Here is a 288,358-nt window from a genome sequence, read left to right as displayed (position 1 = left end):
GGCTGAATAGTAGTCCATTGTATATATGTGCCACATCTTCTTTATCCATTCATCCATTGATGGGCATTTAGGTTGTTTCCATCTCCTGGTTATTGTAAATAGAGCTGCAATGAACATTTTGAATTATGGTTTTCTCAGGGTATATGCCCAGTAGTGGGATTGCTGGGTCATATGGTAGTTCTATTTGCAGTTTTTTAAGGAAACTCCGTACTGTTCTCCATAGTGGCTGTACCAATTCACACTCCCACCAGCAGTGCAAAGAGTGTTCCCTTTTCTCCACACCTTCTCCAGTATTTATTGTTTCTAGATTTTTTGATGATGGCCATTCTGACCGGTGTGAGATATCTCATTGTAGTTTTGATTTGCATTTCTCTAATGATTAATGATGTTGAGCATTCTTTCATGTGTTTGTTGACAATCTGTATGTCTTCTTTGGAGAAATGTCTCTTTAGGTCTTCTGCCCATTTTTGGATTGGGTTGTGGTTTTTTTTTTTTGTTATTGAGCTGCATGAGCTAAACAGTGTCTTTTGTGTTGTTGAAATCTCAGCTTTGTCAATACAACAAAACTTTAATACAGTTTGTAATAATTCACCATATGATTGTAGCTGGACAAGTTTTTAACAGACTTGAGTATTTTATTCTTAAAGAGTATTTGCTAGCAAATTAATACTATAGCCCAAATATCAGGTTGGAAATTGAATATATTTAAGAGATTCTATTCACTCAAGGCAATTTAAAATATTCACTCATATATGGTGTGCAGTCAGAGGAAATCAATCCCATCACCATTTACTCAATATCAGTTTTTGATGACTCTCTGTTCTACTGGGAAATATTATAAGGCAAACACATCAAGTTAATATCCCACCTTGGGAAAAAAAACCCAAAACACAATTATACACCCAAATCACATGAAATAATTTTTGTACATTTAGAAGTTATTAGAAAAAATATTCCAAAATTAAAAGAATACTTCTAAATTATTTGTTGCTGAGATATATTTTAGACAACACTGTGAAAAATAATAATCAGTTTCTTGACCTGCTTTAAATAAACTCCCATCCTATTGAAACTGAAAAATGGATGTTTAGTGATTATTGTAGGCAACATCTAAGAAATTTTCGTGTCTTCCCTGTCGGGGAAATGTCCCTAATTATAATCTCACAGGTGATCATTTTCCAAGCAGGCAGACAGCCCCTGGGCTGAGGTGACTGTCATTCAGCACCCAGGGTGGGGTCTGGATGAACTAGCCTGGTCAGGGGCTCGTTGTCCTGAAGCCCAGTTGGGTATTGCAATGTTTAGGTTAGTTTCCCAAAAGCCAAAGTGGGGTCTGGAAAATACATTCTGCTTCACAGTATTTCTTTTGAAATGACAATCTTACCCTGGAGTCTTCTCTGTGTTTTAGGGCATTTCTGTGCTGAGGTAGAGAAGGGATTGAGTGAGCTGGACTTTGCAATTCCCAATCTTATTTCAATCAGATTGACTCTACTTTTATATTGGATTCCCGGTAAATTGCTTTATGAAGAAAGGATTCACTGAACAAAAGAGAAAAGAAGTGTGTTAAAAAAAAAAAAAAACTACTACAGAGTATCAGAGAAATGACTGTTATGATAGGATAAAAGGTAGATGCTACTACATATTTTTTAAAATCTGCAAAGCCAAAAGTATCTTTCATCATATGAAATACCTAAGACAAAATTACTAAATTAGCAATCAAGTAGCCTTATTAACACTTAAAAGAACCTATATTTGTGGTGCTGTTACAGCGTAACACTTCATGGTCAAGCATTTTTTAAATGACAAGTCAAAGCTATCTCTGTAGGTAGAAAATTTAGTACTGAAAGATTTTAGAGAAAAATGAGACTATGAGTTATTATTCCTCTTACATATATAAGTGTATTTTTCTCACCCTATTATCTTTTTCCATGATTATTTCCTTAAAGAGAGAAGAACACTTTATTTATGACATACAAAGCTTACATTTGGGTAATACCTCAAAATCCAATTATTACCTTTAATAATCATGTTATTAAAATTATAAAGAAAAAAGAGGAAGAAGAGGAGAAAAAATCCAATTTAGAGGAAAAAATAACTATCTATAGTTAAAAAAGTCATCTGTGGCATCAGGAGCTCTGCTTGAAACCCTCTCACCTAATATGTACTATGACTTCTCTGAACTCCTGTTTCTTCATCTGTGAACTGAGTTAATGACAACTTTTAACGTGGAATGCCGAATACTTTTCTAAGTATATTGTGTTCATTAATACAATTCTCACATAATCCTATGAGATGGTTGCTACTATGATCACCATCTTTCAGATGAGGAACGTTGAAATCAGTTGCAGTGAAGTAACTCATCCAAGGTCACATAGCAAAGAATGGTAAAGTAAATGCTAAAGCTGGGCTTCCAACCCAAGCAGTCTGACTCCAAGGTTACACGCTTTAACAGCTACCTTACGTTGACTCCATGGGGAGTTGAGCCCAGACATTAAGATTACTGTCTTTGTTCTTTACCCCTAGTTCAATTACTTATCTAATCATTCATTCTACAGATATTTATTTACATCTATTAAGTGTAGGTTGCAATGAGGACAGAGCTCAGAATGAAAGCAGGAAAAATGGTCACTCTCATGATGCTTATGATGTAGCGGGGGGAAACAAAACAAACAAAATCTATATAATATGTCAGACGATAATAAATGCTAAGAAGAAAAACATCTTAGGAAAAGGGGACTGAGATGATAAGAGGAATTTCTATTTAGGTAGGTTTATAAAGACTTTATATGGCTTTCCTGATAGAGTGATGTTTGAACAGAAATAGAAATAAAATGAGTGAATCTTTCAGAGCAGTTTGAGGATTACATGACATAAGTACAGCAAGTACCCAAAACAGTGCCTGTCTCATCATAGGGACTGGCTAAAAGTTTCTTTCTTCCCCCCTTAGAGTTAGAAGAAATTGAGAGGGGGAAATTTAGCTCTATGAAAAGACAAAGTGTTGATGGGAAGTTTGTTGATTCAAACTTTTTTTTTTTATGAAATAGTAAAAAATAAACATGATCAACAGTCCCCAAATTCCCTTGAGCATTCAAATTTACAAAAGCAAGTGCATCACAAACTGAGAAAGGAAGTGTAAGCTGTGGGGTGTGTGTGTGTGTGTGTGTGTGTGTGTGTGAGAGAGAGAGAGAGAGAGAGAGAGAGAAAGAGAGAGAGAGAGAGAGAGAGAGAAACAGGGCAAAAGAGCAAACGTGGATAGGAACATTCAAAGGTTTAAGCAGAATGTGCCGACAGACTTGTGAGCATTTCAGAGCTTGAAGCATCTACTGGGCTAATAAATAATGTTTCTGGCAGATCAGAATTCAGAACTTTTGTGCAGAGATGGGAAGAGGAGTATTTGCTTCTGGATTTCATCCTGTTCAATTAATATCATATATATATATATGACTCATCCAAATCCATAAATCAGAGGTAAAATTACCATTATTTTTCTAATAGTGCCATGACTATCATAATGCCTTGCAGAGAAATTCAAGTTTCCTTTGGGAAAATTATGTGAACTTTAAAATTTTATATGACTAACTGGAGAATAAACATGGAAATATAATAGCTCTAAATTTCTTTTTATAATATATAACTGTAGCTATCATATCAAAGCATCTAACTTGACTGAGTCCACCGGTGCATTTAGGGTGACTTCATTTCAGGGTTTTGGTATTAAATTAAGGTGAAATTTGTATAAAAACCCACCTGAAATTTAATACAGAACCCAGGTGCAGGGATTGTTAAATGGCAATTACTTTGGTGTTCTTGGCATGGACAGATGGATCAGATGAAGTTAGTGTTAACTTATATTACACTGCTGCTGTTATTTCAACCACTTCCTGATATTCACACCCATCATATTTAATCTGTAAATATGTAGTCAGTAGATAAAATGCACGGAGTTTTGAGTATTGGAAGTTTCTGGATATAAACGTGCTTTCGTTTCTCTATGGTAACAAAAATCCTTTGCAGGAGGAAATAACCAAGGAAACTCTAATCTAGAGGACAGCTCACTGTTGAATTTATTTCAGAATGTGATGAATCTTCCGGCTTCCCCAGGGGAGCTCCTGCAGGGAGTGGGGGCTTCAGGGAGAACGAGCCTTCCCAGCACTTCTTCCCTCTGCTCTTCCATCTTGTCCTTTCCTTCACCCAACACCTATCCCTTCGCTTTTGCAGACCTCTGCATGTCATGTGCTCTTGCCCAAACTGTTGCACTCCTCCAGACTGAGACTCAGATTATTTTATCTGAGGAAGGAATTCCCCCAACTTAAGGCACAAGGCATGCAATATTTCAGTTACATAATAAAATTTGTTAGTCTGACTTCAGGCGACAGCTCTTTAAAATAGATCAGATTAGAGCTATAAAACTGGAAACTGTCAGAAGGAACAGTGTGTCACTCCTGTCCATGGCTGAAGCCTCTATTTATCTTCTCCCTGAATTTCTCCATAAAAACTAGGCCTAATTTGTTTTTGAAAGAGGCAGTAAGTAGTATGTAGTCTGCATATCCAGAGAATGGATTCATTCTTTTGAAGCACAGTATTATTTTACTTAATAGATTAATAGTAAAATCAAATACTAATAATAAATGTAGTCCCTCAAATCAAGCTGTATAGAAGGGATAATTTCTGAGAGTAGATCTAGCCATATCTATCTCCAAAAGACTAAATTATATGAAACTTTAAAATGTCTTCCTCATTAACAGAAAAAAGCATAGAAGATTTGTCCCCTTTATTTTTAGACATATATTCCATATAAATTTTAAATATTTAAATTGAATTTCATATTTTAGCAACCAAGTAACATTAAAAAATACAGTGGCTTATCACACAGTGCGTGATCTGGGTAATAGTATTGTAACTATGGAAACAGCTTTGATCAAAAACACCATCAAGGGCTTCCCTGGTGGCACAGTGGTTAAGAATCCGCCTGCCAATGCAGGGGACATGGGTTTGAGCCCTGGTCCGGGAAGATCCCACATGCTGAGGAGCAACTAAGCCTGTGTGCCACAACTACTGAAGCCCACACACCTAGCGTCCATGCTCCACAACAAGAGAAGCCACCGCAGTGAGAAGTCCACGCACTACAATGAAGAGTAGCCCCCACTCGCCTCAACTAGAGAACGTCCGCATACAGCAATGAAAACACACCACCACCAAAAATAAACCAAAATACTGTCAAGACACAGACCTTTTCATGAGTGTTGCATTCAATGTGCACACCCTTTCTAGCTGTGGTATGACATTTTTTCATTCCTTGTAAAATCTAAATACTAAATATAAATAATGCTGACCGCATAGTTTACACTGTAACAGATAATTTCCATCTCAGAAAGCTACATTTCTGATTTTAGAGTAGTATGGATCACTAATACATTTAAATCGTATCTTAACACTTAGAGGAAACGTATTGCACATCCTGTCATGAAACTCAAAAGAGACAATTTGTTATTCTAAACAAAGCATTCTTTCCTTTGTACTGGTGGCTTAAGCCTATGAATTTGATTCAAAAAAGGTTCCTTTATCTCCATGGACATTCGTTGTAATTTTGAGGTACAGTCCCAAGTCCAATAGCCTTTTGTCAAGGGAGATAGTGGGCAAGTGTATGAATTTAATGTTAAATAGGAACCGTTTTGTTGTATTTTCAGACCTGTGAATCACTTTCCAGATTCACTTCTAATCAGTTAATACATCAATCAGCCTGCCTTTTGAGGCATGTACAATGTATGGGAAAAGCAAAATTTCCTGTGCCTATTTATAATCTAATTGGGCCATTTTGAAATGTGAAATATATATGACAAAATATAATCAAGTGTTAAGGGGTGTGATATAATTGGAAGGGGCTAAATGAATTCATAGGAGTAAATAGGTTTCAAACATTGTCAGAGAATTCAAGGCCGCCTGCCCTTGATGAGTGGGCAAAGAATGAAGATGCAGGAAGACAAGGAAGAGATTTCAGGAGAAAGACACTAAGCTTTGGAGGAGAGGTGGATCTGGTTAAGAACATCCTCCAGAAATGGAAGGAATTGCTCTGACCAGAATTTGACAGAAAATGAAATTAGACTGTTTGAGTGAAGGTAGATAATAAATGACTTTGAAATCTTGGTAGAGAATGAACCTAAAATAATGAGCTTTTTACACTCAATTTTTGTAGAATTTTCAGCAGGTACGTGAAAACTATATATGAGAAATTTTGACATGGATTGGAATGGAGAGAAACTGTGGTCATAAGACCTAAAATCAGGTAGAAGCTTGTTTTTTTTTCTTCTAATTTTCAGATAATAATCCTAGCAAAGAATTAACTGCCTGCGGCGAGATAAGTTGGAAAAGCCATCAAAATCAAAGGAAGGTATAGTTATTCTGAACTAATAGTTACAGACTAGTGGAAGCTTCAAAAATATTTGTGGAATTTATCAGGTCAACCAGAGATGTATACTGTTTGTTTCCCAAATGTGGCCTGGCTACTTCCTATTGCCATATTTAGGATCTGCAAACTGAGCATTATTTTCTTTGGAATGCACTTACTCTTCCTTGTTATTTATAAAAATAATAGCACCTGATATTTACAGAGTGTTTTCTTTTTTAATTAATTAATTTATTTTTGGCTGTGTTGGGTCTTCGTTGCTGTGTGAGGGCTTTCTCTAGTTGTGGCAAGTGGGGGCTACTCTTCATTGCGGTGCGTGAGCTTCTCATTGCAGTAGTTTCTCTTGTTGTGGAACATGGGCTCTAGGCATGTGGGCTTCAGTATTTGTGGCACGTGGACTCAGTAGTTGTGGCTTGCGGGCTCTAGAGTGCAACCTCAGTAGTTGTGGCACACAGGCTTAGTTGCTCTGCGGCATGTGGGATCTTCCCGAACCAGGGCTCGAACCTGTGTCCCCTGCATTGTCAGGCAGATTCTTAACCACTGCACCACCAGGGAAGCCCTATAGAGTGTTTTATACTTATGACTTTGGGAAATGGTTAGCTTTGCTTTAAAGATTGGACCAGAAGAAAGTGATTTGTCCAATCACGTAATCTGAGATAAGATACATGCCATTTGATACCAGTATTAGCCTTTGAGGTATCTAATAGTGCTACAAAAATACAACCTCTAATAAGCCTAAATAAATTATAAAACATGGAGCTCAACTATGAAGAGATTTCTAGGACTTGCTATGGGTGATGGTAGCTATTAGTATGTTGGCATGTCAACTTGTCAAATTAGGGATGATTGGTTGACTCTTCATCCTTTTGTTCTGTCTTTCCTAGAGTAGATTTACAATCTTTACACCTTATACCTCCATACTGTGTATTGATGGAAAATTCACCTGTTTCCTCTTTGGCCCTATGCTTAGAGAGAACATAGTTGAATGGCCTCTCAAAGGGTCTAAAATTTGGCACTGAATACTGTTGTTTCCACATAGATTCTGTTTTCTAGGCAGAACGTCCAGTTTCAGTTACATTCTTGTTTATTAGTTGTTCAGCATTCCACATGCTCTTCAGCCTACTGCTTTGTGAATACATTCACATTTGGCTTGCTGTTCTGTAAAAGGAGCAATGTCATTTTAAGACAGGGAATGGATGTATATCTGCAATGGGATAAAATTTGTAATTCTGAGATTTTTATGCTCTGCCATTCATACAAGAACATTTCCTGACTGCTGTGGGGCTACACTGAGGAAAAGAGCCTTTCTGAGGTTCACACATGTTGTCATGGCAATACCTGGCATAACAAAAATGTGGGAAAATTAAGAAAAAATTGGATTCATGGGCTAGCAACAATATGCCAGTTTTTTTTTTTTTACCAGATTTTATTTCAAGTGATTTTTCAATAATTTGTTGGTTGTAGAACAGCTTGGGGCATGTGGTTTACATTCAGTTAACATGCTTCATGTAATAATGGGTGAAAAGTAGTATTTGTGTGTGTGTGTGTGTGTGTGTGTGTGTCTGTGAGAGAGAGACAGAGATAGAGACAGAGAGACTTTTCCCTTACTCTTCTATTCTTGCCATGGTTGGCTATAAATTACCTAAATAAAAATATGTATTCAGTCGTAACTTAACAGAAAAAGTATGATGAAACAGTCCCACTTAGATGAAGGTGCCCCCTCTACTACTATGAATCAATAGAAGAAGGTACATTTTTTGGTGACTTGTATCAATTAAAACTTATAGAATTTTTATTTCACTATTTATGGCACTGTGAGAGATACTACTGTGGATGCCAAGCTTAGTAGAAATTTAATCAGGGGAAGGGGAGAAAGAGAGTGATGGTCACAGTGAGCTATTTGTAAAAGTAAATGGGCTTTCAATAAAGTGAGACACATTGGGAGATAGAAGGTGTCTTGTGTTTTGTAGGATAGTGGGAAATGGAAAGATAGCAGCAATGGTTGAAACTGGTAGGCAAGGGCAAGGTAACGTATTGTATGTTATTCAAAAGGATTCATAATTTATTCCGGACAGTTCCATGTGAGGGTGTAATGGATTTACTTTGTCTGTCCCAGATTGGTGTGTTGAAACCCTACCCCTCAATGTGGTGGTATCAGAAGGTGAGGCTTTTGGGAAGGAATTAGGATTAGATGAAGTCATGAGGGTGGAGCCCACATGAGTGGGATTAGTGCCTTTATAAGAGTCCTGTGAGACCTTGCTTCCTCTCTCTGCTCTTGCCATGTAAGGATACAATAAGATGTTGGCAGGCTGCAACCAGGAAGAGGGCACTCACCAGAAATTGAAAATGCTAGTAACCTGATCTTGGACTTCCATGCTCTAGAACTGTGAGAAATAAATTTCAATTGTTTATAAACCACCCAGTCTATTGTGCTGTGTCATAGCAGTCTGAACTAAGCCAGAAATTGATACCAAAATGTGGGAATGCTGCTGTAACAAATACCTAAAACTGTGGAAGCAGCTTTGGAACTGAGTAATGAGTAGGGGCCAGAAGACTTATTGTTTAAAAAACTGAGGCAAAGTTGATTTACAATATATTAGTTTCACGTGCATAGCATACTGATTCAAATTTTTATAGTTATTATTTAAAGTTATTATAAAATATTGGCTATATTCCCTGTGTTGCGCAATACATCCTTGTAGCTTGTAGTTTATTTTACAGAAAGTAGTTTGTACCTCTTAATCCCCTACTCCAATCTTGCCCCTCCCCTCCCTCCCCACTGGTAACCACTAGTTTGTTCTCTACATCTGTGAGTCTGCTTCTGTTTTGTTGTATTCATTCCTTTGTTTTATTTTTCAGATTCCACATATAAGTGATAACATACAGTATTTGTTTTTCTGTCAGTCCATTCCATAGATTTTGGATTATTATGTTTACATTTCCAATAGTTTCCAGGTATTTTTAAATTTCTTTTTTGATTTCTTCATTTGTTGTTTAGCAGTATACTGATAAGCCTCCATGTGGTTGTGGTTTTCTGCAGTATTTTCCTTGTAATTAATTTCTAGTCTCATAGCACTGTGGCTGAAAATATGCTAGATATGATTTCAATTTTCCTAAATTTACTGAGACTTATTTTGTTGCCCAGCATGTGATCTATCCTGGAGAATGTTCCATATGCACTTGAAAATAATGTGTATTCTACTGCATTTGGATGGAATGTCATATGCACATATATATATGCACATCCATTCATTTAGTCTGGTGTGTCATTCAAAGCCAGAGTTTTCTTATTGATTTACTGTCTGAACAACCTGTCCATTGTTGTAAGTGGAGTGTTAAAGTCCCCTACTATTATTGTGTTATTGTCAATTTCCCATTATGTCTGTTAATATTTGCTTTAGATGATCTTATGTTGGGTGAATATATATTTATAATGTTAGATCTTGTTATTGGATTGATCCCTGACCATTATGTTATGTTTTTCTTTGTCTCTTGTCTCTTTTCTTTGTCTTTCTTTAAAAATCTATTAGAGAGATTGGTTCAAGATGGCAGAGTAGAAGGACATATGCTCACTTCCTATTGCAAGAACACCGGAATCACAATTAACTGCTGAACAATCATCAGTAGGAAGACACTGGAACTCACCAAGAAAGATGCCCCACATACAAGGACAGGGGAGAAGCCACAATGCGATGGTAGGAGGGGCACAATAACAATAAAATCAAATCCCATGGCCACTGGGAGAGTGACTCAAAAACTGGAGAACACTTATACCACAGAGGTCTACCCACTGGAGTGAAGGTTCTGAGCCCCATGTCAGGCTTCCAAACCTGGGGGTCCAGCAAAAGGAGGAGGAATTCCTAGAGAATCAGACTTTGAAGGCTGGTGGGATTTGATTGCAGGACTTTCACAGGACTTGGGGAAGTGGAGACTCCACTCTTGGAGGGCATGCACAAAGTAGTGTGCACATTAGGACCCTGGGGAGGGAGTGACCCCATGAGAGACTGAAGCTGACCTACCTGCTAGTGTTAGAGGGTCTCCTGCAGAGATGGGGAGTGGCTGTGGCACACTGCAGGGACATGGATACTGACAGCAGAAGTTCTGGGAAACACTCCTTGGTGTGAGCCCTCCCAGAGTCTGCCATTAGCCCCATTAGGCTCCAGTGCTGGGTCGCCTCAGGCCAAACAGCCAACAGGGAGGGAACCCAGGCCCATCTATCAGCAGACAAGCAGATTAAAGTTTTACTGAGCTCTGCCAACCAGAGCAACACACAGCTCTACCCACCAGCAGTCCCTCCCATCAGGAAGCTTGCACAAGCCTCTTAGACAGCCTCATCCACCAGAGGGCAGACAGCAGAAGCAAGAAGTACTACAATTCTACAGTCTGTATAATGAAAACTGCGTTCACAGAAAGATAGGCAAAATGAAAAAGCAGAGGGCTATGTACCAGATGAAGGAGCAAGATAAAACCCCAGGAAAAAAAACTAAACCAAGTGAAGATAGGCAACCTCCAGAAAAAAGAATTCAGAATAATAATAGGGAAGATGATCCAAGACCTCAGAGAAAGGATGGAGGTAAAGATCAACAAGATGCAAGAAATGTTCAATAAAGACCAAGAAGAACTAAAGAACAAACACTTAGAAGAATTAAAGAACAGACAAACATAGGTGAACAATGCAATAATTGAAATGAAAAATACACTAGAAAGAATCAATAGCAGAATAACTGAGGCAGAAGAACGGATAAGTAACCTGGAAGACAAAATGGTGGAATTCACTGCCACGGAACAGAATAAAGAAAAAAGAATGAAAAGAGATGAAGACAGCCTAAGAGACCTCTAGCACAACATTAACCACACCAACATTGTCATTATAGGGTCCCGAAGGAGAAGAGAGAGAGAAAGGACACAAGAAAATATTTGAAGACATTACAGTTGAAAAATTCCCTAACATGGAAAAGGAAATAGCCACCCAAGTCCAGGGAACTCACAGAGTCCCAGGCAAGATATACCCAAGGAGAAACAAGCTGAGACACATAGTAATCAAATTGACAAAAATTAAAGACAAAGAAAAATTATTAAAAGCCACAAGAGAAAAATGACAAATAGCATACAAGGGAACTCACATAAGGTTAACAGCTGATCTCTGAGCAGAAACACTACAAGCCAGAAGGGAGTGGCATGATATACTTAAAGTGATGAAAGGGAAGAACCAACAGCCATGATTACTCTACCTGGCAAGGATCTCATTCCGATTCAGTGGAGAAATCAAAAGCTTTACTGAAAGGCAAAAGCTAAGAGAATTCAGCAACACTAAACTAGTTCTACAACAAATGCTAAAGGAACTTCTCTAAGTGGGAAACACAGAGAAGGAAAGACATACAAAAACAAACCCAAACAATTAAGAAAATGGTAATAGGAACATACATATCGCTAATTACCTTAAATGTGAATGGATTAAATGCTCTAGCCAAAAGACACAGGCTTGCTGTATGGCTACAAAAACAAAACCCATATATATGCTGTCTACAAGAGACTCACTTCAGACCTAAGGACACATACAGACTGAAAGTGAGGGGATGGAAAAAGATATTCCATGCAAATGGAAATCAAAAGAAAGCTGGAGTAGCAATACTCATATCAGATGAAAATAGACTTTAAAATAAAGAATGTTAGAAGAGCCAAGGAAGAACCCTACATAATGATCAAGGGATCAATCCAAGAAGAAGATAAAACAATTATAAATATATATGTACCCAACATAGGAACACCTCAGTACATAAGGTAAATGCTAATAGCTATAAAAGAGGAAACCAACATTAGCACAATAATACTCGGGGACTTTAACACCTCACTTTTACCAATGGAAAGATCATAAAGACAGAAAATTAATATGGAAATGCAAGCATTAAATGACACAATAGACCAGTACGTTTAATTGACATTATAGGACATTCTATCTGAAAACACCAGATTACACTTTCTTCTCAAGTGCACACGGAACATTCTTCAGGATAGATCATACCTTGAGTCACAAATCAAGCTTTCGTAAATTTAAGAAAATTGAAATCATATCAAGCAACTTTTCCAACCACAACGTGATGAGACTAACCTATGACAAAGGAGGCAAGGATATACAATGGAGAAAAGACAGTCTCTTCAGTAAGTGGTGTTGGGAAAACTGGAAAGCTACATGTAAAAGAATGAAATTAGAACACTCCCTAACACCAGACACAAAAATAAACTCAAAATGGATTAAAGACCAAAATGTAAGACTGGACACTATAAAACTGTTAGAGGAAAACATAGGAAGAATACTCTTTGACATAAATCACAGCAAGATCTTTGTGTGTGTGTGTGTGTGTGGTATGTGGGCCTCTCACTGTTGTGGCCTCTCCCATTGTGGAGCACAGGCTCCGGACACACAGCTCAGCGGCCATGGCTCACAGGCCTAGCCGCTCCGCGGCATGTGGGATCTTCCCAGACCGGAGCACAAACCCGTGTCCCCTGCATCAGCAGGCAGACTCTCAACCACTACACCACCAGGGAAGCCCACAGCAAGATCTTTTTTGACCCACTTCCTAGAGTAATGGAAATAAAAAAAATAAACAAATGGGACCTAATGAAACTTCAAAGGTTTTGCACAGCAAAGGAAACTATAAACAAGGTGAAAAGACAACCCTCAGAATGGGAGAAAATATTTGCTAACGAATCAATGGACAAAGGATTAATCTCTTAAATATATAAACAGATCATTTGGGTCAATATTAAAAAAACAAACAACCTATTCAAAAAATGGGAAGAAGACCTAAATAGACATCTCTCCAAAGAAAATATACAGATGGCCAAGAGGCATATGAAAAACTGCTCAACATCACTAATTATTAGAGAAATGCAAATCAAAACTACGAGGGATCACCTCACACCAGTCAGAATGACCATCATCAAAAAACCTACAAACAATAAGTGTTGGAGAGGGTGTGGAAAAAATGAACCTTCTTGCACTCTTGGTGGGAATGTAAATTTATACAGCCACTATGGAGAACAGTATGGAAGTTCCTTAAAAAGCTAAAAATAGAATTACCATATGACCCAGCAATCCCACTACTGGGCAAATACCCAGAGAAAACCATAATTCAAAAAGACACATGCACCCCAATAGTCATTGCAGTACTACTTACAATAGCCAGGTCATGGATGCAACCTAAAATCCCAATGACAGATGAATGGATAAAGAAGATGTGGTACCTATATACAATGGAGTATTACTCAGCCATAAAAAGGAACAAAATTGGGTCATTTGTAGAGATGTGGTGGACCTAGAGACTGTTATACAGAGTGAGGTAAGTCAGAAAGAGAAAAACAAATATTGTATGAAGTCTATTATGTTCTGATATAAGTTTTGCTATCCCAGCTTTCTGTTGATTTTCATTTGGATAGAATATCTTTTTCCATTGTCTTACTTTCAGTCTCTGTGTGTCTTTAGACCTGAAGTGAGTCTCTTGTAGGCAACATGTATATGAGGCTTGGTTTCATTTTTATTTAGCCACTCTATGTTTTATGATTGGCACATTTAGTCTATTTACATTTAAAGTGATTATTAATAAGTATGTACTTATTGCCATTTTAAAAAAACGTTTGGGGCTGTTTGGATAGTTCTTTTTTGTTCCTTTCTTCACTTGTTCTCTTATGACTTGATGACTACATTTAATATTATGTTTGAATTTTCTTTGTGTGTGGATCTAGTATAGTTTAAGTGTTTATTACCATGAATTTTATATATAGCAATCTCTTTCTCTCTCTTTGTATATATATAATATATGATATATAGCATATAAAACATAGTAAGATGTGATATGATATAATATATATTATATATGATATATATGATCATATATGATATATATTGTATATATGTATATATATCATATATATCAAACATATTATATATCATAATATACATATATTTTTAAAATATATATTTAAAATGATATATTTCATACATAATATATATGATATGTATATAATGTTATATGATATATACTATATATCATATTTGTGATATATTTATATTATTATAAGTTGTATTATTATGATATATTTTTATATAATAATAAATTATATATTTATTTTATTATTATGAATAATAATTATAATGAGAGTAATTAAATTATATAATTCAATATATATTATAATTATTATAATTAAAAATATTACCAATAGTAATTAAATAATAATTTTTATTATGAATACATATTTATAATATTACATTTATTGTATGTTTGAATATATATTTATTATACTATATGTATTGCATACATAATAAACATATGTATAAATATATTTATTATATTATTATAATAATAAATAAATTAGATTTCATTTATACATTTTTATGTCTATTATACATATATTTATAATATATATTTATTTATATATTATACATATTTTAAAAAAATATTTATATATTTTTAAATATATATAATATATATTTATTTATGTATATATATTTACATATGATTATTTGCTGATGTATTAATTTCAAACAAATTTTAATAGTCTTGCATTTTTACTCCTCCACCTCAATTACTGTTCTTCCATGATATAATAATATATATACATATATACATGTATATTGTAGTGTATAATATGATACATATATAAATATTTATTTTATATTATATATAATATATTTTACATTGTATATTATAATATAATTGTATAGTATATTATAATATAATTGTATAGTATATTATAATAATATATGATTATTTTATAATATAATAGTATAAAATTATTATATATTATATACATTATTATATTATTACATCATCTTATAATATATATTATTATATAAGTAATAATATATTAATACTAACAATATTATATATAATATATATAGTTATATATAATATTATATGTTATACTATTAAATTTATAAATATTAAAATATATTTATAAGTGTATGATTTACAAATATACCAATATAATATATTATATGTATATTATATGTGTTATAAGATATATAATATACATTATAATATTATATATTATATTATTTTATTAATAATTATATAATATATTTTAATATATAGTAGAATATATTATATTAAGATTCATAATATTATAGAATTACACTGTTATATAACATATCATATAAGTGATATATGGTACATAATTTTTATTTATTAAATTATCATTATTACTACATATTATTATGTAATAATACATTATATATTTTTATTATTATCATGGTATATATGTATTATATTATATTTATTCCATTTTTATTCACATATATTTATTATATTATTATAAATATATATTATCTATACATATATAATATGTATCATTATATATTTATTTATATGTTATACATCTATATTTGTATTTACATATGATATGTATGATATACATATCATATGTATATGATAATTTGCTGATATATTTATTTCAAACAATTTTTTAACAACCCTGCATTTGTACTTCTACCACCACCACAATTACTGCTTTTTTTTTTTTTTTTTAATAATTTCTTTTTTTCTTGCGATACGCGGGCCTCCCACTGCTATGGCCTCCCCCATTGCGGAGCACAGGCTCCGGACGCGCAGGCCCAGTGGCCATGGCTCACGGGCCCAGCCGCTCCGCGGCATGTGGGATCTTCCTGGGCCGGGGCACGAACCCGTGTCCCCTGCATCGGCAGGCGGACTCTCAACCATTGCGCCACCAGGGAAGCCCCAATTACTGTTTTTCATGTTATGTTTTACAGCTTTTTGTTTTGTGCATCCTTTAACTACTTATCCTGGAAATAGATGATTTTACTATTTTGTCCTTTACCTTCCTACTGCTAGCTTTGTGCATTGTTAATTTACTGTGATTACTATGTATTTATCTTTACCAATGAGCCTTTTCTTTTTGTAGTTTTATGTTTCTAGTTGTGGCCTTTTCTTTTTTGCTTAGAGAATTCCCTTTTACATTTCTGGTAAATCTGGTTTGTGTGCTAAACTCTTTTAGCTTTTGTCTGTCTGTTAAACATTAGATTTTTCCATCAAATCTGTAAAAAGGTCTTGCCGGGTGGAGTATTCTTGGTTGTTTTTCCCTATTATCACCTTAGATATATTATGTAACCTCCTCTGGTCCGGGGTTTCCATTGAAAAGTAGCCTTATGCAGGTGTCCTTGTATATAGTTTTTCCCTTGCTGCTTTTAATATTCTCTCTTTATGTTTAATTTTTGCTATTTAAACTACAATGTGTCTTGGGTTGGTCCCCTTTGATCAATCCTGTTTAGGACTCTCTGTGCTCCCTAGACCTAGATATCTTTTCCTCTCCCAAGAAACTTAGGGAAGTTTTCAGCTTTTATATCTTTAAATATGTGCCCCTTTCTCTCTTTTTTCTCCTTCTGGTATCCCTATAATGCAGATATTACTATCTTGATGTTGTCACAGAGGTCTCTTAAACTGTCCTCATTTCCTTTTATTTTTCTCGTCAGCTTCAGTGATTTCCATTACTCTATTTTCCAGCTCACTTTTCAGTTCTGCTGTATATTCTAATCCACTGCTGATTCCTTCTAATGTATTTTTTATTTTAGTTATTATTTTCTTCAGCTCTGTTGGCTTCTCCTGACTCTTGCTTAAATTAGTCACTTTGTTCATCCATTCTTCTCTGAGTTTTTAGATCATCTTTAAATTGTTATCTTGAACTCTTTCTCAGGTAGATTGCCTGTCTCTTCTTCACTTAATTCTTGGGTCTTATCTTGTTCCTTCATTTGGAACATGTTTCTCTGTCACCAAAAATTTGCCTAATTTGCTTTTTTTTTTTTTTTTTTTTTGGCGGTATGCGGGCCTCTCACTGTTGTGGCTTCTCCCGTTGCGGAGCACAGGCTCTGGACGTGCAGACTCAGCGGCCATGGCTCACGGGCCCGGCCGCTCCATGGCATGTGGGATCTTCCTGGACCAGGGCACGAACCTGTGTCCCCTGCATCAGTAGGCGGACTCTCAACCACTGTGCCACCAAGGAAGCCCTAATTTGCTTTTTTAAATTCCTATGTATCTGGTAAGTTGGTTATATTCCTCAACTTTGAAGAAGTGGACTTTTGTAGGAGAAATTCTGTGAGTCCTAGCAGTCCACTCCCCTCTGGTCACCAGAGCTATGTGCTCCAGGGGTACCCCCTGTGTGAACTGTGTGTGACCCTCTATTGTGGCAGACTGACTACTGTAGGCTCTATGGTCGGTGTGGTCGGCCACTGGACTTGTTGTTTGGCAGTCCTTGCCTTGTGCAGAGGCTGCTGGCCCTTGGTTGTGGGGGCTGGGTGACAAAGTGGCTGGCTGAGGAATCCTGGTCAGTTACAGGGCTAGTGCTGGCTCACTTCTGGTCAGAGCAGGGTCCTGGGGTGGTTTTAGTGCTGACGTTCTCAGATATCCTGTCAGCCTGCTTGTCAAGTGGTCACTTCCTGACATGGATGGCTGCAGGTCCCAAGGTTTCCCAAAGCTGGTGCTGGCTTGCTGGTGGGGGGCTGGGGCCAGGGCTCAGGGGTTCTGGGGCTGATGTCAGCCTGCTTGTGAGCAAAGTTGTGTACTGAGGTCTCTGACTGCAGGGCCTTTGGGGTCTCAGGGCTAGTGCTCATACACTGGGTATGTGGACTTGGGTCCTGGTTCCTCTGGTTTATACAGCCATGTGCCGGGGTGGCTGTGGGATCAGGAGGTCTTACAGCAGCCTGCCTTCAGGTTGGTGACACTGTGTCCCCTCCTGGCTAGTTGCTTGAGCTAAAGTGTTCCAGTACTTGTCGCTAAAGGCCGGTGGGGCCGGGTCCCAGTGCTAGTAAACTAGAGGAAGGATTCCAAAATGACATTTGCCAGCACCAGTGTACATGTGGTAGAACGAGCTCCCCCAATGGCTTCCACCTGTGTCTTTGTCCCCAGGGTGAGCTCCAGTTGCCTCCTGCTTCTCTGGGGGACTCTCCAAGTTCAGTAGGTGGGTCTGAACCTCCTTTCAAATTACTGCTTCTGCCCTGGGTCCCGGAGCATCTAAAACTTTGTGTGTGCCCTTTAAAAGGCAGTCTCTATTTTCCACAACCCTCTGGATCTCCCAAAAGTAAGCCCCACTGGCCTTCAAAGCTAAATGTTCTGGGAGCTCATCTTTCTAGTACAGGACCCCCAGGCTGGGAAGCCAAAGTGGGGCTCAGGCCCATTGCTCCTTGGGGAGAACCTTGGCAATTGTAATCATCCTCCTGTTTGTGGGTCACCCACCCAGGGTTATGGGTCTTGACTATACTGTGACTACCCCTCCTACCCATCTCATTGTGATTTCTTCTTCATATCTTTAGTTGTAGACGATATTTTATGCTAGATTCCTGTCTTTTTCATCAATAGTTGCTCTGTAAATGGTTGCAATTTTGGTGTGCCTGTGAGAGGAGGTGAGCTTAGGGTCTTCATACCATCTTGGCCTGAAATCTGAGGAGCTGGAAGAATTTTGAGGTGCTTGCTACAAAAAGCGTACATTGCTTTGAGTGGGCCTTTAAAGGCAGTTCTGGTGAAAGCTCAGAAAGAAAAGAGGAGAGCCATAGAGAAAGCCTTAGTTTTTTTAAAGAATGCATAAGAAATCCTTAACAGAATGTGGGTAGAAATATGGACAGTAAAGGTCATTTTAATGAGATCTCAGACACAAATGAGGAATGTATTATTGGAAACTGGAGGAAAGGTGAAGTGGCAAAGAACTTGGCTCGTTGTGTGTGTGTCCTAGTTTTTTGTGGAAAGAAGAGCGTGCAAGTGATAAAATTAGATATTAGCCTGAAGAGATTTCTAAGCAAAGTGTTGAAGGTGCAGCTTGGCTTCTGACTGCTTATAGTAAAATGCAAGAAGAGAGAAATGACTTAAAGATGGAATTTTTTAGCAAAGCGAAATAATAGCTAAAAGATTTGGAAACTTCTTAATATCCATATCATGAAAAATGAGAAAGCATGTTCAGAAGAAAACGGTAAAGGTGTGGCCAGCATCTGGTTGACAAGATGAGTATATATCTGAACCATAGACTTAATCAGCCACCCCAGCAGGAAACTGCCAGTTTGAACTGAAGAGGAAGGAGATAAGAAAGAATGAAGGAAGGCTGTGGACTTCTTGGATTTTATAGGACGGGATCATAGAGCTATTCAGCTCTGAACTTGCACTATTCTTCAGGACAGGGAAGAATGACCCTGAAGGTGATTCAGAGATCATCAGGCTGTGCCCTTCGTTTCAAAACGGAGATTGACCATCATCTTGCTTTCAACAGGCCAGTTGGCCTCTGCCCAAAGCCCTGGGGACTGGGCCATCTGGCAGAGTTCTGGTGGGTGCAGAACTACTATTGCAGGACTACCACCTCAGTGGGCCTGGAAAGCAGAGCATCCAGCCAGAGGTTTATTCTCAAGTCTTAAGGTCTAATGTATTTTGCTCTGCTAGGTTTTGGACTTGCTTGGGACCTGTCACCCATTCCTTCTTTCCTGTTTCTCCTTTTTGGAATGAGAATATCTATTCTATGTCTGTCTTACCATTGTATTTTGGAAGTATAACTTATTTGGTTACAGGTTCTCAGCTGGAGAGGAATTCTGTCTCAGGATGAATAGTGTCTCCAGTCTCACCCAACTCTGATGTAAATGATATTTATATGAAACTTTGGACTTTAGAGTTAATGTTAGAATGAGTTAAGAGTTTTGGGATCATTGGGATGGAATGAATATATTTACATGTGAGAAGGACATGGATTTTGAGGGGCCAGGGACAGAATGTTATGCACTAAATATTTGTGTCCCCCCAAAATTCATATGTTGAAATCCTACTCCCTAATGTGATGATATTATGAGGTGAGGCCTTTGCGAAGTAATTAACATTAGATTAGGCCATGAGGGTGTAACCCTCATGAGTCATATTAGCGCCCTTATAACATCATGAGAGTGCTTGCTTCCTCTCTCTGCTCTTGCTATGTAAGGATACAATGAAAAGTTGCAGTCTGCAACCATAGAGAGGGCTCCCACCAGAATGTGACCATGCAGGCACCATGATTATGGACTTCCATCTTCCAGAACTGTGAGAAATAAATTTCTGTTGTTTATAATCCTACCATTCTATGGCAGTTTGTCATAGGAGATGAACTAGAATGGGGTAACCATCATTTAGACATAGACCATGGTATTTTGGTTTCTGATCCTCTTCTTTTGCCCATACCCCACTAACTCTGAAATAATATGTGAGAATAGTAAGACAATCCCCTTAATCTTATCTTTATCAGCAGTCTCACAAAGTTTTGTAGATACTAGTCTCTAAGGATGGCTTCAGTTTGGGTATAGATATTATTGGCTGTTTCATGCACTAAGATTTCAATTTCCTGGATTCTCAGTCAATTTAGACTATAGGCCAGGGACAGTATCTTTCTTAACAAAGCTTTATTTCCCTTTGTCTCTGCTTGCAGACTAGTTCAGTCTAATGTGAATTCATTGCAGACATTTTTTGATTAATTTGTTTACTGTAAGTATCAATTGGCAGCCATTACATAAGGTCATTCTGCTTTTTTCACTAGTTATTTACCTAATGCTACAGTCTTGGCTGGCACTTGATCTGCCTTCCAAAGTACTGTAGATGATATTTTGAACAAATGCTTTGCCATTTCTTAACAAGAGTTACCACGTTTCCAACCTCCAATATCTATCTCCTCTCTGCCTCCACTAAGTTGATGCTAACTTTTATATTGGTTATTTGTTATATTCTACTCCTAGTTATCAAATGTTGCAGCTGATAAAACTAATAAACAAATATATGGAAAATTTTCAATTTTGTTAATTTTCAAGTATCTTTTTTAAAATAATGGAACACATCGTCTTTCAAATTAGAAAAATAATTTTTAATCATGTTATATGTGATAAAAACATGCAGCAAAACTGGTACTTTCATACATTCATATTGGGAAGACCATGCTTTAGTTTAATTAGGCAATATAAATTGACTTTAATTTATATTTTAATAAAGTAGTAACATTTGTGAAAACCATTTTAAGAAATAATTAATAAAATGAAAATGATGTGCATGATTTGTTTCCTATTGCTGCCAAAATAGGAACAACTTGAATATTAAAATGAAGAAAAATGGATGAGAAAATTATGATACATCTATTAAATGGGATAGTATGTAACTGTTAAAATAATTAGGAAAACTATGTTTCTACATGAACAAATAAGTGTAAATGCTGCAGTGTAAAAATCAGGATATAAAATTACATGTGTGCAAGGATTGCAAGCAAGTGAAGTAATATATGGAGAATTATTAGATTGGAGTATAACAAAATGATTGTAGTTAGATGTTCTGTTGGGTGGTGAGATCATGTTGTTCTACAATTTCCAATTTTCTGTCTGGGAAAAAAACCTAAAGATTTATGACCTATAAACTGACATGATTTACCTTTAAAACATAAAAACAGTGAACCTATATTATTAAATAATAATTTAATAAAATTAAATTATTAAAACTAAAGATTAAAAGAGGCACATCATTAAAATCTGGTGGGTAAAGTTAGATGCAACATACTATTGTTTGTGTTGGACATTGTGCTATTCACAGGACAGCTGTCTTCATCATTCTATCCTTTAATTATTCTTTACAATGTATTTATTTAAATTCTTAAACAAACTGCCAGTAATTAATTCTCTGAATTAATTCTTATCAGATCTCCTTTAAAAGTGTTCAGAATACAGTTAAAATTATGTTTATTTAAAGATACCAAAATTCCGCAATATTTCTGTAACTTTTTATGAAATTACTTTCCATTTCCTATTCTTATTATTTATTTTTCTTACATTGGGCTGCTTCCATTTCAATAATTCTGCCAAACTATGTCTATGGTATTTAAAACACTTAACATGTTCACAAAATGATTTTTTTATAGGTAATGGGGGAGAATGTTAATATAAATTTTATAGGTAGAAGATTTTAAAAAGGCATGTTTGATACACACATATTAGTAAATTCCCCCCATTCGGGATCCTGTTACCCAAGTTTAGTTAGGTCCACATTCTTTTTGTTTTCTCCATGGACCTCTGGTATTCACTACATGAGTCTGTTCTCCATTTTAATGGTTTACTAAAAATAATTGTTGTAATGTTTTATGGTGAAGCTTGTGTGCCACACATATTTTCCCTTCCAACCATGTATCTCGAGATAATTTTTTTTCCTTTGAACAAATTGTATTACCTTCCTTGAAAGAAGATTGCTTTTAGAAATTTTGCAGGTTGGATTCTGGATTATGTTCTAATAGTTGTGGTAGCCTCCTCAGGAATAACTATAATACTTGAGTTCACTCACCATTATCTCTCCTTTACGTTATATCTTACTACTTTTAACTGTCTTTTCCATCTCCAACCTGGGGTAGTTTCTAAAGGTCTTCAAGCTATTGATTTTCATTATTACTTCATTTTTTAGTTAATTAAATTTTTTTTCCTCTACCCCATTTATGTCCATCACATCTATATTCTCTTATCTGTGAACTTTGAATCTACACCTGCTTTTATAATTCTTTCTGGTCCTGAGTCTGGGTCTTTTTTTCTTAATTTAGGATGTCAATTTCCTAAAATTTCCATCTGGTTTAGTAAACATTGTTATTCCTCTGAGTCTTTATGCTGCTGGACCTTTTCACTTGTTCTGCAATAATTTTGCATGGTCATTATGTATGGCTTTTTAAAAACTCATCCTTGGCTTCACAGAGATCATGACAGAACATGACACAGGCAGAAAACTGAAGTTGGTGATTTGCTCTGTTGATTTGATTGATATGAACTCTTATCACTTAAGTGATGATCACAACTAGTCAGATATATTGCTTCTGGATGTCTACAGCTCCAAACCACAAAATCAATATCTAATTTATATCTGAGGGGCAGATATGGAACATCTTAGAATTTCTTAGCCTGTTACTTTGACATAAAACAAAAATATATATTAAAAAATTACACCCTCACTGTTAATATTTCCACATTTTTCCAGTGTCTACTCTACCTATATAATTTTCTTGTAGGGACTCTGTTTCCAGAGTTGCAACATGACATCACTAATATCATTCCTTCCTACTTACGTATCTCCCTTCAATAACATTGCCTTTTGCCCGCAAACTCCCAACTCAATCCCCACCACACCACCTGCTTTATATCAAATACTCTTGGAATTTTAAGCCCCTGACTAGATATAGCAGGAAAAAAAAAAAGGGGAGAGAGAAATATGGCATTGAAGAATTAGTACCCAAGAAATTGAGGGTCAAAGGTTCATTTTTTCTAGTTTATCACACCATCAATTAAGCTTCTCTATATGCCAGGGACTGAGCTAGGTGGTGGAAATACAGCCTTAGCAAAGTAATAATAATAAACCAAAAAACTATGATCTCTGTGTTCGTGAACCTCACATTCTAGTAGGAAGTAAACATGAATAATTAAGATCTATTTTTCTATTTTTCAGGTTTCCTTTTATTTTTTATTATAAAGTGTGGTAAATATAACAAAGGGAAAGTATACAATGCCATTAGAGAACAGAGTGTTAAATAGATTAGTGGTTCAGAGAATGATTCTCTGGGTAAAAGGCATTTGAGTTGAGGACTAAAGTATGAAAAAGGGTTAATCATGTGATGAGTACATATGTGCTTGTTAGGTGAGAGCTGGGATGGTGAGCAGGCAGAAGGAACACAGCCTGCTACATGTCCTGAGGTAGAAAAGAACTTGGCCCAAATCTCATGTCTGTGAAACAGAAATCATGCAGTGAAGGAGATAAGAAGCATGATTTTCCCTGCAAGTGAACCTGATACACATAGGCCACCATCCTTTCAGTATTGCTTTATTTTGTTACTTCTATTTCAACAGGTAGATTATAAATTCTGTTTTAGTGATATCATGGATTTTCAATCTTTAACTGAATATTTATAAGTATTTTTGTTTGCAATTAGCAGAATTTGCAGCACAACTTGTTAACCAGATGGCATTTTAAGAAGACTCTATCAAGTGGTCAAACATTCCAAAAGCAGCATCATGGCGGTAACAGGCCACAGGTTGCCTTGTTACCCTACCATCGATTTGGCCACTACAGAGTCAATGGCCCCAAATAGATTTAGACAGTTTACTACTTATGTCAAAGCAAAGTGAGATCAACATGGTCCCAGCTCCCCAAATTCTCAGTTTCACATTATGAATCTAAACCAGAAATGTCAGATGACAGACAACCCAGGTGATTGCTCACTCTGCCATTGGGGATCAGTTTCTAAACCACAGCAAGCAGTTATCTAAATTTACACAGAAGCCTGCAGCTGTACTACAGAGATGAGGTGCAGTGGAAAGTCCTGTGCTCAGCTGAAACTAGGGAGATGATCAGGAATTAGCTCTGCGTCCGTCTTTCACAAGATCAGGATGAAAAAATGCCTTGTGGCAGTTTCTCACAAGGCTTACCTCTGGTTGCTCCAAAAGGAGTCACAGGACTCTGGATCAAAACTTGGGTTAGACTATGGTCACAGTTGGCCTCATGGATTATGTGGAGGCAAAATCACTAGGGCACCATGGCGGAGCCATTTCCTTATAGAATCCCCAGTCTATTTTTTTTTTATTTTTTTTTTTTTGCGGCATGCGGGCCTCTCACTGCTGTGGCCTCTCCCGTTGCGGAGCACAGGCTCCGGATGCGCAGGCTCAGCGGCCATGGCTCACGGGCCCAGCCGCTCCGCGGCATGTGGGATCTTCCCGGACCGGAGCTCGAACCCGCGTCCCCTGCATCGGCAGGCGGACTCTCAACCACTGCGCCACCAGGGAAGCCCCCGAGTCTATTTTTAATGCTGCTTTGTGTTCTTGTGTCTTTATAATCATCAGAAATATTATATAGAAGTGACTTACAGAAAAATAATGTAAACTAATATGATACCAGACTAAAATGCCAACTCTCTATCTCTAAATATATGTCTGTGTATTTATCTATTTATATTTCTAAAGTAGAGGTATTTGCCCTAAGTATTGGTGTTCAAGATGATTATATTGGATCTCTGTCCTCTTATTAGGGAGATTTGGATAATGCCTAAATAATTTTAAGACTACAGAGTAATATACAGGCAGTAAGCAAAGAGGTTTGTACAATTATCTATAACCCAGAGAAGAGAAAACTTAGCCTCATTTGAGGAACTCAGGAAAGTCTTCTGGAAAAACATGACAACTAGGCTAATACCTAAAGGAAGAGGATGAATCTAGCATGTAGTTCCCAAGCTTTATTCTTGGCATAAGTTGTGGCTGGAAATGAAGTAAAAAATAAGTCAGTGTATGGTCTTGCATAATAGTGTAACAATCTAAGTATTATAGATTTTATCTAGAGGGAGTGTACCTTTAGGAATTAAAATTGAAAGGGTGATATATTTGTGTGTCAGATAGCCCTGGTGGCAGGGACTATAGATTTAATACTGCACCCCTTCCCTCCCCAAACTAAATCAAACCAAAATAGAACAAATAAAGCAAATAGATTCACAGTTTTTCAAAATGGAAATTGACAACCTTATTCTAAAATTTATTTAGAAATACAAAAAAAACAAGAATAATTGAGATAATCTTGAAGGCAAAGAAAGGGTAGAAAGGCTTGCTTTAATGGATATCGATGTTTGTTATAAAGGTAATACAGAGAGTGTGACTGAAGAATAGACAAATAAGCCAATGCAACAGATTAAATAACCCAGAAAGAAATCCACATTAGATATAGACATTTTATCTATGCAAAAGTTAGCACTTCCAAGAAATGGGAGAAAAATGGTCTACTTGATAAAGTGTTGAGTCAATTGGATAGCTATGTGGGGAGAAAAAATGACCTCTTCCTCATGCCTTACTGAAAAAAATATTTCCAGATAGATTTTAGATTTTAAAGATGTGAAAGGAAAAACAAAAATAAAGATAACATAGGAAAAGAACTTCCCTCGTGGTCCAGTGGTTAAGATATTGCACTTCCATTTCAGGGGGTGTGGGTTTGATCCCTGGTTGGTGCACTAAGATCCCACATGGCACATGGTGTGGCCAAAAATTAAAAAGAAAACAAACAAACAAAATAAAATAGGAGAATATCTTCATGACCATTGGTAGGAAATCGTTTTTTAAAATAAAACAAAAAAGCATAATTCATGTGTTTCTTAAATTGACTACTTCAAAATTAAGTAAATCTTATCAAAATATACCATTTGAGAGTGAAAAAGCAGATTATAGAGTGGGAGAAGTATTTACTTCATCTATAACTGAACCCCAAAGTAATATAAAATATTCCTACCAATCAATAAGAAAAAGACAACTCAGCACGGAAAAAAGGCAGGAGGCTTGAACAAGCCCTTCACAAAAAAACTCTCAAGAGCCAATACATATGCGAAAGGGTATTGATACCATCAGAGCTCTGAATAGGAAAACAGAAGCCACATTATGTATTTGGGGTATGAAGGGTTTTATTGTCGCAAATTAGAAGCTTAAATAGACATTTAAAGAATCTGAGGAGTAAAGCTTAGGGAAGCTCCCATTTCTCTTCCTCTGCATCAGTAATGTGAGCTGTGCTCAAGAGCTCATCAGAAGCTGCTGAGATCTCATATCTGTCTGTCAGTCTGACTACAACCTTCTCTGGGAAATATGACCTTCCTTCCCTTCTTAAAATTCTCTCAACGTCAGACTTTAATCCAGAATCAAACAGACAGAAAGTTCTTGGAAATGCAATCTCTGGCTTCTCCTCTGTAACAAAGAGAACATCTTGGTAGTGATGCCAAGTTGAGAACAGATAAATCAGAACAATGTCCAACCTCACTGGTAATTGGAGATATAGGAGTAAGCCTGCAAATGGGTTTACTACACAACCACCAGGTGGCTAGAAATAAAAAGACTGGCAACTGGAATTTTTGGCAAATATGTGGAGTGAGAGCAATTCTCCTACATCATGGGTGAAAGCGTAAATTGGTAAAACCACAGTGGAAAACCATTTGGCATTGTCAATGAAGTTGAGCATAGACATATCATATGACTCATTCTATTCCTACGTATGTATCCAACAAAAACGTGTGAAATGTGTAGCAAGGACCATGTTCAATAGTGTTCACAGCTACCTGGCATATTTGAGGAAGCCAGTGTGGCTGGAGTGAGGTTGTAGGAGATGAAGTGAAATGAGGAACAGGGTGAGATTGTGCAGGGCCATGCTGGCCATTGTTAAGACTTTGAAGGGTTTCCCTCAAAGGGTTAACATAACTGTATTGTTTTTATAAAAGGATCATTCTGGCTCTGTGTTGAGAAGTGACTGAGGGGGCACAAGGGCAAAGCAGGAAGACCAGGTAGGACGCGGTTGCAAAGACCCAGGTGAGATTGATGGTGTCTTTTACCTGGGTGGTGGGGGTGAAAGTGCTGAGAAGATGGGCAGATTCTGAATATACTTAGAAGGTAGAGCCAAGCAGGATTTATTTACGGTCTGGATGTGGGGTGAGAAAGAAGGAGAGGCTCAAGAACGACCCCAGGTTTCATGTACTGAGCAACCAGAAGACTAGAGCTGCCGATAACCAAGATGGACAAGACTGTGGAAGAATAGGTTTTACGCTCCTGGCGAGCTGGGTGTTGGGCATAATAAAGTTTGAAAGGCTTATTAGGAGGCCGAATAGTCACAGAATAGGGTGTAAGTGATATAAAACCTTCATAATGTAATAAAAAATAAAATACTATCTAAACAAACAAGAAGCATAGACAGTATAACAAATGTTTAGCTATGTGGAAGAACAGTAGGTAGGTGGTAGCAGGATGAATTTGAATGTTCATTTCTTCATCTTCATAATAGGCAGTCAGTTACTACTCTCTGAACCTGAGATATTTAGTTCAAAAAATAATATAACATCTTTAGGTTTTCATGAACATTTAAAATTGAATTTGGAAAGATATTTTAGGATATGCTATCTTTTTTGGTGAAGAAACAATTACCAAAACTTCAATAATTCATTTAGTTTCAATTCATCTTTTTTATTTTAAATTAAAATAAAATGACATTGATAATTTTTAAAATAAAAGAAGCAAGTACAGTTCCATTTTAATAACATTATTTTGGTCTCTCAATCTAGATATCTGTATCTCTATGTTTATGTAGGAATAGACAAATGTCTGGATTACGGTCACTTAAATTTAACAATGATTATATCTAGGTGATGGAATAGTTTGTTGTTTTTTTAAACTTGTTCTTTTTTACACTGAATAGCTTGGATACTTTTTAAACATGCAAATTTTATCTTCAAATAAACGTACAGGAGTTTCTATATTTAAGGGTAATAACAAAGTACAGAATATACAAATTTTTTTATTTCATATTTTTAAAATTTGCAAAATATTAAGCAAAATGTCTGACAGTATTTCTGGGAAGCCCATCTCCAAGCCAGACTCATGCCTAGGTGTGTCTATATTTACCACGTTGATGGTGGTAAACTTATAACAAACACCTGTTATCTAAGGTGACTAATGTATTATTTTGTTTGTGAAACTAAGTGAATATAACCACTTTTGTGGACCAGTAGTTTATCACATTAAATAATGAGTCCTGATTATTCACTAGCAGAATGGTTGACACCAAACAACATTCAGAGGTAAGAGTAAAGCAATCAATTGGTTTATCCATTTTGGGATGACTTAATCCATTGTCTATCCATTCCTACCCAGAGGAGCTGAGTTGCTTCAATTAGTTTCACTGTTTCTCTTTTCTTATAATTAAAAACAGTTATCATTCCTTTGGTTGAGTAGGTAGTCTACAGCCTATAGCTGCAATGTCCAACACAGTAGTCACTACTCATGAGGGTATTTAAATTTAAATTTGTTAAAATTAAATAAAACCTAAAATTCAGTTTCTCCTTATATTGGCACATTCCAAGTGGTCAATGGCTAGTGGGTACCATTTTGAACCTTGAAGATACAGAAAATTTTCATTATCTCAGAATGTTCTAAAGGACAGTGCTTTGTTCCATGAAGAAAGCTTTTTAAAATGCTTCTCTAAAATGTGTTATCTCTCTTTTATTTCTCTAGATCACTTTTTTAAATTGCCTTTGCAAAATAATCAAGGTATGTTATGCATTATCCAGTGATTTAACTATTGTAAGAATTTGGAACATAATATGAAAAATAACTTCTTGTAAGTAGGCGTTAAAGTTGACTTTCAACGGATGATGTCACTGTAGAAAGAGCTCTGATCCCAGGGCTAACAAAGATCTGAAAAAGTCTTCAAATCTGAATATAAAAATATTGGCCATAGAGTTGCATATAGGGTTAATCTAACAACAAAGGATCATGAAAGTTATAATTCAGAATAAATGTAAAAAATTTTTCATTACTTTAGGTTTGTTTTTGAGGCATTTTATAAAGCTTATAAAAATATTTATTGAACACATCAAGAGTTCATTCTTAGATGTATTGGCATAATTTATCTATTTCTGGGAATTTAAATAGTGACTGCATCAAGTACATTACTTTGGAAGATGACTTTGTTCTTTAACAACTCAAGATCTGAGCTAATAATGGCAGTCAGCCACCCAATTTCATAGATTAGTTTAAAATATCTCTTGCTTACTAAGCAAAATGTCAAGGCCTTAGATATTAGCATTTACTTAATTTCCTCTGCCTAAGAATAATCAACACCTCTCCCTATAACTTGGGAAAAGAATTTATATTAATGAGTTACTCTGTTGACATCAATTTAATATCAATAATTTATATTAATTGCTTTTCAAAAATAATAGTGTTTGTGGTTTCCAGTACTACACACATATCATTATTCATCAGCATTTAAAACACATTTTTCTGTGAACTTGGAATTGCTTTCTGTAAATGTTCCAAGAACTTGTGATGAGATTGATGTTGCAAGCAGCTATGCTTTGCACATTTTAGCACAGAAAGATTCCCTCTTCTGCATTATTTCAGGTATTTGGTTTCACATTTTCCAAGTTTTAAAATATGTGCTTGCAAACAAATTCCCATCTTGTTGCATGAAAGTTGAAGACACAATTTAATTTTTTTGTTGTATAATTGAAAATATAGTCTTCCTAGTTATATTTCAGGAGTTAAGAATTTTCTTGTCTTAGTATTGTTTATAGAGTAAAACAAACAAACCAATTATAAAACACAAAAAAATAAAATCAGGGTGTATTAAAAAAATCTACTCAAAATATTTGGTTGATTGATTATTGGTCTTATTTTCTAAATTGCAAAATTTTATATACATATTTTCCATCTTGAGCATTTTTGAATACTCAGTAAATACTACTTGGGGTAAATACTATGTTTACATAATTATCACTTTACTGCTGAAGTAGAAGTTTAGCCCAGACAGAAAAAAAGTCTTCCTGTCTTAAAAGCTAAAGTTCCACATGCTTGTGATCTTCTCTTTCCAAAGATGTCATGGAAATAATGGAATAAAGTCAGTGTTGGACAAGGGTGTTTGGGAGTGCACATGGATTCTTTAACCTAATACAAGAGGCTTGGTAGGATTCACACATTCCTGGAATCTGGGGATCCTCAAGGATCAAGACTGACCCAGTGAAAGATGTCTTCTGTGTCTTGCTATTTACAACATGGCAGAAGGGAAGAAGGTGCTGAAGACCAGTGACTTATGTGGGACCTACCTCTCTGTTGAAGCTCTGAGTGAAATCCCTGACCCTTAGCTATTTTGGATTGCCCAGTTAGTTATCTCCTCAGCATATTGGAGGCTCTGCCTCCATTCTCTAACTGCACTGAACCCACTTATACTAACTGATTTCTGCTGAGCTTAACTGCCTTTGCTCTGTGAGTTAGGAGATCTATATGTCTGACAATAGCAAAATAACAATTATATGTATGAAAAAGCACCATGTAAACAAAGTTAAAAGTAAAATCATTGACTGAAAAAAAGTATGCAACAACATATAACAGAAAATAAATAGCCAGAATATTCCATAATGTTTATAAGAAAAGACAAAAACACAGCAGAAAAATAGGCAAAATTTTGAACAAACCATTTGCAAAAGAGGAAATACAAATGAGTAAATACATATAAAGAATGTTTGCCTTAAAAAGGAAGGAAGGAAATGCAAATTAATGCAACTGTGAAATATCTTATTCTCCCATCAGATTGAGAAAAAAAGTGGTAAACTCAAGTGTTGATGAAGATTCTGGGATATTAATATTCTCATATCTGTTGATTAAATTGCTTTAGTTTTTTTAATCCTAGGAATATCCTAGTTATAAGTAATAATAATGAACATTTTTTTTACCCAATTGTCTTGATTATTCAATATCTATGCACCCTTTCTTTTTTTGTAATAAAATTCTGATATTCCTTTGGGAATCCAACTCATCTTCATTGGATTAAATCTTGTTGGAATTACCAATCACCCTCCCCAAGGACAAGGGATTATCATATGGTTTAAGTAAGGTTCCTCAGTGCCCTCTTTGCAATCTGAATCTCAATCAAAATTACAAGGACCTAAAAATATAGGAGTGCTACAGACATTTCAGATTTTCAGATTTCATCAGTTTAAGATGCCATACGTGCAAGATGCAACATTATTGCATGTATCACCTAAAAAGGGGCACCAATTACACAGATAATGCTTTCCTTTCACTTAGAAATTTTTATATTTAGTAAACAAGCTCCTTTAGATATACTTACAAATTCATTTTTGTCATATTTCACTAATGAACATAAAAAGAAAAATATAAGTGAAATAAATTGACTAAGGTATATCTAAATCCTTTGTGAATCACTTTTTTTCTTAGACTTATCAGTATTCTTGATTCTCTGGGCTAATTGAGAGAGAGTAATTGATGGAGTACGTTTTAGTCTCAGATATACTTTTCCAAGCCACTGATACCCATTCATCACATGTTGGTGCCTGTAGTCATTTCTTCAATGATGAATATTAAATTCACTAATAAAACATCTATGCACTGCTGTTGCTTTTATGTGTTTTTGCATACACAATCATTTAAAAATAAATATGACTTAATAGTATAATCAAGATATTTTAAATGTAATTAAACCAAATGTGTAGGGTGTCAATCAAACTCATTAATTAACTGTAGTAAGAACATTATTGACAACATGACCAAGTTCTCACATGCTCAGACAAGGTCATCTAATTTAAAGTGCCTCAGTCCAACCAGAATTGTGATACATCATTTAAAATATATTTTAAATATATTATTAAAAAATACAAAGTTTGAAAATGATTAAATATGACGATTTATTCAGAGATATCTGTATGCTGCCTAAAAGAGACTTTAGATTTAAAGACACACACAGACTGAAAGTAATAGGATGGAAAAAGCTATTCCATGCAATTGAAAATGAAAAGAAAGTGTGGGGTTGCAGTACTTGTATCAGACAAAATATTCACCCAACTTAGGAGTATCTAAATACATAGAGCAAATATTAACAAACATAAAGGAAGAATTTGACAATAACACAATAATAGTAAGTATTGTTAACACCCCAGTTACATCAATGGACAGATCATCTAGACTAAGAACAAAACAAAACAAAAACAAAACAAATAAAGAAACAAACAAAAAAACCATTAAGAAAACACCGGCCTTAAACAACAAAGATCATTTGGACTTAACAGATGCATAGAGAATATTTCATCCAAAAGCAACAGAATACACATTATTTTCAAAAGGACATGGAACATTCTCCAGCATAGAACACATGCTAAACCACAAAAGAAGTCTCAATAAATTTGAGAAGATTGAAACAACAGCACTATGAGACTAGAAATCAACTGCAAGACAAAAACTGCAATAAAACTACAAACAAATGGAGGTTAAACAGTATGCTACTAAATAACAAATAGGGCATTGAGTAGCAAAGAGAAAAAAAATACCTGGACACAAATGAAAATGAAAACAATGATCAAAAATCTATGGGGGAGGAGAGGGGGAAGATGGTGGAAGAGTAAGATGTGGAGATCACCTTCCTCCCCACAGATACACCAGAAATACATCTATATGTGGAACAACTCCTACAGAACACCTACTGAATGCTGGCAGAAGACCTCAGACTTCCCAAAAGGCAAGAAAATACCCACATACCATGGTAGGGCAAAAGAAAAAAGAATAAACAGAGACAAAAGGATAGGGACAGGACCTGCACCAGTGGGAGGGAGCTATGAAGGAGGAAAGGTTTCCACACACTAGGAAGCCCCTTCACGGGCAGAGACTGCGGGTGGCAGAGGGGGGAAGCTTTGGAGCCACAGAAGAAAGCACAGCAACAGGGGTGAGGAGGGCAAAGTGGAGAGATTCCTGCACAGAGGATTGGTGCAGACCTGCACTCACCAGACTGACAGGCTTGTCTGCTCACCCGCCAGGATGGGCGGGGCTGGGAGCTGAGGCTCGGGCTTCGGTCAGAGCCCAGGGAGAGGAATGGGGTTGGCGGCGTGAACACAGACTGAAGGGGGTTAGTGCAACTCAGATAGCTGGGAGGGAGTCGGGGAAAAAGTCTGGACCTGCCAAAGAGGCAAGAGACTTTTTCTTCCCTCTTTGTTTCCTGGTGCGCGAGGAGAGGGGATTAAGAGCGCAGCTTAAAGGAGCTCCAGAGACAGGTGCGAGCCGCGGTTATCAGCGCGGACCCCAGATATGGGCATGAGATGCTAACGCTGCTGCTGCTGCTGCAACCAAGAAGCCTGTGTGTGAGCACAGGTCACTATCCACACCTCCCTTCCAGGGGGCCTGTGCAGCCCGCCACTGCCAGGGTCCCGGGATCCAGGGACAACTTCCCCAGGAGAATGCACAGCATGCCTCAGGCTGGTACAACGACCCGTCAGCCTCTGTCGCCGCAGGCTCGCCCAGCATCCGCACCCCTCCCTCTCCCCTGTCCTGAGTGAGCCAGAGCCTCCAAGTCAGCTGCTCCTTTAACCCCGTCCTGGCTGAGCGAAGAACAGATGCCCTCCAGCGAACTGCACGCAGAGGTGGGGCCAAATCCAAAGCTGAGCCCCGGGAGCTGTGCGAACAAAGAAGAGAAAGGGAAATCTCTCCCAGCAGCCTCAAAAGCAGCAGATTAAAAAGCTCCACAATCAACTTGGTGTACCCTGCATCTGTGGAATACATGAATAGACAACAAATCATCACAAATTGAGGAGGTGGACTTTGAGAGCAAGATTTATTATTTTTTCCCCTTTTCCTCTTTTTGTGAGTGTGTATGTGTATACTTCTGTGTGAGATTTTGTCTGTATAGCGTTGCTTTCACCATTTGTTCTAGGGTTCTATCCGTCTTTTTTTTTTAATTTTTTCCTAATAATTTATTTTTATTTTAATAACTTTATTTTATTTTATCTTTACTTTATTTTATTTTATCCTTTTTCTTCCTCTCTTTCTTTCTTTCTAATTTTTCCCCCTTTTATTCTGAGCCATGTGGATGAAAGGCTTTTGATGCTGCAGCCAGGAGTCGGTGCTGTGCCTCTAAGGTGGGAGAGCCAACTTCAGGACACTGGTCCACAAGAGACCTCCCAGCTCCACATAATATCAAATGGCAAAAATCTCCCAGAGATCTCCAGCTTCCCTCAACGACTAGCAAGCTACAGTGCTGGACACCCTATGCCAAACAACTAGCAAGACAGGAACACAATCCCACCTATTAGCAGAGAGGCTTCCTAAAATCATAATAAGTCCACAGACACGCCAAAACACACCACCAGACGTGGACCTGCCCACCAGAAAGGCAAGATCCAGGCCTCATCCACCAGAACACAGGCACTAGTCCCCTCCATCAGGAAGCCTACACAACCCACTGAAACAACTTTAGCCACTGGGCACAGACACCAAAAACAACAGGAACTACGAACCTCCAGCCTGCAAAAAGGACACCCCAAACACAATAAAATAAGCAAAATGAGAAGACAGAAAAACACACAGCAGATGAAGGAGCAAGATAAACACCCACTAGACCTAACAAATGAAGAGGAAATAGTCTACCTGAAAAAGAATTCAGGATAATGATAGTAAAGATGATCCAAAATCTTGAAAATAGAATACAGAAAATGCAAGAAACATTTAACAAGTACCTAGAAGAACTAAAGGTGAAACAAGCAACAATGAACAACACAATAAATGAAATTAAAAATACTCTAGATGGGATCAAGATCAGAATAACTGAGGCAAAAGAATGGATAAGTGACCTGGACGATAAAATAGTGGAAATAACTACTGCAGATCAGAATAAAGATAAAAGAATGAAGAGAACTGAGGACAGTCTCAGAGACCTCTGGGACAACATTAAACGCGCCAGCATTCAAAGTATAGGGGATCCAGAACAGGAAGAGAAAAAGAAATGGACTGAGAAAATATTTGAAGAGATTATAGTTGAAAACTTCTCTAATATGGGAAAGGAAATAGGTAATCAAGTCTAGGAAGCACAGAGAGTCCCATACAGGATAAATCCAAGGAGAAACATGCCAAGACACATATTAATCAAACTGTCAAAAATTAAATACAAAGAAAACATATTAAAAGCAGCAAGGGAAAAACAACGAATAACACACAAGGGTATCCCCATAAGGTTAACAGCTGATCTTTCAGCAGAAACTCCACAAGCAAGAAGGGACTGGCAGGACATATTTAAAGTGATGAAGGAGAAAAACCTACAGCCAAGATTACTCTACCCAGCAAGGATCTCATTCAGATTCAATGGAGAAATCAAAACCTTTACGGACAAGCAAAAGCTGAGAGAGTTCAGCACCACCAAACCAGCTTCACAACAAATGCTAAAGGAACTTCTTTAGGCAAGAAACACAAGAGAAGGAAAAGACCTACAATAACAAACACAAAACAATTAAGAAAATGGGAATAGGAACATACATACCAATAATTACCTTAAATGTAAATGAATTAAATGCTCTCACCAAAAGACATAGACTGGCTGAATGGATATAAAAGCAAGACCCATATATATGCTGTCTACAAGAGACCCACTTCAGACCTAGAGACATGTACAGACTGAAAGTAAGGGCATGGAAAATGATATTCCATGCAAATTGAAACCAAAAGAAAGCTGGAGTAACAATTCTCATATCAGACAAAATAGACTTTAAAATAAAGAATATTAGAAGAGACAAAGAAGGACACTACATAATGATCAAGGGATCGATCCAAGAAGAAGATATAACAAATGTAAATATTTATGCACCCAATATGGGAGAACCTTAATGCATAAGGCAAATACTAACAGTCATAAAAGGGGAAATCAACAGTAACACATTCATAGTAGGGGACATTAACACCCCACTTTCACCAATGGACAGATCATCCAAAATGTAAGTAAATAAGGAAATGCAAGCTTTAAATGATACATTAAACAAGATGGACTTAATTTATATTTATAGGACATTCCATCCAAAAACAACAGAATACATATTTTTCTCAAGTGCTCATGGAACATGCTCCAGGATAGATCATATCTTGGGTCACAAATCAAGCATTGGTAAATTTAAGAAAATTAAAAACATATCAAGTATCTTTTCCGACCAAAACGTTATGAGACTAGATATCAATTACAGGAAAATATCTGTAAAAAATACAAACACATGACAGCTAAACAATACACTACTTAATAACAAAGTGATCACTGAAGAAATCAAAGAGGAAATAAAAAAATACCTAGAAACAAATGACAATGGAGACATGATGACCCAAAACCTATGGGATGCAGCAAAAGCAGTTCTAAGAGGGAAGATTATAGCAATAAAATCCTACCTTAAGAAACAGGACACATCTCGAATAATCAACCTAAACTTGTACCTAATGCAATTAGAGAAATAAGAAGAAAAAAAACCCAAAGTAGCAGAAGGAAAGAAATCATAAAGACCAGATCAGATATAAATGAAAAAGAAATGAAGGAAATGATAGAAAAGATCAATAAAACTAAAAGCTGGTTCTTTGAGAAGATAAACAAAATTGATAAACCATTATCCAGACTCATCAAGAAAAAAAGGGAGGAAACTCAAATCAATAGAATTAGAAATGAAAAAGGAGAAGTAACAACAGACACTGCAGAAATACAAAGGATCATGAGAGATTACTACAAGCAACTTTATGCCAATAAAATGGACATCCTGGAATAAATGGACAAATTCTTAGAAATGCACAACCTGCAAAGACTGAACCAGGAATAAATAGAAAATATGAACAGACCAATCACAAACACTGAAATTGAAACTGTGATTAAAAATCTTCCAACAAACAAAGGCCCAGGACCAGATGGCTTCACAAACAAATTCTATCAAACATTTAGAGAAGAGCTAACACCTATCCTTCTCAAACTCTTCGAAAATATAGCAGAGGGAGGAACACTCCCAAACTCATTGTATGAGGCCACCATCATCCTGATATCAAAACCAGACAAAGGTGTCGCAAAGAAAGAAAATTACAGGCCAATATCACTGGTGAACATAGATGCAAAAATCTTCAACAAAATACTAGCAAACAGAATCCAACAGCACATTGAAAGGATCATACACCTTGATCAAGTGGGGTTTATTCCAGGAATGCAAGGATTCTTCAATATATGCAAATCCATCAATGTGATACACCATATTTACAAACTGAAGGAGAAAAACCATATGATCATCTCACTACATGCAGAGAAAGCTTTCAACAAAATTCAACACCGATTTACGATAAAAAGCCTGCAAAAAGTAGGCATAGAGGGAACTTTCCTCAACATAATAAAGGCCATATATGACAAACCCACAGCCAACATCATCCTCAATGGTGAAAAACTGAATGCGTTTCCACTAAGATCAGTAAGAAGATAAGGTTGCCCACTCTCACAACTGTTATTCAACATAGTTTTGGAAGTTTTAGCCATAGCAATCAGAGAAGAAAAGGAAATAAAAGGAATCCAAATCTGAAAAGAAGAAGTAAAGCTATAACTGTTTGCAGATGACATGATACTATGCATAGAGAATCCTAAAGATGCTACCAGAAAACTTCTAGAGCTAATCAATGAATTTGGTAAAGTAGCAGGATACAAAATTAATGCAGAGAAATCTCTGGCATTCCTATACACTAATGATGAAAAGTCTGAAAGTGAAATTAAAAAAAAAAAACACTCCCATTTACCATTGCAACAAAAAGAATAAAATATTTAGGAATAAACCTACCTAAGGAGACAAAAGACCTGTATGCAGAAAATTATAAGACACTGATGAAAGAAATTAAAGATCATACATTGTGAAAATGAATCTACTACCCAACGAAATCTACAGATTCAATGGAATCCCAATTAAACTACAACTGGCATTTTTCTCAGAACTAGAACAAAAAATTTCACAATTTGTATGGAAACACAAAAGACCCCAAATAGCCAAAGCAATCTTGAGAACGAAAAATGGAGCTGGAGGAATCAGGCTCCCTGACTTCAGACTATACTACAAAGCTACACTAATCAAGACAGTATGGTACTGGCACACAAACAGAAAGATAGATCAATGGAACAGGATAGAAAGCCCAGAGATAAACCCATACACCTATGGTCACCTTATCTTTGATAAAGGAGGCAGGAATGTACAATGGAGAAAGGACAACTTCTTCAATAAGTGGTGCTGGGAAAATTGGACAGGTACATGTAAAAGTATGAGATTAGAACTCTCCCTAACACCATACACAAAAATAAGCTCAAAATGGATTAAAGACCTAAATGTAAGGCCAGAAACTATCAAACTCTTAGAGGAAAACATAGGCAGAACACTCTATAACATAAATCACAGCAAGATCCTTTTTGACCCACCTCCTAGAGAAATGGAAATGAAAACAAAAATAAACAAATGGGACCTAATGAAACTTAAAAATTTTTGCACAGCAAAGGAAACCATAAACAAGACCAAAAGACAACCCTCAGAATGGGAGACAATATTTGCAAATGAAGCAACTGACAAAGGATTAATCTCCAAAATTTATAAGCAGCTCATGCAGCTCAATAACAAAAATCAAACAACCCAATCCAAAAATGGGCAGAAGACCTAAAGAGACATTTCTCCAAAGAAGATATACAGATTGCCAACAAACACATGAAAGAATGCTCAACATCATTAATCATTAGAGAAATGCAAATCAAAACTACAATGAGATATCATCTCACACTGGTCAGAGTGGCCATCATTAAAATATCTAGAAACAATAAATGTGGGAGAGGGTGTGGAGAAACAGGAACACTTGCACTGCTGGTCGGAATGTGAATTGGTACAGCCACTATGGAGAACAGTATGGAGGTTCCTTAAAAAACTTCAAATAGAACTACCATATGACCCAGCAATCCCACTACTGGGCATATACCCTGAGAAAACCATAATTCAAAAAGAGTCACGTACCAAAATGTTCATTGCAGCTCTGTTTACAATAGCCAGGAGATGGAACCAACCTAAGTGTCCATCATCGTATGAATGGATAAAGAAGATGTGGCACATATAAACAATGGAATATTACTCAGCCATAAAAAGAAAGGAAATTGATTTATTTGTAGTGAGGTGGATGGACCTAGGATCTGTCATACAGAGTGAAGTCAGTGAGAAAGAGAAAGGCAAATACCGTATGCTAACACATATATATGGAATCTAAGAAAAAAAATGTTATGAAGAATCTAGGGGTAAGACTGGAATACAGACACAGACCTACTAGAGAATGGACTTGAGGATATGGGGAGGGGGAAGGGTAAGCTATGACAAAGTGAGAGAGTGGCATGGACATATATACACTACCAGATGTAAAATAGATAGCTAGTGGGAAGCAGCCGCATAGCACAGGGAGATCAGCTCAGTGCTTTGTGACCACCTGGATGGGTGGTATAGGGAGGGTGGGCGGGAGGGAGACGCAAGAGGGAGGAGATATGCGCACATATGTATATGTATAACTGATTCACTTTGTTATATACCAGAAACTAACACACCATTTAAAGTAATTATACTCCAATACAGATGTAAAAAAAAAAAAAAAGGGACAGAGCAAGGCCAGTTCTACGAGGGAAGTTTATAATGATACAAGCCTACCTCAGGAAACAAGAAAAATTTGAAATAAACAACCTAACTTTATACCCAAAGGAAATAGAATAAAAACAAACAAAACCCAAAGTTAGTAGAAAGAAAGAAATCATGAATATCAGAGCAGACATTAATGAAATAGAGACTAAAAAAAAAAAAAAAATAGGAAAGATTAACGAAGCTGAGAGCTGCTTCCTTGAGAAGATAATCAAAATTAATAGACCTTTAGGGAGACTCATCAAGAAAAAAGAGAAAGGGTTAAAATAATCAGAAATGAAAAAGGAGAAATTATCACTGACACAAGAGAAATACAAAGAATCATAAGAAGTTATTATGAACAGTTATACACAAATAAAATGGACAACCTAGAAAAAGCTGGACAAATTTCTAGAGACATACAATCTCCTAAAACTGAGTCAGGAAGAAATATAAAATATGAAAAGTTGATTACCTGTAATGAAATTGAATCAGTAATGAAAAAAAATCCCAGCAAACAAAAATCCATGACCAGATGGCTTTAGAGGTGAATTTTACCAAACATCTAAAGAACAGTTCATGGCTATCCTTCTCAAAGTGTTCTAAAATCCTGAAGTTGAAAGAACACTTTTGAAATCATTCTATAAGGCCAGCATCACCCTGGCCAAAACCAGATAAAGACACCACACAAAAAGAAAATTACATGTCAATATCACTGATGAATAGGAACATAAAAATCCTCAACAAATATGAGAAAACCAAATCCAAGAATGCATTAAACTGATCATACACCATTATCAAGTGGGATGCATTCCAGGGATGCAAAGATGGTTTAATATCTGCAAATCAATTGATGTGTTATACCACATTAACAAACTGAAAAATAAAAATCATATGATCATCTCTATAGATGCTGAAAAATATTTTGACAAAATTCAACATCAATTTATGGACAAAAAACTCTCCAGAAAGTGGATATAGAGGGAACATACCTCCACATAATAAAGACCATATATGACAAACCCATAGGTAACATCATACTCAGTGGTGAAAAGCTGAAAGCATTTCCTATAAGATCAGGAACAAGACAAGGTTGCTCACTTTCACCACTTTTATTTCACATAGTATCAGAACTCTTAGCCATAGCAGTCAGACAAGAAAAATAAATAAAAGGATTCCAAACTGGAGAGGAAGATGTAAAGCTGTCACTGTTTGCAGATGACATGATACTATTGATATATATAGAAAATCCTAAAGATGACACCAAAAATGATTAGAACTAAAGTGAAATTAGTAAAATTATGGGATACAAAAATAATATAAAGAAATCTGTTGCATTTCTACATACAGCGATGAACTATTAGAAAGAGAAATTAAGGAATAAGTTCTGCTAACCATTGCATTCAAAATAAACAAAAAATACCTAGGGATAACTCTAACCAAGATGGTAAAACACTTGTACTCAGAAACCTATAAGATTCTGATGAAAAAAAAGGGTAAGACGACACAAGCAGATGGAAAGAAGTATCATGTTCATGGGCTGGAAGAATTAATATTGTTAAAATGACAATACTGGGCTTCCCTGGTGGCGCAGTGGTTGAGCGTCCACCTGCCAATGCAGGGGACGCGGGTTCGTGCCCTGGTCCGGGAAGATCCCACGTGCCGCGGAGCGGCTGGGCCCGTGAGCCATGGCCACTGAGCCTGCGCGTCCGGAGCCTGTGCTCCTCAACAGGAGAGGCCACAACAGTGAGAGCCCCACGTACCACAAAAAAATAAATAAATAAAATAAAAATGACAATACTATCTAAGGCAATCTACAGATTCAATGCAATCCCTATCAAAAATACCAATGGAATTTTTCAGAGAACTAGAACAAATAGTTCTAAAATCTGTATGGAAACACAAAAGACCTCAAACAGCCAAAATCATACTGAGAAAAAAAGAGCAAATCTGGAGTTATCTTGCTCTGATTTCAAACTATATTACAAAGTTACAGTAATCAAAGTGGTATGATACTGGCACAAAAGCACACATGTAGAACAGAGAGCCCTGAAATGGACTCACATTCATATGGTCAATTAATCTATGACAAAGGAGGGAAGAGTATACAGTGGGAAAAAGACAGCCTCTTCAATAATTGGTATTGGAAAAACTGGACATGCAAAAAAATCAAACTGGAACTCTTTGTCATACTATATGCAAAAATAAACTCAAAATGGATAAAAGACTTAAACATAAGACTCAAAATGATAAAACTGCTAGGAAAAATAAAACAAGACAATATGCTCTTTGATGTTGGTCTTAGCAATATCTTTTCCTTTTCAGGCAAAGGAAACCAAAGCAAAAATAAATAATTGAGATCACATCAAACTCAAAAGCTTTTGCACAGCCAGGGAAACTTATCAACAAATGAAAAGACTGCCTACTGAATGGGAGAAGATATTTGTAAACAATGTATCTGAAAATGGGTTAATTTCCAGAATTTCCAAAGAACTCATACAACTTAATATCAAAAACCAAACAACTTGATTAAAAAATGGACAGAGGACCTGAAGAGACATTTTTCCAAAGAAGACATACAGATGGCCAACAGGCACATGAAAAGATGCCCAGCATTGCCAATCATCAGGGAAATGCAAATCAAAACCACAATGAGATATCACCTCACACTTATCAGAATGACTATTATCAAAACAAAAACAAATAACAAGTGTTGGAAAGGATATGGTGAAAAGAACAGTTGTATATTGTTAGTGGGAATGTAAATAGGCAAAGCCACTATAGAAAACAGATGGAGATTCCTCAAAAAAGTAAAATAGAGCTACCATACAATCCAGCTATTCCACTTCTGGTTATTTTCCAAAGAAAACAAAAACACTAGAAAAGATATATACATCCCTATGTTCACTGCAGCATTATTTGCAATAACCAATACATGGAAGCAACTAATGTCTCCATTAATAAATGAATGAATAAAGAAGATATATATATATATATATATACACAATGGAAAATTAATCAGTTACAAAAAGAATGAAATTTTGTCATTTGCAAAAGTATGTATGGACCTCGAGGGTATTATTGTAAGTGAAATAAGTCAGACAGAGGAAGACAAATACATACAATTTCATTTATATGTGGAATCTAAAGAATAAAACAAATGGATAAACAAAATAGAAACAGACTCATAGATACAGCAAAGAAACAGATGGTTGCTACAGGTGCAGGGTGTGGGGGAATGAGTGAAATAGGTGAGGGAGATTAAGAGGTACAAACTTCCAGTTACAAAATAAATGAGTCATGGGGATGAAATATACAGCATGGGGAATATTGTTAATAATATTGTCATAATTTTTATGGTGACACATGGTAACGAGACATTTTTATGATTATTTTGTAATGTATAGCAATTTTTTTTTTTTTTTTTGCCGTACGCGGGCCTCTCTCTGTTGTGGCCTCTCCCGTTGGGAGGCACAGGCTCCAGACGCACAGGCCCAGCGACCATGGCTCACGGGCCCAGCCGCTCCGCGGCACGTGGGATCCTCCCGGACTAGGGCACGAACCCGCGTCCCCTGCATCGGCAGGCGGACTCTAAACCACTGCGCCACCAGGGAAGCGCTGTATAGCAATTCTGAATCACTACGATTTGCAACTGGAACTAACACAGTGTTCTAGGTCAGTTATACTTCAATTTTAAAAAAGCAAAAACATGTAATCACACTGTTCTAATAGGTTCTGCAGTGGACAACATTTACATCACCATAATGATGCAAATGCTAATTATTGATGTAATTAAAAGTATGATAAAATGGTTAGAGAATGAAGGAGATATTAAATCTTCATCTCTTATACATTTATAAATTTTAAAATAGCTTTTTTTCTTTTTATTGTGTCTATTTGCAATGATAGATGTTAACTAAACCTATTATGGCAATCATTTCACAATATGTGTTATCCAAACTATAATGCTGTACATTTTAAACTTATACAGTGACATATGTCAATTATTTCTCAATAAAAATGGACAAAATAGCAATATGTAAAAATGATAATACATCACACCCAACTGGTGTCATCCCAAGAATACAAGATTGGTTTAACTTTTATAAATCAATCAAATGATTTACAATATTAGTAGAATAATGAAAAACATGACAATTTACTAGTCAGCCCCTCTCATTTTATTGTACGCAAGAGCCCTCATTTCTTCTCTCACTTCTCCTTCCTTCCTGCCCCCATTCCTCTCTCCTTCCCTCTCTCCCTCCCTCCTTCTTTCCTTTCTTCCTTCCTTCCTTCCTTCCTCTTTCCCTCCCTTCCCCCTTCCTCCTTTCCTCCCTTCCTTTGTCCCTTTCTTCCACCCTTCCTTCTCTCCTTTACCACCCTCTCCCCTTCTCTCTTTCTCTCACTCTCTTCCTCTCTCTCTCTCTCTCTTTCTTCATTATGGGCTCATGGATACCCATTTTTTAAGGATTTGTAATTCATTTAACTGTTCTTAATTGTCTTGTTCAAATTGTCCTGGATTTGACTACTAGTGCTGCCAAAAATCTTAGCTCCCTGTGCACTGATGTTGGATAGAAATATGGAGACAGAGATTTGGAGGATGAGAAATAGAGAGGCTTTTTATCTTCTTTGCCAGGCAAAGGGAAGATACAGCAGGCTAGCACCTCAAGAACTGTGCCCCCCTCTCCTGGGGAATTACAGGGATTCTTATAGGGGGAGTTTGCAGTCCAAAGTGAGTGATAAGGATCAAAATGGTGAAGGTCTTGTATTCTTCTTCTTTTCGCATTGTTTCAAAACAGTCACCGCTGGCGTCAGGCAACCCAGTAATTGGGTCTGGCAGCCTGGTAATTGGGTCCTTTAGTTTCTGGATTACCTGCCTGTGACCTCCTTTCTGAAATGTAAACAGCTACAAGGGGTGATTTGCTACAAAAGATTACAGGGAGAGTAAATGCCAGGTGCAGGATTTAAATTACACAGAATTAGGGGTGACAGGTTAGCTTGGTGAAGGACTAATCTAGTTAGAGAAACTACAGATTAGTAACAGTTAAAATAAAACTAGCATTGATTAACTCTTTAGGCCAGTTTATGTTTCTTCTCTAGCCTGTTCACTGTCCCCTTTACTTTCCTTGTTTTCAGGAGACAAAAAACTTAATTTCTATTTTTTGTTGTAACAAATTCCACGCTGCTAGTTCATTTCCTCCATATCAATGGAGGAAGGGAAACGCTCATTTTTCTTGTCTGGTTGAGGACAAAATTTCAGTAGTGTAAGCATCTGCATTATCTGTAGTTTGGACTTAATTCTTTAAATCATTCAGAAACAAAGATATATTTCCTGATTCACCTGGTATGAAAGTGCAACACTCAGTATATATGATAGCACATGTTCCCCCTTGGGCTGCAGGTAGGATATCTAAGGCCATCTGGTTTTGTAAGATGGCTTTTCACATTAGTGTAACTTCAGTATTCAGTAAAGACAGACTTTTTTAAGTACCACTGAGGGCCTGCTTGGTAAATTTAGCTAATGCTTCTATATGTAATGGCACACTTTCTAGGCTGATATTTGGGACAAAGAAATTTAGGTGATCGTACCATTTAAAAATGCATCTGGCCCATCTAGAGTGGATATACTGTAAATTAGCAATCTTGGTTTTGGGTAAGGACTCTTGTCGGTGTCCTTGGGCCCATGGAAATCCTAACGTACATTTGCCTATCCACCCTAGAGGGAGCCAAGGCCACAGGTTGGTTCCACAAAGCCAGCGGGTCCTACTGGGGGCTCTCCAATAAATACCAGGTCTTAGACCCCAACGTGTGTCAAACCAGTCACTATTCCTTAATAGCATGATGTTTTGACAATGTTCTAGAGGCATCCAACCCAGATATCTAGTGGAATTTATCCAGTGCTGGTATGAATGGTTTCTGTTCCCAGCACAACGGTGCCTGTCACTCAGGCAGCCATATTCAGGAGTTAGCCAAAATAGTCCATACCAAATTTAGATGTGCCTTTTATTATAAGCTATAGGTTTTGTACTGACCCAGGGGTTTTTTTTCTCTAGTGTTTTTGTGGTTGTCACATCTAAGTATATTGTGGCACCACGAGAGAAGGTGAAATTATGGCCTGGCTGATTGATTGTGTCTTTAATTGGCCATTCAGTGGGGAGGAAATTGGTGACTTCAGAAGTGACATCCCCAGCTTCCATTACTTCAAGAATGAATTCTGCCAAATGTTTCTAATCAGAGCCTTTAGGGGGAAAACCCACCAGGGCAATCTGGAGGACGCAGACACAGGTAGTTGGCAACATATCCAGCAATTAGTGTGCTTAAAAGAGTCAGCAAATGAATAAGCCCATTGCAAAAAGATATTTCTTAAACTAGGAGAGAACATAGTTACCAGTATAATACAAAGCTCTAGCCATCATTTCTCTTGCTTAAAGTGATACTTAAGGTCTCCAGTGGGATGTGAAGTCCACTCTTGAGGCTTCCTTTCAGTGGTTGGAGTCAGCTCTGAAGTCCCGGGGTGTGGGTCCATCTCTGGAGGTCTTTTCACCTGGGGTGTGGTGGATCCATGGCTTCACCCCTTCAAGCTTGAGAGAAGATTGTCATATGGTCCCTTCCACTTTTCTTCAAGTTGATGATCAGGCCCTTGTTCTTTCCACACTTTTAATAGCACTTGATCTCCGGCCTTGAAGGGATGTAGAGGAACTTCCAGGTGCAGAGGAGACCTGTAAAATATAAACTCATTCATGGAAATTATAATATCATTGAGCTGTTGGACATAGTGTTTTACTTTGGACTCATGTAAGAGAGTAACATTTCCTAATTCCCTATGATGAGCAAAGAATGGTCTCCCATAAAGAATTTCACAGGGGCTTAAACCTAGCCTTCTTCTAGGGGCCACCTGTATGCGGAGGAGAGCAATAGACAACACTTTGTCCCATTTTAGCTGAGTGTCTTGGCATAGCTTGGCAAGGTTTTCTTTAATGTGTGGTTCATCTTTTTTGTTTTTCCTATTGATCGGGGTCTCCAGGCTGAGTGAAGCTTCCACTTTATTCCTAGAATTCTACTTATGGTTTCAGTTATTTCTGCTATAAAGGCCGATCCGTTATCACTTTGTATGGATGAAGGAAGGCCATACCTGGGTATAATTTCTTTAAGTAAGACTTTTGTCACTTCTTGAGATTTCTCAGTCCTGGTTGGGAAGGCCTCAACCCAACCTGAAAAGGTATCAATAAACACAAGTAAGTATTTTATGCAGCCCCTAGTCTTTGGCATTTGGGTGAAATCTACCTGACAGTCAGCACCTGGGTGTTCTCCAGCACGTTGGATTCCTTCAGGTAGTCCTAGCTTACCTGGCTTAGGATTGCTTTTTATACAAATGGGGCAGCTTTCACTTACCCTTTGTATAGTTTGGTGTAAGTTTGGTCCATGAGGTTTGGTATATGAGGTTTGATATAAACCATTAGTGCCTCTTGGCCGTAGTGAGTGTTGTCATGTAGATGTTTTATTATTGGCCACACTAGGGCAGCAGGCAGCAAGATAAGACCATGTAGGTTAATTTTCCATTGTCCACTCAGGTTTGTGGAATCAAAACCTCACTCTTTTGCTCTCTGATTATCTTCTACAGTATACTGGGGATGGTACTGTGACCAGTCTATTTGGGGAAGCAAGGGTCCCACCATTACCCTTTTTAATGCAGCTTGTTTTGCTGTGGCATCTGTGTTTTGGTTCCCTCTGGCTATGAATGATGTAGGTTTTTGATGTCCTGGGCGGTGCGTTATAGCTATAGCCTTTAGCTCAGTCACTGCTCTCAAGAGGGCTAGAATTTCTGGAGCATGTTTGATGTCCTTATTGTTTGAATTCAGTAGCCCTCGTTCCTTCCGTATGGCTCCGTGGGCATGCAAAACCATAAAGGCATATTTAGAGTTTGTATAGACGTTGGCCCTTTTCTCTTTTGATAAAGTTAGGGCTCGGGTTAGAGCAATCAGCTCTGCTTTCTGTGCAGAGGTGCCGGGAGGACCGGGGCAGGGCCAACACCTCAATTACCTGTTGTTCCGTAGCCACTATATATCCTGCATATCTTTGTCCCTCCTTCACAAAACTACTGCCGTCAGTAAACAGGTCCCAATCAGCCTCGCTCAGAGGTTTATCAGATAAATCCAGTGAGCTAGAATAAACAGTCTCTAATACCTTCAAACAGTCATGGAGGATGTCCTTTTCAGGGAGTGAGGGAAGCAGGGTAGTAGGATTTAAAGAACTGCTCACTGGAACAGTGACCTTGGGGTCATCAAGGAGAATTGCCTGACATTTTCACATCCTCCGTGATGTCAACCAGTATCCACCCTTTTGTTCCAGGAGCACTAAGACTTGATGTGGGACATATACTGCTGTTGGCTGACCCAAAGTGAATTTTTCTGCCTATTTTAGCAGATCACAGGTGGCGGCTACTGAGCGTAAGCAAGGGGGCCAGCCGGTGGCTGTGGTATCCAGTTGTTTTGAAAGATAAGCCACTGGTCTGGGGATGTCTTCCACTGGTTGCATGAGTGCGCCCAGGGCCAGCCCCTGTACATACAGTTTAAATTCTTTCTGAAGGTCGGGCAGGCCCAGGGCTCGTGCAGTCATGAATTTAAGTTTTAAAGTCTCGTAAGCCTTTTGGCAGTCTCCTGTCCAAACCAAGGGCTCAGAATCTGCGCTTTTCAAATCATGATATAAAGGCTTTGCAATTAACCCGAAGTTGGGTGTCCATATGTGACAAAATCCAGCCATCCCTAGGAAACCCTGGAGTTGTCGGCGGCTTTTTGGAATGTCTGAATTACAGATAGTCTGTTTTCTGTTGGCTAACAAGCTCCGAGTTCCTTCTTGTAATTGGAATCCTAAGTAAGTGACCCGTTGTTGACAGATTTGAGCTTTCTTTTGCGAGACTTTGCAGCCACACCAGGCCAAGTGATTTAATACTGTGACAATGTTAGATAAGCAGTGTTCTATATCTGAGCTTGCTATTAACAAATCATCCACATATTGTAGGAGGACTCCTTGGTTTAAATGTAGTCCCTGTAAATCTTTGGCCAGAATTTCATTGAAAATAGTTCTTAAATCCTTGGGACAGTACTGACTGATTGCTTTTGTTTTCGGGTCTTACCGTTCAAATGCAAATAGCAACTGTGATTCCTCCTCTACCGGTATGCAAAAGAAGCCATCTTTCAAGTCAGGTACTGTACAGTGGAGTACTCATAGTCTCCTGGAATGTTAGTGAACAACGTATATGGGTTGGGGACCATGGGATGAATATCCTGCAAGATCTCGTTAACGGCTTAGGTCCTGAACAAACCGGTATTCATTTGTGTGGGTTTTCTTTACCAGCAATATTGGGATATTGCATGGGCATCTGCGGGGTCTGATGAGATCATGTTCCAAAAATCGTGTCAGCACCGGTTGGATTCCTTGAGTTGCTTCCCTTTTTAATGGATAATGTTTCTTTCTGGGACATTTTATTCCATCCTGTAGGGTGATGGAAACTGGAGTGGCAAATCTGGCATGCCCAGGCACCCCATTGGCCCAGACAGCTGTACTCACTTTTTCTTTGATTTGCTCCAGAATCGGTTCCGTTTTATCTTCTTCCTCTTCCAGTGACTGGTGAAATCTCAGGGCACTTTCCGGCGTTATCTCTAGGCACAAAAGCCACTTTTCAGGTGGGAAAGTTATTTGAGCATTCGGTTTGCACAGCATATCCCTCCCTAATAGAGGAATGGGACAATCAGGCATGTACAGGCTTTTTGTCCCCAATTTGACATTCCAGTGGTTTCAGGAACAGACGGTTTTGCCCATTCCTGCCCTGAGACTCCTGCTACTGATATTGCATTTTTGCTCAGGGAAGTCAGTTTGCAGTTGAGAACTGAGTGGGTGGCCCCAGTATCCACCAAAAAGTCCATCATTTTGCTCCCCACTGCTGGTTGTACCCAAGGCTCCTCTTTTGCTATGTTAATGGGAGCTGTGGGAAACTGAGCTCCTTCATTCACAGTCACCATACTCTTCCTCAGAGCTTTCTTTACCTGAGACCCCAATTGTTTTGTTTTCCCCAAGCTTCTGGGTCTCTCCATATTGTCTGTTCAGCTTTGGGCATTCCTTTTTCCAATACTCTTTTTCTTTACAATATGCACATTGACCTTGGTCTAATTTGTCCCTATCTTTATTTTCTTGCCTAGGCTCCTGTTTTTGTTCTTTGCCAGGAGCCTTTTCCCTTGTATTTAGAATTGTTTGATTTGTAAGTGCTTACTTATTTTTTAAAGCCAATTAAATAGAGCTCATTTACAAATTAACCTCAGCAATATTACCCAAAGACAAAGACACATACTGAGACATACACATATATCCAGACAGACAGAGACCTCATAGTTTCCACTTGAGATTTAAAATGTCTCTTCGCCTCTTTTTTTTTTTTTTTTTTTCTCCCTTGAAGTTCTACTAATTAACCCAAGGCTGAAGCCTCAGGCAACATGGGCTGTGTTTGTAGCTCAAGGACATGATAAGAATTAACTTCAAGCTTTGTCCTAGGCATAGTTTTATTTTCTCAGGGTCAGAATTTTGAAAAGTATTTTAACAAGATAGGTTTTCTAATCGCACATGCAAAAAGAACTAGTTTTGCAATTTTAAAAAAGTTTTATTTTAACCAATTTTCTCTGGAGTTTAAAGAATATTGTGGCCATACTGTCAAAAATCATCTTTCTCTTTCTGTGGTCATGGTTTCATAGCTAAAATTTAAACCAGATAGTGCTCAAATTGACTCTGATAACAGGGGCAGACTGGCTGATAAAATATTGTCCCAACAGGAATTTTCCTTCTTGAGAGGTGGGGTCTTAGTTTGATCTCAAGGAGTAAAGGAACTTGCAGAAGTGGGGGAAGCTTTGTTTCCCGCCCCCCGAGAGTTGGGAGAAGTTAGAAGGGGATCATTTAGAATGTGAGAAGAGTTTTTCTGATTGCTCAGGCTTTTGATTATAGGAGAAAGTCCTAGACATAAGGGAGCCTCAGTCCATTTTTCCAATCCTGTGGCAATAAAGATCTAATTGTAGGAGACCTATTTTCAGGCCATTTTTCTTTGTCATTGGATCATAGCTATAGGACGACCAGTCATTTAAAAATTTCCCCAAGGGTTCCCAGGTAGTGGTGCAACCTTAGAGGAAGTGTTTCCCGTTTTAGCTGGAGTTAGTACCAGATGTCTGCGCGCTGAAACCAAAGTAACCAAACCAAACCAAAACCTCGCCAGCAGGAAGTCACAAAGTAAAACAAACAGCAAAGAAATGCCCAGAAATCAAAAGTCAAATGGCAGAAATGCCCCCAAATGTGACTTCCAAGTCCTGCTAAGCCTGTGACGTTTGTCCAAAGTGGTGCCTTGTAAATGGAATTTCCAAGGTTGGAACCGAAGTTACCAAAATGGACAAAGTAAAAAGATCTCGGGGTGCACCCCAGGGACTTACCAAAATGCTGGCGGGTGAGTCGCGAGGTACCAAATGCCCTCTTTCTGATCCTCCAAGAGTTAATGCCTTCTCGGAGTAGAAGTCCGGGCCAATGTGGGGAAGGGGAAAAGAAGCTGTCCTCCAAGCAAAGAAAGCCTCAGCAGCTGCTAGGGCAATCCCTCCACCGTTCCCCGCCGCAGACTCGGAGTTCCGCAGCCGAGTAGGCAGGTCGGGTGTGATCGAGGCATGGTCCTGCCGCAGGGAGGCCCTGCCTATCTGGCTTCAGAGAAATCCCTCAACCCTCTGCTCTCCCAAAGGAGGCTGGTGTGAAGAGAAATCTCCAAGCATCTATTCAAGCCGAGGGGCCCTGCGGGGCCACCTGCCCATTATCAGATCCCAGACGAGCCCCACAAATTTTGTTGTTCCTGGTGCACGATGTTGAATAGAAATAGGGAGGCAGAGATTTGGAGGATGAGAAATAAGAGAGGCTTTTTATTTTCTTTGCCAGGCAAAGGGAAGATACAGCAGGCTAGCACCTCAAGAACTGTGCCCACCTTTCCTGGGGAATTACAGGGATTCTTATAGGGGGAGTTTGCAGTCCAAAGTGAGTGATAAGGATCAACATGGTGAAAGTCTAGCCTTCTTCTTCTTGCATTGTTTCAAAACAGTCACCGCTGGCGTCAGGCAACCCAGTAATTGGGTCTGGCAGCCTGGTAATTGAGCCCGTTAGTTTCTGGATTATCTGCCTGTGACTTCCTTTCTGAATTGTAAACAGCTACAAGGGGTGATTTGCTACAAGAGATTACAGGGAGAGTAAATGCCAGGTGCAGGATTTAAATTACACAGAATTAGGGGTGACAGGTTAGCTTGGTGAAGGACTAATCTAGTTAGAGAAACTACAGATTAGTAACAGTTAAAATAAAACTAGCATTGATTAACTCTTTAGGCCAGTTTATGTTTCTTCTCTAGCCTGTTCACTGTCCCCTTTACTTTTTTTGTTTTCAAGGTAGGAAAAACTTCATTTCTATTTTTGTTGTAACACTGACAGTCTTAAAGCCAGTTCCCATTTCGTTGAGAAGTACATCATATCATTTATTGGGTATCTTCTTACTTTCTGGCATAACAAGTGTTCCAGGTTCATCTTTATCTACCCTGCCTTAGCCCTGGAATTAACCATTAGCCGGAAGAGCTCTTGTCCCTTTTAAGTTTGAATGGTAGTAGAGACTAAAATCTGGGAGCTGAATATGCTGCTTGCAGTCATTGCTATTGAGGTGTCTTTGTCCTTTCAGTAGAGAGGTCTAAAAATATGTGCATGCATATTCACATGCATACACACTCACATACATCATATATATGATCATGTAGATAATCATACACATAAAGACATATTCATATATACACATACACAGGTAGATAAACATATATACACATTCATATATATGTATATATGTATTTATACACACACACGTATATATACATTATACACGTATTTTGGAAATCATGAATTTAAACTATTATCTGCAATTCCAATCCATCCCCATGGGGTTCTTTCTTGCCTTGCCCCATATCATATTTATATGTCCATTCTTCTAGGTGGGAGGGCATTTTTGTGTTTTGGTTTCATTTTTGGTTTCTAGCTATATTCATTAAGATCAAAGAGTGCTTCTGAATAGTTCTAATTCATAGAACTTACTGTTTTTGAATGTGTGTGTCCTAATAACTGTCAATTTTTGTGACTATTCAAGTGTAGTTGAGAAAAAGATATATTATCTTTTACTGAGGTATAGTATTTGATATATATCCAAAAAAATCTATAGTACTACATTGTGTAGAACTTTTATGTCTTTATTTATTTTTTGGCCACTTGATCTGTCTTGTACTGAGGAGAATATGTTAAAGTCTCCTGTCATTAGTATGTTTCTATTTACTTCTCATTGCATCTCTTGTAGTTTCTGTTATATATAGGTAATTGCTGTGTTACTTGGTGCAAAACATCCATAACTCATATTTTCATTGTAGAATATCCATGGCTTTAATACTTTAATAAAATGGGTCCTTTTAGTCATTTGGCTAAAGTTTTTCCCTTGAATTCTACATTTTATAATCTCAAGATCTCCACTCCTGGAGGACCTTCAAGATGGTGGAGGAGCAAGACATGGAGATCACCTTCCTACCCACAAATACAACAAAAATACATCTACATGTGGAACAACTCCTACAGAACACCTACTGAACACTGGCAGAAGACCTCAGACTTCCCAAAAGCCGTGTGGCTGACAGGGTCATGGTGCTCTGGCTGGGCGTTAGGCCTGAACCTCTGACGTGGGAGAGCCACGTTCAGGACATTGGACTACAGGAGACGTACCGGCCCCACATAGCAATCAGTGAGAGTTCTCCCAGAGATCTCTGTCTCAATGCTAAGACCCAGCTCCACTCAATGACCAGCAAGCTACAGTGCTGGACACACCATGCCAAATAACTAGCAAGACAGGAACACAACCCCTCTCATTAGCAGAGAGGCTGAAATCATAATAAGTTCAAAGACACCCCAAAACACACCACCGGAAGTGGCCTGCCCATCAGAAGACAAGATCCAGCGTCATCCACCAGAACACAGGCAACAGTCCCCTTCACCAGGATTCTACACAACCCTCTGAACTAACCTTACCAACTGAGGGCAAACACCCAAATCAATGGGAACTATGAACCAGCAGCCTGTGAAAAGGAGACCCCAAGCACACTAAGTTAAGCACAACGAGAAGACAGAGAAATACACAGGAGATGAAGGAACAAGGTAAAAACCCACCAGACCAAACAAATGAAGAGGAAATAGGCAGTCTACCTGAAAAAGAATTCAGAATAATGGTAGTAAAGATGATCCAAAATCTTGGAAATAGAGTGGAAAAAATACAAGAAATGTTTAACAAGTAACTAGAAGAACTAAAGAGCAAACAAACAGTGATGAACAGCACAATAAATGAAATTAAAAATTCTCGAGAAGGAATCAATAGCAGAATAACTGAGGCAGAAGAATGGATAAGTGACCTTGAAGATAAAATAGTGGAAATAACTACTGCAGAGCAGAATAAAGAAAAAACAATGAAAAGAACTGAGGACAGTCTCAGAGAACTCTGGGACAACATTAAACACACCAACATTCAAATTATAGGGATTCCAGAACAGGAAGAGAAAAAGAAAGGGACTGAGAAGATATTTGAAGAGATTATAGGTGAAAACTTCCCTAATATGGGAAAGGAAATAGTTAATCAAGTCCAGGAAGTGAAGAGAGTCCCATACAGGATAAATCCAAGGAGAAACACACCAAGACACATATTAATCAAACTATCAAAAATTAAATACAAAGAAAAAATATTAAAAGCAGCAAGGGAAAATCAACAAATAACATACAAGGAATCCCGATAAGGTTAACAGCTGATCTTACAGCAGAAACCCTGCAAGCCATAAGGGAATGGCAAGACATATTTAAAGTGATGAAAGGGAAAAACATACCACCAAGATTACTCTACCCAGGAAGGATCTCATTCAGATTCAATGGAGAAATTAAAACCTTTACAGATGATCAAAAGCTAAGATAATTCAGCAGCACCAAACCAGCTTTACAACAAATGCTAAAGGAACTTCTCTAGGTAGGAAACACAAGAGAAGAAAAAAACCTACAGTAACAAAACCAAAACAATTAAGAAAATGGTAATAAGAACATACATATCGATAATTACCTTAAATGTAAATGGATTAAGTGCTCCAACCAAAAGACACAGACTGGCTGAATGGATGCAAAAACAAGACCTGTATATATGCTGTCTACAAGAGACCCACTTCAGACCTAGAAACACATACAGACTGAAAGTGAGGGGATGGAAAAAGATATTCCATACAAATGGAAATCAAAAGAAAGCTGGAGTAGCAATTCTCATATCAGACAAAATAGATTTTAAAGTAAAGATGATTACAAGAGGCAAAGAAGGACACTACATAATGATCAAAGAATCAATCCAAGAAGAAGATATAACAATTGTAAATATTTATGCACTCAACATAGGAGCACCTCAATACATAAGGAAAATGCTAGCAGCCATAAAAGGGTTAATGAACAATAACACAATAATACTAGGGGACTTTAACACTTCACTTTCACCAATGGACAGATCATCCAAAATGTAAATAAAGTAGGAAACACAAGCTTTAAATGATACATTGAACAAGATGTACTTAGTTGATATTTACAGGACATTCCATCCAACAACAACAGAATACACTTTCTTCTCGAGTGCTCATGGAACATTCTCCAGGATAGATCATGTCTTGGGTCACAAATCAAGCCTTTGTAAATTTAAGAAAATTGAAACATATCAAGTATTTTATCGGAACAAAGCTCTACGAGACTAGATATCAGTTACAGGAAAAAAATCTGTAAGAAATACAAACAAATGGAAGCTAAAGAATACATTAGTAAATAACCAGTGATCACAGAAGAAATCAAAGAGGAAATCAAAAAATACCAAGAAACAAATGACAATGAAAACACGATGGCCTAAAACCTATGGGATGCAGCAAAAGCAGTTCTAAGAGGTTTATAAGAAGTTTAAGTTTATTTAAGTTCTAAGAAGGTTATAGCAATAAAATCCTAACTTAAGAAACAAGAAACATCTCAAATAAACCATCTAACCTTACACCTAAAGCAAGGAGAGAAAGAACAAAAAACCCCAAAATTAGCAGAAGGAAAGAAATCATAAAGATCAGATCAGATATAAATGAAAAAGAAATGAAGGAAATGATAGAAAAGATCAATAAAACTAAAAGCTGGTTCTTTAAGAAGATAAACAAAATTGACAAACCATTAGCCAGACTCATCTCAAAAAAAAGGGAGAAGACTGAAATCAATAGAATTAGAAATGAAAAAGGAGAGTAACAACTGACACTGCAGAAATACAAAGGATCATGAGAGATTACTATAAGCAACTATATGCCAATAAAATGGACAACCTGGAGGAAATGGACAAATTCTAAGAAAAGCACAACCTTCCGTGACTGAACAAGGAAGAAATACAAAAACAAACAAACAAACAAAAAAACAGACCAGTCACAAGCACTGAAATTGAAACTGTGATTAACTTCTTCCAACAAACAAAAGCCCAGGATCAGATGGCTTCACCAGCAAATCCTATTGAACATTTAGGGAAGAGCTAACACCTAACCTTTGCAAACTCTTCCAAAATATAACAGAGAGAGGAACACTCCCAAGCTCATTCTACAAGGCCACCATCATCCTGATACCAAAACAAGACAAAGATGTCACATGTAAAGAAAACTACAGACCGATATCACTGATGAACATAGATGCAAAAATCCTCAACAAAATACTAGGAAACCGAATCCAACAGCACATTAAAAGGATCATATGCCATGATCAAATGGGGTTTATCGCAGGAATGCAAGGCTTCTTCCATATATGCAAATCAATCAATGTGATACACCATATTAACAAATTGAAGGATAAAAACCATAAGGTAATCTTAATAGATGGAAAAAAAGCTTTGGACAAAATTCGACACCCATTTATGATAAAAACCCTCCAGAAAGCAGGCAAAGAGGGAACTTACTTCAGCGTAATAAAGGCCATATATGACAAATCCACAGCCAACATAGTCTCAATGGTAAAAGACTGAAACCATTTCCACCAAGATCAGGAACAAGAAAAGGTTGCCCACTCTCACCATTATCATTTAACATAGTTTTGGAATTTTTAGCCAGAGCAATCAGAGAAGAAAAAGAAATAAAAGGAATCCAAATCGGAAAAGAAGAAGTAAAAATGTCACTGTTTGCATATCACATGATACTATATATAGAGAATCCTAAAGATGCTACCAGAAAATTACACGAGCTAATCAATGAATTTAGTAAAGTAGCAGGATACAAAATTAATGCACAGAACTCTCTTGCATTCCTATACACTAATGATGAAAAATATGAAAGAGAAATTAAGGAAACACTCCCATTTACCGTTGCAACACAAAGAATAAAATACCTAGGAATAAACCTACCTAAGGAGGCAAAAGACCTGTATGTAGAAAACTATGACAGTGATGAAAGAGATTAAAGATGATACAAACAGATGGAGTGATATACCATGTTCTTAGATTGCAAGAATCAACATTGTGAAAATTACTCTACTACCCAAAGCAATCTACAGATTCAATGCAATCCCTATCAAATTACCAATGACATTTTTCACAGAACTAGAACAAAAAATTGCACAATTTGTACGGCAACACAAAAGACCCCAAATAGCCAAAGCAATCTTGAGAAAGAAAAACGGAGCTGGAGGAATAAGGCTCCCTGACTTCAGACTATATTACAAAGCTACAGTAATCAAGACAGTATGGTACTGGCACAAAAACAGAAATATAGCTCAATGGATCAGGATAGAAAACCCAGAGATAAACCCACGCACATATGGTCACCTTATCTTCGATAAAGGAGGCAAGAATATACAATGGAGAAAAAACAGCCTCTTCAATAAGTGGTGCTGGGAAAACTGGTTAACTAATGTAAAAGAATGAAATTAGAGCACTCTATAACACCATACACAAAAATAAACTCAAAGTGGATTAAAGACCTAAATGCAAGTCCAGTCACTATGAAACTCTTAGAGGAAAACATAGGCAGAACACTCTATGACATAAATCATAGCAAGATCCTTTTTGACCCACCTCCTAGAGAAATGGAAATAAAACCAAAAGTAAACAAATGGGACCTAATGAAACTTAAAAGCTTTTGCAGAGCAAAGGAAACCATAAACAAGATGAAAAGACAACCCTCAGAATGGGAGAAAATATTTGCAAATGAAGCAACTGACAAAGGATTAATCTCCAAAACATAAAAGCAGCTCATGCAGCTCAATAAAAAAAAAAAAAAAAAAAAACCCAATCCAAAAATGGGCAGAAGACCTAAATAGTCATTTCTCCAAAGAAGATACACAGATTGCCAACAAACACATGAAAGGATGCTGAACATCACTAATCATTAGAGAAATGAAAATCAAAACTACAATGAGGTATCACCTCATACCAGTCAGAATGGCCATCATCAAAAAACCTACAAACAATAAATGCTGGAGAGAGTTTGGAGAAAACGAACCTTCTTGCACTGTTGGTGGGAATGTAAATGTATATAGCCACTATGGCAAACAGTATGGAGGTTCCTTAAAAAACTACAAATAGAACTGCCATATGACCCAGCAATCCCACTACTGGGCATATACCCTGAGAAAACCATAATTCAAAAAGAGTCATGTACCACAATGTTCATTGCAGCTCTATTTATAATAGCCAGGACATGGAATCAACATAATTGTCCATCAACTGTTGAATAGGTAAAGAAGATGTGGCACATATATATAATGGAATATTACTCAGCCATAAAAAGAAATGAAACTGAGTTATTTGTAGTTAGGTGGATGGACCTAGAGTCTGTCATACAGAGTGAAGTAAGTCAGAAAGAGAAAAACAAATACCATATGCTAACACATATATATAGAATCTAAGAAAAAGAAAAAATGGTTCTGAAGAACCTAGGGGCAGGAGAGGAATAAAGACGCAGATGTAGAGAAAGGACATGAGGACATGGGGAAGGGGAAGAGTAAGCTGGGAGCATGTGAGAGAGTAGCACTGACATATATAAACTACCAAATGTAGAATAGATAGCTAGTGGGAAGCAGCTGCATAGGACAGGGAGATTGGCTTGGTGCTTTGTGACCACATAGAAGGGTGGGATAGGGAGGGTGGGAGAGAGACGCAAGAGCGAGGGTATATGGAGATATATGTATATGTATAAGTGATTCACTTTGTTATACATCAGAAACTAACATATACTTTATACTCCAATAAAGATGTTAAAAAAATAACATAAGTCATTAACTGTATAAGGCTCAAATTGCTTATGGGAATCTATTTATTGAAATTGTCACTCTTAGAAAAGAAGTATAAGTTGAAAGAACAGATGATTTTTCTTGTAAGCTGGATAATGTTCCCCAAAGAAAGATGTTAGATCTTTATCCCAGTAATCCAAATTTATACTTGTAAATGCTAATTTATACAGCAAAGACTTTGCAGATGTGATTAAGGATATTGAGATGGGAAGACTCTCCTGGATAATCAGAGTGACCCTACATGCAATCCCTTACAAGAGGGAGGTTGAAGGGCATTTGACTACATATAGAAGAGGAAAATTTGATGTGACTGTGGAGGCAGAGATTGGAATGATGTGGCTACAGGCCAAGAAATGCCAACAGCTACCCAAAACTGGGTAAGAAATGTACAACAAGGAACGTTCTCTCCACTAGGGCCTCCAGAGGGAGTATGGCCCTGACAACACCTTGATTTTAGTTCAGTGATATTGATTTAGGATCACTGGCCTCAATAACTGTGAGAGAATAAATTTAGATTATTTTATGCCACCAAGCTTGTGGTAATTTGTTGTAGCAGCCACAAGAATCTAATACAGTTATCAAAGGAGATGGCAATTATTTTCTAAAGAAATATCAATTTTGCCACCTAAGAGATTATACATTGGAAGTTATCTAATGAGCGATTATTATATGTGATCTACAATTGTATAATTCTTGGATGCCACTGGTTGTGGGAGAAAATAACAGAAATTCACTGTGAAAGTTTAAATAAGTCTATATTTACCTTTGCACACCTTTTGGATCAGCTTCCCAGAGATAATAACCAAAAATCTAACCAAATCCTACCAAATCTGGTAGACTCTTTAAATAAATAAAGAGAAAATATATTTAATTGCTTTAAAATAGTCTGCATTCAAGTGTGTCATGAGGTGCCCTTCAGCTCATGAGAAGCAAATGTTGTCTATTACTCACCTCTCCACCCTCCCTTGAATTTATGGGTCTGATTCTTTAAAGCCAGAACAGTCCAACCTCCAATCTTTTAAAATTTATTTTCCAAATAGCAATTGCCAGATTTTCTGTGGTTTAGGTTTTTAAGTGGCTGCATATTTAAATAAAATATTGACATCATATAAGCCCCATAGGAACTTTCTAGAACACTAGGTTCTTTAGAAGTATTATCAAATGACTCAGGTAAATGAAAGGATGAATGTTAAGATCTCCTTTTTGATAGCAGATTCTAAAGAATGCGCAGAAAACAAAAGCTGCTCAGGCACCCAATCTTAAGGTGAGCCTGTTTTAGTAGGTAGAGGCAGATGGGACAAGCTGGAGATCAAAGAGCTTCCTGTGACTATTCCAGACAACTGAAATCTGAGGCAACTCTTTGCTTTTGGTGTTGCCTATCCACGTGGCATTTTATGCTTCTCTAGAATGGCTACTGAAACTAAGCTTTTCTGAGTGCCAGACAACAGATTATGTCATGGAAAAAAAACGGAGATCTAACCATCTTGGTTTTATTTGTGTTGAAGAGACTTCAATAGGAAAAACATTGTTACATTAATTAGAAGTTTTAAAAAAAGGAGTTAGGGGGGAGAAAAGAAAGAAAAAAAAAATAAAACTAAAAAGCCAAAACAGATTCTTGGCAAAGAAATATTTTAGGAAGTTGGAAGGGTCACATTCTTTATTTGATCATTAATGAACAAAGATTTTGTATAGTTCTGTAGTGGCCTTGAGGCACCATTTCTCTGGTGAAAGAGAAATGATTATGCTAAATAAACAGGAAAATAAATTCATTGTAGAGTCCTGGGGATAGGTTCTTTTCCTGGGGGTGGCAATAAAAAAGACCAAAATGATTTTTTTTCAAAGATTGAAACAATAAAAACAGCATTATAAAAATATAGTGTATTTCTGCAATTGAAGCACAGAAGTAGCTTGTTTGTCAGTAGTTAAGATTTAGGACACAGGTTCTTAGGAGCAAGCACAATTTTAGGGTGTGATGTTAATACTCTTTATATGATACGTGTGAGATCCAATGGAATAACTATAGGGAGAAATAATTTATTTCTCTTTTTGTTTAATATTAATTTTGGAGAGGTTTGCTATGCAGATTAAAGGAAATTTCTTTAGCTGTAGGTTTAACAATACAGAGGAGTTGAGCCCGTGATTATTTTTGCCAACTTCCTCCTGATATAGGGAACAAAACTTAAACCCATAGGAATCATGAAGCTAGCTCAATATCACTAGATCTGGGACTCAGATTTGTGGTTTAAGACTCCGGTAAATTATTTGTGTCAAAGAACTGTTGTATTTCCTAAGATTTTTCAAATGGTAAAATCCTTCCCAAACTGGACTGCTTGGAATATTGTATTTCATACCAAATTAACAATTTCTAAAGTATATAATCTGGCAGTTCTTAATAGAATTATTTAAAAAATAAACATTTCTGTTCAAATCAAAGAAAATCATGAACATGCAGGATCAATGGCGTTTCATATGCCAAAAATGCCAATCATTAAATCTTTTCTGAAAGCTTGTTTGCTTCAGTTAGCAACATAAAAAATTATCTCTGAAGATTGAAACTGTTTATTTTAGAAGTCTACCTCTTTGCTTTTTTGAGTACTTTAATTCTATATCAGCATGGCTGAATTGAATAGAATAATATACTCCATCTATAATATTTACTAATGTCACAAATTTTTTTAAGTATCCATATTATGCTTTACATACTTCCTCAGATCCTTTTTAATCATCTTCTTCTCTCTCCTGTATTATGGTCACTTTGGTCCCTATTACCTAGTGCCTTCTAGTATCTTCTAAAAGTTTCATATCATCATTATAAATTATTTACTTACAAATGCTTTATTTCCTAACCCCTTAACTCCAGCCAAAAACGATTGTCCTTCTTTTTCTTGAAGGTCTTTTCCTTCTCTACTTTAATTGTTTAAGTTAGAGTGTGAAAAGATCTGGTGTGCTATTCTTTACAAATATTGAATAATATTTGCATTTTAGCTCTTGCCTATCAAGACTTAATCCAGTGTTCCTCAAGCTGGGTCTAGTCAGAGAAATTGCTTTCCACAAATTCTGAGAGTTCTCAAGGAGAATGTAAAAGTTTTGATCATCTTTGGATGATAGCTTTAAAAATAATGTAAACATGTTCTGGATCCTCTGAATGACTGCTGGATAGCTTAATATTGTCTATAATTTTAGCCCTGGAATTTGTATTTATAAATCCATTGGTGCCAAGTTGTACTATTTTATTGTCTCTGGATAATAAGAAATAAAGAGATATGCACTTAATGGTAAATGATGAGCTTGCACTAAGTGATGCCCAAATGTCAGCACTGCTTGCCAGAAATCTTTATTGTAATTAGCATTGAGAAATGGCCGAAGAAGTCAGTCATCTGGTACAGGGCTGCAAGCAGCAAATTAACTATGGCAAAACAACATCAATAACCATATTAAATCAATTATTAATTTCAATATTGCTTGCCTTGTACCTTTGTATATTTATTTATTTATTTATTTATGACTGTGTTGGGTCTTCGTTTCTGCGTGCAGGCTTTCTCTAGTTGCGGCGAGCTGGGGCTACTCTTCGTTGCGGTGCGTGGGCTTCTCACCGCAGTGGCTTCTCTTGTTGCAGAGCACCGGCTCTAGGTGCACAGGCTTCAGTAGTTGTAGCATGCAGGCTCAGTAGCTGTGGCTCGCGGGCTCTAGAGCACAGGCTCAGTAGTTGTGGCACACAGGCTTAGTTGCTTCACGGTATGTGGGATCTTCCCAGACCAGGGATCGAACCCGTGTCCCCTGCATTGGCAGGCAGATTCTTAACCACTGTGCTACTAGGGCAGTCCATTGTATAATTTTTAAATGTACTTTGGTGTGAGTTATGAGTACAGTAAATTTATAACTAATTTTATGCTGTATATATTTAGGTAACATTTTAATAATCATAATTTTAGTTAACATGGATAGCTGTGGTTGTTTGATTTTAGCTGTGCTTTTCTCAAGTTTAAGAGCCACAAAGCCAAAAGAATAAATAATACAGAAGTCTAAAATTCATTAGACAGATGTCCTTCTGGCAATTCTCAAATCATACAGTACCAGAAGCTGCCTTCCAATATTTGGCTTTGGAAATGGCCAACATGTAAGCAGTCGATGAATGTTTCTAAGGACAGCAGATTAAATGAGAAAGGGAATGTTAACTTACTCTCTTTTAAAGTATCTGTATGACCATGTTCTCAAGAGAGATCTGAAAGCTCCTCATTGATAAACCACAAAAAAATTAGAGAAACTTTGGAACAATCTGATTTATCTCTGCTTATGTAAGCAAGTTTTTTCAGTCTCATGAAGATATTTCAGACTTTTTCTTTACTTCATCAGGTTATCATGCATTAAGCTGTCCTCCTCCAGACATTTATTATTTTTTTCTAGTCGTGGCCATGAACAGTATGAGCATAATATAAATGCTATAATTATAAAAATTCAGTGCAAATATTTAAAAGTACTCAAAATCATATCTGAAGTCATTTGAAAGCATTGGTTATTTTTTAGGAAAAATAGCTAAACCTGAAACAAGTAAATAATTCTCAACATTTTTCATTTCTTCTACGTACCATATCCAATCAAAGGATGAGTTCTCTTAATTTGGCTTATTAGACATCTCTAAATCCTGTCTACTTTCTTTATTTTCCTCCACGACAAAAGGATTTCAGGCCACCATCCTTTCTACCTGGATTATTGCTACTACTGGCCTCTAACTGGTTTCCCTCACTCCAGTACTACTCATTTCCAAGCCACTGTCTACACTGTAGTCTGAACTAGGCTTAAAAGGCAAACCTTATTATTTCACCCTCCAATGTGGTAAATTAAAGCCCAGTTTACCAGGACTCACAGGGCCCTCATGATCCGCTAAGATATCACTCCAGCCTTGATGCTCATACTCCAGCCATACAGTCCTTGCAACTTCTAAATCTCACCTAGCCACTCTCAGCTTGGTCCCTTCACAGTGACTTTCCCCTGCCAGGCACATTCTTCTCATCTCAGCGTTAACACTCTCTCCCAGCCTCCCCACGCCGCCACCCCACACACACCAGGTAGTACCTTAAACATTATCCTCTCTGAGAAGTTTTTCTTGATTCCTGGACTGCATTGCCAAGCCCACTCTACTCTGATAGCTTCTTGAATTCTCCCTATCATAGGACTTATCGTACTTGATTATAATTTCTTCTTCAGTCATCTTTCTTGTTGATTGAGAATAATGTTTTATAACTCCTTTGTGGGAGATATATGTGAAGTCACATCTCCTAACAATGTTAATTTAAGACATAATTAGAAATGCAGACTTATGCACAATTAGGTTTATTGAATTTTTAACCAAATCTATTTTTTGAAACATACTATGCATATTGAAAAATGCATGAGTTCTAAGTGTAGAGATTAATGAATTTTCACACCGTGCAATTACCACCAAATCAGGAAAAGCCATCACCCCAGAAGTCTCTTCATATTCCCTGCCAGTCACTACCTTTACCCATCTTCTCAAAGGTAAGCAAATATCCTGACTTCTAATGAAACAGATCAGTTTTGAACACTTTAACCTTGAACTTTTTTTTTTTAATTTTTATTTATTTATTTATGGCTGTGTTGGGTCTTCGTTTCTGTGTGAGGGCTTTCTCCAGTTGTGGCAAGCGGGGGCCACTCTTCATTGCAGTGCGCGGGCCTCTCACTATCGCGGCCTCTCTTGTTGCAGAGCACAGGCTCCAGACGCGCAGGCTCAGTAGTTGTGGCTCACGGGCCTAGTCGCTCCGCAGCATGTGGGATCTTCCCAGACCAGGGCTCGAACCCATGTCCCCTGCATTGGCAGGCAGATTCTCAATCACTGCGCCACCAGGGAAGCCCTTAACCTTGAACTTTTAAAACAGTACAGCATGTACTCTTTTGTGTCTAGCTTGAAAAACATGTGCATGTAAAATTCACTCTTATTGTGTGTAGCAGTAGAATATTCATATTATTTACTGTATGATAGTCTATTATATTAAAAATACCATAGTGAATTTATCTAAGCCACTATTGATGGGCATTTGGGTTGATTCCAAGTTTGAGTTATATGAACAATGCTAACATTGGTACTTGCTAACTTGGTACACCTATGCACACATTTTTCTATCACACATACCCATGAGTGAAATTGCTTATCCACAGGATATGCAAATCTTCATCTTCAATGTTTCTATAGACTGTTAAGATTTTTTTATAGGCAGTTCATAGGAGAAGAATATATGCATCGTAATCATGCAAAGAGATGCTCAGGAAATTTAGTAGTCAGGGAAATAAAAATTAAAGCTCTTCACACCTGGTTAGACAGGCTAAACTTTGTATCTATATAACTTTAAGTTTAGATGGGAAAATGGAAGCCATCAGGTGCTGGAAGAAGAAAAATTGGAGCCACCATTTTAAACTGGTGTCACTTTCTTTTGTTTATTGCTATACCTTCAACCACAGGTATAAGACAATATAAGTTATATACTATAACTTAATAAACTTCCACACTGAATATATACCCCAGGAAAGTTCTCCCAGAGGTGCATAAAAAGGCATGTAAAAAGATGTTTGTTTTCAAATTGTTTTTAGTGAGGAGATTTTAAGAGAGAATGGCAATGAAGGAATGAAATGTAATAAAGGCAGCTAGAGGAATAAACTAAACTTACATAGAACAACATGGACAGATTAGAACAAATAATATTAATTGAAAGAACTGAGAAACAGAATAAAATATGCAGTGAAGTATAATTTATGTAAATAAAACCAAATATAACAATACTATTTATTGTTCATACAACAACATGTGTAAATAAAACAAAGAAGATGAACTGAAGTGACAGTGAATGCATGGCAGGATACGGAATTGGAGTTAAATGGAAAAAACATAATACAATATATAAATAAATACATAAATAAATAAATGATAAGTATGAGAGACATTGTGCTCAGGCAGTACTTAGTGTGTGCCACAAATTGCAGAATATTATTGATCATATCAACCTGATCCTGTGCTCCTGAGGTGTGAACATTTAGAAATAAAGTGTTACAGAAATAATACTCAGAGAAGGAGGTACTGGCTATTCCCTGAAAGTACAAGTGTAGCTGAATCTCTTCCTCTTTGGTGATGGACTGTTCCCCACCCAGATGTTTTCACAAACTCACACTTGTAAACACAACATTGTCAAAAGCTTATTATTCTCTTGTAATATTAGAATATTCAAATATTGCAATATTAGAATATTGTTCTCTTATAATATTAGAATATTAGAATATATGTAATTATCATTATTATTATATCAATCAAGTAATATGAAAATTATTTATAGAAATGCACTAAAACACTGAAAACTTAAAAATTTGTTTTTCATTCAATAATCCATTCAATATATATATATATATATGGACTGAGTTCTTATTACATACAAGGTCTTATGCTACTCTATGAAGATGAAAAGAAACACACTTCAGCCTGGTAGAACACTTTGAGCTGTAATCTTTATGGTAGATGTAAATGTAGAGAGGCTATTTCCCTTGGCAGCCATGCTCATCTCAGCTCACCACTGCGATTCCAGCCACCTAAGCTGGTGTCTTTCTTCTTCAGTGAACTAAACAAAACAAATTCAGCAACCTAACCTAAACATAACTCTCATCTTTAACTCAAATTTGGTCCAGAAGCTGTAAGTATTCGTAAGGGTTGTTAAATACCATATTTTATCATTTCTAGTATACCCAGTGATTTCTTCCATGTTAATATCTCTGAAAAGGGAATGTATCTTGCAATTTATGGCACCTCTTAATTGCTGTCAGTCAGAAGACAATAATGACTTAGTTGTCACTGCCTGCGCATATGTGACTTTGGTCATAGCTGTTTATATTGGCATTACTTCAGTTGAGTTAGGAGTATTTTGGAGATAACACATGTTGAGTTTAATTGCTTTTTAAATGTCTTATGATTCATCATTAAAACCAAAAATATTTTATGTACAGAAATTTATGGAATTAGAGCACCTGGACATATAGGGATAACATTTTTTATTCCTGTTGGCCAGATCAGACAATTTCATTTGCTTAAAATTCTTGTCAGCAAGAGTCTTTATTTTATTCTATGTATAACATACTACCCCCAAAACTTAGTGGCCTGAAACATCAAATATTTGTTATCTCATGCAGTTTCTGAGGGTCATGAACCTGGGAGCATTTCTGTTGGGTAGCTCTTGCTCAGTGTCTTTCAAAGACTGCAATTACGCTTTTAGCCAAGGCTGTAGTCATGTGAAAGCTTGACTGGGACTGGAATGTGCTTGCAAGATGGCTCACTCACATGGCTGTTGGTAGGGACCTCAGTTTCTCACTGTGTGGGCATCTTCATAGGGCTGCCTGAATGCTTCCACAACATGGCAGTTAGCATTTCCCAGAACAACTGATCTGAGAAGGAGAGACAGACAGACAGACAGACAGACCAAAATGGAAACCATGGAAACCACATTGGCTTTTTATGACCTAGTTTCCAAAGTCCTGCATTGTCACTTCTGCTTTATTCTGTTCACTAGAAATGAGTCATTAAGTCCAGCACAACCTAAGAGGAGAATTAGTTTCTACCTCCTGAAGGGAGAACTATCAAAGAATTTATGGACATATTTTTTAAATGTCTCTAATAACTGTCCATTAATGCCTGATAAGATTGAGAAAGTACTGGCAGAATGAGCATCAGAAGCTTGAAATAAATACTGAAGCATTCTTTTAAGAAATGATGCATATACCAATACCACCAAAGAATAGTATTTTGTGGCAAAACACAAATATCATTTACTGAGTTTAAGATTGATTTAGAAGAGTCATATTCTGAACGTGGAAATATTTAGGATTATATTACACAATTGATTTTGTACATAGTTTCCTTCTTGTCTATGCATAAGAATCACAAGTCATAAAATTTTTGTGTAAATATTTCCATAAATATAAAATAAAATTCTACATGATAAACAAATGTTGTATTATAATTTAATTAGGAGTATTTTTTCTTTCTTAATAGTAGAATTAATGGCCTTTTAGATCCAGTGGGATTTGGTAAATGTCTGTGGTAGACTGCATCGTTTGGCTCCAATTCGTCAGTATTCCCTATATCCACACCCTTTGCTGGTAACTATAAGGTGCCCACCCATATACGTGAATGACCTGCCCTTCTCCTTGGCTCTGGGTTTTATAATGTGACTTGATTTGGTTAATAGGATATTAGCAGTCATGAGGCAAGCGAAGGCTTGAAAGTGTACCTGCACATTTCCATTTGCTTCCTTGTACCTCTGCCACTGTCATGACAACATGCCAGAATTAGCCTGTTGGAAGATGAGAGAAAAATGGAGCAGATCCAAGTTGCCCTAAAGGTCACAACTAAAGGCAGCCTCTAACATTTGACAGTCAGACTGCTCTCAAGCGAGTGAGAAAGCCCAGTTCACATTAGCAAAGCCACATTTCTGATCTACTGCTGACCCTGATGTGTGAGCAATTAATGTTTATTGTTACATGTCACTGAGGTTTTGTGGTTGTGTTTCTGCAGCATTATTGTGGTGATAAATAACTAATATAGTTCACTTAAAATGGTGTATGTGTTTTCACCACTTTAATATGGTATGCCTCTTCCCATTGATTAATTGGCATGATAATCTATGTGGATAAGATTTTCCACTGAAGTTCTGAAGTCCCTTGAAAACTTGTACTATGTCTGGATATACACATCATTCTTTCTTAGAAATAATGAAAAAAGTGTAGACAGAACTGTTTGACAGTGGTTTCCCCTCATCTCTCATCATTGAAAATGTTATACATTTAAATGTAGTAAAAGGAAGATTTCAGAGCCAACAGACCCTTTTCCTTATTCTTTTACTTTCTGCTATTGCATTCAGTTCAACTAAATCAGCTCTACCTGACCAAGGATAGGTGACTTTGAGTTGACTGTGAATGCTAAGCTCTGTTCTAGATATAAACAGACAGCTATGCAATCACCTGAATTAAGATTTTTAGAAGCCCTAAATGCTAATTTGCATATATCTGGTGAAAAGTCATGGGGTGGGAGAGGAAATTTAAGATTTTGGGGGAATATATTAATACTATATGCCAGGCATTTTAACTCTATCATCTTTTTAACTCATAGAATTTTAGGAAGAATAAGTGGAGTAGAGAATGTTTTTGTCTGTCCAATACCCTCCTTCTGTTATTAGCACCTGATATTTATTTTAGGGGAATCATCCCTTTCCACTCCATGTGGCCCTGGTGGAATTTCTATTACAGTGCTCTTGCCACCTTCCAATTATTCAGAAGGACAGGCAGGAGGCCAATGATGGCCCCTGATGGCCAACCTCCCGGGCATAATATGAGTCTTTAATGAGATTTGGTATCTGTATTAGGTCAGAAAAAAAGTCCCTATTTCTTTGGGACCACCAGCCAGCAGAATGTAGGCTTGGAACGGTCAGCACCCGTGATTCCTGTCACAAGGAGATAGCCTGCCTAAAAATGAAACGTGTGCACAGAGAGAACTAGAATCAGTGGATGGAGAGACAGTCTGCTGAGAACATTACTTAAGCCTTTAAACCCTGCCCTTATATCTCGCAGATGGCATTATTTGAGCCAATAAATTCCTTGTTTTTCTTAAGCTTATTTGAGTTGAGTATCTGTCCTTTGCAACTGAAAGGATTCTGAATGATTGAAAAGTGTTATCCTCACTTTATGGGAAAGGAAATTATCTTCCAAATGTCACATTACTTGCCCAAGGTCTCACAAGGTATCTCACAAGGTAATAACAGAGTTAGAACATGATCACAGATTTGTCCAATGCCCATGATCTTTGCATAACTGCATTTTAAAAGTTTTTAAAATGTATATGCAGTAAAACTCACCCTTTTGTTGTACAGTTGTATGAGTTTTGACCAATAGATTTGCATCACTGCCACCAGTTTTGCACCCCCAAGACTTCCTCATGCTGTCCCTTTGTATGCGGGCCTCTCACTGTTGTGGCCTCTCCCGTTGCGGAGCACAGGCTCTGGACACGCAGGCTCAGCAGCCATGGCTCACGGGCCCAGCCACTCTGCGGCATGTGGGATCTTCCCGGATCGGGGCACGAACCCGCGTCCCCTGCATCAGCAGGCGGACTCTCAACCACTGCGCCACCAGGGAAGCCCCCTCCTCCTACTCTTAATGCTTGATAGCCACTGACTTGTTCTCTGTCCCTAGAGTTTTGTCTTTTCCAGAATGTCATATAAATGGAATCACACAGCCTTTCAAATATGGCTTCTTTTCATTTAGCCTAATGCATTTGAAATCCATCCATACTGTTGTATGTTATCAACATAAATGTTTTATGAAAGCATGCTTAGAGCAGCTTTTCAATCATATCCTCATTAGTGTGAGTGGGGCATATACAGGTTTTAAAATGATGAAAAGAATGTATACTGGGTTGAATAATATTCTACCAAGATTTATATCCAGCTGGAATCTATTTGGAAATAAGGTCTTTGCAGATGTAATCAAGTTAAGATGATGTCAGACTGGATTAGGGTGGGCCCTAATCCAATGACTCGTGCTCTTATGAGAAGAGAGAAATTTAGACACAAAGATACAAAGGGAGAATGTCACATGACAATAGAAGCAGAGATTGGAGACATGCAGCTGCAAACCAAGAAACACCAAGAATTGCCTGCAACCACAAGAAGCTACAAGAGAAGCATGGAACAGACAGACTGTCCCTCAGAGAACCAACCTTGCTGACACCTTGATTTCTGACTTCCAGCTTCCAGAACTGTAAGAGATAGATTTCTGTTATTGGAAGCACTCAGTTTGTGGTTATTTGTTGTGGCAGCCTTACGAAACTAATACAAGAAGGTATGAAGGTATAGGGGATTGCTTTTAGGGCAGCTTCCATCAAGCAAAAGAGCCCGACTGAGGAGATAGGATAGATGAAGACCAAGTTCTTTCACTTTACAGTTTTGCCTTAGGATGAGCCTGACTGAATTCTAGAGCCAAACTGTAATAGCATCACGGGTACTAGTATATTTCCCCAAGCATCAAATCTATTACTAGTAACTGAAAGTGAAACCTGTTTTTAAAATATGATAAACAATGTACAAACCTAATTTTGGCCTCCTCATCAACTAATTTTGAAGTCAACTCATTCAAAACCGCCATGTTTCCATTGTGAAGGAAAAAAAATATTCAAGCTCGGGAGGGGGCACCTTTCATCAATCTTTTTATTAAGCATCTCCAGAAGATTATAGACTCAGGAAATTAGGTATTAAAATTTAATTAACTTTCCAAGTTACTTGAAGAAAAAAGAAAGAAAAAAGTAAAATCCACATTCCTCTAGAGAAAAAAATCTTCTGAAGTGCATTTCAGTCTGCTGCTTGGATTTTAGACACAAACAAATTAGAGGATATTTTTAATAGACAGAAAGTATATAGCCTTTTGATACTTAAGACATAGAAGCAAAAGAGAGCAAATGAACAAATTAGCATTTTAGACAAACCAAGAGAATGGATTTTTTTCTAAGAGATATTTAAATTATGTATCCATGATGTTAATATTGTTGATTAAGTTTGAAACATCAGTTAATCTACCTTGTAATAATGATGAAAATCTGTGATTCTTAAACCTGGCTCCTTTTCAGACACTCCTGAACAACCTAGAAAGATCCCTATGTCTCACTGCCCAGATTCTGGTTTGGTAAGTCTGAACTAACACCTAAGGAAGCTATTTATTTTTTCAAATTCTCCAGGTCATCCTGATGGATGACCAGGTTTGAGAACAACTAACATAGAAAATGCTCTCACAGAAAGAAGCTTTGATCTCCCAAAGCCTGGGGAATTAGAGATGGGGTCAATCCAAGGTCAAATACCAAAAGCAAAATATTAGAATGGAAGTAATATAATCCTTAAGGTCAAGAAACAGAGGCAGGGTCTAAAAGGGAAACCAGGATGCAGGGTGGAAGCAAGCTTCATGAAACAGGAAAGGAGGTCAGAATGCCAATGAGAAATCACAATCAGAACACAGGGGAGGATTGTAAGCCAGAAACACAGGAAGCTCTGGCATTTCGAATTTGGGGCTCAGTCTGGCTCAGGACTCAGAGAAAGCTTTACCTGAACCAGATTCCTGTCTGTAGAGTTATGCTTTTATGTAAATTCCTCTATTAAGAGTATCAGTTCATTCAGGGTTTATCTAGTCTCTTATTTTTTCAGCATCTAGCAGCTTGCTTTAGTGTCCAGCATTAGACTGAGTGATATGCATTGACCTCTCCATAAACTGAAGTTATCTCCCAGGCGAGAGTATTTCACTGTAATAATGCCTGTGTGTGTCTATGTGTGTAGCTCTATGTTTGTTTGTATATTTTTTGTAGAATGCTTCAAACATTGAACTGTTGTTTAACATGTAATATTTTTTTCCCATGCTATTAAACTTTTAATGAAAACCCTTTAAAAACGAATTTTCAACTTCAGGTAAATTGAAAGGACAATTGTTATTTCTTGGGTAACAGTAAGACATTTATTTCTTTATAATTTGTTTTCATTCATAAAAAGGACAAAGCACAGTCCTATACTACTCCATTGAAAAAATGATAAAAAATAACTAAAAAAATCAATTCAATATTTATCAGTATCAAATAAAACTACTATCACCTTTCCTTGAAATACAAAGAAACAACATATGTATCTATATCTATATAAAGTTTAATTAAGAATCTTGCGTCTTAAAGCAGATGATACATTAGTTAGTTTGACAACAGTTTAAAACTGATGGTCCCAGTCAAATTTGTACACTTGTATGAGGAAATGAAAGGCTTGAGTTATCAGTGTATGAGAGATTTTAATCTACCTTATCTCTGCCACAAGGTTAAAATTAAACAAACAACCTCCAAAGTCTGTTTTCTTCTTACCTTTCAGAACCATTTCATGCAAAACCAGTTTTGCTCTTTATTACCATACATTAGAAAATAAAAGGCAAGCATGCATTTGGCAAAAGATTTAGTTGTTGACTATATAAAAATGCCCAACATGGGTCACATTGCAAAAGGAAAACCCCAAGGTGTAACAATGAAGACACAAACATGTGTACAGAAGGCTCACAGAGTATTCGTTTCCCTAAAGTATGAAGAGATTTTTTTTTTCAAATAATTAAATATTTTATGAAATCTGGTAACGATCTCAAGACTGTTGACATACTTCCACTGGAGAATCATCCCTTTCACTTATTTTTAAAAAGTTTCATTTTATAACAAAGAGTTAAATGTAAACTAATGAAATATTTATTGGTATTTTCATAATGAAAACTCTAAACATTTATACATAGATATATAGTACAAAAATTATACAAATTAAAGAAAGGGGGGTAAAATAGTAATAGATTTATTTTGCTTCCTGTAAATATTTTTTTTTTATGAACCTATAAGGTATCCTTTCTAAAAAGATAAATTCTATCTCTAATTAGCTAGCAAGGTTGTGCTAATAAAATAGGATTATACCTCTTGAAGCATCAGACATTGCACTATTTCATAAGCCAGCTAATCCTTTATTACTTGATTTCTTTCACATCCATACTCAAACACATTTCCGTGCACACCATGGAGAATGAAGAAATGTGCATCTTCCTTTTCACAACTTATAAAAACCTAAAGCACCAACACTTGGGAGACCACTGGACAGACACGTTATTTGTCTCCTCCTGGCCTTCCAGTTTTGCATACTCTTCAAAGTACCATTAGCAACATCTTGATTTGGTATTCATAGCCAGTTTTCGGTATTGCATTGAAGCAGGAAATGAGTTTAAAACTAAATTAAAAAAAATAGGGAATACTGTAGTTTTTCCGAGCTACAGGTGATTTCTTGATTCCATACCTTTAATAAAGAGAGGTTTTACTTAGAATGAAGCACAAAAACAAAGTCACTAGAATATTAGATAATTCTGATATTCACTTAACTGTCATTTATTCCTAGCTGTGTAAAGACTGTCACATCTCAATTAAAAAATGGAAGCACTCTACTTCTCAAAATTCATCAGTTCACGTGTGAATAAATACAGCAACATGATGATATTCTAACACAAGAGCTGCGATTTTTTGAGGTTTGAAATTGATGATAAGAAAAACATAAAATAATGTCAGAGTAGAATACAAAAGTAAAAAAAAACTTCATGTAGTATATTAATTTTATTATTAAAAAACTAACTTAAAAGTATTACTGATTCTGAAGACCAAATATTTAGAAAATTACTTACTTCCAAAACAAGAATACTGAAAGTAAGTTCTAGAATTTGGTTTTCAACATTCAAAATCATCCAACTCATTCAGTAGAATGTTTTGGTATTGGAAATTATGTTAAATGCTTTAGTTATACTTTTTTCTTAAAGAAAACTCAAAATGCCATGAGTGATAGGGGCCATTCAAAAATATGCAGGACCCAAAACAGAGAGGATAGTACAAGAGACTGTATTACTCTTACATTTACCACATACGATCAACGTTTCAACCTCTATTATATTTCACAACTTGTTATTAAATTTAAAGCACCTGTGTATGGTGATTTTACTTTCACTCTACAGCCTATGGTATTGAATTGAACACTGTAAATTGTCCCATTGGATTAAATCATGCAACTGTCACAGAATTAGTTTAAGTGGTTTATAAGGCATATTGGAACGAGTTAAAAATCATTTTATATCCATTTAAAAGTTTATTCTTTTGGATGAAGGGGTTCCTGAATGCCTCAGTCATAACATATGCTGTAAATCAGTTGGATAGTTTGTTAAAGTATAATTTATTTGGCTTAGGATGGAGTTGCAGGACTTGGAAGGAATTGTAGTCATCACAGAGATGGAGGGTGTCCTCTGAGCTGGGCTGGGAGCAGCAGTTGTCATGCCACATTCAGAATTCCAAGTACACAAGGATGCCAAGGACAGGAAGCAGGAAGCCAAGAAGACATGGTGATAGGATGGATGCACCTATAATGTAAACCAAAAAAGTGCATATTATTTCATTGATAACAGTCACTGTTGCTCATTTACCCTGCTATGGGTATTATGTAACCATGAAACTCAAGTGGTTCCTTTAAAAAAATACTAGCTTCACTTAGTCTTAAGTGACTTAAGAAAAACAAAAATGTTTTATCAAGGATTTTGTGTGTGAGACTGTGTGGACTGTTTATACCAAAAGTTCATATAAATCATTTATGATAATAAGATCACAAATGTTTCTGTTTTTCCTGTGATCCAGCAGTCCCAAACTCCTACCAGAAGGCACTAGGTCAGGAAACATGTATAAATAAGTGAAAAAACGTCAGTAAGCTGTGAACAAATAAGATAAAGAGATGCAGAAAAATGCTAATAATGTTACATGGGGCAATGACATCATAGGTATACTGGAAGGTCCTACATGATTTCATATCCTAATGGTTTTAAAACATTTAGGGGCTTATACGCAATGATTTTAGAAATGTATTTTTGATAATAATAAATAACCTATTCAAATTTTTATCTAAAGAACAATTGCCCTGAGAGATGTTATGTAAATGAAGAATAAAAATGATGTAATATTCTACAGACTTAAATTACGTCTTGAATGACACCTAGAAGGGCTCTTCCTGTGGTCAGGTAAGTTTATGGGTCCAAGTCCAGCTTCACTGGAATTCTTGAGAAAGGGCTGAAAAGTGGGACCAAGAAGGTACACTCTTCCTTTCAACTCTCCACAATTATTAGGTGCTCTCTTCAATGAGCAAAAAATACAGTCAACAGCTTGTAAATATAATAGATTTGTGTCCATTTTTGGAAGTTTATTCTCTAAATTGAAACTTTAAATCATTGTTATCTACTATATCAACAGTTGCCTAAATAGACCTTTCTTTGGAATATTCCTCTTAAGTTTAGGAAGACTCAAGGCCATTTCTCTCGAATTTGGTCATTGAAAGCACAGTCATACTCCCTGTAAGGCGGAAGATGATTGTGTCTACCTGCATTCCACTATTGCCCTGTTAGCAGCATTCAGGGCTGCATGGAAAATATAAGAGAGAAAACATTATCAGACACTGATAAAGGGGTTCTTAGAAATGAGCAGGACAGCGAAGGTAAAAGTGAGGGCAGAAGAGCAAGCACTATATAAACAGCCCTCGAGTAGCTGCTTATAGCCTCTTTATGATAATGCATAACGGCATTATCAGTAGCAATGATGACACAAATAATGACCATGATAATTGCTGTTCTACAGCAGCTACAGCTACAGTTCACTGTTCTACAGCCACAAGACAGACACCACACTGATCATTTATATGTATTATGACATTTATACAATAGATTATGATGGCAGATCTTATTTTCCTGACTTTATAGATTATGTAACTCAGATTCAGGTAAAATGACTTGTGCAAGGTCAGTGGCCAGTAGAAGGCAGAGCCAGGATTAGATCTCAGATTGGCCTGGCTCCAAAGCCCATGCTCTTTCTACCTCTCTGCCACTTTCTACAGATAACTTTGGAAAGGTACCAGTGCTAGAAAAGCATTAGGACATTACATCTTGCATTTAAAGTGTCAAGGCAAGGGCACAGGAGGAAAACAAATGACTTACGGGAAAACAGAGCACCTAAGCTGTTTCAAAGTGTCTTTATTCTTGTAGAATTTTTTCCTTCTATTTTTCTACACAGATATTTTAAAACTATGCCACAGCCCACATATTATTTTATTCAATAAGATGACCAATAATAAACCTTAATCACACAGAAAAACATTAGCTTTCAATGTTTGACCTAATTTAAATGATCTTTCCTGAAGACCTTTGTCTGAGAATGACTGCAGGGTCTCTGCAACACTGTGTCTTTGACCACGAATTACATCAGTGATGGGTACACATTCATGTATTTGCCTGAATATGTGGGTTGGCTAAGTACAAACTGTGGCCAAGGAAAGAAAGTTAGTCAATTATGGATGCCATTTTGAAGTTTTGGTGTTAGTATGAAAACCAAACACAATTTCATAATTTGAGGCTTCAACATCAGGATATTTGATTTATTTAAAATAAACTCTTCATGTTTATGTGTGTTATATTTAATTTCTCTAATGGCTCAAGCTTATGTAACTGTGGTCTTCATCTTCAATTCTCTTCCACATTGCAAACACAAATTAGAGACCTGACTGAATTACTATTTTAAAGTCATTTTAAATGTGGGAGCCCTATATTCTTGAGGGGTTTTAAACATATATTGGTTTTCCATCTAACAAAATGTATATCAAGCATAATTTCAGTACTTAACATGGTATATAGTAAACGTATATTTTTCTTTTCACATAGCTACTGAATATCAAACATGAAAAAGTCATCAGTCTGGTTAATTACTTTTGCCTATAAGAACAAATGTAAGGCCAATTTAGAATACTATGTCTCTTCCATTGGATTTCTTGACTTTTTTTAACCTAAACTGCCCAGATTTATTTTTCCCTCAGGAAGGATTCCTCTAGAGGGAGTTATATATTGAGAAGAGAAATTTAATTAAAAGTTAAGCAGTGCTTAACAATCTCTCCAGGTTTTATGCTAAATAGACCGCCACTCTAGTCAGTTTTTAATACAAATCTCTTTTCTGATGCTTAAGTTTAGATACCATGGTCCAATCCAAATTGCTAATGTTTACTATTAATACTTGGAATTTTCTCCTTGTGGTGTCATGTTTATGATCACACCTGTTAATATCTCTAGATTTTGAACAACTTCAGGACAGGGAATATATCCAAATCATATTTTCAGCTGTGTTGTCTTGAACCATAAAGTTATAATATGAATAATTCTTCCAGTTAAAAGCCCTGAACCTTTTCTGATTGCAGAACACAAGGTGGGAGAGAAAGTGAAGGGGTAGGACACGGGGGTTTAAAGAAGACAAAGGTAACCACTGTGACATGTCTCTCCTATCAGAGAGACGATATTAAAAATCTGCAGTATCAGAAAGACCTTATTTTACTGCTCAGGCCGAGGGGTTCTCTAACTTTTCTTGATAGGATGTTACTTTGGATTCCTTCAAAGCCTTATAACCCTGGGCTGAGGGAAGAAAGCATTTTGATAAGATGATTGATTCCCATGCCTAGGGGTATGTTTCATATATATTAGGTGTGTTAGGTACACGTCAGTGGGTGTTTGCTGTTGAAATTTGTCGAATTCAATAAAACTCCTGCTGGGATAGCAGCAAGTTGAGAGAAACATAAGAGTAAAAGTCTGTTTGGGATTGAGAGTAAAAAATCAGCTCAGAGGGAAAAAGAGCAAAGTCACCTGCGTTTATTCAGGTTAGTAGTATGACAGACACAGATAATCCCAGCTTGAACTTAAATGGAGACACTGCCAAGGTCATGCAGCAGCTGGCAAATGCACAAATGACCCCTTCATTGAGTGGCTAGTGCTGTGTTACCAGTGCTACTCCATACCTGCTTTACACTTCCCATCTTTTACTAGGAACACCCAATTGCTAAACTACTCTCCCCTTGAGACGGCTCCCAACCCTAGTTAATTCCTGATACTCCTGCCCTCATCTTAGAAACAGCAACTGATCCAAAACTGATTGCTTCTTCCCTTAGACCTTCCTCTGGATTCTTCAGTAAGAACTCAAACCTTACATAAGATGTTCCTCCTTCTCACTCGAGAGGTGTTCCACAACTGCTCTGGGGTACGTTTCCTTGTTACATCCAGTCAATTACAGGTAGTCCGACTATCTATCAGACTACAGTTTTGTAACTGGTCCTTGGTTGTTTAGATTTTGAGAACAAACAGGCAAATATGAGGGTCTGTAAGCAGGTCACTGTCCTAGCAGGAGATGTAAGGGGATAGTGAATAGTGTAATGGGACTCTAGAGCCAGGCAAAGAAAGCAAGAGTCCAAATACTGCCTCTGCCTTTTATTGGCTAGGTCATCTTGAGCATGTTCCTTAATATTTTTATGCCCTAGTTCCTTCAAGTACAAAACAGGGGTAATATATCTCATAGCTTTATTGTGAGTATGGAGAAGATGTATATCAATGGTTCTTATATATATTTTAGCAGCATAACCTTTCTTCAGAAACAATCATATGTGGAAGCCCATTTACTGAACAAGCAGGGAGAGGGGATGCTTTATTTAAAGATGGGCCTGGGGCAGGAGACCACAGATTTGTTGCCTCCTTTACGTTCATGCTTGTACCTGTACTCCCCCAAGCCCATCACTCCGGGCAATGTGTAGGGCTCTGCTTATCACAGTTTGAAAACAGCTGCTTTATGTAGAGCACTTCGAAAAGTGCATAGCTGGGAGAAAACTTCTGTAAATGATAGTGATTCATACTACACTTGATGTTGTTCATCTCTTTATACAGTCCTACACTGTGTTTTTTGAAAAGTAGTTGGATAAAAACAAAGCAAAACAATAGATAAAGCAGGTGTCCCCTGCAGACAACATACATTTGAGACCTGTATGTCTATTTACTGTTCCCTAGTCACACATTGTGTCCTTTTAGATCACAAACATTCCTGAAATGTCCTTTCACCTATCAACACAGGGCATATTGGACTTTTCTGTAGTAGTCTAGCTCAAGTTGATCTCCTCTGTGACATGGTAGTCTGGGATCTTTGGTTTTAAGTAACTGGAGCTCAACTGAAGAAAAAGCTGATTTTGCACTGCTTTGGGACAACTAGAGCTAGTTAGTTAACTGAATACCTGTGTCTGCTACATTTCTGACTTTCATGTCTTCTTCCTTTGCAGATTGCCTCACATTCTCAGACTGACTTCTCAAGGTAGACAAGAGAGTCAAGTTCACAATCATACATTCTCAAGATCAAAGAGATGATATTTTTTTTACTCCAATTCCAGTGAGAAAACTCTCAAGGAAAGATTCTTATTTGCAAAGTCTGAGTCATATACGTACTTTCAGACCAATACTGTCGCTGAATTAGTGCATTTGTGTGATTGAACTAGCTGGGAACATGTTCCCGTCCCTCAACCAATCACTGTGGCCAAGGAGGAGGGTCGCTTAAGAAGACATCAACACTTTCTGATCTCAGGTATTGATTACGAGCTTTGTTTTTGGGGTTAGCCTGACCTGTTGGCAATTCTGGATCTATCATTTACTGGCTGTGTACCCTTTGGAAAATTATTTGTGTCCATTTACCCATTAGATTGTTGTGAGGTTTAAGTGAGGAAATGGCACTTATTTTCTTAAATTTTGTGGCAGAAATGGGTGAAAACAAAAGTTAAAGGAGGAAGAGCTGTTTTTTACTTTCAGATACTGACATATAACTTAATGTATGAATGAATTTTCTGACCAAGAAAATTTTTTAAAAATTCATGTATTCTAATTTTCTTGCAGGACTTAACACTTAAAGGATGTAAAACCATTGAGGCAAAAACAAATACTTCAAAATTTGTCTTGACTACTGGGATTTTACAGAATGTCTGAGACAAAACAATTATAGATTCGTTATTGGTTAATTCATTTCTGGAATTTCTATCTTATATATCTCTCCTCCCTTTCATATTTTCTTTTTCATGATTCCCCCCCACCCTTTTCCTGATTCCCACCCGATTTTTTACCCTTGACTAGAAACTGGTATAGAATTTGGAATAAAACTTCTGTAACTCAGTGAGGTTAATGTTAAAATTTTCTTTGGGCCATATATCAGAATTTTTATTTTTATAAATTGTCTAATGCTTATTAAGAATTAAAAGACGTATCTCTTTAAAAAGTTAGTTGGCTCTGCTTCAAATAGGTCTCTTGGGGAAAATGCTGTTACAGTTTTCAATTTTAAATCCATTATTATAAGCATAACTACCTGCCTTTGACAAAATGGAGTTATGGATATTTACCCCAATCGGTTTTAAGAGTTTCTGGAAAAGAAAACAAAAGAGAAATCAGAAAATAAGATGGATTTTTTCTTTGAGATAAGAAGACTTTTTATATTTGATGATTTTTTTGGCCTTTGATATCTATTATATTATAGTGTCTATGTGTATCAGCTTGCTTATTCTGTGTTTGAGAATTTTATCTCCTTATGCTTCTTTGAGATAGCAAAATACTAAGCTATGTGAAGAAGAAGAAGAAAAAAAGATAATTTAAGACCTATTTGCAGTTCTGTCAATAGCTAGTTGTGTAACTTTGGGCAAAAGAGAATATTTGGACTCAAAATATGGCTCTGAGGCTGGTGTGATCTTTGGCCATTTTACTTGTCAAGGCTGTGGATTTTTCCTTCTATAAAATGATAGGGTTCAATATTATAACTCCTTAGGTTCCTAGCACTGCCATTAGTCTATGATTCTATGCAAACCATAATGTGTTCAAGAATACCAAGCATTGAGCCTAAAATTTGCAAAGATATTTGTTATATTTCCCCTTATTTATGATAAAGTTGATATGTGTTTATATATATACATTAAAAGCTTGATCATATAAGTGATAGTGGCTCTGATGTTTTTTTTCAAACTGGTGAAACCCACTAATCTTGCTACTCCTACTTACTTGGCAATTATAAACACATATGTCAAACAAAATAGCTTTTGGTTTTTTTTGGCAAGGGTGTATGGTTTGCTGACAGCTTATCCTGGCAGTCATATATTTTCCTTACTCTGGTCCTTTCCCTATCAGGAAATGTGAGATTACAAGGATGCATTTCTTCTTTGAGAAAGGATCAAGCATCTCCATTAGAGTGATGACTAATTATTTGCTGGGAAATATAAAACTAACTTCTAACAGTCCATTCACTAACAAACACATTCTAAATAACCTAATTTTGATATAATTGGGGGGCAAGATGAGAGTATAATTCTGAGGACTTTTAAAACTGGTTTACCTACTTTTTTAGAAATGCAAGGTAAGATTTTCACAAAAGCTTGAGACTTGGCATTAGAAAGAATTCTACTTGAATACTGTTGCCCTCGCTTGAGCGTGTGACCTCCGCAAGGTACTTAACCTCTCAGAGCCTCCATTTCCTTATCTGGAAAATGGGGAGTACAATATTTTCACAGCAGGGTATTTGTGATAATTAAATGAAAAAAAAGTTAAAAATACATAGCAAATGCCATTTGATAATTGTGAATCTGAAATATGAAATTTAGTGTGTTCATTTAAAAATTATTATATAGTGAATATGAGAATACCCTAAGTATGGGATGAGACATAAGAGACTCAGAACTCTCTCCTATTCTATAAAATGTTCAACATACATATAATGCATTTCATGGGTTTAATTTTTTCCTCAACTTATACAAAATCTTTAACAAATACCACTCAAGTTCCTTATTCACAAACAACCAGAGCCAGCTTATTAGATCATCTTTGCATTTGGTATTGGAAATAGCTGTTTGGCAGAATATGCTTACTTGGGTAGCCCTGGTTTTGTGGAATGTATCAAACTAGGACTGGGATCAGTTTTTCTCAACATCAATAAAATTTAGAGAGCCTGGGGACTTTCAGATGCTCGTTCTATTTTGCAATATTCATAAAAACAAATATTAAATTATTCCCTCCACTGCCCCAGCCTTGCCTTTCCCCAATCAGTTTTTGAGGCAAAGCAATAACAAGTAGAGCCAGAGAAAAAGTTTAATAATTTGTGTGTGCTCCATGCCAAGGCTAATGGTTCCTCTTTAGTGCTAGGCTTGAGGGCCCAGTTGAACACATCTATGACTAAGACTTCCTAGACAACTTCAGGAGCTACAGACACATACCCTACCAGGTTTACTTAAGAAGAAGTACTGCTCCCTGAACCTTTCCTACATCCCCCACAGACATACTTGCTTCTTCTATAGTTTTGTCACTTTACATTTTTAGGAGAAAAACTGGTGTTTTGCAGTACTGACAATGAAGAGTAGGAGTAAAACTAGCTGGACATGACAGTCAATTTTCCTTAAACTTATCAGTGTATGTAATCAAAAGAAAGCTAAACAAAGGGAAGCAGGCAGGTATGTCTTCTTACAAAGCCCACCGAATTTTTCGTAGCTGTTCTTTTACATAAATTTGAGTAAAGGATATTTTGCTGAGTTTAATACTAATGCTCAAGGTCATGATGGGCACAATGTTTGCTTGTAGGTGAGACCATAGAACTAAAAAGGCTTAGTCTATCATGCTCCTGGATGTCATGACTATTTATTCATGGAGGGTCTATTTTGTTCAGGCATCCCTAAAATTATAGGAGAGATGACGTATTTTTAGCAGACACATACTTGCATGCCTATTTCTAGTACCAATATTTGTGGGACAAATCATTCCCCAGTTCTAGGAAAGGATAGGTATTTTGCCTTTTAAATTTGCTTAGAACAGCAGGCTTTTCAAGAGATGAGAGGATGGGATGACACAGAAAAACCCCTGTTAAGCTTTGGCATTGTGAGCCCCAAAGTGGCAACTATATCAAGTTTCATGTGACTCTTTTGTGGGACGGAACTAGCAGCCATCATTCACCCAGCTGGCCTTCCTGGGTGTGGTTTCCAATTTACATGTCAGGTTTTATCAAAGTATAGATGCAGATTAATTTCAATTTAAGTATTACCTCTGCTTTTCTTTTAAATCAAATCTTCTTCTGTGAGGAAAACTCCAAAAATTTAAATGTACAGATAACTATGATATAAGAATAATAAGAAGATTTCTTTAAATCATTTATTCATAAGTTTTCTGGACAGTCTGGTCTACAGCATGTCCTCAACAAATATTTGTTCGATGAATTATTATTATTTTTTAATTTATTAAGTGCCTATTCTGTCCAGGGAACTTTTGCAACATGTTATTTTGTTTAATTCTTATAATACAGTTGAAGTATGTCTCATTATCCTCATTTGCAGATTAAAGGTCTAAGAGTCAGATTTGCTGACCTAGCACAAGGCAAAATTGGTTATTGAACTAAAACCTGGTTCTAAGCCCAATGCTATTTTCTCTACCCCAAAGATGCTTCATGAATCCTTCTTAATATGGCCAGACAATGCAGTGGTCCAACTTTCCTTAATGTAATGAGTTGAGAGTTGGATTTTATTACCAGTATATAAATATCCCCATGTCACAATAGCCAAGGATCCTAGTCCCCCACTGGTTTCATGTGGTGGTTCAGAGTCACAAATACCTGGGAAGCTTTCCCAGGGCAAACCAGAGCAGAAGTCCCATTTGATTTTTCTTGATTCATCTTTGCTTTGGGGCTATGACAAATGAATGACTCACCTGTTTGAGGTGGTATTTTGTTATTTAAGATTTTCATCCCTAATATAATCCTGAACTCATTTGTTTGTCAGACCTCGGGGCCTTACTGTAGGCCTCCTACTTACTGTAGGATTCAGTGTCATCCATCTATCAGCAAGGATTAATTGGTGCTTCTCTGTTTTTCCACATGCACATGAAGTTCTTATAAGAAACAGTCTGAATTCATTGAATCTTCACAACTATTAAGAGGATCAAAATCAACTGAATCTTCTTTTTGTACTTTCACAGAAGAAACAGTTGCTCAGCTATTTTCACAATAGTCTGAAACATGTAAGGAGGTACTGGCTGAAATCAACACTAATTACTCCAAAGGATTTCTAAGAGTTTGTGCTTATTCAGTAGAAGATACAAAATAATTTCAATCACTTTGGATGGAATCTACATGGAATTTTTGTTATTTTTATATATTTTTCAGAGTTCTTTTTTTTCCAGAAGGCTCATTCTTAGTCATGTTTTCATGGTGCTAAACCCTGAAATTTTAAGTTCTTTCCAAATTCTTTTTAGGTTAAAAAAAGTGGAAAAAAAAGAAGGTTGACTTTCATTACGTCTGTAAGGAGTTTATTTTAAAAAATCAATAGAGTAGTTACTCCTTGCTAACCAACAGGAATTCTGGGGAATGCTTTAAGAAACCATTTTGTTTATACTGAACAAATCAAATTCTCTCACTCTGAGTGGAAATTGAAATTCTTTTGTCAACATCTATATTTCTAACCAGTAATACCAGTCTTCTCCCAGTCATTTCATTATAAAATTTTGGGAGTCATTATTGACTATCTCTCCATAAGACTTGTGCCTTGTGTCTCCATGACTCGTGAGAGTGTATTTTATACAGAGGGACTTTTGGATGTTGATTGATGATGATATACTAATATGCTTAAAAATAACATAATTAGTTTTCAAGATATTGAAAGAAATATAAAATCTAGAAAGAAGTTTGAGACCAATGATTTGCTTTGACATTTATTTCACCTGGACTGTCTTACCTCTTGTTTCCCTTCCCTGGCTTTTCCATATTAGGTTCTTCAGAGTTTGTCAGAGCACCACTTCTCTTGCCCTCTACACCATCTGTTCCATCCTTATTCTTATAGCATTTTCCCATCCTTCTAAATTACTTAGCTCAGTTAATGATTGCCATGCAATCAGAATGTTAAACATAGAGTCATTTTCAAAGTGCTTTTTCCTCTCACTTGCAATACAGTCTTGGTCACCAAGTACAATTGATTCCGTCTCCAACATCGCTCTAGAATCTCTCTGCTCCACTTTCTCTCCTGTCTCTGCCACAGTGATCCAGGACCTCGTCACCTCTTACTTAATCACAAGAAAAGTAAAAAGATGAAAAAACCAAAACCCACAAATCCAATCTGCCCCCTTTTCACAGTCTGTAATAACCTATACTCCAATTATACTACCTCTCTCTCCATTTTGAATCCTGCATTAGAGACTCACTGAATGTGATGCCATTTTTACATATTCTCAGAGTCAACACTTGTTTCCTCAAACTCATATGTCCTATTACCCCCTTTTATGCCTAGAAAATGCTCATTGATCTTAAAAGAGTCATCAAAGTATCATTCTTTTAGGTAACTGTGCATGAATTTAATGACTTCCTCCTCAGTGCTTGCTTGTACAACACTTAATACATTGTGCTGCCAATTATTTTTTCACCTGTCTTATTTATCTGTGACTTTATGGTTCCTTAAGAACAGAGACCATGTTCTTATTCATCTTCCAACTTCCAGGGACCAAGTCTTACCTAAGACATGTGGTGCTCAGTACATTTTTGTTGAATGAGTTGAACTAATGGTCCTGCTTCGGACCCCCCTCTGCTGTCATTCTACCCATGATCTCTCTTTCTCTAGGCATGTGTGAGAAGGACCATTCCTGAGAAAATGTGGTGCAATGAATTTTTTTCCCTATCAAATCTCCACTTCTTTGTAGACTCAAAATCAAGCAATCATCCCTTTTAACCAACATCCGGTAGAGTGCTCAAGATGTAAATATGAACAAACAAGGCTCTTCACTGATAGTCCATATTCTGAGGATGACTGTTAGCCAGAGGTTATTTTATAATTTGGATCAAAAGGAAATAGAATTCACTGAGAGAAATTAGCTGCACGCCAAAACTTTGCTATTTTTTCCTCTTGTGAGAGTTCTGCTAATAAACTTGTGAGCTTTTAAGTGTTATTTAACATCTTTCTTGCTTTCTGTAGTATCTTGGCCAATTTTAAGTTGCAACTGTGTTCAGAATATAATCTTGGACCAGGAAAACAAGACTGTTCCTTTAAAGGGACATATTTAGATAATATTTTAATTTGAACACATAATTTGTACTTTAAGAATTTTAACTTTAAATCAGGTGAATTTTCCACTTGTACAGATAGAGTCTAAATAATTAAAAGAAAGTAATCTGAGTTTATTTAACTTCTTCAATGACCATTTGGATGCTGCCTCATTAGATAATAGACAGAGGCTGTGACAGATCCTGTCTACATAGTTAACAAAATGTGGTTTGGGTTTGGTTGCTGGAAATCTCACTTCTTCTTATCTGGCATTTACTACTCATTCTGCAATAATGAATTACTTATAGAAAGACCTTGGTATTTCTGGGTGTTTTCATTTATCCTCCATTGTGCCATTTCATTTCCCAGTATCAGGTTTTTGTTAAAAATTGCCACACAAAATTAATCTTCTCTGGACATAGTATAGAGATTAAGAGTACACATATTAGAGCTATAAATCATTTGAATCCTGATGTCTCTTTAACAGCAATGTGATTCTGGGCAAGTTACTTAAACTCTGATGCTCAGTTACTTCATCAGTCAAATGAGGATAGTTTTACCTAATTGTGTCTTATAACAATAAAAGGTACAGAAAGTGCATTGCTATTATATAAAAATATGTCAGAGTTGGCAGCTCTTCCTATTGAAATTACTGGGAAGTTGTTTTTCTGATCTGTTCCATTTGTCAAGGAATAGATTGCCACTTATCTGTGGTAGCTGCAGGCCACATTCCAAAGAATTCTTTACTGGACTCAGGAAGGAAAAGGTACTGGGCCAAGCCCAAACTGAATGGCATTTGCAAGGTAACAACTAAAGTCTAGAAAACCATTCAAGACTAGCCACAAGGCATCACACTGTACTGACTACAATTTAGCCACCCTGGATATCGAAGGTTGTACAAATTTGAAAACGGATCTTAGGTACTGAAGTGAGGCCTCTGCTTCTTTTAAAGTAAGAGCAGACCCTAGGCTATAATGCCCCAAATAGAAGCTGAGAAGACAGAGAAGGAAGTCACTACTGAGAAAGGTACACAGACATGATCTACCTTGTAGCTAGAGTTACTGGATGTCTTAGCTAAGTAGGCAGTAACCATTTGGATGTGATTGAACTTTAATTCTGATCAACTCTGCTTCGATTTTTTTTTTCTTTTTAAGATAGCTTCTCTAAGGTCTCATAGAAGAAAAAGAGCTTAACTGCCTGATATTTGTTCATGAATTCAATTTACACATAATGAGAGCCTACTACTATTCTGCCCAGTGCTAGGGCAGAAACAGCTTTTCTTCCCCCTGGAGATCACAGCTGAATCACAAGTCAACCACACTGCAGTGTTTTTTGTACTCAGAATGCCCAAGACACCATGGAAGCAAAACTGAAATGAGGGGCAGCTGCAGGTGGTGGCACAAAAGGAGTTTTCTGGAGGAAAAGGGACCTGAGCTAAGAAAGAAGAGATGGGACAAAATATATGTATGTGCTTCACAAATGCCCTTCTATTGTGATAATAAAATATTTACCAAGAAATGCATACTAAAAACAGAGAATCTAATGAAAAGTAATCCTTGATATTCAAAAGGAAATAAACTCTTATTCTAAGCCACTGCTTTATAATAATCTAATTTTACTTAGAGTTAATCCTCTCAGAGATATTAATTTCCATTTCATTAATCCATAGAACACTCCAAAATTATAAAAACATGAAAATACTTTAAAATTTAAGAAGATATTTCATCACGATATTCTTGAACATAAATTTAATAGAAGATGAATACACATTTTGTTAGACTGTATTTCAAATATAGTTGCTCAATGTAAGAGAAGTTATTAACCTGAGAAAACAGCCACAACAGAAACATCTACTACTTGGAAAAATATGTAATCTTTCATTTTAAAACTGGCAATGTTGCAGTCCATCTACTTTTTAAAGCCTGAGGATAAGCCACAGAGGATATTCTCTTCACTGACCATATAGCATATCGGTATAGAAAATATATTAAACATTAGAGACATGGCATTTTAAAATTAACACAAATAAATAGGAATTTATCAAATTTGCACAAATGCATCCTACGACTTGACAATCTCTAAATCTAAATGTATATAAATACATTTAGTTCATCTTGTCACTAAAAAAATAATTCTCTAAATATGACATGGCAATTGATAATGTGATATGAAGACATTATTCTGTGTAAAGTACATTATTCATGTACTGGCTTGTACTGTTCACTGTAACTGCTGAAGATTAAATAAAATTATTGAGTAATTGCTATGCACTGTGATAAGCGTTCTTGCCTATGCTATCAATAGGTTAATTTTAAAGACAAGAAATTTGCTCAAGTTTAAAGTAAGGAGAGAATACCATTTCATTTCTTGCTAAAGCAAAAACTGTCTGATCATATTCTCACTGTGATTTTCCATCTTTTATATAGCTAACGTTGCCTCATACATCTGACATGACAGCAAAACATATAATCTAGGATACTAGGCATTGACAACAATCATTAATTTATAGAGAAATGATTACAATCAAATGTGCTCTAGGAAATACTTATAACACTGAATTTAATATTGCCTGTAAAATATATGTCTTACTTTTCTTCCCAATATCAATGCTGGAACTCCTAGCATAATTTATTACTAATTTTATTAATCTCAAATTTTAGAAAAATAAATATTCATCCAGAAAGAATAACAAAGAGATTTTAAAATATGATATAATTTCGGGGCTTCCCTGGTGGCGTAGTGGTTGAGAGTCGGCCTGCCGTTGCAGGGGACACGGGTTCGTGCCCTGGTCTGGGAAGATCCCACATGCCACGGAGCGGCTAGGCCCGTGAGCCATGGCCGCTGAGCCTGAGCGACCGGAGCCTGAGTTCCGCAACGGGAGAGGCCACAACAGTGAGAGGCCTGCGTACCGCAAAAAAAAAAAAAAAAAAAAAAAAAAAAAAAAAAAAAATCGTTCCTATTTTCACTTTAATTTCTTTGAGAACAATGTAAATTTCCCCCTTTCTGAATTAGGGAACTAGTTTATAAAATTTAGATATAGAATATTTGTATACTTCTTTTATCTGACCTAAAATATTGATTATTTAAATAAAATAACTGAATATAATTAATAGTTACAACTATATCTAATAGAAACTACTCCTTGAAGAATTAGAGAATAAGAAGACAATAGAGTATTTGGGGCTCTTGATTTAGTGATAAATTATATTCAATTGATAAACAGGCAAAAAAGAATTTAAAAAATCAAAGCAAGAAAACTATGTTAAATAATTCTCTTATGTTTTAACTGAACCTAAAGTTTTACAAAAGTGTAATAACTGAATAAATATGAGATATCTTTTTTGTAATGTAATTTAAATATACCTTAGTTTAAATATATTAATAATCATTTAAAATTTTTTGATAAAGACAGTGGTTTAATCCTAAGAAAAACACAAAATAATATGTGGCTTCAGAGAGCTGCAAAAAGATGTGTTCAACTATCAAAATCATCCATATAAAGGGCAAAGTTGTTAACAAAACCATAAAATAACCAGGGTTCCCAGAAATGAGCAATCTTCTAAAGGACCAACTCTATGTTATCAGCAGAAAAATATATTCAATGAAAACATAAGGGACAGAAGCTAAATAACTTATCCGCATAGTACTTTATTCTCTACATCAAATTCACTTTGGATATCAGGTACCCATGACAATATATTTATATGTTAGGAGAGTTAGGCAGCCACTTATGGTGACAGTATAAAAAGAAAGAACATGTTTTCATTTATAAAAACCAAAGATTTCTCAAAAACCTTAGAATACATGAAGTTACTAAATTACTTGATGTACTTGGATGAATATAAGAATTATGATGGCTATATATTTCAAACGTGATGGCATCACTTTTTTATGCTTCCAATCTTTTTTCTTTTAAATTTGTTTGCTTTATGTTTTGGTTTTCTCCTTGGATTACAATCTCTTTGTAATTTTAGAATCACATATGTCAGTTTTCCATTTGTCATGAAAATTATTATACTAAAAATATAAGAGCACTTTTAAATTGTGTCAATTTTTCTTCATTTTTAGCATTTTTTCTTTAGATTTTATTGGCTCTTACATTTTACAATACATTCTTTATGACTTTATATGTTTTAAGAATTCTTTTTAACTTACATTTTAATCATAAAGCTTATATTGGGAATCAAATACATGTGTCTTATAGTTCTAGAGAGTCAACACATGTTCTTAAGGCATTTATGATCTAAATCTTTGAAGCATTTTAGTACATCAGTATTAATTTAGATCACTTACTTTTGCTAGTTTAATTGAAAAAATAAATATTGAGTCAAAATTCTTTGTCAGGTTCTTTGGAGAATAAAACATAAATATTTACTTATGAGTTATATGCTACCTCATTTTAAAAAGGCTTTAAGATAGTTTACAAAGATACATAAATTATGATAAAGAAAAAATATTAATTGAGGGGAAGGGAAATAAGTTTAGGAAAAATGAGACAAAGCTGAGATAATGATACATAAATAGCAACAACATCCACTAATGCTACTATTGAAGAACACTTTACCTATATTCACCTACATTCAGTTAAAATATACAATGCTCTATGTACTGATACTTTGTTGAAGGTATGTTGGAAATATGGCATTGAGTTTTGGCCAGGCAATTCAAATAGAAAAATAGATCAATCATAAAGTTGATTATCTGAAAGATAAAAACAAGTATTGTGCTCAAGAAAAGTGTTCTACTTCTGGTCCTCAGACCAGAGGAAGGATGCAGGTTAAGGGACAGTCTCTCCCAGGGCAGTACTTGGAATAAAGGATGCTACACAATACTGGAAATGCATCTTCTCCCCCTACCATCACCCCTAGATCTTCTAAAGGAGAGTACTGTATTGAAGGAAGATATTGATAACCTATTTAGAGTGTGTATGTGTGGAGAATAAGGTTCTTATTAAATACGGTCCAGTAAGTAATATCTAAGGTGCCTACAGAGGACAATGGATTTATTTAGCTGTATGAATTTTTCTTGTGTGTGTGTGTGAAGCATGGGGTGGTGTTGAGAAGATAAATTTTTCTAGTATTTAGACAGAAGCGGTCTTTCTTCATATACTTCCTCTAATAAGATCTCATCTTCTCCATTAAATTGTGTACAGGAATTTGAAACATACTGATTTAATATTAAATATCAGACATTTTATTAAAATATTTATTTATTAGCCTGGCCCAGTGTCTTCATTTCTCTAAGTTCCACCTCACCTGAGAAAATTTTCAATCATGTTTCCATAAAAGGAGGACACTGTAGTACAGCAAAACATATCCTCAACTATCAAGGAATAATATGGTATCAGATTTCGTGTAATTGTTTTTTGCTTTTGTTGTTTTTTTTCCTATAATGTTCCTCAATATAAGCCAATAGCACAATACCAAAGTACAATTCAATAAAAATCAATCCTATGAAGATGGAAAACACTGTCTTCTAAAGACACAGCTCACTGAAGTTTTAGATTGATCAGTTTATAAAATTGATTGGATCTCCTGGGAACAGATGGAAGGGGGTATCTGCATAGCCCATGCATTCTCTACAGGGACAATATGGCTTCCACGGAGGTGAAAATTGGTTCTTGTGAGGTGAAGAATATCTGGGCTATTACAATGGTTTTTGCATCTCCAAAGGGCTACAGTACATAAACAGATATGCAGTATTTCTGTGGTATTAAAATTACATGGGTGGCAACAGCTGCTAAGAAAAAACATGTAAAAAGGCTTATGAGGGAGAAAAATAATGAAAAAAGATTGAGAAACTCTGGTACAGAGTATTATCTCTCCCAATCATTCTTCTGTTTGGAATTGGGTGGCAAAGTTGTAAGGTACAGGAAAATAGATTTTAATTTATTTATTATTTATTTATTATTATTTATTACTCACATAAAATATGGACACTATTGTTCCCATTCTACATGTAAAATATAGAATATACCTATGCTAAATAATCAAACCATATAAATAATACAAATATATAAGAATATTGTAGGCCTCCTGATTAGAGGAGTTAAATTTGCAAATTTGCAAGATATTGGAAAACCAATTTAAAATCTCACAGAAACAGATTTATGATTTATGAGTTAGAGAGTTAATGGAAATGACCAATGTTGACAAAAATCAGACAGAATATAAGTATGAATATGATCTAGTCCCATTCTGAGAAGATGAAAGTCATTGGAGGTTTTTGCATAGATAAGACCTAACATATTTTTAAATGATCACTGTGGTTGTTCTGCTGAGAATGAATTGTAGGGTTGTAGCTAAGTGTAAATCAGAGAAAACAGTTGGATGGCTAATCAATAATCCTGGAGACAAAGCATGATGGCTGGATCATGATGGTGGCAACAGAGGTGGAGGTTTCTAGATATATTTTAGTGGTATAGGAATAGCCACTAATTCCACTTTAGTGGAATAGGATTTCTTGATGAAATGAAACTAGTATATAGGAGGAAAAAAGAAGTCAAAGATGACTTCCAGGAAGACTGGAGATGCATTGTGGAGACAGGTGAAAGTGTAGGAAAAGTATATATATATAAAGAAAAAAGTTTAATTTAGATATCCACGTGGAGATAGTGATTAGACAATTGGAGAAATCAGAGATTTATGTTTGAGAGTTTTTAGCATTTATAACCTTGAAACAATAAGATTGCTTATGGACTAAGAAGGATAGAGTTATTGGAAGGATAATCAAGAACCAGCAAAAGAGACGTAGAACAGCATCTTATTAGGGAGGAGGAAAATTACAAGAGACTGGTGCCCAGAAAGCCAAGAAGGAGAAAGTGATCAACTGTATTCAAGCTGCTAAGAAATGGAGTAGGAGAGAACTAACTTCTGCATTAAAAATATGAAGGTCATTGGTGATCTTGACAAAGTCTATTTTGATAGAGGGTTGGGAGGATGCAAATTCAAAACAGGATTTGAGAAGGGGAATTAGAAACACTGAAGAGGGACAAATTATTTTTTGCATTTTGCTCTATAGAAAATCATAGAACAATGCATTAGTTGCAAGGGGAGATTTTCCTTTTTTCTTGTTGTTGTTGTTTGTTTGTTTTTATTTTCCCTTAACAATGGGAAAAATTGCAGAATTCTTGCATAGTGATGAGACAAATCAAATAGAAAAAAAAATGATGCAGAAGAGAAAAGAAAGAATGGCTGAAGCAATATTCATGAATTAACAAGAGGCTACGGTATCTGGTTCACATGTGGACGGCTGCCCTTAGATAAGAATATGGAGCTCAGCCAGGGCATTAAGAAGGAAGGCAGAGCACATGGACACATATTTATGTGTTGGTTGCTTCCAATTGCTTCTATTTTCTCAGGGAAGCAGGAAGCAAGCTATTGACTAAAAAGGGAAGATAGGAAAGATACTTTGGAAATTTAAGGAAGGAGAAGGAGGTATGTAATTGTTGTCTAAGGGAGAGAAGAATAAAGTTACTAGGAAAACCTAGTGGAATGGCCCAGTAGCACTGTGGGCCCACTTGACATGGTCATGAGTTCAAGGTGTAACCAGTCTTAATTTGGGGTATTTTTCTCTAGCCACCATTAAATGTGAGAGTGTAGGTTTTGAGTAAGTGGACAGTTAGATTTAATCCACAATTTTTCCAAGTGAGTATGATGAAGTGAGAGAAGTAAAAGGGTACCGGTATGTATGCCAAGGAGTAATGATAATTTATGGCTGTGGGATTTCAGCTAGATATGGAGAGATTGAGAAAGGTAGGGGACATAAGAAAAGTGGTGAGATAAAGGGTTTGTTGTTCCTGGTGGGTCAAAATTTTTCAGGAACCTGAGTACCAAAAAAAGTGAGAAGAAAGATAGGTGTCTTTCAGAGATGAGAATATTTGAGATTATGAAGACAGCAGTGATAAGGGTAAAAGTGGAGCCATGGCAAGGACAACACAAGTTGGATTAAGTGTTTCAAAGAACTGAGAGGACATTGTGATGTAAGGATCACTGACATGTATATGGAAATCAGCAAAAGGTAGGAGAGAAGTAGTGTTGGAGAGAGTGCCAGTGCACCAAAATCTTCAAGGAATGATCTCAGGGACTCATAGAAAACTTCAGGAAGGGGAAATAAGTGAGAGAAGCGGATGATATGAGGTTGTAAGCAGGGAACTTGAGACAAGAAAGAAGGAGGATACAATGGAAGCATCATCAAGAAGGAAGGAGAGCACCTATCTTGCCACGAGGCCCAGTGTTCAAGGCATATGAATAGACTGCAGGAGGAGCAACATCATTGGGAGCGGCGTGGGCGGGGGGTGGAGTAAGGTTTCTGATAAATTAAGAAGGTGAAGGAAACATTCAGTGAAGAGATGAATATTATAAGAGGCTACTGATGACTGATAATGAATTCCAGAGACAGAGTAGGAAGGTTTTAAGAACTAAGTTTGGACATAAATGATGCCAGAAAATGGGGCACAGAGTAGTATTAATCTATTAGACTTGAGGGTCTCCAGGCAGTAGTGCTGGGGAAGTGGTGAATGTTGGGGATGGGGATTGAAGAGGAGATCTTGGTGAGAGCACATGGAGTTCTGCTTGTATGCAGGCATAAAATATGAGAAAAGTTGTGTTTAATCAAAATTTGGATTCAACCATGTGAGGCGCATAAAGAGAGAATGAGGCAAGGTACAGTGGTTTTAATTATGAACTATGGAATCTGAGCTCTTTAAGGCCACAACTGAGGACATCAAGGAGAATGAGGGAAAGGAAAACAAGTGATAGGGTCAATGGCAGGTCTGGGTGGGGGAAGGTGAAAGAACTGTTGGAGATGGAAGGAGATTTGAAGGAATGAATTGGAAAGATAACAGTTAGTAGTCAGAGAATAAAAGCTTAAACTTAAATTTTTAATTTTTTGTAGCTATTGGTAAAACGAAGATTTGAAAGGATTTTTGTGTCATAGACACCTTGGCATACTGTGAATCTCTGAGAACACTGAAAATAATGCTTTTACATACATAAAATACAATACATAGAGTTAAAAGGAAACACATTATATTAAAATGCATTTTTAAAATATCAAGAAAACAAATATATGTTTGTTAACACATAAAATAGTGTGCTTATTAGAACATTACATAATAAGAAATTGGATACAGTCTAATAAATATATTTTTTGAAGAAGCGATACTGTGACAGGTGAACTATTATATGAGAATATCTGGGATTGTTACTGGTGAGTGATTTGTAGCTTAAATTCATATTTGAAGAAATCATAAATTTTAGTTAGAAATTAATAAAATTTTTTATTAATTATTTCTCAGTCAAGTTTCAGGGACCACTCAAGTTCTAATTCACATTCAAGTCTGTGAAGCCCTGTCTAGACTGTAATCATGGGTGGGTGGCTGAGGCAAGCAGAGGGCAAGATCATCAAGAAACAGGAATTAAGAGGCCAGGACATTGGAAGGATCATCTCCACACATGTTGATATTCAAAGATTTCAGAACTTCCAGGTATATCTAGACTTTGAGGCAATGACTTTGGACTAAGTGTCTTGTTGCGCTACTCCTTTGTAATCTACAGTATCCTTGACTCTTCCTAAGTCCTCTGTAACCTACAACAAACACTCTTCCATCTTTCTGCTTCTCACTGCCACGTGAGGAAGGCTGGCGATTTGCTTTAGAGATGACAGGCAATTATTCAGGGTCTGCCTGGAGTGATAGGTTGTAGAAGAAAGACTACTGGATGGAGAAATTCATACTCTTGGATTATGTTTCAAATGATTTATTTTCTCTTTATCTGGCTCATTTTGCATAGAAAGTGCCCTTGGAATGTCATTTGCTTCATTACATTGCTTTTATACTGTGAATAACCTACCAAAGAATCTGGCTTTTAGCCGTACTCAACTATGAAAAGTACTTTGAGACCTAAACATTCCTTCATCAATCACTAAAGTTGGTCCCTAATGTAGTATCAAATGGACCATTTTAATATGTTGATATATCACTTGCCAGTTTAAGAGTTATATTCCCTCTTATTGTAGCATTAAAGGTTTCCTGTTCTATTTGTGACAATTTTGCAGGAATTTATTTTTAAAAATAACAAGCTCATTTTCTTTTCTAAATGGTTTTCAGATTTATGTTACAGTGAGTAAGTGTCAAACCTCAGGAGAGAAAATTTAAAACCCAACACTCTTTCTCAGCACAGACAATTGCCTCTATATATTCCTAAGAAGGTTACAAATTTCAACAGAGCCTATAATTTTTCATAGGAAAATTAATTTTGAAATAGTACTTTAATGGTTGATGTATATATCATTTTAAGATAATATAATTATTTTAATTCACTTATTTGTTGCTCTTCTATCAGGAGAGAATATAAAGTAATATCTTTTTAAAATTTTTTTTAATCTTTTTTTTTTTTTACATCTTTATTGGAGTATAATTCCTTTACAATGGTGTGCTAGTTTCTGCTTTGTAACAAAGTGAATCAGCTATATGTATACATATATCCCCATTACCCTCCCTCTTGCGTCTTCCTCCCACCCTCCCTATCCCACCACTCTAGGTGGTCGCAAAGCACCGAACTGATCTCCCTGTGCTCTGCGGCTGCTTCCCACTAGCTATCTACCTTACGTTTGGTAGCGTATATATGCCCATGCCTCTCTCTCGCTTTGTCCCAGCTTACCCTTCCCCTTCCCCATATCTTCAAGTCCATTCTCTAGTAGGTCTGTGTCTTTATTCCAGTCTTACCCCTAGGTTCTTCATGACATTTTTTTTTCTTAAATTCCATATATATGTGTTAGTATACAGTATTTGTCTTTCTCTTTCTGACTTACTTCACTCTGTATGACACACTCTAGGTCCATCGACCTCATTACAAATAGCTCAATTTCATTTCTTTTTATGGCTGAGTAATATTCCATTGTGTATATGTGCCACATCTTTTTTATCCATTCATCCGATGATGGACACTTAGGTTGTTTCCATCTCCTGGTTATTGTAAATAGAGCTGCAATGAACATTTTGGTACATGACTCTTTTTGAATTATGGTTTTCTCAGGGTATCTGCCCAGCAGTGGGATTGCTGGGTCATATGGTAGTTCTTTTTGTAGTTTTTTAAGGAACCTCCATAATGTTCTCCATAGTGGCTGTACCAATTCACATTCCTACCAGCAGTACAAGAGTGTTCCCTTTTTTCCACACCCTCTCCAGCATTTATTGTTTCTAGATTTTTTGCTGATGGCCATTCTGACTGGTGTGAGGTGATATCTCATTATAGTTTTGATTTGCATTTCTCTAATGATTAATGAAGTTGAGCATTCTTTCATGTGTTTGTTGGCAGTCTGTATATCTTCTTTGGAGAAATGTCTATTTAGGTCTTCTGCCCATTTTTGGATTGGGTTGTTTGTTTTTTTGTTATTGAGCTGCATGAGCTGCTTTTAATTTTTGGAGATTAATCTTTGTCAGTTGCTCCATTTGCAAATATTTTCTCCCATTCTGAGGATTGTCTTTGGGACTTGTTTATGGTTTCCTTTGCTTTGCAAAAGCTTTTAAGTTTCATTAGGTCCCATTTGTTTATTTTTGTTTTTATTTCCATTTCTCTAGGAGGTGGGTCAAAAAGGATCTTGCTGTGACTTATGTCATAGAGTGTTCTGCCTATGTTTTCCTCTAAGAGTTTGATAGCTTCTGGCCTTACACTTAGGTCTTTAATCCATTTTGAACTTATTTTTGTGTATGGTGTTAGGGAGTGATCTAATCTCATACTTTTACATGTACCTGTCCAGTTTTTCCAGCACCATTTATTGAAGAGGCTGTCTTTTCTCCACTTTACATTCCTACATCCTTTATCAAAGATAAGGTGACCATACGTGTGTGGGTATATCTCTGGGCTTTCTATCCTGTTCCATTGATCTATATTTCTGTTTTTGTGCCAGTACCATACTGTCTTGATTACAGTAGCATTGTAGTATAGTCTGAAGTCAGGGAGCCTGATTCCTCCAGCTCTGTTTTTCTTTCTCAAGATTGCTTTTGCTATTCGGGGTCTATTATGTTTCCATACAAATTGTAAAATTTTTTGTTCTAGTTCTCTGAAAAATACCAGTGGTAGTTTGATAGGGATTGTATTGAATCTGTAGATTGCTTTGGATAGTAGAGTCATTTTCACAATATTGATTCTTCCAATCCAAGAATATGGTATATCTCTCCATCTACTTGTGTCATCTTTCATTTCTTTCATCAGTGTCTTATAATTTTCTGCATACAGGTCTTTTGTCTCCTTAGGTAGGTTTATTCCTAGATATTTTATTCTTTTTGTTGCACTGGTAAATGGGAGTGTTTTCTTGATTTCACTTTCAGATTTTTCATCATTAGTGTATAGGAATGCCAGAGATTTCTCTGCATTAATTTTGTATCCTGCTACTTTACCAAATTCATTGATTAGCTCGAGTAGTTTTCTGGTAGCATTTTTAGGATTCTCTATGTATAGTATCATGTCATCTGCAAACAGTGACAGCTATACTTCTTTTCCAATTTGGAATCCTTTTATTTCCTTTTCTTCTCTGATTGCTGTAGCTAAAACTTCCAAAACTATGTTGAATAAGAGTGGTGAGAATGGGCAACCCTGTGTTGCTCCTGATCTTAGTGGAAATGGTTTCAGTTTTTCACCATCGAGGATGATGTTGGCTGTGGGTTTTTCATATATGGCCTTCATTATGTTGAGGAAAGCTCCCTCTATGCCTACTTTCTGGAGGGTTTTTATCATAAATGGGTGTTGAATTTTGTCGAAAGCTTTCTCTGCATCTATTGAGATGATCATATGTTTTTTTCTCCTTCAATTTTTTAATATGGTGTATCACATTGGTTGATTTGCGTATATTAAAGAATTCTTGCATTCCTGGAATAAACCCCACTTGATCATGGTGTATGATCCTTTTAATGTGCTGTTGGATTCTGTTTGCTAGTATTTTGTTGAGGATTTTTGCATCTATGTTCATCAGTGATATTGGCCTGTAGTTTTCTTTCTTTGTGACATCCTTGTCTGGTTTTGGTATCAAGGTGATGGTGGCCTCGTAGAAGGAATTTGGGAATGTTCCTCCCTCTGCTATATTTTGGAAGAGTTTGAGAAGGATAGGTGTTAGCTCTTCTCTAAATGCTTGGTAGAATTCGCCTGTGAAGGCATCTGGTCCTGGGCTTTTTTTTGTTGTTAGATTTTTAATCACAGTTTCAATTTCAGTGCTTGTGATTGGTCTGTTCATATTTTCTATTTCTTCCTGATTCAGTCTTGGCAGGTTGTGCTTTTCTAAGAATTTGTCCATTTCTTCCAGGTTGTCCATTTTATTGGCATAGAGTTGCTTGTAGTAATCTCTCATGATCTTTGGTATTTCTGCAGTGTCAGTTGTTACTTCTCCTTTTACATTTCTAATTCTATTGATTTGAGTCTTCTCCCTTTTTTTTGAGATGAGTTTGGCTAATGGTTTATCAATTCTGTTTATCTTCTCAAAGAACCAGCTTTTAGTTTTATTGATCTTTTCTATCATTTCCTTCATTTCTTTTTCATTTATATCTGATCTGATCTTTATGATTTCTTTCCTTCTGCTAACTTTGGGGTTTTTTTGTTCTTCTTTCTCTAATTGATTTAGGTGCAAGGTTAGGTTGTTTATTCGAGATGTTTCCTGTTTCTTAAGGCAGGATTTTATTGCTATAAACTTCCCTCTTAGAATTGCTTTTGCTGCATCCCATAGGTTTTGGGTCGTCGTGTCTCCATTGTCATTTGTTTCTAGGTATTTTTTGATTTCCTCTTTGATTTCTTCAGTGATCACTTTGTTATTAAGCAGTGTATTGTTTAGCCATCATGTGTTTGTATTTTTTACAGATCTTTTCCTGTAATTGATATCTAGTCTCATAACGTTTTGGTCAGAAAAGATACTTGAAACAGTTTCAATTTTTTTTAATTTACCAAGGCTTGATTTGTGACCCAAGATATGACCTATCCTGGAGAATGTTCCATGAACACTTGAGAAAAATGTGTTTTCTGTTGTTTTTGAATGGAATGTCCTATAAATATCAACTAAGTCCATCTTGTTTAATGTATCATTTAAAGCTTGTGTTTCCTTATTTATTTTTATTTTGGATGATCTGTCCATTGGTGAAAGTGGGGTGTTAAAGTCCCCTACTCTGAATGTGTTACTGTCGATTTCCCCTTCTGTGGCTGTTAGTATTTGCCTTATGTATTGAGGTGCTCCTATGTTGAGTTCATAAATATTTACAATTGTTATGTCTTCTTGGATCGATCCCTTGATCATTATGTAGTGTCCTTCTTTGTCTCTTCTAATAGTCTTTATTTTAAAGTCTATTTTGTCTGATATGAGAATTGCTACTCCAGCTTTCTTCTGATTTCCATTTGCAAGAAATATCTTTTTCCATCCCCTCACTTTCAGTCTGTATGTGTCTCTAGGTCTGAAGTGGGTCTCTTGTAGGCAGCATATATATGGGTCTTGTTTTTGTATCCATTCAGCCAGTCTGTGTCTTTTGGTGGGAGCATTCATCCAGTTATATTTAATGTAATGATTGAAATGTAAGTTCTTATTCCCATTTTCTTATTTGTTTTGGGTTTGTTATTGTAGGTCTTTTCCTTCTCTTGTGTATCTTGACTAGAGAAGGTCCTTTAGCATTTGTTTTAAAGCTGGTTTGGTGGTGCTGAACTCTCTCAGCTTTTGCTTCTCTATAAAGGTTGTAATTTCTCCATCAAATCTGAATGAGATACTTGCTGTGTAGAATAATCTTGATTGTAGGTTTTTCCCTTTCATCACTTTAAATATGTCCTGCCAGTCCCTTCTGGCTTGCAGAGTTTCTGCTGAAAGATCAGCTGTTAACCTTATGGGGATTCCCCTGTGTGTCATTTGTTGTTTTTACCTTGCTGCTTTTAATATGTTTTCTTTGTATTTAATTTTTGACAGTTTGATTAATCCATTTCTTGGTGTGTTTCTCCTTGGATTTATCCTGTATGGGACTTTCTGTGCTTCCTGGACTTGATTAACTATTTCCTTTCCCATATTAGGGAAGTTTTCAACTATAATGTCTTCAAATATTTTCTCAGTCCCTTTCTTTTACTCTTCTTCTTCTGGAAGCCCTATAATTTGAATGTTGGTGCATTTAACATTGTCCCAGAGGTCTCTGAGACTGTCCTCAGTTCTTTTCATTGTTTTTTCTGCTCTGCAGTAGTTATTTCCACTATTTTATCTTCTCGGTCACTTATCTGTTCTTCTGCCTCAGTTATTCTGCTATTGATCCCATCTAGAGTATTTTTAATTTCATTTATTGTGTTGTTCATCATTGGTTGTTTCATCTTTAGTTCTTCTAGGTCCTTGCTAAATGTTTCTTGCATTTTCCCTATTCTATTTCCAAGATTTTGGATCATCTTTACTATCATTATTCTGAATTCTTTTTCAAATAGACTGCCTATTTCCTCTTCATTTGTTAGGTCTGGTGGGTTTTTATCTTGCTCCTTCATCTGCTGTGTATTTTTCTGTCTTCTCATTTTGCTTATCTTACTGTGTTTGGGGTCTCCTTTTTGCAGGCTGCAGGTTCGTAGTTCCCGTTGTTTTTGGTGTCTGTCCCCAGTGGCTAAATTTGGTTCAGTGGGTTGTGTAAGCTTCCTGGTGGAGGGGAGTAGTGCCTGTGTTCAGGTGGATGAGGCTGGATCTTGTCTTTCTGGTGGGCCGGTCCACGTCTTGTGGTGTGTTTTGAGGTGCCTGTGGACTTATTATGATTTTAGGAAGCCTCTCTGCTAATGGGTGGGGTTTTGTTCCTGTCTTTCTGGTTGTTTGGCATAGGGTGTCCAGCACTGTAGCTTGCTGTTCATTGAGTGAAGCTGGGTGCTGGTGTTGAGATGGAGATCTCTGGGAGATTGTCGCCATTTGATACTATGTGGAGCTGGGAGGTCACTTGTGGACCAGTGTCCTGAAGGTGGCTCTCCCACCTCAGAGGCACAGCCCTGACTCCTGGCTGGAGTACCAAGAGCCTTTCATCCACACAGCTCAGAATAAAAGGGGGAAAAATTAGAAAGAAAGAAAGAAAGAAAGAAAGAAAGAAAGAAAGAAAGAAAGAAAGAAAGAAAGAAAGAAAGAAAGAAAGAAAGAAAGAAAGAAAGAAAGAAAGAAAGAAAGGAGGGAGGGAGGGAAGGATGGAAGGAAGGAAGGAAGGAGGGAGGGAGGGAAGGAAGGAGGAAAGAAAGAAAAGAAAAGAAGAAAGAAAGAGAGTGAAAGAAAGAAAGAAAGAAAAAGAAAGGAAGGAAGGAAGGAGGGAAGGAAGGAAGGAAGGAAGGAGGGAAGGAAGGAAGGAAGAAAGAAAAGAAAGAAAGAAAGAAAGAGGAAAGAGGATAAATAAATTAAAGTAAGATAAAATAAAGTTATTAAAATAAAAAATAATTATTAAGAAAACAATTTTTTTAAAGAGAAAAACAAAAAAACGGACGGATAGAACCCTAGGACAAATGGTGACAGCAAAGCTATACAGACAAAATCTCACACAGAAGCATACACATACACACTCACAAAAAGAGGAAAAAATAATAAATCTTGCTCTCAAAGTCCACCTCCTCAATTTGGGATGATTCGTTGTCTATTCATGTATTCCACAGATGCAGGGTACATCAAGTTGATTGTGGAGCTTTAATCCGCTGCTTCTGAGGCTGCTGGGAGAGATTTCCTTTTCTCTTCTTTGTTCGCACAGCTCCCGGGGCTCAGATTTGGATTTGGCCCTGCCTCTGCGTGTAGGTCACCAGAGGGCGTCTTTTTTTCGCTCAGACAGGACAGGGTTAAAGAAGCAGCTGCTTCGGGGACTCACTCACTCAGGCCGGGGGGGTGGGGGCATGGAGTGCGGGGCGAGCCTGCAGCGGCAGAGGCCAGCGGGACATTGCACCAGCCTGAGGCGCGCCGTGCGTTCTCCTGGGGAAGTTGTCCCTGGATCCCGGGACCCTGGCAGTGGCAGGCTGAACAGGCTCCCCAGAAGGGAGGTGTGGATAGTGACCTGTGCTCGCACACAGGCTTCTTGGTGGCGGCAGCAACAGCCTTAGCGTCTCATGCCTGTCTCTGGGGTCCGCCCTGTTTAGCCGCGGCTCGCGCCCGTCTCTGGAGCTCCTTTAAGCAGCAATCTTAATCTCCTCTCCTCGCGCACCAGGAAACAAAGAGGAAAGGAAAAGTCTCTTGCCCCTTTGGCAGGTCCAGACTTTTCCCCGGACTCCCTCCCGGCTAGCCGTGGTGCACTAAACCCCTGCAGGCTGTGTTCACGCCGCCAACCCCAGTCCTCTCCCTGGGATGTAAGCTCTGAAGCCCAAGCTTCAGCTCCCAGCCCTGCCCGCCCCAGTGGGTGGGCAGACAAGCCTCTCTGACTGGTGAGTGCTGGTCGGCACCGATCCTCTGTGCAGGAATCTCTCTGCTTTGCCCTCTGCACCCCTGTGGTTGCGCTCTCCTGCGTGGCTCCGAAGCTTTCCCCCTCCGCCACCCGCAGTCTCCGCCTGTGAAGGGGCTTCCTAGTGTGTGGAAAGTTTTCCTCCTTCACAGCTCCCTCCCACTGGTGCAGGTCCCGTCCCTATTCTTTTGTCTCTGTTTATTCTTTTTTCTTTTGCCCTACCCAGGTACGTGGGGGAGTTTCTTGCTTTTGGGGAGGTCTGAGGTCTTCTGCCAGCGTTCAGTAGGTTTTCTGTAGGAGTTGTTCCACGTGTAGATGTATTTCTGGTGTAACTGTGGGGAGGAAGGTGATCTCTGCGTCTTACTCTTCCGCCATCTTCCTGACTCCCCTAAAGTAATATCTTATAATTTGAGGGAGGTACATTTATCCTAATATTCCTTCCTTAGGATCATAGAATATTTCCAACCCACTTGAGTGTACAGAACAGATATCTTAATGTACTATTTTAAGCCACCAATATATAAACATTCATAAAATGCAAAATTGAGTTTACTAACAATTAAAACTATACATTTAAGATATACCATTGCACAAGATTACCCATCTTATGACTAATTTATTGATGCATAATATTATGACCCATTATAATATTTGTTGAAACTTTATATTCCACAAAACTTGGTATTATGCAAACAAGGTACAATAAACAGATTACTATTTAGTAAGACTGTAATTTTGCTGATACCCAAAATTCAGAAAAAGAAAGCCCATTTTGAATGTACCGTTGGTTCATTTTCTGAAACTTTTTCAATGTACTTACATTCTTCAAAAATGTTAAATTCCTTAATTTACGACTCTGTTTCGGAAAGCACTTATTATATATGGAAATCCCTTCTCAAGCTAGGTTCCAATTTTAGTTACATCAACAGTATTCTTTCCAGATTCCATCCTCCTAGTATAATTTCCTAAATGTAGAAAATACCACCAAATGCAGCTCTTGAGGGGAAGGGATTGTCTCACAGATTTAAGTATTGTGGACTATATAATCTAAAATGCAAAACAAAGCAAAGACATGTAGAATTCTCCTGTGATAGTAATAACTTAAACTGTTCCTATGCCTATTTACCTACTTACATGTTCTTTAACAGTGGTAGTGACAAATATATAATTTTAAGGATAAACTTGTGTTTACTGACTTTGGATTAGAGTTCTCGCAACTTAGTTTATTGACATACTCTTTGGTTACTTGTTTGACATCATAAATCTTTATTTTACTCTCAGGATCCATGTTGGTGATCACCGTTTATTACCTAAATAAAAAATAATCCTGCCTAAATTTTCTGCTTTTGAAGCTAACTTTCTATCCTTCCTATAACATTCCTCTCTTCTTCTGCATTTTTATGAAGTTGCCTTTGACTTAGTTTCTTCTTCTTCCTTTTCCTACATCCACGTTTATTTACCTCTCTATTTAACTTTTAATATTAAGCAGAAATCTTTTTTCTCTTTGCTTCCTTGTGAATACAGTCTCGATTTTTTGCTCAGATGTTCATTCCTCAAGGAAGATTTTTCCATCCTCAGATTTGTGGTAAATTTTATCACATTGAGCAATCATGGAAATGCCATATTATTTATTTAAGGGTAGACTTGTGACTCAGTTCTAGACAATATGGGAAAGATTTTCTGAGGGCCTTCTGGGAAAGGTCATTCATTTTAAGAATAAAGTTTCAAAAGAGAGAGACCCCTTCTTTCTCGGACATCATCAGGCCTCTTTGTAATAATTCCTAGCACTGCGGCAGCCATCTTGCAACCACAGAGAGCCTTAGATGAGCCTTAGAATGAACCTGATTCTGAGACCTCCCAAGTAGAGAAAGCTGGGGAGGGGGGAGGGGAAACTGGTCCTTGATTATATGTTTGAGACACTGATTTCATGAAAGACATAAGGCCTACCTATCTCTCAAGCAATTTTGAGTTGAGAGTTTGTTACTGACAGCTGAAAATATTCTAATAGATAAAAACTCTCTGTCCAGCTATTTAAATTTTTCTTTAACTAAAAGTAATGAATCCTTTTTTCCCTTGATCTCCTATTATATTAACAATAACTTTGGGCAACACCAACAACAATCTGCTATCTCTATTTCTGTATCAGACTGGTATGGGTTGTAGATACTTATACAATTATGCCAAGTGGTTCTCTGACAAATTTATTATCTGATCTCAGCTGGATTCTCAGTTTTGCTAGATAATTTTTTAAAAATCATATACACCTGGATGTCTAATAGATGTAGCATGAGGTAGCATGCCAAAATTTGAACTCCTAATTATTTTCTCCAGTGATCTATTTTCAGTAGATGATTCTGTTAAGTAGATATTCTGTTGGCCATTTAAGTAGATGATTCCACTGGTTAATCTAAATTCCTAAGAGTTATGCCAATTCCTTTTTCACACCCCTTATCAGCAGAAAATATTGTTAGGTTTTCTTCCAAATAAATACTGACTATAACTATTTCTCACTTCTTCTACTGTGACCACACTAGTCAAAGCTGACTTCTTCTCTTACTTGGACTATCACCTTTTGGCTACTATTTCCTGCCCTCCTTATTTTCTGATATTTACAGAGATTTTCCCCACAATTCACAAGATTTCTACTTCCTTCCAAGGAATAGCAAACATACAACTTGTATAATATAAATCTGATCATATTAGTCCACATTTTAAAATACTTCAGTAGTTTCTTGTCACACTTAGAGTAAATCCCAAAGTCCTTAAGCTTGTTATGATTCAGGTCCTATTTACCTCTCCAGACTCATTGTGCCCACTCTCCCCATGGTTTGCTCGGCCCCAGTCACACTGGTCTCCTTGCTGGAACACTGAACATTCAAACCTACTCTTTGCTTGGGGCTTTTTAATGTTCTTGTAGAAATACTTTTCTTTCCAGATAACTGCATGGACAATTTCCTTACTTCATTTGATTTTCTTTTCCACCCCGTCAGAGCAGGATTTTCCTGCCACTCTTATTGAAAAACATGTTTTGAAAGGATACATGTACCCTAATGTCCATTGCAGCACTCTTTACAATAGCCAAGACATGGAAGCAACCTAAACGTCCATCAACAGATGAATGGGTAAAGAAGATGTGGTACATATATACCATGGAATATTACTCAACCATTAAAAAGAATGAAATCATGCCATTTGCAGCAACCTGGATGGACCTGGAGATTATCATCCTAAATGAAGTAAGTCAGACAGAGAAAGACAAATATCATATGATATCACTTATATGCAGAATCTAAAAAAAAAATATGATACAAATGAGCTTATTTACAAAACAGGAACAGACTCGCAAACTTAGAGAATGAATTTATGGTTACCGGGGGGAAGGGCAGAGGGGAGAGATAGACTGGGGGTTTGGGATTGACATGTACACACTGCTATGTTTAAAATAAAATGCCTTTCCATGGGACAAAAAAGAAAAAGAAAACATAGGCTCTAGCTCTCTTCCATCCCTCCTTACCCACCTGCCTCTGCTTTATTTTCTTCATACATTATCTCTACCTGACAAAATGTTATATATCAATAGATTGATTTTACCTCCTCCCTATAGTATGTAAGTTCTGTGTGGTTTGCTTAGAGAAATAAGACCTTCACCCACACTATTTTATGGAAGTTTTTCTCTTGATATTACCAATGATTTTATTATGGGCTGAATTTTACCCCTGAAAATTCATATGTTGAAGCCCTAATCCTTAGTACCTCATAATGTGACTGTATTGGGAGACAGAGTCTTTAAAGAGGTAATTAAGTTAAAATAGGTTATTGAGGTGGGCTCTAGTCCAATATGATTGGTGTTCTTATAAGAAGGGGAAATTAGAACACAGACCTACACAGAGGGAAGACCATGTGAGGACAGAGGGAGAAAATGGCCATCTACAAGCCAAAAAGAGAGGCCTCCAAAGAAGCCAAACCTGCCAACACCTTCACCTCAGACTTCTAGTCTTCAGAATTGAAAGAAAATACATTTCTGTTGTTTAAACAAGTCTGTGATACTTTGTTATGGCAGGCCTAGCCAACTAATACAGACCTATAAAATACCAAATTCAATAGTCTTTCTCCACTCTTCAATGTTGTCAACCCCCTTTTTAGTCTTACAACTTTGAAATAAATTATGTAAATTAGTATTTTTTAAAATACTATTTAAAAACAACAGAAAACATCTGTATACTTATCAGCAGGCAAACAAATATTGATAACATTGTTACCATCCTATAAGCTTCTTCCTGATTGCCCCTCACAACACTGTGCTGAATTTTGTGTTAATCATTCTCTTTTGGGGGAAGTTTTACAGGTCATATATGTACCTCTTTAAAGGTTGCTTTATTATATTCTTTTTGAACTTAATATAAATAAATTTACATTGTATCTATTATTCTATTACTTCTTGTTTATGTGCAATAAATATTTGAGAATTTTTATAACTGTTCATTATTTTGCTTAAAAATTAAACATATCGGGCTTCCCTGGTGGCGCAGTGGTTGAGAGTCCACCTGCCGATGCAAGGGACACGGGTTCGTGCCCCGGTCCGGGAAGATCTCACATGCCGCGGAGCAGCTGGGCCTGTGAGCCATGGCCACTGAGCCTGCGTGTCCGGAGCCTGTTCTCTACAACGGGAGAGGCCACAACAGTGAGAGGCCCACGTACCGCAAAAAAAATAAAAAATAAAAATAAAACATATCAATCTAGTGTCAATAACATTTAAATACAAGATTGAAAAATATTTGCTACAAATATGGCATGAAAATATTAAAAATCTTGCTTTATAAATTGGTCATAACAATTTAAAGAAAGTAATTAATAGTAAACAAAAAAAGAATATAAACAGAACTTCATAGAACTGAAACTAAGTAGCTATTAAATATAATATATTCATTGCAATAGTAATTAAATAATAAAAATTATGAGATAATATCTTTGCTTAATTAATGAAAAAATTTTGAATAGCAAAATGCTAGTTAAAACAAGACTTGTTTAATGATAAAATGTGGGCCTTGCTATTTGGATAGCAATTTGGCAATTGTCAAGTATTTGCCAAGTCTTTGAGAAGTCCTGCCCTTTAATCCTGTATTTCCACTTCTAGGAATCTTTTCTAAGAAAAACTTGGAAATTCAGAAAAAAGGTCTGTATACAATAATATCCATTATGATGTTATCATAATACTGAAAAAGGAAATATGGGGAGTGACTAAATATAGTAGCCACATTGTTATCTGTGAGTCCTAGTGATCAGGTGATATTAATCATTATTTTCCATATCTTGGGCAAATCTCCCTTTCAGATATTTTCATGATATAGCTTTAATATCTTCAGCTTCTCTTATCCTATAATTTTAATGGTGCTTCTAATAATATGAATTTCTGTATCATGAAGTCAGTTTAGAAGTTAAAACATATTTATTTTCTCTCTTTTATTTAATTTAACTTTCCCTAAAAATCCATATTTAGCTTGGTTCTTCTTATTAGTTTTGATGTAAACCTACTTATTTTTGGAGAAGGACATATTTTTCTTGGAATTTCAGCACCATTCCTCTTGTTCCCTATGACCTCCTGACTATCTCTGAGGTAAAAATGTGAAAACAATATTTCCTAGATTCTCTTGACACTGAGAGGCACTAAGGGGGTGAACTGGGAGGTCATAGAAAAGCAGAAGCCACTGCTGCTCTGGCTGTGGTGGGCAGGACTGTGGGCCTCAGCTGATATCAAAGGAAGGTGGTGCCACTGCCTTTGGGATTCATCTGTGGATCCCCTACTTTGGGACTGCAAGCAGATGGAACACCAGTGGGGGTTCCTTTCAACTACTTTGCTTTTCTTAAAGCCAGCAGACATTCATTTTCACAGTTCTTGTAAAAGGTTTTCTTTTTTAAGACTCTAAATTAAATTATCCAGAGAGGTTTCATTTTTCCTGAAAGCTGCACCATCTTTCACTGACAGAAGAGAGAGAGGAAAGAATTTTATAGTATATGTGGGTCGATCTTGATTTTATTGGAAACTAGTTCAATCATTATAGAATTGATCAGAGATCTGTAATCTGTTGATTAAAGCTATTGACAGTCTAAGGGCTGCTTGTAAAATGGGTGAATTCCCTCCTCATCACCAACAGTGTTTAAGCTGATGTTGAGAGAGCATAAGTCATCAATGTCCTGCAGAGAATTCCAGCCCTTGGGAAGGAGTTGAACAAGATGGTCTAGACATTTTCCTCCAGCAAGCCTATGAATACTTTTATAATATTTTTATCTCTAACTTTTATATTCCACCTGAAAATTTTTACAAGAAACATTCTAAAATGTACATTTTTACCCTCTGAATAGTATGTAATATCTTCTTTAGTCATTTATCCTCAAAAAGATCTTGTAATTTGCTTTGCTTTGCAGAGCAAGAAAAAAGTAAACTATCCTATATATCGATTCTTTCTGAAGAAGAATCTGCTTGTGCTGATTGGGCTTCATACTTTCTCTTTACTCACCAGCCCCACCAATTCCCCTTTTGTTCCACTCCAGTTTATTTTCTGCAGTATAGCAAAAATGATCTTAAATCAGATTGCATCACTCATCTCCTAAAGGCTCCTCGATGTTTTCCCATTGAACATAGAATAAGGTACAAACTTCTGACAAAAGCCTTTAAGGACGGGATGAGGGAGAGAGTTAAAATGAGAGGAGAAGGGTATGAGATGAGTCTGAGATGGAATCAAGACCGTTCATGGCTTTGCCCCTCTCATCTCTCCAACTCATCCCACACCACTATGTAATGGTCACACTGGTCTCCTTGAACATGTCAGGCTCCTTCCCGGTACCTGGCACTCTTAGCCCCACTTGAGGGGTCTGGCTAGTTCCTTTTCTTTAGGCTTCAGCCCAAACATTTCCTACTTAAAGGAGACTTGAACTGATCATCTCATTTAAATCAGTTTTACCTCTTTTATTCTCTATATTAGCCACTTATATTTTACTTATAATCCTTAATAAAGCTAAATATAAATAAACTTTATTATTTGGTGTTAGTTCTTTATTTTCCTGATATCTACTAGTTTTCTTATTTTTTTAAATTGATTTACAATGTTGTGTTAGCTGCTGGTGTACGGCAAAGTAATTCAGTTTTATATATATATAGTTTTATATTTTTTTCCATTATAGTTTATTACAAGAGACTGAACCTAGTTCCCTGTGCTATACAGTAGTTACTTGTTGTTTATCTATTTTATATAGAGTACTGTGTATCTGTTAATCCGAAACTCCTAATTTATCCCTCCCCCACCCCCTTTCCCCTTTGGTAACCATAAGTTTGTTTTCTATGTCTGTGAGTCTTTTTCTGTTTTGTAAATAAGTTCATTTGTATCATATTTTAGATTCCACATATAAGTGATATCATATGATGTCTGTCTTTCTCTGTCTGACTTAGTTCACTTAGTATGATAATTTCTAGGTCTACCCATGTTGCTGCATGTAAGCTTCGGAAGGGCTTGCCAATTATTGTAACCAGTAACCTAGCAGAATGCCTGACATATTGTAGGTGTTCAGTAGATGTTTAATGAATGAATCAATTTCCTGGAGAGCAAAAGTATTATACAAATATGGACTATTTTAAGTGTAAGGTTTATTTATCAGAGGAAAATACTATTTGCACATTGTAACACTGAAGTATAGCTTTAGAGACTAAGACCAAATTTTATAAAACAAAATTATTTTGGTAGTAAGTAAATCTTGGAGTATTATTTTTAATTTTCCCTTCTATTTTTATAATGTATTCCACTGATTAATTTTCCTATCAAATTATGTCTGAATCTAAGTAAACAAATTATGTTGGGACTGTTGTGTGAATTTACTAGTAGCTAAAAAAACCATTGGGGAAGATTCAGGAGAACCTGAGTTAATTTAGATGCAGAGATGCCATCCATGGCCTGACAAAGTGGCAAAATCTGCTTCTAGAACTACTGCTTAAAGCTTCTGAAGGGTAAGTAAACCTCTGAGAATTCCCTTTGCTGGGAGTTCCTAGCCCTATCCATCAACTGCTGAAACAACCCTGAGTCATTCATAGAGCTACATTAACAATAATCAAGGCAGTCACTGTTCTAAGTCAAATTTAGAAATGCGAAAAAATATTAGTTTGTTCAGATAACTTCTCGTCCTTTTTCATGTTTTTTGTAAAACTAGGAGTGCTATACAGTTGGAAAGATTTTAAGTGTGTAGTCAGGACTGAATGGTAATAAAAGGAATTTATATTTTAGAGGTAATTTTCTTTTATTTTTTTTTATTTATTTATTTTTTTTTTGCGGTACGTGGGCCTCTCACTGCTGTGGCCCCTCCTGCCGCGGAGCACAGGCTCCGTAGGCACAGGCCCAACGGCCATGGCTCACGGGCCCAGCCGCTCCACGGCATGTGGGATCCTCCCAGACCAGGGCATGAACCCGTGTCCCCTGCATTGGCAGGCAGACTCTCAACCACTGCGCCACCAGGGAAGCCCTAGAGGTAATTTTAAATGTAAGCTACTTGTCAGCCTAGAAATACATAGGTTGAATTCACCCTCTTAAACTCTTGAATCCCACACAACATGTAGCAAAGTAAAGCAAAATATTTGGTAATTTCAAAATAGTTAGGGTGATAGCATTTCATGAATGATAATATCTGATTGTGTCATAATTACAAATACAAGACTTTAAAGTTATGATGATGGACCTACAAGAATGGCAAGCAACTGTAACATTATTGTCATATAATATACCATTCCAAAATTTTAGGTTAGTAGTTAATTTATTTATTGACATCTATTTTTCCGAATGATACAGGACATTTACAAAGTTACAGATTTGGGGATCACTTAATTATATAGCATCCTGTCATTAAAGAAGGCAGGATAAAGTAAACCTAAGACCACCATGCATATTACCCTCTCCTTCTATATACAGGCTATTGTACAAAATTAGATGCTCAAACTATTTTTGATTTTTGAAAATGCTTACCAAGGATATTTTGCAAAATTGCTGACATTAATTCTTTATGAATTTTAATTTCATAAAGCATGAATTAAATCTAAACATTCCAACTATCCTCTTGTTCCTTTTATACTACACTACTTACATGGGTAATGGAGACAGGAGCATGTGAGTAATGGAATCAAACATCTAAAGGTTCCACCTAAAGACTGGGTTACTAGCCCTTTGTCTTCTGCTACTGGGAAGAAAGGACAAAGTGAAAAAAAATGTGTTTTTCATCAGTATTGAAGTCAGTGGCTTTGGTTTTATATATATAGTTTAACTTAATAGCTTGGAGTTACCAAAAATAGTAGGTTAAATGTTTAGATTACATCATCTATGGTGACATCAGGATAAATTACAGATTCATTCAAAGACATGAAGTCAACAAAATAAATATATAGTACCTTTAAATCAAGTGGAAAAGATGTCTTGTTCTTTTAGAACCTACCCTAGACTTTACCACTACCCTTTTTCCAGTCCAGACCATCATCATCTTAATCCTTCTATGGCAATAACCTTGTAATTCATCTCCTTATATCTTACTCCCCTACTATATATATTTTCCATAATCACGAAAGTTATTTTTCAAGTGCAAATATCTTATCATATTACTCCCACCTTAGAGATTTCAAATGACTACTTTTTGCCCTCAGGAAGAAGTCCAGACTCTAAAATGTCCTTGAAAGTCTTCATTTGACTAAGATAGCTATAGTGTGTTTAAAACTAAAAGGAAAATAAAAGCTCAAAGTATGCACATTCACACATTAGTAATGAAATACACGCTTCTCTGTGGACATTTATTTATGACCAAAGGTCCTTGTTAATCTATGTTCTAACATTTGTAAGTGAATATGTCATAAACTAAATTAATTTATTAAAATTTATATTTAAAATATTGTAGCTATCTTCACCAGATTCTTAATTTAACTCACAATGATCTATAAAACAAAAGATTCTTAAAAGACAATATAGAATGTATTAGACATAGTATGTTTGTGACGAAACATTTACAGTATTATGTTTGCCTCACTGTGAGCTATAAACATCTGATAGGGAACAATTTATTAAGACAGCAGCTGACAGTGTTAAGGTCAGAGATAAGTGGAGTTACAGATTACCATGTCTAATAAATTTTCTAGAATATCTCTAAGTCTTAATCTTTGTAAGAATCAAACTTGTGGATGAGTATGTCATAATGTAAATCACGTACCCAATGGGAAAGCATTATCAACATTCTAGACATCTAAATTATAGTTTAAGTTGCCAAATTATTCTTACTCTATACAGAAATCATGAATTTATTCAAGAATTATTTGTTAAAACCCTGTTATGTGCCAGATATGTCCTCTGAGTGCTGGGGATTCAAGGGTTGAACAAGGCAGGCAAGAACTTGCCTCCTCAGAGCTTACATTCAAGTAAAGATAAAGATAGACAATAAACAGTATAAATTAATAAGATAATTCTAAATAGCTATAAATATTATGAATAAATTTTAAAAGTGACATGATATGACAAAACATTGGAGTAGAGGGCTATCTTACATTGATGGCTGTATAATAATTCTTCATTGAGAAGGTGACATCTGAGCAGAAACAAAAATGACAAGAATGACCTGCTGTGCCAAGATCCAGAGAATCCCAGGCAGCAGCAAGAAAAAGTACAGGTGATTAAAGGTAATACGAACAATGTTGGTATGTTCAAGAAGCAAAAAGAGGTCAATGGACCAAGGGTGAAATCAATTAACTGAGGGGAGAGAGTTTGGCAGGGCCAGATTATAAAGGTAGGTGGTGAGGAATTTAGATTTCATTTTATAGGATATCTTTCTAAGAGGAAAGTTATATGATTTGACATGTTTGAAAGGATCAGTCTGGCTGCTGCATAGGGAATGGACTATAGGAAGTCAAAACTGGCAGCCTAAAAAATTTTTAGAATTGTCATAGAGCCAGCGAGGAATGATTGTGATGTGGACTTGAAGGCATGTGGAAATGTACAAATGGTAGTACATTTTAAGTATGTAAACTATGCCTCACATATTTTAGGCATTTAATGTATATTTGTTGAATGAATGAATCAATGAATGGACAGCATAATGTTATAAATATGAAAATGTAGCAGTGTATTATATTCATGGCTACATATTTTAGGCATGAAAACTGAAACAAATGAAAGTACTGGGAATCTTTTAAACTTATGAGAAAGCTTAAAATTTTCATTTGTATTTAAATGCTTTTCTCACTACAAATAATTTAAAAAATTTGAAAATAAATCCAAACTTAAATGAGAAAATTCTAGAATGGTGCTATTCACCAAACATCTGACATTTCCTAATGTTAATTCTACAGTTTTTTTTTTTTGTACAGTTATGGTCAGATTGAGATAAATAATAGAAATTCTGCATTAATAAGAATATTTTCCATTATTTAGCAAAAAAAGAGGAAACTATGTTTGAGGTTTCTAAAAAACCATACTCTGTGTCTTCTGCACATGGGCTGTTTACACTGGGCAATCAGACTATAAACTTGGTGTGCTGCAGCTGGTCCATACTACCTTCCAAAAGGCAACCATCACATTTTAAGGAAGTTTAAGTTAGTTGTTGAAAACACTGTTATTAAAATTGAAATTATGTAAACTTATTAGTTAAATGAAAAAGTTTAAAACAAAGGTAGTAAATATTCAGTCTCTTCACTTCGTAATTATTTACTACATTTTAATTGTCTTCAGTGCTCTTGAGGTTATGCCTGTTGCGTCTGTATGGTGACAATCCTATCACAGTGTGCTCCTAACCACTTCTTTCCAACTCCACATTTAGTGACATCATGTGGGAAGCTTGAAATCGGACATGATGAAATATTTGCATCACAAAAATTGGCAAACACTATAAACCAGGGCTTCCTCCTACCCAGGAGAGTCAATTGTTTAACATTTACCAGCACACCACTAATGTACTAATGCTACTGTCACTGCTACAGCATCTGTCCCTGCTAAGAACTTCTATAGTCTAAATTCCAGAAACTACGTTCTGCTTTGCATTAGGAATGAATCAAGGGTAAAAATGAAGAGAGCAACAGTGTTCCACTGCTGGCTTTTAGACAGGGAAGGTCAGTGTTCAAAAGTACTTTACTTAGTTCGTTTGCATTTTACCACCCTCAAAATAATGTCCACATTTGCCTCTCATTTCCTTTTGTGAAACAGCCCTGCTAAGTGTGAAACTATGGAAGCTGTGTGTTATCAAAGTTCAAAATTTAGAAAAAGTTTCAAAGATAAAAAGATGCCATTTTCTCCTATTAAAATAGTAATGACTTAAAAGAAAGAGACTAATGTTGGAATGGTGCAACATTAGTACTCATACACAATGATAATAGGAATATAAGTTGATAAATATTTTAAAATAAATTTTGAAATATAGAAGTAAAACTCTTTAACTTATTGTTTAAATTTAACCTGCAGAAAGATTATTTAAATTTAACCTGCAGAAATATTTATAAAAATGCACTCAAAATAGTGTTATTTATGATAGGAAAAACTGAAATGGGTAGATAACTTTCGTACATTTGTTTGAGAGAATATTATGTATAATTTTAAATAAAATGCATAAAGTTTTCAATGACATGGGGGATGTTCATAGAACATAACTGATAAAATTTGGATATGACACAATATATTAAATCACATGAAACTATATATGTATATAGGGTAACTAAAAGTAAATTCCACTGAACATTAGTTAAGCAGTTAGTGTTTGGAATATGACTATTTTCTTTTCCTTTCATATTTTCGCAATTTTCTAAAAAGACATAATAATACTGTCTAAACTAAAAGTATTTTCAATGTAAATAATTTGAATTTATAAGAAAACCTAAAATTTCCATTTGTATTTACATGCTTTCTCACTGCAAATAATTTAAATAATTTGCAAATAAATCCAAACATATTTTTAAAAAGTCTAGAATAGTACTATTCACCTAACATCTGACATTTCCTAATGTTAATTCAACAGTTTCTTTGCATAACCATGATTGGACAAAAAACACTGGAATTGTTTCAAAGGGTTTTTATTTTAGGTTCATATGTAACATATTCATCTATTTAGCTATAAATCACCAAATTTTCTTCTAAATCAATTATTGCCATCTTTGCTTTAGCATATTCTAGCACTTCATAGTCTCATAAAATTCTCAAAATGACCTCAATTTTAATTCAGTATAATTAAACTATACCATGCATACAGCGTGAGTGAAAATATCAAAATTTTTAAAATTAGTAGAGTTCTACAGGAAGAAATAACTGCCTTAAATATTTATTTCAAATTAACCAATGCTGTGAGAAATAATTAGAGTCTGCAGAAAAGGAATAGCTATACTGAGACAAATAGACATACTGGTAAAGGAAGGAACTATCATCTATTGTCTTTCTATCTTATTATATTAATATGTGTAAGATAAAGAAAAGGGGGTGAGAAGAATACTGATAATTGTCCAGTGAATTTCCTTTTGATATAAGAGAATTTTGGATATTATTATCTAATGATCTAGTATTATGTACCATTTTAATGCATTATGGTATTTTAATTGTGCTTTGCTGTCCAGATAATAACCAATAGGTATCTGATAGGTTGCAAATGTACTTTGTGACTCATAAAGGGAGAAGTTTCAAGTTTCAGGGCATTCTTACCATTTCAAATCTCCTTACAAATGATACTGATATTAGTGTGAATATCAGTCCCACATTTACCCTTGAGAAGTCATATGGGCCTAGAACTTACGAGTACTTAATTAAAACGTGCCTTAAATGATTGGCTTACCTGAAATTTTGACTTGAGACACCACTCCATCTCCTCCATCACTGTGTGCACGAACCTCTACAACATATTCTCCATCCCTGGGGATTGGGACTTCTATGGAGTGTTTATGAGTTGAATACAGCTTGCCATCATGCTGGCCATCAGGTCTATAGAGTACCTTTAAAAGTTTCAAAATATTTATGTTTAATAAATTGGCAATAAGGAGTCAATGCCCTAACATTAAAACCAGAATAAAAACGCTTATACTTTTATTAATTAAAAAAAAATCTTAGGGAACTGTGTGTAATACTAGCTGGAAAATTCATGTTATTTTTAATTCACAGAAATTGATTTCATCTATTTTTAGGGTGATCCAAGAGGATGCATCTTAAGCATCTAAATTTTATTTTTTGAAATTACCAAAATAGAGAGAATGTGTCTTTTTATGAAAAAGGTAAAAAAATGAGGGCTCTTTCAATATATTAAATTAGTCTAAAAATTGCCTAGTAATTAAAATTTTTTCACACTGTTTCTAAAAGTTAGTGTTGACTGAAAAATGTGATAGTGTGATATAGAGAATATATAGAAATAACCTTTTTTTCCATTTTTGTTCATTTACAGAGGGTACCTCATACATCAAAGAATTCACTGTGTGCTTGGTGACACTATCTTAATCATTGTCAAACAAAAATGGATTCTTTCTTTCTCTCTTTTTTAAACACCAATTATTCTAACAACTCTATTCTTTAAAGCAGTTATTCTATCTTGCTCATTTGACATAGTATTTTTCTAGAATTCACTGAAAATCTTTTCTCATTTCAAAATTTATCATGTCATCTGATTCTGCTTCACAGCTAGAATAAAAGAGAGCTGGATGGGTTTTGGCAAAAAAAAAAAAAAAAAAAAACAAACATCAGTCACTCTTTGTAAGAATGAAGCTTGTGTGGGAAATAATCTAGTAATCTTTTATATACCTTATATCCTGTCACTGTGGATTCATTTGACAGTGCAACCACATGATCCCAGGTGATTATGTAGCGTGAACCAGACCTTACGGAACTGATGATCCTTGGAGGCTGGCTTGGAGCTGTGAAAGTAATAACATGCAACTGATAGTCACCATATCCAATTTCAATTCTGCAAGCTGTATCACATTGGGAATAATAATACTGATAATGACGTGACAACAACAATGGCTAATTCTGATTTTGTACTGTTTGCCTGGCACTATGGTATGCACTTTACATCCATGGGTTCATTGAATGCACTGGGACCCTGGGAGGTAGGTAATAAAATGATCTCTTATTCTCTTCTCATCAACCTTCATTTGGATGTCTCTCTCCACCAGTCTTTTTCTTTTTCTTTTTCTTTTTTTTGCAATACGTGGGCCTCTCACTGTTGTGGCCTCTCCCGTTGAGGAGCACAGGCTCCGGACGCGCAGGCTCAGCGGCCATGGCTCACGGGCCCAGCCGCTCCGCAGCATGTGGGATCCTCCCGGACCGGGGCACGAACCCGCGTCCCCTGCATCGGCAGGCTGACTCTCAACCACTGCGCCACCAGGGAAGCCCCTCCACCAGTCTTTTGAAACTTCTGTTTTCAAGGTCTTCAATCATCTCCACTTGGCCAAATCTAATGTCACTTTTTTATTCTTTTAAAACTTAGCATCTTTGCAGTATTTCACAGAGTTGACCTTCCAATTCTTTCTTGAATATCTTTTCTTAAATTTCATAATCTCTTATAATCTTTCCTCCTATCTCTCAGGTTCTTCCTTCTCATTAATCATCCTTTGCTAGCTCCATGTCCTCTGCCCAGTTTCCAAATGGTGGAATGACTTAGGACTTGATTCTGAGCACACTTCTCTCCTCTATATATGAATCTTCTTTAAACCTCTCACCTGGGCCCATGGTTTTGAGTACACACAATTTTATCTCAAGCTCGTCTCTCTCTCGACCTCTAGACATGTATGTGCAACTTCCTATCTCCTCCTAAATGTCTAAAAGGTTTCTCAGATGCAATATAATCAAGACAGAACATTTACTATGTACCCCCAAATCTGTCTTTCTGTGAGACTTTACCATATTTACTAAATGGTACAACCAAACCCCCAATTTCTCAAGCCAAAATCGATTCAGTCTTCCATTCCATTTATTGCCAACATCCAAATTAGCTGCAAATTTTCAACTCTGCCTGCTGAAAATTTTCCACTTCTTTCTATCTCCATTATCACCTAATGCTGGCTACCAACGTTTCTTCCTCAAATACTAAAAAAGGTCTCCTAATTTGCTATTCTGCTTTCACTTTTATTCCACCAATATCCATTGTCTACCCAGAATAATTTAAAAAAACCATAAATTAGATATCACTCTCTGCCTTACTATCTTCCAATGATTTCTTATCACACTTAGAAAGAATTTAAACTCCTTACTATGATCTATAAGACCCTTCTTATTATGACTCCAGCACACTTCTTCCTCCTCAACTCAGAGCCTATGCTCTGGAACTATTGGCCTTTCTACAAGTAAAGCATACCGCACTCTTTTCATATAAAGGCTTTGTGCTAGTTATTTTATCTGCCTGATAGAATCTCCTCTGCAAAGACTTCCTTCTTATTACTCATATCCTAGGTCAAATGGCATCTTCTCTAAGAGGATATTCCCAACCATCAGATTCGAATTTGGCTCCCACCCAGGCAGTTTTAAATTGTATTATCTGTTTATTTATTGTATTTTATTTATTACTTAATTCTAATTGAAGTGTAGTTGATTTACTATATTATATTACTTTCAGGTGTACAACAGTGATTCAATATTTTTATTGATTCTACCACTTTAGAAGTTACAAAATATTGGCTATATTCCCTATGCTGTACAATATAGCCTTGCAGTTCATTTATTTTATATATAGCAGTCTGTACCTCTTAATCCTACCCCTATTTTACTCCACCCCCTTTCCCTCTCTGCACTGGCAACCACTGGTTTGTTCCCTGTATCTGTGAGTCTGCTTCTATATTGTTATGTTCGTTCATCTGTTTTATATTTTATTCCACATATAAGTGCTAGCATTAAGTATTTGACTTTGTCTGACTTACTTCACTAAGCACAATACCTTCCAGGTCCATCCACATTGTTGCAAATGGCAAAATTTCATTCCTTCTTTAATGGCTGATTAATACTCCATTGTATATATATATACCACAACTACTTTGTCCCTTCATCTATTGATGGACATTTAGGTTGCTTCCATATCTTGGCTGTTATAAATAATGCTATGAAGGCTGGAGTGCATGCATCTTTTCAAATTAGTGTTTTTATTTTCTTCAGATATATATCTAGGAGTGGAATTGCTGGATTTAAGTTTTTTGAGGACCTTCATATCACTTACCATAGTGGCTGCATCAATTTACATTCCAACCAATGATATACTAGGGTTCCCTTTTCTTCACATCCTTGCCAACATTTGATATTTGCAGTATTTTTGATGACAGCCATTCTGACAACTGTGAGGTGATAACTCATTGTGGTTTTGATTTGACTTGGTCAGTGATTAGTGATGTTGAGCATCTTTTCATGTGCCTATTGGCCATCTGTATGTCTTTTTGGAAAAATGCCTATTCAGATCTTCTGCCCATTTTTTTAATGGGTTGTTTGTTGTTTTGATATTGAGTTAAATGAGCTGTTTACATATTTTTGATATTAGTTGCTTATCTGTCATATAATATGCACATATTTTCTCCCACTCAGTAGGTTATCTTTTCATTTTTTCAATGATTTCCTTTGCTGAGCAAAAACTTTTAGGTTTAATTTGGTTCCATTTGTTTATTTTTGCTTTTGTTTCCTTTGCCTAAGGAAACAGACCCCAAAAAATGTCAAATAGTATTCAGCCTATCTTTTCTTATAGGAATTTTATGGTTTCTGGTCTTACATTTAGTTCTTTAATCCATTTTGAGCTTATTTTTGCATATGGTATTAAGAAAATCTTCTAATTTCATTCTTTTGCATGTATCTATCCAGTTTTCCCAGTACCACTTATTGAAGAGACTGTCTTTTCCCCTTTGTATACTCTTTTTTTTTTTTTTTGTGGTACGTGGACCTCTCACTGTTGTGGCCTCTCCCGTTGCGGAGCACAGGCTCCGGACGCGCAGGATCAGCAGCCATGGCTCACGGGACAAGCCACGCTGTGGCATGTGGGATCTTCCCAGACTGGGGCACGAACCTGTGTCCCCTGCATCAGCAGGCGGACTCTCAACCACTGTGCCACCAGGGAAGCTCCTCCTCTTTGTATACTTTTGTTTCCTTTATCATATATTAATTGACTATAAGAACATGAGTTTATTTCTGGGCTCTCTATTCTGTTCTATTGACCTATGTGTCTGTATTGTGCCACTACCATACTGTTTTGATTACTGTAGCTTTGTAGTATAGTCTGAAGTCAGCAAGCATGATACCTCCAGCTCTGGTTCTTCATTCTCAAAATTATTTTGGCCACTCAGGGTATTTGTGGTTCCATAAAATTTTAGAATTATTTCTTCTAGTTGTGTGAAAATGTCATGGGTATTTTGATACAAATTGCATTAAATCTTCTCTATTGATTTGTTTTGGTCTGAATTTTATTTATTTCCTCTCTTATCTTTATTATTTCCTTCTTTCTGTTGATTTTAGGCTCTGTTTCCTCTTCTTTTTCTAATTCCTTTAGATGGTAGTTTAAGTTGTTTATTCAGATAGTTCTCCTTTCTTCAGGTAGGCCTGTATGGCTACGAACTTCCCTCTTAGAACTACTTTTGCTGTGTCCCATAGATTTTGAAAAGCTGTGTTTTTATTTTCATTTGTCTCTAGGTATTTTCTGATTTTCTCTTTGATTTCCTTCATTGACCCATTGGTTTTTCAGTAGTATGCTTTTTAGATCCTTAGGTTTATGTTTTTCCCATTTTTCTTCCTGTAATTGTTTTCTAGTTTCATACCATTTTCACTATAAAAGATGATTGATATAATTTTTATCCTCTTAAGTTTTTTGAGATTTGTTTTTTGGCCTAGCGTGTGATCTACTCTGGGAAGCATGCCATTTGAATTTGAAAGAAATGTGTACTCTGCTGTTTTTGGGTGGAATGTTCTATAGATATCTCTTAAGTGCAACTGGTCTAATGTGTCATTTAAGGCCACTGTTTCTTTTTTTTTTAATCTTTTTTTTTTAACATTGTTATTGGAGTATAATTGCTTTACAATGTTGTATTAGTTTTTGCTGTATAACAAAGTGAATTAGCTATATATATACACATATATCCCCATATCCACTCCCTCTTGTGTCTCCCTCCCACCCTCCCTTCTCCACCCCTCTAGGTGGTCACAAAGCACCGAGCTGATCTCCCTGTGCTATGCAGCTGCTTCCCATTAGCTATCTATTTTACATTTGGTAGTGTATATATGTCAATGCCACTCTTGCACTTCATCCCAGCTTATGCTTGCCCCTCCCTGTGTCCTCAAGTCCATTCTCTATGTCTGAGTCCTTATTCCTGTCCTTCCCCTAGGTTCTTCAGAATCATTTTTTTTTTTTTTTGGATTCCATATATATGTGTTAGCATACGGTATTTGTTTATCTCTTTCTTTTTTTTTTTTTTTTTGCGGTATGCGGGCCTCTCACTTCTGTGGCCTCTCCTGCTGCGGAGCACAGGCTCCGGACATGCAGGCTCAGCAGCCACGGCTCACGGGCCCAGCCGCTCCGCGGCATGTGGGATCTTCCCAGACCAGGTCACGAACCTGTGTCCCCTGCATCGGCAGGCGGATTCTCAACCACTGCGCCACCAGGGAAGCCCTGTTTTTCTCTTTCTGACTTACTTCACTCTGTATGACAGGCTCTAGGTCCATCCACCTCACTACAAATAACTCAATTCCGTTTCTTTTTATGGCTGAGTAATATTCCATTGTATATATGTGCCACATTTTCTTTATCCATTCATCTGTTGATGGACACTTAGGTTGCTTCCATGTTCTGGCTATTGTAAATAGTGCTGCAATGAACACTGGGGTGCATGTGTCTTTTTGAATTATGGTTTTCTCAGGGTATATGCCCAGTACTGGGATTTCTGGGTCATATGGTAGCTCTATTTTTAGTTTTTTAAGGAACCTCCATACTCTTCTCCATAGTGGCTGTATCAATTTACATTCCCACCAACAGTGCAAGAAGGTTCCCTTTTCTCCACACCCTCTCCAGCATTTATTGTTTGTAGATTTTTTTGATGATGAAGGCCACTGTTTCTTTATTGATAATCTGTCTGGATAATCTACCCATTGATGTAAGTGGGATGTTAAAGTTCCCTACTGTTATTGTATTAGTGTCAATTTCTCCCTTTATGTCTGTTAATATTTGATTTATATGTTTAGGTGCATACATGATAACAAATGTTATACCCTTTTCTTGTATCACTTCCTTTACCATTTCATTATATTATGCACTTCTCTATCTTTGTTATAGACTGTATCTGTTATGAGTATTGCTACCTCAGCTTTCTTTTAGTTTCCATTTGCATGAATCTCTTTCCATCTCCTCACTTTCAGTCTCTGTGTGTCTTTAGCTCTGAAGTGAGTCTCTTGTAAGTAACAGATAGATGGGACTTTTTCCCTATTTAATCAACCACTCTGTGTCTTTTAATTGGAGCATTTAGTGTATTGACATTTGAAGTGATTATTGATAGATATATACGTATTGCCATCCTGTTACTTGTTTTCTGGTTGTTTTGTAGTTGTCTTTTAGTTTCTTCCCTTGTGGTTTGATTTTCTTTATTGGTGTGCTCGTGTTCCTTTCTCTCCAGTTTTTGTGTATCTATAATTGTGGGTTTTGACTTGTAGTTACCATGGAGTCCATATATGTTGACCTACAACTATAACTACTTGTTTTAAACTGATAATCATTTAAATTCAAACACATTCTAAAAGATCTACTTTTTAAACTCCCCTCCACACATTTTCTGTTTTGATGTCTTATTTTGCTTCTTCATGTTTATCCTTTAAAAGTCTATTGTGGTTATAGTTGATTTTACAATTTTTGTTTTTTAATCTTCATAGTTGCTTATTTAAGTGGTGATCCACAGCCTTTACTATATATTGGCTCTTACTAGTAGGGTTTTTTCTTTCATATCAACTCTTACTACTTGTTGTAACCCTTTCTTTTCCACTTAGAGAAGACCCTCTAAAATTTTTTGCAAGGTTGGCTTTGTATTGATAAACTCTTTTAGTTTTTGCTTCTCCTATCTCTCCTTCAATTCTGAATGATAACCTTGCTGAGTAGAGTACCCTAGTTTGTAGGTTTTTCCCTTTCAGCACTTTAAATATATTATGCCACTCCCTTCTGGCCCGCAAAGCTTCTGTAGAAATATCAGCTAATAGCCTTATGGGGGTTCCCTTGTAAGTGATTCTTTGTTTTTCTCTTGCTACCTTTAGAATTCTCTCCTTATCTTTAACTTTTGCCATTTCTTTATGATACGTCTTGGGTCTCTTTGGGTTCATCTTGTTTGGGATCCTCTGTGCTTCCTGTATCTGGATATCTGTTTCCTTCTTCAGGTTTGGGAAGTTTTCAGCCATCATTTCATCAAATACACTTTTGACCCCCTTCTCTCTTCTTCTGGGACCCGCATAATAAAAATGTTAGTATGGGGGCTTCCCTGGTGGCGCAGTGGTTAAGAATCTGCCTGCCAATGCAGGGGACACGGGTTTGAGCCCTGGTCTGGGAAGATCCCACATGCCGCGGAGCAACTAGGCCTGTGAGCCACAACTACTGAGCCTGCACGTCTGAAGCTTGTGCTCTGCAACAATAGAGGCCGCAACAGTGAGAGGCCCATGCACCAAGACGAAGAGTGGCCCCCGCTTGCTGCAACTAGAGAAAGCCCTCTCACAGAAACAAAGACCCAACACAGACAAAAATAAATTAATTAATTTAAAAAAATGTTAGTATGCTTGATATTGTCACAGAGGTCCCTTAAACTGTTCTCAATTTTTTAAAATATGTTTTTCTTTTGCTGTTCTGATTGGATTATTTCCATTATTCTATCGTCCAGATTGCTTATGTGTTCTTCTGTATCATGTAGTCAGCTGCTAATTCCATCTAGTGTTTTTCATTTCAGTTATTGCATTCTTCAGTTGTGACTTGTTCTTTTTAACATTTTCTAATTCCTAGTTAAGATCTTCACTGTCTTCATCTATTCTTTTCCCAAGTTCAGTTAGCATTCTTATTACTAATGCTTTAAACTCTTTATCTCTGCTTCATTAGTTGTTTTTTTACAGAGGTTCTTTTCTTTCTCTTTTGTTTGAAACTAATTTCTCTGTCTTCATATTTAACTTTCTCAGTCTCTTTGAAATTAGGTGAAACATTTAACTATTCAGTTCTTGAAGGAGTGTTCTTGTGTTGTAGTGCCCCTACCAATCTCTGTGTGTCCAGTGGCTTTGGTGGGAGAACTGGATCTGAAGCGAGCATGGGTCACATCTCCTCTTACAGTGTGCTGGTAACTATCATTCTGCTGGAATGTGGGGCTGGAGACAGAAGGACTAGATCCAGAGCCAGATGTGTACTGGAGCTTCTCCTATGCTCAGTGGCCATCACCATCTTACTGGGGGCAGTTTTGAGTCCCAAGGTGCTGGAGCAGAAGCCCTGAGGTTCAGGTCTAAGCTGGTTCCATTCCCTCTAAATGTGTCTTCTCCCTCCCCACAGCAACAGAATCATTGCCTCAGAGGGGAGCAGTGCTAGAGCAAGGGGGCCAGAGTGGGTGCCCAGTGCAGGCCAGAGCATGTGATAAGACAGTCCTGGCAAGCCAGTCAGAGCTTGAGACAGCTCCCAATTCGGAGCCTCTGTGAGCACAAGTAATGGCTGCCCTTGCCCCATTCAGATGCAGTGCTGTTTCTTTTCCAGTTCCTTCCCCCATAACTGCACACTCTCCTTGGCAATGTAGCCTTTGTCCTATCTGGGAACTTTTCTAAAGAAGGCAACTGGTGCAGATTGGGACACATGCTGGGAAAGCCCAAGGAAAGCCATCAGAGGATTTTCAATCTGATTTCTCTCTCTTGTTACCAGGAGTAAGCAACTGTGTGTGCACACTCTTCGTGAGTGGAGTCTTGTTTTCTACAGCCCTCTTGTAAGTCCCACTGGTGGTTTAATCTGCTATGGGGACTCATCTTCCTGGTGTTGAACTCCAGGGTTGGAGTGTCTGATATGTGGCTCAAAGCCCTCACTCCCCAGGAGATCTCTGACTCTGTGATATCCCCCTCCTCTTTTATGTCCTGTACTAGGGTCATGAGTCCCAACCTGATTACTTCTTCTCCCCTCCTACTTGACTCCATGTGGATATTACTTTACAGCCTTGGTCGTAGAAGAGTATTTCTGCCAATCTTCAGTTTGTTTTCAGTGAGAATTGCTCCATGTCTAGATGTATTTTTAATGTGTTCATGGGGGGAGGTGAGCTCAGGTCCTCTACTCTGCCATCTTCGTCTCCTCCTCCCATATCATCTGTTTATTCACTTTATTGTTGTGTCATCTGATGTTATACTTATTTATTTGTCATATTTCTCTCCCTCTCTCTCTCTTCCTCTCTTTCCATTAGTTTGTTAAAGCCTGTGAGAAGAGGATCTGGGTCTTGCTTCATCCTTTCTGTATTGTCAACACTTAGACCTGTTCTGGGCATGTAGCATATTTTTGATGAATGAATAAATTGAAAAAAGAACAAAGGAATGAATGCTCTTTTTACAAATTAAAAAGCTGAGGTTTAAAGATTTGATGTAATATGTCTACTGTCACACATTGAGTAAGTGATAGAGACAGATTTGAAACCCCTGTCTGATACCAAAGCCTGGATCTTACCACCATGTTCTATTATTTCATTAGAACTTTCTTTTACCCCAAGTGAATTTCATAAATTTTCAAACTCTAATGGTAATCCTGTCTTCAAATTCTTGTGAAGTTTCCCTGAATTCTGAATATAAGTTCTCCTCCTCCATCTGTTCAACTTGGGTTCAAAAAAGAGCTATCATAGTGAAGTCAGGGAGATGGGTATGACAAAAAATGTGAGCAGGGCAGGTGGTCTTGTTATATTAACAATGAGAACATACAGTAATAAGAGAGTGAACATAATGCTACAACATTTAACTTGTATTTGCATTGTACAGTGACGAAGGTTTTTAAATCAAAGCATAGAAAAATTATAGAATTTTCATTTTCTCATCTTGTTGATGCATTCCTATAAAACCAAGTTTAAAACAATAACAAATTAATTGTCTAATGATACAAAATTTTGTGGGCAGTCTTTACAAAGGGAGGTTCTGTAATGGAACATTAAATGTGTGAAGGTATTCTCCACATTTTTTCATCATCTACAATAACTATCAATGCTTTTGTTTGTTTTTGTTTTTTTAAATCTTGTGTGATTTTAAAGGTTAAAATTGAAAACCAAAAGTGCTCAGACTGCTAGGTAGTAATTTTCTCTCAAATATACCTGCATCATCACTGAATCAATTGGGAGTTTTTGACAAGTATAAAATGCAAATATTGAGACTCACGTGCTTTCTTGGTGAAGGTCTCAATCATATCACTGGGAGGTCCACACCCTGCGCTATTGCAGGCCCTGACTTCCATAAAGTACTGGGTGTCAGGCAGAAGGTTCTCCAGCCTGGCAGAGTATTCTTGGCTAGTGACTTGCACTCTGTGTGCAGCTGCTTCTTTATCATGGACAGCCCAGTACCGAATCTGCAAACATACAAGTTGAGTAATATTTTTTCATGATTCAGACACTTCAGTTGCAAAAAATTCTTTTCAAGTTGTTCTGACACTTGATGTTGGCTGAGCATCATATTCTCAAATGTTACTTAATGTTACTTACATTTCTATCAGTCTTAGAAAATGGCAAGGCACACAATGCATATCTGATTAGAAGTGTCAAAAGCAAATTAAAGGCTCACCTCATTGCCTGAAATAGTCACACACAGATGAAAAAAGAGAAAAAGCCAAAAAAATGTGCAAAGATTTGCTCTCAAACTATAAAACTGGTTTCTGTTTGGAAGTATTTGCCACAATAATTTATATAATTTATTTCCAGCTTTATTTGTGTTTACATGATTGCAAATTTGTTAAGACAAAAATAGTCATGAGGCCTAAAACATGCTAGCTTAATTACTTTCTGCCAGCTTATTTCAGAAGTATGTATATAAAATTATTTCCTTTGAACTTATATAGAGGCCAGATATCAAAGAAATATTATACCTAATAACTTGATTAGTTGTAGAAGTTATCTTTAAAATAAGGTTTAAAAAATTTCATTCATGTTGTGATTAGAAATGATTACTTTTACCAACTAGCATATCAATGACAGCCTTCCTTGTCTCTTAAAGTTTAAGTAAAAGCTATGAATTATAATATTCATTCTTCTAATAAGGCTGTTTTATTGGTTAAAAATCTATAATTACATCTCAGTTATAAATAAAAAGGAGAGGATTGTTTATAAGTATACTGCAATTTTATATTTTAGATGCTCTGTCTATAAAACAATGGGATTTTAATTTCACAATTAACCAACATACTAGAAGATAATATCTAATATTTATATAATCCTGAAATGTTTATTTACATAAACACATAAAAAACATTATAAAATGGAACTGGATGGCTCAAATTCCCTTAGTAACAAAGTGAGGTTTATATGAAGAATGAGCACATTTCAGAACAAAGGCTAGTTACTACTTGCTTATTGGTTTCCTTTGTGATATTTTTATTTTGTATACTAGGGCTCATTTTTTCTGATGCCAATAATATATTTCCTAATAGTTTTGATGGAATCTCTTTGGCTTTTCTATCCTCTGACCAGAAGGATGGCTTCAGAACCGAGGAAGTGGAATATTACAAGCGGCTCCAAAGGCAGATCTCAGTTGGCAGAGAAAAGACTTTATGAGGATGGAACCCTCCTTGTGAAGGCATGAGTTTCCTGGTGTTGGAAGCATCCAGGCAGTGCCTACATTCATCTGAGAAGGAGGAAGACGGCCTATATTTTAGTGGAAATTTGAACTGTGTGACACGTAAGGCCTCTTCCACTGTTTGACTGAAGAGAAATAAAATGAACATTTATATCCTAGTGAAATGCCAGGTACTAAAGTAGGATCATCCATGTATATTATTTTCTCAACAAACCAATAATGGTAGTATTTAGCCTGTTTTATAGCAATCAAAACTGACGTCCCCGAGGTTCAGACATTTTTACGTGGATACTTGTTGACTGAGAGCACATTTTAAAATTTTATTCATTCATTATAACAACTTTTCTATCCCGTTTAAAGAGGAGAAGATTTTTAACTAGACCATTTCTAAAAGACACTAAGTACTAAAATGAGGACTTAAAGTGACAAAGTTTTTTGACAGTTTACCCAAAATTCCATGAGGCATTTTGGCAATACAAAAGGAAAGAACAAAATTTTCTTTAATTTACTCTTTGCATCTATATCTTAAATGGCCAATTACTTTATTCATCTGATTTTGGCAGGGATCTATATTACACAGTCTCCATTGAAATTCACAATAAATTTAAGCAGTGCCTTAGTTATGCCCTGGTAACTAGAGAACAGAGAGAGTTATTGAGTGTATCAAATAATCTCTGACTTTCTTATTTTAGAATATGAGATTTTTTACAGACACTTTTACAGTATTTTAAACCTCTACTAATGAAAGCATCTGATACAAAATTATTTTGGTTGAATAATCTGTCTCTCCTTAATTTAAAGCATACCTTTAGATTTAACTTGCAATGTTTTCAAAGAATTCTAAAATAAATAGTGGATATATGTAAAATGTAGCATTATTATTTTTTTTCATCTGAACTAGGCACTGGCCATGCACTTAGAAATAATTTCCAAATAGATAATTTGGACCACTGTGTTTGATCCCTGCAGTAAGTTGCCCATTGTGGTGAAGAACCAATATTAATCTGTGAGAAAATTGTTTGGAGTGAAGGGTTGAACCTGTAGTCATGCAGCAGAACAAATGCACTCCTTTTGATTAATCACTAGGGAGACCAAAAGGCAGCCTGGATGAACTAGTGGAAAAAAATAAATAAATGAAGCAGGTCCTGCTTTATGGACAGCAGACCATAAATTCATTTTCACATGCTAGAGCAACATATAGTATATTTATTTCTATTTAATACTGTGGCATTATATAAATTTAATTCTTTATTTACATGTTCCTAAAATCTCCACAACACCCCATGTCTAGTGTTAACTTATCTTAGTGCTTATTAAACAATTATGGAATTACCCCATTACTGGTCTCTACTATTGCTAGGTTATAAACTCCTTGAGGACAGGTATTCATTATTTCGAATGCTGTGTACATAGGACTGCATTTGATGTATGGCACTCATTCATTCATTGAACAAATATTTTCTGGGTATCTACTTTGTACCAGCTATGTGCTAGATGCTAGGAATATAGTAGTGAACCAAGCAAACATGTTTTTTTCCTCCATAGATCTTATAAATAAAATAAGAAATCAAAATGTTTAAGTTCACATAAAATTACTAATATATTTGAGAGGATGATCTAAGTGTATAATTTTGTCCCAAGAAAATTTACTCTTTATAACAGTATTGGGAAGCTGGAAAGAAAAGCCTCAGAAAAAGGGCTAAATCATATAACAAAGAATAATTATAATTTCCATACATTTATGAACTACAATAATACCACTTTTGTACAAAGATAATAGTTATATCCCTTCCGAGGAAAATTTAAGAAATTTGTAGGAAAAACAGCTCTTTAATCTCATTTTCTCCAAAGAGGCTTAGAATAAAACCTGGATGTTACAATTGTGGAAGTATTTAAAGATATTTAGTACTTTTGAAAATTAGGCTTGCTCCATTTTATTATTTTCCACTTCAGTAAACTTTTGTATCAGATTTCCAAACTTTCTTCTTCAAATTCTGAATTTTCTGAAAAAAATATCTTCTGACAGCTGAATATTCTTTTGTTATGGATTTAATATAGTTTTTAGGGAAAAAAATCTAAATACAGTTATTTAAGTGAAAAATATCTAAAAAAGATATTATATAATAACTTTATATTATCCAGATCCCAGACTAATTCAAGTATTAGTACATTCTATGGGTTAGGAATAGTAATAATATATATCACTCAAAATCTGTATTCTCACACTTCTTGGAACCTATTCAAAGTTCTTTTTTATTCTAGCCATTGGTGCAGGAACCAAACAATTCTATGTAGGCTTCAACCAGCTTCCCATAAGTACTACCAGTTAGCAGTTTTCCTCTGCTATTGCTGCTAACTTCTCACTCCCTGTCTTGGGTCATCCTTGATGCTGCAGTGTGAACCTTGTCCTGCAATCATTGCAGGGAGGGGAGGTAATGCCCCTGGGGCCACTCTTAACCAATGGGGAATAGCAGTGGATGAACGCTTCCCCTTTCATTCTATGTGGGGTAATTCTCAACCACATTTATGAAGCTCCTTAAAGATCACAAGGGATGGAGTACCAGTGCCCACAGTGGTTGCCAACAAGATAAAGCATTGTTCTAACCCTCTCCTGTTCATTCTGCTTTTTCCTCATATCTGCTCCCTGGGATCATATTTAAAACAAACAACAATAACAACAAAAACACTAACTTCTTCTATACCTGTGTGTCAGACTTTGCTTTGGGGAGATCCAGATGAAGATAGATGCCTTCTCCAAAATAAGAAAATACAGCACTTCCTAAATATGAGCTTATGCTCACCATAATAATTTAACTTTTAAAGACATCTGTGTAAACTACTCAGGATGGTTAATCTTTTAAGATAGTTGTGAAATCAATCATCAGCATTAATCTCCAATTCAGCTGCTAAGAGGTTTTGTATTTATTATTCCTGATAGAATATTTTACTTGCTTTCATTAAGTGAATTCTTTACCTGCTGGGTGAGTAAACTAAGTCTTTTGTGGATTCCTGGGCAGGAGCCCAAATTTCTAATAAGCCTTTGATAAGAAATACTTCTTGCATTCTTCTAGTTCACCTACACTGCAGGAAATTAAGATTAAAAGTGGGGAGCTCTTTAACTAGGCCAGGGAGGGAAAAGAATAAAACTTAAACTTTCTACAAGATACACTTTAAAACCACAAGGGATTTTTTTAAATCCAATTGCCAACAGTTCTCACTTGAAATGTCAGGAAATTAACCTTGAGATGGGGTCAATCACACAGGACTTGGGCTTTTCCAACTTTTAATTTATCTTATTTTATTAATGTCCTGCTTTTTTTCTCTGTTTCTTTATAACTTAGACCCATAGTACATTTTCATGGGAAGTGCAGTAGGATATTAGTTTTCTTGATCGTCTATCTTGTTAAACCACCGGCTTCTTCCTTCACATTTAAAAATAGTAACAATAACCGCATTATAGTGAGTCAAGCTTTTCCCCCATAAAGGGGCATTTTCTTACAAGAGAATAAATGTTACAGATTTTCTCTTTTAAGCTTTCATGCTTGTCTCTTTGATATTTAAAGCTCTGTATGAAAGACTTAAAGGCTTTTTAAAGAAAGAATAAATTGAAACAATAATTCTATGATTTATTTCCAACTTTTTTTTTTTTTTTTTTTGAGGTACGTGGCCTCTCACTCTTGTGGCCTCTCCCGTTGCGGAGCACAGGATCCGGACACGCAGGCTCAGCAGCCAGGGCTCACAGGCCCAGCCGCTCTGCGGCATGTGGGATCCTCCCAGACCGGGGCACGAACCCGTGTCCCCCACATCGGCAAGCGGACTCTCAACCACTGCGCCACCAGGGAATCCCTTCCAACATTTTTAATTAACCATTCTCTGGAGAGGCAAGACCTAGGTTCAAGTCAGTTTATACCAATTATTACTCAGATAAATGTTTTTAACTTCAAGTTCTTCACCTTTAAAATGGAGAAAATAACAGTGTTTATCTCCTGGGATTGTGTGGATTCAATACGATGAGCTTAATTTAATGTTTGACATCATAGGGCTCAACAAATATTATCATTCTTATCATTATTAACATTATCATCATTGTCATCATCATCATCGTCATCATTGTCTTCAAATGTCCAATGATATAAAACAGGGAAAAGCGTTAAACACAGGTTATTTCATTTATTCCACACAACAGGATATGAGGCATTGATTACTCTCAGCTTAGAACGTGAGGAAACTAGGGCCCAGAAAGTTTGAATAAATTTTCCACAGTTTCTAAGTGACAGAGCTGAGAGATAACCCCACGTCTGTTCAGCAGCAGAGCTCATAATTTTCTAGTATGGAGTTGTGAAACGTCAGAAATCTGTGAAACTAAACTTCTCCACGGCATACAGTTTTTGATCATTTGAGAAAATCTTAGCTGTTAAGATTATTTTTTGCTATTTAATTGAAAATCCTCTACTTAGCTTATTCCACATCAAGAGTGTATATTCTGATTATTGTCTAAATTCACTGGTGCCAGTGCATTGTTTCACATCTCATATTTCCATTTTACTCTGCATGTCAGAAGTTATAAAATAGTCAACATATAATTCTCAGACAAAGAAAATACCTATTTCTGTGGCATGTTTTTAGCAAAGTAATAATACATCTTTAGCACTTTGAGTTAATGCATGGGTTATATATTAAATAATCACTTTTTTCTCTTTTTTGTTGCTTACAAATGAACAATATTAAAAAAAGAAGAAACCCTAAGTCCAAAATATGGCTTGAAAACTCTAAATATTGATGTGTTCTCCCAAGATACCTCAGACTTATTTATTACGGTGCTTTCTAACATCTAGTGAATTTCTCTCTCTTTTCCGTTTCCATTTCTTTTCTACCAGATGCAAATGTAAGTTTAATAAGTTATGAATATTGGAACTTCACAGTCCACTCCTATAATTCCACTCTCTTGGTGACAACTTCAGCTGATCACTTGCAAAGATGATCTGAAAACACTTTAACATCTACCCAAATCATAACCTATGATACCAAGAAAAAAAGCTTCCTGTTAGTTTGTGAGTTTAAAACTTAAAACCTGGGGCTGCTTTTGTGGTTCTATCTCAGAAACAGGGTCTTGAGAAAGCCAGGTTGCAGCACTTTATTTAAGTATATTAGTGCTAACTAAGGCCAGTTGTTGAATCTCTTTGGCATCCATTTTCTCATCTGCAAAGGTAGGACGATGTCAGTTCCTCTTAATTTTCACTCTTTGTGCTTAAAAATATGAGACGACTTCACTTTTCCTACAAAATCAAGTCTAAATTTCATATTAAAGATCCCAGCAGAACTAGCTTCAATTCCCCAGGTCTTATTTCCGTTGACTAAGACAAGTCCTCCCCTATCCTTCTGGATAAATCCTACTACACTTTTAAGACTTATTTTGAAGGAAGTTTCCTTTGAGACATTTTGAATGTTGTCAATTTTCTGCCTTCATAGATAACATAATGGGATACATATTTAGTATATTTAGAAGTGTTTCCTTTGGAGGGCTTTTTGGAAGTGGAACTAATGAGTCAAATAGGGTAAAAAAAATTAAATTACCAAACTACCAAAATGATTTCCCAAAAACTTGAGATTTACCAGCATTTTATGAGAATGTTTGTTTCAAAAGATTGTGCTTAAGCCCGAGTGTTATTACCTTAGTTTTTATTTTGGCCAATTGTTTACCTATACACAGGACTCTACATCTCTTATAGATAAGTCAGTTTGGAACCCCTGCTTTACTCATAAGTTAGTTAATAAATATCCAACATATTAAACACAGAGAATATAGTGTTAGTTGTCACATAAATCAGAAGGACACAGAACGTCGAGGGATGCAACATATTTGAAAAGGTATGCTGATAATTATGAGCAAGTGTATTTAGTTTGGTAAAAATTGAACTCACCTGATAGCTTTCCACTATTTTTTCTACAACATGCTCCCAATGAACAGATATCTCAGAAGATGATAAGACTTTTACGCCTACTGCTGTTGGGGCTTCACTGGGAGCTGAAATTTGATGAGAACATTACATTCTTACGTAAGATGCTTATTTTGTGGTCATCAGTAATACATGCACACACACATATTCATATACATGAATGTTAATACAGACAGATACATACACATATATACACACACTTATACAAAATATGGAAATCCATAAGGATTTCTCTGATATCTGTGAGCAAGAACCATACTAATATTTCTGTATTTCTTTTAACTAACCTGTTTATGAAAGCCTGTGGATGCAAATTAATATTTATTATGTTTAGCTTATCAACTCTATATTGTCAAAGATAGGAAATTTGGTATTTATTATAGAAAATTAGTCATTACAATTAATTTTCAACTCTCTCACACTTCCTATTTAATATGAGCTAAAGATATACAGCTTTATATACAGCTGTATATATAGAGATATACAGCTTTATACAGCCTCTTTGTCTTTTATGTTTAAGCTAAGATCTTTTTTTTTTTTTTTTTAAGATCCTTTGAAACAAGTTGTGACATCCACCGCTTCTTGTGCTCAGGAAAGCCTTTATAAGTCTAATTGTCCAACTGGGCGTCTAGTCAAATATGTATCAAAAGGCTCTGTTCAGTGAAAAAAAAAAAGTAATTTACATCCCTTACAAAAATTACACAAAGTAACTAAGGAAATCTTAAGCAGGAGTGATCAGTTTTTATTGTCTTTAATTAACAAGCCATAATCCTCTTATATGCTAAAATGTCCTGCACATGAACACTGTCGTCTTTCCAAATCAAGGTAAACGTGTGGCACTGTGACTGATTTCTTAGCAGTAGCAGTGAAGATGAACACTTAAACAAATTTTGTCACATGCACATTTTATGAGACTCATGAAATATTTAGGAAAGAAATGTAATTAAATACAGATGGCCATAACCAAAGAGATGACAAGCATGGCTTTTGCCTGATTACTTTAGCATCGAGTAAAAAAAAAAATCATATTGGGTGAGAAGGTAACTTGTAAAATGCTTTACACTTTCATTTTCTCTGTGAGATGTACTTAAGTTGTTCAAACTATTGAGTCAAGTTATCATACTTCTGCCAAATCAGAATGAGTGTAGAAAATGTGGGATTAATTACTCAGGATTAAATAGTCCTGAATTGATTATTAACTTAGAAATTTCTACTTGTTATTCTTTCTATGTATTTCATTGAGCTAACTTTAGAAAAGTATGCACGTGTTTATGTGTGTGTGTAAACATATATACATATATATGATTGTCTTTCATGTTTGTATTGAAAGTAAAGGTCATGGGATGATTTGAATAGATATTAAATTTTTAACAAATATGAAAGCTAATAACTCTATGACTGAAGAGCATAAATTCTAAGGGATAGCTAAATGTTTATTGTGGACTAAAATTAGTGTAAATTGGGTAAATTAATAGATAGTGTTTTTCCTCTAAGAGATCAGAAGAGTACTTCACATAGTTTTAAGTTGTAAAACCTTCCATTTTTACTTCTCACACATGTGCAAAGGGAAACTTGTCCAAGCACAAATGTGTTAGGTCAGAAGGCAACGAAAATCTCTACTTGCCTTTCTAGCCATTAATTATTTGCATAATGCATGTGAGTACAAAGGTATAATAAGGAAGTCTTACTTTTTTAAATAGGAAAATAAATAATAAAAAAAGTGTAGCAGCTTAAATGGGAAATCATAGAAATCAATGTAATTAAGTTTAATATAAAAATATGTATCATTTAGCAGAGATATATAAAGTCCTCCAGAAGCATGCTCAGTTCAGTTAAAGTTTCTACAAAAGCAAAGAGCCAGTATCTGTATTTTTTTTCCCCTGAATAGCCTTTCAGATATCTTTTTTTCTTTCCAAGAAAAAAATTTCAACTTGCTTTCTGACTCCTTTTTCATAGAATTATGCCTAAGTTCACTTTAATGAAATTCTAGCATGCTACTGTAATGACAAAAGAAGTTACATAAATGATACAATACATAATTTTGAGTTAAAAGGAGAAATTTTATCAAAAAAAAGTGTATGTTAAGATTCCATCAAGTCTGGAGAATTTCTGACTGCAAAATTATAGTCAAGAGTCCAGGAACAGCGGTCTAAGCCAAGGATTTTAGTGGAGATTTCCTAACTACCATAAACATGATCTAAAGAATGAAAGAGATTTTGGCAACGTTCCTGTCATTTAAATAAAGAGACTGACATTTTAATTTGGCTCAAAATTTACTAACTCATTTACAAAATGTGTGGTATCTTAAAAAGATCTTAATAAGTAGGCTCGAAAGACAGCAAACAAAATGCCTACTGGAGAAACAATCCCTCATCAGGTCAGTGGGGTCTTTCTTTCACCTACCATCTTGTGCGGAGTGGATGACGGCTGTGAGGCTGTATGGTCCATCTCCTTTGTTGTTGAAAGCTTTGACTTTGACTTGAAATGCAGTGGAAGGGCGCATGGTCTCATCTTTATGAACGTAGCGGCCAGTATCTGGGTTAGTAACTGTCACTTTTTTCCATTCTTCCCCATCAAATGGCTTAAATGCCACTATGTAACCAAAATTGTTGCCGTAGTGGTATTCTCTTGACAAAGGCTGAATAGAAATTGAAATATTTAATAGGTTTAAGCAATACGGTTAACACGGGGAAAATCCTATGCAAACAATAAATATGCTACACATGGAAGCATGCTTTCTGTAAAAACATTCTTAGTTCATAAGTGAGAGCTGCCTGAAAAGGCCAGGGCACAAATGTGCTCCAACATGTGGTGACATCATTTACCAAATTCGTTATTTCTGGAACACCCCATGGGGGCTCCCACTCTGGGCTTTTTTACTTTCAGTTCCTTCCTTCTAGGATGCTTTCCCATTTGTCAGAAGGTCCCTCTCTCACTTTCTTGAGGTTAAAACGCCACTTGATGTTTTCCCTGGCCACAGGATCTGCCATTTCAAGACTCTGCAATAATCCATATAGAATCCCCCCACTTTATTTTTTTCTCTTTAATACAATAATAATCATCTACACTACATATTCTACTTATTGTCTACTTTACTGTCTCTGTCCACTAGTATAACATAAGTTTCATGAGGGCAGGGTTATTGTCAGTTTCATTTACCTAGACTCTAGAACAAAGCCTCAAGTAGTATTTATTCAATGGATAAGTAAATGAATTTCTTTAGAGTTGAAAGGCTATGGTAAGACAGTTAACAATACTCTGGAATATCTGTATTGTAACCAAGCAATAGAAACTGGTCAGAGGAAAAAGAATGAGAAAGGAGGAAGGGATAACATTGCACTGATCTGTAGGAGGCTGGCTATGGGTCCCGTCTGACTCCAGGGCTGAAGTAAGAGCTCTGTTTTGCATTATTTTCTCAGAGTTATTATTATATAACAATTGCTCAATAAAGAAGTCTGTGTCAGCCCTAACAATCCATTATTTATAAATACTGACTCAAAGCAAGTTCTACTGAGTATCCATCATTTAGTCTTTTTTAGCCAATAAAGTAAATGTGCCCATTGTATATTGACTTTTTTCACCAGAATATCAAAGTTACGGTGTCTTGAGGAAAAACCTTGAACTAAATACAACACAGTAGCTTGAATATCCATAGGTTAAACAGGAATGTCTGTAAATGTACAAAGTTCAAAGGGAAAAGAAGTTGTTCTTGGTTGCACAATATAGAAATCCTGAAGCATGATCACAAGGATATACAAAATATGATTTTACATTATTAATAGAATAGCCTAACATTCCCACCATAATTTAAATATTTTTTCTTATTGATAGTTCTATACTTAGTTTTTGAAATTTAGTAGATCAGAATTAGCTATGGAGTTTTCAAAAATTAGTGATTCTCAGGCCCTAGTCTCAGAGAATTGATTTCAAATTTTTGAAATAGGAATTCCCAATTCTGAATTTTTTGACAAGCTCCTCATCTTATTGTGACACACATATCTACATAGTTTAAGAAAATCAAGCCTAAAGAAAGGAGGAAGATGTTAAAATTTTTCCAATATCTTTACTTTTGTGTGATACACTGACACTAGAACTGACAAATCATTTGAGATTTGAATGAAGAAAAGGCAATTTTTTTCTAAATCTTACTTAAAAATGTGATTTAAATGCCAAGTATAAAATATGACTGCAGAGCACAGAGTGAAGTCAATTTCTGCTAAATATCCATTTATTATATAAATCAATTTAACTCATGTAAAGAATAAAACCTGTCATTTTTCCTGTAGTTCTCAGAATCCTTTGGAGCCTTAGTTGTGTTCTTTGATTTTCTGCAGTGATTAAATACTAAAAATATTTAACGGATACATAGAGCTATACAAAACATGTTACCTAGATAAATGCCAGGTGTCTAATTCAGGCAAATCTATGTTACCAAAGCCTTTCCCGCCCCCAGTATCTCTCTCACTTCAAAAATTCAGCTAAGACGCATTGTATTCCAGACATCATAGTCTCTGAAAAAAACTCCCCTTTGGGTCATAAAAATTTAATACAATGTTTTGGACACCTTAATAACAAGTCATTTGGGGGGACTTCTAAGACTGACCAATGATAGATTACACATGGTGATGAAAGTAAGTCTCAAGTGAGAAAGCAAGCTCCAATTTTAAAACAGATGCTGATACAAAAGATTTTTTAACTGAATCGTTGGAGTTCTGAAAGTCCAGAGCAAATGTGAATTGCAATTGGGTTACCAGGCCACAGAGAGTACAAAATATCTCTGGAATGAGAGAGTTGAATGTTTGTTTAATCTTTAAACCTACAGATACTTTAGCATCAATAATCTGTTTTGGTATAAGAATTGCACTAAGCCATAGTAAGCCAGGTAAAATCTGGCATGCATTTAAGAAAAAAAAATAATTTTAGTAATTTATTCTTGTTTGGGTTTGGGGCATTGTCTTTTATTTCAATTTATTTCAGGAAGCAAAATGCGTTTGAGATTAAGTGTAGGTAAAGCAGCCTATTAACATATGCAACTTCTTAGCACTTACCGCCCATGTTATGGTCAGTTCTCTGTTGCTTCCACCCCCACCTCCTACATCTGAAGGAGCCACATTAGGTGCTGAAACAAATAAACAAAGCTACAAATGAGAGGCCCTGTAATTATTTTCTTATGTTAGAGTTCTTATTCACTTAGAAACTGTACATGTTTTCTTTCACCAGGAAAGACAAGCTGCACACATGATCCAATGCCGCATAGTTGCTGTAATAATGTTTTACTGCCAAGAAAAGAATTGGTTCAGTGCCACAGGAAATGTACTAGTTTCCTTCAACAAAGTAGTGAAGAAAATTTGCCTTCCCATCTTTTTTTTTCTGTGTCCTTTTATTTAATATGGTTTTGAAAGATTAGACGTATTTTATTGGTTAAATATTTCACAGCTCGCTTTGAACTCTATGACCTAACAACTTACTGTTGTGTTAGTTTTATGCCTCAATCTACAAATAACTGTTAAGAAACAGTGCATGTGCATTAACATAGGATTATGCTTCCCTGAGATATTTGGAAACAGAAATCTAATGCTGTTCTTATGCTCTTATTTTCAATGCCTAAATCTCTTCTGGAACCCTGTCCCATCAGTGACTCCAGTTCTCACCTACTTCCATCTTTTTATATTATCCTTCTATTTTTCAGTCTCTACTGTAATGACTATCCTTTTCAGTCTCTCCAGCCTTAAAAATCATCCTGTAATACTGTTTTCCTCTTAATCTCACCCTTTCCTGTCACTGAACTGCAAAGAATGATATATGACTATTTTTATACTTCACTCCATAATCACTTTTTAACAACCCATAATCTGTTTCCACTTCATATTACTGAAATCACTCTCTCAAAAATCACAAAATTTCTTTTAACTACCAAGTGCAATGGCCTCTTTGTTTTTCTCCAAGTTATTCTCTCTCCTTGGAAGTCCTTCAAGGTGGGTGCTATATCTTATCAGATTTGCGTACTCTACCTTATTGTAGCCTTTACCTTATTGGATCTGCATCTAATTGGAGTTGTACAGATAATACTAAAGCATAGTTTGTTCCTGCACTCCAGGCAGTTGGAGACCAGCTACCCAGCTACGCAGGTGAAGACCATGTTTTTACTGAGGACATACATTTTCCCACACAACCGCTGTGGTTCAATCTGAAATATCATTCCCGGCTCTTTTAACATTTTAAAGAACAGATGACATGTCAGTTCTTCCATGACTCCCCAAATAGTCCTTCCCTAAAGGAAACTGTCACACCTTCTACAGAGTACTCATTTACTGAGTTACAGATCCTAACAAGTAATTGTGATTCACAGATAAATACTTCAAAACTTCCTCTATGTTAGCCACATAAATTCTTTGCTGAACTATGCACATTAATTGCACAGAAACAAACAAAATACAGGCTTTTCTTTATATCTATAAAACTATATGGTTTCCTTTCCTGATTAAGAAATTAATGTGAAGCTTGAGAGATTATATTTTATTATTCTATTTTATTTTATTATTTTATTATTTATTATTAACTGTCACCACTTGAGTGTTAGAAATTAAATTGAGTGCATGGGGGTGTTAAAAGGTAATTTACTTGCAGCACTTTAGATGAAATACATATTGAAGGCTGGGACATTAAAATACTGCTGGAAACCCTTTAAGCCCCATAACTCATATTCTGAGGTTAAAATTTTACATGCTATACAGAAACAAAGAACATGTCTTATAATCAATGAATAAATCAAATTTTGTGTTTAAGTACAAATATTGTGGTCACAGGCAAATAATTTCAAAGATAACTCTAGAATAATTTAATTTATTATATTGCAATTTGTTGAATCAAATATTGCCTTCATCAGGACAAGTATTATTTACCAAAGCATTTCACTATAATCTTTTAAATTATAATCAATATTAACCTTTGTTATTTAGAACAGAGCTAAAAATAGAGTATGTTTATGCTAGAGTGAATATTTTTCACATTTCGTCACTTTTAGTTTCAGGTCTAACACATTTCAAATAAGTGATGATTCAAGATTATTTTCCTCCTCAAAGATCATCCATTGAGTTCACAATGCTGAAAATAAGACAGAACAAAAGCACAGAAATAAAGGTAGCTATAACTCTTTTTCCTTTTTTTTTGCGGTACGTGGGCCTCTCACTGTTGTGGCCTCTCCCGTTGTGGAGCACAGGCTCCGGACGCATAGGCTCAGCAGCTATGGCCCACGGGCCCAGCCGCTTCGCGGGATCTTCCAGACTGGGGCATGAACCCATGTCTCCTGCATCGGCAGGCGGACTCTCAACCAGTGCGCCACCAGGGAAGCCCTAGCTATATATATATATATATATATATATATATATTTTTTTTTTTTTTTTGCGGTACGCGGGCCTCTCACTGTTGTGGCCTCTCCCGTTGTGGAGCACAGGCTCCAGATGCACAGGCTCAGCGGCCATGGCTCACGGGCCCAGCCACTCTGCGGCATATGGGATCTTCCCAGACCGGGGCACGAACCCGTGTCCCCTGCATCAGCAGGCGGACTCTCAACCAGTGTGCCACCAGGGAAGCCCTAGCTATATCTCTTTATATAGAGTTTTATATCTTACTTGGAAAAATAGAGTGTTTTATATTTTAATTTCCTTCTTTAAGCTTTGAATGTTCATTTGTAGCTTTAGGAGCTAAGGGACATTTTTTCACAAGTGGAATTGGCAAATAACCTACATATTTGACAAGTATCTGAATACCTAACTATTCTGTATTTGTATTCAGCCCTGCAGAAAATAGGAGGACTTGGCCAAATACTGATTCCTTTCAGGGAAGTAAATCACCCTGAGCACAAGGAAGTTTACTTAACTTTAGGCTCCAGGGCATCTGACAGTGAGCAAAATAGACTTTCTCTTAACAATAAATTATTAAAAAGAATTTAAACAAATATTTAGGAAAAATACAAAATTCTTGAATTAACAATGAATAAACAATTTAAAATAGTGAGGCTTTTAAACTTGTCATTTTGCAATGATTTCAGTCTAATAATGATTCCTTAATGATGTTTATAGGAAGGCTTTTGTATTTCAGTTGTAGATCTAAAAAATATTTTAAAAGAAAATCAAGCCAATGTCATGATTATTCTTTCCTATGAAAAGAAACTGTTGCCAGTTTTACTTGTAAATTTGAATGCTTAAGTATTTGCATATAAGCAACATTTGGGGCTTTGGCGTTTTATTTAACAATGTACAAACTGCCCTGTGACAAATCCTAATTTATAAAAATCATGGAGTATAGGAAGAAAGGCCCTTGATTTAAAATATATGGACTACTCAATTTTTGTTAATTATTGCTTTCCAGTTTTACAGAAATAAAGTTACCATGAATGTAGCTTCTCATTTCAATTTGCATCAGAATTTCACTGTGATTTAAAACAAATTTTTTAGTAAGAGATTCAAAATGGTATGTAAGTAATGCTCTAGGGTCTAGATAAACAAAGGGATTAAAGCCTTACATCTGCTTTTATTCTATCTATAAATATATTTTCTTTCTGAAGTCATTAATAAAATCAAATTAACTGTATAATATTTAGATATTCAAATGATATCTAAATTATGATCAAATGATCATAATTCTTATGATCTCCTGCTCTGATGGTGGACCAGATTGCTAACATTCTTTATGCATCTACCATGTTAAATTGATGCTCTTCCCAGGCAAAAATTATACAGGGTCTGAAATTGTTCACAAAAACATTAATGTCTTTAGATCTTATCAGGCCAAAATTGTAGTTTGCTTATTAATGTAGATTTTGTTCTCAAACAGGAAAGTTAAATGGACGTAGCAGAGTAAATTCGTTAACTGCTCAATAGAATGATAGTCTAAACACAAGTCATCTGGGGGAATGATTAGATGGGCAGAAAAGAATGCTACAAACTGAAATAAGCATAATGCATAGTAAATTTATTATAAAGAACCCAAACTGATTATGGATTTTTCACTTAAGTGAAAGAATGAACACTTCCTAGTTTATCTCAGTGTATTAAAAACAAAAGCATCTAATGTATATGTTAACCTTGTTTCAAACAAAACAAATTATATTTGGTAATATATTTTTCTAAATTTTAATATGCAAATATCACAGTAGGTTTGATCACTACTTTTCATTATCCTCTATTAACTTACAATTACAAGAACCATCCTCTTTCCCTTCTTGTTCCTCTCTTTTCCTTCTATAAATAATTTTAAGTACCAGTTATAGACACTGTGTTGTGTTAAGCACTAAAGTTAACAATATGAATAAAATCTGATTCTGGTCCTGAAAACGCTAGTGTAATAAAATTAAATATGTACAACTGGTTTTAATTCAATGTGTTAAATATCTTCATTGTGTTAAAAATCCCTAATAGAAGTTTGCTGGATGAATGGATGAATGAATAAATGAATAAAAAAGCCCAGCTTATTAAAAGACTCATCTAGAACTTAGAAATGATTTTTACATATCGTACCTAATTGTATACTCAGGTCAGCACTTAAAAATAAATATACAGAAAAGTAGCATTATTCTTTTTTTATAAAATAGGCAAATGAGTCCCAAAAGTAGTTAGTTAACTAGCCCAGGTCACACTACTCACATGTAGAGAAGCTGTAACTTTAACTCAGGCCTCCTGATGGCTTAAAAATCTACACTCTTTGCTTCTTTAAAAAAAAAAAAAAGATTTTTCTATTACATAACTAGTGACAGCTGCTAACTTTAACATAGCACCTTACTAGCTATAAAACATGTTCTTAGCACCATCCTCCTCCTTTATCAAACATATCTAAAAAAATAAAAATAAATGACACAGCCAAATAGCTTCATTAGACATGAAATTAAAGCTCTCTACATAGTATGAAAGTGCTGATTACAGTGTTATGTTATTTTTTCTCTTTTCCTTCTTAGTTTGATCTGGCAAATAAATAGCAAAGTTGTCAAAACAAACCTGAATGTACCATTTTAGGATATCGACTTACCAACTGCACCTGCAGAGCTATTAGCTATGGGGGTATGTCTTACAATGACACATCACTTTGAAGGATGCTTCTGTTATCTCTTATTTACAGTCAAAATTAAATGGGTTACAATGATTACAAACACATCTTCTAATTCTTCATTTGGGGCCATCCATTTTATAATGCACTTGTCTGAAACCAAAGAATATACCCAACTGTGCCTGGCAATCTTAAAATTAAGTAATTGGACAGATAAAGGCATATGCCGCACTAGATAATGTCCTGTCTTTCAATCAGTATAATGAGGCACAGGAGCAACCTTTCCATCAAATGGGAACCAGCCTTTATCCCACATAACATATGCTGGCATCTCTTAGAGAGTTGTTATAATGGTACGTGACAAGACAAACATCCCCCTGTTTCAGAAAGTATTTTTATTTTTTTGTAAGGATAAAAAATGTAAATGTCCAATTTTATGAATATTCAATTTTTCAAAAACAGGATGAAATGAAAAACAAATTAAAGAGAAAGTCTGTTGGATTGTATTGTATTAAATATATAAATTATTCCTTTAAGATGATTAAAATTACATGAAATTATATGATCCTCTTTTATGTTAATAAAAATGGAACTATATTGCCAAAAGAGGTGATCAATATTTTCTTATAAGCATATTAAAGCTTAAAATGAGCATTAATGGCATAATAAAAATTTTATTCAGAAAATATTATGCACTAGACAGCACTAACTTTGCTTTCCTTACATGTTTTTAATCATAAAAAATTCATAAGATAAATAATTTCCACTTAGAGATGAGAAACCTGAGGCTCAGAGAGGTTAAGTAACATGCCTCTAATCACAGAGTTTTAAATGATGGAACCAGTATTCTACTAAAGGATCAGTGTCTCAGAGCTTTAATACTGCATATTGCCCTCCTAGAAAATTATTTAGGAATGAAGCTTTTAGAATTGCAAAGCCCTGAATTTGAATACTAGCTCTGCTTCACATTAACCAAGTGTAATCTTGACTTCTTTGTCTGTAAAATTAGAATAAATAATACCAGTTGCATAAAGTCATTGTGGGAATTAAGTGGACCAATGCAAGTAGAGAGTTTAGCACTCTGTGATAACATACAGCAAGTGCATAAATGATAGTAGCCACAAAACTTGATTAATAAAGGATCCAAAAATATTTTCTTATGAAAGATTAACAAATGTATTAGAGGTTATAGGATTTATTTTTTCACAACTGAAAGGAAGGCATCATCTTATTATATCACGATTGGGCCAAATCTTGCATTGTGAATAAGACCGTTATCACTTCATATGTTTGTTTTGTGTGTGAAGGCCTTTAAGAGAAGTTATTTTCCAAGTACACTAGAGAGAGAATGAATTCCTTAACAAAATACCATTTGAGCAAACATGTTAGAGGTCATGCTTAATGAAGGTGATGCCAAAAGTTGTTAGTTGAAAGTAACAACCTTACCAAAATTTTAGGTTTGATATCACTAAAACAAATTTTTCCCAGCATTTCTAAAGATAAGAAGACATTAAGGTTGGAAAGCCTTCAGAGTTACATACAAACTACAGGTAGCAAGCACATCAAAAAGTATTCTTATCTTCTAAATATGATACTAAATATAAATTATATTTATAGATTCACAGATGAAAGAATCAGATTGAATCTTTCTTTCTGAAACATGGTTTGCTGTTGCTGTTCTTAAAAACATTTAATTTAATCAAATATACACTGAGATTAAAAAAAAAATCCAAGTTCTTATAATTCTGTCCAGACAATCAACCGAAGTATACTAAAGCAATCATTTTTGAAATAAATAATACATAATTTTTTAGTAACAGAGTTCCTACAACTTTTTGGTAACAGCGGGGAGGGTCTACTCCTATCATCAATGCCAGAGAAAGTATCTTCCCTCCCCATGAACAATGTTGTTTTTGGATCAGAATTAATTCATATTGTGCTAGTCAACAGATCACAGAAAATTAACCAAGCTCAATGAGGTAAAAAAAGGCCTATATCTGAGATAAGCATGTTATAATTTTTAACTGAAATAAGTTTGCTTAGACCAACTTAATCATTTGATATTTTTGCAATTTTATTTTGAAAATGAATACTTGTTATATCAAAGCAAGTGCATGATTTCTCAGCATGAATTATGTGGTTGAAACCACCAGTCAGATAATGTGCCAGTTCGTTTTTATTTTTGTTTTTCAAGAAAGGGCAACTGTGTTCAGTCCATCACACAGAAACTTCTATTACAAACATAGGAGGCTCTAGGGAATAATCAAAACCAAACAAACACAAGGATCCTGGCTATGTGGTATCCGTGTTCTCTAAAGCTGCAACATATATTACCTCCGTATCCTAATGAGATTTCTGCAAGGCAGAGAAAAAGGAACAATTGTGTTCATTTCACAGGTGGATATAGTAAAACAAAAAACGGTGTTTAAGTCATATCTAGCTCTGTAACTTAGAATGAAATACGAGCTTCTACTAGAACGCAAAAATAAAGGTTCATATAAATGGCTGTGTGTTTAGGAGTCCTGCTTGAGAAAACACCTTTAAGAAAGAAAGTTGAATGTATCAGGTCTGTGTTTGAATTCTGAATCTTGCAAGTAGTTATATTAACCTAGGTAAACTGTTCAGTGTTTCTGAGTCTACTGCCTATTAACGAGCATTGGATTGTAATACCTACCTCAAAATATTATTGTGAGGATTAACTGAAATGTATCTGAAAATGCTCAGCACAGATCAGTATTTTAGTGTTTCTGTTCTTCCTTTATTACAGAATCATCAGTTTTATCTGATAAATTACATGAAATTACATGAAACTTTAAGAGATAATTTATTGATGGCAGTCTCTGTGAATAACTTGGCTTTAAAAACTAATGACAGTACAATTCATAATTCTATTTAGAAGTTAGACCAAGGAATTGACGTAGCCAGAAATGTGGATAAGTGATATTAAGATATCACAGCAGAATTTTAATGGCATTCTGTCATCCATTTAAAATATTTTCCCCCAAATAAAGCACTGAAGTTTGGCAAGGCGCAGTAAAAATAAACTCAGAGAGTCTACAAAACATTTTCTTTTTCATAGACAGGGAATAATAAAGAAGAGTTATTATTAGAATCAGAACAATATTTTTGCCTAGAAATTCAAGGGTGAAGGAAAACAGAGTGGGGTATTTCTTGTATAAAAGGCTATTAAAATGGAGTTGGTATTTAGCATAAAAATGTGAACCTAAATTGGAAGAATAGCCATGGTTGAGCTGTGATAAAAGAGCACATTTAGAGCGACACCTAATATTAAAAGAACACATTATAGCTATTTCTGAGATGCTCTGACTCCCCAGGTGGTATAGATCCAAGAGACCCCATCACATTCCCTCCTTGCCAGGCTCACCCTGCTCTCCTGCCCATACCCTCCATCCACGTGGCTGTTCGGTTATCCATGTCTTTGAGAGATAAAACAAATTGTGAGCCTTCTAAATCATGGAATCTGCTTAACCATGACTCTGCCCGGTTAAGACTCACAATTTACATTAAAGTTTATATTCTAAACACCAACTTCATTTAAGTGGTGTTCAGTGGATCATATAGTTGCCTCTATTTACTTCTTTTCCATTAATTATGTAAGAATATTCTAAAGCTTTATATTTTCTCTTTTGGTTTTTGACTGTCTTGACACAATGCACACACCTGTGTGAGATACATATACACACATTTTTTTAGATAAAGTACTTACCTCAGAGCATTATTTCCAAATACATTCAATTATATGCTAAAGTGTCACTGAATTTATAAACCTTTTAAATTTTAAAAAGTTTCTTCTACATACCAGCACCATCTGTTTTAATTTTGCTTGATGGTATACTGGGCTCTCCTATACCCAATGTATTGGTTGCTAGCACACGAAATTCATATTCCATCCACGGGATTAAATCCACTGCTCTTGCTGCCTCCATATTTCCTTCAATAATCGGAGGATCTAAATAAAATAAATATTAAATAGAGAATATTAGTTGAGTAACATCATTCTTATAATTCTCTCTTTTTATTTTACTGTTTTGAGAAAATGGCACATGTTCCATTGAGTTGAAATAAAAATAAAAAGTAGGAATGACAAAATGTTAAGTTCAAGGGAGTGAGAGGAGAGGTCCTTAATAGATAACACGTTAGAAAGAGAGATTTGCACATGGATCATTTATTTATTAAGTACAGGGTGGGAGCACTGAGATTCTGCATTTCTAACCGGCTCCCAGCTCTTGCTTCTGCTGCTCGTCCACTGTCTACAACCCGAACAGCGAGGGGCTGTATTTTGAGGCAAAGGTACAACTTGTGCAGTTAAAATTTTTATGGACTGCCACTGATGTAGTGTATGGGTAGTGAATGATTTATTACTAGGGTACCTGTATGTTTATACTCTTTTGTAGTTAGCTTTTTAGATTTATACCCAAATCCTTTGGGGCACTGATAATAAAGGTTATAATAATTCATTCAGATTTATTAAGTATTTCTCAGAATTGATGCCACTAGATACTAACAGGAAAATTATAACTTAGGGGTAAGATACGTTCAAGACTGCTTATTTAATTGAGGTATGATAAAACATACAACCAAGGCAGGATTATACATTATTTTAAGCTCCCCTAAAATATTCTCACATGTGTTTTTAATAATTAACTTACACATACATATGCATGTAAATACCTGTACATCACTTATTGGAAAATGTGTTCCTTTAGGCTTATATATGACTCATTATCTTATTACTCAAGGAATTTTTATCTGGCACTGCAGACCATGAATAAATAGCTTTTTAAGATGTTGTACCCATCATCACAATAAACGTTAAGCATCCCAGTGCCCAGTTTCTACTTTTAGACAAATTCTTAACGGCTCAGACTATCCCATGCCTCACACTGTCATGTGTGGCACGTGTGGCATAACTCTCCTAGACACTAATTTTGCCATCCAGTCTCTTATTTTGTTAAGAATTTGTTTTATATATATTGACATATATTTTTGACTTTCTGATTAAAAGTTTGGCTTTCCTTCTCCTCTGTTTTAATTCTGCTTCTTTATCTCCTGTTTTCTCTACCCCTTCCTCACACCAAATTGGGATTTGTTTGTCTTACTTCGTGTACATAGGAAGTTATTTTAGGTAATTGGAAGAGGGAAGATGAATTTTTGATTTGCAAAGGACTCTTCATGGAGAAAAGGAAAACACAGAGCTGGTTGTTATGACACTGGGTAGAGTGGCCTCCTTCTTCACTAGATGCCTTTTTATGATTTTGAGCCTCCTATAGAAGGAGCCATTGTAGTGGGTTGAATGGTGACTCCCCCCACACAAGAGATATGTCTATGTTCAAATCACCAGAACCTATGAATGTGAGCTTATTTGGAGAAAGGGTCTTGTAGACCATTTTAATTTTAAGACAAATTAAGTTAAGAATCTTTGGATAAGATATCCTGGATTATCTAGATGGGCCCTAAATCCAATGACAAGTGTCCTTATAAAAGAAACACAGCAAAGAGACATATAAAAGAGTGAAATGTGACCACAAAGGCAGAAATTGAAGTGATGCAGCCACAAGCCAAGGAGTATTTGGAGCCTCTGGAAGCTAGAAGAGGCAAGGAATGGGTTGTTCCCTAAGATCCTTGGAGAAGGTGCAGCCCTTTCAACACCTTAGTTTTGTACTTCTGTTGTTTCAAACCATCAGATCTGTGGTAATGTGTTATGACAGACATAGGGAATTAATACAGAGGTTTAGAGGCTGAAGCTGATGGAAATATTTGTGAGTTTGTGAGTCCGGGGTATCCAAGTAAAAAAGTATAATAGAAGGGTCAAGGAGGCAGTCTGATCCTCTCTCCTGCTTCTTATGCTGCAAAACCCCAGCACCATTTAAATACTTGAAGAATGGAAATACGGGAACCATTCTAAAGGGTCCCTCTTGACAAAGGCATGGTGTTCTCACGATGGTAAAGGCTACCCTGGGGCTTCTTCCAAGCAGCTGGGCAGTCAACAAGTAGGGGCAGGTGAAGGCTGGATCAGACAGGAAGAGCCAGATGGATGTGCAGTGAAAACTACAGCTGACAGACTGATTCTGAGCATGTATGAGGATCCAGTATGAAAATATCTCCAAACAAATGGAAGATCAGGAATATGTTCAAAGGGTAGAAATTCATACTTTACTACAGAAAACATTTGGAAGAATGGGGAGAGATAAAGAAAGAAAAGTCAACTGGTGTCATTTTAGGGTAGGTTTTAGATTCCAGATGAGGAGTAAGGCCTGTGACTAAATGAAGTCTGAGATGAAGAGAGGAAGATGAATAAGCAGAAAGCCTTGGAGTTACAACCATGAGAAGACAGACCTCAGTGGGAAACCCTTGACACAGTGATGCAAACAACTTTCAAAAGGGGAAGCTGGAAGTGGATGTTAGGAAGATGGACTTCCAGAATGTAACTTCCAAATGATTAAGGAAAGAATTTGATATCTATAAGTTAATAATATAGTCTAAAAGGATAGCTAACAGTTGTGAACACCTCTCTTTTTAGAACAAAACCAATTATGATCATTGTTAATACACACTGACATCAATACTTATGAGAAGATAAGTATCTAAAACAAATAAGTTTTTGACATATCTTTATAATACCCCCTCTATAAAACCATTTATATAAGTAATAGGGCTAACTTAGCAAAAAATGACTAAAGCCAATCATTTTATAAAATTGTATTTAGAATTAAAAATGGCTCTGTATATGGCCTGCTTTCCTTCCCCAGAGGGGGACAGGACTTTGGATGCATACCACATCATAAGAACAGGGTTTAAAAGTTTTCTTTCTAACTTTTTTCCAGTCCAATCTTGAGCTCGGTAGCCCATATCACCACTTTACAACTTGAACTTCAAGACCGGCTATGTCCATACCAGGCCACACCTATAATATGTCTCTATGTTGCCCCTTGTTTGTTCCTGGTTATTATTTATGGACATACATATGTTTCTTTTACTTCTTATTCATGTTTGGGAACCACTCAGTGCCTGGTACACCTAGAATGATGTTTTGTAAGTAGAAGTACTTTATAAATATTTGTAAAAGATACAAATAAACTATAAATACAAAAGTTGTGCTTATTTAGAGTCGACAATGTCTTAATGCAAGAAGCACAACCGTGTGTATAACCTTATTGTCTCCTTCAACCCTGAATCAGGCAGGCAACCGGTAGAAGAAAAGAGGGCACTCTGTTACCTTGTCCCACTACAAAATATCCATGCTCTATGGCTCTTATGCCTGTATTTAGCTCATAAATCATCCTGCCCTGTCTAAAGCAGAGGGTAGACCTCATCTCCATCCTCTTAAGCTCTCTCCCACCCTCTTTAACTCTGAGTTGATCCTTTTCAATTTCTCTCCTCCACTGCTACTGTGTTTTACCTCTAGTATACATTTTTATTTATTTTATTCTGAGCCTTAAATGTCCCTATAAAAGGATTTGTACCTTCTCCAACCCCTTCAGCCCTGGTAGGAACTATTGGATAGATTTTATTTTTCCAAAACCACCCACGTAGATAGGTTGGAAGCAAAGGTCATCTTTGCTTTGGAAAGAGATTCTTGCTCCAAGCCAAATGCACAATAATCAGGAGCAGAGGGACTTTGTGTTCCCTCTCTTCAGCCAAGTTCCTTGCAACCTGTTTGCTATTCCTGGAGTCAGAAAGAGAGGAGAGTACTTGGCAAAATAGAGGCAAGTACCAGGAATCAGGACTGTGGTCTCAAGTTCCTGAGTTTTAACTGGGTCATTTCTGAGTCAGGCCACTTTTTACAGACAATTTCAGTTTTGGAAATCAGATTTTAACTGTATAAAGGCTGTCAGAGGCTTCTTTCTATAAAAAACTAAAATGTTGTATATTAACCTGGTAGCTATTTGAATCTTGGTTTTACTTCTAAGTGTAAATTTCAAGCAAAGGGATACAGAATAAGAGACATACTCCTTACTTTAATATTCAGGTCAAAAGACCCCCTTTAGAAGGTTTTATTTTGCTAACCAGCCATGAGCACTAATCTACAGGTCTATTTTCAAATACCTTTAGTCCATAAGGCTCAGAATAAAAAAAATTCTGACTATTCTTTGGAGGAAAAGAGAAGCAAGCCTCATGGGTATCCCAAGGCCAATAGTCACAATTGCCTGGCAACCATGCTTTGTGGTGCTCTGCCTTCAGACCACAACAACTAGTTCCCTGAGCAGCTTCAGAACTAGGCACAATGACCTCCAGACTAAAAAGCAGATGTTTCAAAAATAACTCCAGGCAATATAATCACACCTGTTCTAGATTCTTGGAAGTTGCCATAGTGAGTTCTGCTATTTCCCCGGGGTTTAAACACAGTTTGAACCCTTAGGATCCTCCATCTAAATCTAAAACCCAAGTATTTGAAACTATTCAGAAAGAATTACCCACTTGGGGATCTAGCTGAAAAAGTTGGTCCATTGTTTCAGAATGAAAATGGACAATTAAAGGCCTCTCTCTGGCTCTGACACAACTACTCAGTGTGATGTTAGAGGCTCTAGACCCAACCTGTAGATCATCTGGCAGGACTCAGAGAAGAGCCAGAGGTGTGACAATGTTCCTTGCAGAGAAAGAGAATCGGATTGTTCTCTGAATTCCCAGAAAATGTGATTCATTGTTTCTTCTCTATGGAAAGTTTGCATGCTGCCTCATAAAAACCCAGAAGTTTATCTTTGAAATAAGAGCAACAAAAGTGAAGCTATGGAAAGGCAAAAAATAAAACAGTAAATTCTAAAATGTAAATGTCCTACAAGGAGCCTAATGCTTTTTCATTTTTTTAACCTATCAATTTGACAAAGATTTAAAAAGAAAATACTAAGTAAAGATATGGTGGAAGAGACACTTATATATTGTTGATTGGAATAAAACTTATTCCACCTTTATACAGCGTAATTTTGTAGTAAGCTCATGGGCTTAAGCATGCGTACACTCAATAATTTAACTCACAAACGTCTATTCTGAGGAAATAATCTAAAATTCAGAGGAACATTTATGTGCCACGACGAAAATTGCAGAGGATTGGTAACAATTAATTCTAGTCTTCCACAAGACAAAACTTTAAATATAAAGACACTTTTCTTCTCCTTTTTCAAGAACATATCTGAGGTTCTCTCAATTGCTCCTCATAGCACAGTTTCCAGGCCATTTTATATTCTGGCCAACATTCCTTTTCCACACAAACACACACACACACACACACACACACACACACACACACACCATCACCAAGAATATTCTATATTTTTTCCTCTGAAAGTAGCAGCACGGAATCCAACACACATTCTAAACGTGACCTGAGCATCTTGTAGAACCCTAGGAATGGTATCAGGTTTCTGTTGTCCATCCCCAAAAATGTTGCAGAGAAGTAATGCTTACAGTTGATTGTTTTAAAGATCTACAGTCTATTATTCTCATTATTCTAAATTTAATCATTGGAATGCTGAAAGTTGGTATCTTTGAAAAATATTTATTGGACACCTTAACTAATTACCTGCATGAAATTGAATTTAATCCTATACCTTCTTTTTTCAGTGGACACCACTGTAAATAAGAACCACGTGATTTTTATTTCTACATTGGCTATAAATTTTTTTTTCCACTTCCACTTAGAACACAGTCACAATAACTTTACTGACCAACAAACAGGAAGAACATGCAAGATAATCTACAAAATAATAGTTTTTTTTAGAGGCCATTGGAGAGCTGAGTTTGTGAAGAAATCCAATGAACTAAAGTCATCATCAGTAGAGTCATGGGGAGAGGAGGATTTAGTCATAGACGTTCATAAGAAAAAGGCAGTTTAACTTTTCATAGATATTTAAAGATAAAGTGCAGTCTGGCATGGCTATTTTGAATCCCTGGGAGCCCCAAATCAAGGAGAGTCCTTACCTGTTGACTAATTCTTTCTCCGTAGGCTTTACCAGATGCATTCAAGAAAGTTCGGAAGCCGGACAAGAGTGCTGAGAGACCACCCTTAAAGGCATAGACACCTCAGATCTGCTCAAATCTAAGAGCACAGCAGGAAAATTGAGACCCTGCATGCACTCTGAGCCTTACACTGGATATAAGTGAGTGCCCACGTGTGGCTGGGTGAGTGGTAAGAGGGTAACAGAGATTTGCCTCCCATCTGAGAAGCAGGTGCTTTGGATCTGTGAAGTCTGAGGGAAGGATAGGAGAACTGAGAAAATTCTCCCCCACCGTCCCAGCACTTTGTGCTTTAGACTGATTATCAGACAACAGCTGTCTGGGGCAGGAGCAGGGGAGGAGCAAGAGCTCTCTCTGTTGTCCAAGCTGGAGAAGAAAGCTGAAGTCTGATAGGAAGACTGGAAAACCTCCAGACATGCAATATGGGGGAAAGGTTGTGATCCTGTACTCAAAACACTTATTAAAGCCTGTATAGAACTGAATTTAACAGCAAAGCTCAGATCATCTCAATGACAGATTAGATTGACTCAACCCCTGAAAGAATGACATGAATTTTCCTGGGAAAAAAATATTTACTCAGCCTCTTCTGTTCTTTTACACACAATGTTTGAAAATCAATCAACACACACACACACACACACACACACACACACACACACACACACACAGTGTCCACGATCTGTGGAACACATCAAACAATCTAACATATATTTCACTAGAGACCAAGAAGAGCGAGAGTGGGACAGAGGAATATCTAAAGGGATAATGTCTGAGAATTTCCAAGGCTGAAGGAAGATATCACCTCAAAGGTCTAAGATGCCAGTAAACTGCATCTGGATAAATATATTCTCATCAAGCTGAAAAGCAAATACAAAGGGAAATCTTGAGAGCAGCTAGAGAATATGGACACATTAAATACAGGAATATAAGGTAAAAAGAATAGTTGACTTCTTGTCAGAAACAATGAAGGCAAAAAGACAAAGGCACTTTATTAAGTGCTCAAAAAAAGCAGCTTAGAACATATATCCAAAAAATCACTTAAATGTTAAAAGAAAACTATTTGTTAGTGTAAAAAAAAGCTGAAGGTCTTTGACTTCAGCAACCTGAAGAGTTAGACATGTTAAAAGAAGTTCCTTACTTAGAAAAATTATAACAGATAGAAATCCAGTTCTACAGAAAGCAATGGAAAACCCAGAAATAGAAAATATATTGGTAAGTATGAAGGACTTAGAAACAACTTTCAGCAACTGAGAATAGAAAAGAACTTCCATCCAAGATGCCCTTTATCACCAGGGGCATAAAGGGGGGAAAAAAGCTGTCAACCAAGAAAATAAAATTACCTTTTAAAAATGAAAGCAAAATAAAGACATTCCCAGATAAACGAAAACAGAATTTGTTGGGAGCAGACCTGACTTACAAGAAATATTCCAAAAAGTTCTTCAGGCTGAAAGCAGTTGACCATTGACAGTAATTTGAAAAAACCAACCCAAAAAAATAAGGAGCACTGGTAAAGGTAATTATGTAATTAGAAAAGTATAAATACATATTTCTTCTTTCTTCTCTTATCTGATTTAAAGGCCATTGTAGAGAATATCTATCTATGTTTATCTATCTACTTATGCATCTACCCATACACATATACATATGTATAAATGTATATATACAGTGTGTGTATGTAATAAAATTGTGTTGTTGGGCTTACAGCATATAGAAATGTAATATATTTGACATAACTTTAAGGGACAGGTAGAAGCGAAGTTGTATTACAGTAAGAAAATAACATAAGATGATAATTCAAATTGACAGAAACAAATGAGGAGGATCAGAAATGTTAAATATTTAATATGTTACTTAATATAACAAACTATAAATATATACTTGTTTTCCTTTCTTCTCTTAGCTTCTTTAAAAGACATTCAAATTATAGAAAGCAATTTCAGCAGTTTATTGAATTTGCAACATACATAGGTGTATAATATATATAATATAGATGTATGAATAATAATCCATAGCACAAAAAAGGGGCAGAATGGAGTAGTGCTAAGAGTAATGTTTCTATATCTCTCTGATATTGTTGGTAAAAATATGAAGTTTATTGTGATAAATTCCATTATACCAGGTAAGCTCTAGAGTAATTATTAAGTTTTTATATTTAGAGAATTTCATTAAATTAGTTGAATTTTTATGCTAGAAAATATTCATTTAATGCAAAAGAAAGCAATAAAGAAGAAATAAAATGACATAAACAAATGGAACATTTAGAAAACAAAAATACAGTGGCAGATATAAATTCAGCTACATCCATGATAATATTAAATATCAATGGATTAAATAATCTAATCAAAAGGCAGAGATTGTCAGACTGGATAAAAAATAAGATCCAACTATATGCTGTCAACAGAAAATATACTTTAGATTCAATATACAAATAGGTTGGCAATTGTAAAAGATATAACATGCAAACAGGTACCATAACAAATTGGAGTGGCTATGCTAATATTAGAAGCATCCTATTTAAATGCAAGTCTTGCCTCCCCATCTCCCTTCTCTGTTGTTTATCTTTATCACTAATCACCATGTGACTTATTATATATTTTAATTAGTTGTTTATTATCATCTCTCCTACTAGAATGTAAGCTCCTTGAAGGTAGGGTTGTGGCTTTTCTTTTGACTTTTTTTTTCTCTCTGTTTTATTCAGTGCTGGTCAACTATGTATCTAGGACAGGTTCAGGCACACAGTGGGAGTTCAATAAATATGTATTTAATGAATGAGCACTATGGGCTCTGATCTAGTTGCTAGGGATAGCACAGTGAATCAAACAAAAGTCTTCTCCCTCATGCAACTTAATTTATAGTGGAAAAATTTTTTTAATGGGAAGCATATTTTAATTGAGCCATATGTTAAGCATAATGTGGTAAGCATGGTAAGAACTAATGGAGATGATTGCAATCATTATTCTTTTTTCAAAGCCAAACCAAATTTTAACCATATGTTTATTTCATTTGCTCTCTAGTATCTATAATTAATGTAAATTTGGCTAGATATAAATTATCATCTATTGTTTTATCATTATCATCCATTTTCATTCTATTTAGAGAAGTAGAAACTGCTCATGCTTTATCAAATATTTATACGGTTTTTAAAATTGTTTTTCAAAAGGTCTGATTTTGCCAAGTATATTTATAGATAATTCTTACACTCACAAGCATAATGTAATAGAAATGTTTCACTTGTTTCTAATTCTTCTGAACTTCATACACTTATGTGGAGAATTACTTAATGGTAAAATATATCCTAAACCCTTGTAACAGATTTCAAGTTTATATTTCATTTATTTTCCATGATAGGAAGAAATTATCAAAAAAAAGAGGTGAATCTAAATTAAAACTTCTCAGGGAGCGATACAAATAAATTCTGTTATGTTAAGATTAAAGTGAGCAGGTTTAAGATATGCTGGGATTAATTCTTTTTCATTTTTTAAAAAACAGGAACACTCTATTCACTTTTGTTTTTTTTTTTTCTCCCTTCTGGTGACAACTGAGAACATATTTCTATGCCTCTTCTTTATGCATGTGAAAGAAATTCTGACAACTGCAAGTTTGGTTAAAAATATTGTCAACAATGACAAAGATAAACAGGTTATTTTATCAAAACAATCCTCTATCTTCCTTCATGTTCTATGAGAAAATATGCTGATGTGTGATATTTGAAGACTAGTGATGACAAATGGCAATGGTAATAACTTATACACAAGGAAAAGTACCCACTTGCTCTTAATTAGTTTTTGTCTGTTAGAAAATCTTAATATGAGAGAAAAAAAAAAGGTTGAAGTGCTAGACTTCTTTAAAAACCTGTTTTGAGGAAATTCAAGCCAGATAAGAACATATTCAGAAAGTAAAAAGTTATGGTAGTAAGATTTAGGTGCTTAATCTTTATGATTAATTGTACCTTTTTTTAGAATGCAGAACTATAGTGCCTATATAATTGGATAAAAAGGGTCATAAATAATAAGTTATAGATGCCATTTTCCAAATCTACCTTCCTTATAATTTTTTCCTAGTACATTTTAGACTTAACAGGTAGCTCAAATAAGAAACCCAGGAGACCTCTCTTTGCTTCCCCATTATAGATTTAGACATGCTGCTTCTTCCTCTATAGCTTTAAAACATTTAGTTTGCTGTGGTTTTCTTTACTACTAAAACATTGGGATCGTCTGTTTTAAGAAAATTTTCAGGGTCGATGATAAAATTATTAAAACATCCAGGTTTTTTTTTTGTTTGTTTTTGATGAAAGAATTCATCTCAAGGGCTTCCCTGGTGGCGCAGTGGTTGAGAGTCCGCCTGCCGATGCAGGGGACACAGGTTCGTGCCCCGGTCCGGGAAGATCCCACATGCCACGGAGCGGCTGGGCCTGTGAGCCATGGCCGCTGAGCCTGCACGTCTGGAGCCTGTGCTCCGCAACGGGAGAGGCCACAACAGTGAGAGGCCCGCGTACCGCAAAAAAAAAAAAAAAAAAAAAAAAAATTCATCTCAAAATATGAACAGATTAATCAAACAAAAAAAACTCACCTGTCTTTGCATCTTTCCAGTCATCTGAAAGAATAGTCTTGGTCTGGATAGTGTATTTAGATATAGGACTATGATTGTCTGAACCACGGCTCCAAGTAAGTCCCACAGAAGTGGCCCTAATGTCTTCTATTCTCAGACCACCTGGAGGGCCTGGAGGGCCTGAAATGAAAATTTGAGTAATGAATCAATGAATGCCAGCTAGTGAATTAAGTACACATTAGAATACAAAAATGCCCTCTTTGCAATTAATCTAAAGAACATATACACGATGAAATCAGTGGTGTCATAGTCCATTTAAACATAAACTATAAGAAGCAGTAATAATGGTGTTTATGGTTTTTACTAAATGATTTCGTGATGTCTCTTTTTATGAAAGGAGATAAATTCTGTCCTTTAAAAACGGCATTATTATTATAACAAACATATGATACTCCTTGACTCATAAAATGCATTTGGCATCAAATGAACCTGACATAACAGATTGTAGCATAGCGATAGTTAATGGATGTTTGCTGAATACATGGATCAGAGCTGACAGCACAGTCCAGATATGAGGGTAGTCAGTCGTATGTTTCATTCTGTCTACCCAAAAGGAGGCAGGACATATAACTCTAAACGTTATAGATAATTTATGTTACTTGGAGTAGAAATTTCTGAGAATGCTTGTATGCATCATTTTGGATAATACATTTCATGTTAGTTAAACTAATAGAAATAAATAATATTAAAAGAAATATTTCTATTTATATAAAATGTAGAAAACAACTGTCAATTCAGATAAACGAGGAATGATCTGAAAACATCAAATAATATACTGAAGAGTCTTAGGCCAGAAGAATTATTACTGCAGAACATAAAACAATGTTAAAAATAGGCTTTCAGAGATGCTTCGTAATTCAGTATTAATATTCTTCTCTAAACTGAGAACACTGTTCTGGGTGGTAGAGATGACAAGATAAATGAGACATAACTTTTAGATTTTGAACAGCACTTTGTCTTGAAAAGGGTGAATTGGCCCGGTAAATAAATAACAGTAATAGACAGTAGTGAATGCCAGGATTATGGCATACAAGATACTTATACTTTGCATCATGATTTCTTCTTTGTAAAACTGTAACAAAACGTCCTTTAGGTGGTAATGTGGCATCTATCACTTACAATGCTAAAGAAGTCTCTCAGTTGCCAGAGAACTCCTAGAATAGACATTTCAGACAGTGACATCACTTGTTTTCTTTGTACCAGAAAGGAGGCCATCCCCAACTGAATAGGCATAGTGAGTATAATAATCAACAACTTTTTTAAGTGGCAACTTTTTTTGTTGAAAAAGTATTAAATAAAACAAAGTTTTAATCTTTTAGCTGAAAGTAAGTGCCTTCCTATTTAAATGTCAGATCAGATGCTTTGTCTACTTGGCCTTTTTTCTCTGCATGGGCTTTGGTCTTTGCAAAGGTATAGAGAACACCACAAACCTTCACCAATTTCCTTGCGGTTGGTCCCAAGGAGGAAAACGTGTGTGTAGATCGACAAAACTGCATTACTACTAATATTAAAATAACACAGGACACAGCCTATTGATGGTAGTAAATTTTATTTGGAATTATATAACAAATTAATAAAGGTAAATAAATTTTTGTAAATGTATAATCTGTAATAGTATTCTTGTACTTCCTGATGTTAATTAAAAGTAATAATAATACACCATCCACAATTAATGAAAATAGCCACATAAATTATATAAAACACATTTGATATTCAGAAAGAACACATTGTATTTTTCATATGTAAAAAACACATTGAAATACTATGCACATTCTTGATCAGAACCACCAAGTTCCTTATTTCACATGAAGTATCATCCCAAGTCAATTACTGAGTGGAATATTTCAGAGTATTAAAATTAAAAATTAGAAATGAAAAATAAAAATTTTAAAAGGAAGAGAAAGCCTTATAGTGAAGGCATTCAGACACTTTTTCTGAGCATAAAGTTATGGCATTCAGAAAATTTTAAAGGGAATTTAAGGCAAAATTACCATAGGTTAGTCTTTTACCATTAAAGTGAAAATCATTTCCCTACTATTATTCTGTGAAGTTCTTTGATGGCAAATGAATGACCTTCGCAAAGTCAGATTAAAGTCACACACTATTAGTGTATTTGTTGGGACATTATATGCATGATAATTTATCCAGTCACCCATTCACTGAAGAACAATATTGTTGAGCAAAAGACTGTAATTATACTTATGCATTTTTTTCTCTGATACATGCCTGGTCTATAGTGAGTTCTTAGTAAATATTTGGTGGAGACATAAATAAATTTATCACATTGACCTTCAGACAGTTCTGTAAACATAACAGTCATTCACAATACAATCTGTATTGAAATATTGTATCATCATAAGAAGGTGAAATTGAGAAAACAAATGGAAAGGAGTTGGTTGATATTCCCAAAACCACTGTGTGGCAATATTATTTGGTAATGGCTCACTTTGATATAAAGTAGATTTTTCCATCTAGTAATTAAATACAAATATCCCCCAGAAAATACCTGAGAGAAAATATACTATTAAAGAGCAGAGATTTTAGAGTTAAAAAAGGCTTGACTTTAAATCCAGTTCCTTGATCTATCTTGGGCAAGTTTCTCAAATTTACTCAACTTTCATTTTCTCATCTATAAAATAGGAGTAATAAAAATTGACCAGATAGGATTGTTGTTAGGATTGAAAAAAAACCTTTAAAGAATGTAGTGTTAGGCCTGGTCCACAGGAAGTCCTTAGTAAATTTTAGCTATTAATGTTATTATTGTTACACCTGTAAGAGCTTTCTGGGCATCTGAACTATAGGACAGGAGTAATACTTGTTAATAATTAACAGGGATTTGTTTACCCGATTGTTCATTTATCACTTGTTTCCACTCAAAAGTAAGGTATTTCTAGTAAATTTGATGGAGGTGAGGAATGGCTGGGGATGTGAAGGCCCTCTAATGTGTACTAAGGAATCAAGATGCAGAAAAAATAGAGTGGTTCTATGGAGACAAACTGGGCCAGCCCTGCACTGTCTCCCAGAAGGAATGTTTTCTAAGCAGTGTAGCTGATGTTACTTGTTCAGATTTTCTGTTCAGAATGGAGAAAAAAGTGTTGTGGTAGAAAATGAAATAATGCAGCCACTAGTTCCTCAACACAAAGGCAGGCATTTAGGAACTGGCAGTCCTTCTGATTCTTTCTTCAGTGACAAAAAAGCAATACATAATTCTGACTCAGAGTCTGTTTGTTTCTTTTTTAAGCTCTCATCACTGTGCAAACACTTTCAAGAAATCTTTAAGGAAAGAATTGAAGCTAGGGAAAATGTAAGCGAATAGACAGCTAGATACAGGTTATTTCACTATTACTCTATCGGTATACCTTTCCAGTTTCTTAGGTGTCCTCAGGCAGATAGCTAATGATTGCTAAGAACACTATATATACCAAATTTAAATTATCATGAAACAGAGAAATTGGTCAGAGGGAAAGGACCTTTGGAATTTGACCTGTATTTTAAATGCATAAGTATATTAGATGACAGATTATTTTATTCATCCATTTTTTTTCTGTCTTTTGTTTTTATCATTAATGATCCATAGTGGGAATAAAAAAAGAAGGAACTGAAATATTTCTCTGACTAACCCTGCAAAGGCTTTTCATCAGTTCTCACTATTAGTAAATACTAAAGGAGTCGGAAAGAGAAGAAAATGAGAAAAAGAGATAGGAAGGAGGGGATAAAAAGTTATTCCAAGTATGCTTTTTGGTTTTAGTTTTTATGAATATGGTTTTATCTATACTACTTGCATACCCCCCATGCCCTGGAGTTCTGATATTCATTTTATTAAGCTTATGTATCATGTCCATAAAACAGTGCTGCTATTTTTGTTTTCCGATTCTTCCAAATGCTGACAGATGTCGTTAAGTGTGGACATCACTAACTGTGTTAGGCCTGTCCAGCTGACTAAATTCCTCCTTTATAAATTAACAGTACAGACTTCAATGTTGATTCTTTACATCTTCTTTTCCTTTTCAATATCATAGTGTTCAACCACTACCTTTCTGTACTTCTTCAGGTAGAGGCTGCCACTATGGACTGTTCTTCCTTTTTTATTTGCATTACCCTCTATCTTTCAATTCTTGTTTTTCACCATTATAACCTTTCTCTCTGGCTTTAAATATCTCTCTCAGAGATTACTGACTGAGAAAGCTCCAAAAAATCTCACCTATGGGGGATAATTAGTAGTCTATCAAGATCCTTGTTAGTGTTATGTTTCTACATTGTGAGTTCTTCAAAATCAGGCAAAAGGAGTCTATAATTACTGAGGCTTTTTTCTGTCACTTTTTTTTTTACATAGTGGAGGCTTTGGAAATAGCCAAAATGGTCCTTTATCATCTGTGGTTCAATGCAGTTTCACTGGCCACATCCATATTCTCTTTTCCTAAATTTTTCTAGGTTCTCAATGTTTTTACTATTAAATCACTGACTACAGGCAAATATTGAAAACATTTGGCTATGTAATGTAGGTCACACACACTTTAGAGATCACTGAAGCCAATACCTGTACATTTTACAAAACGTTGCTACAGTTCAGAAAGGTTATTGCCAGAATGAAACAGTTGGTCTGTGACAGTACAGAAAAAGACAAGAGACTGAGTTTCCTGGTACAACCCAGGCAAAGCGAGAAGAAGCCCGTTTGAAATTCAAATCATGCAGCCCAAACGTGTCTGTCCACAAAAAGCCTGCAGAGAACTACCTGATAACTAGCACATTTATACTGTGCTTCTCTTGGATTTGCCTGCATTTTTAAAAAAGTATGAACTCATAAGAGCATAAAATGTTAGTGAATCCAAAAAAGGAAATTTATATTGTTTATTTTAATAAAAGTAATATATTTTACTAAGTAAGGAAATTTATATTGTCTATTTTAATAAAAGTAGTATATTTTACTAAGTCCTTATTATATCTGAGTCATTGCTAAATCTTTTATAATTATTACAAATAATGCTATGATGTAGGCACTATTATTTTCACTATTTTACAAATGAGGATACCCAGATATGGACAGATTAAATAAAATAGCCACAGTCATCCAGCTAGCAAACGACAAAGCTAAGACTTGAACTCAACTGATTTGCCATGAGACTTTTCATTAACTATAGTAAAAACAATCATTTAAAAACAGCATTAGCAGCTTCAAATTCAAAAATGGTATTTACTGCTTTTTTTTAGAGACCTTTTTTGTTGGGGAGAATATGAATTACTTGGGCACTAGTGCATATTGTGAGTAAAATGACAAAAACTGTGATATATTGACTGCAGCTTTTTAAATCATTTTGTGATCTGTTAATTCAGATAAGTGAAGGTAAAGATATCACCCATTTATAAATTCCTACTACATGCCTAGTTTTTTTTTTTATTATCATGAAGGGATTTGTTAAACTTTCCTGAATTTTACTAGTGTTTTTAGAAAAAAATACCTATGTGTGAACAAAATACAGATGTGATTTCCACTCAGTTTTCTTTCACATGTAAAGTAATTAGAAGGAAAAATGAACATAAATACAATTATTTCTCAATTCTGCCATTTCTTCTTTAGGAATGTAGTAACACTCAGTGAAGTAGTTTTTAGACATTTGAGGAAAAATAGCAGGAAAAAAATTTTCAAAATGATTATTCACACATTATAAGCTGACTGTATTTTCTCAATCAATAACTGAGACTAATTTTCCCATAAGTCCAGTGGGATAGAAGATTTGAAACTGGGATCCTCCAGGATTAAACACGATGGATGCATAGTACCCATGACTATACCCCAGGCGTCACTTGAGTCAGCGCCAATACTTAGGCAGTAACCCTAACGCACCTTCTCCCTCCAAAAGGCTGACTGGCTCTCTAAATACCTGTAGTTAGAACTGGACCCCAAAAAACTGCTGGTCCTTCTTGGACTCCACTCCGCATAGCACACATTTAATGCAAGCCTTGGCACTAAGCAGGAAAGACATCTCAGTGTCATCTTATTTCCATTTGTAATTACTCCATAAGTAATTAAAAGCAAAGCACCACATATGAGTATCTCGTGGTTCACTGTTTATTTTTACCAAAAGAGCAAATTTTAATGAAAAGTTTAAATGTTAAGAAAACAAAAGACTTTCAGTACAAATTATCATCTTTTTTAAAATAAAATAATCTGAAAATAACAATGCTGAAACAACATCAGTTATTATCAAGGCACATGGCTTCTTCTTTACCAAAACATGTCAGTTAGAGTCTCTTTATTACTACATGCCCGTTCTTGCTCTGAAAATTAGTTAAGACAACAGCTTTATTATAAGGTAATAAAACACAAATTTGTGTGCTCTTGTTAAAGCGTTAAGACTGTACTAAGATGAAGCTGAATATTAAACATCTCTACCATTTAATAGGAATATAGTAGTTTTTCAACCTCTAAAATTGGTATTTTAATCTCTTACATTGTTAAAAATGAACATAGATCACTATTAGAAATGAGAATGAGGATAAAGGAGCTAAATGAATCTATGTAATTCTAGTTGATATTGAAGCAGTTTATCTAAACAAAAATATTCTCCTTTTCCTGCCACTTGTCATAATTGTTATGTGGTTTCCTTTCTAATTTTTATTCTGTCTTTCCAAAACTATATTCCTATCTGATCTTGGTGGTATACTTTCAGTGATGGACTATGGACCACAATGCTGGTTTATGCACATCTCCATGGCAACATTTATGGATACGTGACAATTTTGAATTATTTTAAAATATCTTATTAAAATGACAGTTGCCCTAGATCTCCAGTCTAAATCCTAAGATGCTTCCTTCTATGACAATAATTAACACTAGAAAATGAAAAATGGTGGAAATAAGTAACATTTTGAGCCAGAGGCATGTATTCCTTTACGATGACTAATCAATTATTTTTTAACTACATACATATTTAGGGGTCATTACATATCTCTCAAAGCTTTCCTAAGAGTTCTTCCAACCACAGATGGGAATTTTAGAGTTACTAAATGAGAAGTTCATATAATATCCCACCCTTAACCATAAACCTGTTTAAGAAGAGCAAATTATTTCTTGTGAAGAAATAAGAATTTTAAGCATGTCTCTTTGACCAAAGGGCAGAAATGAAAATATTTTCAAATAATGAAATTCAAGCAGTTCCAGAAAGAATTATATACACTTCAATTTTAATCTGCCATTTCTGTTCATGTCCTTCCAAAAAGTCTTGACCTTCCTCTCAAAACAAAAGATCCAAGAAGGCTGATGCTAGGAGTTAACAGAATTAAATATGCATACGTGCTGTTAATGGCTTAGTCATCTTCACTTAAATCTTGCTACTGAGATGACAGTTTTCTCCACATGCTGACCAATTTCACTTCCCAGTCCCAGGAATTGTTCCAAAAACCTTACAGAGCCATGGGTGGTCTTCAGTTGTTTATTGCTGCTTTTGATCTTTTCTTGCCAAAGAATATATGTGGCACCAGGATACAAAAGGCCACTGGAATAATGCCCCTTAGCTTACATCCTAATTAAGATGACTCATTAGTGAATTTGACAACAACAGTGTTCATTACCTGCTTGGGTAAATCAAACAGTCCATTCAGTGGCAACACTCCTGTATTATAATTCACCAGTTCTTCATTTTTTTTTTTCAGATAATGAGCTAATTTCTGAGATATGTAATTTCAAAGAAAAACAGGATATGAAAACACAAAAATTTTACTTGGCCATTATATGATGTACTGGGTTAGTTCAGTAGGCATTTTTCAGATATTAATGAAGCTATGCAATTATATTTTAAAATATCATTCTGCTCAAAGTATGTTTAAATGTTCAAAAAGGAAAAAAATCCTCTAAGAACTAGATTTTGGCAGGGGGAACTGCAGAAGCTACAAGATTGAGTTAATTAGTAAAATCTAATATAATATGTTAAAAAAAAAAAAAAAAGGTTTTCCCACAAAGAGTGAGTGTCAACGATCACCAGGTTGGAGGCAGGCTTGCACAGACGGGGAGAAAAGGATCCGCCATGTTTTTCTCTCCATCTTTTCTGTTTTTACCTGCAAGAGGAAAGATCAAGGCTGAAGGGCAAGTGTGGATGCCCATTTAGGAGCAGGAAGCCATATACTTCAGGAATTTGCCAAGTATCCTTAATGGGTAAGTTGAAATAATGAACAAAGAAAAACATCTTCTAAACACTGTAGATGGGAGTCCAAAAAGGAGAAGGCTGAAGTGACAAGCCTTGGCCCAATCAAACCTGTTTCCCTCAGAAATAGTGACTGACTTTGTAAGGAACAAGAGTTGTAACTGGATCCCTTCCTCCCCTTAAAAAAACCCTCAAATTCCTAGAGCCTTTGTAATTCCACTCCACATAGTACAAGTCTACCTACCCAAACCTATGCTCATGCCTTCAAGGCTTCTAAGTAAGAAAAAAATCCTGAGGATAAATTTAAGCAGTGATTTATGAAACTTAATCAGAGGTTGGGGCTGGAAGTCATGGGAACCTGTGTCTTGATTAATATTATATTTATTGTTTATGTCTATATAGACATTAATAGCAAAAGGGAGGGAAGTAAAAGAAAATGTTTATAGAAAGTCATCATGGGCAACGTGTGAACTGGAGCTGTTCTTCTCTTTCATAAATATGGACTCTGAGGCTTATGATGATTAACCGACTGGCCTAAGACCACAGGTTATTCAGCAGGTGAAGTGCATTTCTAATCTATGTTTGCCTAATGCCAAAAGCCATACATTTTCCATTGTGCCATGCGGATCTTTTAATGACTGTATGCATATATTAGTATAACTATATTATCATAGAAAAGTATGGTATTAACAAGATGATCATCCTCCTATGTTCCCTAACCATAACTAGGGATAGTTTGATTATTATAATTAGACCACTTTATAACTACTAGTGCCCCCCTGGTTATAGTTATTTAAGTAGGAGAAATAGTATCTAGGAAAACTGCTGACTGCTTATTGCAAATTTAGTCCTATGATAAATGGTAACAAAGGTCACAAAAACGCACTTGTCTCTTACATTTGTCTTTCAAACATAAGAGATTTCCAAGTCTTTTGATGTGAATTGAAATTGCTAATTTTAAATATATTCTTTTTTTCTCCCTTTTAAATGAAGTTTTGGTAGTTTTGTGGAGAGAGGGGGCAGTGAACAGTCACACAGGGAGCCTCCCCAAACTGTCGCACATTGGAGTGCCATTTCTTGAATTAGTAACAGAGGCTTCCAACCTCTGCAGGAACATATCAAACAGTGGTCCTCCAACTTGTTTAAACCACAAACATCAGAAGTACCTGGTGTGTTCCAAACAGGGACAGCCCCTTGCCCCAGAGAAATTCTCAGAGATGTGCGGGGCGGCTCAAGCACTAGCTGTTGAGAGCCACTAAGACTGTAGTGAGATGATGCTCAGAAGTATATTCCTTAGTGTGACAGAGCCCAGACTGTTCAATGACACACAAGGGATTGCTACCTTCTAGTGAGTCACAAGTTATTTGCTACTAAGAATATTGAAAATTCATAAGTTTGTACATTAGTTTTTTGTGTAAAAATGAAGTGTATTCAAGGTTATCCTTTTAATTATGCTAGCTCTTGTTCACTGTTCACTTTCATCCCAATGCATTTTCAGATAAGGGAGTTGGTATTCCAGCAGTGCCCTGGGAAATGCATGTGGGCCACAACGAAGTCCCTCACCTCATCCCATGTCAACAGAGTGACCATGACAAGCATTGGGCAATTAGAAATTAAAATGGTGTTTTAATTTTTTGGAAAAAAAAAAAGACCCTTTGGATTTATTCCACAATCTTCATTCACTCATGAGTGTACTGGGCAGTTAAAATTATAATAGAAAGGTACTGTGGCAGAGAGAAGATTGGGAGCTCCCTGCTGTGTTGATCTAATGAGATGTCCTAAGCCAAATTTAGATAACGGATGGGAGACGGGGTTCTGTCACACAAGGACCGGATCCTGTAGTCACCTCTGAAGAGGAAATAGGGAAGGCACAAACTATGGAATAGCTGGATTTGTAGGATACCAATGGAGATTCCATAGTTGCTTGTAGTACCCTTTTACATTTCTCCCTTTCCCTTTGAGTATGTCTCTATTAATCCCAGTGATGATGGTAGTTTGGACCTGTGTGATAGGAATTTAAAAGGACTAAAATGGAATTTAAAAGGACTAAAAGGACCTATGTGATAGGAATTTAAAAGGACTAAAATCTCCTCTCTAAACCTTGTTATACTGACCACAGGTTTAGAGGGTAAAAGTTTTCTCTGAGTTTCCTTCATTTTCATTTACTTAGGTGTAAGAAATTTTGTGACCCAATCAAATTCCCAGGGCCTGGTCTGATGAGGTTGGCTGGTGGGAAGGAGATAGATGGTGGTGGCAGGAAGCTAGTCTGCAAAAGGTACCATGAGGAAATAATTGCACATTCCTGAGACTTGAAATGGCAGACTTTACAAAAGTCACACCAAAAAAATAGTTTTGCTTAAAAGGAATTTTATACCATTGAGTCTTCTATTGGTTATTTTTTCAATAATGAAGCTAAAGCATTTTGTCTTCTTTTTTAAATAAAATGAACCAAAAAGAGAAGATATTATGAAATTCTAATTTCAAATAACTTAAAATTTTACTCTCTGAATTAACTTTGAATTATCAATGCTTCAGAGTATTTGGGTGGACAATTTAACAAACAAACCATATACCAATGTGAAACAGATGTACAATAAAATTATCTGATCTGATTTTTATATTCGGGAAGTTAAACACTAAAGAGAAGTGAGAAAAAGTAAGTTATGTAGTGAATTTGAAACACTGATAACTGGCCAAGTTCTGGCTTGCATGTGAACTCTGAGGAATATTTTCTTTTTCTTCTTGTTTTAAACTTCCTTTGCCTATGAATGGATTACCAGTCCTTGCATGACTACCACACAGCAGTTTTGTTAGGATGACATGATAAAATTTATATGAAAGTCCTGTAGACACATACATTCTAATCTAAAACACTTAAACATTTTGAATGTACTATTTTTAAGGCCAAAGAACACATTATAAAATCAAGCTTAAAACCATCTACTATGATTTATTGTTTTTGCTGTTGTAATTACAATTGTATGACGTTGACTACATGAAAATAATTTTAATTATTATACCTTTCCCTTTTTATTAGACCATTCATAAATATATTATGGGCAAAAATAAAATTGCAAAATCTGTATCAGTAACTTTTCTATAGAATAAACATTTCTTACCAAAAAAGAAAAAAGCCTACATTTTAATTTTTCCACATTGATTATTTTATCTCATTGAATATATCTGAATTAGTGTTTGATTATATTATGTTACAGCAATGAACTGGGTGTTATATGTGAAGCCAGACTGCTTATATCCAAATCTTGTCCTTTTACTTAGTAGCTAAATGATCTTGGGCAAGTAACTTAGCCTCTCTGGTACTCAATTTCCTTATGTGTAAAATGGGGATAATGATCGTATCCATCTCTTAAAATAGTGTTGTTAAAATTAGCCTTTAGGGACTTCTCTGGTGGCGCAGTGGATAAGAATCTGCCCACAAATGCAGGGGACACGGGTTGGATCCCTGGTCTGGGAGGATCCCACATGCTGCAGAGCAACTAAGTCTGTGCGCCACAACTACTGAGCCTGCGCTCTACAGCCCACGAGCCACAACTTCTGAGCCCGCATGCCACAACTACTGAAGCCCGTGTGCCTAGAGCCCATGCTCTGCAACAAGAGAAGCCACAGTAATGGGAAGCCTGAGCACCACGCGAAGAGTAGACCCTGCTCGTCGCAACTAGAGAAAGCCCATGCACAGCAACAAAGACCCAACGCAGCCAAAAAATAAATAAAATAAAATAAATTAAAAAAAAATAAGGCTTTAATAAATATTACGTATCCTAACATAATATAATAAATATATGCTATGTAATTTGTATTTTGTTATAAAATATACTATATAATTATGTCATATATTATACATTAACATATAATTACATATCTTTATTTTTAAATTTTATATTCATAATATATGTCTTTTCACAGGATATAGATTAGAGTTGGAAACATATTTTGCCAGCATAATTAAAATTTTTTTTTAAATATGAACTAATTGCCATTTATTCATGTCCATAAAGACTTTTGGATATCACTGGTTATCTGTACTGCTTGTAATTTGATGTAATTGTCAGCATAATTTGACATTACTATCTGGTAAGTAGACACTGATGTATAAAGCCCATGATGGGTCAGTGAAGTGGAGTGTCTAAAAGCCTGCCAGACTATTTAGTTCGTAAATCTTTCCTGCTTTCCCTCCTGGAATCAGAGTGAGGAGAAGCAAGTTTGCTGATTATTTTTTAAGGGAATCATGGATACAGGCTGACTGCGTAGCAAAGAATAAATTCCAGTTTGCCAAAAGCTGATCAGTTTGATTATAAGACAAAGAGAGTCAGGAGCAATTGATTGAAGAAGAGAAGAAATCCTACAAGGAACCTTCTCTCACTGTACTCCAGTGAAGAAAAAGAAAAGTAATCTAAATTTATATCAGTGCATCCTTCACAGTGTTATCTACCAGTTTATAACCCTCACACAGTTATGTTTCAATTTTTGAATTTGTAAAATGAAGGGATAAACTAAATCACTTTCAAGATCCATCTTAAAGCTTAAAATATCATGACTCATTCTGAATGAACTACATACTTTGTTGATATATTTGAACACTTCCTTGAATTTATGTCAATTTACATCGAACTGACTTTGAAAAATACAGTTTCAAATTATTGATGTACTTCATAACTTTAGTAGTAATTGGGAAAGCTGCTACTTTTACTAGAGCTTTTATCAAATAGAACTACGTGTAAGTTCTAGCTTTGAAACAATCAGGCTACCTTGTAAATTCAGATACACCTTTCAGCTCATTATTTCAGCTTTAGCTTACAACAGTTATGGAGAACTGGCCCTTAGCAGCTTTTGAATTTGTTGATTCTCAATGGAAATGAGAAAGCTTAATTTCTGGGCAGGCTTCACTATTAATAGATGTATGGCTGTGGTTTAGTGCCAAGTGGGGTCAGGATGCCTCCGAATGGCGCCCTGTCAGTCGTTGCTCCAGCCAATGTGGGCAATGAGGGCCATTTTCCTGTCTCAGTCCTGCAAGGACTGACGAGATGGAATCTTTAGTCTGTCTCTGTGGCAAACTTTCTTGGCCAAAGCAAGTGGAAAGCAGAGGCAATTATCCAAGTATCTGAGGTAAATGTGTGTTTTTCTGACCCAAATACTTGAAAAACTACCTCAACTATTCTCTTTGATTTGACTCTGATGATCTGGACACATCTTTCTGCCTGTATAAATGAATCTCTTTTCTGGATGTCTTCACATATGCATGTGTGTGTGAGGCAGGTGGAGGTGGTAAGCTGTGTGTGTACTCGTGCATCTGTCTGGCTTTGTGTGCACATCACATGCAACTTTTTAATCTGTTCTTCCTAATTTTATAGTGATTAAATTAATTAATTTAAAAGTCCTTTTGAATTAATTTAGGCATGCCATGCTTAAATAATAATTTTGAACATAAATCCACATTTGGTTATTAATAATAACTTGAATATAGGAATTCTTGAACACTGGGTAAATATTTATGCCAGATACCGCAGAAATCTAAATCCTGATTTAGCACCAAGAGTTCCACTAACTTTTAGCATGACAGCAGACTCACCGTCTTTTTGCTTTCACAAATAGCCAGGGTCCCTGAGTTAGCCATACAAATAGAATGCTAAATAATCCAACAGGTGGTAATTTAACCTTTTAAAATAAATGTCTTTGGCTTTATTTTTCCCACAATGTTTTAAAAACCCAACTACTATTTATTAGCATGTGCTGGACAATGGATAGGAAAACAAGAAGAGCAGAACTGCAGTCAGTAACTTTCACCATTTAGTAGCAGCAATTCTAGAACAGACTTGGTAATCGTTTGGGTACTATACCAAATTAACTGTTGAAAGTTTTAGTGTATTAAACTATTAAAATTTTAAAGCACTAACTACAGAAGTTTTAGAAATTAACTATAGATTTTATTTATTCTTACAATCTGGAAGAAGCCTAGGTTCCAAAATGATTATTATGAAATAGATGGGTAATACAAGACAAGTCTCTTTCTCTTGAAGTCTAAATTTTGTAGTATAAAGGAATGGAAATTTTCTAGATGACCTCCAGGATTAATTCTAGATTTAAAATTGTATATTCCAATTTTAACATAAATGCAGATATTTCATGTAGCTACTCTGAAGAAGTTGGAAGGAAAAAAGATGTAACTGGTGCATGATTTTCCAATAATAGGACCATTAGAACTCTTTTATCTGAGACAAAGAAAATGTTTACTTCCTATTTTTTAAGAAAGAGTACTAATTAATCTGGAACAACATCTCTAAGTAAATGGTTCAAAATTGTTTGCCTGGATAGCGAAGAGAGGTGTGCTCTGGATATGAACTCTGCTAACATAGAACATCTGGGAGTAACAAATACTCAAGAGCATTTTCTGTAGAAAAGACCATTGGCCAACCATTATGATTGTTTAAAATGCAGCAGTATTATTCAGACTAAAAAGTATATTGACAGCTTCCAGCAGGTTATTTATTTGGCTATAATACCTTAACTTAGCCAACACAGGATTTAAAAGTGGGTTAGTCATCAACCAAAATGACCTCCTTAAGAAAGAATCTGGTAACCATGTCATTAGGCCAAGTACTAAAAACTTCAGGGGATTACATCAAATAAAGATGACATCTAACATATCCATTTCCATTCTGCAACTGTATTTTGGCATTAGAAATACACACACACACATTTTGGCATTCATACATACACACATGCACACACACAATATTCTAATCTAAATGAAAATCTACATAAAACTATGAATATAAGCTTTTAATATAAAAATATAAACAATACAAACTTAATTTGGAGATGCAATGATTTACACAGTTTTGTATTATCCACTGGACCTTTAGTTACACTTTTTCCTAAATGTTTCCAAATTTCACATAGCACAGGTTAGTGTTGAGAATCAGACTAAAGTCTTTTTCTTTTGTTTGTTTTTAAATCTCAGCCTTGTATTAAGAAATTTTGTTTAATATGGTATATAAGATGTAAAAGAGGGGGCAGATGTGAAAAGTATAATCATGATTGCATTTTCTGTTTTGGCAATTTTAGTGACAAACATTATGTTCAGCCAGGTGTCAGGAAGGTCCTCCTAAAGGTCGGTAGCATTGCCAAGGATATTTATAATACAGCAGAAATGCCGTGGAAAGTAGTAAAAAACAGACGTCAAAGCCTCATTTCTTGCTTTTGTGGCCTAATTTTATGGTCCATTTTTGAATGCTATCCAAAAGTGCACTCATAAAAGAGAATTTAGATTTGGCAAGCTACATAAATGCTCCCACAGGTGCTGTCAGATAAATCCTGAAACACCTTTCCTTCTAAATGACACTTTTTTTTTTAACTGAAAAGCACTAAGTCCTCCAGAAACATCTTTTGCTAAAAACATTCATACAGGGCTGTAGATGTGCATCAAAACTTACTTGATGAAACAACCTGAAATACACTTTTGTGGGACCTATTTAGTACAACCTTTATTACAATAACAACAACAAAAAGGAAATTTGTATCGATCCTCTTGATTTGGATTTTTATATAAGAAGCCTAAAACCATTTGAAGTCTAATAGCTGGTTCTTTTTTTTTAACTAAAAATAGTTTTAAACTGTAAAGGTCTTCTAGATATTAAGCAGTTTGTAGCTGTTTGAGTTCTAAATCTCTTTGGCTATATTATATGCACCTCTGTTTTAAAGTTTTATTCTGAAATTACCTCTTTCACTAATACAATAATAATTTAAATTGATGTCAATATGTGCTCTGATAGAAAAAAAATTAGTAAAATCTTTTATAAATTACTTGAAATGCCATATTACCAAGAAATGGCATTACAATCTCTTGTAAAGTTATCTTCATTTTTATATCAGTGCTCTAGCTGGGAAATATTTCATCATATTTTTTTTTTTTTATTTACTTACTGTTGATACATAGATTGAGTGGTTCTTGATTAACTTTAGAGTTTTTGAAGCTATCTTATTTGGTGTGACTTAAGGCTTAAGTGTAGCTGTGCTAAAATTATATGAGGGTAAGGGAAAAAGGAGTTAACTCTTTTTCTCACCACCTGGACTACCTTCCTGCATTTCCATGCCACTCCTGTCCTTACATCAGAGCTCCCTTCCCTGACTTCTAGCCAAATATTCATAACAGTTTTTCAATTGTCTGTTGATTGACTTCTATTTGGTTTGAACAGGATGAATTGGAGGAAAAGGGGACCTTACCATCTTTTTGAAACACATTTCTAATGTAATTTACCCATTCCATAAACAAAATAATAGGACTTTCAAACTATTTTCCAAGAATTCCCTAGAACAATAATTTCCAAAAACCATTTAAAGACCACTTCATCACAAGCATCATGGGGCATTATTAAAAATACAGATTTGCCAGCCCAGGCCAGGTTTAAACACTTGGTCACTCTGGAATGCTGTAATTTGATGCCCTCCGTAATGACATTCTTTAAAAATATATCCAGTATTTATTTAAAGGGGAGACAGACATGCATAGGGAAAAAGGAGTGAAGGAGGGTTTTGGGGAAAGAAGTAGAACACACACTCTCTTCTACTGCCTTCAGTAATTCAACCCTGGTTCCAAAGCTGCAACCCCACTAGGTCCTTCCCAGGCCTGGATCCACTTCCTCAGAAGGCAGTTTGGTGGCCACCACTTGTTCAAACATTACCTCTGGGTGTGCCATACTCTTTGCCTTCTAGTAATATTATACTATTTTTGAAAAAAGAGTCCATATGTACATATTTTCTTTATATTTTCAGTGTATTTTATGTCCAGTGATTTTTTTCTTAAACTTTTTTTTGGAGATAATTATAGATTCACATGCAACTGTGAAAATTAATACAGGAAGGTCCTGCATATCCTTCACTCATTTACTCACCATAACTTTCTGTATAACTAAATACAATAACAGAAACAGAAAATTGACATCGACATAATCCATCAACCTTATAGTACAGATTTTGCTAGTTTTACATTCATTCATTTGTGTGTTTATGTGTTTGTTTAGTTCTAAGAAACTTTTAGTTTTATCACATGCGTAGACTTCTGGGACCATGACCACAGTTAAAATACAGAACAATTTCATCATGAGGATCCCCTGTTGTACACTTTCATGGCTACAGCTACTCCCCTTCCTCTAGCCTCCCTAAGCCACCATTAATCTACTCTCCATCTCTATAATTTTGTCATTACAAGAATGCTAAATAAATGGAATCATACAGTATGTAACCTTTTGAGGTTGGCTTTCTTTCACTCAGCATTAATTCCCTTGATATATATCCAAATTGCACACATCAATAGATCATTCTTCTCTTATTGCTAAGTAATAGTCCATGGTACTAATATACCACATTTTGTTTAACCACTCACCTGTTTAAGGGCATTTGTTTCCAGTGTTGGGCTATCATGAATAAAACAGCTATGAACATTTGTGTATATATATTTTATGTGGACATAAGTTTTAATGTCTTTGAGATAAATGTCCAAGAGTGCAACTACTGGGTCCTGTAGTAAGCACATGTTTGGAAACAGCCATACTCTTTTCCAGGGTGGCTGTACAATTCTACATTTTCACCAGCAATGTGTGAGTGAGTGACTCTGTTGTTTTGCATCACTATTTCTTTTTTATTTTAGCCATTCTTATAGGTATGTAGTGATATATCACTGTGGCTTTAAATGTGCATTTCCCTAATGGTTAATGACATTGAACATCTTTTATGTGTTTATCTACCATTTGTATATCATCTTCAATGAAATGTCTGTTCACATCTTTTATCTTTTTTCATATTAGGTTATTTTAATTTTGAGTTTTGAGAGTTATTTATATGTTTTACATACAAACCTTTCTTGGATATATGGTTTGCAAATATTTTCTCCCAGTCTGTTGCTTGTCTTTTCATCATCTTCACAGGGACTTTCACAAAGCAAAAGTTTTAAATTTTGATGAAGTTCAGTTTATCACTTTTTCATTTTATGCATTATGCTTTTGGTGTCAAGTCTAAGAACTCTTCATCTAGCCCTAAGAGCTGAAGATTTTCACCTATACTTTATTTTTCTAAAAGTTTCATAGTTTAAAATTTACAAATAAGTCCATGATCCATTTCAAGTTAATTATGTATAAGGTCTTTTTTTTTTTTTTTTTTGAACTGTGAATCCTCATTTGTTCTAGCACCATTTATTGCAAAGGCTAATCTTCCTCCACTGAATTAATTTTCATTTTTGTTATAAATCAGTTGAGCATATGTGTATGGGTCAATTTCTGTGTCCGTTGTTGATGCACCATGGTTCACCAGGCCAATCTTTAAGCTAGCTTTGCTAAACCCATCCCAGAGCTATTAATTTAGAAACTTCCAAGAGAGGCTTAGAATTGTGTATTTAAAATTAATTGTAGTAATAAATCTGATGTACAGCAAAGTCTGGCACCTGCACCCAGAGGTTACACAAAGATTTTTCATGAATCTTTGCTGAAAAGGTTGGTGGAGAGGAAGTAGGGGATAGCAGGTCACCCTGTTTAATTAAATTAAATATATTGAGAAATATTTAACATTTAGGTAAAGCTGTATAAAGTAAGAAATGACCACCTAAAAACTCACCATTCAGGTTAAGAAATAAAACATTACTTATTCAGATGTAGCCTTTTGTGGGTGCCCTCCCTCCTTAACCACACTCACCTCCTCTCCTATCTCCAACCCAGGGGTAACAACTCCCCTATATTTCGTGATTATCATTTTCATGCATTCTCTATATTTGACCATATAAAATATGCACACATATTCATATACATACATACATACATACATATATATGTCAGATTTGTTGTTTTAATAGAAACTTGAAGTAAAAGCAACTATCAACTTGATCAGTGTGCAACTTATTCTTGCCAGTTCTCAAACCCAGACCACAGCATATTCTGAAGTCTAGTTTAGCTCTGTTTGCTTAGATTTGGGTATTTTTACTGTTTTCTTTGTTCATCATGCTATTTGATGTCTCAGAACTTTACTCTGGCATTATTTTCCTTCTTCCTGAAATTTACCCATTAAATATTCCTTTAGACATAAGAGTCTCTTGGGAAATAAACTCTGTTTCTGTTGGTCTAAATATAACTATTTTTCCTCATTATGAAATGATAACTTGTCTGTATATATACTTCTTGGTGGAGAGTTATTTTTCTTTCAGCACATTCCATGGTTGTATTAGTTATCTACTGCTGCATAACAAATTACCCCAGGCCTGAGTGGCTTAAAACAATAGTAAACAGTTATCTCTTTTTTTTTTTTAACATCTTTATTGGAGTATAGTTGCTTTACAATTGTATGTTAGTTTCTGCTTTATAACAAAGTGAATCAGCTATACTTATAAACAGTTATCTCTTACAGTTTCTGTGGATTAAGAATTTTTGAGTGGCTTAGCTGAATAATTCTTGATCAGGGTCTGCCATGAAAGTTATAATCAAACTGTTGGCCAAGGCTACAGTCATCTGAAAGCTTGACTGGAAGATCTGCTCTCTAGATGACTCACTCAAATGACTAGGAAGTTGGTATTGGTTATTAATAGGAGGTCTCATTTCCTCTTCATGTGGGCTTCTCTACAAGATTGCTGAAATATCCTCATGACATGGTAGTTGGCTTCCTCCAAAATGAGAATTCCAAAAACCAAGGCAGAAGCAGCAATGTGATTTATGACAATGTTCAGCGCTGTCATTTCTGCTGGCACATACACCAACCCTAAGTGTTAGAGGGATTACACAGGGGCTGGTTTATCAGAAAGCAAGGATCACTGAGGGTCACCTTGAAGTCTGGATCCCCCAATTACCTTGTGACTTTTATTACTGCTGCTGAGTAGTTGGCCATCAGAATGCAGCTATGCAGAAATGTATTTGACTATTTGAATTGCAAATTTCTCTTGATATAAAATGAATACCTTTTATATTATTAGAAATAACATTTGGAGAATGATTACAACTTTCAGACTTTTATCAGTGTTAAGCAATACTTTTTATCTACCTGTATAGCTTTTTCAACACCCTGCTATAGTGCAGGGACTTAAAATGCTATATCATATTTCTACTAAGTGCACTTGCCAGATTGCTTTGCTTTAAGTTATATTTCCTATGACTAAAGGGCTTTAGAAAAAAAAAAACTTTATATTTTCACATAATACCTGCTATACCTTTTTTATATTGGTTTTTCTGTAAAAAATACAGAGTATGATGATTATTAATTACCTAAGTATGAGTGGATAAGGTTATTAATATTCTTTGACTACATCTGTAAAACTTCGTCTTCCCTGTGAGTACTGGGAGTTTGCTGCAATGTCATTATATGAAGACACTGATGCCCAGGCATTGTAACATAACCCCTATTGTAACACTAATGATAATCTTTTAATATGCAAATAATTTCAATTAAATACAAGCATAGAGTATTGCTGGAAGTGACTTAACAGCTAGTGGTCTGACTAGAAAGAACAGTGAATAGTCCCTCTCCCTGATAACTCTCACAGACAGTAGATGTTCCAGATAACAAAATATTCCTAATGGAAATACTGAACCTAAATGAACTTCCTTTAATTTAGCATTTTGTAGCCTTGGAGTTTTATTAATTTTCAATTAATCCAGAATGGGTATTAAGACAAACCATGAATATCATCTCATTTACTAATTGTTTATCTGATTGCACAAAAGCTGACTGAAAAAAGAAGTGCAATAAATAATGGTCAATAAATATTTCTAGTAGGTAAAATGTGAAAAAAACCAAAATTTAACATGTCACTGAGACAGAGGGAAAAAGAGAACAATGAAACTATGAGATAGAATTCTGCAACTCACTAAATATTAATAAAAATGCATATGTGAATTTCACAACTTAGTAGAGAAGGTAACTCATATGTACAGATTGCTATAAAATACGTTAGAGAAAGTAATAATTGTTATGAGAGTTTAGAAGAGAGGGCTCATATTTGGGACCTCATAAAAATGACTCATGAGTTTGTTACTTCTTGAGCCAAGTCTTGAAGGATGGATAAGATTTGGGCAACAATCAATGAAAACAGCATGTAGAAGGAATGCTGTGAACCAAGGAACAGAGGTAGAAATCCTAGGGTATTTCTGTGGACTAGTTGGTCAGGAGGAATGGTGAGAGATTAAAGCTAAACAGGCCGAGGTCACCACACCTCATGGAACTTCTTGGGCACTTAGCTAAAAGGAATGGTCTACATTCTGTAGGCAGGGAGTAAAGAGCCGATGAATGATTTTAAATAAAGTAAGGCATATTCTGAGCTGGCCTCACAGCTATATAGCAGAGGTCAGTAGCAAAGGTGTTGTATTTTCAATAAGCATGTATCCAAGCACATTCTCAATCATTTATAAGAACAAAAGCACTAGTCTGAAAATCAGTAACAAATAGAAACATGAGACATGTACAAAGCATTTTTTATTCTAAGATGATACTGGTAAATGTATAACACTTGAGGTTTTAATAAACAGCACCAGTGTATTTTTTCCATAAAAAGTAAAAAAGGAAACAAAACTCTACTCAACACATGAAAAGTATTAGCAGGAACTGAGAACTTCTGGTAAGTACTAAGTTTAAAAGCACAAACATTTAGTAGGAGGTATGTGGTGTAAGTTGCTAAAAAAATACGTAGTTCGTAAAACAAACAAAATCAGTTCTGTTTACTACTTGGTTGGCATAAATCAGGCATGGGTGAAGAACTGTTCTCAAGGATCGAGATTCTAAATATATAAGAATTCGTACCAGAGTTACCAGAAGATTATACATATTTATGTAAGTCATATAGCTTTGGTTTTGTGATTACAAAATGTTGAAACTCTTACCTCGCACAACAAGGTCAGCTGAGGCTGAAGAATTATCCACAATTGTCTGAGCAGTGCACGTGTACCTCCCAGCGTGTTTTAGCTGGGCATTTCGGATGAGCAGTTCCCCATTGGAATCCAGCTGTCGGCAAAAACAGCAGTCATTCAAATCAGTACTTTTTTTTCACCAATTAAATGGTATTTAGGATATGAGAGGTACATTTTCCCCTAACAAAATGAACACCTGTTCGAGATGTGCTAACTGTCTGTGTGTTCTTAGGTTACTTAAACTCTGGGCTTTGGTATCTCAAGTGAAAAATAGAGTGAATTACCTAAGGTCCTTTTTAGCTTTAATGTCTTTAGTATTCTATTATTTATATAATCAGAGGGCATTTTGAGAGAAAGCACAGGATGAAACTATTTCATTGATGTCTTTTAAAAAGAAATGTGAAGGTTCAAAAATCTTGATGCTCAATATCAATGAAGATACATAAATGCTGTATGGCTAGGGAGAATTATTAATTTGGTTATGTAAAACCAATCTAAACAACTAATTTCAAGACGTGCCACAGTTCATTTTACAAAGATACTAAAAGTGTGCAGAAACTGTCAAAATGGACAATTCTACTAACATGTTCTGTTTTGGCCAAATATAACCTCCCTGTGGGCAAGGATTTTTGTCTTGTTCACTGCTCTATTCCCAGTGCTTAGAATAGTGTTTAACATATGTTTTTTTTAAGGAGGCTTGAGGGAATTTTGCTTGTGAATGATAAGGCACCATCCCAATGCAATTTCTAAAAATAGCTAATATTTATAGAATGCCTCCTCTATACAGATCCTGGGATTCTCTTCTGAAAACACTCCTATGAGATAGGTCCTATTTTGTCCATTTTACTAAAGATAAAAGTGAGACTTAGAGTAGCCAAGTAATTTAACTATGGTTACTTGGTTTGCTTGGTTGGAGGAGCATAACATAGTCCATGCTCATTATCTCCAAAATACTCTCTTAAGAGAAAAATTTGGAAAACTCGATTTTTAAATAGACATTTGGTTTCCCTGAGAAACAAAAATATTGATTTACTATTGCAATTATAGATATCCAGATAGATTAATGGATGAAAAACTAATGATTAGGTTAATATTTCATGTAATAGATGAAGGTATTGTTTCTGTTATATGACAGACCTGCAAATTTTAATTATTTAATGACTATATATGGAATAAATGCTCTGCTTCACCATTGGTTCTGCTGGTGGCCCCTTCACATATTAAATTCCCTGCTGGTCTTGGAAAGTATTTGGGTTGCAATCCTTGCTTGATTAATAAGATTAATTAAAAATAATAGCTAGTTATCATCTGAGCAGATTGATTCAATTGGTTGTAATAGAATACTACTATCTCCATATAAAGAACTGGTCAGTGGCCACACACCTTGTTCCTTGGTTTCAGTAATTAAAATCTCTGAAAAATGAAACTAGGGGTCATACAATTTAATGTTAGTTGGGGTCTTCCTGTCCCTTGAGGTCTAAGATTGGGTAAAAATCAAGTTTCCAAGATTTCTTCAAATTCCTAAGGTAGGGGAATTCTTTCCTTCTGTTCTCTTGACCAAGGAGCTCCAGACCAACCTTTTCTCTATTTTGCCATGAAACCTACTAGCATGAAGTATTCCCTAGTAAAGTAGGTGTACTAAAGAGTTAAAGGTCATGGAATTGGTTGTATCCCACAAAGTAGGGCAATTATCATCCACTGTATATTTCTGTTTTTAAAAGTCCTGCTGGTCATAATTTTACTAAGGATTTCTCAGTGACCTTCACCTGTCTCTGTTCCCTATCATCTTGTTGGCACTCACTCCCACTCCCATATCTTACCTCTCTCTGCTCTTTTCTTCTTTCCCTTGGAAACAAACAACTATTCTTCTTTCCTCGTGTTAAGCTGCTTAATTATTGGATCGTTGCTTGGATTCTGACAATACTTCTTCCTCAAACCCTTACTTTCTGTTTTTAGCTTTTGCCGTTTCTTTACCTCTTACCCCTCAGTCCATTTTAATCTGGTTCCCAACTCTTCAACTCATTTTACTTGACTTCTAATAGCATTTGACCTTTCTTCCCCAAACACCCAACTTTTCTAGTCATCTGTGACAGCACATTTTCCAGAAAGTTTGAGAAAATTCTTAACCTCTCATCTTCTTCAACTTCCTTATAATTCCAAAATAAATTATTGAATTTATCCCTTCCTTTTCTTCAACACTTCCTCTGTCCTTGTCCAAGCTACCAACATCTCTCACTGAACTACTATGTCCTATTTGGTCATGACCCTCACCCCTGTCCCATCTATTCTTTTCTCTACTTAGCACTCAGGGTGACCTTTAAAAAATCCAAATTATGATCAAATCATCCCTTTCTATAAAAACAAACTAAAATCTTTAAAAATGTTCCACTTCTTGGAATAAAAGCCGTAAGTGTTATGATAGTCAACTTGGCTCCATTCTCTAAATTCTGTCCAATATTCCAGCTCAACTAGTGCCACCATTGCACTTACACTCTGCTCTCCAGAAGAACATTCCCTTTTTAAGACCTTAAATGTATCTTGTTATCTCCTATCTCTGGTTCTCCAAGGTGTTTCCTTTCCTGGAATTTGATCTCTTCATACCCCACAATCTTACCACCTTCATCTAAATAACATTTACCCTCCCCCACCAATATCAGTTCAAATCATTTCCTTAAGCAAGTCTTTCTGTTTTCTGTTGTTACATTTTGCCATAGCACATTTTACTTAATGTGATATTATATATATCATTTACAATAAAATATTTTTGCAATTATATGATTAAAGTTGGTTTCCCTGAAGGACTGTAAGTTTTATGAGAGGAGGAAACATGCCTGATTTCTTCAGCATTGTATCCCTGTGTTACATGTGTACAGCTGTATGTGCTGTATCCCTAAGACCAGCACAGTCCCAGGGATATAACAACACCAAATATACATTGTTTGAGTGAATTTTTCAGCATGCTTATTAAGACTTCTGGCATCTGCTCTTAAGATAATACATGTTTACTTCTTTTCAGGTACAAGCAGAGTTAGGATAGCAAGTTCATATAGCCCATCACAATGGCAGAATTTTGTAAGCACATAATGAGACATTTTGATGTCAGGATGAAGTACACACTCTTGTCACTTCTTTTCCCACTTCCTGTTCCCCAGAAACTTACATTTTACCATGTGTTCTCTTTCCTGCAGACCTTTGTACATATCACTTGCATTGCCTGGATTCTCCCATCTCCCACTTCTATCACTTGGCTAACTTCAAGTCGTGGTTTAGATGCCCCTTTCTTCTCTAGAATCCAAAGTCCTGGTTAGGGATTGCCCCTTGCATATTTTCATTTTAACTATCCCTTTCTATTCTAATTATTTAGTTGTTCATTTCTTCTACTAGACTGTAATTCTTTGAGGAAGGGACTAGGTCTTATTTATTATTACATACAAATTATGTATTGTGATATCTGACAGACAGGAGGAATTCAACAAATAAATATTGCATAAATGAATTAAAATACCTATTATCTAAAATGTTTTTTATTAAATTCTTTTAGTAATTTCATATGATTTTTCAGGTAAGATAATGATAATATTATAAGATAAAATAGCTGAATTGAGAACAACTATTTCTATCCATATACCTGAGTTCAGCTATCAATTAATAATATATTTCAAATTATTTGTAAACAATTTCATGAGTAAATATAAACGTTTTAGGAATAATGTGTAAATTTATAGAGAAAAGAATGCAGTTGACATATAAGAAAATGGACACCTCTAAGTTTTTCAACCACCCATATTTGTTGTAAAGAATTAGGCCTTTACAAATTCAAAATTTGTAATACAAATCACAAATTTACAGAGAGATCTGCCCTTTCTGTCAGCTTCTGGAAGGTAACCTGTAGTATTCTTTCTTTGCCTGGGCATCTTGGGTCATACTGAATAGTTCTAACCATGTGATTTAGGGTGGAAGTTAGCCACACCTGTATAGTTTTAAAGTAGGGGCTAACCATGCCAAAAAGACTAACATTGTGGCTTAGGGTAGGGGCTTTGGGTCATGTGTTATCAATCAACCTAGATATTGAGATTAACCATTTGGGTAATCAATCAGTCAATCAATGCCTACATGATTAAGCCCTGGTTAAATTTCTAGATATCAAAGCTCAGGAAAGCATCCCTGGTTGGCAATACTCTGTGCCTACTGCCACAGACCATAGCTGGTAGAGTAATGAATCCTGACTCCATGGGGAGAGAACAATGGAAGCTCTATGTTTGGTACGTCTCCTGGGCTCTGCCCCATGCATTTCTTCCCTTCGTTGCTTTTAATCTGCATGCCATTTGGGTAATAAATTGTAACCATGAGCATAATAGTTTTCAGGGAATTCTGTGAGTTCCCTCTAGCACAAGGAAACTGAGGCTGGTTTTGGCAACTCCTGGAACTTGCAGTTGGTTTCAGAACTGAAGATGGTCTTGAGGATTCTGCCTGACTTTGTAGTTGGCCAATTCTACATATCATACTAAATAGAATTCACCTAAGGGGAGAGGGGTAAAGAAATATTATTTTATTACCTATAGCTATCTTTTTAAAAATATTTAAAGTAAGAAGAGAGTAAAGTTGTGTATATGGGGAAGGTAATAATAAAAGAGTTTTTCTTGAGCCATTGTAGGTGCTACCTGACATATTTCTGAGACAATTTCTAGTGAGAAAAAATAAAATAATATAAAATAATTACCGTAAAATAAAATAATTTAAACACTATATATTAATAAAACAGACTGCTTTAATGTGCTTTAACATCCTTAAAGTTCAATACATCATAGTACTGAACTTTGACATTAAATATTCATTAATGGAAAGATATTAAAAAATATTTTTAAACTATCATGACACAAGATAATAGCTATATTTGAGAAAGAATAATGTTTGCATAAAATTAAAAGCACTTAGCTCTATTGCATGCTTTTATTATGTTAACTCACTACTTGGGTTGCTCCATGTATCCAAATGAAAGATAATCCTGTTGCTAAACTTCCACTATTTCAATGAACCATGGGATTAGATTGGACTTTAAAAAATAAAATACTTCAGAAATTAAAATTAAAAAAAAATTCAACCTTAAAAAAAAATTCAACCTTATAATAAAAAAAATGAAAGCAGGAAAATAATATAAAAATAATTTGTGACACCATAATTACCCTTTGTAAAATATTTGAATGCTGTACACCTAATAATCTTCTTTAATGAAATTGCTATAATTTTCCCCAAAATCTCAGTTTGAAACACAGTGCTGTTTTCATATTCACTTATTTAATCCTGAGAGGAATAATGTTGTTATGCTTTTCATACTTTTCACATGTAATGAAAAACACAAACTATTTTGTCTTAAAATATCATATTAAAGTTATACTTACTGAATCTTCATAATAAACTCCTTAAAAACTTTTAATTAAACTATTCTAAAAGTTTAATGCTAAACTCATTTTAAAAGTTAGGCTTGTTTTAAACATTAGGACTTAGGTAGGTAATGATAGGCCGATTTGCATAAAGCAGTAATAAGCGACTTTAACATTTATTCTCATTCAATCTATATTTGGTGAAGGTGTGGCACTGAAACACCTCAAAAGGAAAATAAAGAAAAAATACGCTATATCATTTCCAATTGAGTTGTGTATGTATAAAAGCTTTGCTGACGTTTTTATAAATGGTACTAGCACTTTCCATACCTCAGGAGAAGTTGAGGTTCTCAGTGGTCGACAGAACGCTTACAAAGCAAGTAAAGATCATGGCTCTCAGCACATTCTAGCCACAAATTAGATACGAATGCTCTCTCTATTTTCACTAAAAACCACAGCTTGGCTGAATTACAAAATGCTTCCCTTCATATGAGGAGAGTTGAATCACATACTGGAAATTGTGATAGCACAGCTCAGGGATGTTCCAAAGTGTATATGTGGTTTACCACTTAGAAACTTCCCAAGTTTAAATCAAAAGACTTCCAAAATATAAATGCCTATTCCTTCCTTTCCACTCCCCCATGAACTAACTTTGAAAAATCAGTCCTGCAGTATAAATGAGTCTGAATTACTAAGTTGTATTAACAAATTCAGTTAATCATGATGAACAAAGAAATATGCCATAAAGTATACACAAGGTCTAGATAAAGCTTAGAGGTCATAATGGTTGTATAAAAACATCTCTTTTGTTCCATTGAAGTTCAGAATGAAGAGACAAATATGGAAGACTGGAGGAAAGCATAGCTTTTAAAGAGAATACTCTAGAAACCTGTAAGCAAAAATTATTAAATATGTATGATACATGCTATATCCATGAAAAATAAACATTTTTCTTTTTTACTTTTGGCTTCCTAGGTTAAAGAAGGAATAACTAGCAAATTCATCAGATGCAACTGCAAACTTTAACACCACCATCACCAACACACGAGCAAAAAAAAAAAAAAAGAAAGAAAAAAAGTAAGCGTTTTATAGGTGCCAGGGGCAATTAAAAATACATTACATGTGCAAATTCACTTATAACAACAACCCTGGGAAAGGGGTACTATTCTTAACTGTATTTTAGAGATGAGGACACAATAATACTGTAACTACAACCACCACTACTGCTACCACTGTTGCCGTTAATAGAATACTACTACTGCTGCTGTTAATATCAATATTAAGATTGCTACTACAACTTCTGCTATTGTTACTGCCATTGCTATAGCTACTATGAACTCCTACTAATACCTGATCTAGCTTATTAAATGTCCTTAAGATGCCTTGCAATGTGCTAGCTACTTTACATATATGTTTCCTATTTAATTTTTATAAGACTCAGGGAGATATGTTTAATCTTTCCATTTTACAGATAAGGAATTTTAGATTTTAAGTTAAGCTACTGGTAGAAGGCTCAATAGTTAACCTGTTTTCCCCAAGTTAAGCTGTTGACAAAGTAGTGCTTCATGGATCAAACAACTGAACTTAGATTCACAGTTTGGTAGGTAAAAGTGGATATTTTCTCATAACAGGAAAAATACAATATGTTATATTTTCTTTCTTTCTTTCTTTAATTTTTAACCTATTTAAATGCTCAAACATAAGAAAATAGAAAGAATAGTACAATGGCCACCCATATACTAACCAGTTAGATTCAACAGTTGTAAACTTCTTGCCATATTCACTTTATCTAATTATCTAGCTATCTATTGTTGAATCCTTAAAAAACAAATTACTGATACCATCGTAATTCATTCATCAAAATATTAAATTGAATCTCCAAAACAATAAAACCATTCTCTTAAATAATCACAGACACACAATCACACACAACATAATTAACATTAGTTTCCTAATATGATCTAATATTCAAGTTAGTGTTATTCTAAATAATGCATCAGCATTAAGTTTGCCTGAATGTAAAAAAAAATTAAAAAGACATAACTTACAAAATCTTATGAAAATGAGTATTATCATTACAAATATACATACTTAAATATATTAGGGAAATAGTTTAGGATAATTACTGAGAGGTCACCCCGTACTTACTCGATCAATGGAGATGTTGAATATCCCTGAATTTGGCTATTTTGATGGCTGAAGAGTTCAATTTTGATCAATCGGACCATTTTAAATTAAAACTCATATGGAAGGAAATTTTCTTTTCGATGTCTACTAAGCATTTTAAATGATGGACAAAACCATCAAAGCCTTGGGTTTAGAACCCATATTTTTGAGTTGAAAGAAAACTTGAACACTGTTTAATTTATATGGTTTTTAAATTGGTTTCCATTAGCCTTAGGGTTCTGAAGACCTTCATGGATCACTTGGTAGAAAGAAGGGATCAGAATGGGATGTGTTTTGGGACAGGAAGATGTGAGATGCCCTATAGTTAAGGCTTTGGTCTCCTACACATGCTCACAAACATGGGTACAATTTTTTCAGTTAGACCAACTTTACCTTCATCTTTGATATTTATTGGGGTTCTAATTTAAATTTTCTTTGCAAAAAGAATTCTGCTGCTAAAAACCTTCTGTTGCTGTTTCTCAAAACTTCTGGTGTGGCCCCACTTCCTCATATGACAGATGAGAAGCCTGAGGCACAGATTGACTGCTTTGCCCAAGATCATATAACTTGTCAAGGGCAAAACAACAACAAAATTCCAGATCTTTAGATAATGTTCTGTTTTAAAAACTAGTTTTTTAAAAAATTAGTTAGTTTTTTGGGAATATGAGAGCTAATGACAAAATAGTATATTTCTAGTGTGATATAGTAAATAAAACATCAAAATTGACAATGTAAAATTATAAAATAAAATTCCTAAGACACCAAAAGTTTATATGTTTATTTCCCCTTCTTTTTATTTTATATACACACTGTATTTTGCAAGCATAAAGAGCCAGAATAATTATTCCAGTGATGATTAAGTATGCAAGGAGTTCTATGTAAAACAAATGGGACTTTAATTTTGAATGAATTTTTAGAAATTTCTCCAAACCAGTACATTTCTGAAGAAAAAAGACTTGCTGCTATATGTGCTTAATTCCAAATACTTAACCTTATCTTTGACAAATGCTTCCTAAAGTCTAGACTCTGGGAGTCTCTGCTAGAGAATAACTTTAGCTGGCATGATCTCTGCCCTGGAAGTGTGATGATCTAGAAAATAGCAAAATAAAATAGAATAGTTAGGTGTAAGTCACGTTTTATTAGGGTAATGAAAGGGAGGTAGAGAAAGTTCAGACAGAATGAGGGATGATAGAATTCTCTCTTTTCCAGTTAATTACCCTTAGTAGAGAAACAATTTGGGCACAGGTAGCCTGCCTTTGTGGGTTTTGTGTGGACCACAGAACTATGTCAGGGGACATTTCACATATTTCTTTCTTCCTCCCAAAATTTAAAGAGTCTTGAATTCGTGAAACACATGCAGTCTATCCTCTACTTCTGATACTATTTTGAAAAATGCTTTATCTATCCTCTTATAATTTCTTTTTTTGTCTTCAGCACTCTCATTTGCTCAAAATAATATAACTTCTCTTTGTTTCCAACATACTATGCTTAAAACTTTTCAGTCCCTTTTTTCTTAAGTCTTTTTTAAAAAAATCTCCCTTGAGAACATCATTTCTCAATCTTGACCCTAAGGATAATTTGGACCAGTTAATTCTCTGTTGTGGAGGACTGTCCTCAGCATTATGGGATATTTAGCAGCACCCGTGCTAGACAGGTGCCCGTAATACACCACTTGCCTGCAGTTGTGATAAACAAAAATGTCTCCAAATATGACCAAATTTCCCTAGGGAGAAAAATTGTTCCTGGTTTAGAACAAGCATTTTAGGGCTTACATCATCTCACTGTGCCCTCTTGGTTTTCTGCTGTTTCTTCAGCTCTAATTTGATTCTTGTCTTAATCTGGATTATGGCCTAACACTCCTTTTCTGCTGTAACCTGTTGCCCCATAACTCTGGACAATCTTTACCTTCTTGTTCAATAATGACAGAGAGCCAATGAAATTGAAAAAACAAACAAAAAATGACTTCTGTTTATTACTGCTTCTCTTTCTCTCTTTTTGCATGCACAGAAGCAAAACATCTGTTCAAATTCTGTTCTTCTAGTATGAGATACATGTTTCAGATTTAAACACATTTTTGTGACATGTTCAGTAGAATTAATATTTTCTTTCAGCCTTAGGGTAAGAAATCTGTCTACTTTGGTTTTGAATGCTGTCTATAAGTCAGAACAAATGCATGTCCACACACCTGCAAACACACACACATAACCTATCTCTCTAAAGGAGATCACTAAGAACTGCCTAGAGTTTTATAGTTAGGCAATCTGAAACTCTGTAGACTTGACTTACAATGTGATGCAAAGGTTGCTAATCATGTAGGGAGAATAAAGTAATTTGGATAACTTTGAACATAAAAAGTTCATTAAACAAGATTATAGAATAAGTTAGGAGTTGAACTGCTGTTCAACTGCTGTCTTATAGTGTTTCAAATAATGGGAGGGAGGTTATTTAAATAGATATAGACATGAGTACCAGTCAATGGATTAGAAACAAGTGGTGAAGACCACAGGGTCTACAATCAAACCACCTTGGTTTCAAATCCTCTCTCTGCCGCCAGTAAGTTGTATGACTTTAGACAAGTTACTGAACGTTTCAAATCTTGTTTCCCCACCTCAGAAATTGAGAAAAAAATCACAGTAATATGTGCTCCATAGAGGACTGCTATGAAGATCACCTGAGAAATACATGAAAAGCATTTAATCCAATGCTGGCTAAACAGCAAGCACTCAGTAAAATGTTGACTATTATTACCTCTCCATTGCCCTCAGCAAGGAAATACCTAGAATCTTTTGTCTCAAACTAGGTATCCAGTAGAGCAAGCAGTGCAAAATATCAATCATGAAAAATGAGATCTATAACCAGAAAAAAACTATCTGGCAAAAGCTTCTGGAATTTTCGATGTAGAATGATTGCTCTATTATAAAAAGTATTAGTAATAACCTGCCAGATCTTGTGCCAAGAACTTTATAGGCATTCTCTCATTGAATTCTCACAAAAATATTATGAAGTAACCAGTATTGCAAACTCAATGAAGTAACCTGAATGAAATAAGTGAATTACTAATAAAAGTTTACAGAGGGGGAAATCTGAAACTTAGAGAGGCTTAATCACTGACTCTAGATTAAGCTTAATGGAGCCTAGAGCTCTGGTTGTGGCAAAGCCTCTGAACAATTCATATGATATTTATGAATTCAAAGCAGGTATGTAAAATCTTCTAACTGAACTATAATTTTAACATTTATTTGTAAACAGAAAAAAAGGTATTATAGCAGCAATACCAGAATTAGAAAGTTTAAGAAACTCAACGTGGTTAACTAAAATAATGGCTCTGACAGGGAGAACTGTCAAATAGTTGAAGGAAAATGACTCAAAGTGGGTGTCAAAAGTTAGATAGCTCCTGAAAAAAAATTTCTGCAGATCAGGTACCACCATGAGAAAGGAATAAAATGATATATTACAAATACATATTTTTTGGTAGATAGTCTTACATCCTTTATAGAACAAAAGGGATTATAAATTAAATTGGTAAGTAAAATGACTCCGCTTTTGTATTTACTCTAAACGAGTAAGTAGCTATTGAACTGGAAAATCAAAATAGAAATCATTTTATATTTGGGCTTGAAAAATATAGGTATTTGCCATATAAATTTGACAGAATAAAAGAATGCCAGATAAACTACTTATAAGCTTATTGTATCAAAGCTCCAAAGTTATGAAATTTGTAATTCATATATATGTATATATACATATATATACTTAACATCAACGCATAAATTCAAGTTCAAATGAAACATTTACTGACCCTAGTTACATAACACTGTAACACTCAGTGAATATTTATTGAATAGTGAAAGAATAAATAACATGACAGGTAAATTAGATATTTAACTTCTTAATATTTTTTCTATAATCGGTATTGTTGACTTACAACTTTAAAATTAATAGCTACATTTTAAAACTAATTAATTCAAAAGAGTTTTACATAAAGTAGGATCATAAATGTAATAGAAATGTTATTTATATATTTAAATTTTATAGGTCACTATAAATTCTTAAAAGAAATGCACATCTTCAAAAATATATAGTTACTTTTTTCCTGATAATTATATTAATATAATTGGAAAAAGTATAAAGAAAAAAATTTAAATCACACATCTTAGATATAATTAATTTGATATAGATATATTAGATATATTATAATTTTATATATATGATAGATGTAATTTGTTTAATTTCATAAAGCTTCAAGTTCCAAGTAGGTCAGGCTGTGAAATTTGAAACCTTATGCACGGTTGCCACATGGTGGTCAAGATCAAGAATAGCAAGCTAAACTCACAGTATGCTTGATTATTGAATATAACGTATTATTGAAGCCAAACTTGAAAATAAAAACTTAGGTTCTTAAAATTAAAAGTGTAAATTTTTATGTCTATATTCTTCATGAATTAGAGTTTCTGATATTAATTTTTAGCAATTAAAATTATTAAAACATGATGGTGACAATGACATCAGTTTTGTTAACTGTGATAGCTACCAACTCATTTATATTTAAATTTTAAACTCATAGGGTAGCTCTGATTTATTTTGGATCAGAGTCTGTGCTTGTCTTTTGTTCCTACAAAAAGTGTAAAGGTTTTTTTGTTATTATGTGTAACACAGGTAAAATTATTTAAGTCAATACATTTTTAAGGAATTTCACATGTTCTGATTCCTTCCACTGCCAATCTCCTTGGTTTCTTCAATGTTTGATCCATAATTTTCAAGATAACCCTTTCAAAAAGAATTTTGTCTCAATCCACAGTTGTCATGTTGTCGGTCCACAATTCTTTTAGTTGGGCTTCTTTGATCTCCAGTGGAACATGGACACACTTCAAAATTCCCCACCTGTAATCTTTGGGATCCAATTTCCTCAAGCAATTTACTTTAGGACCATGTTTAGGGTCAAAAGAGATGGATCTGCCTGGCACTGAATTTTAGACACCCTCTAAACATGCATTAAGTTCAAACCATATTCACTCTTAAGCTATCGCACCTTAGAACAGTACAGATCGTTGGGATATGCCAATACCCAAGATAAAAAGGTTGACTGTTAGGTTTTTCATAGTTTATTAGCAGCTATCTTGAAGTTCTTTCCCACAGATCTAACACGTAGTTCTCTCAGTAAAGGAAACCACACGGTTACTCTATGAGGCATTTCCAACAATGTAGGTCTGCAGAAAAAGTCCCATTGGGATAGACCTCAACAGTGCCTGTGTTCGTCTTATTCACTGTTTTATATACCCTAGTGCCTATCACTATTCCTGCTGTGGTATGGGTTCAGTACTATATTTTTAAACGAACAAGTGATATTCAATAATTGAAATGTTGCCAGAATTAAATAAAATATAAAAACATGATTTAAAAAACCAAAAAATTATATACTGACATATTTGCTAGTGCAATTTGAATAACAGACAAACGCAGGCAGCAGTGTTCCTTCCTTCGAATTTGCTTTCCCCAATACCTGCCATCCCTGTTATGTTTTCATTCGCTGAGCTTTAGGTTGCAAGAACCCCTCCTTCTGAGTGTTCTATTAGTGACCCCAGAAGCAATTACTAGCCATTAGTACTGGCTTCCAAAAGGTGGATCAGACCCATACAGTGTTTTACTCAAATTTGTGTGGTACATTTAGCAGTGAAGTGTGACTTTGAAGTTTGCTTTAAAAGAGAAGGAGGATGCAAGGGAAAGCTTCATAGATCCTTCTTAGGTTCAAAAGGCAGAATTAAGTTTAATAATTCAAAATACATTTCTTATCTGGGTTTTTTAATTATTTACAGAGTTAAATCGACTTGTCCATCTACAAAGTGCTAAAAATGTGTCTTTGATACTTTTACTCACTGAAGTTGCATACTTAACCAGTGAGTATGTTTTATGCCACTGATTGTTATTATGCTTCTTACATGGTGGAATGAAGCGGAAACTGAGCCCCTGAAGCCAGAGTATGGGCTCAGAGTCAGGGTCTGCTCTGGCTTCCCTGAGGGGCAACAACATGAACCCCTGTGGCTAACATCCACAAAAGGAAGGAGTACAGTTGGTGATGACCAAAGTCTCTTACATTGTTATGACCTAATGTAATAATTATTTCTTAATTAGTCTTTCAGTGGTTTACTTTTCTCTTTTTTCAAGCCATGGGTCTCTTTTATCTTATTTCTCTCTTTTTTTGTCTTTTTCTCTCTCCTCCTCCTCCCCCCCACATCTCTCTCTTTCTTTCTCTTCTTTCCATCCCTCCCTCCCTTCCTTCCTTCCTTCATTTCTTTTTTTGAAATGTTTATTTACGTCAATCAACATAAAGTAACTTATTTTAAAGAACATAAAGAGGCTCCACATATGAAGTTTCAGCTTAACTTAGGGTAAGTTATACCTTCAAATCTATTTTCAGAGACTCTACTGCAGCTATAAGTAACTACTTGTATAAACTATGCTTGTTGCATTTTAGAAAATATTCAATATATAATATCAAGCAAATTCAAAAGTCTACTTTTTTAAAATAAAATCTCTGTTTAGCTCACTTCTTTTCTTCAAATGAGTAAAAACTGAGTGGTATTTGCTTTTCTTGCAAAACAAAACACAATTTGAAGAAATTATTAAAGACAATGGTGCCAAATTTATTAATGTTGGGCATTCTTATAATTAAGCACATCAAAATAGATATATAAAGAAAAAATATCACATGGTATAATGTTAAAATCATTCTCTACAAATTCCCAGTTGTTTATTTTTAAAGTATAAATTTGTTTCAGAAACTGAAAGACAGTAGATTCACTGTAGATGTACAGTTTTAGCTAGATTTGTTAGATTAAAAAGAAAAAAACTGGAATTACAGTTAACATATAGAAGGCACAAACATTGATACTGTATTGATAATTGTTCTATGAATCTATCTAATAAAAATTTAAGAATAAATGTTCCCATCTAGTTAAAAACAATCTTAACCTGACTGAAAACTTGTTTTGGCTTTTTAAAGTGGAAAGTTCTAGAAGAATTTTTTTGAAAGAGACAATTTGAAAACATAATATTCTAATAGATACATATCAAACTTCAGAGTTCATAGGACTTGAAAATCTTAAATACTCTACTGAGTTAATTCAAACTTTTATTAAAAATTGACTTCTAAAATTAGAATTAAAGTTTTCTTGACTAAGCATATGTTCTAAATAGGTCGTTAGGTTCCTAAATGATTGCCTTTCTAAAGAACAGACTGGAAGAAGAAGTGATCAATTTGCCCTTTAAATACACTGTGATTTAGGTAGCCCTATCAGTGCAACAAGTGTGTTCCTATGCAAGTTGTTATACTTGCGTTACTTCCCAGTCTTTTTCCTCTATTTTCATTTCTATACAACGATACCACTATGCTTAATTATAGGACTTGTATCATGTAAGCTTTCTTATTCTTAAAATACAGCCATTTAACCCTTTTAAAAATTGCATGGACTAGTTCTCCAAACCCTCCCACATATATAGCTTGTCTATTTCTTACCCTCAAAGAATAAAATAAATGCCATAAAGTCATCACTATAACAAAGGATAATTTCTGTGCTCTTACTTAGTTTAAAATGAATGTGAAGGCACTTAGAACCTATAGTACAGATATAATGAGGCAGAGTACACATTAATATAAAAATTGTATTATAATAAAGAGGAAGTGGACCTAAAGCACAATGAATATTTATTGATTAATATCGCTACCAAAATCCTCAGGGCTAGCCATTTTTAGAAAGGTTCAGGAATATTACAATTAATATAAGGAGACCCATAAAAAAATTTTACCTGTTTTCCAGTCTCATGTACATGATTATGGTAATAGCAGGTGCAATGCAGACACATGGGGGGTGTTGGGATGTTAATAAGATGAAAAATAAAACACATACCATAAAATTCCGCTGGTAATGAATGTTCTCTTTGTTAAAGTCGATCACATAGCCATTGAAGGACCAAACAAATGTGAGATCCAGTGCAGGATCAAAGGAAGCAGCACACTGCATGGTTGCATTTTCTCCAACAGTGATATCGGCATTAATTGGAGCCAATATAATTCGTGTGGGATCTATACATTTTTAAATAAAGGAGTAAACCACAATTCAAAAAAATATGAGACACCATATTATCTAGTACATTAAAAAATAAAAATCAATATAGTTGAAATCTCTGTGCAAAACAATAAGATGTTTACAAATTTAAATTCCAAGAATAGTTTCATCAAACAAGAGATTTGCACAGAAGGCTTTTGAAATGGAAACATCAAAACGTGGATTGTCTTATAAGCTTAGTGCTGAATCATGTCTTATAGTACATTAGAAATTAAGCACTGTCAAACTTAAAAAAAAAAAGTAAAGTTAATCAAATGGTTTCCTACCTGTGATAACAAGAGTCCCAGTGCTATTAGCCTTCCCTTTATTATTTTCTACAAAGCATGTATAGACACCTCCATCATTCCTTGTAATGTTATTGATTTCCAAGCTGCCATCTTCCCAAATGACTATTCTATTGAAATGAAAGAAATACATATTTCACAAAATTAATTTAATGAAATACGTTACTATTCTATGTCTTAGATTAAAAACACTAACATCTTAGTATCATTAAAGTTTTACATAAATTGCTTGACAGAGACTTTTTTCAAGATGAAACATTCTAGCCTTTGTTTAGAATATTCTTTCTCAGCATCAAGTTTTTTTGGAAAACCACCTTCATCTTTTTCTTGGACTTATCACAGTAATCTCGAACTGTCCTCCTGCTGCCAACCTTGCCTCTACACGGTTTCTTTTCCCACATGTCAGCCAGACATGAAGACATACACCACATAAGTAATACAATGTCACTCTTTGGCTCAGTGATGTCACTCTACAGCTCAGAAGCCTCCAGTGAGTTTTCCATCTCATGCATAGTAAAAGCCACAGCCCTTGGTTTGCCCTTTTAGGCCCTGGTCGTTTTCACAATCTGTTTCTCACAACCTTCAGGGTTTTGCACAGTGGCACCTTCAGTAAAGCTTTGTCTGATAAATTCTAGTTAGTATGGCATGCACACACCCACCCATGGCACTGCTGCTGTCCTGGCATTCCCCATGATATTCCTCTTCCCAGATTTTTCTTCCTAACACATATTTCATCAGACATACTTCAGCTTTACTTGTTAATCTATCCTTGCATTAGATGGTAGCATCCTGATGTCAGGAATTTGTATCTGCTTTGTTTGTGGCCCCATCTCAAGGTAACATATTCATTAACGTATACAATCATTAGGAAAAAACAAAAAACTATGTTCCAGGAATTCCTTAAGGAGTGAGACATGAAACAATGAGTAGGCACTCGATCAACCTGTTTTTGAATGTATGAACTACATAGAGTTTAACTGAAGCAGTGGCTCTCTACATACCACCATAAAATGACTTTTAAACCACTGTGAGACAGACTTAGATCAGTCATAGGCCTGAAAGAAGTGAGCCCAGATCTTCCAGGAACGTGACCCCAGGACTTCAGCCTTGGTAGTTAGAATGGACTGTCATTTCCACAGCCACAGAGGAATACAAACATATTTTAATTTTAGGAAATTTCAAAGAATGATACTGTAAAATCTACCTTAGTAAAAGCTTCTGTAACAGATTACTTTTAGGAAATTCTTCTATGAACAGAAACTAAATCTTTCATACTAATAGAACTTAAATGTATTCCCTCTGCCTGTCTGCCTCTTCCTTGGAGTCAGGAGACCGAAAACTCATTATTTGTAACCTTATTATACCTAACTCTTACATATAATTTATATTACATTAATATTACATATATTATGATATATTACATATAATTTATATATTTATTATATAACTTTACTATATAATGCCTTGCACTTACATTCAATATTGGATTGCCTGTCATTGGATTTTATTTTATTTTTAAATTTTTGATATTCTTTTCCATTATGGTTTACTACAGAATATTGACTATCCCGTGCTTTACAGTAGGACCTTATTGTGTATCCATCCTATATATAATATTTTGCATCTGCTGATCCCAAACTCCCCATCCATCCCCCCACATCTCCTTCCCCCTTGGCAACCACAAGTCTGTTCTCTATGTCTGTGAATGTGTTTCTGTTCTGTAAATAAGTTCATTTGTGTCATATTTTCGATTTCACATACAAGTGACATTATATAGTATCTTTCTCTTTTCCACTTATTTCATTTAGTATGATAATCTCTAGGCCCATCCATATTACTGCAAATGGCATTATTTCATTCTTCTGTATGGCTGAGTAATATTCCATTGTATATATATATACTACATCTTTATCCATTTATCTGTCAGTGGACATTTAGGTTGCTTCCATGTCTTGGCTATTGTAAATAATGCTGTATGAACATTGGGGTGCATGTATCTTTTCAAATTATAGTTTTGTCTGGATATATGCTCAGGATTGGGATTGCTGCATCATACGGAAACTCTATTTTTAGTTTTTTGAGGAACCTCCACACCCTCAAAAGGGTGGAGTTTTGCCACGCTTTTGGGTGTGGCAAAGGGTGTAGGAAGGTTGCCTTTTCTCCACACCCTCTCCAGCATTTACTATTTGTAGAGTTTTTAATGATGGCCATTCTGATCAGTGTAAGTGGTACCTCATTGTAGTTTTGATTTGCATTTCTCTAATAATTAGCAATGCTGAACATCTTTTCATTTGCCTATTGGCCATCTGTATGTCTTCTTTGGAGAAATGTCTATTTAGATCTGATTTTTACTTTCCTTAAATAGATAATTTCCAAAACCTTAATTTATCTCTGAAGCTTTGTACAAACACATGCCAACAATTCTCCATATATTCCATTTTAAGAGCAGAGCTTCATAAAGGACAATTACTACATATATACTTTATTAATAAAAATCTCCATATAAGAAAACACCAAAAATTTCACCAGTAATATATTCCATAATTTCCTTGCTCGTCTTTAACTCTCCAGTTCCAACTTAAGCTCATTTCAGAATACTTTTTACTTATTGAAGAAATAATGTAATAGCATAATATAAACATAAAAGTAATTATTTGATATTGTGGAAGCTATGCCAATGTCCCTCTATGTTCTCACTGTGAGGAGTGTAACTGATCCACAGCTCTAGCTGCTGCACTCAGAAATCCATCACTGTGTTTGAGCCAAAACAACACTTTCCACAGGTTGCTCTCAGCCAATGACTGAGTCCAGGAGGAATTTTAAGGCTGCATATTCCAGGTAGACATCAGGCTCCTCTGATGGGCATTTTTAGCTGGAACGCTTTCCAGTGGTCTTACCACACTCTATTAAATCTGCACTGCAGTCCATTTCTACCCAACCTTTCTTCCTTCCTTCCCTTTCCCTTTCATTTGGAAGCAGACCTGAATCTCAGATGGCTGTCCCAGGCTTCACCAAGAGTCTTCTCTGTTTTCCTTCCTAGGCATTGCCATTAATAAATCTCTTGCATGGCTAATCCCGCATTGTCATCTTCTTCTCATAGAACTCATATTAACACAGTACTAACATTAATGTGTCTCATTTTTTCTCACTAAGCTCTAGTGTAAGTCCTTAGCCAATTTTCCACCCCCACCCCATTTACTTATTTTGTACGTAAAGCAATGAAAATTATCATCAAGTTGCAATGGAAACAACAATAGCAACAATTAATCTTTCTAAAACCCACATTATATTCTTAGTTTTCTCACATATATTAGCTCTCAATTGATCATTGTCATCTTTAAAGGGTATACTTCCTTGTGTTGTTCAGCTCACCTACACTTTCAGGTACTTTGTCCATGACATTATAATTAATTTCAGTAAGAGTATTTAGGGAACTTGATGGTTTTGAATAATGATCCATATTCTAAAGTCAATGTAGTTGAATTATCAGAATCTTATCCTTATTTTCAGATTAGATCATATAGATAAACAGTCAAACAAGCCAGGAACCATCTGGTCTTTAATAAAGTAGTCACTTATTGTTGCCAAAATTATTCCAGTATAACCTCCATCTTATTTGTTAATGTTTAAAGCACACCAATTCTGGGGTAGAAAAGAATCTTGGAGAGACTCTCATATAAAGGGCTCAGATAAAGACCATTTTAGAGTTGATAGCAGTCCATTGGTTATAAATGAACAACTACAAAGAAATTCTGTTGGAGGATGCATATCATTTTAACCTTAAATAAAATCATACAATTGAGAACTTAATTACAACTTATCAAGATTTATGTTTCCTCTCTCCTGATTGCAAGTACTTCATATGCCATTTTACAAACCATTTACCAGGCACAGAGATAACTTAGTAATGTGGAACAGTTTTTAGGTAATTATATTAATCAGAATGAGATTATAGTTATGCTCAAAGACAGTTATTCAGTTACTCCTTAATATTATTTTCAACAGAAATGTTTCTCTAAAAGTAATTATTAGTTTAACTTTTCTTAATACATACTATTTTATAACATTCAAACTTATTTTTACATGAAATACCAAATCTATAATAAAGAGGTACTTAAATAATCTGAGCTACTAATGGGTTAACATAGTGAGCAAAAATTAGATTTATAGACTCTTTCATCAAAAGGTCATACAATTTGATTCAAATACTTTAAAAATATTGACAGGACTAGAATAATAAGGTTTTAGGAGCTAGACTTTTCTTTTTTTGAACACATGTTTGTATTTAGGAAAAACAAATCCATGAAGCATGGTTCTGAGATATTTGTGGTTGCAGAGGCCCATGGCATGAGTCCTCATCAGAATCAGAGCAAGATTCTTTTCATTAAGGAGAGAGAGCTAATAGTGCAGCCAACAGGGAATGCTATGCTCTAGGCTGTTGCAGTAGTGAATACCTAAAATTGGAACTACCTTATGATCATGGTCTGCATCACTCATTATCTGACTGCTAAAGCTTCAACCCTGTATTGCACAGATTGACTTTTCCTTTAACACTGATTCTTCTAGTATCATTTTGTTAAAGTGTTAATAAATCTTAGTCAGACATATTACCTGTAGAATTTAATGTATTCAGGGAAGCAGCTGCTGTCCTTGCACACCCCTCCCCAACCACAGCTTTGTCTCATGCACAACCATACTTGTGATTATCCTAGTAAGAAAACTGTGTTGCCATGTGTTCATTCCATATCAGCATGGCACAAGTTCAAGTTCTGGCTTGGAGATTACTGATACATTTTCAGAAGGTCACTTTAAACTTTCCAGGCTTTAGATACATCAAAACAGAGATAACACCCACCTTACATCCTTTACTGGATTACTGTAAAGATTTATCTTTTATACTTTTGCTAGAATATTTTTTTAAAGGCAAAAACTACTTTTTTCCTCCCTTATTTAAGCCTTTAGACAGATTTCTACTACTCTTAGATGAAGCCACAGAAAATGTTGTTACTAATGACCTGGCTTACTATGTGTCATCCCTTAAAACTGTTCTCCATTTTATTCTAAAGACAGCCATGTTGGTTTTAGTTCTTACATTCCTTATACATCCTCTGCTCTCTGCCTTAGGGCCTTTGCACATGCTGTGCTCCCTGCTTGAAATATTTGCTGCTCCCCAACCTTCACATCCCAATTCTCCTATTTCCCAACATTCCTTCTCCCCATAGATAGTTAGGAAGATTAGAAGTTCCTGTTCACTTCGGAAGAGGGAAGAGGTGATTTGTACTTTAAAATCACCTTTTATTTCCCTACTGAAATATTTAATAGGCTAATTGCATAAAATTAAATCAAATATGAATGGCTATAGAAGCCCTTGTTAGAGGAAAAATTATAAAGACCCTATTTTATTTCCCATTGTTAATTAGTTTTGTGGCCTTGGGCAATTTGTCACAAACCTCTGGGCCTCAATTTTTAAAATTCCTTATAAACTCTAGAAGTCTAAAAATTGAATTCTGTTTATAATAGATACTGACAGTGATGGGTATTTCTGTTTACCTTAGAGCTGTGATATCTTCTGGGGAGAAAAGTTAGAACAAAAATTATTTACACTATGAATATGAAAACAAGTTCTCTACAAAGTAAACTTTCCCAAGTACTGAGTTGCAATCGGATTTCTAGTTTCTGGACTGACCTGCTGCTATTGACAAGCCGCTCTGTACCTTTACTCCATAAAAATTTTGGTTTGGGTGCAGCTTTAGGTTTGCATTCAATTATAACTCTTCCTCCTTTAGCAGCCAGGATCTTTTTCTTCATAGGATTCATTTCAAAAGTTGGAGCCAAAGCTAAAAGAAAGTAAACTATTATTTGTCTCTTTTGCTAAAAAAAGAAACAGAAGTTTCTTCTATACTATAGCATCTTTTATTCCCTTTTGATTAATAATCAATAGAAAAGATTAATCTCACCAAATGTTATCAGCAATGACCAACAGACATTCCATGCCTAATAATAATAATTGTTTTCTTTTATTTAAAACTTTATTGAGGTATATTTTACTTATCAAAAATTTACCCATTTTAAATGTATAATTCTTGGTGATAACTGAATTAATTATTACACATTTAAGTTGTAATCAAATGCTGTATGAATATTTACCTTGAAGGTAATACCTAATTCAAGTGTCTTGACTCAGTTGCGCAAGGGAAGTTAAGTGAAAGGATAGAGGAAATTGAGCAATTATTAATATTGACACATATTCATAATCCATAATCATAGTCACACTTTGAATGAACTGTCCCCAGCTTACGGATGAAAGAACTGATACCTATTAAGATTATATAATTTGCCAAAGGTGCCACAGGCAGTAAGGTATAAAATGGGATTTACATTTGAATCTAGATCTGTCTGATTTGCAAGCATGCCCTTTTCAATAAACAATATGACTCCTCCTTCATTATACAAACATTTATTGAGTACCAACTTCATGAAGACACTATGAGATGGCTTAATAAACAGAGAGACCCCTGCCTTCAGGACCAACCTACAAACAGTTATGGGAATGATGTTTTCAATTAATTGAGAAGTACATAATGCACGTGTAGCTCATCCTTACTTCAAAGTACAGATCAATAATTATGAAAACATGCTATAGAGTCTCAAAAAATATTACTCTCTTGATGATATGCTCTAATTTTCTTTAGTGTCCCCACATCTAGCTCATTTCTCAATCTCTTTGTCATTTTGCAGACTCCAGGGGGATTCCATCTTTTTATTTCCACACATCCCAATCATCTATAAAACTGTCCTTTCTGGGGGCTTTTCTAGGCCTAAGTATATCTTTATCCAGGTCTTGACCCTTCATCATCTAGTCCCATGATTCTCAAATTTTATTTGTGCATCATAATCATCTGAGGATCTTGGTAAAATGCTATTTAATAGATCTGGGGTGGACCTGATATTCAGCACTTCTAACAAGCTCTGAAGAACACACTTTTTATAAAAATGATTTAGGTTGTCCCATTGTTCTTTTAGTCTGAGTTTTTATAATTGGAAATAAATAAGTAAACAACCAACTGTGTTGTACACCTAACACAGCATGTGGTATTTTGTATAGGCTAAATAAATATTGTGGGTGACATATTGCTTATAAAATATGAGAGAAATTTTCATCGGATTATATTTAGAAAGTCTAAATTTATCTAGAAAATAAGACTTTTTTCTGAATCTGTTCAGTCTTAATAAAATCGTTGATTTGGTGCAGTCATTTAAATGACCCATGCTTACCTAATGTTTGAATTTCTAGTGACAGAATCTAGACCATGTTCATGTATACATACATATATATATATATTTTTTCTTTTGTTCTTTATTGAGCCTATTACAGACTAGTATCTGGTGCAGAGTAAGCACTCAATAATCATTTGGTGGATGAATAAATGAATTAACTAAATAACTCAGGAAAGAAGAGAGAGAAACACTGTTCCTAAAGGTAATAAACAAAAATAGATTGAAACAAATATAAAGATGGTCAGGAATTAATCTCAGTCTCAAAATGATCAATTTGCTTAATTACTGCCTTAATAGATTAATGATTGCAAGATTTAGGTTTGAAGACAGAAAGATCTTTCAGTCTGAGCTGTTAAATTTTCATTTTCTCTTGTAATATATAACAATTAACAAGAAATTTTAACAGAAAACAAAAGCATTTACATTTGGAAGGAATTGAAATTCACCTCATATCTTCTCTAAGAGTCAAAATGATTTTACTGCACTTCATACCAAAGTGATAAGGTATGAAGCCTAAGCCTAAATGTTTCCTTGATACCCAAAGAAACTAGATTAAATATATTAGCAAGGAATTTTGACTTTAGGGGGAAGAAATGGAATATGATACTCAGCATTATAAGAAGAGGCAGGAAAAGTTAAAATCAAGAAGGCCTCAACTCTTTTTAAAGATAGCTTTCTTTAATACTTTCTTATAACTGTCTCAGTGTCTTTCATGTTCTTTTAGTGTCACTCAATTTGCAGTGATACCAATGTTTTAAAAAATTTCCCTTTGGTGTCTCAAGAATAAAAGAGACTGCACTGAGTCATTGTTTTATCTTTTCAGTAATCATTTCTAGCAGAGAAATCCTGCCCACCTGATTCATTACTTACAATATTACTAAACTTGGTGACAGCCACTTCAAATAGTATGAAAAGGACATGATACTTTTAATTAAAGTAGTTGTAATGAAAATAAGAAGAAAGTAAAAAATCTCAGAGATTTATGGGATAAAAATGAGAAATTTAATAGATGTAATGGGGGGAAAGTATGTAGTAGATTGTGTCATTCTTTAGAACAGTAAATATTTCAGGAGGAGATGATGTGAATGAGTGAGAAATAATGAATTAGGTTTCAGACATGCTGAGTTTGGGATATCTGTGAAGTTACCCAGATGACCATTTCTACCAAGAAGCTTTTATAGTGAGCTTGAAGCTGAGGATAAAATTCTGGGCCAGATGTATAAATTAAGGGGTCCTTGATAGTTAATGGGCAAAGAAGAAGATATCATCCAGGTTTTTTTAAAAAATTTAAAAATAATAATAATTGAGGAATAATATTATAAAATACATGAAAGAATGAGTAAGAAAATGGAATGCAACGAGAGGAATGGAAATCTAGAAGAGAGCAAGATTTCCAACTGAGCAGGGAAGGGGTAAAAAGGAAAATGAAGGCGATCAAGACAAAATAATCTGGGAGGTATCAGAGCATGGCATCACCAAGGACAAAAGAGAGGAGAATTCAAGAGGAAAGCATGACCAGAAAGAGAGGCAGCCTGAGGATATGCACACACACTCACACACACACACACACACACACACACACACATGCACACGAAGAAAGGATGTCTGTTGAGGGCAGAGATAAAGGGATTATTTTGGGACAAGATACATTGTCCTCTGGATAAAGAGTATCAAAAGGACAAGTGTAGTAAAGATTCAGATAGTTTTGAAGAGGGATGGGAGGTTGAAATATTTTATTTCAGTGTTTTTCAATTTTCATGGAGAAGTAAGAAAGTAATATGAAAGTAGGAGTGAGTGTGGGGTAAGGGGATTGAGGAATGTCTCGAAGGTTTTCAATAGCAATTTTAACCCAGGGACCCAGGGACTGATAAAGCTACCAAGTGCTAAACACTCATCTGAGGCTGGCTCACAGGCATTGCGGAAGCATCAATCTTCACTATGTGATGTCCTGGCAGTGTTTAGCTGCCCAAACATAGGAGAGAACAAGACATAAAAATTGGCATGTGTAAAGTTTGCTTTATCATTAAAAAAGTCTTAAAAACCTTTATACTCCATGTTGCCTCCAATTTATTTACTGTTCATGAATGAAAGGAAAATAATAATATCATTCTATTTCAAACCACATTTTAGAAATGTTTAACTTCTAATTCAAGAAAGTAATGTGAAATTAAATATAATCTGTATATAATGAAGGATCATTTTAACATGTTGCTTTCTTGCTGATTGTTAACAGAAACCAGAAATAATACTGACCCAAGATCTTCAACTCCGCGTTTGCATAAATGGCTCCATGTGTATTTTCAGCTATGCACTGATACATGCCAGCATTTTCAAAGGTCACGTCATACAGTCTCAATTCCCCTCTATGATACTGGAAAGAACACAAAGTGAAACACATTTTCTTGATAGACTTTAATAGAAATGGTTTCATTTGGGTTTGGGCTTGGTTGTCTTTCCATTTAGGTACATTATTTTTGCCCCCACTGTTAAGTAAGTCTAATGGAGTGGGGTTTTCATGGTATGGGGAAGTAAAACCCACTTACCATGCCCAGTGGCTCTTGTTCTATTCATCCTACAGAGAAGAGAGTCCACCTTTTTCCCTCTTGGCCCAGCTGGGAGATTACAGTGGGAAGGTAGAGAAGGACCCCACTGCTGCTACTTGTCCCCAGGGCTAAAGGTAGGACCTTCATTCTTACCTCTGTTTCTGTGGGGTCAGGGAAACAGTGGCAAGAAAAAGAGGACAATATCAGGTAGTAGAGATGGATGCATAGGAAGAGGGTGAAAAGTGGAACAAAGGAAACAATAAGGAGAGAGAGAGAGAAGGTAGACATAAGAAAATGTTTAAGCTGGAAAAAGACATTTTATGTTCACTTTCTGGTTTTTTCTTTTAAAGGAGACTTTTATATTTCAGGGACTAGATGCCCTTAATCTATTGACACTCCTGCTAACTTTATCCCAGGATCACCCAGAAATGTTACCGGAACATAGGCTCAAGAACTGCAAAGCACTTGAACATACATACCAAATATCCATTCTTCAGCCATCGGATGCTAGGGATGGGCTTCCCTGTGGCCACACAAGGCCAGTAGAGATCACTGCCTATATCCACCTCTGTGTCATTGATGTGTTCTACCCACTCAGGAAATGCTTAAAAGTAAAGGACATTGAAAATTGTCAAATGCAAGTCAACATTCATCATCATCTCAAGAGGACAAATATTACACTTAGTTGATCTTCCTCTAGAAAATACATCAAATACTCTGTGTCATAAAATCAATGATAGAGTCAGTGAAATTGTATTTCTACAGGTCAGCAGGTAAACTTTATCTTACAATATTACAGCACTAGGTAACTGTAATTAAATTCATAATTGTTTTTCTATTTGTGAACCACGTTTTGTTGGAAAGCTAATTCACGAATAGCACTAAAATAATTTATCTTTTTCTTATAATGTAAATCTTTCAAAATTGCATATAAAGTTTTAAAGAATTATGTGTTAATTTATTATGTAAGAGGGGTAGAGTCTAGGGTACAAGTGGAGATGTTGACCTCAGAGAGCAGCTGAACCTAGAATATAAAGAGATAAGGGTAGAGAAGTAGGTGTCAGTAGATGTGGAGTGGGAGTTTGTGAAAGCTCCAATTTAATTACTACCATTTTCTCTGTGAAATAAGAAGCCAAGTTATTAGCTGAGAGGAAGGTTGAAGGAGGAGGTACTGTGGGTTTGAAGGAAATCATGAAGGCATGAAATGGTCATCTAAGAGAGTGAGAGGTAAGTGAATCTGGAGAAATGTAGTCTAGTTGCCAGGTGACATTAAGGGTAACAATAAGGTCTGAAGCATGGCAGTGGGAGTGAGTTGCTGAGGAAGGTTGTAGGACAAGATCATTGGAGGAAAGGAGTTCAAAGGAACTGAGAGGGCAAACTATTGGAAAAGTTATTATAGTCTACATGATTTTTTAAAAATTAATTAAGTTATTTATTTTTGGCTGTGTTGGGTCTTCGTTTCTGTGTGAGGGCTTTCTCTAGTTGCGGTGAGCGGGAGCCACTCTTCATCGTGGTACGCAGGCCTCTCACTGTCGCGGCCTCTCTTGTTGCAGAGCACAGGCTCCAGATGCGCAGGCTCAGTAGTTGTGGCTCACGGGCCCAGTTGCTCCGCGGCATGTGGGATCCTCCCAGACCAGGGCTCGAACCCGTGTCCCCTGCACTGGCAGGCAGACTCACAACCACTGCGCCACCAGGGAAGCCCCTAGTCTACATGATTTTATGTCACCAAGAATGAAGTCAGGAGTAGAGTTGTAGTTGGTAAGAGTTGTCAATAGTGAAAATCTTAGGGCAATGAGTGGGGAGGGGCGACTTAACATAAGATTGTAAACTGGATGATTAAAGGAAAAGAAAGGTAGTCTAGCAATAGCAGTGAAGAGCAGGGAGGCAGGTATTGGCAGTACTGCCAGTCACTCCTGGGGATGAGGGCTGTGAAAGAAAAATCAGCCACTGCTTGAGTGGTCTACAGGGGAAAGTGTCTTTAAGGGAGAGCCAAGTTTCAGTTAGAGCAAGAGAATAAAGGGAATGTTCAAAGAAGTTGAGAATATAGGGGATTCTGATAATGGACTATGTGCTCTAGAAGCATAGTATAAAGACGTCAGAAGTTGGGAATGAGGGGGAAATAGAGACTAAGTAGGACATGTGCAGAGCTCTGTGGGTATTAAAGTACAGGTCATAAGGAGGCCCTGGACCAAGGGCTTCTTAAGGCAAATGAAATGCACAGGGTGAAGGTAAAATGATCCTAATCTTAGTGGACTTTATGAGATGGTGGTGGTGAGGCTGCAAATCCTGGGTCATCGGAGACACTTACTTTATTCCGATATAGACAGAGGCCTGGGGTCTGAGAGATAGGGGTAGGGGTTGGACTTGACCCTGTCACAGTACCCTTTCAGCCTTCTGGTATTCCAGTTCAGCTGAGGCATCATCTCCAGTTTTTCCTATCATGTATCTTTTTGATGAGACTAAGGTACCCCTTTGCCATATGCTTTATCAATATCTTATGTAATTTTCCATATCGCACTCTCACTATTTTCTTTATAATTATATATATTGGGGGTATATATTTATTTGACTGTATATGCTTGTATACATTTGGGGGTTTTGTATGATATGACTAGAGTATGAATTCCTCAAGTACAGAATATTTCCTTTAAGTCCTTGCTCCTATCATAGTGTCTGCCTCTGAGGACACACTCAGTATACACTTGTTGAAGACTTAGATGTTTATTTAGATGTTTATTTAGACCTGCAAACTTCACATTGTAGATTTGTGAATGGATTTGTAGGGATGATTTCAGCCTGAAAAGTTTCAAGCACTGACTGAGAAACAACATTCTCTCCTCCCAAACATAAGCTCATTTTAATGTGTGAGAATCAAACACTTGTGCCAAGAAAATTATATTAAAGAAAACTTTTCCTTAGACCAGTTGTTCTCTAAGTGTGCGTCCTGAACCAGTAACATCAACATCTCCCAAGAATTTGTTAGACATACAAATTCTTGGGTCCCAAATAGACCTTCTAACTCAGAAACTCTGAGGGTGGGAACCAGCAATTTGTGTTTTTAATGAGCCCCCAGATGATTTTAAAACATGGTAAAGTTTGTGAACCACTGGGTTAAACTAAATCATAATGCCTAGGTTCTTGTACAAATAAAAAAGAGAGCTTGAAGAAAGTCTACAAACTATATGAATTATATTTTCTGAAAATTATCAATAACACTACTATTGATCCATTGGTGTTCCTATGATACCAGTGGCATAAACTCTTAACTTATATACTCATATTTGTGATTTAATTAGACATAAAGATGAATATTTTATCCTTTTGCATAATGTAGTTCACATCACTATTTTTAAACTAATCATTTTATGCTAGTTTTTCAAGTATGAAAGTGGCTTTCAATAAGATATTGATTAAATGTATGGAAAATTAAAACAATATCTCTACCTTGAACATAAATTCTTGCCTGGTGTTTATCCTTTCCTCTAATGTTCTCAGCCTCACATTCATATGTGCCTTCATCTTCTAGCTGAATATTGAAGATCTTCAGGACAGCTCCAGATGTGCTGATCTCAGCCGTGCTTGGCATTGGTTCTAGGACCTTCCGCCAACGGATATCAGGAACAGGACTTAAATAGGAGAAAGTAAGAGCTAATGGTCCACAATTCTTAAAAGACAATTTACTCTATGTTTATAGCTAAACATTTACAACATTTATTTCCTAACAATACAAAATTTAATGTATTTCTATATATGTTAATAAAAACTGTGAGTATACTTACTTGCCAAGTGCAAAACACTCTAAAGTCACATTTTGGCCCATCAATGCATATATGTCCTTGAACTGAACTACAATATCAGCAGGATATGGTTTTGTTGTTCCTAATTTAAGAAAAACAAAAATATCAACTAATTAGTAAGCAGAGTAGCGTTTGTTTAACATTGTGGTTTTTATAGGATTAGAATTGCTTCAGTATGGAAGACTTTTCTCTGTACAAGTACTGGAAAATATCTGATCATGTCACAATGTATATATTTGTTTATTTATGCATAGTATGCATACAGTATGAATTTTATTAAGCATTTTCAATCATATTGGCTCATTCTGACAACGGTGTAACCAATTTGACTCAAATAACTAAAAAATTCAACAATTCTTTAGGAAGCATCAAATAGGTATAAAACAAGCATAAAATACGTATGAAACGAGCATCCCAGGCGATTCTGATAAATTGGATTTTTGATCTGTACCTTGAGAAAACATTGACCCAAGGGGCATTCCTTTTGATTCTGCCTCTAAAATACAACTTGGATCTGCCAGGTACTCTATGGGAATCAGGAAAAAAGAGAAAAAGGAAGGAAATGAGGGATAAGGGAAGAAAGAAGAGAGAAGAGTGCAAAAGAAGGAGACAAGGGAAGAAAGAGGAAGAAAAGAATAAAGGAGTGTCCATGGAGATGAAGGAAAAGAGAAAACAATTTTAAAAGAGGGAAGGAGAGAAGGAAAGAAGAAAATTGTTTATTTAAACATCACCGTGTTCATCAATGACAACATTTATTTAGCATGTCGTTATTGAAGGATGTAATTCCCTCTATCTTACAGTGGAAGAAATAGGCTCAGAAAGGCTAAATACACTGTTTAGGATCACAACATGAGTGTGTATTTTACACTGTATAACACTATAAAGACAAATAGATACACAAAGACCTGAAATACAAGCCAAAACAAAAGTAAATGCTCTGAAAGAGTGGCAGCCAAGGAGGATTGTTGGAAGTATATAGGGGCCAAGGGAATTTCAAGCAAAGAGGGCATTTGAACCAGACCAGTTCAAGTTGAGGAAATAGCATATTATGACACAACTTCAGGAGTGTGCAGGGAATTATAAAAGGTCTAGGAATCAAAATGATATTGAAGCATATGTAGTTGAAGATGAGCTTGAACCTACAACATAGAAGACTTGAAACTGTGATATTAAACATTTTGAAGCTAATTTCCTCAATGGGTAACTACTAATAGGTTTTGATAAAAGAAGTGATATGAATCTTAATTTTGGTTTAAGTAGAAGACCTTGTTGTCAGTTTTAAAGGAAGGAATATGGAGAAGAAAAATAGCAGAGAGTCAGAGATCTAAGGGAGTGAGTTTCATAAATTCAGAAAAATAGATGAGGGACTAAACGAGGGCACAGTTGCAGTGGGAACAGAAAGGAAAGGGCAGATCCAAGTTGTATTTTACAGGCAAAATCAAAAGAACTGCCCCTTGGATCAATGTTTTCTCAAGGTACAGATCAAAAATCCAATTAATCAGAATCACCTGGGATGCTCGTTGAACCTGCAGATCACTTCCTAGGGGTCTAGGATGGGTCACATCATAGGTCTGCTGAATCACTATCTTTGGGTTCCACATTTTCCTCAAACTTCCCAAGTGCTTATGTCCTAAATGGGAACCGCTGTGCTCACTGTCCTGAGGATGGCAGTGGAGAGGAGCTGATGATTAAAAATGCTCCCCCGAATTATTGCTAAATGAGAAATATGACAGTATTGCTAAATGAGATGAAGAACACCAGAAGAGGAGGTTTAGAGAGGAGATAAAAGATGTGCTTGGAATATTTCAAACTTAACATCCTTGGGAACTTTCTGTGTGTCAAGCCCAGGATGTAGGTAGAATTCAGGATTAAATATAGGGAAAAGTTTTGGAGATGCAAATTTAGAGTCATCACATAGGGCTACTAGAGAAAAAGGTGTAAGTGAGTGAGAATATTTGAAAAAAGATTAGAAAGAAATATTAGAAGGAGGAAGATTTGATGAAGGATACTGCATAGAATTTGTCAGCAAGGCAGGTGGGAGATGAACGGAGGCAGAAGTAGTCAGAAAAAATAGGAAAAGAAGGGAGAGTTCAAGAGAGGCAGAGAGATCAACAAGTGTCAAAATTCATACAGTATCAGGCCTGAAGATATCCTTTGGATTTAGCAAATAAGAAGTGGTTTCACTTATTCACTGAATACAAAATAATACGCAGAGGGAAAGGAATGGAGGAGAGTTTGAAGATTCAGAAAAGAAAGGAAAGAGTGATGTAGTGATGTCCTTAAATGAATCAAATGGACTGTGAACCAGGGCAACTGGAGGAGGCAGCCTGAGCAGCAGGAGAAGCACTTCTTCCACCGAGAAAGAAAGAAGCATTGAATGTCGAGGGAAGCATAGGGAAGAAAGTTAGGGAAATTTTTACATGATGGCTCCTTTTCACTCTGCGAAGTAGTGGTGAGAGTATCTCCTAAGATTTGGGAGGGGAAAAAAAGCCAGAAAATCAGAAGATATTTATTGAATTCTAACCATGTGACTGCTATCTTGAGAAGAATAATAAAAATAGAATCTTTATGGTAGGATGGACTTTTCCCCATTGTTATATACAACTTAAGGTTAGTGGTAGGAACCAAACCTAAGTCTGCCAACAACAGTGCCGGTATTTCTTCAGAAGCTTGAACTCAGCGATATGAGTGTAGCAGCAGGACTGAGATAAAAATAATGTGAAGTAAGAAAACATATTGTGATCTGATTTCTCAGGAAGTGGTACATTAAAAAACGGAATGCAGTTCATTCAATTGAAGCCTGAGAAAAGGCCAGTCAAGAATGTTAGTGGTCATCAAATATGGCACCACGGTAGTCATACCCTACACTACTTACAGTAGAAAGGCAATTTATGTACTTATTTGCGTCATGTAAATAGTTCTTAAAAATATCAAAATAATCCAATTGCCTTCTTCCCCCCGCCCCCCAATTCTGTAATCACTATAGTTTGTTTTGATCTAATCATTCATTCTCTTTCATGAATTTACTAGGAAGTAGGATTGGACATGAAACAAAAAACAGTTGCTGGTGATTCCCATTGTAAATGATATATTGGTATTTTGCTTGAATTGATTGGTTCTCTATGCATTCCCTGAGCTAGAGGCAACCAGTCCAAACTCAACCACCTTAGGGACACTTTTATGATGTAAATCTTCTCTATGGGAAAAACTAAGGAAGGGCAAGGCTTACAAAGTATGTATCCTCTGTTTTCTCCGACAGAGCATTCAGCTGTTCTCCCCACTGGATATCTCTTTTCATTATTGTAAGTATGCCATAAGCAGACAAACTTGCAAAAACAGAGGAACAAATATGATACTTACGTTCAGGTAGTGGAATGAGTGGGATAAATTTGCTGAACACACTCTTTGTAATAGAGGGACTGGATACAAAGCAGGAATAATTCCCTTTGTCTGATGCCTCAACATTAGCAATGTAGAGATTGCCATTTGTCTGAGACACAAATCTTCGTTTATCCATTGTGATAAATACAGGAAATTCATTTAGAAGCCAGCGGTAGCTAAGATCATCTAGAAGAAAATATTGTTGACTAAGTATTAACCTCTTCTCCAAAAGCAAAGATTTTGTTTTCTAATAATAAGCTAGCCCATAACCTAATGTAGGCTTTTAAAATATTGTTGACTAAGTATTAATCTCTTCTCCAAAAGCAAAGATTTTGCTTTCTAGTAATAAGCACATAATCTAATCTAAGCTTTTATAGAGCCAAGAAGTTGGAAATAGGCCAAGATAAACTGAAAATTTTCTAAAAGCTACTGTAGTTTGAGTGAGTATAAAGCGATGCTAAGCAATTATATCTATCTCTCAATTATTTATGGATTACTAATTTTTATTTTTTATTTCATTGATGGGCAAAACGAAACTCAGAGAGGCTAAATGACTTGCTTAGAATTTCATGGCTAAGAGGAATTAGGATTCTGAATCCAGGTCTAATAATTCCAAATTCCATCTTCCCTACTGCATTTAAAAGATAAAATCAAGATTACTAACCATACTGTGGCTCTATATCTTTTTATTTTTATACTCCTATTTTAAATGATTGATTTAGGAATGAGGTTACATAGCCTATTCTGGCCACATTAAAAAAGTGAAAACTACAGAAAGAGAGGAAGGCATCTTTTTTTTTTTTTTTTTTTTTGCGGTATGCGGGCTTCTCACCGCTGTGGCCTCTCCCGTTGCGCGGAGCACAGGCTCCAGACGCGCAGGCTCAGCGGCCATGGCTCACGGGCCCAGCCGCTCCGCGGCATGTGGTATCTTCCCGAACCGGGGCACGAACCCGTGTCCCCTGCGTCGGCAGGCGGACTCTCAACCACTGCACCACCAGGGAAACCCGAGGAAGGCATCTTATTTGTTTTCTTAAATATTAGGAAGCAGATCATATGGTAACTTTTAACTGTAGGAAATTCCTTTGGCTAAACATACTGGCTGGCTAGGCCAAAAGTTGAATTTCCTCATTAAATTGCTATTTTTCATGCAGTTTTCTATTCCTATATCCCCTTCCAGTTTTGAGGAATGACCCCCCAGTAGTCATGTGCAGCAGTAATGTGCAAGAGGGAACTCTGGGCAATGCGTATTTCTCAGTCACAATATGCTGATTCCCTTTAAAACATCATAACCATGTGAAGACAACTGCCACTAGGAAGATCACCTCAGAAAAAGAGGGGATCTCTTAGTTCAAGTTAGAAAGGATTTTAGATGTAAGATGGTGGAAAGTCATGATCTTTTAAAAATGAAATAATCGTGACATGGGGCTTCCCTGGTGGCGCAGTGGTTGAGAGTCCGCCTGCCAATGCAGGGGACACAGGTTTGTGCCCCGGCCTGGGAAGATACCACGTGCCGCGGAGCGGCTGGGCCCGTGAGCCATGGCCGCTGAGCCTGCGCGTCCGGAGCCTGTGCTCCGCAACGGGAGAGGCCCCAACAGTGAGAGGCCCGCGTACCACACACACACAGAAAAAATCGTGACATAATACCCTTTTGCTTTAGGGAACTCAAGGTGATTGGTGAAGCTGCTAATGGGAGTGTGAAAGAGAGCTGAATAGGAAAAACTATAAGAATTGCACACTATATACATTCAGCATGCTTGAGAATAATAATCCAGGGGATTCCATTTAGATTAGCTATGTAATTTTCTCCAGCAATATACAATATTATAAAAGCGAATGAAGATGATTATTCTGTTTTTTCATCTTAACTTTTTAATTATAGAAGTTTATTTTTATTAAAATAATAGGAAATACAGATAAAGTTAAAAAGAGAAAGAAAATTAAACCACCATAATTCTCCAACTCAGAGTTATCATTGTTAGCATACATCTTTCTAGGCATTTATATCTGTGAATGATTCTATTATCTTAATTGTTATTCTTATGCTGATTTAAGGTCAGGTAAAAACCACAGGAGAAACAAAATAAGAAGAAACTTTGGGGGCTGCTTAAATTGCTAAAATCAGGTTCTTGGAATTGGGCAACAAATAATTCCATGTAATCTTTGATCCAAAATAATATTTATAGCATATTTTAACAACTGTAAACCTGTCTAATTTTGAAATATTTTTTTGTATTCTCACTTAAAAAGAAAATTAATAGTTTTGTAATGATTTCTGCACAAAATTAAATTCCAAAAAGTCAGAAAGAGTCAGGAAAGTATAGATTTCCTTACAGAAGAAGGATTTTCTTAGCTATACAATGATTTCAAGATACCACACACAAAATGCATTCAGAATAGTCTGAGTACCCCTAGTTATGTGAATATGGAGAACTGTATTTTAAATCTAGACTAAATATGACTTTGGTCAGTCTATTTTAATTACTATATTTTTCAGTTTCTGTAAATTTTAAGAAAGTTTTCTGTTTACCACTCATTAGAAAAGAGGAATGGGATAATGTTTTACTATTTGAATCTTCAAGGGAGAAACGCTAGGTCAGAGAAGTTATTTCCATGATGTTGATAGAAACATAAGTGTTGGACTACAGAGCAACTGGTCTGGCTGATTTAATGCCCAATGTGGATTCTCCAGTTTACTGAGTTATCTTCTATGTGTCACTAAACAAGACAGATTTGGCCTTTGCCCTTAAGGGACTTGTAATATTAATAGTTAATCTAAATTTATTTAACGAATTTTTGCCTACTGATAAGCCATCTACTTGGATGAAAGAATAATTGCAATATATTGGAAGCTATCATTTCTCATTAAAATAAAGGTAGGAATTGCTATTGCTATTTTTAAACAGGGACACAGAGCTTTAGCTGGTTGACTTCCCTGGGGATATAGAGCAGTAGGGAGGCAGAACAGATCTTCCAACTTCCCTTTCCACCCCAGAACTACCAAAACGGTTCCACGACTGGTGTGGTAGCTGTCCTGCTGCTCGGACTTAAGAATAAGACTGAATTTAGGCAATCAAGAGCCAAACCCTGACCAAGTTCTCACAGGGGCTCAATCGATTATCTATCTGTCTTCCCCTGCCCCATGCAGATGGTAAAATTAACCATCGCTGAAGAAGCCAACACCTGCTTTCTTCATAGCCCTGCTGTCTGGCTTAAAAAATAAATTATTATAAAATTACTTTTTTAGAAAAAGTAATAAGTACCAGCACCTGTTTCAAAAACATTACTTTTATTGATAGATGTCTGGGATGTTTTTCCTTTGCCTCAAGACAGTCTGGACCATATTACAGGGGGATTTGTTTTGGCCAATTATACTGCATTTGACTAGTTTCATTGTATTACTTTGAAATACATCACTTATCTAACCTTGATAAATAATATATATTTCTCCTTGAAATAGATTTAAAGTACTTAAGTGTTCCCTGGAAGAATAATTCACAAACTTTTTAGAAGATGTTTGTACTTTTTTTGTTAATTAACCTCAATAGAACAGAATTTACCTATACCAATAAAATCACTATAGCTCCTAATTTTTCTTTGATACTCACAGTAAACTATACATTAAACTCTTTTAGAAAGAAATTTATACCAACTTATACCGTGGGCTCACATATTCCCTACGATGCTCTGGCATTCGTGTCTATTTTTGTGCTTACCTTTTTAGTCTATTGAGATTCATTCAATATCATATTCACCATTTCATGAGTTATTTTTCTTAGGAGTATTCCCACTTTCTTATTCATTAAAAAAATTCCCACCATATCTATTACTAGGTATTCCATATTTTGTCAATAGTATCCACCCTTTGAACAATGGATTTCATCTTTATTCTCTCACTTAATATGCACATATATGATTTCTATTTTGTGAGATTGTATAACTCAATTTCTGATGGTTCTGAAAATTGGCCAGAAACAAAGCATCATGTTTTCATTTTCTGAGGGTCTAGGGGTTTAGGAAGTCTTTCACATTCATGAATTATTGATTGCTATTTAATAAAACAAAATCTTAACAGGAAAATTTATCTTTTAATGAAATTGTAATCACTACATATCCACCAATTTAATGAACACATTTATTTACTCTTTCACTCTCTCAGTCCTCAAATATTTTTTGGACACTTATTCTGTGCTATGCATTAGGCAATCCGTTGTATATCAAATGTTGTTATAAAATTGAATCAACATCTGTACTGATATAGTTACGTATAAGTATTCTTGATAAATAAGTAAACTGGTTCAAATCAGAGTTCTCCCCTTTGCAAGAAACTGTAGAACACCCAAATCCATAGAAAAATGTAATGGATTGTAAACATGAGACTTCCCTTCTAGATCTTTTTCCTGTGCATAAATGAGAAAGACAACATTGCTATAATCGTGAATAAAAAATTCTTAGTAGAGTAAGAAGTACTTTATTTGCTTTCATAATAAGTTTCAAAATACTAAATGTACTAAATGTATTTTATTTACTTTAATAATAATCCATGTTAATTATATATCCATTTTATCATTTAAAAATATATTATTAAATTTAAATCTCACAACAAGGTCTATGAAGTAGGTGGCACAGGAATTATTATTCCCAAATTTTAAACAAGGAAATTGAGATGTAGATATGTCTAAGTTGACTTGACTTAGTAAGGACTAAATCCTAGGTTATCAGATCACCAAGTAGAGCAGCAGGGTTTGACAACTATAAATAGTTGCGTATAACATTCTCTGAGGCTCAGAATCCAAAGGCAGGTTCCTTTACACCTTCAACGCCATTAAGTTTTAAACTGCAAACACAAAACCTTAACTTAACTGCCTATAGGAGGAAGATAGATTTATGGCATGGAGATGGTAAAATAGTACACATACATACACACATTATGGTTTTGAAGCATATGTCCATTCTTATGTTTGAAGATGGCATGTCTAATGTTCAAAGAGGTCATAATCCACTAAGAACACAAGCGGACAAAAGGAGATGAAGAGCAGCTCAGATTCTATTCTATGATTAATGATGTTTCTCCAGTTTATTTAAAAGACCTACTTAATTCCCTGCCCTGCCCCTGCCCATATAAACATATGTATCTTTATCAGGATGAAGAGGTAATTAGTCATTTCGCTTAATGATTTGAAGCTTCTATCAACCTTGTTTTGGTCCATGAAATTCTTCATTCGGCACAGTAGTAAAGATGTCACAGAGACTTGAAAACAAGACTTATCTCAGAAAAATCTCAAAGCCTGTTCCCTGGACATTTTCCCCCTTTCTGTTTGTACTAATTCCCTAAGTTATCACATGCATTCCTATGGCTTTTAAAACTATAAAATGATGTATCACAAACTGATATTCCTAGCTCAGATGTTGCCCCTGGGTTCCACATTCACAGAAATGCCAATCTGACAGCTCCTTTTGAAAGTTTAAATCAGGCACCTCACTCTTATGTCCATAGCTATTCCTCCAGGCAATTGCAGCTGCATCCTCTCAAGAGCTCATGACAAAAACTTTGATGTCATCCTTGACTCCTGTTTTTCTCTTATATCTCACAGAAAGTCTACCAGTCAGTCCTCTTGGCTTTTCCTTCAAAATATATCTTGAATTTAACCATTTCTTTCCACCTCCAGTGCCACTGCTCTGGTCCTCCATTCATTGCCCAGATGATTGCAATACCTTTGAACTGATCTCCTGGTTTCACCTTTACCCTCCCCTGAGTCTTTTCTTACAGCAGTAGCCAGATTTAACTTTCTGTAACTTAAGTGATGTCATATGACTCTTCTGTTTAAATCCCTTCAATGTAACTCTCACTCAAAGTAAAAGCCAATGTAATTGCTATGGATTATAAGGTTCCAACCAATATATCTCTTGTATCGCTTTGATTTCATTCCTTGCTACCCTGTATCTCATTCAGCAACCTGGCTCACTTTGTCTTCCTCCATACTCCCATTTTGGAACTTTATTCTTGCTGTGGCATATATCTGGCATGTCCTTCCTTCAAATATCTTCATTTTAGCTTCTTCATTTCCTTCAGGCTTTATTTCAAAGTTACCATCTCAGTGATGCCCTTTATAAAAGTTTAGTCATCCCTTCAACACTTCCTCTTCCCATTTTCCTGGATTATTTTTTCTCCCTTTCACTTATCTATTAATATCTAACATGCTATGTCTATTAACTATTTATCTTGTCTATTGTCTCTCTCCCTGTAGAAGGTCTCTGAGGGAGAGTAGCTTTTTCTATTTTGCTCAATGAGGTATTTCTGTGGTGTAAACAGTGCCTGATACATAACAAGTGCTCACAAGAGATTTGTTGAGTGAATGAGTGATTGAATGAAGCCCATCCAGTGTTGAATATGGTCAAATGTAGACACTGGTGACTTATGGTCATTCGGTTTGTGGGAAACACTATGAACATGATAGGATTTTTTTTTTCATAGTTTTGTCAGTTCTTCAAAAAAAAGACTACTCCCTCTTTGAAATTTTTTTTACAACATTTTGGATTCATAAATTCCTCCTATGTTTATCAATTAATTATCTTTCTCCCATAGCTATTAGAAAGAAAATGATCAAAAAAAATTTGAATTTATATATACATAATTGGAATAGTATATATATATATATATGTATATATATGCCACACTAATATATTCCATAGAAAATGATTTATACTAGCCTGTTATGAATCATTCTCTACGGAGATATTTAAAGATGTAATATTTTATGTCTTTATGACATAATATTAAAACTATAAGAACCCAAAACATTTTTTTCTGTGAGAAAAGTGGTATTAATATATTGTTTGAAGAGGATATTTGATAAATAAAACAAGTGAAATGTATGCAGTGTTCATCTTTTAATTAACACTTTGGTGGCTTTTCTTTTAGCCATATCAAATTACTGAAAACATGAATTCAAAAGTTGAATCTTCTAATAGGTGACATTTGATTTAGCCCCTTTCTTCTGGATTGGTACTCCTACAGAGATTAATAATTTATTATGCCTTTATTCCTTTCTAGTGTTTAATTACAGTTCACAGTATACTGTAGATGCTAAATTGTTAATAAAATGGTTGATTATGTATTCTTCCTTGGTACTATTCTATTTCAGAGGTCATTTGTAGAAAATCTACAGTGTTTTCTCCTGTGTACCAGGAACTTTAATAGGGACATAATCCAACATATATATTGTTTATAAACTGAAATGACCATAGATTTTTTGGAATTAAGGCCCAGTTATTAAGGAATTAAAAAAGCAAGCATCTATAATCACTAGTAAGTCATGCATTATAAGGTTACACAAATATTGAGTCTTATTTAATTATAAATGTTCCATTATTATTAAGAAAATAAAACAAAAAAATAGAAAACAGAAACTTCCCCATTTCATTTCCTAGGTGCTTATAATCACAGAAGAGCTAAGTTTACCTGGGAAATGGTATGGAGGGTCACAGAGCAACACCATTCCTTTCCCTTCTTTCACTCTGACCTCGGGACGTTCCTCAGGTGGGAAAGGATCAAGATCTAATCATGAAAACAAAAAGGAGAACATTCACTCTCTGGGCAATAGAAAGATTGATACTCATTAAAGTTTATTTTTCAGCTAGTAACTCACTTTTAGATACAATAGTTCTCTGTTGGTTTGGTGAAACCTATCAAAGTCAATTAATTCCCTTTTACACACACTGGGATGTGCACACACTACAGAAGAGTATGGACATTGGTAGCACCTGATAACTATTTGGACAACCCTGAAGATTGAGCATTTCCTAAACTTTGTTTCAGATTTAGGAAGAATCTCCATAAGAGTATCTGGAAATAGTGTGTTCAGAAAAACCCAGGGCTCTACCAGAGAAAGTTTTAGGGAGGACTCCAATGGGGAGAAGGAATAAAGATGAAGGGCAGGATGCTAGATGAGGAATGTTAAGGTCAACTATCTCTTGCTCTTTTCCAAATTCTGGGTTTTCCTGTTTTATTTCCTCTACTCTCTCCTGTGTATTTGGAACTCACATTTTGCTTGGTTTTTTGATAGCCTACTATTTGATTCTTCATTTGTTTTACTGGTTCTCTTTCTGTTTCAGTCTTGCCTCATCTCTTATTCCTTACATGTGATCAGTACTCGAATTATAAAATCTAGTTTTTACTTCTCTCAGTATACTTACGTCCCTGAAAATTTATCATTCCAATAACTACCTTTTTGCAAAGAACGCTTCAAATCTACTTTTCTTGTCCTGATGCCTCACTGGAATGCCATCCCTGTCCTCAAAACTTAGCTGACATCTATCTCACTGTGGATAACTTAATGTCACCTCTGCATGTGAAGCGACAATTTAAATGCTTCCTCCCATCCTTGAAATTGGTCTTACTTGCGCCCATCCCATTTTAAAGAGAGCAGAATGTTTCTGCCTTTTGACTAGACTTTCCTTAAGAAAATATTGAAGGTCTTTTTCTTTCAATGCAATGCAATCTGTTGTGTATTTCTTCAAGGACTGAGTTTATTATTTTCATTCCCACTGTCACCACACCAATTTAATCGGACTGCACTTCCTGACCCTGTCTCACTCCCTCCTGGTAATCACTACCACTTGGGTCCTTTTAAAATGTCACTTTCATCCTATAATTCACTTTGTAGAATATTTAAACGCTGACATAAAATCACGCACGGAGAACACCTAGTCCAGCTCCTCTCCCAACACACATTTCTCTTTCAGAATAACCTCTAACTTTTAGTTTACCACAATGTTTCTCAAAATATTTTCATTATTATTGTCCCCAAAATGAGAAATTTTATTTAATTTATTCTTAACAAGAAAAATTAAATACTAAGGAATAAAAGTTTTGTTGGGTGGGGCTGAGCATTGGAGAGCCATAGACCATTATGTTGTAATATCTAAGATGGTTCCCCCCACCGCAAAAACCAATTTTCACTACCTTGGGGGTGATATCACCCCCACTGAGAATGCATAGCTTAGCATTTCCGTTGATAGTAATCTTTAGAAACTTATTCAAGATCTTTTTGAACATGGCCTTAGTTTATTTTCCAGTGTTATCTTTCACTACTTCAAGTACATTCATAACACCCCTCGTGACATTTTGCTCTCCTGAAATTTTTTCTTCTCCACACAATTAAGGCCCACTAATCTGGTAAGACACACCTCATCTATGGAGTCCTTCACTTTCTTTTTTTCTTGATTTCTCCTTTTGTTAAACTCTTATGATAACATCTAAGTTTTACTTCTCCCAAATGCATTTGCCCTTTTTAAAGTTACAATTACTTACATCCAAAGCTCAAGGTTGCTTCAGTGCTTCTGACCATTCCGTAGTTATTTGATGCTAAACAGTAATATACTCCAGCATCTTTCTGTTTGTCAGGATTGTTGATAACAAGGTTTCCTCCTACCATACTGTACCGATCACTTGTCAGATCAATATCCCCATTATTCATTCTCCATCTGTGAAAAAAAGAAATAAATGTCATATCAAAGGCCAAGAGGACTGCAAACAGTGTACTGGGCTAACATTGTTCTAAAATAATATGAGTATAGCTCCATGTGAAGTCAGGTGATTAAGTAGTTGACTCAGAGTGGTATTTATTCACATCCTATAATTCTGTGCCTCTGGGCTCATGATTTATAATTCAGCTCAGGCACAGAAAGGTAAATGTTCAAGTGTATGAATAATTTCCTTTTTTTTCATGAGGCATCCCAAAGGACAAATATTTCATTGAATTTTGCTGCATAAACTGGTTTCTTAGCAGATATACATGGATTATAAATGATAATCTTTTATGCACTAGTTTAGATTAATGCATATAGATATATTGTATAAAATATTAAAAACATTCCTATAGCAGAAATAAAATATAAAATATCAATATCTGATTCTAAATATGAGTCATTTTTGAAAAAAACATACTAATTGAAATCAGGATTCTTCTCAGTAAATGTCATATTCTGACCACTAGAGGTCGATCACACTATTTGAACATGATTAAAGTCAACTGGGTCTTCGTTTCCAAGCCACAAGTACACTATTGAAGGTATATTTACATGGAGATGACGTTATGAATAAACCAACTAGAAACAGGAATCTAAGTTTCTTGGTGAGATGATGAGAAGATTGCATATATAAAATAATTGTCAATTAAGTTGACCACCTGCATAATTTTATACTCATGTTCTATCAGGGTTAAGGTTCCATGTCTTCTGCAATGTTATAAGACGAGCCATGGTGAACCAGTGGGCTGTGGTCCCATCATTCATTGCCTGGCTGCACAATTCTGATTAGGGTCAGAATCTTGCCAAAGAGGTCTAATGATTTTATAATATTTTTTAATAAATCAAATTACTGGAACATTTTTAGTTTTAATTTTTACTGTGTAGGAAGTAATTCAAAAGCGAACAACAGAAAACTGTGCTTTGCTTCTGAAAACCTACCAAATACCAACCCAATGAATAAATCATCCCCCTCACCCCAGCTGATGGCAATATTGTCCCTGACTGAACCATCCAATGTCAAGTCACTTAGTACTTGCCAAGGCAATGGGTTTCTTTGTTAGGCAGTTCCCATTGTTATGTTTTACGCCCCCTCATTATATTTACTTTAAATTTTTATTTATTGCTTTAACTTCTTCCCAGTGGGACTGATTCTGCCCTTGATGTTATATAATGATTAAGTTTTGCTGTGTTAAGGTAAGTTCACGGTCTATTTTATTTTCAGGAAGATTCACCTTTGCTGTAATTCCTTTTACACAGCTTTAAACACAATTTTTATTGGAGTTCTTGTTATTGTGGGAGACAAGGCAAGATAATGAAAACCTCAAGGCTGATGAGTGAAAGGTAAAGTTCCCTGTTGTAACGTTCATGATGTTGCCACGAATAACAAATTATCATAGAACATGCCATAAATATAAAAGTACTATGTGAATGACAAATTACATGATTACCAAGGTAAGTATGGCTTGCCCTGAATATTAAGTAATATTAAGTAAGTTCATAACTGCAAGTGTTCTTCTGTCAGACAAGCTGCATCATGAGCTGAATATTTTTTATTTTGATGTCAAATGCAGATCACCTTCCTAACAATTAAACGTCTACTTCTCCCCTTCAGCTCTCTACATTAACGTGTAGATAATCAGGCCGTACTTGTCCTGAGGACTTATGTGCTGATGCAACCTTTGGGGGGGAGTTGGTGATGTATTTGCCAAGCAAAGTTTTGCTTTTCATTGTTCTTTTTTATATTTTAATGAGAAGACTAAGTGGGACTAGCAGGAGGGAGCTAGAGAGAGGTGCTAATCAACATGTACAAAATTTTATTGATGTAAAACTTTGCTTTTTACTGTCTCTGCTGGATGGTGGTAGTGGCGGCAGCAAAGAGAAGTACACGTTCGTAGAACACTATCTGAGAACAGCCTCTGCTGTTCTTTTCTCTTCCATTGGAGCCTGGAGGCTGATTTGCTTAGGTTCCGTGTATGAATGTCAAGGACAGACTGTCACAGAATAACTGTCACAGAATAACCGTCACTGAAATAGTTTTTGAAATGCTATTGACCCGTCTAGATAGATAAATACTGAAAAAAATTATATGTTTCTTTGAAAGTCATAAAACCTGTATTTCAGCCCTGGATCTGTGATTTACTAGCTCTGGAGAAGAGCAAGTCAACTTACTTATTCAGGACTCAGCTTCCTCTCCTATAAAATTTTGTACCTGGATTAAATCTTCTCTAGAGCCCCCATTAGTTATACTATGCCATGTCCACAGTTATGTACATAAATGCTCATTATATATGACTTAAGGGTAGAAATAAATCTAGTCCATCAAATATTTTCAGAACAAATGTGTTATTTATAATTTATAAAATATCTACTTCTACTTTTATAAAATTATAAAAATAATTTTAAAGAGATGGTGATTTTATATGTAAATTTATATTTATTTTAAGAAAATTTTTGTAATTATAGCCAGAGGCAAGAGAAAATGAGTTCAAGTATAATTAAATGGGGGGAAGGGGTATTCTCCATGATAACAACTTTTTAATAAAAATAGAAAGTTATTTTTCTATCCATGAGAAGAAAAATCTAGTACTAAAATCAACTTTATTGAATGACAACCTTCAATTAACTCAGGTGACATTAACACACTAGAGACCCAATTTCCCCATCAATCACTTCCTTTGTTTTCCTGGAACCAAAATCCATTGGCATTTGCTTAAGTTTTAAATCTTATTCTTTACATCAGGCTAGAAACTGTTAGTATACTTTTCTGAACACTCTGAAGCAAGAGAACCAAATGTTACTTTTTATAAAGTTATTTTTGATAGCATAAATATGTACCCCAGAAAAACATAAAGAGGTATGTTATATAGATTGTCCGATAAGTAGAGACATTTAAGGAATTTGCTTTGTTGTCTGGAATATAGATTTGAGACTACTGAAAAAATAGTGCTTTCTAGAGTTATCTATGTAAGAAGCTCTTTAAATGTAGTTAATATAGAAATACTATCCATCATTTGTAGGTATGAGTTATCCAGGCCAATACATACAAAACCAGCTTATCCTCAAATGCATATATTTAAATTGTGCATATTATTCATATAACCATTTTCTTACTTAATAGCATGATCTCCATTAGCCAGTTTTTAAGTGGATAATGTCAAATGACACTGGCATTATCTCTGCAGGAAATAGGAAGTGAATTATTTGCATATATTTGCGAAAACTATCTATTTGGGTATTAACAACTTTAAAAAAATAACTTGTATGACAATATTTTTGTTAATGTTCCTGGACTTCGTAGAAAGCTTTATGCCATAGCTTTCTCTATAGATACAGGGTCATAGATGCTGATCTGTAATCTTTAGTCCAACACTTCTTTCTGAAAAGAGCAATGAGGTACATTACTTGTAAACTGGGAAAGGGCTGGCTCGTGCCCTACAGTTTAGTGAAACTTTTCCTTCCGGTGACTCCTCTGGATAAATGGTATTGATTGGTTGTTCTTCAAAAATTGGTCCAAATCCTTTGTCTTCCTCAGAAACTATAAGAAAAATACAATTATTTTACATTGTTCTATTTTACAAATCAAAGATAATTTGGGTACATTAAAAAGTTTTTTGAAAAAAAGGTCAGAAACATGGAATCTCCATTTTCATTCAAACCAAAGATATTTGCCACTATAATCTTGAGGAAAATGTTCAGGTTCTTTATTCAAAATTCTTTTCTGCCCATCTCTCAGCATTTCCCCAAAAGCACTCTGCGGTGCCATGCTTCACTATTTACGGCTCCTCACGCAAGTCATGCTTTCTATGCCTCTGACACTTTGCACATACTTTTCCTCTTTCTGGAATCACCATCTGACTTTTCTCCTCTTATCAAAATTTGTACACTCCTGGAATCCCTGGTGGCGCAGTGGTTGAGAATCTCCCTGCCAATGCAGGGGACATGGGTTCGAGCCCTGGTCTGGGAAGATCCCACATGCTGCAGAGCAACTAGGTCCGTGAGCCACAACTACTGAGCCCACGTGCCACAACTACTGAAGCCCATACGCCTAGAGCCGGTGCTCCGCAACAAGAGAAGCCACCGCAATGAGAAGCCCGAGCGCCACAACAAAGAGTAGCCCCTGCTCACCGCGACTAGAGAAAGCCCGTGCACGGCAACAAAGACCCAATGTAGCCAAAAATAAATAAATAAATTAGAAAAAAAGAAAAAAAACGTTTAAATCTAAAAAAAAAAAAAAAAACTTTGTACACTCCTTTATGATTTAGTCATAGCGTTAGTTCCTTCACGAAGCCACCTCTCCAACCCCTCCTAGCTTTAGTTGGTCCTCATTTATGTTCTCATAACTCCCTATCAGGCTTATGACACTTAACACACCTGCTGTGATTCTTGATACAACTTTCTGTTTCACTAGATTGCAGATGCCTGGGGACAGGTCTGGAACATACTAGGTACTTAACAACTTTTGAACAACATAACGAATGAATTTCTAGATGCTCTGGGGAAATGAGTCCTTTTTGGGGGTCAGTTCTTGTTTAATTTTTGTTTTTGTCTTTAAACATGTGACCAGCACTAGTACTTAGCAACATCTAGAACAATCAGTAAACTAATTACATGATATGGGATCTGGCCAACTCATTTAAAATCTACCACAAAAATACCACAAAATCTACCACACACACACAAAAAATCTACCACAAAAATAGTGTTGAGAAGCAGTTGTTCCTGACTGTGTATCCTCTCTGAAGGGCAGGTGTGACACATCATAGCAGGATGAGGAGAAGAGATTCACTCCCATGTCATCAGTGTGGCACCATTTACAGAGCACAGCTAAGAGCCATATACCCCAAATGAATTAATACTGATGTATATGACTAGAAATGAGGAATAGTCTTACATGGGATCATTGTAATGTCTCTGCTTGATCAAAAACTATGGTTCACTCCTCCAATTTACTTTTTAAGAGAGAGTGTAAGGCAAATGCTACACTGAAATTTTGGTTGTTCTAACATCAAACTTAAGGATAAAAGCTTTCTCCCAGTTTCTCTTAACAAGAAGTTTAATTACGTCTTTTAAATCTTGCTTTAGTACTGTTTAGCAGTGCTTTTGGAAAAATTATTTAATGTCTCCAAGACTCAATATCATGCTTTATAAAATGTGGATAATAATAAAATCTATCTCATTGGACTATTGTGAGAATTACATTGAGACAACCTATGTAGTCAGTAATCAATAACTACTGATTCTCATGAATTTGCCAATGCTTTCAAAATTTAATTTAAATATCTTATGTATATCATCTCTTAGACTAATTCCAAAAACTTCAGGGGCCAAATTTTATTCATTCTTGTAGCTATGGTGCCATAAGCATTATGTCAATACATATTTCTGTGTACATAGATGACTAACAAAAACCTTCAGTTAGTTTCTCCCAGTATGAAGCATTAATTTTTCTAAACTGACCTGAAATATTTCAAAGGGAGAAGCCTCATTTTTAGTTGGAATTTGCTGAAATTGCCATTCAAGAATTTATAGACCTTAGTTACATTCCAAAACCACCATTCTATTTCAGACCGCAGATAAATTGCTGGATCAGAATTGGAGGAACCAGAGAAACTGGGATTTAGCTCCAGCTGTGCAGTGTTCTAGCCGTTGTTTTATATAAGTTTGTTCTACATGGTATCTACAGTTTAAAAAAAAGAAAGGAATAGGGGCACATGCCCTAAGGACTTCACAGGCCTACTGCAGCCATAAGTAAGACAATGAGTGCAAGGTGTTCACAGAAGTCCTCTGCTAATGCTCTTGAAGTCCTGCTCTGAGCTGTGTCTAGTTCCATATCCCTGAGGTTATAAAAACTAGAAATGCATATAATGTTTTCTGCTTTGCTTCTATAATTTTCCTGATGATGGCCAATGTTTTCTGGCCTTTCAGGATATAATAGCACACCAGAGAAAAATGAGGAATGAAACCCAAATCCCTGATAACTAGACCTTCGTTTGGATGTAGGGTCTAGATATTCTAATCTCTGAAAGAAACGACCTTGTGCTTATCTATGGTAAAAATCATATGCTATTTTTTCTTCCCACTTGGACAATCTCATAAGCTCTTCCTTGAATCTCTCCCAGTTGCACAGCTTTTCTGACTGGAGCAATTTAGTAACACTGCTGCCCTGGAGAGTCTGTTGTTTCTTCCCAACTCCGCCCCCCCCCCAAAAAAAACAAAAAAGCTTACAAAGACAAGCAGAGGAGTTCAATTTTATTAACATATTTTGATTCTCTTCTGGAAGGTAAGATGACTTCTATTCTCACTTTACCCCCTGATGAATTATGAGTTTAGTATGAAATTTTTTGAACAATTAAAAAAAATACCTAAATAGACTAAGTATTTAGAATACTAAAAATAAAGTGTTTAGGGGAGTTTAAAGCTCATGAATATCTTCTAAGTACATTGTATTTATATACAAGCCTGATGATTATGGTATTACTATCATTACTAATAGAAAAGATCATCAAATTTAAAGAGGAATGGATGTTTGGTGCAATTATGCATATAATTTAAGCAGAAACCCCCTGATCTGCACTGGATTAGATCTTGAGTTTCCATTTGTTACATCAGTGGCAGCATAAGAATTTTAGATGGTCATCTGTGAGGCTGTTGGTCATCTGTTGAGGTGTTGGTTGTTCTTAATTCAGTCAATGACTTGATTCTGACTTTGCATATGGTGAAGTTTTGAGATATAATGCCAAAAGCATGACCCATGAAAGAAAAAAATTTGATAAGTTGGACTTTATTAAAATTTAAAAGTTATGCTCTGTGAAAGACACTGTTTTAAAAAATTTATTTTTAAAATTAATTCATTCATTCATTTTTGGCTGCCTTGGTTCTTCGTTGCTGCATGTGGGCTTTCTCTAGCTGCAGTGAGTGGAGGCTATTCTTTGTTGCGGTGCGCAGGCTTCTCATTGCGGTAGTTTCTCTTGTTGCGGAGCACGGGCTCTAGGTGCACAGGCTTCAGTAGTTGTGGACCATGGGCTCAGTAGTTATGGCTAGCAGGCTCTAGAGGGCAGGCTCAGTAGTTGTGGCACATGTTAGTTGCCCCGTGGCATGTGGGATCCTCCAGGACCAGGGCTCGAACCTCTGTCCCTTGCATTGGCAGGTGGATTCTTAACCACTGTGCCACCAGGGAAGTCCCCTATGAAAGACACTTTTAATAGAATTTCAGGTCTTTAAGGTTAGGGATTTTTCTTTAGGTCGACTCCAACTTGCATCGGAAAATTTTGCATTAAGCAGCAAATTGAAAAGACTGTCAACTTAATTAAGTATCTACTTCGTTTAATAATGGTGATTACACACTATTTCACAAAATTTGAACTCATCTCAATAGGTGCAGGGTTTCATTACCTAAAGATTCTTCAACAGTATTGTATTTCCAATGTAGAAATAGTTAATCCTGGCCTGCTAGCACCTGCTTCTAGAGTGCCGTCTGGTAGTGCCAGTATTGGGTTTGTAATAATTCTGAATTCTCAATTTAATTTATAATTTTATTAGCCTTCTTGAAATAACTACTTTTATCACTTTGAAATAAAGTGAGTTTTGTTCATTCCAAGTTGCCTTGATTATTTAAAGTACTGTACAGTGCTTTGAAATACAACAAAGACAGTTGCACATAAACATACATCAATATGGAGGTAGAGATTAGTAGATTTGCATATTTTCATAAAATGCATATTTTTTGATAGTGTATCTTTTTTCATTTTTATTTGATTTCTTAATATTTTTTTATTGTGGTAAGTCACATAGTATAAAACATACTATTTTAACCATATTTAACTGTACAGTTCAGTGGCACTAAGTACATTCACACTGTTGTGCAACTCTCACAATCATCTGTCTCCTGAATTTTTCACCTTCCTAAGCTGAAACTTTGTCCCTGTTAAACACTAACAACTCCCCATTCGCCCTCTCCACCCCCCCACCTCCTGGCCCCTGGCATCTACCAACATACTTTCTGACTCTATGATTTTAAGGTATATGCCTTTGAGATAAAAATCGGTCATCTTTTAGTAAACTGAAAATATTGTTTATAGTTTCTTCATCATGATCATAATGCTTAGTTTTTTTTTGTTTTTCTGGAAAAGATACCAGCAATGAATATTTCCATTGAAAATAATGGAATGCCACATGTTAATAATGATGGGACTATATCTATTGATTGATAGGCAATCCCTCAAAGGATAGATGTAAAAATAAAACACTTTTGGGATGAGCTGGGTTGAAGTTTATAGGCCAAACTGTATATTATCAGTGCCCCATGCTATTTTTCTCAATGACAAGTGCTTTTCCAAAGTTATATGCAGATATTTTCTAGTACTCCACTTCCATCTGCCCTTTATAGGAAGAGACAACAAAACATTTAAGGGATAAAAATATGAAGCTAATTTCCGATAAAATATTTAATTTATTTTTCACTTGAGAAAATATTACATTTAAGATATTTCCCTTTGCCCACTTTCTAGATCAAAAAGCAGAATATGACACACCACATCACATTAGTGTTTCTACTCAGTATATATTATAAATGTGCATTTCTAGCTTTTGTAAAATTTTCGAGCCTGATTAAAATAATGCATAATATTCCATTAGGTGGTTTACCAATTACTCTATACATTTTATTTTGAGAACATATTTGGGCTCTGGGAAGATAAATCACTCAACACAAGGTTTTGAATTGTTGTGGCATGCTCAGTGTGAACTTCTGAATGTGAACTTCATAACCCCCTTGAATACTACCTGAGCTCATTGCTCTGTTAGCTCAGCTAGGGAGCCCAGATCAAGGAAAAAGAACTTTCAGGGGGAATACAACACAAGGTTCAGCAAAGGATCCATTAATATAAGCATTATAATCTCCATTAACAAGAATTAAGCCATCCATTGCTTTTCTTCTAGGGCCATGGAAATAATTAGATGACAAATGATCATGCTTTGGAAGTATTATGGGCTTAAAGGGTACAAGAAACACATGGATAATATGTTAAAAAAAATAAGATTATTTTTAAAACACATGCTCTTTTTTGTACTGGATATATTCTTCTAAAAAGGAGCACACAATTATATAGATGACTTCTCAAGCTAATTGAAGACAGCACTTCACTCTTTTTTTGATCTGCTCAATGCAAATTTGTGTATTTTCTACCATATAGTGGTAATATATTGCAGAAGTAAGTTCATTTCTTAAATCTGATCAAGAAGATTAACAGAAAAAAAGAAATCATGTATGAATATTTGCTGTCAAATTCACAGATGTGAGCAACAGGCAAAAACTGCTGCTTTTTTCAGTAGCATTCTCAGTTTCATGGTTAGTGTAATCACTTAGTTGTATGATCTTAAATGGTATTACTTCACCTCTCACTATATAGTGATGGTCCACTGTAACCTTGCTATCCTATTTTATCTCTGGAAATTGAAAGTATAATTACTATCTGTGCTTGAGAGTTATTTTTTTTTGAGAGTTATTTTTTATTCATTTTATATTCATTATGAATCAAATCCTATTTCTCACTCTGTAATATGTCATCTCAATCTGATAGTTTTCAAACATAATTTTATATGAGTATGCTGTAATAAGATTCTCAGGAAAAAAATCTATTAGAAAAAAGCGATGAAAACAAAATTTTAACGCAGTCTAATATTAGAATTTTTACAATATTTACAATGCTACAGTGGTTATGGGATAGGGAGTATTGTAGGCTCTCTTGAAATACAATAAACTCTCCAAATGAAACAATATTTAAATTGTCTCAAAGCATGCTTCTTGTCTTCATTGTCAATCATTCCCCACTGATAAGAGAACAAGGACATTTAGGGCTTAGGCTTTGAATACTCTGGTGCCCTAATTCTTTAGTCTCATGGGTAATAGGTAACATTGCAGTAATTTATCATAACTAAAATATAAGGAGTTGGCCTTGAGAATGTGCAGAAATCCAATAATTAGAAGGAAGATTAGGATCTGGTTAGCAGAATGGTTAAGTTGACTAAATTTTCCTTAGCATGGCATTACCTGCCTAAGAAGAGCCTATCACATTTCTTGATGGCAACCATTTCCTTGACCTATGGTCCAACCCTGAAGCCCTAGACACTGTGTTTTGCATAACTATCTAGGCATCTGTCCACACCTACCTTATGTCTACCTATGTATGCTGCCACAAGCCAAGGAATGATGGGGATACCAGAAGCTGAAAGAGGCGAGGAAGGAGCTTTCCCCTACAGGTTTTAGCAGAAGCATGACCCTGATATCTCCTTGGTTTGGGACTTTTAGAACTGTGAGACAATAAATTTCTGTTGTTCTAAGCCACCCAGTTGGTGTCACGTTATTATAGCTATAGCTGTCCGAGGAAACTAATACATATATTACACTTAATAATAAACTGTTGAACTTTTATGAACTAGCCTTTCTCAAATTTACTTGACAATGAAGTCCTACTAACATCCTGCAGAACAAGAGTTCTTTGAATTAGTGATCTAACACAGCCCATATTTGCCCACATCTGCACTTTATTTGTGCCACTGCCTCTAAGAATTAGCTCCATTTCTAATAATTGAAATACTTCGAGTTTCCCTTACCTACTAGCTCCATCATTAAATACTCATTTATTCCTCAAAGTAATTGTTTTAAAATACTTATTTCTCTTATAAATCTGTTAATCTTCCTTTTATTATTCCCTATTATATGTAAGGTTCTTGAAGTCAAGAAACATATCTCACTGATCTTTATATAGCCTAAATGTTATTCCTAACTCACAAGGAGGAAACAGAAATAGCTTTGATGTGCTTCATGCTAGGACTGTCCTTTTTCTTAATTCCCTACAGACGGAAATTCAGACCCACTCTGGCATGAATATCTTGCTTTGGCATGGAAGTTGTTGCATTGGTTGCTCAGTGATTCTTCCTAATTATTCATTCTCCTACCACTATGCTGTGGTTTTTATTGGTTACCAGTTTTACTATGTTTACTGAGCACTTACTATGTATGTCACTGTGCTGGAAGCTATTGTCACATTATTATTTTTTATTTTTTATTTTTTTGCGGTACGCGGGCCTCTCACAGTTGTGGCCTCTCCCGTTGCGGAGCACAGGCTCCGGACGCACAGGCTCAGCAGCCATGGCTCACAGGCCTAGCCACTCCACGGCATGTGGGATCTTCCCGGACTGGGGCACGAACCCGTGTCCCCTGCATCGGCAGGTGGACTCCCAACCACTGCGCCACCAGGGAAGCCCTGTCACATTATTTTTTTAGTTCTCACAAGAATCCTGTGATTGTTACATGTTGGAAACTTGAGTCTCATAGAAGTTGAATAATTTGCACAAGATCACATAACTAGTGAATACCAGGTTGACTATGTAAATCCAGGCTGGCCTTACTCTAGATTCTCTTTTTTGCAGTCTACTATATTGCCTATATTTCTGGCAAGAACTGTTCAGTGGTTGAAATAGAATCTAAACTAGCAGGATTGCTAATTATATTCAATAAAAAATAAACAATAAATTTTGCAAGGTCTTTGGTTTCTAATTAAACTGAATCTTAAGGTTCCAAGTGCATTAACTTTAGTTAAAGAGATGTGTGCAGCAAAGCAGGAGGCTTTCAAAATAAGCTAGATTTTTACAATATTGAAAATATTGCTTCAAAGTTTAGTAGCATAGGATTGTTACAAAGCATGCAGGAAAAAATACAGGTTGTGTTGAATATATTCCATCTGCTACAATCTTCTAGTTGGATATTTGTTCGTGGTGTATCCATTCATTCATTCTGGCAATCAAACAAGTTGCCTGAAGACCCTAGATAAATCATCTTACAAAATTTCCAAGTGCTCTAACATTAATCATTTGCTTGAAGTTTGAAGAATTAATAGCTTAAAGCAGGATGAAATATGATTTATTTGAGGAAAGCTATTTAAAAATTAACCCTTTCATCAACTTACCTCCATGACCATACCTTCTGTGCCATGTAAACTCTAAAAAGAAAAAAAGAAAAAAAATTAATCCCCAACTCTTCAGGTTATGGTCTCAAACATTACTCAGATAACTGAGATATTAGTTAATGAAATAAGGTTACTGGCCTTTCACTATTAAGGCTGAAGTATCACCATATCTTTGCAAATATTTATTTCTTGTCTTTGCAATTTTATAGTTGTAGCACTAAAATTTATGGTCAACAGAATTAGTATGGATTTTCAGTACTAATAAGATTATTTTTGTTTTATTTTATTCATAAAGGTAATACAGCAATAATAACCTTACCACAAAATTTTTCTTTCTTATATTTATATAATATATAAGCATATAATTATATATGTGTGTGTGTATAATTACGTGGTTATATCAATGTCATTAAAATTCTTAAGTACTGATAAAATTATTATATTTTTCTTGATTTTGAAGTCATCATAATAAAAATTACTCCCAAAATTAAAATAACTTTTTTATTCCCTTAATAATACATAAGAAATACAATAAGATGCCTATCAAGTTCATCATTAAAGCAATCAAGGGGGACTGATAAATGATAAAATGATATCCAACTAAGTCTTGAACTTAATAACAACTCAACAAGCACTGACCTAAGGTAATTGAGACAAAGGTATCAGAAAAAACTGATTGTAGAAAACATGCTGCTTCAGATAAAAATACAACGTACCTCTCCTTGTAGAAAATATTTCTGAATCTTTCACACTTGTCTTTGAAAGATAGAAATATAGTATTTGTTTGTCCTAAAACTATAGCATTCTTAAAACTGCTTTGTTATTAAGTCCCTGAATACATTGTAGATTATTTCTGAATTGTTTTTCATAAGATTGACCAGCCAATAATAAAAATTAAATTATATTAACTTATAAATAAAAAAGAACAAAGGTAACAAAAGCTTAAAATCCATTATTTTCTAATTATTTAACTGTATTTTACTTTTATGTATGCTAATGAGGTTAAGTCTATTATAATTATATAGTGAACATACTGTATAATGGTGAGCTGTTACATATCTTTTCTGCCACCACATTAAATGATTTCAAGTCGAAATTGAGAATAGTAGGATGACTTACTCTATAGGAATTGGCAAATGCTACACAGCAGGGATTTTTCTTTTCCTCCCAGAGATCCAGATTTTAAATATTTACCAGCACATCACTATATAAGACTGATTAACTAAATCTTGTGAATTTTAATTGAAACTAAAAAAAAAAAAAGAAAAGAAAACAAGGGCCAACCTTAATATATATGAATTTACTTGTCTGACCCAGGTGTCAAAAGAAAATATTAATTCTAACTTTATACACCAGATTCAATGAAGTGAACAGCATATTGTTTACATTGGCATAATTTTTGGAGATTATACAAAGGATATTTCTTACCTGATAGACAGGTTGTAAAAGATACAATCACAAGGTGATTGACCAGCAACCACATTTTCATCTTGTGTTCAGTAGAGGTTAGGTTCAATTTTCAAAAAAAGCTTTAACTTTATGGCAGTTGGAGAATATTAAACACCTGCATAAAAAGATGAGAGAGAAGAGAAGAGAAGAAAAGAAAAGAGAAAGAAGAGAAGGAAAAGGGAAGAAAAGGAAGGGAAAATGTTCATCATTTGGGGTCAACAATATTACCAATTCTATTTTATTTTATATTTCTTTTTTTTTTTTTTTTTTTGCAGTACGCAGACCTCGGCACGAACCCGTGTCCCCTGCATCGGCAGGCGGACTCTCAACCACTGTGCCACCAGGGAAGCCCCTATTTTATATTTCTTATTTGTAGAATGTTTTAGTTTTTTTATGTACATTTGTAAACCCCATGTTGTAATGAAAAGAGTAGATTCTGCATCAGGGCTTCAGCTGCCTCCCAGTATTGACATGGTAAGAAACATGAGCATGTCACTCAATTCATATGTTTTAGTTTTTAACTTTTTAATAATTGAGCATAGTAATATGTTTTTTACAAATAGCACAGTTGTGAACATTTCAATGTCAATTATTTAAATTGAAGATTAAATTTACTTGAAGGGCTGGTAGAAAGATTTAATGAAAGATATATTTGTATAAGGGCTTTGTAAATGCATAGACACTGTACAAGAGTTATACGTTAGCATTGCCTGTTGGTGGCTTATGGAAAAATTTTGCCAGAAATGCTAATTTTTAGACATTAAAATGTATTGATTAATAATATATTCATTCCCTTTCCCCTTCTTCATTTCTTTCTTTTATTCATTTAACAGAAAGTAAATAATTACTCCTTATAAGGAAGAATCTAGGTTTTGTGTGGCCAAATCTTTAAAATTTGGAGAACCATCTTTAAAGATAAAAAGATAAAATTACTAATATAAACTAAGCTATGAAACTATGCAGCAGTCTAAATAAAATATTTTGCTTTTATAAATTCTGCAAAAACTTATGACCACGTGATTATACTGGTGAGGTTTCAGAACGTTGAAATAGCCCCATGTAAGTGAGGGGTCCCATGACTTAAGCTTCATCATCTTCTTTGTAAATCCATCTGCGACCAAGCATACAGATAAAGGAATATGTAAGAAAGACATAGTCTGCTTACCCTTAAGAATTTCACAGATCAATAGGAACACTTATGTGTACACAAGTCAGTGCAGTGAAACTTTTTTGGATCTACATGCTATTAAACTTGAAAGCATGTTGCTAATTTTAATTAAAAGCATTGCAGGGCTTCCCTGGTGGTGCAGTGGTTGAGAGTCCGCCTGCCGATGCAGGGGACACGGGTTCGTGCCCCAGTCCGGGAAGATCCCACATGCCGCGGAGCGGCTAGGCCTGTGAGCCATGGCCACTGAGCCTGCGCGTCAGGAGCCTGTGCTCCGCAACGGGAGAGGCCACAGCAGTGAGAGGCCCGCGTACCTCAAAAAAAAAAAAAAAAAAAAGCATTGTAAAATACATCACAGTGGGAATGGGCCTGGTGGTGACAGGCAGGGCATTATGGTGGAGATATAACAAATTTTTTAATGTTCCAGGGCATTAGAAAGAGACTTCTTCAATTGGGACACAGTAGGCCCTTCAATTTGAAAGGATATTAAATCAAGTTTTCAAAGAATATATAAGAAATAGGATAGAAAAACCGCAAGACATAAAATTGAATGTAAAATATTAAGATAGAGCATAAAAGCAATTCTGAAAAGAAAATATGTAATGTTATGATAATCAATATATAAATATATTTAAATATTATCCAAAACAGCAAAAATAAAATGGTACTTATTTGTTGCATCATAATGACATTTAAAGGTATTACTTATTTTTTTTTAATATGTTGGATTTAAAAACTATATTTACCCCCCCCCCCCAATTTGCCAGAATCCTAACGTTTACAGAGACTGGTAAAAATATTTAGTTGGTACTACATGGACCAGGAAAAACATATTTGTCCCTTTTGGTGTATAGGTTATTTTACAGTGAAAAATCATTTATTTCTAGAAAGAAATTGAGTTGAATTCTTAGAGAAAACATAGCAGAAATGGGTCAACCTAGCAACAGGAGATATTTAAAATATCTTTGAAAGAGGAAAAATATTCAAAAGATAATTTTTAAATGCCAGGATTGATTTATGACCAATTTATTTCTCTTGGACATATGTAAGAAGGTGAGAACTACACATCTCTATAAACTGTATTAAATCTACACTTATAAATTTAAATTTTATTTTATTTCTTTTACTAAGCAGAACTGATCAGAGAGAAATAGAAACAGGTAAATAAATGTGAAGAATAAAAAAAAAATCCTTCAGGAGGCAGGGAAATCAATGAAATGATCTATGGAAGGATATTAGCTTTTTATTTTGTTATCATTAATATTTAAATATAACCTAATTTAAAATTATTGAAACCTGTGCACATTGTTTATGTCTTCTAAAGTTTGTCTCGAAAAATGTACATTTCAGCATTTTCTTGGCCTATTGGTTTCTAATTCCTTTCATTGAGTTATGCACACTATTAGGACAAGTTCCTTTAATGAGGAGGAAGGTAGAAAGGCAAACATAAACTGTGCCAAAACTGCTGTGTCAAACAGTTCTTTTTGTAAAGATTAATTTAGATAATATATTTGCAAACATTTTGCAAATTACAAAGCATGTTCGGTTTAATGTGGCAGTAATTATTGGATTTTAAATAGTTCAAATTTATCGATTAATAAACTGTTATAAATTGATAATTGTAAAGTAATTCTGAACAGTAACTCTACATACTAATAATATTCAATGTAAGAGCAAGGGATGCTGCTGCAGTTTTTGTATTGTGTGTAGAGGAAGCAGTACTGACCAGAAAGAAAAAGAATCAGGTAAAAATGAAGGACAGGGGCTTCCCTGGTGGCGCAGTGGTTGAGAGTCCGCCTGCCGATGCAGGGGACACAGGTTCGTGCGCCGGTTTGGGAAGATCCCACATGCCGCGGAGCGGCTGGGCCCGTGAGCCATGGCCGCTGAGCCTGCGCGTCCGGAGCCTGTGCTCCGCAACGGGAGAGGCCACAACAGTGAGAGGCCCGCGTACCGCAAAAAAAAAAAAAAAAAAAAAAAAAAGAAGGACAATTACAGTGAGAGTATCCTTCAGATTATTAATTTTGATGAATTGTGTGAGTGAGATTTTGGTCTGTTTACCTCATTGAGTCTACAGGGAATCTGGGAAAGAAAGAGGGAAGGTCTAAAGGAAGGTTAGCTGTGTCTACACAGAGCAAGTGATTTCAGGAAATTGTAAATAAGGTACAGAAGGAGTTTCTAGGTCAAGGATATTATTTTACATTTCCTTCTTAGACAACACCCACAGTATATGGGAAAGTGAGATAAGGCATAGTAAAAAGAGATCTGGGGAAGTCAGCCAGACCTTGTCTGAAGGTTGGCTCAACCATTATTTAGCTTGTAACTTTGGGCAAATCACTCAAGCTCTGACTCTAGTTTTCCTCATGCACAAAGTATGAAAAAAATGTCTATTTCATAGGACTATTACAAGCATTGCATAAGATTGTGCAATATGAAATGTTTACTGTGAAAGTATTCGATAAATATTAACTATTGTTCTACGAGATCTTAGGTCCATCAGGCTGCAGGAGAAAACAACATGTCATTGTTTATTGTTATGCCTCTAATGCCTGGCACATAGAAGCCATTTGATATATATTTATTGAATAAATGAAGAAATGACTGGACCATTCCATAACTGTATTCCAAAACACTTGCCACAAACAAAATTAAACTTTAGTTCCTTAGAATAAGGATAGGATGCTGACAATAGGTAATAAGGAGTATCTCTTAATGGGGCTCTGGTCTTTGATAGGGATTATTGCTGCATATAAATACACTCTAGAAGAGGAATATTCTAAGCAGCAATATTTTAAAGCATTTTTATTATGCACTTTATTGAGTGTTGGAAGTCTCTGTCTTCTGATTTCAATATGCTCACTCTAGTCAGAAGGAAACATTTTTCATTATTTTGAGCCACACTATCTTTTCCTTCACTCCAAAATATTGCCTATTTCAATAGGATAGTGAGTCCTCATTCTGGCAGAACGTATTTTATTTTATTTAATGGGTTTCTTGTTGTTTCAGTATAAAAGCATCTCTCGCATGTTGTGCACCCATTTGTTTTCTGCTGCTGATTTGTTTTCTTGTGTTCCCAGTTATCCCATCACTGTAACTCCTGATCCTATCCTCTCAGCAGTGCAGTAGAGGAGAGAGGCAGCAAGGCTGTGCCCATGCTTGCTAGTGTGGAAGAAATGGCTCTTCTTAACTGTCCCTTGAGGACCTGCCACTCAGTAATCCACAGACAGATCCCAGCCCCCATGGGCCTGAAAACGTTGCAGCAAGTGAAGTGGCATAGGAAGAAAACAAGTCGGACGAAGATGTGCCAGTTAAAGGAGTGAACATTTTCCTTCTCAATAACCAGAAGAACAGAATGACCAGCTCCTGGAACCCGGGTATGCATTCCTGTCCCCAGGCCATACTGTGCTGTCTAGCTCCCTGGTTTCTGCTGCTCTCAGCCTAGGCCTTACACCAGGCCGTGCAGATGCTTCCCCCCAAAACCCATCACAACTCTATAGGTGTCCAGTGACTGGTGTTTTTCTAACATGTATTGCAACTATAGTAATTTCCAAAGAACTTAACTTCTTTTCTCCAACATCGTTTACTAAATCTCTTCTTACTCATGTATTTAAACAACTACAAAAAAAAAAAATATAATAAGGCAACACAGGGTGACAATCTCTATTCCCTTCCTTCATTCTCCCTTCTGTCTTTCCATGCTTTTCTTTCTCTGACCTTTCTCTCTTTACTTTAGATGATGCTATGGTTCTCCTTTGAGAAATTTGGTCCATATCTATGTATGCATTTTTTATTCAAAAAAGCTTCAACAGTACATTAACAAACATTTAGCCACTAACAATTATTCACAAAGTATTTAGTGCTGCTGTATAATCAAAGTTTGTTCCATCAATATCAATAAATCTAATATTTCATTGAACTGATGCTTATTCAAGCATTTACATTGAGAGAGAACAAAATTTTAGAAATACTGAGAAAATACTAATATGTATTGGCAAATTGTCGCATCTCTTTCAGAAAGAAAAAAGATTTGGGGGGATATCAGGAACGTATTCTGATTTATCCTCAACACAGCTCATGAAAGGCCATGTTAAAAAATATTTAACCTAAAATTTTACTTATGATACTCATCACTCTGCTCTGGTTCTAAAGAATATTTGCTATAAAGTTCAGTTTCCAGAAAATAGAAGAAGCTTGTTGGTGCTGAGCACAGATGATTCTAGGTGAAAAGACATCAATAGCTCTTACTCTACAAAACCAGGGGACATTTTATCCTCGACTCAATCTGAAATTCTGCCTTTGCTGAACACATCACTTCATCTTCCTGAGGTGTCAGTCACCCAGTATGTAGAATGGAAATCCAAGTCCATTCTTCAGAAGATTGTTGTGAGGAGTAAATTATTTATGCATATGGATACATGTGTGTAAGTAAAAGCCCTTTGACATCTGTATATAACAGAAGTCAAAACATTAAAGTGAAATTAACTAAAATTTTCCAGAAACAAAATTAGTTTGTTTTTTTTTTTTTGGCTGTGCCACACAGCATACAAGATATCTTAGTTCCCTGACCAGGGATTGAACCCAGGTCCCCTGCAGTGGAAGCACGGAGTCTTAACCACTGGACCACCAGGGAAGTCCCAAAATCAGTTATGAATTTAAAAATGGGAATCTTTTAAAGAAGGAATATTATATATTTAAAATTTCTTATCCTTTAGAAAGGAGATACTGTATATACTACACATTAAGCATTTGTATATCAATATTTTACAGCTCCAGTTAATTTTCAGATTATTAAAAACAATTTAAACATAGGAGACACAACTCCCTCTACCTATATAATTGTGTACTTTATATGGTCTTCTCCAGCCTCATACTGACTTCTTTAAACTCTATTATCAAATTATTATTGTCTCAGTCTAATAGTTTTTAACAGTGTTTTAGCAGCTTACAGATGTAAAAAAATTTAAAGAGCATGCTGTTTTAAGCCAAGGAATAACAGTACACAGCCAAGAAAGACACCACATTTTCTGAAAATGATTATAAACATTATCCTTCTTTCCCAGAATAGAGTCATACACTGCTCAACTAACAGGTAGAATGTGATGGTTTTCAGATTGCAACTGCCTTAGCTGCTGAAGCAGCCTGCCACTTGATTATGTGTGAAGTATATGTAAAAAGAAAAGCAATATAATAAATACATTTCAATAAATATAAAATTATCAGACTGTGAAATTAATGACTTGGAGGCTGCTGAGGGAAAAAATATCTAAAGGCTTTCTGAAGATATGGGTATTTATTGCATGCTGACAGCACACCTTGCATTTTACAGAAAACTGAATGCTCATATTTTTAGATAATTGGACTTATGATTAAATTAATTACTTGTTTATTTCTAAAATGATGTAATGACTGCAGAAGGACTTAAAAATAATGGAACCCTGCTTGTGATATTTATAGCACATATTTCTTGCCAGCCCATGATGTCATGCAAGATTATAACTGATGTAGTCATGCATTTTGTTCGGATAGTTTCAGTAAACCATCATTTTTACATGATAAATAAACTGACAGTCCAACAGAATTTTTGTCCCACATTTCAGGAGTATGTGTATGTGTGGTTAGATATCTCTTGAAATTCAAGAAAATGCAGAAAGTTCCTGCTGATTCTAAACTATTTCCCCAATGGAACTGACATGGTACCAATACTACATAATTATTTTGCTTGAAATTACAAAATTGAGAAGGTAATGGAAAATAGATATAGTAATAATAAGCAAATAATGCAATATGATTTCTTCATTTGCAATTCCCAAAATCATTGATTCAGTCAATGAATAAGGGAGGGGCTGCTTTGTCAAGCAAGATTTAAAACTCAAACATATACATGTGGGATTCCACTCAACCTCTTTCTCATCAGTGTACTAATAAGAATCCGTTTATGAGGGAGATCAAGATGACAGGGCAGGAGGATGCTGGGCTGACCTTCCACCATGAACACATCAAAATACATCTACACATGGAACAGCTCTTGCTGAAAACAACCTGGAGACTGGCAAGAAAGGCTCTTCCACAACCAAAACTTTAAAGAAAGATCCACATCAGGTAGGAAGGGAAAAGAAATGATTCGGTCAGGGTCCAGGCCCCTAGCAGGGGACACAGAAGAGGAATGAGGATATCACAGGCTTGAGGATCCTCCCCGGGGATCAAATCACATATGAGGCACCCCAGCCATGGAGTCAGACCCTGGTGAGATGAGTCCCCTTAGCTGGTTTGAAAACCTGTGAGACTTACCAGAGGGCTATGAGAAACCAAGATTTTTCTTGTGAAGAGTGCATGCAGATGTTTTCTTACTCCCAGGAGTGGTGCAGAGGCTGTAGATTGAAAATCGCCTGAAATTCTGACCAGTTTCCTGTGATCATCCCAGCACGCACCTCAGCCCATAGCAGGCACTGGATCTAGCCTCTCTTGCACTGGTGCTGCTCTCCATTAGGGTGAAAGCTGCCATTGCCAAGGAGACTTTACACAATTAGAATGAAACCAGCTCAGATACAAACTTTAGGGCTTCTGTTCCAGCACCTTGGGCACCAACCCTGCCCTTGATAGGGGGCTGATTGCCACTGAGCACAGGAGAAGCCCTGGCTTAAACCTGACTCTGGTCCTAGCCACTCCATCTTCAGCCCTACCTCCCTCCAAGGTGGTATTTGCCAGCACACTCCAAGGGAAAACATGACCCATGCTCACTTCAGATCCATCTCTCCCACCAAAGCCACTGGATACATGCAGACTGCATAGGAATGCTCCCACACTAGAATAACCCTTCAAGACTGGGGTAGGTAACTGTTACACCTAATATTGTAGAGACAAAGAAAGTTAAACAAAATGAGAAGACTGTTTCAAATGAAAGAACAAAAAAAGAAAAAAACCCTAATGAAATAGAAATAAATAATTTACCAGACACAGAGTTCAAACAAGTAGTAATAAGAATGCTAACTGAACTTGGGGAAAGAATAGATGAACACAGTGAGAATTTTAATAAGAACTAGAAAATATAAAAACCAATTAGATCAGAAAAATATAACGGAACTGAAAAATATGCTAGAAGGAACTAACAGCAGAATAAGTGATACAGAAGAATGCATAAGTGATCTGAAAAATAGAATAATGGAAATCACGTAATCAGAAGAGCAAAAGAAAAACAAACTTAAAAAAAATGAGGATAGCTTAAAGGACCTTGGGGACAACATCAAGTGCACTAACATCTGTGTTATACGGATCCCAGGAGGAGAAGAGAGAAAGGGGTAGAAAATGTATTTGATAAAATTATGGCTGAAAATTTCCTGAAGCTGAAGAAAGAAACAAATTTCTAAGTGCAGGAATCACAGAGAGTCCCAAACAAGATGAACCCAAAAAGACTCATAGTTAAAATGGCAAAAGTTAAAATGGCATAGTTAAAATGGCAAAAGTTAAAGATAAAGAGAGAATTTTAAAGGCAGCAAGAGAAAAACAAAGAGTCACTTACAAGTGAATTCCCATAAAGCTTCAGCTGATTTTTTCTGCAGAAATTTTGCAAGCCAGAAGGGAGTGTCATGATATATATAAAGTGCTGAAATGAAAAACCTAAAACTTAGGAGTCTCTAACCAGTAAGGTTATCATTCAGAATGAAAGCTGAGAAAGATAACTTCTCAGACAAGCAAAAACTAAAAGAGTTCATCAACCCTAAACTGATCTAACAAGAAGTGATAAAGGGTCACCTTTAGTTGGAAAAGAAAAGGTTACAAGAAGAATTTATAGGAAAGGGAAAATACCACTAGTAAAGGCAAATATATAATAAAGGCTGTAGCTCAACAATTTAAATAAATTAGTATGAAGATTAAAAGACAGTAAATGTAAAATCAATATAACCACAATAAACACTTAAGGGATAGACATGATAATGTAAAATATAACATCAAAAACATAAAGCATGGGGGAGGAGAGTAAAAACTGTACCTCTTTCAGAATGTGTTTGAACTTAAATGACTACCAATTTAAAACAAGTAGATATAGCTACAGGTCAACATATGTGAACTCCATGGTAACCACAAATCAAAAACCTGCAATAGATAAACAAAAACCAGAGAGAAAGGAACAAAATCATAACATTAAAGATAGTCATCAAACCACAGAGGAAGAGCCTAAAAAAAGAACAGAGAATAACTACAGGACAAACTGAAACCAAATAAGCAAAGGCAATAAGTACATACTCAGCGATAATCACACTGAATGTCAACAAACTAAACACTCCACTCAAAACTCATAGGGTAGTTGATTGGATAAAAAAACAAAACAATGTTGTGCCTGCTGTACACTGTGAGGTGTTGCTCCAGAACCCTTTGTTTTAGATTTGTAAGATCCCTCTCTCCAAAAAATTATTGATGTCTCTGTCAAAAAACAACAACAACAACAAAAAATGCTGCCTACAAATGATTTACTTCAGAGCTAAAGACACACACGGACTGAAAGTAAGGGGATGGAAAAAGATATTCTATGAAAATGGAAATGAAAAAGGTTGGGATAGCAGTACTCATATCAAACAAAGTAGACTTTAAACCAAAGTTACAAAACACAAAATACAAAGAAGGGCATTATATAATGATAAAGGGATCATACAAGAACAGAATATAACATTTGTTAACATGTATGTACCTAATACAGGAGCACTTAAATATATGAATCAAATATTAATAGATAAAGGGAGAAATTGACAATAATACAAAAATAATAGGGTACTCTAATACCTCACTTACATCAAAGGACATATTATCCAGACAGAAAAGCAATAAGGAAACAGTTGTTTTAAAAGACATATTAGACCAGTTGGAATTAATAGATATCTATAGGACATTCCATCCAAAACCAGCAGAATACACATTTTTTTCAACTGCAGATGAAGCGCTCTCCAGGATAGATCACATTCTAGATCACAACACAAGTCTCAAGAAATTTAGGAGGATAGGAATTATATCAAGCATCTTTTCCAACCACAATGGTATGAAACTAGAAATCAATTACAGGAAGAAAAATGTGAAAAACACAAACGTGTGAAGCCTAAACAACATGTTACTAAAAATCTAATGGTTCAATGAATAAATCAAAGAAGAAATCAGAAAATACCTTGAGTCAAATAAAAATGAAAACACAACTTTCCAAAATGTATGGCATGCAGCAAAAGCAGTTCTAAGAGGGAAATTTGTAGCAATACAGGCCTACCTCAAGAAACAAGAAAAATCTCCATTAAACAACCTAACCTATCATCTAAAGGAATTAGAAGAAGAACAATCAGAGCCCAAAGTTGGTAGAAGGAAGGAAATAATAAACATCAGAAAGGAGATAAATAAAATTTAGACCAAAAAAAAAAAAAAAATAGAAACGATCAAAGAAACTAAGAGCTAGTTTTTGAAAAGACAATAAAATAGATAAACCTTTAGCCAGGCTTATTATGAAAAAAAAGAAAGAGGACACAAATAAGCAGAATAAGAAATGCAAGATGAAACATTACAACTGTTATCACAGAGATACCAAAAATAATAAGGAATACTGTGGCAAAAAATGGACATCCTAGAAAAAAAGGATAAATTCCTAGAAACATACAATCTTCCAAGACTGAATCAGGAAGAAATAGATAATCTGAACAGATCAATCACAATAGTGAAATTGAATCAGTATACAAAAATCTCCCAGCAAACAAAAGTCCAGGACTAATTGGCTTCATAGAGGAATTCTACAAAATGTACAATGAAGACTTAATATCTATCCTTCTCAAATTATTCCAAACAATTGAAGAGTAGGGAACACCCCAAATTCACTCTATGAAGCCACAATTATTTTGATACCAAAACCAGACACAGGCACTACAAAAAAAAAGGAAAATTATAGGCCAATATCTCTGATGAATATAGATGCAAAAATCCTCAACAAAATATTAGCAAATCAAATTCAACAACATATAAAAAGGATCATACCTCATGATTGAGTGGAATTAATTCCAGGGATGTAAGGATGGTTCAATATCCACAAAACAATCAATATGACATACCATATTAACAAAACAATGGATAAAAATCACATGATCCTCTTGATAACTCTGAAAAAGCATTTGACAAAATTCAACATCCATTTGTGATAAAAGCTTTCATCAAAGTTGGTATAGAGGGAACATATCTCAACATAATAAAGGCCATTTATGACAAAGCCACAGCTAACATCATACTCAATGGTGAAAAACTAAAGGTTTTCCTCTAAAACCAGGAAGAAGACAGGGATTTTCACTTTCACTATTTCTATTTAACATAGTTTTGGAAGTCCTATCCAGAGCAATCATACAAGAAAAATAAAAGGCATCCAAATTGGAAGGGAAGAGTAATACTGTCACTATTAGCAGATGACCTGATACCTTATATAGAAAACCCTAAAGTCTCCACCAAAAAACTATTAGAACTAATAAATGAATTCAGTAAAATTGAAGGATACAAAATTAACATACAAAAATCTGTTGCTTTTCTATACACCAAAAATGAACTTTCAGAAAGAGAAAGCAGGAAAACAGTCTTGTTTAAAATCACACCAGAAAGAATAAAATACCTTGGAATAAACTTAACCAAGGAGGTGAAAGACCTATACTCTGAAAACTATAAAACATTGTTGAAGGAAATTGAAGATGATACAAAGAAATGGAAATATATCCCATGTTTATGGTTTGGAAGAATTAACATTGTTAAAATGTCCACACTACCCAAAGCAATCAACAGATTTAATGCAATCCTATCTAAATACCCAGGACATTTTTCACAGATGTAGAACAAATAATCCTAAAATTGATATGGAATCACAAAAGACTGTGAAAGCAATCTTGATTAATAAAAAAAGAATAAAGCTGGAGGTTTCACATTCCCTGTATTCAAACTATATGGCAATGCTGCAATAATCAAAACTGTGTGTTATTGGGACAAAAACAGACACATAGATTAATGGAACAGAATAGAGAGCCCAGACATAAGGCCACATATTTATGTTCAATTAATCTACTACAAAGGAGGCAAGAATAAACAATGGAGAAAAGACTGTCTCTTCAACAAGTGGTGCTGGGAAAATGGAACAGTCACATTTAAAACAATGAAATTAGAACATTCCCTCACACTATATGCAGAAATAAATTCAAAATGGTTTAAAGACCTAAAGTAGGACCTGAAAGCATAAAATTTCTAGAAGATCAGAGGTGAAATACTCTTTGACATAAATTGTAGCAGTGTTTTCTTGGATAAGTCTCTCAAGGCAAAAGAAATAAAAGCAAAAATAAACAAATTGGGCCTAATTAAACTTAAAAGCTTTTTCACTGCAAAGGAAACGTTCAACAAAAGAAAAGATTTCCTATAAAATGGGAGAAAATATTTGCAAATGATATGATATTATATACATATAATATACATGTATAATATAATATAATTATATATAATATAATATATATATTATATAATATATAGTACTCAGCAATTAAAAAAATGAAACTTTGTCATTTGAAAAAACACTAATGGACCTGGAGGGTATTATGCTTAATGAAATAAGTCAGAGAAAAATAAATACTATATGTTATCATTTACGTGTAGAATCTAAAAGATAAACAAGTGAATATAACCATACAGAAATAGACTCACAAATATAGAGGATAAACCAGTGGTTACCATTGAGAAGACAGATGGGGTAGGGGATAAGAGGTACACACTGCTATACATAAAATAAGATACAAGAGTATTGTACAGCACAGGGAATATAGCCAATACTTTATAATAACTTTAAATGGAGTGTAATCTATAAAAATATTGAATCACTATGCTGTACATCTGAAACTAATATAATATTTTAAATCAATGATACTAAATAAAAAAAGAATCAGTTTATTATTCAACTCCATAATTTATTCTACTTTGAATCCTCAGAATCTAGTGCTAGCTGTGGCAAAGAATTGCTGTGCAAAATATCAGATAAATATTAAATGAAAAGTAAAACATAGCTGGTGAGTTTTAGTAAGACTTAGAGAAGGACAGTGGTGAGTGGAACTAATAATTCCTCTGTTGTCAATGATTTACATTATGGTTCATGTTGGAAGGAACTGAACAGAGCCAGGTGGATGAATGAGAAAACTAAAGGTAAATTCAGACACATGGGAAAAATTAAGGAGCAATAACATGTAAATGTGCTAAAAACTTTACAAGTTCCCAATCTACATATTACCTCATTAGACCTTGCCAAATAGAATGAGTTCTGAGGATCATGGTGATTGCCCAAAGACACACAGCTGGTAACAGAGCCGGGTTTGAATTCTATTCCAGGCAGATTTAAATTCTTTATTTTCTACTGTTTAATTTTTTTTTAAAGATACTTAGAATCTGTTCTTGCTCTAAATCATAAGAAATGATATTTTGTACACTCAATGATTAACATATCTTTCAAAACACTGTCAGTGTTTCCCAAAATATGGTCTAGGGGCCACCTACATTAACAGTATTTGGTGTGCTTGTTAATAAAGCAGATTTCTGACAACTCCCAAGAATAATTAGAGTCTCTAAGGGAATAGTCCAGGTGTCTGCATTTTAATCAAGCTTCCTAGGTAATTTGTAGGCATACTAAAGTTCAAGAACTATTGCAGTTAATGTGTTAAGTGAAGGTTGGAATATTCCACTACTCGCAAAGAGCATGCAAATGTGTTCTGAATTCATTAGGCCACATCTTTAGCCAGTGCACTCTCCAAATCAAGATATGCAACACTTAATAACCTACCTCTTAAAATTATGTCTGCATTGTACCTTGTTGTGGCATTTGGTCTGGGTGAGAGTTGAATATCCTCTCTGTCTACATCTGATTTACTTTACTTCTGATTTATCATAATGAACAAGGCATTTTGATATATTGCTTTGACAAATACCTGGAAGTTTTCCTACTTTTAAATAAGACTCTCTTGTTGGACTATAATGACATGACTGAACGTTCTATTAACCTCTCTTGTTGCCTAACTGAAGTTCAAACTGATCTGAGATAGCTGGACTACTACAAAGAAACGTGCTCTGTGATACCTTCCCTGTGAATCATATCTAAAAATCCAAAGTAGGATTTAATAAGTCTTTGACAGCAGAAAAAATTCCCATGCCAGCAAGATAGAACTTTTGCTTTCCCACACATGCACAAAAGGACAAGACCTGTGAAGAAAAGGTGGCAGGTTGAAACCACTCACTCAATTTACACTGGGAGTTTTAAAGACTTCCTGGACCCTAATCTCCCCTTTGTATGGCTTTATTCCTCTGTGGAAATGGCCATATCTAATAACAAGGCTTCATTGCTGCTACCACTCTGCTATTGAGGCTCCACTCTAAGTCCTTCTCCCTAAAGCAACTGCAAAGGCCCATGATGTGAGTGACTCCTCCTCACTGCACAGATCTTTCTGTATGTCCTGCATATAAAAGAGCAGACCTTTGTTCTACCTCACCAATCTAAAGGTACATAGAATTTCATACTGTTTTATGACAAGTAACCCGTCCATGATTGCAGAATGAGGCTGATGATCTTGCAACTCCTATTAGCGGCTGTTCAGGTTAAGAGAGATACCACACGAAGGCACAGACCTTCGGAAAGAACAAGATGTAACCATTGACATTTTATTTTAAATAACAGGGAAGAGTCACTGACTCTTGTCGTTGTTTCAGTGCTTAAACTCATGACTGATTTCTACCCAGATAATTTAGGCCCTTATTTCTAGAAACAGCATAAGAGAATCATTTTTTAACATGCTTCAATTCAAACAATTCAATAAGTATTTATTTTTGAAACACATGTAAGATGTCTTTGAATGTTTGTGCAATTTAATAGACGTTGTTTTTTATTGACTGCTGTTCAAAGACCGAGAAGTTTGTTTCATTTTCTTTTGAAGAGTATAAAATAATCATATAAAGGTAGCTGGATGGTAATTTTTAATTATTCATTCATTAATTCCATACATATTTGTGAAGTAGCTACCAAATTGAGACATTTTGCAGCAGCAGCATAAGTATTGTTAAATCAAAGATGTATATTTAGTGAGGGAATTTCTAGGTTATAAATACCTCAATAGAAGATTGTATTTTTCAATGCCCCATATTACCTGATGTGATGTCTTACACATTGCAGATGCTCAATTTAACATCTGTTGAATAAATTTATTGAGCTATTTCTAAAAGTAAATCACTGGTGTACATTTGGCTCACAGAGCCAAGCAAGCAGGAGGACGTAGCAATAGTAAAAGCATAAAGTAGGAAAGTATATGTCAAATTCAGAGAACTCAGGTATTTAATATGGCCACAGCCTACGCTCATGGGAGCATTTAAGAAAGATAAGTGGGGAGAAAATATCGTCAAATTATAGGACCTTAAATGTCGTGTGTTGAACTTTTGGTTTCTTCCACAGGCAGTGAGTAAGTTTCCATTGCTGAATTGTTCTGAAAGAAAATGTCATCATAATGTTTAATCCTAAGTGCTTTGGTTGAAGAACACTGTTCTTCAGGCTCCTTTTCAGCATTCCATTACCAGAGCAGATATTGGTGAAACTCCCTAACTCCTGAATCCTTATGTCCTCACAGAATCAAGGTTTCAGATTTATAGTGACAACAAGGTCTAGGGCTGTACCCTTTTTATTCAAATTTGTATCAAAGATTAATTAAATTACCAGTAAGGCAAGAGTGGATATCCCTCCATTTATTTGAAATTACAGAACAAAGATGTAGATTATTAAAAAACTGAAATATAAAAGAGGGATCTATAACTTCTGAAAATAATTTTATTCTCTCTTAATGTAAGTAATGCTTTCTTTGTATCAAACCCAAGTCTTATCAGTCACAAATACTGACTGGGTACCTAATATGGGAAAGTCCCTATACAAGCCCCAGATGCAAATAGAAGTAGAGGCAAGTTTTCAAACTTCAAAAGCTTTGAGTCTAGTTAAGCACAACAATCAGTGCAATCTCAATGGATCTGCCTTTGATCCCTGCTACCAAGAGGAACTCTTGCCTATGCGCTTGTTATTTTAATGAACATGTATCCAAATATCTGAAACCTAGTGAATAATGTAAAATTAAATTTATCTTTAGAAAATTTAGCTTACTTGTACTCTCTGCTTCAAAATTTATCAGTGATACACCATCACTTCAACAAATATCTATTGAGTATCTATTGTATGTGGTACACATTATACTATGTTACAGAAATAAAAAAACTCAATTATAAGTTTTAGCTTAGTAGTTAAGATATCTACACTCTATTACCTCTGATTTTGTAAGCCAGGCTTTGTTCTAGAAGCTTAAGCATTAACTCAAGTAATCTTTCATGAACCAATAATGTAGCTACTACTATTAACCTCAGTTTATGGATGAGAAAACAAAAACCTCTCCTATTATCAAGACCTAGATCAAGATCATCTTTGTAAGAAAAACTGTCCTCTGACAATATCCTTCTGTGAGGTCCTATCCCTTGTCTAAAGTCTTGGAGCAGCTGTTTGACTCACTGATACCTTATTATGTGCTTGCTTGTCTTCCAAATGCAAGGCCACTTCCAAATGAATATAGGGACATTTGATTATTAAACATTTGAAGACAATTTAAGAGATTGAGAAAAAAAAGTATTTTGGAGAAATGGTTTCTTTGTCAAAATCTGCTATTTCTTTCTTTTTGGCTACGTTGGGTTTTCGTTGCTGTGCACAGGCTTTCTCTAGTTGCAGCGAGCGAGGGCTACTCTTCATTGCAGTGCATGGGCTTCTCATTGTGGTGGCTTCTCTTGTTGTGGAGCACGAGCTCTAGGCACACGGGTTTCAGTAGTCATAGCACATGGGCTCAGTAGTTGTGGCTCATGGGCTCTAGAGCACAGGCTCAGTAGTTGTGGTGCACGGGCTTAGTTGCTCCGTGGCATGTGGGATCTTCCCGGACCAGGGGTCAAACCCATATCCCCCGCATTGGCAGGCAGATTCTTAACCACTGTGCCACCAGGGAAGCCCCAAATCTGCTATTTCTGATAGGTCTTGATGGCTTATGAAGAAAATAAGTAGAGTAAAATATCTGACTATGAAACTGTCCTGGGAAATTTATACATATGGTCACAGTATTTTAGATTTTTGTATTATCAAAAGGCAATGAGATTGAGAGACAAGAGTGTGGATAAAGTCAGAACTCACTCATATAGCTAGTCCATTTTGGACAAGTTATTCCAGCATATGTCAATTGTGAGAATTATTTGACAAATGTACACATGACATTTGTGTTAATTTCTCATTACCACAAACTAGATTAGAAGTTAGGGAATAGGACATACCTTATACATATATTTATATTCTTATTAGGGATTAAATACTTTGCATGGAAGGTGTGATTAATAAATATATGTGTGTGCACTTGTGTGTGAGTATGTGTGTGTGTGTTTAATGCCACAGAAGGTTTAGATGTCACAGAAGAAAGCTGATAACTAAAGAAAAAGCACCACAGTTGTGAATGGCTATGAAGCTGCTGTCATTTAGAACACTTAAAGCACAAGAATCACTGTTAAACAGTTAACGCTGACTCGAGGATAATTTCATGCATTTATCTAATTGGGAGGAACAAAATGATGCCATTTCTCTTCCAAGATCTAATGACTTCTCTAATGCAGTGCAGCTGCCAATACAATTTTCAATATAGGTAGGTAAAATCAGCAATTTACTTAGCAGTAGCTGTAGTAGAAGCAGTTATATAGGCAACTTTGTTTTAAAATATTTGTGTCTATCATGTACACTGGGCTAGATCCTAGAGATTTAATAGAGCCAAAATATGTGGCCCTTGGCTTCAAGTATGGACCAGTGAGAAATTAACACTGATTGGAAGTAGGAGGTGAGCAAAAGGAAAGAGTTCAGAGATGAGTCCTTATCTCTTGGCTTGCCCATGGGAGTGGAAGATGCTTCCATTTGGCAAAGGGGAGGTAGTGTTTTGGTGGGAAAGTGAGTTGACGAAGAATTTACTTTTGAATGTGCTAGGTTTGAGTTTCCCATTAGACATCCGAGAGGTGATACTTAGTGAACACTTGAGTAAATGAGACCAGAATTTGGAGACAAGCTGGGGGAGAGAACAGGTATTTGGAAGGGATCTGCACAGAGATAATATTTTTGAAGTTCAGTAATAGGTAGAACCTCCTAATCAATTTGTTTTATACAGTGGAGAAATGAAAAGAAGATAAATTAAACAGCAGAAATATAAACCTGAGATTAATTTTTCACCCATCTTGGCCTGCTCACTGACTTTAAAATAAAAGAACAAAGCAGCTACAGCTGTATATTGGCAGGAATCTTGCAGCTCTTTGCACTCTTGCCAGAATTATTTACTTTCTTTATGATGTTAAAAGAAATATTTTGGCTTTTGTTCAAAATTTCTTGCTGAAAGCTCTATTTACGATAGCCAGGACATGGAAGCAACCTAAGTGTCCATCAACAGATGAATGGATAAAAAAGATGTGGCACATATATACAATGGAATATTACTCAGCCATAAAAAGAAATGAAATTATTTGTAGCGAGATGGATGGACCTAGAGTCTGTCATACAGAGTGAAGTAAGTCAGAAAGAGATAAACAAATACCGTATGCTAACACATATATATGGAATCTTAAAAAAAAAATAATGGTTCTAAAGAACCTAGGGTCAGGACAGGAATAAAGATGCAGATGTAGAGAATGGACTTGAGGACACAGGGAGAGGGAAGGGTAAGCTGGGATGAAGTGAGAGAGTGGCATGGTCATATATACACTACCAAATGTAAAATAGATAGCTAGTGGGAAGCAGCCGCATCGTACAGGGAGATCAGCTCCAGTCTTTGTGACCACCTAGAGGGGTGGGGTGGGATAGGGAGGGTGGGAGGAAGGGAGATGCAAGAGGGAAGAGACATGGGGACATATATATATGTATAACTGATTAACTTTGTTATAAAGCAGAAACTAACACACCATTGTAAAGCAATTATACTCCAATAAAGATGCTTTAAAAAAATTTCTTGCTGAACATTTTTAAAAAAGATTTACAAAACAGTTTCTTGGGTGTTCTGAAGATTTAATAAATAACATTAGTGTAGTTTCAGTTTCTTAGAATAAAGATCTCACAAGTTTTAGAATGCAAAAATGTATCTGCTCTTTTGTGAACTAATTTTCAATGCATAATATAAGGTTTATCAGGGCTAGTCAAGGACTTTTAGTCTTAATTAACTATCAGTGTTGAATTCAATATGTCCATATTTCTGTCTGAAATCTTGAATTATCATTGACATTTAAGGGATTTTTGATTTCACTTGAAAATTAAATTCCTTACATGACTATCATATAACAATCTCTACAGTCAAGGTGAAAAGGAAGGTTTTGTAATTAATCAGGAAACTTCAGGCAAAGGCAATACTTTTACTTGAATTATCTAAGTGACCATTCATTCTTTATTTGTATTTGAACAATATCTGAAATCTTTAATAATAATAATAACCAGAATCTTTATGCTTAATTTTGTGTATCTTAATAAGTAATTTTTTCCAATCAATAAATGCATTATGTTTTCAACTCCATCATATTTTTCTTTATTCACCCTCCAGTTGTTTTCATTTTTGTTACATTTGTTTTGATTGATGTCTTGAATTTCTGGGAAAGGGTATTTGTAATGATTTGTATTCTGCTGAACCAAACCTCTCAGCCTTCTAGCAGAAACAAAAAGTACCATATAAAGTACCTTTATATTTCTTTTAAAATGCATTATATAATGAGATGTTGGCAAGTTGCCTCACAGAGAGCTCAGCTAAAAAGTTACAAAATATCAGATTGCAAATCTCTTGCCCTTGGAGAAATGAACTTCCATTTAAGAAACTATAAGTATGCAGTTGTTGAATAAGTTATGTCACAAAAATGATTAGCATTTCCATCAATGGACAGTCAATATCTCAACTAAATCAGGTGTTATTCCTGACATACACAAGAAGGTTGGTCAGTTATTATAGGCATTCATCCTCAGGGCTTCCTTAAAAATGCCAATAGTAATGATTATTTTGTTTTGAGTTCTATTGTCTCTTCTGTTGGTCTGTTTCCTTTTATGGGAGGATACCATTTTGTTTTCTGCAATTAATATTTTTATATGAGTAGGAGTCAATAATATAGTCTTTCACAGTAAAAATTCTTAGTTGGTAAACAATGTTTTGTTGAGAATGAGAAGCTCCCTTGACCCTTCTGGAGTGTATGTAATCATATAGATTTTGAACCTCAACAATGTTTTGTTGAGAATGAGAAGCTCCCCTGACCCTTCTAGAGTGTATATAGATTTTGAACCTGAATCATATAGATTTTGAATTTATAATCATATAGATTTTGAACCTGAGGTAAGTTCAGCTACACTGTAATTATGTTCTTTCTCTCACCTTCTGCTAAATACTTCTAATCTATACATCCTTCACCCTCAGACAGGCCTGATGCAAAGATGCAACCTCTCAGTGGTAGAACTTTGTTTAACCTCATTAGCCAGCTGGTTATTTGGCCAGTGTTAAGCTGTGGAAGGAAGATAAACTTTTGAGATATGGCTATGGTATGGAGGAGTTCAATTTATTCTTTTATTGAACAAATATTTTAGTAAATTTTCATGCAAAGTTGAAAAGATAGGGAAGAAGATTCAGTACTGTCAAGATGTCAGTTCTTCCCAACTTGATCTATAGATTCAAGATAATCCCAATCCCAGTCCCAGCAAGTTATTTTATGTTATTTTGTGTATTGACAAACTTGTTCTGAAGTTTATATGGAGAAGCAAAAGACCCAGAATAACCAACACAATACTGAAGAAGAAAAACAAAGTCAGAGAACTGACACTACCCCACTTCAAGACTTAGTATATATCTGTAGAAACCAAGACACTGATATTGGTGAGAAAAGAGACAGATGAATGGAACAGAATAGAGAGCCCAGAAATAGACCAATATAAATATAGGCAACTTTGACCAAGGAGCAAAGGCATTACAGTGCAGCAATGATAATCTTTTCAACAAATGGTATTAGAACAATGAGGTATCCACATGCAAAAAAATGAATCTAGACACAGACTTTACATTCTTCACAAAAAATAAACTCAAAATGGATCACAGACCTAAATATAAAATGCAAACTATAAAACTCCTGGAAGCTACCATAATGTCTAATTACACAAGAAGGACTTAATAAACATTTTAAAAAATCTCTGAATGTATAAATTAACAAATGCCTTGAAAGTCAAAATTAATCTATTGACCTAAAAACAAGCATAATTAGCTAATATTTGCACAATACCTGAAGGGATAAATTGAAGACTGAAAAGTAATGACATACCAAGTGCCCTTTTCCTTTCTTCAATCACATTCTAACTGTACCACCATGTTAAACTGTCTTAGTAATTTTGTTTTGTTTTAAACCACTCATAATATCCAAAATTTTTGTCTTTTCTGCTTCACATTATGGTCTAAAATTCAGCCAATGAGGCCAGTGATTCTTATTGTAGGCCTAGCTACTTCTCATCAACCTTTTAATGAACCTCTCTCCTACATTAAGTGGATAGATAGGAAGTGAATTTCCTAAGACAAGGATGAACCCTTACAGAGAATAACCTGAGAAGGAATTTTTAAATGCTTTAATTTTTTACAGCTCTAGTCAGAATACTTTAAAGAAATTTCAGATGACCTTCCCCATGAAGCGAATCTCTGCAGGCCCAAACCTGTGCCCTCACTGGCATATTGTGGAGTGAACTGAGAGGCAGTCAGGGAAGGGAGACTTGTTCTTTGTCCTGATGCATTCCCCTCCCATGAAGGTTTTCTCCTAGCTGCTAAATCAAGAAAGGTGATCTATTCCCTCTGAGGCATCTCTCACAGGGCTCAATCTTTTTTGTTGAGAGCCACTCGGCTTATTCACCTCTTACTCTGATAAAGTGTTCCCATAGTCTCTCCATCAAAACCTGAGAAAGCCCTCTGCCTTCCCTATGAATCAGGCAATTTTATTAGAGAAAATACTTTCTATCTTTTCTCTGTTTCAGCAATAGAAATGTGAAAAAGAACAAACACACACAAGACTATTTGTTTGCTTTTTATTTTATCAAATACGTTTCTTTACAATTCTATTGTCTAGAACCACAAGTTATTATTGAAAATCATACCCTAACTTATTCCTATGTTTCTTAGGAAGCTTAAGTGATCAATCGGTGATTATGCACTTGAATTATGTTTTCAGTATTGTCTTTTAACATTCAAATATATATATTTTTACATTTAAACTAATGTATCTATAAAGAGTCCTTTTTAGGTTATTCTGGAGTTCTGCATAGGTTACTTTACCATATTTCTATGGAAAATCAGTAACTGATTTTTGAGAATGTGGATTATTTTTAATATATATACCTATAAGGAAACTAGTAGCACTATACAGGTTCCTTCACATTTAAAAATTCTATAATAGAGAATAAGAACATTTAAATCATCATGAAGTAAAATTAATCAGTATATAACTAAGGTTACAACTTGTTGCTATACATTAAGGTTAATGGTTTTTCACTTCTTATGGCCATTAACTCTTTTGATTATCTAATGGAAGCTATGTAACATCTTCTCTAAATAATGTAAACCCACATAAAACATTTGATAGACTGATACCATGTTAAGACCACAGGATTAGATTTAAAGTTTTATGAGGACAAGCTCTTTGGCTTTGCTGTCTGTTGGTCTATCCCAAGTGCTATCCACAGTATCTGAAACATGGAAAACGCCCATTGAATATTTGGTCAATGAATTTAGCGCTATTCTGGAAGCTTAAGCAAATACAGTTTAAAATGAAGTAAAAATCAGATTTCAAGAATTAGAAAAGGCAAAACTATTATTTGCATACAATAGCATTATGTACCAGAATAGCAAAGAAAATGGATTTAAATGAAATACTACAATTAAGAGAGTTCAGCAAAACGGTTAAGCAGAAGATAAATATAAACCAAACAATGGTTTTCTTGTGTACCAACAATTAACTACTTAGAAATAAGAAAAATAGATACTATTTACAATATTAAGAACAGATAATTAATTACCTAGTAATGCTCTTAATAAATAGTGTGAAGAATAATAACAAGCTATAAATATCTATTAATAGATCTAAAAGAATCACTGAAAAATTCAAGAAATATACCATTTCCCCTGATAAGAAGACTCAGTATTTTAAAAATTTTCCAGAATACTGTACATTTCAATAAAAAAAAAAGGATGTCTCTGAACTTCACAGAATATCTCAATTTCATTAGAGAATAAAAATGGATGAAAAGGTCATTAAGAACATCTTGAAACAAATAATAGCTAATGTTACCATTACACTTACCACTAACAACTTTAAACATATTTAATTCTCATTTAATCCCCACAGTAAATCTCTGAAATAAGTGCCACAAATATCTCAGTTTTACAAATAGAGAAATTAAAACACAAAGATGTGAGGTAATTTACCTAAGGTCACACAGTTAATTAGTTTAGATATTGAGATTCACACCGGGATAGTCTAGCTCTAGAATCCATGTGCTTAAATGCTGTGCCAAATTGTTTCCCAAGGCTAATAAAATGAGAAAAATATCAACAGATAGAAAATTATAATAAAGCTCCATTAATAAAAGTATGATGATATTCTAATATAAACAGATTCCATAATAGATAGCATTTTTCTGAGCATTTACTATGTACCAATACTTTAGATACATTATATCACTTACCCCTCATAATATCCCTGTGATTTATACTTTTTCTTTGTGTTTATTTTCAGGATGACACAACTGAGACACATAGATTAAGCAAATTGCCCAAAATGGTGGTGTTAACAAGTAGTGAAGTGAGTTTGAAACCATGCTTACATTTCATACTGCTATATTCTCCATTTGTAAAAGCACTAACAGATAAAGATATGAAATATGATTTAATAAAACGCACTAGGTAATCAGATAGCTAGATGGAAAAATCAGTAAATGTTCTAATCTTGCTTCATACATCAACATGAACTCAGATGAATTAAATATTGAAATATAAAAATCAAACCCATTTGAAAAGCTAATAGAAAAAGGAAATAAATGTAGCAGTCCCTGACTAGAAGAAAACACAAAGAAGAATTTTTAAATTGCATATACAAAAAGGGATGAAGAAATTTAAAAGTGAAAATGCAAATGGGAAAAGCTTCAAAAAATTACAGGCTCAGCTATAAGGCACCCACAGTAACAGAGGTAAAAAAATATTAATGTCACAATAGGTAAATTGATAAAGGACATGTTTACAAACGTATATGAAAGACTAAATATGAATGACTAATAAACTAATCAAAAATACAAATTCTTTAAAATGCTATGTATATTTTATTTGATCAAATTTTCACAGCATTAAAAATAATAGTACTCAGTGTTGGAATTGATACAATGATTGATATTTTCCTGTATTGCTACAAGTAGTAACTAAGAAAATCTTTTGAGAAAATAATTTTGTACTATATATTAAAAGTTTTAAAATAGTTCAGATATTTTGATACAGTGATTCTCTACAGAGAAATCTATTATAATTAAATAATTTGAGTTATTTACATTATGATAAGGTAATATGATGAAATATTAGGGAGGCCTTAAAATTATGCTTACAAGTGCTTTATAATAATAAGAATCAGAATCAGAGAAAGTTTACTCTATTATATTATGTGAAAAAGCAGAAGTAAATATTATAGAGTATGACCTCAAAAATACAAGGTACAAAAAGACTTTAAATAAAATAGAAGGCAAGAAAGGAGAAAAAAGAAAAAAGAAACAGTATGGGCAGTAAAAAGTAAATAAATAAATAAGTGTAGAAATACATCAAGGTACATAAGAAATTACAATAAAAGTAAATGGATTAAATTAATTTATCTACTAAAAAGCAGGGGACATACTTTATTATTTTGGTTTTTTTTTGAATTTTATTTTATTTATTTTTTTATACAGCAGGTTCTTATTAGTTACCTATTTTATACATATTAGTGTATATGTGTCAATCCCAATCTCCCAATTCATCTCACCACCATCACCACCCCCGCCACTTCACCCCCTTGGTGCCCATACATTTGTTCTCTACATCTGTGTCTCTATTTCTGCCCTGCAATCTGGTTCATCTGTACCATTTTTCTAGGTTCCACATATATGCGTTAATATATGATATTTGTTTTTCTCTTGGTAACATACTTTAAAAAAAAAAAAACAAAACTTTAAAAACCCTAGCTAACATGTACTGAGTATTTAGAGGAAATAAAGTATGAAGAAGTAACCCCAAAATATGGTTATTTCTATGTGGTAGCATTATGGATGATCTTTATCTTCTTTATATTTTCCATATATCCAAATTTTCCTGTGATAAAGGATATATTATTTTAATTGTCAGAAAATTATTATTAAAGCAAAAATTAAGATGAGTTTATTTTTCATTTATGTGTATTTCTTTTAAAAGTGATTATTTTGACAAAGTATTATTATATGCTTACATTTTTATCCTTACACACACACACACACACACACACACACACACACACACACACACAGAATATCTGGAAGTTTCAGTGTAACATAAATAAACCAAAACTATTTCCAAAATGAAACTATTTAAATGAAACTATAACAGATTCCCTTTGGTTACACTTTAACAGATTATTTTTCTACTTTTAAAATCAGGACATGTTACCACTTTACTTTCTTATTATGGGATGATAGACAGCTCTGTAGGACATTTCATCTGCAAACTGTGTTACTTAGCAACATTCTTTAAGCCAGAGTGTCTTTTTCATATCTATCACAATCTTCTGTGGAGAATGCCTAAAAACATTTCTTTCATCCTGTGAATAAACAATGTGAATTAGGCTAGTAGGCAGCTGCAAAGAGAGAAAAAGAATATCAATTCTGTAATCACTAGCATTCTCTTATTCAATTTGGTATACTACAATGCTTTAAGTTTGGGGGAATATATTTGAATTTTTCATTCACAGTTATATAATTTCAGTAACACTTTTCTTTGTCAAGGGTTTGGACTGAAAAAGAACAGAAACTATAACTATGTTATTGTTTTTCTCTCAAGACCTGAAATAGCCACTGATCCTAAAAAATCAGCTTTCTCATTAGATCACTCACTCTCTACCTTAAATGCAAGGTAGAATCACCTAGAAATCTGTTAAAACATACCAATGCCCGGGTTCAAAACCCAACTTATTACTTCTGGAGTGAGGCTTGACTAAAATCTCCCCAGGTGATAGTAATGTAGTAGAGCCTGGACTGAAAACCACTGCATTATTACAGTGTTCACAGTACCAGTGTTTGTTTCCCTAACAACGTGCAAGGAATTTAGTAAGTGATGAATAAAGTTTCTTAAAAAATGAGTGAAAGATGATACCAGGACATATCTCAAGTATATTAATTTAAACACAGATTTGCTACAATTACTCAAATGTAAAGTTCAAATAATAAAATAATAAAGAACCCCAAATAAAAAAATCAATGCCTCATATGTTAAAAGCAAGTAAGAAATAGTTTTAAAAAGTCTTTATTTCACTATAAACTATTTTACTTATACTAAATATGGAGTATGTTAAATTCAAAGCATTTTAAAAGGAGATTATGTGTGCAACTGTGTGTTAATATTTATATTGGCTATAGAAAGGTGTCCATACCACATGGGTTTATTGAAGATGGAATATTATTTTGAGCCCTAACATACAATTAAATGTGGCACAGATCCTAAGGGGTGAGCAATAGGAGAAAGAGGTCCAGATGACATTGTTTCCTCTGATAGGTTTAGATCCAGTGGTCTTAGAAGAGAGAAGATCTATAACAGTGTTCATATTACTCAGTTTTCTGGGTTGCACATTCCAGCCAGTCTGTTAGAGAACTCTTTAGGAAAGTGAATTGAAAACAAAAATTATCTGGGACAGTACACCATTTATTTTCACTCTACAATGCTTTAGAGTTGTCTACTTTTATTGTTGTTAATGACGTTTCTTCTCATATGTAATAGTCTTTGAATCAAATTAAGAAGAGACACAAATAAACTGATGAGGTTTATTTAACTCATATGTTTAAATAATCAAAAGGAATCACTAAGAGAGTTTAAAGGGTTTAAAAATGCTTGTCAGTTCAACTTGTTCTCTATATATCATTCTGTATGCCTATTTTCCTGATACTTACTTGGCTCTTCTCTTGCCTTATCCAATCATAATCAAGGTTAACTCTTAGAAACTAAGAAGTGACCCAGGCTACTCATAAGTTATTCTTGCTCTACTTCTGTGTATCTTTCCTGTCCCTGTGCCCCTTTAGCTCACCACCTGTTGCCCATTGTAATGAGGCTCCATCCTCCTATCCTTTATCTATTCCCAACAGAGAACTGTTCTCTGATAACTTACAATAAGTTATAAATGACATAAAAATAACTTCACATGTCCCAAAACAAATCACACTTTGCAAAGGGGGGCAAAATTGTCTAGACTAACTATATAGAAAGGAAATCAATTTCTTCTCCAACTACAAATGCCTTATTTGTAAAATTAGTTTTATCAATTTTTACTTTCTAATCATACTTCATTAATCAGAACTTAATCCCACTACTGGGCATATACCCTGAGAAAACCATAATTCAAAAAGAGTCATGTACCAAAATGTTCATTGCAGCTCTATTTACAATAGCCCAGTGATGGAAACAACCTAAGTGTCCATCATCGGATGAATGGATAAAGAAGATGTGGCACATATATACAATGGAATATTACTCAGCCATAAAAAGAGATGAAATTGAGCTATTTGTAATGAGGTGGATAGACCTAGAGTCTGTCATACAGAGTGAAGTAAGTCAGAAAGAGAGAGACAAATTCCGTATGCTAACACATATATATGGAATTTAAGAAAAAAAAATGTCATGAAAAACCTAGGGGTGAAACAGGAATAAAGACACAGACTTACTAGAGAATGGACTTGAGGCTATGGGGAGGGGGAAGGGTAAATGGTGACAAAGCGATAAAGAGGCATGGACATATATACACTACCAAACGTAAGGTAGATAGCTAGTGGGAAGCAGCCGCATAGCACAGGGAGATCAGCTCGGTGCTTTGTGACCGCCTGGAGGGGTGGGATAGGGAGGGTGGGAGGGAGGGAGACGCACGCGGGAAGAGATATGGGAACATATGTATATATATAATTGATTCATTTTGTTGTGAAGCTGAAACTGACATACCATTGTAAAGCAATTATACTCCAATAAAGATGTTTAAAAAAAAAAAAAAAAGAACTTAAACTGGGAAAAAAATTGGACAAAATGGTATATACTGATTACCTACTTAAGATCTGCATAAGTGAGTTTGATACTCCTTTATACACAATGTTACTCAACTAGTATCTGTGAAACTCTTGTACTATCTAATTTTGATTTCCTGATTACTCTTAAGAAGTAATGAAACACTTTTGTAAGTCAATAACTATAGCTATGGTTCAAAAAAGATGGGACCCATGGGGCATTTAAAATTTTTGGAGTGAAACCCAACCATATTGTTTCTCAGACCTAAATATTTATTAAACAGATCTCTTAGGTATTTATTTTGGTGTAGGGATAACATACAAAAAATGACTCAGATATTAAGGCTGCTGTAATTTGAAAAGGTTTGGGAACCTCTGGGCTATAGTATAACTCTAAATCATGTATAACTATGAAAATACCAACTGTTGGAACAGCTAATGGATCAACAAGCTAACCATCATCATCATCATCATCACCATCACCACCACCACCTTCGTCACCAACGGTAGCTAATCAATTAACAAGTTATACCAAGTCATCCTTGAAAAATTTTGAATATTGATATTACCCTTTCCATTCCAATTTATATAGATTGGATTCATATAATTTATGTCAATGGTATTTGGTCTTCCTGTTTTGGGGCTTCCTTTCTTCCAATCCACTCTACAACAACATCCTGGAGTGGTATTTTAGCACCAAAATTCGCATTCCATTCTCTCTCCCTCAAGAAGAAATTTGCTCTGAGAAACAAGCCTTTCTTGATTCTGATTCATGTGGAAGTGGGGATGGTACACAGGCTCTATGCCCAATCACTCATAATAATGAATTATTGAATGATTTTATTCACAGGAGGTATGGTTCAAGAATAGGTCTGTGACCCACACCTGGTAAATCTATATAATTCTGTCCTTTTAGCCACGATGATTGGCTCAGAGATAAGTTTGTGACTCTAGAAGTTTCAAGCATAAAATACAGTAACATTATTCAGGAGTTAGATATTTCTCTCTCTTTTCTACTGGACTTAATTCTGGGAGGATGTGAGCCTAAAACTGAAGGAAATTACGATATGGAGCCTGAGAATGTAAACAATGTCAAGACAAGGATAAAAACTAACTCCTAATTAAATTACTCCCAAGATATTCCTGAAGCCCTGTTTACCTCTGAATTTTTCAGTGATATGTTCCAGACAAACCCCTTCTTCAGTCAACTGTAGTTGGGTTTTCTGTTCTAAGTGATGCACACTCTTTCACGATGCCACTTACTTGCTTAAGAGTAGATTCATTTTTGACCATAACACCAATTGCAAATATCCTGGCTAGTGATTAAAATCTGTCTTTTCTAGAACTTTCACTTCTATTTTAACACAAATCTATTTGTACACTGCATTCTAGCCAAAGTAATTTACTGCTACTAAACCCTGAGAATGCAATGAATTTGCTTTACTCAGTAAATGTACACGTACTCAGAAGGAATGCTTTCCCACTTCTTCTTCTAAACAACCTACCCATAAGAACTCAGCAAAAGATAATTCTTCTCCTAAAAGACTTCCTAAATCCTATAACTCACAATGATCTTTCAACCTCTAAAATCTAGTTGACTCTGGATTTTTTGATACTCAACAACAAATAGTTGTTGAATTAATGAATATACTCAGTATGCATTAGCTAAATAATTTGCCTTTTCTTTATTGTTATTCTGTCTTATCTCTTTATTGCATAAATTTTACTTTATCTCTGAATACTTATCACCCCAAGTAAATTTGTTCCTAAGGAGAACACTCTGTATTACACTGTGTTCCTTACATATATTAGCTCCCCAGAGCACAGGTATAATTACAGGTATTTTTACAATCTGTATTCAGTTTATTTGATGATAATCCTATTTATTTTCATATAGCATACAACTATCACTAAGAATTTCTTGCTTCTACAGAGTTAACAGTTTTTTTTTTTCTTTTTCTTGTTACAAAATTGAAAATTCCCAACAGATGAACAAACCATGAAGTAAAGTTGTATTCAAGGTAAAAGTCACAATATATGTAGAATTAATTTTAACAAAAAATTATGTATCTCTATGACCCTCTTATTCTGTCTTATTATAGGAAACTGTATTTTCCTCCTATACATGGGAAATCAAGAACAAGACTGAGAGGATTCTCTTATTCCATCCTTCAGCTAGTTTCTCTATATCCCTTGCTGCTTCCTGGAACTTATGTCTTATTATTTTGGGGTGGTAACACTAGTCGCTTCCTCAATTCTAAACTTCTCACTCCTTTCCTGATTTTCTCCTCTTGCTCTTAATCTCCAACCCTTGGATTTATTTTGCATAAATGTAAAGAAAGGAGAGAGGAGAAGAGAAACACTCTGGGGGGTGACATGAACTATTTATCTTCTTGGGAATCCCATATCTGTTATTTCTTCTAGCAGCAGGATCTTTGTTGTTTTCTCAGAATTTTTTAATAAGCTAAGAGATTCCAAAGAACATATACCAGAGAAATGGAACTTTCTTTATTGTGGGGAGAATATAAGAAAATCTTTTAGAGAAATAGTAAATAAAATACTAATTAGATGAAGAAAAGGGCAAAATGTGCTGTGTATAATATTTGATAAGTGATTTAATACATGTAATTAAGGTCATCTTGGTACTTTAAAATCTCAACTTGAAAAACCATTACATTGATTTAATTCCTGCACATGAGCCAACTCCAAGGCACAGTTAGTTATTAATCAATCTCTGAATAAACCAAGGCTGAGACTTCTGACCTTATCAACCTTCAGAGTCCCCAGTCATGTTGATTTTTTTTCATATTATTATTAATTTTAGATGGAGTACAAAAAAATTAACCTAAGAAATCTCACAGGAAGCTAAATAGTGTGAACAAATCTCATTAACTGATAGAAAGTGCATTAACCATGTCAACTTCATAAAGATTAAGATGATTTCTTCCTTTGAATGGAAAGATTTAAAAACATGTTTAGGTTTCTCACTTTCATTCTTTCACAAAAAGAAATTTTAGGGTGAAAAACCAGTGTTTGATTAAAATTTTAAAGAATTATAGCAAGATGGTGTGGTTGTATTTGTTAATCATTCATAAGTCTATTTAATTGAACACATCATTTTACCTATTAACATGGAATAGTTACTAAAGGCACAGTAGCAATTGCAAGGATACTCAAGGTATAAATTTTCAACTTTCACATGGAAAATTCTGATTAAATATCCCTGACCTTCACTGATCCCAAAGCAAGAGAATTAAACTTAAATGTTAGGGTAGCTATCATGGCACATTGGCAGATGAGAGCTGATGAAAGGGAAGCAAGTGAAGTTGTCATGATAACAAGGTCACAAAACAAGAGAATTCACATTCACAACTATATTGGTGAAATTCAGTTCTTAGAGCAACTCAAAACCAGGTGATTAAATTTCAATAGAAAATTAAGATACACTTGAAATTTTAGGCTTCAAAACATTTTATATAGGTAAATAGTTCATAATTATCTAGGCTAAATTTTCAAGAAAAATAATGCACAGAGGCAAACACATTGGATTTATCAGTTCCTTTATAAATAGACTAAACTCATGAAAATGATAGCATCACAAAGCTCTTCTATTAAAGTTTTGTTAAAAGAGGAAAATAATACGTTTCCTATACAGGAAGTTAATACAATTATGTTTCTGTCTTGACAAAGCAGAGAAATCTCTGCAGCAGGTAGGAAAAGAAAAGCTAACAACGAATATATGTTCAGTTCATATACTTAGTAGGAAATGTTTTGGTATAGGAATAGACATATTAAAATATTTAAATAACTAATAAATTTTAAAAATTTCTGTGATAATTTAATTATATTTCCCATACTATGGCATTATGCTTTATTTTTGTTGGCTCTAGTGTCATTAAAAAATAAAAAAAAACTTTGAGAATAAAGGTGGCTATATTGATGGATTAGTCAAATTTAGCAGAAGATACTACGCGTTTCTAGGATGTGAATATCATTCAATGCTATTCAAGTTTTCCATGAGATTCTATAAAGTTTAAATGTCATTTTATATTCAGTTTACTCTAAAAAGTGTTTTTTTTCTTCAAAGCATCCCTATTATTTTGATTTCAAGTCAATGAACATATTATTAGAAAAATACACTTCCTTTAATTTGGCTGTAGGAGAGTGAACACTGCTTAAGCATTTAGATTGTTTTTTCTCTCATCTGCTATATCTAGAAAACAAAGGTAGGAAAATGAATGAATAATGATATTAATTTCCTAGTAAACTAGCAGTATGCATCATCAATGAGAAAACCTTAAACAATAAGTTCTGTTTTTTCACTAACTAATGCTAGCAGTATTTTTTTAACATTTTTAAAAATTTATTTTATTTTATGTATTTTTATTTTTGGCTGCGTTGGGCCTTCGTTGCTGCGCGCGGGCCCTCCTTAGTTGCGGCGAGTGGGGGGCCACTCTTCGCTGTGGTGCGCGAGCTTCTCACTGCGGTGGCCTCTCCTGCTGTGCAGCACAGGATCTAGGTGTGCAGGCTCAGCAGTTGTGGCACATGGGCTCAGCTGCTCTGCGGCATGTAGGATCTTCCCAGACCACGGCTCGAACCCATGTCCCCTGCATTGGCAGGCAGACCCCCAACCACTGCACCCCCAGGGAAGCCCATGCTAGCAGTATTTAACCTGTGGCTATTTCATGTTTTCCAAGATCTTAGAAATAACATTTATACTCAAAATTAAAAATAAAAGGTTGGTGAGAAAAAATATCCTCAGAGTAAAAAAACTTAATTTTACCTTGAGATAGACACTGTATTTTACCTTCAAGTGTGATCAAAAAAAGAGGTTGGTGAATTAACATAATTTTTTTAAGGTCAAGAATAAGTCAGGATGTCTGCTTCTACGCCTTCTATGCAACTTTATATTTGAGACTTGAGCCATTAGGTCAGAAAAAAATAAAAGACAGAAGAACTAGAAAGGATAAAAGAGTGCTGTCATTATTCAGAGTATGACTGTCGACAAAAAAATATCTAAAACAAAAATTACTAACTATAGCTAATAATAGTACAGCAATTTTTCTATAAGATCAATTATATAAATTAGTTGCAATCCTATAGACAAGCAGCAAGTAGTTAAATGTCATAAAAATAACATTTACATTAACAAAAAAACTATTATACATCTAGGATAATATTTTTACAAAAGTAGTGTGAAACCTTTCTGGAGAAAATTACAAACTTTTCTAAAAGAGTTTGGAGAAGAGCTAATTTAAATTTAGAGTTAGTATTAAATGTTCTTGGATAGGAAAACTCAATATATTAAAGATTTCAATTTTCTCCCAAATTAGTCTGTAACTGCAGTACAATTCCAGTCAAAATATCAACACTATTTAGTAGAGAATGTAGTAAGATGATTTTAAAACCTATGTTAAAGATCAAACAACTAAGAATAGTCAAAACAATTTTGAAAAAGAAATTAGTATTGTAAATTGTGCTGCAATGAACATTGGGGTACATGTGTCTTTTTGAATTATGGTTTTCTCAGGGTATATGCCCAGTAGTGGGATTGTTGGGTCATATGGTAGTTCTATTTTTAGTTTTTTAAGGAACCTCCATAAATGTCCATCAACAGATGAATGGATAAAGAAGATGTGGTACATATATATAATGGAATATTAGCCATAAAAAGAAATGAAATTGGGTCATTTGTAGAGATGTGGATGGACCTAGAGTCTGTCATACAGAGTGAAGAAAGTCAGAAAGAGAAAAGCAAATATCATATATTAACACATATATATGGAATCTAGAAAAATGGTACAGATGTACCTATTTGCAGGGCAGGAATAGAAAGGCAGGTGTAGAGAACAAACATGTGGACATGGTGGGGGAAGGGGAGGGTGGGATGAACTGGGAAATTAGGTTTGACATAAATACACTATTATGTGTAAAATAGGTAGCTAGTGGGAACCTGCTGTATAGCACAGGGAGCTCAGCTCGATGCTCTGTGATGGCCTAGTTGGGTGGGATGGGGAGAGGGAGCTCCAAGAGGGAGGGGATGTGTGTATGAATATGGCTGCTTCACTTCGCTGTGCAGCAGATACTAACACAACATTGTAGAGCAATTATAATCCAGTAAAAATAAAAGAAATAAGTGGGGTCCTTACTTCAGCATTTCCACGATTTATTATAATATTATAAGAATTAAGTCAGCATAGTAACAGTGCCAGGGTGGAATAATAAGCCAACAGAACCAAATAGAAAGTCCATAAGCAGACCCACCATACAAGGAGACCTGATCAATGATAGAAATATTCCTGCAACTAGTAGGGGAAAGAAGGATCATTTAATAATTGGGAGCTGGGACAACTGATGATCCAAGCAATGGATGATTAGCCTAACCTCACATTAATTCCACGTTTAATTTTCTTTTAATTTTTCTTTAAATACATTTGAAGCATAAAACTTCTAGAAAAATATAGAAACATACTTATGACCTCATAAGGGGAAATAATTTTTTTAAAGAAATAAAAGCACAAATCACAATGAAAAGAGATTATAAATTTGGCTATGTTAAAAAAAAAAAAACCCACAAACTTCTATTCATCAAAAGACACCATGAACAAAATAGAAAAATAAAAACAAGCCACAGCTCAGAGGAACCTATTTGCAATTCATATAACTAATTAAAGTTTCATGTCCAGAATATGTCAAAAAAGTCACACTAATTAGTATAGAAAAAGACAAAAGAGAAAAGAAATAGACAATTGGGCAGAGACTTTGACCAGGAAGCTTAGAAAAAGCTGCAAAGTTGATAAATGTATAGAAAGATGTTTAATCTCACTAGCAGATTGGTGCAAAACAAAACCATAGTAAAATGTCATTAAACACTCTTCAATCTGCAAACATTTTAAGATTTTGAAAATACCGGGTGATGGTGAGGAGTGAGCAACAGATTCACACACAGGAATATAAATGGTCACTTTCATTTTGGAAGCCAATTTGTCAAATTCTAGTAAAGTTGAAAATGTATATGCCCTATGCCCTAGAAATGTCACTCCTAGGTATAAACCCTAGCACAATGATACCCAAATTATGAGAAACTATGAAAATACTCACATCAGGGCTATTCAGAAGTTAAAAAATTAAACACATAACTACTATATGACCCAGCAGTTGTATTTCTGGGCATTTATCCCAGAGGAATGCAAATATATGCTCAAGCAAAACTTATAAATGAATATTCATAACAGTTTTATATGTAACAGCCAAAAAACTAGAAATGATGGAGATGTCCTTCAACAGGTGAATGGTTAAACAAAACAAACCGCAGCACATCCATACCATGAAAAACCACTAGCAATTAAAGAAGAACAAGCTATTTTGATACAGGTAACAAGCTGGATGAATTTTCAGACAATTATGCTAAGTGAAAAAACTCAATTCCAAGTGGTTATATATTGTATAATTCATTTACATAATATTCTTGAAATGACTGAATTATAGAAATGGAGAACAGAGTTGCCCAGGCTTAAGAGGGGAGTCAGTGGGAGGGAAATGGGTGTGGCTATAGGTGAGCAATAGGAGGGATCTTCATTGTGATGGAAATGTTTTGTATCTTGACACTATTAATGTCAATCCTGGTTGTGATATTGTACTATAGTTTTGCAAGATTTTATCATTGGGGGAAACTGGGTAAATGGTCCATGGGATTGCTCTGTATTATTTTTTTACAACTGCATGTAAATTTACAATTACCTCAAAATAAAAATTTAATTTAAAATAAGACTAAAAAATATTTATCTACAGATCCTATCCCGAGAGATTTTGAGTCAACTGACCCAGAGAGAGGACTGGGCACATGTCCTTTTTAATTAAGCACCTAGATGATTCTAACTTGCAGACAGGACTGAGAGCCAGTCTTAGACCTGCTCTCACTTGTGTGCCTAAAGTGCTATGTGGTTAAGAGAACTGACTCTTGAGCCAAATTGTCTCATTTGATTTCTAGCAACATCATATACTAGTTCTGTGATGTTGACTCAGTTTCCTCATATATATGTGGTATAAAATATTAATACTTAAAAAACTGCTGTGGAACTAAATGATTTAATATATGTAAATTACTTAGAACAGTGCCTAAAACATAGTAAGTATGAGAAAATTGTTTAAATTACTTTCATCATTTTATTATTTCTGTAGCAGTTTATGAAAGAGTAAAATTTTGAAAACAAATATAAATATACATCAGTAAGAGAATAGATGAAGAAATTTGTTTCATTCATGAAACAGAATACTAGAGAGTAGTGAAATTAAAGGAGCCAGAACTTCATATAATAATTCTGATGACTTACACAAACGTAATATTTATCATTAAAAGCTGGGGTACTGAATATAGTTGGACTTAGTCATTATAAAATTTGAAACCATTTCCATATATTGTTTAATAATTTATACCCCTGTAGTAAATGAATACAAGCATGCATGAGAAGGATAAATATTGATATTTTAAAAATAGCTATATCTGCAGAAGATAAGAGGTGAATGTAGTTAGGGATGAATACATTTATGTTTCAAATGATTTATAATGCTCTATCTTTTCAGTTTCACCGTGAATACTTTGATATGTATTATATTCTCTTTATAGCTTTTGTATATCTAAAGTATTTCACATAATTAACTTATTTAATCCTTACAGCAAATGAACAAGAAAGTAAGTATCCTTTAGAAGATATTAATGCTGAAGATGTATGCGGTAACAAACAAACAAATAATACAAACCAGAGAAAAATCTAAAATTCTTACCAATAAAAATACATGAAATATTTATCATTTCACTGACATTTCTGAATTTGATAGATTAAAATAAATCCTGTGTAAAATAACTACACATCCCTTGTAGTTGGTTACACAATCCTCAGATTCTCTAGTTTTCACTTACACAGCATTCACATTCTCTCTGAATTATACCCTGACCTATTTTAGAAATTAGGTTTAAACTACTATTTATTTAATATAAATCTTTTAATTGAAGTATAGTTGATTTATAATGTTGTGCCAATCTCTGCTGTACAGCACAGTGACTCAGTTATACACATATAGACATTCTTATATATATATATATTCTTTTCCATTATGGTTTATCACATGATATTGAATATATTTCCCTGTGCTACACAGTAGGACCTTGTTGTTTCCAATTTTTATTTTAATGCAGACCAATCTTTGGTTACTTGAACACTCTCTGGTCTATTAATTGGATGCATTAAAATTATAGATTTCTCTATATTGATTTACCCTTCTTAATTTAAAAAATGAATTTGAGTTAGATGTGGTTAGAAATGTTCCACATATTTTGTTTTGATTGACTGATTTGTGGAAATATCTCTATGTGTATTGCCATATTTAAATAAGGCAAGCATAGAAAGTATTGGAATCATTGAATTATTTGAAGATATTTGGAGATGAATGATGTCTTAGTCCATTTGGACTACTATAACATAGACTGGGTGCCTTATAAACAACAGAAATTTATTTCTCACAATTCTGGAGGCTAGGAAGTCCAAGATTAAGGCACTGGCAGATTTGGTGTCTGGTAAATCTCACTTCCTGGCTCATAGATGGTGATCTTTTTGTTGAGTCCTCACATGGTGGAAAGCGAAAGAGAGCTTCCTAGTGCCTCTTCTATAAGGGCGCTAATCACATTAGTGAGGGCTTTTTGATCACTGACCTAATCACTTCTCAAAGGCCCAATTTTTTTAAAAAAAATCTTAAATTCTCCATATATAACTTACACACCTTACACAAAGGAAATACAGTTTTCCAATTGATCTCTTCACAGTTCAGCATGTCAATGATAGCTGCTGAAGCCTGTGACCTCACGATAACAGGACTTAAAAATATTTATGTCACTAAGTACCTTGGCATAATCAGCAGGCTCTATGTAAGATATTACTTTGAAAGGAAGGTGGAGTAGATAACTTTCAAAGTTCCTTCAAATGGCAATAATAATAGAAATAGATACACTCTGTAATCCTGTTTAACAAATTAGATCATAGGCTTTGCTTTGAAATTTTACTTATGAATTACAAATATCTGTCCCAATTAAAATCTTAATGCAAGAGGGAGGAGATATGGGGATATATGTATATGTATAGCTGATTCACTTTGTTATAAAGCAGAAACTAATACACCATTGTAAAGCAATTATACTCCAATAAAGATGTTAAAAAAAAACATAAAATCTTAATGGCTTCTGTATAAAGAAAAGTTAGCATTCAAATGACCACCTACTAATTAATATAAAATTTCAATGGGGACAATTATTTTGGTTTATGGAGATAAAGATCTTATCTACTGGAAGAAAGGAATTATATTATAATTAAAAACTAACAAAGGAAACAGGAGCCATCATCTCAAGAAAGAATGGAATGTAAAAAACCTTAATAAGTTGTGACTTTTGCTCAATGAAACTTTTAATTCCTCAAAGTGGGTAATTTTTCCAGTAGTTATTAATAAAGGCAAAGCCATAAATTACAAGTCCCATAATGTCTGAAGTTAAGAAATAATCCAAAGTTGTTTCTATTCATACTAAAGTGAACATAAAAGTACCACCAATGATATCATCAAGAAAAAAATAATTATAATAAATAAATAAATAAATAAATCCAGAAAGGCCACCTCTATTCTTCTCTCCCTTTACATAAAGAAGCCAGCATTGATCCTTTATATATTATTAAATATTTAACAAAAAGAAAAATACAAATTAGAAGAAAATAAAATTTGAATATGTTGATCTTCAGTACTAGGCTTCTACAAACGACTAATCTTTTTAAAACACTCACATATTTCTATATGCTCTAATCAAGGTGACTAGGGAAATTCATTTAAGGTTTATAGGATATTATAATTAGATGCATGGAGCTGCTATTAAGTATATACAAGTGATTCATAACTGCACAATCAAGAACATGATCCATTCAGGAGCAACTAAAATTTAACTTGATTTATTGTTTTAAAATCTGACTAAACCACAATTATTTTCAGCCTGGAAGGCCATTATTCTTTCTCTATCCAGAAAGACAGGATTCATGTGTCACTTCCTTTGACTCTGAGAATTAAAACCTGAACTTCTCCAATAGCCCAAGGCAAAGTTAAACACTGTCTCTTCTTGTATCCCTCTAGCATTTTGGATAATGCTGTACATATTACATTACCTTCTGATTATTTATATGTCTGTCCCCAGTACTCCTTATCTTCATTTTCTAAGTGATTCTATTGTTCTAAGCATATTGTATGTGCTAAATAAATATATTTTTTTAATAAAAGCATTAATTAATGAATAGATTAGAAATTCAGTACTGTGCTTGACAGTACTGTGCTTGAAAGAAGGCTTTGGTAAAATAGTAGGTTCATATTGATTTTATGATGATAAAATGTTTTAATAATTGGCAGAGACTACAAACACTATCTTTTTGCTCTTCTCTTCTGCATTTATAAGTTTAGAGCCTTATGACTGCTTTTGGCCAATGAAATGTAGATAGCAATGGCATAAGGCCTTTTTCTAAGCCTGGCTCTTAAAATTCTCTAGCCATCTCTCTCCCTAACACAGTGGCCTTTGAGGTCACATATTCCAAATGGCAAAGTAACAGATGTGATGTGAGTAAATAAGCCTTTTAGGTTAAAACAGATATTTAGATTGTTTATAGCTACAGCATAGTTTAACATGTTTGACTAATAAAGAAATTGCTACCTTAAAGAGGGATGCTGCTGCAAATTCAAAACTCATCCTAAAGTGTGAGACAAGAGTATAATGGTCAGATTGTGAGCCGTGGGGAAGCTAATATTGGATGCTAGAAAGACCTTGATTCATGTTAAGCAATGGCAAATTTTGGTAAAGATGTTTCTTGCAGAATCCTGGGAAGCAGATCACATGAGTACTGGTTTATCATATAAAGTCTTGTAGTGAGTATTGATTATTGCTGGTTGTGTTTGGCTAAGTATTATCAAAAATAAATTAGCTCAGGAAACAAATTGCCAATTTGCAAGAGGAATATAAAGGAATAGAGTAAGTCCAGAAATGAATAGTCTTTCAGGGTTGAAAAAGACAAATGCTTGTAGATACCAAATGATAAGATAAAATAATAAAACAGATTTTAAATGAGAAAGGCCCATGAAAACTCATTTAAATAGAGTAGAGAAAAGCTTGATTAAGGGTGTGGCCTTCGCATCAATTGTTCCAGATACCCTTGGTAGCTGCCATAGAGTTGATAGGCAGATGAAGGAAGTGTCATGATAAAGGGAAAAAAAATAAATCAGATTTCAGAACAATGTTTAGAAAATATTTTGAGGTGTGTTTACTAGAACATGGCCAAACCAGAAGTAAAACATCAGGTCTTACTAAAATTGTGGAGAGAATTTTGTTCCAAAGATTCTAAGAACTCATGCCAACAGTTTCTGAATTTGAAAACCTAAACCAAACTGTCCATAAACTGTGAAAGTTTTGTAGATTCCCCAACGGTATGACTCCAAAACGTGCACTCAATGAGGAAGAGGAAGAGGGCAGAGCAAGGGTCCAGAAAGGAAAACAGACAAGAAATTTTCTTCTGGATAGCAGAGCATGAGTCATCAGGGGACTCTCCCCACTTCCAGGGCAGAGAGACTGCACAAATTGTCCAGTCACCACATTTATGTAGGCAAGTCATCTTTGTATGTTATCCAGGCTTCCATTTTCTGAATGGTACACGTGGTTATACTTTTTCTGCCCCCACCTCACTGTTTATGCTAGGTGCATTTATGAATGCAGAGGAGGGGAGAAAGATCTTGTCTTTTTATTTTTCAGATCAGTAGACCAAGCAGATGCATATGCTGACCTGAGAGTTCCTGGATTTCGAACTAGATGCAGTAATTTTGGATGGAATCCCTCTAGAGAAGAGGGTAATGGGCACACGTGTATGGAAAAGGATGACTGGAAGATTGGACTGTGGCAGAGATTGTTGGCGTTCACCAAATAACACTAATTCTCTACCTTTCCCAGCACCTCTGGCAGCTAAGTTTGGGTCATGTGTGTGAATTCTGGTATTTGGGATTGGGGCAGATGTGTATATACACATCCTTTTAAGTTTGGCCTTTTAAACAGTTCTGCACAGAAGTAGAGTTCACAGATTATTTCAACCAAATCATTAAAAAAATAAACAAATGTCCCCCAAAATCCAAACAACAAAAGTAACAACCTCCTGATAGGGGGTATTGGTATCCAGAGTTGCTATAATATTATTACCTAAATTGTCCAGTTACCAACAAAAATGTATGAGATGTGAAAAGAAACAATGTGACCCTTAAATGTAAAAACTATCAACAAAATACTAACAAAATGAATCCAGCAATATATAGAAAGGATTATACATCATAACTAAGTGGGATTTTTCCCAGGAATGCAGGTTGGTTTAAAATATCAATAGATACAATACATCCTATTAATATACTAAAGAACAAAACCACATGATCAATTCAAAAGGCACAGAAAAAAACACTTGAGAAAACCCAACACCTTTTACAATAATAATGTTCAATTAACTGGGAATAGCCAGGAACTTTTCAATTTGTAAAGGGCAGCTATGAATCATATTACTGCTTATATATTACTGTAATGATTAATATTACATTTTAACACTGCTAACATCATATTAATGATGAAGGATTGAAATGCTTTCCCTTTGAGATTAGGAACAAGACAAGGATGTCTGCTCTTGTCACTTCTGTTGAATATTTTGGTCAAGGTTCTAGCCAGGGCAATTAGACCAAAAAAAAAAAAAAAAAAGATTGTAAAGGAAGAAGTAAAACTAGCAGTATTTCTCTGTTTGCAAATGACTGATCTTATACACAGAAAATCTCAAGGAACCCAATTTTAAAGAGCTATAGAATTAATAGATGAGTTCAGCAAGGGTGCAGAATACAAGGTCAACATACAAAAATCAATCACCACTGAAAATGAAATTTGAACAGTTACATTTATAATAACATCAAGAAGAATAATATACTTAGGTATAAATTAACAAAAGTGTAAAAATTTTACATTGAAAATTACAAAACATTGTTTAAGAAACTAAAGAAGACCTAAAATAAAGGACACCCATCTTGTTTTTGAGGATCAGAAGTCTTAACATCTTTAAGACGTCAATATTCCCCAAAGTGTTCTACAGATTGAATGTGATCCCTTTCAAGATCCCATCCGGCTTTCCTGCAGAATTTGACAAGTCAATCCTAAAATTAATATGGAAATCCAAAGGACCCAGAATAGTCAAAGGAACAGTGAAAATAAGCACAAAGTTGGTGAATTCATAGTTCCAAATTTCAAAGTTACTATAAAGCAACAGTAATCAAGACAGTGTAGTCTGGTATAATGATAGACATATAAATCAATAGAATAGAATTCAGAGTATGAGAGTAAACCTTTACCTTTATGTTCACTTGATTTTGAAAAGAGTTTTATGGAATCGTGATTTGTAAGAAATATACATGTGGTCGTTCAGATGGCCAAAATATATTTTTTATTTATATTTTGTCTTTGTCCACAGTTCCTGGCTCATAGCTCCCCAAACAACTGATATTTCCAAAGTGTTGAAAGTGATACAGGTGTCTTTTGCTACATTAATAAGGTGACTTTTGGAAAGCACCTGAGAATGGGGGCTGGTTGCCAAAGGAGCCAACAATGTTATTAAAGGGTTAGAATTTGATGTTATCTCTAGGGTGATAGTGTCAAAATTGAGTTGAATTCTTGGATACCCAGCTAGTGTCTGGAGAATTTCTTGTTTTACAAGAGCTATTTCAAATATTTTTAACTGCATAATGATGAGCATGGACTCAATGCTCTTCAGACTCTTAAAGGATATATTTAGGAGTGAAACAACAGATTTATTTTAAAATGTCAAAATTTACAATATGCTGAAAATTACATCTTTTTCAACTGTTTAAACTTATGATGAGTTTGTAAGTCAGTTCATAAGTATATGAGAGAATATTTAACTTTAAAAATTCTTTAGGGGGAGTTTAAGGAAAAAGGTTTGAAAAGCACTAGTCTAAGCCATTATTATCTCTCACCAAGGTTACTGCAATATCTTCTAATATTCTTCCTGCTTGGCAGCCATTCCCCACTCAAAAATGTCTTCAAAACTGCAGCAAGAGTGATCATGCTTAAATGCAAAAAATTCAATCAAGTTACTACTTAATACAATACAATGGTTTCTCAGTGTCTTTCCTTGTGTACCTTTCCAGTTACTGTTGCCACTGCTGCTCTTTACCACCATCCCACGGAAACTGAACTGCAAGACATCCCAGCTTCCTGTCTCTGGGTCCTTTCTCAAATTCTTCTCCCTTCCTGATTCATTCTCACTCCCTTCCTCCTCTTGCCCTGCTTCCACCATCTGCCCTTCTCCTAATTCACTGCTAATCATCACTGTGGTCTCAATTCTGAAATCACTTGCTTTAGAAAATATTCCTTGGTCCTCCAATTATGAGTTAGAAATCCCCTTAATGTGTTGGCATAGCACATGACTTCAGATTAAGAAACAAATTATAATGGAAGCATAACACTTTCACTTGCTCATCTTGCTTTGGCTCCTTGAATCCTCATATTTTAAATGGTTAGATGTTTACACGGTGGTGGTTTTTGTTTCCTTATTTCTCCAGATGATTTCTGATCCAGATTTATAGACATGTAAACTTAAGTTAATTCATATATTCATAAAACAAGACCAAATTTGTAAATCTAGACGTATGAGAGGATAGACTGAGGCTAACTCCTAATTATTACCCCATGCTCTGGCTTGGAAAAAAATCCTTACCCTTCTGTATTCAAAATAATTGAATTCACACTTCCACCAAGACCCTTTCTACCTTCATCTAAATTAGGTGACAATCTATAGAAAAAAAGGACAGTATATCTATTGCTTAGCACTGAGGTTCCAATGCCTAGCATAAAATCTCACTCATAGTGGGTATTCAATAAATAGATGCTGAATGAATCAATGAAATCATACCAAGACAATAAACACATGAATGATTTCTGTTTTGTTAATTGTTGAAAATAGTTTTGACTTCATATGTGCCTTGGACTGAGCCCTCAGTTTAGTTTTTCACTAACATTTACCATGTGGGTAGGTCCATTCAACAAGGACTCATCTTCAGTTTCTTATGCTATGCTTTAATTTTCCAAAATAGAGCCATTCTTTGAGTTTGAATGAGTGCAGTCATTTGGAATCTTATCTACCTCTGCTTTTCCCCTAACTCTTAGGGTCATTTGTTTGGACACTTTAATTTTTTTCAACTCTGACTTTCACTCTTCTCAGGTCATGTTATCCCTGCTAACAAAACCTACACAGGTTAAGGCAAAGATAGAAAAGTTCAGCAAGAAATTCTAAAACTCAGTGTTTTTACATATATTTTCCCCATTAATTTGAAAATGTACTGGGGAGATATCATGAAATATAGGTAAGTTTCAAGATAGGTAATGTTTACAATAACACAATGGAGGAGATTGGTTCAAGATGGTGGAGTAGAAGGAGGTGCTCTCACTCCCTCCTGTGAGACCACTGGAATCACAACTAAGTGCTGAACAATCATTGACAGGAAGACACTGGAACTCACCAAGAAAGATACTCCACATCCAAAGACAAAGGAGAAGCCACAATGAGATTGTACGAGGGGCGCAAAAACAACAAAATCAAATCCCATAACTGCTGGGTGTGTGACTCAAACTGGAGAACACTTATACCACAAAAGTCCACTCACTGGAGTGAAGATTATGAGCCCCACGTCAGGCTTCCCAACCTGGGGGTCCAGCAACGGGAGGAGGAATTCCTAGAGAATCAGACTTTGAAGGCTAGCGAGATTTGATTGCAGGACTTTGACAGGACTGGGGGAAGTGGAGACTCCACTCTTGGAGGGCACACACAAAGTAGTGTGCACATAGGGACCCAGAGGAAGGAGCAGTGACCCCATGGGAGACTGAACCAGACCTACTGCTAGAGTTGAAGGGTCTCCTACAGGCAGGGGGTGGCGATGTCTCACCGTGAGGACAAGAACACTGGCAGCAGAAGTTATGGGAAGTACTCCTTGGTGTGAGCTCACCCAGAGTCCACAAATAGCCCCATCAAAGAGCCCAGGTAGGCTCCAGTGTTGGGTCACCTCAGGCAAAACAAACAACAGGGAGGGAACCCTGCCCCACCCATCAGCAGACAAGCGGATTAAAGTTTTACTGAGCTCGGCCCACCAGAGCAACAGTCAACTCTATCCACCACCAGTCCCTCCCATCAGGAAACTTGCACAAGCCTCTTAGATAGCCTCATCCACCAGAGGGCAGACAGCAGAAGCTAGAAAAACTCCAATCCTGCAGCCTGTGGAACAAAAAACACATTCACAGAAAAATAGACAAGATGAAAAGGCAGAGGGTTATGTACCAGATGAAGGAACAAGATAAAACCACAGAAAAACAACTAAATGAAGTGGAGATAGGCAACCTTCCAGAAAAGGAATCCAGAATAATGATAGTGAAGATGATCCAAGACCTTGGAAAAAGAATGGAAGCAAAGATGGAGAAAATGGAAGAAATGTTTAGCAAAGACATAGAAGAATTAAAGAAAAAACACCTAGAAGAATTAAAGAACAAACAAACAGGGATGAACAATACAATAACTGAAATGAAAAATACACTAGAAGGAATCATTAGCAGAATAACTGAGGCAGAAGAATGGATAAGTGACCTGGAAGACAGAATGGTGGAATTCACTGCTGTGGAACAGAATAAAGAAAAAAGAATGAAAAGAAATGAAGACAGCCTAAGAGATGTCCGGGACAACATTAAACCCAACAACATTCGCATTATAGGGGTCCCAGAAGGAGAAGAGAGAGAGAAAGGACATGAGAAAATATTTGAAGAGATTATAGTTGAAAACTTCCCTAACATGGGAAAGGAAATAGTTACCCAAGTCCACGAATGGCAGAGTCCCAGGCAGGATAAACCCAAGGAGAAACACAGCAAGACACATAGTAATCAAATTGGGAAAAATTAAACACAAAGAAAAATAATTGAAAGCAGCAAGGGAAAAATGACAAATAACATATAAGGGAACCCCCATAAGGTAAACAGCTGATTTCTCAGCAGAAACTCTACAAACCAGAAGGTAGTAGCATGATATATTTAAAGTGATGAAACAGAAGAACCTACAACCAAGATTATGCTACCCAGCAAGGATCACATTCAGATTCGATGGAGAAATCAAAAGCTTTACAGGCAAGCAAAAGCTAAATGAATTCAGCACCACCAAACCAGATCTACAACAAATGCTAAAGGAATTTCTCTAAGTGGGAAACACGAGAGAAGAAAAGGACCTACAAAAACAAACGCAAAACAATTAAGAAAATGGTCATAGGAACATACATATTGATAATTACCTTAAATATGAATGGATTAAATGCTCCAACCAAAAGACACAGGCTTTCTGAATGGATACAAAAACAAGACCCATATATATGCTGTCTACAAGAGACCCACTTCAGACCTAGGGACACATACATACTGAAAGTGAGGGAACAGAAAAAGATATTCCATGCAAATGGAAATCGAAAGAAAGCTGGAGTAGCAACACTCATATAAGATATAATAAACTTTAAAATAAAGAATGTTACAAGAGACAAGGAAAGACACTACATAATGATCAAGGGATCAATCCAAAAAGAAGAAATAACAATTATAAATATATATGCACCCAACATAGGAACACCTCAGTACATAAGACAACTGCTAACAGCTATAAAAGAGGAAATCGACAGTAGCACAATAATAGTGGGGGACTTTAACACCTCACTTACACCAATGGACATATCATCCAAATGACAGATCATTTGGATGATTATTAATCATCCAAATTAATAATCAGATCAGAAAATTAATATGGAAACAGAAGCTTTATATGACACAATAGACCAGATAGATTTAACTGATATTCATAGGATATTCCATCCAAAAACAGCAGATTACACTTTCTTCTCAAGTGCACACAGAACATTCTCCAGGATAGATCACATCTTGGGTCACAAATCAAGCCTCAGTAAATTTACAAATGTTGAAATCATATCAAGCATCTTTTCTGACAACAACGCTATGAGATTAGAAGTCAATTACAGGGAAAAAAAACATAAAAGACACAAACACATGGAGGTTAAACAATACCTGACTAAATAGCCAAGAGATCACTGAAGAAATCAAAGAGGAAAATAAAAAATACCTGCAGACAAATTACAATGAACACACGATGATCCAAAACCTATGGGATGCAGCAAAAGCAGTTCTAAGAGGGAAGTTTATAGCAATACCATCCTACCTCAAGAAACAACGAACATCTCAAATAAACAATCTAGCCTTACACCTAAAGGAAGGAGAGAAAGAAGAATAAAAAAAACCCCAAATTTAGTAGAAAGAAAGAAATCATAAAGATCAGAGCAGAAATAAATGAAATAGCAACAAAGAAAACAATAGCAAAGGTCCATTAAACTAAAAGCTGGTTCTTTGAGAAGATAAACAAAATTGATAAACCATTAGCCAGACTCATCAAGAAAAAGAGGGAGAGGACTCAAATCAATAAAATTAGAAATGAAAAAGGAGAAGTTACGACAGACACCACAGAAATACAAAGCATCCTAAGAGACTACTACAAGCAACTCTATGCCAGTAGAATAGACAACCTGGAAGAAATGGACAAATTCTTAGAAAAGTATAACCTGCCAAGGCTGAACCAGGAAGAAATAGCAAGTATGAACAGACCAATCACAAGTAATGAAATTGAAACTGTGATTTAAAATCTTCCAACAAGCAAAAGTCCAGGACCAGATGGCTTCTCAGATGTTCTTCTCAAATGGCTTCTCAAATGGCTTCTCAAATGTTAATTCTATTAAACATTTAGAGAAGAGCTAACACCTATCCTTCTCAAACTATTCCAAAACTTTGTAGAGGAAGGAACACTCCCAAACTCATTCTATGAAGCCACCATCACCCTGATACCAAAACCAGGCAAAAATACTACAAAAAAAGAAAATTACAGACCAATATCACTGATGAATATAGATGCAAAAATCCTCAACAAAATACTAGCAAACAGAATCCAACAGTACATTAAAAGAATCATACACCATGATCAAGTGGGATTTATCCCAGGGATGCAAGGATTGTTCAATATACGCAAATCAATCAATGTGATACACCACATTAACAAATTGAAGAAGAAAAACCTATGATCATCTCAACAGATGCAGAAAAAAGTTTTGACAAAATTCAACACTGATTTATGATAAAAACTCTCCAGAGAGTGAGCATAGAGGGAACCAACCTCAACATAATAAAGGCCATATACGACAAACACATAGCAAACATCATTCTCAGTGGTGAAACACTGAAAGCATTTCCTTTAAGATCAGGAAGACCAGGATGTCCACTCTCACCACTAATATTCAACATAGTTTAGGGAGTCTTAGCCATGGCAATCAAAGAAAAAAAAGAAATAAAAGGAATACAAATTGGAAAAGAACTAAAATTGTCACTCTTTGCAGATGACATGATAGTACACATAGAGAATCCTAAAGATGCCACAAGAAAACTATTAGAGCTAATCAATGAATTTGGTAAAGTTGCAGGATACAAAATTAATGCACAGAAATCTCTTGCATTCCTTTACACTAATGATGAAAAATCTGAAAGAGAAATTAGGAAACAATCCCACTTACCATTGCAACAAAAAGAATAAAATACCTAGCAATAAACCTACCTAGGGAGAAAAATGACCTGTATGCAGAAAACTATAAGACACTGATGAAAGAAACTAAAGATGATACAAACAGATGGAGAGATATACCATGTTCTTGGATTGGAAGAATCAATATTGTGAAAATGACTATACTACCCAGAGCAATCTACAGATTCA

General features: G+C 35.4%; 1 protein-coding gene across 4 annotated transcripts; it reads right to left on the bottom strand.

The window, feature by feature from the left end:
* Nucleotides 1-74,046: 74,046 nt before the first annotated feature.
* CNTN1 (contactin 1) lies at nucleotides 74,047-238,927 on the bottom strand (the record flags this gene model as incomplete). 4 transcript variants are annotated; one of them, XM_082666225.1, is made up of 23 exons in its annotated part: nucleotides 74,047-75,760; nucleotides 118,466-118,622; nucleotides 119,419-119,531; nucleotides 128,977-129,163; nucleotides 136,305-136,408; nucleotides 138,744-138,978; nucleotides 141,389-141,459; nucleotides 150,202-150,351; nucleotides 160,923-161,081; nucleotides 182,965-183,085; nucleotides 198,443-198,618; nucleotides 198,928-199,055; nucleotides 204,632-204,782; nucleotides 208,477-208,594; nucleotides 209,246-209,370; nucleotides 212,211-212,392; nucleotides 212,546-212,645; nucleotides 215,924-216,130; nucleotides 223,404-223,499; nucleotides 225,255-225,427; nucleotides 228,875-229,007; nucleotides 237,439-237,471; nucleotides 238,867-238,927. In XM_082666225.1, 23 exons carry the CDS (start codon nucleotides 238,925-238,927, stop codon nucleotides 75,684-75,686), a joined length of 3,057 nt encoding a protein of 1,018 aa, XP_082522351.1. The 4 variants fall into 4 exon arrangements, with proteins under 4 accessions (XP_082522351.1, XP_082522350.1, XP_082522352.1 ...); XM_082666224.1 differs by having other exon boundaries at nucleotides 74,047-74,926; XM_082666226.1 differs by lacking the exon at nucleotides 237,439-237,471.
* Nucleotides 238,928-288,358: the final 49,431 nt, after the last annotated feature.

The sequence above is a fragment of the Grampus griseus genome, assembly GCF_964374135.1.
Source record: "Grampus griseus genome assembly, chromosome: 11".
NCBI classification, from domain to species: domain Eukaryota; kingdom Metazoa; phylum Chordata; class Mammalia; order Artiodactyla; family Delphinidae; genus Grampus; species Grampus griseus.
The sequence above is the reverse complement of the archived record's forward strand: the minus strand, read 5'-3'. Positions and strand labels throughout refer to the sequence as shown.